The sequence below is a fragment of the Nomascus leucogenys genome, chromosome X (assembly GCF_006542625.1).
Source record: "Nomascus leucogenys isolate Asia chromosome X, Asia_NLE_v1, whole genome shotgun sequence".
In the NCBI taxonomy this organism is placed as follows: Eukaryota; Metazoa; Chordata; class Mammalia; order Primates; family Hylobatidae; genus Nomascus; species Nomascus leucogenys.
The window spans coordinates 32968864-33224942 of NC_044406.1; the positions used below are offsets into that span (position 1 = coordinate 32968864).

Below are 256079 nucleotides of genomic sequence, written 5' to 3' on the forward strand. Positions count from 1 at the left end.
GATGCTGGGCAGTTTTTGGCTCACAGTTCTGCAGGCTGTACAAGCATGGCACTGGCAACTGCTTGACTTCTGTTGAGGCCCAAGAAACTTTTATTCATGGCAGAAGGCAAAGGGGAAGCAGGCATGTCATATGGCTAGAGAAGGAGCAAGAGAGGGGATCCCAGATTCTTTTTAACAACCAGATCTCTTGTGAACTAATTTCTGTGAGGAAGGCATCAAGCCATTCATGAGGGATCTGCCCCCATGACCCATATATCTCCCACTAGGTTCTGCCTTCAACATTGAGGATCAGATTTCAACATGGGATTTGGAAGGGAAAGGATTCACAACTCAGATAGTCTGGCCTCAGAGTCCACTATGCTCATCTCTCATAAATTACTGCCTAAATACATTCACTTTATATTCTTTTCTGTTTGCAAAGCCTGGATTGCTAAAATAATTAACATTTATTGAGTGCTGACTATCAGACACTGTGATAACAGTCATTACAAATGAACAATGTCTTTAATCTTGACAATAACCCTGAGAGTCAGGGACTATGTTTTTAAATCCCCATTTGACAAAAGGAAATTGAGAATTAGAAAGGTTATATAAGTTACTACTACAAGCAAATAACATAAGTTTTAAGAGTGGAGACACAACATCACAAAGCTAGTAGGTGTTGGAGTTGGCGTTTGAACTCTTGTCTTTCCTCCAGCCAAGCCTATGGGTAGGGAAACCTTCCCAACTGTCTACCTTCATAGCCCCTCTGTATCTATTCTCCACACTTCAGCCAGTAGTGTGTTTGAAATGTAAATATAAACAAACTTCTTTAAATGGCTCTCCTTTGGTCTTTGGACAAAGGCCCTTTAGACCCTTAAGGAGGTCCATGTGGCTATAGCTGTTGGTGGGTAGTGGTCGTCAAATGAAGTCAAAGAGGTTGGCAGGATCCTGCAAGAGCCTTGGAAGCCATAATAAAGAGTTTGGATTTTATTCTGTGATGAGAATGTACTGGAAACATTTGGGCTAGGCAGTGGCATGATGTAAATGGCTCTTTGGTTTCTGTGTGTGGAATGGTCTGTAGCAGTCAAGGGAGCCAGAAGCTCAGTGAGGAGGCTATTGTAATATCCAAGTGAGAGAGGGTGTTGGCTTAGAGCAAGGTGGATGGAAAGTGGCCAGTGACTGGATATATTTAGAAGGTAAAACAACAGGCTTTGCAGACAGACTAGGTAGGGAATGTGAGGGAAAGTGAGAAATCAAGGATTACTGCTAGATTTTGGCCCCATCAACTACATGAATGGTGGCACTGCTAGTTAAAGAAATGGGGAATATGGGGTGGGGGAGCAGACTGAAACCAGTGAAACTCAAGAGCTTTTACTGGCCAAGTTTGAGATGCATATATAAGAGAAAAAAAAAAAAACTGGGAATCCAGAGGAGGAGAAACACATTTCCAGGTGAGGAAATTGGAGGGAGTTTTCCAGTGAAGGTGGCAACTATGCTATTCTGGGCTTGGAAAAAGAGGTAGGATTGGGAATATGGAGTTAGTGACGAGAGGAAGGATGGGAAGAGGTTAGGTCAGTGTTTTTCAAACACAATAATTTCTGTCATTTACAGACATCATTTTGCATACTATTTTCCCTAAAGTGACTCAATTTTGGAAAGTTAAATAATTTAAAAAGAGAGCTTTATTCTAGTGTTGTAAATTGATTTAGTTATCTGTTCTTAAATACACATTAAAAATAAACATCTATTAAATGTGTTGTTACTGTAATAATAGCTAGCATTTGTTGAGTACTGCTAGGAGCAGTTCTAAGTGCTACAAATCAATAATTTCATTTGCCCGGACACTGCTCGTTCCTAAGTGCTTTATGTGTACTAACTCATTTAATCCCTGTGGCAGTGTTATGCTATGGGGGTATTGTCTTCCCTGTTTTATAGACAGGGAAGCTATAGCCCAGAGGATTTGAGCAATTTACCAGGGTTGCACAAACAGTAAGTAGCAAAGCTGGGCTTTGTGTTCCAGGTCTCTTTGCTGATTGACTTCTCCAGCAGTGCTCAGGGGAGAGCACCTTTGGCTGCACATGAGAGTTACCTGGGGAGTTTTTGTGTTTGTTTTTATTTTAATACCCATGTCTAGGCCCCACCCAAACCAATTAAATTAGAATATTTGGGATGGGTCTCCAGCATCTGGGTCTTTGCAAAGTTCCCCAGGTGATTCTCATGTACAGCCAGGGGTGAGAACATCTGCCCTATGCAATAAGGCCTCTACCACCCATCTATAATCACCCCTTTAATTACAACGCTCTGGGAAACACGAGCAAGCTTAGGGCATTTGAGACAGAGAAATGCTCAGGAAAAGGCATGAAGATATTCGTTAGCAGCTCAAAGAAATGTATCTAGCCCCCTTTAGATACACAGAGGTCCAGGAGTACATGTATCTGGTATGGAAACCGCTTGATAGAAGCTCACACAGTCTTCTGAGATGAGCCTGGATTGCCTGGTTCTCGATTAACATGCTGTCTGATCTTTTCACCAAATTTAATTTGCTGGCAGATTATTAACTTCCAGTTGCTGAAGTGTGTTGGAGCCTGAAAGGGGGAAAGGAGCCTAGCAACCGATTGCATGGCTTAGCAACCAATTATCACACTTTAGTTACAGCAGATGTGGGCGTCTGTCTGCAAAATTGCCACTGCTGGAGCTGGAAACACAAGTTACAGGGTAGCCAGGCAGTTGCTGGTAGCAAGTAAGGAGAAAGCATCCTGCTGCTAACTCACTGGCTGAATTTAGGTAAGTCATTACTTGTTTCTGAACCTTAGTTTCCCCAGCTATAAAATGGGACTAGTTTGCAAATATCAAATGAAAAATGTCTTCATTCTTTTCTGCAAATACAAACGTAGATTGAGTTATTTAGTTTTATATTTATCATTTATAGAGCATTTACCATGTATATTAGTTTCCTATTGTTCCTGAAGAAATTACCACAAATTTGATGGCTTAAAACAACAAACATTTATTATCTTACAGTTCTGGAAGTCAAAATTCCAAAATTTATCTCAGTGGCTAAAATTAAGGTGTCAACAGGATTGCATTCTTTTCTGGAGGCTCTAGAGGAGGAACTTTCCTGCTTTTTCAAGCTTCTAGAGGCTGCTAGCGTTCCTTGACTCATGGCTCCCTTCCATCTTCAAAGCCAGCAATGGCTAGTCAAGTCTTTCTCACACTGCAGTACTCTGAAACTAACTCTGCTGCTTCCTTCACATTTAAGCACCTTTGCAATTACATTGGGTCCTCCTGGGTGATCCAGGATAATCTCCCTATTTTAAGGTCACTGATTAGCAACTTTAATCCCATCTGCTACTCTAATTCCCCATGCCCCTTTGCCATGTAACCTAACATAGTCACAGTTTCTAGGGATTAGTAGTATGTGAATATATTTGGTGGATGGGGGGAGGGGATCTTTATTGTAACTACCACACCCTGTGTCAGGCACTATTCTAAGTATTTTATATGTATTAAATTTATTTAATCCTCATATGTATCAAACTCATTTAATAATCCTCTGAAGTAGACAGTATTACTATTTCCACTTTACGTACAACGAGACTGAAGCATGCAGAGGTTAAGTAGTTATATGATTTACTTATTTTTACCACCCCAAGGCCAAGAATTTTTATGCTTGTTTTATATATTAGGAATTACATTTGGCTGCTAGTAACAGAAATAGGATATAAATGTGGCTTAAATGAGGCAGACATTTATTTTTATATTATGTCAAAAAGATCTAGAGATAGGCTGTTCAGGGTTGGTATGGTAACTTCATACCATGGTTTTTATCCTGAAGGTCACAGGTTGGCTGGTGGAGCTCCAGTTATCATATCCCCATTGCAAACAGTGGGAAAAACAAAAATGGTGCATGACGGTTTTCAGGGAAATTTGATTTTCAGTAGGTAACTAGTAGTCTCTCTACCACAACTATCAAGAATGAGAAACTAGTGTCTTACCATAGTCCATGGCTATGATGCCTCAGCCCATGGTCCTCCTGGGAACCCTTAGAAGGAAGCTTTCACCCCTTGTTTGGGAAAATGCTGCAAGGTGTAGGGCAGGGAAGGTCAACTGCAAAATCTTATATAGAATTGGTTGGTAAGTTACATGAAAGACAAAGACATTGCATTTGAGAGTGGTGGGGCTGCGCGCAGTGGCTCACACCTGTAATCCCAGCACTTTGGGAGGCCGAGACGGGTGGATTACCAGAGGTTAAGAGTTCAAGACCAGCCTGACCAATATGGTGAAACCCCTTCTCTACTAAAAATACAAAAATTAGCCAGGCATGGTAGCATGCACCTGTAGTCCCAGCTACTTGGGAGGCTGAGACAGGAGAATTGCTTGAACCCAGGAGGCAGTGGTGGCAGTGAGCCAAGATCGTGCTACTGCACTCCAGCCTGAGTGACAGAGCAAGACTCCATCTCACCAAAAAATAAATAAATAAATAAAGAGTGGTGAGGAGTATGTCAAACTAGAGATCACATGCTGTGTCTAAATGAAGCCAGCCACTACCCAGTTCTAGTTGATTTTCCTAAATGGGCAGATCTTCTGATTTTCTTCAATGGAATCTGGAAATCCAGATTTTCTTATGTAATATTTTGCTCTTTAAATAATGGATCAACTTCATTTTTACATTATGTGGGACAAACTAAACATAGAATCCAGCCCCACATAACTAGTTTTCAAGCACTGGTGTAATGGAAAGAACACCACATTAGGAAAACAAGATTCTAGCTCAATTTGCTGTGTGGCCATGTGCAAGTATCTTTTGGTCTCTGGGATTCACATGTCCAATCTTTAATCTGAGGTATTTGCCTGGAGAATTTCCATGGAGTCTTCAGGTTCTGATGTTCTATAATTTTTCCTTATATCTAATAACCAAATGAAAGATTACTTGCTTTAAAAAATTTTAATGCTTATTTCAAATTTTACTTTTTAGAGGACATAACCCATTATATATTTATTTGCTAACTCTACAATTGCCATTTGGGAAAAACATCTAGTGGCTTATTTAGCATTTATTGCCAAGACTTCCTTAGTTAGAATCTACTTGTTTCATCCAATTCACTTAGGTATTTTAAAGCTACTGAAATTCCTACTAACTTATTCTTTTAATGTATATGTTCAACAAATAATGATTGGTATGGCTGTCTATGATAACTTTTCAGGAAAGGCTGAGGGAAACATGAGGGCTGGGAATGAGTCAAATCTAAGAGGAATTCCTTTGGGGGAGAGTGCAGGAAGCAAAGAGCTAATGGCAGAAGGAGTATAAAATTAATCATAAAATCTGTTATTTTTTGAATACCTACCAACACTTCCTATAAATTACATCATTTTTTCTACCCACAAACAAATTAGAGGTATTGTCTTGCCCATTTTATAATGTTAAGCAGGGGACGATAAACTTTTTCAGTGAAGGGACAGACAGTAAATAGTTTAGGCTTTGTGGGCCAAACTAGGTGCATGTTGCATGTTTGTCTTTTCTTTTAAAACAATCCTGTAGAAAAGTACAAAAATATACAGAAACAGGCTGTAGGCAGGATTTGGCTCACACTGTAGTTGGCCAGGGCCTAGGTGTAAATGCTAAAAGCATGGACACTGGAGACAGCAGAGTTAGAGTCTGGGCTGTACTTCTTTATAATAATAATAATTACTATTATTATTATACTTGACTCTGGGCTCTACTTCTTACTAACTATGTGCAATTGAGGAAGGTACTTAGCCTTTCTCTGCCTCCATTTCTTCATCTGTAAAAATGGCATAAGTATAGAACTTACCTCACAGGGTTGTTGTGCGGATTCACTAAGTTGTTATTTGTAAATGCTTAGAAAAGTGCTTCACACATAAGTGCTTGTCAGATAAATAAGAGACCCTAGAATCTGATGTTGAAAGGGTGGAGGTATGTTTGGAAACAGAGACCTCTCTAACATGCATCTGATTGTACCCTATGAGTAGCCACTTTCTCTACATCTGTGACTGGTGGGCCAGGTTTTCCAGTGAGGTTCGCTGCTCCGTCTGCTCTGCTGTCTGTATTAGATGCCTCAGATGACACACCAGACACACAGAATCGCTGGCCAATCTTGCCTAGGTTAGTGTGCCTTTCAGCCCAGAACCTGAATGCCGCACTGCCTCTGTATAAGCCACTCAAGGAGTTGTCAACCTCCCCTATTCCTTGAGAACATATACCACCATTGTATCAGCTTGCCATGGGGCTGGACCCCTTCTCAACCACAAAAGAATTCCTCTCATCAGCACTTGACAAAATTGACAACTCTTTCCTCCTTGAAACTCTTTCTTCCTTGGCTTCCTAGACTTCCTTGGCTTTCAAGACTCTCCTAGTTTCACTCCCACCTCACTGATTGCTTCTTCTCAGACTTCTTTGCTATTTTCTTCTCACCTCCCCAACCTCTAAATGTTAGAAGTCTTCAGGTGTTAGTCATTGGACCTCTTCTTTTCTTCATTTCTATTTCCTTCCTTGGTGACCTCATTTAGACTCATTACTCTAAGTAAAACTAATACGTTAATGTCTCCAAAATTTATATCTCCAGCCTGGCCTTTTCCTTCAACATGTATATCTAACTGACTACTTAACCTCTCCACTTGCATATCTAATAGGCATTACAAATTTAATATGTCCCAAACTGAACTCCTGATACAAAAACCAAGATCAAGTTCTTCTGCACTTTTCCCTCCTTACCTCAATTAATAGCAAATTCCAGGTGCTTCCTTCCAGATGCTCAGAATAAAAGCCTTGTGGCTCATTTTCTTCCACATCCCACATCTAATCCCTCTAGAAATCCTGTTGGTTCTACCTTCAAAATATATTTAAAATTGATTACTTCTCACCACCTCCTCTGCTATCACTCTAGTCTAAACTACTGTTATCTAGGAATGCTACGTTATCCTCCTTACTGGTCTGTTTCCTCTCTTAACGTCCTACAGTCAATTCTTTACACAACATCCAGTGTGAGTGTATTGAAACTTAAGTCAAATCATATCACATATCACTCTTCTGCTCAGAATCCTTCAATTGTCTCCCATCTCACTAAGAGTAAATGCTCAATTCTCACAATGATATTTAAGACCTTACATGATCAGGTCCCCATTACCTCGGTCACCTTATCTTCTACTATAGTTCAGTGCTCATTCCACTTCAGTCACACCAGCCTCCCCACTCTTCTTTAGAGTTGCCTGGCACATGCCAGCCTTAAGGCCTTGCTGGCTATTCCTTTCGTCTGGAACATTCTGTTTTCAGATGTCTGCATGGCTGGCCATCTCACCTTGCTCAAGTATTGTTTTTGAGTCATCTTCTCAATGAGACTTACCCTGACCATCCTTTTAAAAATTGCATAATACTTTTCCCCACCCTCTCTGCTTTTCCCATCAATAGCAGTTATAACCGTCTGATATACTATATATTTTGTTTGTTTGTCATTTGTCTCTCCCTGCTAGAATATAAGCACCATGAGAGCAAGGATTTTGACAGTTTTATTCACCAAAATATCCCCAATGCCTGGAACAGGAACAGTGCCTAGCACATAGAAGGTATGAGATAAATATTATTTGAATAAATAAATAAAACAAATGCTTCCCCCAATGTATCCTTCCCTTTATTGCTTTCCTTCTCTTCAAGAATATAAAATAAACCTAAACACCCTGAGAGGTTCTAGAGGGAGGCTCACAAAAGAATCATAGCAGAAAAGGAGAGAAAGAGTGAAGAAAAATAAACACGTTGTCTTAAGCCTGCCTGGATTTAATTTGTCTGGCTGCCAGGGTTTCATGAGACTCTCTCAATCTAGGCTCTGGGGTTTGGGGCTGGGATATTTTCACTGCTTCTAATAGTTGCTGCCACAAGCCTGGGCCCCCTTCTCCTCTTGGCCTCAAGCACCTTAATTCTGTGACAGGCACAGATTCCTCATAGGAGTGAAGCAACCAGCATACCTGGCTGCTGATAGAGACTAAGGGCTTGTGAGTCCACTCTGTGTGTCTGTGTGAATGCATGCAAACAAGTCTTTTTAAAAAATTTTTTTTTTAATTATACTTTAAGTTCTAGGATACATGTGCAGAACGTGCAGGTTTGTTACATAGGTATACACGTGACATGGTGGTTTGCTGCACCCATCAACCCGTCATCTGGTATTTCTCCTAATGCTAGCCCTCCCCCAGCCCCCAACCCCCAACAGGCCCCGGTATGTGATATTCCCCTCCCTGTGTCCATGTGTTCTCATTGTTCAACTCCCACTTATGAGTGAGAACACACGCTGTTTGGTTTTCTGTTCTTGTGTTAGTTTGCTGAGAATGATGGTTTCCAGGTTCATCCATGTCCCTGCAAAGGACATGAACTCATCCTTTTTCATAGCTGCATAGTATTCCATGGTGTATATGTGCCACATTTTCTTTATCCAGTTTATAATTGATGGGAATTTGGGTTGGTTCCAAGTGTTTGCTGTTGTGAACAGTGCTGCAATAAACATACAGATACATGTGTCTTTATAGTAGAATAATTTATAATCCTTTGGGTATATACCCAGTAATGGGATTGCTGGATCAAATAGTATTTCTGGTCCTTGATCCTTGAGAAATCACCACACTTTCTTCCACAATGGTTGAACTAATTTACACTCTCACCAACAGCGTAAAAGTGTTCCTATTTCTCCACATCCTCTCCAGCATCTGTTGTTTCCTGACTTTTTAATAATCTCCATTCTAACTGGCATGAGATGGTATCTCATTGTGGTTTTGATTTGCATTTCTCTAATGACCAGTGATGATGAGCGTTTTTTCACGTTGGTTGGCTGCATAAATGTCTTCTTTTGAGAAGTGTCTGTTGATATCCTTTGCCCATTTTGTGATGGGGTTGTTTGTTTTTTTCTTGTAAATTTGTTACTGTTCTTTGTAGATTCTGGATATTAGCCCTTTATCAGACGGATAGATTGCAAAGACTTTCACGCATTCAGTAGGTTCCCTGTTCACTCTGATGATAGTTTATTTCACTGTGCAGAAGCTCTTTAGTTTAATTAGATTTCATTTGTCAATTTTGGCTTTTGTTGCCATTGCTTTTGGTGTTTTAGTCATGAATTCTTTGCCCATGCCTATGTCCTGAATGGTATTGCCCAGGTTTTCTTCTAGTGTTTTTAACGTTTTAGGTCTTATATTTAAGTCTTTAATTCATCTTGACTTAGTTTTTGTATAAGGTGTAAGGAAGGGGTCCAGTTTCAGTTTTCTGGAAATGGCTAGCCAGTTTTTCCAATACCATTTATTAAATAGGGAATCCTTTCCCTATTGCTTGTTTTTGTCAGGTTTGTCAAAGATCAGATGGTTGTAGATGTGTAGTGTTATTTCTGGGGCATCTGTTCTGTTCCATTGGTCTATATATCTGTTTTGGTACCAGTACCATGCTGTTTTGGTTACTGTAGCCTTGTAGTATAGTTTGAAGTCAGGTAGCATGATGCCTCCAGCTTTGTTCTTTTTGGTTAGCCTTATCTTGGCTATGTGGGCTCTTTTTTGGTTCCATGTGAACCTTAAAGTAGTTCTTTTATAATTCTGTGAAGAAAGTCAATGGTAGCTTGATGGGGTTAGCATTGAATCTATAAATTACTTTGGACAGTATGGCCATTTTCACAATATTTATTCTTTCTATCCATGAGCATGGAATGTTTTTCCATTTGTTTGAGTCCTCTCTTATTTCCTTGAGAAATTGTTTGTAGTTTTCCTTGAAGATGTCCTTCACATCCCTTGTAAGTTGTATTCCTAGGTATTTTATTCTCTTTGTAGCAATTGTGAACGGGAGTTCACTCACGATTTGGCTCTCTGTTTGTCTATTATTGATGTGTAGGAATGCTTGTGATTTTTGGACATTGGTTTTGTATCCTGAGACTTTGATGAAGTTGCTTATCACCTTCAGGAGTTTTGGGACTGAGACGATGGGGTTTGCTGAGTATACAATCATGTCATCTGCAAAGAGAGACAATTTGACTTCCTCTCTTCCTATTTGAATATCCTTTATTTCTTTCTCTTGCCTGATTGCCCCGGCCAGAACTTCCAATACTATGTTGAATAGGAGTGGTGAGAGAGGGCTTCTTTGTCTTGTGCCAGTTTTCAAAGGGAATGCTTCCAGTTTTTGCCCATTCAGTATCATATTGGCTGTGAGTTTGTCATAAACAGCTCTCATTATTTTGAGATATGTTCCATCATTACCTAGTTTATTGAGAGTTTTTTAGCATGAAGGGGTGTTGAATTTTATCAAAGGTCTTTTCTGCATCTATTGAGATAATGTATGTTTTTTTGTCATTGGTTCTGTTGATGTGATGGATTACGTTTATTGATTTGTGTATGTTGAACCAGACTTGCATCCCAGGGATGAAGCCCACTTGATTGTGGTGGATAAGCTTTTACATTGACATGCTGCTGGATACGGTTTGTCAGTATTTTACTGAGGATTTTTGCATTGATGTTTATCAGGGATATTGGCCTGAAATTTTCTTTTTTTTGTCGTGTCTCTGCCAGGTTTTGGTATCAGGAAGATGCTGGTCTCATAAAATGAGTTAGGTAGGATTCCCTCTTTTTATATTGTTTGGAATAGTTTCAGAAGGAATGGTACTAGCTCATCTTTGTACCTCTGGTAGAATTCGGCTGTGAATCCGTCTGGGCCTGGACTTTTTGTGGTTTGTAGGGTATTAATTACTGCCTGAATTTCAGAACTTGTTATTGGTCTACTCAGGGATTTGACTTATTCCTGGTTTAGACTTAGGGGGTGTATGTGTCCAGGAATTTATCCATTTCTTCTAGATTTCTTAGTTTATTTGCGTAGAGGCGTTTATAGTATTCTCTGATGTTAGTTTGTATTTCTGTGGGGTCAGTGGTGCTATCCCCTTTATCATTTTGTATTCCATCTATTTGATTCTTCTCTCTTTTCTGCTTTATTAGTCTGACTAGTGGTCTATTTTGTTGATCTTTTCAAAAATCAGCACCTGGTTTCACTTATTTTTTTAAGAGTTTTTCGTGTCTCTACCTTTACCAGTTCTGCTCTGATCTTAGTTATTTCTTGTCTTCTGCTAGCTTTTGAATTTGTTTTTGCTTCTGTAGCTCTTTTAATTGTGATGTTAGGGTGTCGATTTTAGATCTTTCCTGCTTTCTCTTGTGGGCATTTGGTGCTATAATTTTCCCTCTAAACACTGCTTGTCTGTGTTCCAGAGATTCTGGTATGTTGTATCTTTGTTCTGATTGGTTTCAAAGAACATCTTTATTTCTGCCTTCATTTCATTATTTACCCAGTAGTCATTCAGGAACAGGTTGCTCAGTGTCCATGTAGTTGTGCAATTTTGAGTGAGTTTCTTAGTCCTAAGTTCTAATTTGATTGCACTGTGGTCTGAGAGACTGTTATGGTTTCCATTCTTTTGCATTTGCTGAGGAGTGTTTTACCTCCAATTATGTGGTCAATATTTGAATATGTGTGAGGTGGTGCTGAGAAGAATGTATATTCTGTTGATTTGGGGTGGAGAGTTCTTTAGATGTCTATTAGGTCCGCTTGGTCCAGAGCTGAGTTCAAGTCTTGAATATCCTTGTTAGTTTTCTGTCTCGTTGATCTGTCTAATATTGACAGTGGGGTGTTAAAGTCTCCCACTATTTTTGTGTGGGAGTCTAAGTCTCTTTATAGGTCTCTAAGAACTTGCTTTCTGAATCTGGGTGCTCCTGTATTGGGTGCATATAAATTTATGATAGTTAGCACTTCTTATTGCATTGATCCTTTTATCATTATGTAATGTTCTTGTCTTCTTTTTTTCTTTGTTGGTTTAAAGTCGGTTTTAACAGAGACTAGGATTGCTACCCCTGCTTTTTTTGCTTTCCATTTGCTTGGTAAATATTTCTCCATCCCTTTATTTTGAGCCTATGTGTGTCTTTGCACATGAGATGGGTCTCCTGAATAAAGTACACCAATGGGTTTTGACTCTTTATCCAATTATCCAGTCTGTGTCTTTTAATTGGGGCATTTAGCCCATTTACATTTAAGGTTAATATTGTTATGTGTGAATTTGATCCTGTCATTATGATACTATCTGGTTATTTTTGCTGTTAGTTGATGCAGTTTCTTCATAGTGTCGATGGTCTTTACAATTTGGTATTTTTTTTTTTTTTTGAGACGGAGTCTCGCTCTGTCACCCAGGCTGGAGTGCAGTGGCGCAATCTCGGCTCACTGCAAGCTCCGCCTCCTGGGTTCACGCCATTCTCCTGCCTCAGCCTCTTGGAGTAGCTGGGACTACAGGCGCCCGCCACCACACCCGGCTAATTTTTTGTGTGTTTTTAGTAGAGACGGGGTTTCACTGTGGTCTCGATCTCCTGACCTCGTGATCCGCCCACCTCGGCCTCCCAAAGTGCTGGGATTACAAGCATGAGCCACCACGCCCAGCCTACAACTTGGTATGTTTTTGCAGTGGCTGGTACCGGTTGTTCCTTTCCATGTTTAGTGCTTCCTTCAGGAGCTCTTGTAAGGCAGGCCTGGTGGTGACCAAATCTCTCAGCATTTGCTTGTCTGTAAAGGATTTTATTTCTCCTTTGCTTATGAAGCATAGTGTGGCTGGATATGAAATTCTGGGTTGAAAATTCTTCTCTTTATGAATGTTGAATATTGGCCCCCACTCTCTTCTGGCTTTTCTTCTGTAGGGTTTCTGCAGTGAGATCTGCTGTTAGTCTGATGGGCTTCCCCTTGTGGGTAACCCGACCTTTCTCTCTGGCTCCCCTTAACATTTTTTCCTGCATTTCAACCTTGGTGAATCTGATGATTATGTGTCTTGGGTTGGTCTTCTCAAGGAGTATCTTTGTGGCATTCTCTGTACTTCCTGAATTTGAATGTTGCCCTGTCTTGCTAGGTTGGGGAAGTTCTCCTGGATAATATCCTGAAGAGTGTTTTCCAACTTGGTTCCATTCTCCCCATCACTTTCAGATACACTAATCAAATGTAGATTTGGTCTTTTCACATCGTCCCATATTTCTTGGAAGCTTTGTTTGTTCCTTTTCATTCTTTTTTCTCTAACTTTGTCTTCTCACTTTATTTCATTAAGTGAATTTTCAATCTCTGATATCCTTTCTTCTGTTTGATCAATTCAGCTATTGATACTTGTGTATGCTTCACGAAGTTTTCATGCTGTGTTTTTTAGCCCCATCAGGTTATGTTCTTCTCTAAATTGGCTATTCTAGTTAGCAATTTGCCTAACCGTTTTTCAAGGCTCTTACCTTCCTTGCATTGGGTTAGAACATGCTCCTTTAGCTCGGAGGAATTTGTTATTACCCACCTTCAGAACCCTTCTTCTGTCAATTTGTCAAATTCATTCTTCGTCCAGTTTTCTTCTCTTGCTGGTGAGGAGTTGTGATCCTTTGGAAGAGAAGAGGCATTCTGGTTTTTGTGATTTTCAGCCTTTTTGCACTTGTTTCTCCCCATCTTCGTGGATTTATCTACCTTTGGTCTTTGATGTTGGTGATATTTGGACATGGTTTTGGTGTGGATGTCCTTTTTGTTGATAGTGATACTATTCCTTTCTGTTTGTTAGTTTTTCTTCTAACAGGCCCGTCTGCTGCAGGTCTGCTGGAGTTTGCTGGATGTCTACTCCAGATCCTGTTTGCCTGGGTATCACCAGCAGAGCGTGCAGAAGAGCAAAGATTGCTGCCTGTTCCTTCCTCTGGAAGCTTCGTTCCAGAGGGGTACTCACCAGATGCCAGTCAGAGCTCTCCTATACGAGATGTCTGTCAATCCCTGCTGAGAGGTGTCTCCCAGTCAGGAGATACGTGGGTAAGGGACCCATTTGAGGAGGCAGTCTGTCCCTTAGCAGAGCTCGAGTGCTGTGCTGGGAGATCCACTGCTTTCTTTAGAGCTGGTAGGCAGGAATATGTTTAAGTCTGCTGAAGCTGCACCCACAGCTGCCCTTGCCCCCAGATGCTCTGTCCCAGGGAGATGCGAGTTTTATCTAAAATCCCCTGACTGGGGTTGCTGCCTTTTTGCAGAGATGCCCTGCCCAGAGAGGAGGAATCTAGAGAGGTGGCCTAGTGGGCTCTGCCCAGTTTTAACTTCCCAGTGGCTTTGTTTATGCTGTGAGGGGAAAACTGCTTACTCATGCCTCAGTAATAATGGATGCCCCTACTCCCACCAAGCTGGAGCATCCCAGGTCAACTTCAGACTGCTGTGCTGCCAGCAAGAATTTCAAGCCAGTGGATTTTAGCTTGCTAAGATGGTGGGTGGGATCCGCTGAGCTAGATCCCTTGGCTTCCTGGCTTCAGCCCCCTTTCCAAGGAAGTGAATGGTTCTGTCTCGCTGGCATTCCAGGCACCACTGCGATATGAAAAGAAACTCCTGCAGCTAGCTCGGTGTCTGCCCAAACAGCCACCCAGTTTTGTGCTTGAAACCCAGGGCCCTTGTGGCATAGGTACTGGATGGAATCTCCTGGTCTGTATCTTGTGAAGACCATGGGAAAAGTGTAGTGTCTAGGCTGGAATGCATCTTCCCTCATGGCACAGTCCCTCATGGCTTCCCTTGGCTAGGGGAGGGAATTCCCCTACCCCTTGAGCTTCACGGGTGAGGTGATGCCCCACCCTGCTTCTGCTCTTCCTCTGTGGGCTGCACCCACTGTCTAACCAGTCCCAATGAGATGAGTCTGGTACCTCAGTTGGAAATGCAGAAATCATCCACCTTCTGTGTTGATCTTGCTGGGAACTGCAGACCTGAGCTTTTCTTATTTGGCCATCTTGCCAGCTGCCCACACAAGTCTTTTTATAGTCTGCACCCATCATGAATGGGTGTCAGTCCACATGGTCTGCATCAGGTTTGGCAAAGTCCTTCACCATCCTTAGTGGTCATTTCTGCAGTCCCCTCAACCCTACCTCTACTTCCACCCAACAGCTAATCACTATTATCAGAGCTAACATATGCCAGACGTTGTGCTAAAAACTTTACATGAACTCACTTGTTTACTCCAGAGCAACTTTTTGATATAGGTATTATTATTATTCTTGTTTTCCAGATGAGGAAACTGAGGTACAGAGAGGTAAACTAGTTCAAGTTCTATATTGCTTCCAGCTGATGTTGGTGTAACCTTACCTGTAGTCTGATATTTTCTGTTAAAAAAAATCTCATCAGGATATATGTAATTGATTTTACCACACATATGGATCCACTTCATCATTCACTAAAAGTTTGCAAGCCACCCTTTGAGAATCACTGCCTTAGGTGTTTTCCCTCTTTCAAGGCTGTTTGCATTTCTCAGAGACCTCCAAAATGTCTCCAGCCCCAAAAGGTGTCACTCTGTGGAATTTCAGGCATCAAGAGAGGCATGGGAGGAGATGGAGGCATCCTTAGCAAGCCTCAGAGTGGTGAAAGTTGGACCCTGCATGGCTTGCTCTGGTCCTCTCAGAGTTTGCTCTGCCTTTCTCAGAACCCAGGCTCTGGCCTTTTTTTCTCCTTTCTCTGAACACCAATTCACTCAACAAACATTTTCTGAGAGCCTGTCAACACCAGGGGCTCTTACAGAGGGTATGAGCAAGCAAAATTATATGTAGGAGATAAGTTCATAAACGGCTAACTACATAAACGAAGCGGTGGCAAGTGGCTGAAAAAGTGCACCAGCAAAACATCATTTGCATTTACAGAAAGGGAAATGGATTTCAACTTGGGTCTAGGCTTTAATTAATAGATGGCATTTGATCCAGGCCTGGAAGGATGGCTAGGATGTAGACAGCCAGAAGTAGGGGAAAATAAATTCTGAAAGAATATACAAAGAGACTAAAGAGTAGGTAGAAGAGTACTTAGGGACAGGTTGTAGATACTTGTTAATATCTTGCTAAGGAATTTGAAGTTAATCTTGTATGCAATTGGTAGTCATTAAAAGTGTTTGATCAGGGGAGGATCTGATTCAGGCAGTGTTTTCTGAGTATAACTTCAGCAGCATTGTGAGAATTTATTGGAAGGCAGCAAAAATTGAGGTGAGGGGACACATAGGAGGCTGATGGGATGGTCCAGGAGAGACATAATAAACAAGAGTCTGACCCAGGGTAGTGGTTATGGGTATGGAGAGGAGGGGTCACACAGAAGAAATGCCATAGTAGTAGAGGTAACAGGCCTTGGTAACTAACATGTATATGTGTAGAGGCAATGCCTTCTCTTCTCCTTCCCAGTTTACCCTGTTAAGGATCACACAGCAGCCTATATGATCTCTGAGAATCTATCATATCAGGAAGATGAAGCATTGGCTTTGTTGGGTGGCTTCTGCTGTGAGACAGGAGAGAAAGAGGAGACAGTTCACCATAGGTAGGCTGGATGGAGCCAGCTCATACTGTTGTCATAGCACTTCAGAAGAGCATTGAATTTTAGAGCTGGAAAGTGGACCTTAGGATCCTCCTGTGAGAATGCCTTACTGTGAGGAGGGGCCCGATGAGGATAGAGGAGTCTAGCAAGGGAGAAGCCTGATATGTTTTGGCTATGTGTCCCCACCCAAATCTCACCTTGAATTGTAAAAATCCCCATGTGTCAAGAGAGGGACCTGATGGGAGGTAATTGAATCATGGGAGTGGTTTCCTCTATGGTGTTCTCATGATAGTGAGTTCTCATGAGATCTGATGGTTTTATAAGGGGCTTTCCCCTTTGCTCATTGTACATTCTCTCTCCTGCTGCCCTTTGAAGAGGTGCCTTATGCCATGATTGTAAGTTTCCTGAGCCAACCTCCACCAAGTCATTCAGAACTGTGAGTCAATTAAACCTCTTTTCTTTATAAATTGCTCAGTCTCGGGTGTTTCTTCATGCAGCATGTGAATGAACTAACACAGGGACTTTAGGAAAAACCTCAGACTTGATCTCTTAAGGTTCCTTCTTCCTCATCCTTCCTTCTTTCCCTTCTCCTCTCCCCTTCCCCCTCCTCCTCTTCTTTTCTCCTCATTCATCACCATGTCTTCATCCTCCTTCTTTTCCATTTTTCTTGTCTCTCCTTTTCCTCCCCTCCCTCTCTTCCTCATCCTCTTCTTTATCTTCCTCCTCCTTTTCCTCCTTTTCTTCTTCTTTCTTTCACCAGTAAAACAAGTTTCCCTTGGAGCTCAGGTATCAGCTCCTCAAACCTGAGAGGTGGCCTAAGACATTTGAGGTCAGGGAAGGGGGTCAGATCCCCTGGAAGAAGCCTCACCTCCCTCTAAACAGACACCATGCTGGCTTTCTTTGTAATTATTTTTCTCTTCAAGCACTCCTCCGGCTGGAAGATTCTCTTTTTGTCTTCTCACCACCTCACTGGAGAAAGGCTTAGCAGGCCCACCAAACAGAAGGTTTAGTGGTTTCCCCAGAACACTGAAGGTTAGTGAGAATAGGGGCTGAAGGCCAACACTCTTGTTTCCTCACTTGTTTCTCCTTTCTACGGGCCCCCAACATCTAAAGTGTGGTCCATGGACTAGCAGTATCCACATTACCTGAAGGCCTGTTAGAAATGCAGACCCTTAGGCACCACCCCAGACCTACTGAATCAGAATTTTCATTTTAACAAAAACATCCATGAACATTAAAGTTTGAGAAGCACTGCTCTACATACACCTCACTCCTCATGTATGGACACAGCCATTTCTAGAACAACCCATTCTGGGTTTGGTCTCCTAGACCTGTGGAGGGGTAAAGAAGCTGAAAATCAGAGAGACCTGGAGGGCAGTGGTCTCTGGTGACCAGGCATCTGGCCACCATGCGGATGCCTGCAGAAGCTGGGCAGGGGCCAGTGGGCAGCGGCTCTGGCTCTAAGGAATGTAGCTGCTGCCGAGCTCAAGCTCATTATTGCAAGGTAGGAATACAAGCCCAGGGCTGCCAGACTTTCCAGTGTTTCAAGAGAAGCTGTAGGTCAAGTATTGAGAGGTTCTAATCACACACATCATTTGACAGATGAGGAGACTGAGTAGCTTATCTGAGGTTACATAGGAAGTTAGCAGTCACCCAACTCCTAGTCCAGTGCCCTTCTCCCCTTGGCTCACTGACTTCTTTGCATGGCTCTCTAGTGCAGCCTTCTATCAATGGAAGAGTCATTCTACAGCATCTCTGGCAGGTACTTTTCTAGACTCTGCTTGGATACCTTCAGTGATGGGATTTCATAAGGTTGGACATTAATGTGTGAGTTTAGCTTTTCAGAGAATCTTTGAAGAGATGCATAATATATGTGAGATTTGCAGGTCCTGAATCCACCCAAGTGATTTAATCAACACCACTGTCTGGATGGAGGTTAAATCTGCTCATCTAATTGAAACTCCTCATGCCATTATTTCAGTTCTTGCCTTTGTCCTGAAAATTAATAGTGAACTGGAGAGCAAATTATTTGGTAGACAGGAAGCTGTTTGAGGCTGAAGGCATGGCATGGGAGGAAGATAAGAGGGAGGTAAAGAGGAAAGAGATAGACGTTAGGAAGAAGTGAACTTAAAGTCGCTTCAGTTATACAAATTTGAGAATAGAGAGCCCATGGAGAGCTTAAAGAACGAGACTAACTAATGGGTATATACCTTGGTGGAAGGAACAGGCCTTTCATTTGACTGGGTGATCAAGTTGAAGTGGCCTGGGGGAGAGTATTGGGCCAAGACCCCCTACTTTCCAGGGTGATGCTTTCTGCAGCAGCCTATTGAGCAGCATCTGATCCCGTCTCCAGGCTTTGACTGTTGTTGTCTGAAGGAAGACAAGTGTGACCACTTCCTGCTCTTCCTTGATCTGCTTGGAGCTGCTTCAAGAGCTTGCTTCAAGTTTCCCTGGGGATCATGGGTTTACAGTGTCAGGGAAGTGTTTGGAAAACATGGGGATGAAGAATTGTGTTCTGAGGGGAATGACTACCTAGCTGATGTTCCCACAGAGGAGATGGGAGCCCACATGCTAAGTAAACCTTTTTTTAAAATCAGGAATTCTGCCTGTCCTCAGCATCTCTGACTATCGTGCTTCCAAATACTGATAAAGATGTTTCCTTTCGAGGTGGGGGGAGGGCAAATAAAATTACCTTAATGGCTCCAACACAATGACAGGAGTTTGGTCTAGAGCTGAGCTTCTCACACTTTAATGTGCACATGAGTCACTGGTGAACTTATGAAAATGTTCATGCTCAGTCAGTAGCTCTGAGGTACATCTGGGATTCTGCATTTCTAGTAAGCCCCCAGGTGATGTTGATGCTGCTATTCCAAGCCCCATACTTTGAGTAGTATGAAGGGGCTAGATTACCTTGATAATTCATTCAGCTGGATTTTTCTTCTCAAAGTCTAAGATTATATTTATGTATGTACCTATATGCACTTTTCCCATTGCACTAACATCTTGCTTTAAATTATTTTGTATTAGCTTATTTGAGGATAGCATCTATCATGTTTCCCATTTCTTCCCCTCTGCCTTCAGAACCCCGGCTTCTTTGCAGCACATGCCATCTGCCTCTGCCACCCACTATCTCTTCCTTGTGCTTTCATTTCCTGACGTTCTGGCCCTGGCTGAGTCCCTGATATCATTTTCTATCAATAATTATAGTTACCCAAACTCTGCCACATTGGCCTTCTCCTATCCCTTGTGCATCTCAGCCTCATTTCCATCTCTGGGCCTTTGACTTTGTTGTTCCTTCTCATTTGGAATGCTATTTCCCCAGACCTTTGAATGAATGGTTTCTTCTAATTATTCCAGTGTCAACTCAGATGTCACTTCTTTAGAGGGGCCTTCTTTGTGTGCCTAGGTAAAGCAGTATCTCCCTTTACCAGTCACCTGCTATTACACAATTACTTTTATAAGAATTATTTAGTACCTATGTTACCTTATTTTTTGTTTTTGTGTTCAATGTCTAAATCTATATTAGAACATAAGCTCCTTGAGGATAGAGGCCTAGTCTGTCTTATTCACTGCTGTATACCCAGAACCTAGAACAGACCTTGGCATATAGTAGGCACTTGGTACATAATTCTTGGCAGATAGACTGTCTTTCTGGACATTCTTTCTCATTCATTGAAGACTTTAACTTCTAGATCATCACTTGTCTTAATCCTTTCTTCTGTCTGTATGACCTCAACATTCCTGTAGGTGGCCTATTCAACTTTGGCCTCACCTTTCACAACTTTTTTCTTCACTTCACTCAGCCAGAACACTTCTGTGATAACACTCTAGATCTTGTCATAACCAGTAACCAACTGGATTTCTTTCACAATCTTGATTGATTTCAAGTGTCTTCTCTCTGACTACTGTGTCCTCTTATTCCAGTTCACTTTGATACATTTCCAACAATTCTTCCACATATCAGAATCTCCAATTCATTGTCCCTACCATTTAATTGACCTTACCCCATTACCCAACACCTTTTTTCATGCCCTCTTTTCCCTTGTGTCTGGCTTAGATTCCTTGGTCCACTATTATGATCACTTCCTTGCAAATGCTTGTAACTCTATTATCCATTTATTTTCCCATTGTATTTGCATGGCAAATCTCCTCCAGATTTCACCCAACCACCTGTCATCTCTATATCTGTGCCTGAATATCAGAATAGACTGGAGACAATTGCTACAGTTGGGCTGATTTATTTTTCTTTACCACAAGTCTGAATTAGGCATTCAACATTTATTTTTTTGTGTGCCCCTATTCCTAAGAGATACTGATTTTTATTTATTTTTTTGTAGATACTTAACATTTCCTGCAAGCCCTACCATATGTCCCTGATGTGCTTACTTTTCCACTCCCTCTCAGACAGCGTCTCTCAACCTTAGTTGCACATTAGAATCATCTGGGGAGCTTTTTAAAATCCTGATGCCCAGGCTGTATCCCATTCCAATGAAATAATAATCCCTGAAGGTGGGATTTAGACATCTATGGTTTTTAAAGCTTCCCACATAATTCCAATATGCAGCCAAGGTTGAGAGCCACTGTGCTGAAAGAACTATTTCACACTTGCTCCTCCTTTCTGTAACCTCCACTGACACCTCCCTCCATAATCCTCTCTCAGCTTCATGGAGAAAAATTTTTAAAATGTTGTAGGGGCATTTCCTTCCCTTTTATTCACCAAATCTATAGGCTCACCATCACCTGCACATTTACCCATTTTCCCTTCTTTTCTGCTAGCGTTCAGGAAGTGATTTTGCTCCTATCAAGGCAAATCTTTTTTGCTCTGGAATCCATCCCCTCTCACTTTCTGAAGGACTTTGCTCCTGCAGGTATCCCCTCTCTTAAACCAGTGCTTCTCAGACTTAAATGTACATGCAGATCATCTGAGGATCTAGTTGAAATGTAGATTATGATTAAGTAGATGTGGGATGGGGCCTGAGGTTCTGCATTTCTAACAAGCACCCAGGTGATGATGATGTTGTTGGTTTGTCGACCATGCTTCAACTAGCAAGGTCTTATGTGATAAGCCTTTCCTCTCATTCCCATCATTATATCAATATGTCCTTATTTGCATGCTAAAAGAATAAAAAAGAGTTCCTTGACCTCACATCCCCTTCCAAATATTGTCTTGTCTTATTCCCTTCACAGGAGAACTTCTCAAAGAGTTGTCTACACTCATTGTCCCTACTTGTTTACCTTTGCTCACTCTTTATTCCCTTCATTCACTCCTCTACCCCTCCAATATGATCTTTCTTACTCTCATGCCAGTGAAGCTACTTTTGTCAAAATCACCAACCTTGTTGCCAGTACAATGGGCATATCATTTAACTTTTCAACATTTCACACACCTAGTCTTGAAACATTCACCTGAATATGATTTATCCTCGTTTTATTTTTACCTTATTGGCCACTGCTTCTCAGTCTCTATAGATAAATCTCTCCTTCTATATGGAACTTTTATCTAATTGTTAAGAACCTCAGGATTTGTCCAGGGCCCTTTTTAAAATCTATGTTCTCTCCTAGATGATTACATCCTGTCTTGGGACTTTAAATATCATAAATATGAGGAAGACTCCAAAATGTATATGTCCAGCCAGATCTTCTCTCCTGAGCTCCAGGCTTTCATATCTACTTGTCTTCCTGACATCCCCTCTAATAATGTAACTATTGGGCAGCTCACTCTCAATACATTCAAAAGGAAGTCTTGATTTTTTTCCCTCTTCAAACTCGACCTTATGCCAGTCTCCCCATATTAGCCAAAGTGCCACCATCTACCCAGTATTGCAAACCAAAAACCTAAAGTTATCTGGAATTTCTTCATTTTTTTCCCTCACACTCCACATCCAATCCATCATCAAGCTCTGTTATTTCTATCTCTAAAATATATCTCAAATATTTTTACCTCTGTCCATCATCTTTACTGTTCTTCCAGTCCAAGTCACCATCATCTTTCCCCTGTAAAAACAACAGTTTTTTAAAAGACAATGTAAATGTTTTAGAAATGTAAATCGGATCAGTTAATTCTCCTGCTTAAAAATCCCTCAGTTCCCGCCCCTCTCTCCCTGTAGTTCATAGAATAAATCCAGATTGTCTTACTATGGTCTTCAAGGCTTTATATGATCTGGCTTCTGTCAAATTTGTCTCCTATCACTCTCCTCTTTCTCTCTAGGTTTCAGCCTCATTGCGCTTCTAATTCCTGCAACACTACATGCCAGTTCAATCCTTTGGGCTTCTGTACTTTCTGTTTTCTGTGCCTGGAATACTTTCCCCCTACCTCTTACATGGCTGGCTCACCTTAAGCCTTTAGGCCTTAATTTGAATACCTTCTCCTTGGAGAAGCCTTCCTTATCTAAACTCCCTTTCCTCCCCCAGAGTTACTCTATCCCTTCACTTTCTTTCTTTTATAGCACTTATCACCATCTGTATTAGCACATTTACTTACCAGATTTACTTGTTTATTGAATAGAAATGAGGGCATGAACTCTGTCCATCTTGTTCACTGCTATGGCATCAGTGCTTAACATACTATACCTGACACATTGTAGGCACACATATTTACTGATTTTATGAATAAATAAAAATAGGTAGTAATGTATGTACCAAATATTGCTTTGTAAAGATAAGAGTTTATACTATACACGTTAGTCTCAGGCCTCCAATATTTGGAATTATAGTAGTTGTGTCCTTTCAGTATTTACCCTTTTTCACTACTGCACTCCACTCACTGGAGAATCAAGGTTTGAGTTTTTATCCCAGCTCAGCCACTAACTTACTTTGTGACTCTGGGAGTTCCTTCCATTCCCTGGGGCTATATCTTCTCAACAGTAAAATGAGACTGTTGGAGGAAATAATCTTTACAATTATTAAGGCCAACTCTGATATCTATGGATCAGTGATTCTTTAACACTCTTAGGTACACAATTAGTGTGTTCATTGTATGACTGGAGACCTGAGTCACAGATAAGCTGGGACATGACTGTCCTTCTCTTCATTTTGCTCATGGCTCTCTACTAGAGTGGAGAGCTGGTGCCTGGCTAGGTACCAAATAGGCTTCTAGGAGATCACGGGGCTTCAAGAGAGTGAACACAGAGATTATGGAAACCCCTTTTCCAGATTTCTATTGTCCTGTCCTGAATTCTTACTGGCTTCCAGGCCCTGTGCTAAGTACTTTCCTTGGACAAATTTATCAAATCTTTGTAACAATCTTGTCAGCCCCATTCACAGATAAAGAAACTGTCAGGGCATAGAACATTGAATAATCTGCGCAAGTAAGTGGCAAAGCCAATAACTGAATACAATCCAAGTTGTTCTGACTTCAGAGATTATGCCCTACCAACTACATTATATCTCCTCTAACTACTCATATGGTTCTAGGAAAATAGGTGCTCAAGACATAATGACTAGATTCAACAGCATCTATTTACACCTCTGGGATCAACATCTGTTTTTTGCAGGAGTCCCTAGGCTTTATATTAACAATGGCCTGTTTGCATCCAGATCCATTCTCCACTCTTCTCCTGAAATACATTTCTTAGATTTCCTTGCTTTCTCACTTCTTTTGTCCAATGGGAGACAGGTACAGGAGATTGGTGGCTAGGAGGAAGGGAGAACCCAGGGTATTTCTCCCACCTCCTGTATCAGAGAGGTGTTTTCTGGTGGTAGCTGTATTCCTTCATGGCTCCAGCTCCTCTTGAACAACTCATCCATTCATGGCACCTGCTTCCAATAGGCTGTCCAACCCATCATTTTAGCTTCTGCATGGCCTCATCTGTTATCCATCCATCCCTATGAGTGGTAGCAGCTTTCTGTGTTTGTTAAATGCTAGGTTGCTGAATCCTCATCCTCTGTCTGGCTTCTTAGCTCTGCAAGTGTGATGCATTAAATGCTCACAGTTTAAAAGACCTAGGGTGGTTTTTATTTTCCTGATTGGATCATGACCGATACAGATACTTTCTACAATTCCAGGGCTACTCACATCACATAAATTGGTTTATATCCTTCAGAGCACATATTACAATCTCTAAATATTTTTGCTTGTTTACTTATTTATTGTCTATCTCTCTTCTCTAAGTAGATTGTAAGGTCCATGAGGAACTTTGTCTTGTATCCTGAGCATCTGTCACAATGCCTGGCACATACGGGCTAAATGATAATGTTGAATGAATGCATCCATCAAAAAATTCCAAGTTTTTCTTGGGTATTTACTATGTGCCAGTCACTGTTGTAGAAGATACAGAAATTAGTAATTCATTGCCACTGCTTCAAAAAAAGTAATGCCATTTAAGTGAAAGGGGATAGTAAAATGTTCATATGACCATTGTGTTAGTTCGCTAGGGCTGTGCCATAACAAAATACCACAGACTCTGTGGCTTAAACAACAGAAATTGAGTTTCTTATAGTCTTGGAGGCCAGAAGTCTGAGAACAAGGTATCAGTGGGGTTGGGTCTTTTGAGGCCTCTCTCCTTGGCTTGCTTTTTAGATGACTGTCTTCTCCGAGTCATCAGATTCTGAGGTACTGGAAGGACTTCAACATATAAATTTTGGGGGAAAACAATTCAGCCCGTAACAACCAGGAAATAAAAAGATCATTTTTAATTGAGAGAGTGAAATCATAGTGCTATAGGAATCAAATGAAAGATGACAAAATCAGGGCCTGGAGGTATTCCTGGAAAGCTTTCTAAAGGTAGTGTGCCTGGTGCCAGATCTTAAACAGTCATGACAGTTTGAATGGGCTGGTTGGCAGGGGAGGTGCATCCAAGATACTGAGCATGAGAGAAGGCCCAGAGATGGGAAAGTGAGAGAACATTGTGGAATCACTGCTGCCTGGGTTACCAGACTTGGGAGGGAAGTTGAAAGGTCATCCAGGGCAACCTCCCATTTGATTCAGGAATCCCTTGCCAAAGGGTCATTCAGCTTCTGTTTGTACACCTCCCATGATGGGGTGCTCGTTAAGGTACTGCTTCTATCTTTGTCCAGCTCTGCATGGACAAAACAACAGGTTGGATGAAGTGCAGAAGTTGTGCTAAAAAGAAGAGGACAAATAAAGTTGTACGTGTAACAGGCCAGTGATGTCTTCATGCCAATTATCTCCAGGAACTTCTTTCTAATATCATACTGTAACTCCTTTTACTTTGGTTGCAACCTCTGTTTTTGCAATTCTGTCTTTGCCTGACCTGCTCTTCTAGTCAGGAGCCTTGGATTCTTGTCTTGTTTGGCTGTGCTACTTTGAGCAGAAGTCTTTCAATCTCTGGGCTTCATTGTTCAAGTCTGTAATGGTGGGCAATTAAGAATCCCTGTTGTGTCCATCTCATAGAGTTACTGTCAGGATTATAAGGGATAATAACAAATGTCAGTGTGACTGACAAAGTCAATTTTTAGCCTAAGCAAAGGTACCAGCCTGTGTTGTGTTCCCCAGAGTTGGGGGAATCATAAAGAGGTGGGTGGTTTCTCCGTTTGCCTGTTTTGCTGATGTACATTCAACTCATTCTCAGCAAAATAAGCAAATGGAAAATTCGTCCATCAACAAGCTACCTTTCATGTTCCTAAGGGTGTGAAGGAGAAGCCTGGAGTGGTGTGTGTGAGATAGAAAGGGAGAGATAGCCAAAAGAGGCTTGGAAAGCCGTAGAGGGTAAAGTCGAGGCTTTATCTTTTTTTTTTTCTTTAATGTGACCTTATGCCCCTTCTCTCTTCCAAACCTTCATTTATTTATCTGTAAATTGGAGATACTAATGCCTGCCTCCACAGGGTTGTTCTGAGAACTGAAAGTAATGCAGATGAAAGCTCTAAGATAGTACACAAAGAGAGAAGACCCTAGGGGAGTATGCAGAGGGAGGGTGGGGGAGGGAGGCATGAGAGTGCTGGCTTGGCTCCACTGGGGCAGGATCTTATTATTCTGGAGATTGGCCCAACACCTCTGGTAACTTTGGAAAGGACTTTCCGCTGACTCGACACAATTGGGAAGCCCCACAATAAACAGCATCTAACTCCAGCGCAGCGGGAGGCAGGCAGAGGTAGCAGCTGCCTTCTCCTGGGCGGGCGGAGGCTATTCGCCCCCATCCTCTCCCTGCACCCCACCCCCACAGTTCTCAAGCCTTGGTGGGGGACAAAAGCAGCCCATTGGGACACCCCACACTCGCACCTCTCCCTGCCAAGACCTCTAGGAGCAGCAGGGCGGAGAGACAGAGCCTGCCGGTTGGCATGGAACAACCTGACTGAAGGCGAGGTCCGGGGCGGAGGGGATTGGGTTGTAGGGCTGTGGAGGAGGGGAGGCGGAGGGGGCGCTGGGGCTCTCTCTCGCTTGCTTCAGCCCAGCCCTCCTAGTCAGCCCGCGACAACTCGCGCCAGCTACGGGGCCTCAGAGAAGCCGGACTTCGCAAGCACCATGCAGTGGATAAGGGGCGGATCGGGAATGGTGAGTGCATGTAGCCTTGGCTTCCCTTGCTTGAGCCTCTCAGTCCCCCAGCCCCACCTCCAGTTCCCCCAATGAGCCACAACGCAGTGAGCACCCTGGCCTCTGCCCACCGTCCTAGCCGCCGTCCTTGAGACACCAGTGAGCTTGCTGTGGCCATTTTAGGAGTCCCTGTTCGCCTGCCTGCCCAGGAAACCCCCCTACCATCCCCCTCCACTTTTCTATCTCCCTCTGAGATTAAGGTGGAATAGGGGTGGGGGCCAGATTATGTGCCCAGGAACATCCCAGGGGTCACTTGGGAGGCCAGAGAGGGAAGGGGGATGGCAGAGGGCTTCTCTGGAAGCAGTGAAGCTCGCAGGAGGCTGACAAGCTGGCACGGGGTTGTGGGGGGAGGGGACGGTCACAAAGCCTGGAATTGTGGAGGGGGCCTTATGGGAGAGCTGCATGACTCCCCCCTGCCCCCAACTAGATTTCCTGCAACTCCTTTCCCTGGTCAGCCCCAGGGCATGAGGGCCAGAGGGCCACTCTCTCTCTCAGGAAGCTGCCTGAGGGAGCCCTAAAGCCCTTCCTTGTCTGGGCTGGGGTCACCCTGTCCACACCTGGGGCTTTGTCAAGGAGAGAAAGCTGCAGAAACCCACATTCTGGAAATGGGTTTGGGCCACAGTCAGTTAACAGAGCTCTTCTCTCCCTCCCAAGGAGTGTGTGCTTGTGTGTGTGTTTAGTATAATCCTCCAACAGTTCATTTTATGCCATGGTGTTCCCTTCTCCACCTGGAGACCTTGGAATGACTTCCTTTTGCAGAGAGGAAGTAGTGGCTGCATTTTGATGCCTCTCTGACTTAGCCAGGAGCAGCTAAAGCCTGGTTAAGGCCTCTGGGGTGTGGGAGGCCACCATGACTTTGTCCTCAGCTGGGAGGCATAAGCAAAAGGGCCTTAGAAGGCAGTTAGGTTGGGTCAGCAGGCACTGATGGCAATAGCCCACACTTCTACGCTGCCACCCATAACCCACAGATGAAGGAAAGTAGCCTGAAGTGGTTGGGCAAAAACTGACATTTAACTCCTTTTTTGCTTTCATTGTGGAAGGGAAGAGGGAATCTGGTGTGGGCTAGGACTATATTCAGAGGAGCTGTCCTCTTCTCTTCCTCAGAGTTTTGATAGATCTCTGTGTCAGTGGTTCTTAAGGGCATCCAGTTCATATGCCCATGTGCTGGGGCTTCAAAAGACCCTTCTTCCCAGACCTCCCTACTTCCCTGAGGTCCCATTAAAGCTATATCAAATGTTTGTAGAACCAGAAAAGATTAGAGCAGGTAAAGACCTTAGAGTCCTTGCTGTCCAAGCAGGAAAGCTGGGATCCAGAGAGTGGGAGAGACTTGCCCAGGGCCACAAACTCCTTGGAGGCAAAGCCGAGTCTAGCACTTGAGTCTCCTGACTGCCACAGTCCTTCCCCACTGCTCCACCAATCATTTGCTCAAATGGTGCTGAGACAGGAAGAAAGGAACAGAGTCATGATCTTGGGAAAGGACTTTCTTCAGGATGATCTAGTGCCATTAAATTTACCTGAAAGCCGGGTGCAGCCGCCCACGCCTGTAATCCCAGCACTTTGGGAGGCCGAGGTAGGTGGATCACCTGAGGTCAGGAGCTCAAGAAGAGCCTGACCAACATGGAGAAACCCTGTCTCTACTAAAAAGACAAAATTAGCTGGGCGTAGTGGCACATGCCTGAGGCTGAGGCAGGAGAATCACTCGAACCCAGGAGGCGGAGGTTGCGGTGAGCCGAGATTGTACTATTGCACTCCAGCCTGAGCAACAAGAGCGAAACTCCATCTCAAAAAAAAAAAAAAAAGTTACCTGAAAAAAATCCATGCCAGTCCTGGCATTTCTGGCAACTGGGAACTGGGTCAGGGTGAGACTTACTTCCTCTCCCAGATATATTGAAGTATAGGGGCTCAGAGCCACTCATTGACAACAGGTTAAATTAATGAAGAAATTTGAAGTTTTGCCAACAGTGTATGAGAGAGAAAAGGGTGGCAGCCATCTTGTGGAGACTGTGTAATTAAGGATTGGTTGATGGGGAAAAATCTCATAATACTCTTAGAGGGCTGAGGCAGTGAATATTATATGATGAAAGCATTTATTTAGCTGTTTACCAGAATTCAAGAGATGGGAGTAGTAAACTCTATTCTTGCCTGAGAGGCAGGGAACCTCTAAGTTTTGGCCTTGCCACTAACAGAAATCCTTTGGGCTTCAGATTTCTTACCTATTAAATGCGGATGTTAATAAGCACCAAAATTCCTTCCAGGCCTTAGATTCTCAGATTCCTAGAAGTATGTGTTGGATAAAATTTAAGTAGTGGCTCATTATAAACAAATAGGGATTGTGTATCTAGCCACCATTTTATAATGTGGCTAGCTGAAAGATCTTTGCTCCTTGTTCTTTCATTTGCAAGGTGCCCGAAGTACAAACTGAGCTTTTTATAACAGTGAGATTTCTTTTTAGTACATTTGACTGTAGTAACTTATTTCAAGTGTTACATGTAAATCATGGCCCTTGAACATAAAACATTGTTCAAGATTTTACAGAATAAAATCTGTCTCCTAGATAGAGGATGCTAAACTGTGAGTTCACACTGGATGGTAAATTGTTATTTATTCTTGGCTTCTTTCTGCAATGCCAGTTTGTGCTGGGTTAGTCAGTATGCCTAAATTGGAAAGAACACTGTTCTCAGAGTAACAAATCTGAGGTTTAGGACCTGGCTTTTACGTTTCTCAGTCCTGAAACTATTACCAATTGTCAAACCTACTTTATTCTCAGTATTCTCTTACATAAAATGGGGATAAAGTGCCTTTTTATGGGTACTATCGGGTCATTAATTTATTCAACACAAATGTAGAGGGTCTACTATGAATTGACACTGATCTAAGTTCAGGGGAGATCACAATGAAAAAAAATTCCTCACTTTCATGGAGCTTATATTCTAGGGGTTGTGAGGTTCATTAAACCATAACAGAAATGAATATACACTATGTCAGGAGGTGGTAATCACTAGGAAAAAAAATAAAACCTGTTAAGAGCATAGAGACACATGGGAAGTTGTATGGTATATTAGATCCATCAAAGCCTCACTAGTTAAGGGACATTTGAGCAAAGATCTGAAGGAAGTGCAGGAACAAGCTGTGTGTATATGTTTAGGAGAAGAGGATTTTAGGCATAAGGAACATCCAGAAAGAACACAACTGGTTTGTTTAAAGAACAGCAAGGAGGCCAATATCCTTGGGATAAAGAATTAGTACATGGAAGAAGGGTAGATGAAATCAGAGAGAAAACAGCCACTTTTATAGGGCATTATTCTGAGTGAGATTGGGAGCCATTGAAAGGTTTTGAACAGATGAGTGACATGATCTGACTTAAATTTTAACAGGAGGCTAAATTGTAGTGGGACAAGGACGAGAACTGTGAGGAGGCCCAGGTTAGAAGTGATGGTTCTTGGATCAGGGTGATAATGGTGGAGATGATCTATATGAAACGACTGACATCATTGTTTATAGATGATACGTGTCTTTCTCCTTTCTGATCACCTGCTCGGACCCTCAGATCGCTAAGAGTGGGGCTAGAAAGAACGTAGAGTGGGTGTATACATGGAGGGGCATTTCATATCTAAGTCAATGTCCGAGTGATCTGCTTTTGGACTTCTGACCATGGTAGGGCTAATTGAGACTTGGTTCTATGTGGATTACCAATAAATTAATACCCGGCTTTCTGGGATTCTGGAGAAGAAGATTAAGTGTATTATTAGCACTTCAGTGTTGTGGTATACCTACTGTTTATCTGTAATATCTGGAATGGATCATTTTTAATAGTTTTATATATGAAAAAATTATTTTCAGTAATAATCAGTACTATTTATTATTTTCTTGATTTGTTTTTTTATTTTCAATTACCAAGGAAAACAATACATTTTAATGGTAAAGATATTCAAATTCAAAATTTATCTCATGTATAAACTACAATGTGCACTCTCTAAACAGAAGTATTACACCTTTCAATTTTCACTGTTTCACAGTTTTAGATTTTAAGCACACATAAAACTACAGTTGGTCACACAGAATGACAGAATTGAAGTGACCCACATTCTGATTTTTTGTCTTTATAATCACTACGTTATTATTGTTTACTTTGAACCTACTATGTAAATGCTGGAACATATAGTACCAGAGGGATTACGGACACAAAACTGACCTAATGGTATCTTGAATGATTTTGAACCTTTACAAATTGAAATGAGCTGAACGAACACTTGTAGTTACAACTGCGTGCGTCAGGGGCCAACGATGTAACTGGGAGCTCTCTGAGTCAACTTCCATGTAGAATAAAGTGTTGATTAAAGGATAAATAAAAAGGTGCTAATTTCAAGCTTCATATATATTGTTAAAAGTCAATAGTAACCACAACAATTGTTTTAAATTTTGACCAACCAAAGCTTTTTCGTTTTGTTTTTGTTGTTGTTGTTGTTTGTTTTTTGTATTAAGGAAGGAGTGTTTTATTTCTAACACTGTTTAAAATTGCTGGTGCAAGGTGATAGAAAACGCTTTGACTTTTAGTCAAAACAATTCTCTATAGCTAGTGTACTCTTATTGCTTGCACTCAGGGTTGTCTGCTCCCATTGCCACATCTTTGGTGTGCCACCACTCTGGATAAGAATATGGAATTGTGGACCAATTCCATGCCAAATACCATATGACCTGTGTAAGAGGTGGCCATCTCTCCAGATGGAATGACCAACTGCAAGGTTTAACATCTGATTTTACTTTATTCAGCTATGAATAACAGAAGTATATCTATACTGACTTAAAACACACAGGTTTTATTTTTTCACATAAAAACAAAATCAGGAGACAGGCATACCTGGGCCAGTATGGCAGCTTCAGGAAGTCTTTAGAGACTTTTCTCCTCTATCATCCATAGCACTTGGCTTCCATTATTCATAGTCCAAGATGAGTGCTAAAGCTCAAGAAAATCTATTAACATCCATAATTTTGGAAGGCAAAAGAGAAGGAAAAGTTCTTCACTCCTCCTTTTTAAGAAGTCTTCCTAGAAGTCCTATTTAATACTTCTACTTATGTCTCATTGAAGAACTGTGTCACATGGCTGCTGCTAGCTGCAAGGGAAGCTAGGAAATGCAGTTATATAAACTAGGTGGCAAGTGTACACCTAAAAATTGGGAGTGGGGTTTCTAATACAGAGGAAGAAGGGAAGAATGATGTTTTTGGGAGACAACCTGCAGTCATTGTCATGATTAGTTGAACTATATGCCTGCGATTGTAGAAACACAGGATCTAAGGGCTTGTACTCAGCTTTGGACTGTGGGCCAAAGCCTGATAGATGTTGCTAATAGTAAAAATGCTGCCATCAATCTTGTGAAGGATCAATAAAGACTTGACATATCCTAGTCCTCCTATGCTTCCTACTAGTGATAGTCTTTTTGTGAAACTAGATGGATGGTTATATGGTTTTGCTGTGTCCCCACCCCAATCTCATCTTGAATTGTAGTTCCCACAATCCCCATGTGTCATGGGAGGGACCTGGGGGAAGGTAACCAAATCATGGGGTCAGTTACCCTCATGTTGTTCTCATGATAGTAAGTGAGTTCTCAAAAGATCTGATGGTTTTATAAAAGGCAGTTCCCCTGCACAGGCTCTCTTGTCTGCCACCATGTAAGATGTGCCTGTGCTCCTCCTTCACCTTCCACCGTGAGCGTGAGGCCTCCCCACCCATATGGAACTGTGAGTCCATTAAACCTATTTTTCTTTATAAATTACCCAGTATCTGGTATTTCTTCATAGCAGTATGAAAATAGACTACTACAGTAAATTGGTGCCAGTAGAGTAGGATACTGCTATTAAGATACCCCAAAATGTGGACGCAACTTTGGAACTGGGTAATGGGCAGAGGTTGGAACAGTTTGGAGGGCTCAGAAGAAGACAGGAAGATGTGGGAAAGTTTGGAGCTTCCTAGAGAATGGTTTAGGGCCTAGGTTTAGGACCTGGCTTTTACGTTTCTCAGTCCTGAAACTATTACCAATTGTCAAACCTACTTTATTCTCAGTATTATCTTACATAAAATGGGGATAAAGTGCCTTTTTATAGGTACTTTCAGGTTATTAATTTATTCAACACAAATGTAGAGGATCTACTATGAATTGACACTGATCAACCACTGAATGGTTTTGACCAAAAAGTCCAGGCTGAGGTGGTCTCAGATGGAGATGAGAAACTTATTGCAAACTGGAGCAAAGGTGATTCTTGCTATGTTTTAGCAAAGAGAGTGGCAACATTTTGCCCCTGCCCTGGAGATCTGTGGAACTTTGAACTTGAGAGAGATGATTTAGGATATCTGGTGGAAGAAATTTCAAAGCAGCAAAGCATTCAAGAGATGACTTGTGTGCCCTTAAAAGCATTCTGTTTTATTAATTCACACAGATATGGTTTGGAATTAGAACTTACATTGAAAAGTGAAGCAGAGCATACCAGTTTGGAAAATTTGCAGCCTGGCAATGCAATAGAAAAGCAAAACCCATTTTCTGGGGGAGAAATTGAAGCGGGCTGCAGAAATTTGCATAAGTAACAAGGAGCCAAATGTTAATTGCCAAGACAATGAGGAAAATGTCTTCAGGGCATGTCAGAGGTCTTCCCAGCAGCCCCTCCCATCAAATGCCTGGAGGTCTAGGAGGAAAAAATGGTTTCATGGGCCAGCCCAGGGCCTTGCTGCTTTGTAAGGTCTTGGGACTTGGTGCCCTGCATCTCAGCAGGGGCTAAAAGGGGCCAACGTAGAGCTCAGGCCACTGCTTCAGAGGGTACAAGCCCCAAGCCTTGGCAGGTTATACATGGTTGGGCCTGCGGGTACACAGAAGTCAAGAATTGAGGTTTGGGAACGTTTGCCTAGATTTCAGAGGATGTATGGAAATGCCTGGATGTCCAGGAAGGAGTTCAATGCAGCTGTGGAGCCCTCATGGAGAACTTCTGCTCAGTCAGTGTGGAAGGGAAATGTGGGGTTGGAGCTCCCACACAGATTCCCCACTGGGACACTGCCTAGTGGAGTTGTGAGAAGAGGGCCACTGTCCTCCAGACCCCAGAATGATAGATTCAACAGCTTGCACTGTGTGCCTGGAAAAGCCGTGGACACTCAATGCCAGCCATGAAGGCAGCGTGGAGGGGGACTGTACCCTGCAAAGCCAGAGGGGCAGAGTTGCCCAAGCCTGTGGGAGTCCACCTCTTGTTTCAGAGTGACCTGATGTGAGACATGGAGTCAAAGGAGATTATTTTGGAGCTTTAAGATTTGACTGCTCCACTGGATTCCGGACTTGCATGGGACCTGTAACTCCTTTCTTTTGGTCAATTTATCCCATTTGGAACAGGCTTATTTACCCAATGTCTTTGTATCTAGGCATCTTTATGTCTATACTTTCATTGTATCTAAGAAGTAACTAACTTGCTGTTTATTTTCCAGGCTCATAGGCAGAAGGGACTTGCCTTGTCTCAGATGAGACTTTGGACTTGGACTTTTGAGTTAATGCTGGAGGGAATTAAGACTTTGGGGGACTGTTGGAAGGGCATGATTGTGTTCTGAAATGTGAGGACATGAGATTTGGGAGGGGCTGGTGGTGGAATGCTATGGTTTGGCTGTGTCCCCACCCAAATCTCATCTTTAATTGTAGTTCCCATAATCCCCATGTGTCATGGAAGGGACCTGGGGAGGTAATTGAATCATGGGGGCAGTTACCCTCATGCTGTTCTCGTGATAGTGCCTGAGTTCTCACAAGATCTGATGGTTTTATAAGGGGCTTTTCCTCCTCTTTGTTCTACACTTCTCCTTGCTGCCTCCATTTGAAGAATGATATGTTTGCTTCCCCTTCTGCCATGATTGTAAGTTTCCTGAGGCCTTCCCAGCCAGTGCTGACCTGTGGGTCAATTACACCTCTTTCCTTTATAAATTGCCCAATCTCAGGTATGTCTTTATTAGCAGTGCGAGAATGGGCTAATACATGACATGCTTCATGGAGATAGGGGATGCAAAATAGAGCAGTGTTTCTGGAGGATTTAGGGGTAGGAGATGACTAGTACAGTAGTATAGTCTCAGCCCTGATGAGTTTCAGATGCTTGGACAGTCTTACATTGTAGATATCTAATAGGCAGTTGCTGATCAGATATTGAGCTCAGAGGGGATTGGGAGGTATTGATGACAGTTGAAGTTCTGAGGGTAGATGAACTACCTAGCATTTAAAAGTGCTGTACAGCCTGGGAAAGTGAGAGGTAGGAACAGAACTTGAACCTCCTTCTTTTTTAATTCTCCTAACCTAGAACAGTCCACTTTGTTATCTACTTTCTAGAATTTACATGTCAGCACTATTGTTTCAGGCTTTACTCTCTGCACAGTGCTCATGTTGCTTCTGGACTGCCTGAGCTATAATGTCCAAGTTGGATGACCTTGGGGATAATCTAGCTCAACTCCTTAGATCATGGGTCAACAAACTATAGCCTGATGTCCAAATCTAGCCAACAAGCTAAGAATGATTTTTACATTTTTAAATTGTTAGGAAAATATCAAATGAAGAATAGTGTTTGGTGGTACAAGTATATGAAATTACAATGAAATTCAAATTTCAGCATCCATAAATAAACCTTCATTGGAACACAGCCATGCCCATTCAGTTGCTTATTGTATATGGCTGCCTTTGTGATACAAAAGCAGAGTTGAATAGTTGGGACAGAGACCATACGGCCCCCAAAGTTTAAAAAATTCAGTATTTGGCCCTTTACAGAAAAGGTTTGCAGACTCCTGGCTCTGAGACCTAGGGTTACCATGGCAGTGCCTTGATGAGGGGGAGAAAGGAGCAGAAAGGAGTGTGGATCTCTTACCTCTGGTCTAGAGCATCTGGGGCCTTTGCTTTATACATTGGATTGTTGCTTAAGATTTTGGAAAAAGGGGGTTTTTCTCATCCTGTATTCCCTCTATCCCCCACACAAAATGTACTGGGCTGAGGTGTGGGAGAGTCAAAGGAAGATGTGGCTTATGTCTTCAAGCAGCTTAGTATTGAGTAGGGGGGAAATAAAGACAGGCTGGACTAAATGCTTTAGGAATGTATATAGAAGATAATGTAGGGAAATAGGGGAGCAAGAACGTGGTGGGTGAGGGGTTCAGCATATTGTATAGGGCTTCCAAGAGACAGTATTTAAATGTACTTTTTATTTTATTTTATTTTTTATTTTTATTTTTATCTTCTAATTTTTATTTCAGGTTCAAGGAGTATGTGTGCCAGTTTGTTATATAGGCAAATTGTGTGTCATGGGGTTTGATGTATAGATTATTTCTTCACCTAGGTAATAAGCATATTACTCAATAGGTAGTTTTTCAATCCTCACCCTCCTCACATCCTTCACCCTCAAGTAGGCCTCAGTGTCTGTTGCTCCATTCTTTGTGTCCATGTGTACTCAATGTTTATCTCACACTTGTAAGTGAGAACATGCAGTACTTGGTTTTCTGTTTCTGTGTTAATTCACTTAGGATAATGACCTCCAGCTCCATCCATGTTGCCACAAAGGACATGTTGTTGCGTTTTTATGTCTGTGTAGTATTCCATGGTGTATATGTACCATATTTTCTTTATCCAATCCACTGTGATGGGCATCTAGGTTGATTTTATGTCTTCGCTATTATGAATAGTGCTGTGATGAACATACATGTGCATATATCTTTATGGTAGAATGATTTATATTCCTTTGGCTATATACCCAGTAATGGGATTGCTAGGTAAGATGGTATCTCTGTTTTAAGTTCTTTGAACTTTGAACTCCAAACTGCTTTCCACAGTGGCTTAACTAGTTTACATTCCCACCAATGGTGTCTAAGTGTTGCCTTTTCTCTGCAACCTCATCAGCATTTGTTATTTTCTGACTTCTTAATAATAGGCATTCTGAATGGTGTGAGGTGGTATCTCATTGTGATTTTGACTTGCATTTCTCTAGTGATTAATTATGTTGAATATTTTTTCATATGCTTGTTGGCCACATGTATGTCTTCTTTTGAGAAATGACTGTTCATGTCCTTTGCTCATTTTTTAATGAGGTTGTATTTTTTTTTTTTTTTGCTTGTTGATTTGTATAAGTTCCTTGTAGATTCTGGATATTAGAACTTTGTTGGATACATAGTTTGCAAACATTTTCTCCCATTCTGTAAGTTGTCTGTTTACTCTGTTTCTTTTGCTGTGCAGAAGCTCTTTAGTTTGATTAGGTTGCATATGTCAATTTTTGTTTTTGTTGCAATTGTTGTTGGTGTCTTTGTCATGAAATCTTTTCCAGGGCTTATGTCCAGAATAGTGTTTTCTATGTTATCTTCTAGGATCTTTATATAAACTGCATTTTTACAGCCATTCACATAGCACAGTTGCATGGGATGGGGAGTAGGCATGGTAGGTGAAGCATGAGTTGTTCCAAGCAGAGGGTACAACATAAGATAAAGAATCAAGGCATTAAAGGAACAATAAGTTCTGGAAATAGCACATTAGTGTTCTGGTGTGGCTGGAGCCTGTAATTCTAGCAATGTGTACTGGGGCTAGAACAAGAAGAGCTCAGAAGCTTTGCTTGGTAGAAAGGATGATGACATGATGAAACAAAGTAGTGGAGGATTCCTTTGGCAACACAGGACACTGGCAGAGTGGGTTGGAAAAGGAGAGGGGTTGCATTTGACAACCAGAGGCAGATTACACAGATATTATGACAGGCAATCTCAAATACTCTGACTGAAATGAATGTCCGTTGTAGAAATTTCATGGGAAAAATGTATGATTAAAACTCAGATGGACCTGGGTTTGAATCCTGCCTCCACCAGCAGCTGTCACTATGTGTCCTTGGCCAAATTGCTAAACCTCTCTGAACTTCAGGATCCTTATCAATTAAATGAGGGTAACATCTTGTATTGGTAAAGGTTCTTTAGAGAAGTAAAACCAATAGAATGCATGGGTGAGTGGATAAGTAGATAGATAGATAGATAGAGAGATAGATAGATAGATAGATAGATAGATAGATAGATAGATATTATAATGGATTTGCTCATGATTATGGAGGCTGATAAGTCCTAAGATCTGCATTCTGCAAGCTCAAGTCCCAGGAGAGCTAATGTGTAGGTGTAGCCCTAGTATGAAGGCCTGAGAACCAGAAGAACTGATGATGTGAATGCCAGTCTGAAAGCCATCAGTCTTGAGACACAAGAAAAATTGATGTTTCAGTCCAAAGTCTTAAGGCTAGAAAAAAACAATGTCCCAGCTCAAGCAGTCAGGCAGGAGGAATTCCCTTTTACTCGGCCTTTTTGTTCTATTCATATCTTCAACTGATTGGATGGGGGCTCATCCACATTGTGGAGGGCAATCTTCTTTACTTTGTCTACTGATTCAAATGTTAATTGCATCTGGAAAAGTCCTCATAGACACACCCAGAGTAATGTTTGATCAAATATCTGGGCACCCTATGGCTCAGTGAAGTCGATACATTAAAATTAACTATCACATAGCCCTCGCTTGTCTTCCCAGTCTGCTGTGAGAATCAGATGATTGAGTAGGTATAGATGGGAAAGTGCTGTGTGAACTGAGCTACTCTGTATCTATGTGGGGAGTAATTATTATTCCTGACAGGACAGAGGAGACACACACTTGGGTGGGCAGAGTATGATCTTTCCCACTTCACTGAATTTATACTTTAGAAGATCATACCTTCTTCTATGAGTGCTGAGAAATCCAATAGGAATTTTATTCACAAGGAACAATCCCTCCTGCCCCAACCCAAGGCTTCCTGGATTCTGTGCTAGAGAAAAGACTGAGAAAAACACCAAACAGTCCTGTGATATAATGTGAGGAGCTTCTTCTTAAGATATCATTGCTTTTAAAGTTTTCATATGATACTGATTTTGTTTTTTTGTGTGTGTGTGTATGTGTGTTAGAATGTGGTTAGTTCTGTAAGTGATTAAGCTGCTAGATGATGGAAACTGGACAGTGGAGGAGAGAAATGCATTTAGCTATCACTAAGAGATCCTATTGCCATGAGGACATATACAGTCAAAGGGTCATCCTAGCACACCAGGGAAGTGACATTTCAGCTGAGTTAGTTGTGTAGAGACTTGGGGAAAGATCCTGACACATTTGGATTACAATTAAAAAAAGGAAGAGACAGCGAGGCTTATGGGAAGTTGAGGGGAGGCAGCGGGAATAGCATATGCAAAGGCCCTCAGGTTGAAACAACTTGGTACACTTAAGAGACAGAAAGAAGGCCAGTGTGACTGACACAGTGAGAGAGGGAGACAAGTGGCATGATAGGAGGGTAGAGAGTAAGGCAGGGGCCAGTTTACAAAGAACCTTGTAAGCCCTAGGAAAGTATGCATTGGCTATACTCAAAGTTAGTGTGGTTCAGTAGTCAATAGCACAGACTCTGAAACCATACTCCCTGGGTTCAAATTCTGACTGTGTCACTGCTTAGCTATGTGACCTTGAGAATGTTACCTAATCTTTCTGTGCCTCAGTAATGCCCTCTGAAAAGTGAGGAAAAAATGACACTATTCATACTGTTATTGTGAGGATTAAGTGAGTTAACATGCTCACAGTGTGCATGGCAGTACTAGGCACATGGCAAGCATTATTTATTTTAAACACAATAGGAAGTGTTCGAAAGAGTGGAATGATAGGGTCTGCTCTGTGATACAAGAAAAGGACTTTTGCAGGCCCTGTAGAGAATGGATAGGAGATGGTAAGCCCAACTGAGTGGCTGCTGCAAAAATCCATGCAGCTATTGGAGTTGGATAGAGGAAGGAAGACCCACATCCATTTTTGAAATAAAATCAATGGGACTTGCTGGTGAATTAATTCAGAGACATATAAGACAGAAAGGTAACAAGGAAGATGACCCCTAGGTTTCTGGCTCTGCCACAGACCAGCTGTGTAATTTTGAGTAAGTGACTTCACCTGTTTAAGCTTCAGTTTCCGTATTTATTAGTGAGGGCTCTCCAGAGAAACAGAACCAATAAGATATGTACATACATAGAGAAAGAGAGATTTATTTTAAGGAATTGGCTCACACAGTTTTGGTGGTGCAAGTCCAAAATCTGCAGGGTAGGTAGGCAGGCTGGAGACCCAGGGAAGAGTTGCAGTCAGAGTCTAAAGACAGTCTGCTGTCAGAATTCCTTCTTGCTCAGGGAAGGTCAATCTTTAATTCCATTAAGATCTTTAAGCCGGGCATGGTGACTCGTGACTGTAATCCCAGCAGTCGGGGAGGCTGAGGCAGGTGGATCACTTGAGGTCAGGAATTAAAGACCAGCCTGGCCAACATGGTGAAACCCTGTATCTACTAAAAATACAAAAATTAGCCAGGCGTGGTGGCTCATGCCTGTAATTCCAGCTACTTGGGAGGCTGAGGCATGAGAATCACTTGAATCTGGGAGGCGGAGGTTGCAGTGGGTTGAGATCATACCACTGCACTCCAGCCTGGATGATGGAATGAGACTCTGTCTCAAAAAAAAAAAAAAAAAGTTCTTCAACTGATTGGATGAAGCCCACCTACATTATGCAGGGTATTCTGCCTTACTCAAAGTCCACCAATTTAAATGTAAATCTCGTCTATTAAAATACCTTGACAGAAATATCCAGAATAATCAACCAATTATCTGGGCACTGTGGCTCAGCCAAGTTGACACATAAAATTGACCATCATGCCTTTCCTATGAAATTGGAAAAATGATAATATCCAGTCATTGGTACTATTGTTTTGAGCATGAAATAATATGAATTTAAATGAATAATAATCATTTAAAGCACTTGGTACTGTGTCTTTCATATAGCAAGGGCTCAATTAATGATAGTCTTTACTATTTCAATGTAATAATAATCTTTCACATTCATTTGGTGTTTCATATTTTCAAAGTACCTTCACAAGATGTACAAATGGCCAACAAACATATGAAAAAAATGCTCAATGTGACTAATCATCAGGGAAATGCAAACTAAAACCACAATGAGATACAACCTTACTCAGCCAGAATAGCTATTATTAAAAAGTCTACAAACAATAGATGTTGGCATTTATGTGGTGAAAAGGGAACACTTATATACTGCTGGTAGAAATGTACTGTATTAGTTTGTTTTCACGCTGCTGATAAAGACATACCTGAGACTGGGCGATTTGCAAAAGAAAGAGGTTTAATTGGACTTAACAGTTTCACATGCCTGGGGAAGCCTCACAATTATGGCAGAAGTCAAGGAGGAGCAAGTTACATTGTATGTGGATGGCAGCAGGCAAAGAGAATGTACCACCAGAGGAAATGCCAGGTACTTATAAAACCATCAGATCTTGCGAGAACTCACTCACTATTATGAGAACAGTAGGAGGAAACCACTCCCATGATTTAATTATCTCCACCTGGCCCCACCCTTGACAAGTAGGGATTATTACAATTTTCGGTCAGACTTGGGTGGGGACACAGAGCTAAACCATATTATTCCGCCCCTGGTCCCTCCCAAATTTTATGTTTTTACATTTTAAAACCAATTTTGCCTTTCCAACAGTCCCCGAAAGCCTTAATTTATTTTAGCATTAACCCAAAAGTTTACATTTTAAAATTTGAGGCAAAGCAGGTTCCTTCTGCCTATGAGCCTGCAAAATTAAAAGCAAGCTAGTTTCTTTCCAGATACAGTGGGGGTACAGGTATTGGGTAAACAAAGCCATTTTAAATGGGAGAAATTGGCCAAAACAAAGGGGCTCCAGGCCCCATGCAACTTTCAAATCCAGTGGAGCAGTTAAATGTTAAATCTTTAAAATGATTTCCTTTGACTTTATATTTTACATTCCAGTTACGCTGATGTAAGAGGTGGGCAGTTAAATTTTAAAGCTTTAAAATGATTTCCTTTGACTTTATATTTTACATTCAGGTTACACTGATGGAAGAGGTGAGTTTTTATGGTTTTGGGCAGCTCCACCCCTGTGGCTTTGCAGGGAACAGCCTCCCTCCTGGCTGCCTTTGCGGGTTGGCATTGAGTGTTTGCAGCTTTTTTAGGCACAAGATGCAAGCTGTTAGTGGATTTACCATTTTGGGGTTTGGAGAACAGTGGCCCTCTTCTCACAGCTCCACTAGGTGGTACCCCAGTAGGGACTCTGTGTGGGGGCTCAACCCCACATTTTCCTTTCACACTGCCCTAGCAGAGGTTTTTTATGCATCCCCCCCTCCCAGAGCAAACTTTTGCCTGTGCATCCAGGCATTTTTATACATTTTTTGAAATTTAGGTAGAGGTTTCTAAACCTTAATTTTTGACTTTTGTGCATCCGCAGGCTTAACACCACATGGGAGCTGCCAAGGCTCGGACCTTGCACCCTCTGAAGCAACAGCCTGAGCTGTACCTTGGCCCCTTTTATTTATGGCTGGAGTGGCTGGGACACAGGGCACCAAGTCCCTGGATTGAATACAGCAGAGGGACTCTGGGCCTGGCCCAAGAAACAATTTTTTCCTCCTAAACCTCTATGCCTGTGATGGCAGGGCTTGCCATGAAGACCTTTGACATGCACTGGAGACACTTTCTCCATTGTCTTGGGGATTAACATTTAACTTCTTGTTACTTACTCTAATTTCTGCAGCCTGCTTCAGTTTTTCCTTAGAAAATGGGATTTTTTTTTCATTGCATTGGTAGGCTGCAAATTGTTCAAACTTTCATGTTTGCTTTTATTACAAAACTGAATGTCTTTAGCAGCACCCAAGTCACATCTTGAATGCTTTGCTGCTTAGAATTTTTTTTTTACCCGATACCCTAAATTATTTTTTTAAGTTTAGTTTCACAAATTTCTAGGGCAGGGGCAAAATGTCTCCAGTCTCTTTGCTAAAACATAACAAGAGTTACCTTTGCTTCAGTTACCAAGTTCCTTATGTTTATCTGAGACCACCATAGCTGGACTTTATTGTTCATATTGCTATTAGCATTTTGGGCAAAGCCATGTAACAAGTTTTTAGGAAGTTTTTAACTTTCCCACATTTTCCTGTCTTCTTCTGAGCCCTACAAACTGTTTGAATCTCTGCCTGTTACCCAGTTCCAAAGTTTCTTTCACATTTTTGGGATTTTTTTTTAGTAGCACCCCACTCCCGGTACCAATTTACTGTATTTGTTTGTTTTCACACTGCTGATAAATACATACCTGAGACTGGGCAATTTACAAAAGAAAGAGTTTTAATTGGACTTACAGTTTCACATGGCTGGGAAGGTCTTACAAGTATGGTGGAAGGCAAGGAGGAGCAAGTTACATTTTAAGTGGATGGTGGCAGGCAAAGAAAAAATGTACCAGCAGGGGAAATGCCAAATGTTTATAAAACCATCAGATCTCATGAGAACTCACTCACTATTACAAGAACCATATGGGGGAGACTTCCCCATGATTTAATTACCTCCACCTGGCCCCTCCCTTAACATGTGGGAATTATTACAATTAAAGGTAAAATTTGCGTGGTGACACAGAGTCAAACAATATTGTATACATTAGTGCAACCTCTATGGAAAACAGTACAGAGATTTCTCAAAGAACCAAAAGTAGATCTTCCATTTGATCCAGCTATCTCACTACTGGGTATCTGCCCAGAGGGAAAGAAGTCATTATATCAAAAAGACACCCACACACATATGTTTATCACAGCACAATTCACAATTGCAAAGATATGGAATTAACCTATGTGCCCAACAATTGATGAGCGGGTGAAGAAAATGTGGTATATAAACACCGTGGAATACTACTCAGCCTTAAAAAAGGACTAAATAATGTTTTTTGAAGTAACTTGGATGGAGCTAGAGTCTCCTATTACAAGTGAAGTAACTCAGGAATGGAAAATCAAATACTGTATGTTCTCACTTATAAGTGGGAACTAAGCTATGGGTACACAAAGGCATACAAAGTGGTATAATAGATATTGGAGACTCAGAAGGGGAAGTGTTGGAGGATGAAAAATAAAAAACTACATATTGGGTACAACGTACAATATTTGGGTGGCAGGTGCACTACAATCTGACTTCACCACTATAAAATTCATCCATGTAACCAAAAACCACTTGTTCTCCAAAAGCTACTGAAATAAAGAAAAAGTGCCTTGACATGCATGAATTCATGTAATCCTCACAACAACACTCTCCCTACTTTAAAGGTGGGGAAACTAAGGCTAGAAGAGGGGGAATATCTTCTCCATTCAACCATCTCCAAAAAGAGCCAGAATGAAAACCAGATGTGTAACTCCATAGTAGTTATTTGGTCATTACTCTTCTCACTTGCCAGGAGTGAACACTGCCCAGCCTCCTTCATTCTAGAGGTGAGGGGTACCAGGAATAAGGTTATAAATGCAGTATGTCTTAAGAAAGATAGTTTACTTTTCCCAAGCCAGCATTTGTTTTGTGCCAGGCACTGTTCTAAATGTTTTTGCATGTGTATCTAATACAATCTTCTCAACGATCTTATGAGGTAGGCACAATTCTTCTTTTTTTAACTAAAGAAGTTTATTAACCTTTGTCTCATACTTTATTCCCAGGCTTCTTCATCTTAATTAGCTGCAAAGGGTGAATTGTTTATAAGCAAAAACTGAAAAGAGCTGCAGTGTCCAAGGGGCTTGGGCTTAAAAATATTAGAGAACTAGATTTTATCAGATCCATAAACAAAATTTTTTTAAAAGCAGTCATAATATAAAATAGCAGCTCCCAGTAACTTCTTCAAGTTTTATCTTCTTCAGAAGTTGACTCAATTCAGTTTGCCTCATTCTTGGAAGCCTCATCAAAATTTTCTACAAGATCTGGAACTTCATCATCATCATCCTCTCCAGTAGCAAGTGGTGCTTTTCCATCCACATATTGTTCAGGCAGAGCTTCAGCCAGTCTCCTTAAACTAGCCAAACTGCACCAAGCTGGTTTAAGATGCTGGGTAGCATTTCTGTCAGCTGCTTTGTCACAGCATGGCCTGTAATGGTGAAAGTGTTCACTGCTAGAGATGCCTAAACTTTAGAGTTGTTAAAGTGGATCACTGTTGCTTGGTTTGTAAACATATTCACCTTTTCAATACCAGAGACATTGTTTACCTCTAACTTCTTTAAGGAGAACTGAAGTTTTTAATCATCTGCTGTGGCTGTTTTATGAACCACCTCCTTCTTTCTGGGAGCAGTTCCTTTCCTGCAGTTTGGTGGGTTTTCCTGGCCCATGATTGTTTCTTTCATCTTGTCGGAGTGGATGAGGGGCCTCGTGGGGGACTAGGGTTGGTGATCAGGGGTCTTGGATGGCTCAGCTGAGGTTAGGCACGCACACGCAGTGACACAAGATGGGAGATAGAGGGGCACAGTTCTTTAGTGAGGAAAATGCAGGTAGGGCATGGAAGAGAGGGACACTCAGTTCATATGCTGAGAAGACTCAAATGACTTTTGCCCTTTCTTCTTTCACCATTGTACATTCCAGAGAGGATGAAAACTCAGAGAAGTCCTTTGAGTGTTTGTGAGGTGCATACATTTGGGTATGTAAAGGCAGTGATGCCTGACAGAATGCCTTTTGTAGACATAACAGGCACTCTGTTACTGTGAACCTCAGCCAACCTGTAGCCATCAAGCCTGGAGCTGGCCCTAGAGAGGACAGAGGCATTGGTAGCAAACGTTTCTTTTGGCCCAGGTAAGATGCCACTGAACCAGCCAAGCAGTAGGGTGAGGGGAACAGGCTGAAACAAGACACTTCAGAAGTCATTCCTAGAAAAATTACCTAACTCCTCTGGATATCAGTTTATTCACACACAAATGGGGCCTTTCTCCCTCCCTCCATTTCCTCCTCTCAATGTGCATGCACACACATTCATTCAGTCATTCAGTACTATTGAGCATCTGTTATGTAGCAGGCACTGTTTAAGGCACTAGATGTGTGTACAAAACAGACAAAACAGATGGTGTACAAAACAGACCAAAATTCTGTCTTCAGGGAACATATATTCTAGAAGGGAAGTTATATATATACTTAGGTATGCTTATATATATACGTAGGTAAATGACTAAATATGCAATATGGTACTTTTACATGCTAAGGAGAAAAAATACAGCAGGGAAGAGGGATAAGAAGTATGCATGTGGGTGATTAAAATTTTAGGTCCTATTTCCTGTTGCATTTCCCTCACAAGGTTGTCATGAGGTTGATATGTGATAAAAAGCCCAGTATTTAGGAAGCTCTGAAGTTCCGTTTACATGTAAGGTGCAGTTATTCTTGGGAGATAATTTTTTCTAGTTCCTTATTTGCTCTTCCCTTCTCCATTAACAGTATAGTAAAGCTTCAAGAATTCTGGCTGGGAGGATGGGAAACTCAGGTTCTAGGCTTCACTCTAGCATGACAATTTTTAAAAATCCCAAATGTGTAGAACTGTACAGATTCTAAAACACTTTTCCCGGAACTGGGTCTTCTGGCTGTTAATCCTTTGTTCTTTCCACTCTTCCATGAAGCAGTAAGAGCAGTGGCAACTCATTTGCTTCCTCAGAAACAGTCTTTCCCTTCTGGAAAATGGGAATGATAAACCACCCCACCCCCACCACTACCCCTTTCCAGTCTCCTTGGGCTTTTGTGAGGTACAAATCAGATAATGGTTATGAAACAACTTTCTATGTCGTAAAATAAGATTGTAAGGGCTGGTTGCTAAGATCTGGAGAGTTGGTGCTCCTGCTTAAGCAAGGGTTTTTTTTTATTTTTTTAATCCTTGTTAACTGGGTGTATGTGTGGAGTGGGGAGAGTGAGCCTTTAGAACTGGTGCTACTTCCTTTCCTTTCTGAGAAGCAACTGAGGGGAGCGGGGGCAGCACTGAGCCCTAGCATCTCCTAGAAATAGGAACAGTTACATGGAAACACTTGGCATCCCATGATAGACTGGCAGCCACTGATGTGCAGCTCATTTTGTCCACTCTGCTTTTGGGAGGTGGGAACTGGGACTCATTTCCTGAAACTTAATACACAAATGACTCATGGCCTTTAAAGACCTACACTTGCCCCTCTGATACACTCTCATTTGGAATGCTGGGGGTGGGAAGGGGGAGCCTTGAATAGGTGAGATCTTCATTTAGTACCTCACCTTTTTCTACTATGACAATTCTTTTGTGTTGTTTTATTTTTCTTCAACTTTTAAATTCCAGGGTACACGTGCAGGATGTGCAGGTTTGTTACATAGGTAAACATGTGCCATGGTGGTTTGTTGCACAGATCAACCCATCACCCAGGTATTAAGCCCAGTATCCATTAGCTGTTCTCCCTGATCCTCTCCCTCCCCCAGCCCCTGCCCCCAACAAGCCCCAGTGTGTGTTGTTCCCCCACCATGTGTTCTCATCATTCAGCTCCCACTTATAAGGGAGAACATGCAGTGTCTGGTTTTCTGCTCCTGCATTAGTTTGCTGAGGATAATGGCTTCCAGCTCCATCCATGTCCCTGCAAAGGACATGATTGCATTCCTTCTTATTATTGCATAGTATCTCATGGTGCATATGTACTACATTTTCTTTATCCAGCCTATCATTGATGGGCATTTGGGTTGATTCCATGTCTCTGTGATTGTGAGTAGTGCTGCAATGAACATACACATGCATACATCTTTTTTTTTTTTTTTGAGACGGAGTCTCGCTCTGTCACCCAGGCTGGAGTGCAGTGGCGCCATCTCGGCTCACCGCAAGCTCCACCTCCCGGGTTCACGCCGTTCTCCTGCCTCAGCCTCTCCGAGTAGCTGGGACTACAGGCGCCCGCCACCACGCCTGGCTAATTTTTTTGTATTTTTAGTAGAGACAGGGTTTCACTGTGGTCTCGATCTCCTGACCTCGTGATCCACCCGCCTCGGCCTCCCAAAGTGCTAGGATTACAAGCGTGAGCCACCGCGCCCGGCCAACATGCATACATCTTTATAAGAGAATGATTTATATTCCTTTGAGTATATACCCAGTAATGGGCTTGCTGCATTAAGTGGTATTTCTGCTTCTATATCTTTGAGGAATTGCCACAGTGTCTTCCACACTTGTTGATCTAATTTACATTCCCACCAACAGTGTAAAAGCATTCCTTTTTCTCCACATCCTTGCCAGCATCTGTTGTTTCTTGACTTTTTAATAATCGCTAGTCAGAATGGCAATGAGATGGTATCTCATTGTGGTTTTGATTTGCATTTCTGTAATGATCAGTATTGTTGAGCTTTTTTCATATGTTTGTTGGTCACATGAATGTCTTCTTTTGAGAAGTGTCTGTTCATGTCCTTTGCCCACTTTTTAATGAGGTTGTTAGTTTTTTCCTTGTAAATTTGTTTAAGCTCCTTGTAGATTCTGGATATTAGACCTTTGTCAGATGGATTCATTGCAAAAATGTTCCTCTATTCTGTAAGTTGAACTATGACAATTCTTGACATACTAACTGAATTTTTCATTCCATAGAGTACTTTCAAATCCATGATCTCATCATCTCTTTGACAGGTATTATGTCTTCTATTTATAGATGAGGAAACTGAGGCTCAGAGAGGTTATGATTTGCCTAAAGCTAGGCACATATAGTCACACCCTCAAATAATAGTATTTATTATCATTTACTGAACATTACTATGTGCTGGACATTGTTCTAAGTACTTTACAGCTTTTCACTCATTAAACCCTCATGAACACCTACCCCTGTTTTGCAAATGAGGAAACTAGGTGACTGAGAGTCAGGGGTTTGCTCAAAATGAGGGGCAGCTTGAGTATCATGACATTATACCATTCTCCCTGATTTAAAGATGAGTAAAGTGAGGCTCAATGACATTAAATAAGTTGTTCAAGTTCTCACAACTAGCAATTGGAAGAACTAAGGTTGGATCTCAGTAGGCTGGCTCTAGAGCCTGTATTCTTAGCCATTAGGCTATATACTACTTCTAACTCTTAGGATCTTCCTAGCTTGATAAACTGAAGCACGGGGTGGGGGGAGGGGGTGGGGAAAGAGAGAGAGAGAGAGAGGACTTATTAAGATCACATAATGATTTAACATTTTTAAATTTAATATATTAATAGATAATATATTTATATGGTAAAAAATCAAACTATAAAAATGTGTACAGTCTATCTACCCATCAGTGATTACAAACTTAATGGCTTTCTATGTATCCTTCCAGAGTTTCTTTATGCAGATATAAGCAAATCCAAATATATTTTTCCCCTCTTCTTTACCTAAAAGATCACACATCATAATACTAAATTTGACCCTTTAACAACATGGGGATTAGGGGCCCCGAATCCCACCCTCTATGCAGTTGAAAATCAACGTGTAACTTTTCACTCCCTAAAAACTTAACTACTAATAGCCTACTGTTGACTGGAAGCCTTATCTATAACAAACACACTTGATTGACACACATTTTGTATATGTTTTATATACTGTATTATTACAATAAAGTAGCTAGAGAAAAGAAAATGTTATTAAAATCCTAAGAAAGTGAAAATATATTTACTATTCATTATGTGGAAGTAGATCACCATAAAGGTCTTCATTCTCAGTGTTTTCACATTGAGTGGGCTTAAGAGGAGAAGGAAGAGGAGGGGTTGGTCTTGCTGTCTCAGGGATAGCAGAGGCAGAAGAAGTTAAGGAGGTGGAATGGGAGGCAGGAGAGGCAGGTATACTTGGTATTAACTTTTATTGAAAAAAGTCCCGGTATAAGTGGACCTGTGCAGTTCAAACCTGTGTTGTTCAAGGGTCAACTGTATTCTGCATCTTGCTTTTTCCACATTGCATATCTTCAAAATCTCTCCCTATCAGTCCACAGAGAGCTTCAGCAGTCTTAGCTAGGCCCTCATGAATTTCTATAAGCCCCCATCTATTTATGTGTCCTGCACACTTATCTTCTTTACCAATCTTTGGGGATGTCCAGCCCTTTCTTAACATCTTCACTTAGAGTCTCATTGCTAGACTATCTTGGCCTTCTACAGAAAATACAGTTCCTCAAAGTGAATTCCTTATTCTCCCTCCGACATATAATCTAGCCTCTTACAAACTCCCCAGCTATACTCGCCTCCTTTCTTGTTTTGCAATTTCAACATATTACCATATCTTGACTACTTACCTGCCCACCTACCTGCTTATCTATGTGATTCTTGTTGAGTACCTCTTATAAGCAAAGCTCCATGCTTAATTTGATGATGAGTGATTAGTGTCCCAAATGTCCAATGGCTTGCAGTTCAAATAAAGCTTGTAAACAAATACACCTGGACATGGAGGTCAGAGGGGCTTAGCTGAATGAATGAGTTATGAGGCTCAGGAGTGGAATTATCCAGGAGATTAGGCTCTACAAGTAAACACTGGGTTCTGATACTGAGAGAAATGTTCACTCCCCACCACAGTCTTGAACTGATGCATGATTGACTTTAGCTGCCCCAGAAAGATCCTGAGCTTGACAGAAAACCATTGTACTTCCTCTAAAGGGGCTTTTAGACCTTTGCTGCTCTTTTCCAACCAGTTCTCTCTCTACCCTGAGTAGAGCCAGATGGTCTGGCCTACTAGCTTGCTTGAAATAGAACTGAAAGAGGCCTAAAATAAACGTGAAATAGGCCCAAAATAGATTCATGTGAAGGAACAGAAGGAAACTGCTGTTTCCTGGGTATTTACTCAGGTATTTATTCAGTCATTAGCCACAGGAGGGTGGTATAGGCAGTTTTTCTTGAGGGAAAGGTTTCTGGGTGGTGGTTTAGGGTGGCAACTATGTCATCAGAGAACAGAAAACTAAAGAGATCTTGAAATTCTCAAACTGTAATCTTTATAGTACCTTTTGGAGGAGTACTTACTAATGAAGGCCCTTGGGGTGGGAGAAGGGTGAAGATTGGTTTTCTCAGGCTGTAGCAGAGAATACTTTCCATAACAAGACTTCCTTTACATTTTACATTGCAAGTCCTCAGGGCTATGCCTTGCTCTTCATTCACTCATTCATTCATTAATTTAGTTATTCAGTCATTAAAAATATATTTATTGAGTGCTAAGCACTATTTTAGATGCTGAAGATACAGATATGAACAAAGCAATGTGCTTTCATGGAGCTTACATTTTATAAAGGAGACAATAAATCAATAAACAATAAAAATATATAATATTTTAGGTAGTGATAAGGGCTATGAGAGAAAAGCAGCATAAGGGGGTAGAGAATGATGTGGTGTAATCTTAGAGAGGGTTGTGAGGGAAATATTCTTTGAGGAAGTGAAATAGCTAAACAAATGACAAAAAATAAAAAGTCTTCAGGCAGAGTCAGATTTTTAATCCTATGTTTGATTTTCTCCCTAAAATTCTACTCTCCACCACACAATTTTATGCAACCCAGTTATTCAACTTAAGCTAATCACCCATGGTCATTTGTGCAGGTTACCACCTGAGACCAAGGGTATGCCTGCCACACCTTTGGCAAGGCTGAAGGCTGTTGAAGATTTAAAACTACCAGTGCTTTTAAAAATCTACCACTAAAAATAAGTCAGCCGTTTGAGCTTTTGGGAAGACAAGAGACTTGTTTGAGGTCACACAGCTATCAAGAAGCAGAGGCTGGACTTACATCTGAGTTTTAACTTCTTATCCACTGCTCTTCTCAATTTGTACGAACTTTTCAAGGCATTGTGGGGACACATCAGCATCCCTGAGCATAAGCCATTTTATGTGAATGTGAGGACAGATAATTTTTCCTAAGGGTGCATTAACAGGACGACCAGTGTTCAAAATAAGGGAGGTGACAGTCCCTGTCTACTTCTCATTGTCATTGCCACCTGGATATGTGTTCTGAATGATTAGATATACTGAAGAGCAATGAGCCTGGGGAGGGGACTGCAAACCATGTCACAAATGGAAGAGCTTAAAGAAATGGTAATATATCTCTTTATGGAAAGTGTGTGTGTGTGTGTGTGTGTGTGTGTGTGTGTGTGCATGTGCATGCAGAGGGGTTGCTTAGGAGAAATTAGGGTTTGAACCCACAATAGATGTCTTCTGCCTTCTATTGCTTAGCAGGACTCAGCTTTTTTTTTTTTTCATGGCCCAGAGGGTAGCACTCTAACAAATGGGCAGAAGCCATAAGAGTGAATTTCAGTTAAAAATGAATAATGGCCTCAGATACTTCAGAATGAGTTTCCTATTACTGAAAAGACTCCAGCAGCTGCTTGAAAAACTTACCAGAGATAGTTAAAGAAAAGAGTGGCACTGGAAAGGGATCTCAATTCAAATCCTGCTACTGCTTCCTCAAACTTGTATGGTTATGGGCAAATGATGTAAACACTCTCAGGTATAGTTACTCTTTTAAAATAATGATAACAATTTCTTCTTCTCAAACTTCTAGGGATAATTAAGTAAAATAGTATGTTAAAAGGCCTAGCACCATGTGGGTCCAAAGTAGGTGAGTAGGTGTTTCCTTCTCCTCCTCCCCCTCATCTTTCATATACTGTAGAGAGGATACCTACACAGGGAGGTTGGGAGGAGATGATCTCTTTTTCTCTTTTGAACATAAAATTATTTATTTGTTCTGTAATCATCAACAACTTTATTCATTACCTGATTGTGCTTGGGATACTTACTGTATGACATTGAAATTATGTGCATCACTGATTAGCTCTCCCACTAAACTGTAAAATCCCTGAGATCCACTCTGTATCCCTTAGCTGTCAGAATAAGGGCTTATTGAATTGAACTGATTTTGGAGGAGTACTGACTTCTGTGCTGAATAATTGAACTAAACAGGAGTTTTTGTCCTTAGGGGGCAGCCTGTCTTAAATAGAGATGATACCCATGAACATGCAAGAGGATCTAGTCGTATCAGTAGCTAAGACAATAAACAGACAGGATTCAGTATCTGTAGACTGTAGCAAGCATGAGGGACTATGAGGAAGCTAGGGTAGGGGTTGGATGGGAAGTAAGCAGCAGCGGGGATCAGGACAAAAAACAATGGAACTTTGCCTGGGAGTGCTTCCTGGCAGAAGTGGGTCTTTGGGAGCTATGCAAAACATGAGAAGCAAAGGACAACCAGGAATTTTTTTTTTCCCTGACAGAAGGAAAAGGTTTGAGAACTAGGGATCTTGGGTTTGATAGGTAGGCCACTGAGGCCCAGATCAAGACACTGAAACAGTTTATCCCTGTGACCTAGGAGACATCATGTCAGATGTTATTGAAAGATGGGACATGTGTCACCTATTGGCATTTATATAGAATAGTGTTTAATAGCAGACTCTAGAGCTAGACAATTTGAGTTTACATCTGCGCTCCATATCTTACTATCCATGTGACCTTAGGCAAGTTATTTAACTTCATTCTGCCTAAGTTTCCTCATCTATAAAATAAGGACAATAATAGTACCTACCTCATAGAGTTGTTGTGAGGATTAAAAGAGTTTATGCATGTACAGGGCTTCAAACAGTGCCTGACACAGAGTAAGCAGTTTGTAAGTGTTAACTATCATTATCATAATCTATTGAATTGCCTTTCAGACCTGAGAACTAGTGTGAATTTGAGGGCATTATTATCCCAGACCCTTTCACGGAGTGATTAGCTCCTCAGCCCTGGCTGTGGTAGAAGTAGTGACAATATCTGGCTCAAAGAGATGGAAGAACTTTCTACCATCTGAGATTGTCTCAAAGATGAAGGGGCTGTCTTGGGAGGGAGGAACTGTCCCATCATTGTAGGTGTTGGAGCTGAGACTGGATAACCAATTAGTGGGGATGTTGCAGAAGGGATGGCAGGATGGAACTGGAGTTGTGCTAGACCAAGAGATTATCTAATTCCTTGAGACTTGTCAGCAAGAAGGGATAGATCTGGGGAGGGGTATTGCTACTCCAAATGTAGAGGACTCCTCCATTAAAAAAAAATTGTGAGCAAAGTTGATTGGCCACATAACTCAGAAAGCTACCCACATATGGACAGGGCTGGTATCAAATACCATGTTCCAGGGTCTGAAATCTCTCAAAAGTACTTTTGAGACTTAAGATACAAAGGCTTTGGTTCCCACTCTGCCAGCAATTAGCTGTATAATCTTAGACAAGTTGCTTCCCTTCTCTGTGAACCTGGAATATAAGGGCTTAGATTTTTCTCTGTGGTTCCATCAGGTCTTGCCTTCTGTGGTTGGAAGATATGAGTCTTTGAGTGGAGACCGGTGGATGAAGGAGACATTCATGCATACAATAGGTGTTTGTTATGAAGCACCTGCTAAGTGTCAGGCACTGCGCTGGGCACAAAGGGAGAAAGCAGTGAACAAGACAGTCATGGTCTCTGCCCTCCTAGCTTCACATTCCAGTAAAGGATACAAACAAGAAAAAAATACAATACAGCTTAATAAATGTTTCAAGAGGGCTAAACATAGGATCCTATGGGAGAGGACTATCATTCAGAATATTGTTGAGGAAGAGAACATTAGAGAAAGCCTTCTGGAGGTGGTGGCACCTCAGCTGAGCTTTGAGATGGGGAGCTGGAAAAATAAAGCAGCAGTTTATATAGGCCCTGAGGCAAGAGAACCTCGTGAGTTATGAGAACTACTGTAGGCCCTATGTAGCTAGAGAATAGAGAATGAGAGGGCACTGGTAAGAGCTGAGGATACAGAGGCCAAAGGGCATCAGATTGGCAGGAAATTTTATGCCACACTACAGAATTTGCCTTAAATGCGCCGAGGAGCTATTGAAGGCCTTTGAACAGAGGCGTTATATAAGTCAGGTTTCAGCTGCAAAAATAAACCACTGTAGTTCTTTTCAGCAGAAGGAGTTTTAATATAGAAAATAAAGTGCTTACAAAACTGGTGGGAGGGCTGGAGGGGCAAGCTTTAGGTTATGCCTCCAAGAACAATGTCAGGGTAGCTGCTCTGTCTGACAAGCAGGAAGATGAGGTGTCAGGGGCTCTAGGAGCATGCTGCCTTGTCTGCAATTTAGGAATAAGGAAGCTGCCACAGCTCTAACCATCTGTTGGCTAGAGTATCACTATGCCTACCAGATCCTCAGTGACAAAAAAAAAAAAGTCCCATTCTCTGTCTCTCAGAATGCACAAAGCCAATGGCTAGACACTGGAACCTACGGTAACACACACACACACACACAAAACCCAACACTTTCACCATTGTGCTTTCCAACAGAAGTAACAGAGACATGACTTCTGCCTCACCAACCATCTCCTTCTAAATACTGTGCATGTGCATATGATTGGCATCACTATGTCATATCCAGAACGCTGGCTGCAAAGGAATCTTGGAAATGCCAGTTTATTGTTGCTGTAGTTTTTTTTTTCTTTTTCTTTTTTTTTTTTTTTTGGTTTTTAGCTTTTCAGCAGTATAGGAAGGCGGGCTAGAAGGAGTGGATCCTTAAAAACCAATCCAGAGTATCTACCACAAGACTGACAAGAGCAAAACTGCTTTTGAGGAGAGAATTTGGGCAGAAGAGTAGAAGCTTAATTGGGGAGGGAGAGTAGCATAAGATAACTGGTAATGAATTGTGATGGATCAGAGATGATGAGGAACTGATTAAAAGTAGTGACAGCAGGGAGAGAGAAAGGGACAAATGAGAGAGATTAAGGAGGAAGAGGATCAACAGAACTAAAAGACTTATTGGCCATCAGTGAGGTGAGGGAGAGAAAAAACTTGTAGATACTTTCTTGGTTTCTGGCTAGTTCAGTGTGTGACTGCCATTCCCAAGAGACAAAGGACTCAGGGGAAGAAGGAAACCAGCAAGAGTGGGAGGAGATGACTTCAATTTGGGACTTTTTAAGTTTGATATGCTTGTGAGATACTAAGGAGGAGATATCCAGAAAGCAGTAGAACCTTCACTTCTGGGGTCCAGGAGAGCTATCTTGGAGTCATCAGCAGCTCTCTGCTTACATGCAAGCAAGGTCCTGTGTCTGTTTTGTTCCCCAGTGGTGGTGTAATTTTGTTGAAAGGAGGTGCATCAATGTGCAATATAGATGGTAGTTCGAGCCTTGGAAATAGATGAGCCCATTCAGTGCAAATGCAGAATGAGAAGAAAAGGGGACTGCGATCAGAACTCAGAAATCATGGCATTAATGACTGGATGAAGAAGAACCCATGCAGGAAGTGAAGACAGCATAAACATATAGGTCATGTGGATGGTGTTCCCAAGGAAAAGGAGCATTTCAGGGTTGAGGAAGGCATCAGTGGAGTCAAATGGGAGAAAAGTTAGGAAAGGTAAAGATTGAAACTTGGCCATGAGATTTAGTAACAAGTTGGTTGTTTTTTTTTTCTATTCACAAGAGGTTTCAGTTTTCTATAGGACAATGAGGGTAAAGCCAGGATGCAGTGGGTTGAGGGGTCAAAAGATAGTGAGGAAATAGAGACAGGATAAGACTGAACTTTCAAAGGCTAGGGGAAAGATTGTAGTTGCTTATATTATGGTACTGTCCTGATCACCAGTATCTGTCTCAACATAATCTAGAAGAGTAGTTTTCAAACCGTTTTGACTATTACTTGCTATAAGAAACACATTTCACATTACAGGTCAGTACATTTATATTTATATATAACTGAAACAAAAGCATCATGAAACCGTATTTACCCTAACTATATGGACATTTTCTATAAATGGAATCATACAAAAGCCTTTTTCTCACGTCTTTCACTTAGCATGTTTTCAAAGCTCATCTATGTTGTAGCATGTATCAGTACTTCATTCCTTTTTGTGGTTAAATAATACTTCATTGTATGGATATACCACATTATGTTTACCCATTCATCAGTTGTTGGACATTTGAATTGTTTCCATCTTCTGGCTATTGTGAATAATGCTGTTATAAGCATTCATGTATAAGTTTTTGTGTGGGTGTGTTTTCATTTTTCTTAGGTATATACCTATCTGTTTAATCATATAATCCTATAAGAGCAAAAAGGCTCTGAGAGATCTCCTGTATAAGGGAATCCTTGGTTTGAAGGCCCAGGGAACCACTGAAATTGTTTTTTTCTGAGGTGAGTGTTTTGAGGTTTAACTGAATTCTCAGATAAGTCTAAGTCCTCATTGACAGGAGGGAGACAGAAGACAGACCTCTGAGAAGAAAAGGGAATTGCCCAAAAGTCATACAGCAAGTTTGAGGAAGGGCTGAGAGTAAATTTGAAACCTTCTGGTCTCCACTCCATGGCTTTTCCCCCCTTAGCTCCAGATACCAGGTCACAGAGCAGGGCAATGATTACAAGCAGATTGCAAGTTCTATAGAGGATTTTCCGTGGCGAATGTTTAACCCTATGCTGGCTTCCCTTCATAGTACCCAGAATGCTGGAAAAGTGCAAGATAACTGTCCTAGTCTGAAGAAACTATAATTAAGAAAGGAAATCTAACCAGGTAAGGGCAGTGGTATCAGGGAAAGCCAAATAGAATTGGATTTTGGAAATTCTGTCGTGTGTCCCTGTGATTCTGTCCACAACACTGGTTTGTTGGCTTTTTATAGCTAATTGTGAGTTGCCTGTAAATTCTTAGGCAGTGGCCAAAAGCACCTTTGCTTCCTCCTTGGCCCAGGCTCCAAACAAAGTGGCTGCTAGACACATACATTCTCCACAGATACCTATCCTTTTTCCCCTCATTCCTTCTTTCTCCTCCCCATCCTTTTTTCTGCCTTTCCCCACAATTCTCTTTCTTCATTATCTTCCCTCTCTTCTCCTTCCTCCTGGTCTTTTCTTCTTTTTCTCCCTCTTCACATGATCTCCTCCCCCTGCATCCTATTGGGTCCCTTCCCTCCCTCTTTCCCAGTCCTTTTCCTCCCCATCTCTTTATATACCCCCTCTATCCGCCCCCAAGAAGCTCCCCACCCCCAAACCAGAACTGATGGCTGGTGACTCTCGCCGGTCTGGGGAGAGCGAGCTTGCTTGGGAGCCTTGAGCCCTCTGATTGGCGGTCGCGGCTAGCACGCCAGCGCAAGTCCCGCCCCTGGGCAGCGAACGTGCTACTGCGGCATCTGTTATTGGTCGGCGGGTATGTCAGTGGCTCTGGCCGCGCCTCACGCAAGCGCCCGCAGACGCTCGGTGAATAAAAAGGCAGCCTATGGGCTGAGCGGGGGATGGGGAGAGAAGAGGGATAGGGCCAGCAAGGCAGGGATCGAACGAGTGTCTGGCAGCCGGGAGCCCAGCGAAGAGAGCGAGCAAGCTTAGGAAAACGAGCGAAGTAAAGGGAGTAGGGGAGACTGAGACTGACCGGTAGCCAGGCAGGCGGACGGACGCACGCCCGGACAGACTGAGCAGGCGCCGGAGAACCACTCACAGGTTCCCCCCGCCTTTCCCTTTGAAAGATAGGATTTTGCCTTTCCCGTGGCGCCCGAGAGAGAATGCTGGACTCTGCCGACTTCAGCGCAAGCTAAGATTTCTCAGCTAGGGACAAAAGATCAGCCCAATCCTGAGAAGGGGGGAACCAAGCACCCCGTCCCCATCCCCCTCCCCTCCCCCGACTAAACTCGGGCGCCAAACCCAGCCCTTCCCTAACCACCCTACTTCCTCCTCTCCTTTCTAGCATGGTGGCTGTATGGACAGTCTGACAGAACAGAGACTGACATCTCCCAATCTGCCGGCCCCCCACCTGGAACACTACAGTGTTCTGCATTGCACCATGACCCTGGATGTGCAAACTGTAGTCGTTTTTGCCGTGATTGTAGTCCTCCTGCTTGTCAATGTCATACTCATGTTTTTCCTGGGAACGCGCTGAATGGAGTCCAGCCACCTGAGCTGTCGCGAACTCTCGCTTTGATTTCATCCCGAGAGCCACCGAGAAAAAAAAAAATCACAGACAGAGACAGGGAAAGAGAGAGAAAGAACAAGCTTTCTTACTCAGGGGGGAAAACGTTTTGAGCTTCAACATGGCCTCGCTGTGATATGTATGACGTTGGTATATTATCTCTCCCTAAATCTTTTGTCGTGTCTTGTCTTTTAAGAATGCCTGCGCGTATAGTTGCCTATTGCTTGAGTGAAATTGTTGATGAAGAAATGCTTTCTATTTAAGTGTGCATGCGTGTGTGCATTTTTAATCTATGTGGCGTTCATGGAGCAAGCTCTGCGTCCTTAAACAGTGGCTTTGCTGTCTGTGGTGTCTTAACTCATTTCCTTGAAGACTACCTTTAAACTCCATCAGGGAATTTTAGTCAAAAATTTCTCTCTTGCCATCAGGAGTGCATTTGGGTTTGTTTGAGGGGAAAAGGGTTTGTGGAAGAGCATGATGAATATTTAACATCGTAGGAAAGACAGTCTTTGCACTGGATATTTAGAGGGAAAATAATCGATGCGAGGAATGGATTTAGGGAAAATGCTTCTTTAGTCTCTAAGGAGAAGCAAGAATTTGGGAAGTGACACGGGTGTGTTGTGCTGGCAGTTGGTGACTGTGTCCTTTGAATCTCAGTTTGCTCTCCAGGGTTCACAATTTTCAATTTTGAAAGAAGCCACATTTAAAACACTTCTTGAACCTTAAAGCTTTAAGATATTTAAAATGTCAATTTCCTTGGAATAATGAAATAGTATGTGAAAGCATTCTCTGATTTTTTGAACTGGCAAGAGAGGACTTTGACAGGAGCTATTTGGGCTCTCTTTCCCAAAGATTGTACCCCTGGATTTGAGTTTGGGGATTTTGTCTGTCTCATCAAAAAAAAAAAAAAAAAAAAAACCCTGCAAGAAAGAAAAACCAGCTCTTTATCCACCTTGGGAATAATAGTATTTGGATATGGCTCCTTTGGGATAATCTCGTTTGCAATGATGTTCTTGAACTGCATTTTAAATATAACTTGATAAGACTGATGAGAAAGTGGTGATGCTATTGTTTGCTCCCCTGTTTGTTACTTTAAGATCGGAGGTCTCTGTAATTGAAACATTCCCGTAACAAACTGAAAGTCTGTAATGTGCTAAATTAAGAGTTATCAAATTTTGGTGCTAAATTTGACCACCAAAACCCAAAAACGTCTAGATGGAAAGGGATGAGAGCATGGAAAACATGAGCTAGAAGCAACATTCCAGTTTGAGATATGACTGCTTGTGTGTATCCGATGGTGGTGGTGGTTTCTGTTATTATTGCTATTGCTATTATTTCTATATTTCTGTTTCCTCTGAGAAAGCTCTTGGCAGAGCCAGGAAAAAAAAAATGTCTCTCATGCCAGTCTGTATAATACTTATTTTTTTGCGTTTTGGTTTTCTTTCTCCCCTGTTAATGTAGGCAGGCCTTCCCCATTACATTGCTTACCTGGCTTGAAATAATGCCATTTATGGCTCATGTATTATAGCAGTGAATCAGGGCACATACACATCTACACACATGCTCCCCCTCCACCCATGTGGGTGGCTGTTCATGTCTGATGTGCAAATCTGCTGGCATTATGCTGTCAAGTTCCATGTCCGGTTGTTCAGTCTCTTTGGAAATGATTATGAAAGGAGAGGGGCTGTGAAGGGGGCCTTTGAAATTGTCTTGGCCACAGGACCCAGAGAGTATTATTTAATGGCGTCAGAGGGGGTTTTGGGCCTCAAAGCATGCTATCCTTGACTTGGTGTGGGTGAGAAGCTGAGGTTTTTGTGAGATTAGTACCATGGTGTAAACATGATCTGGGAGGTCTGCTGGCATTGATTCTTATTAATTACTCTTTGGTCCGTTTGTGGAGAGCCCCTGGATGGAACTGAGAACGTATTTCTTTGCAAAGATAATTTAGTGAGTTTTTTTTTTCCCCTTAGCTTCAGTGTATTATTTAAAGTAAGCTTATATCTTGTCTGGGCACTTTGTTTTGATACAGTGTTGGAGAGTGGGGAATGGCTCTATGCTGGGCAGCTGCAGACCTGTTTTCTTTTTGTTTTGTTTTTTGTTTTTTCCATTCAGCAGCTGTTTGACCTTGGACAATTTTTTTCCTCCTCGGTAGGTTTGGGATTCCCAGTAACATTGGCATTTTTTGATGGCTCCACTAGGTGACCTCTAAGTTCTTGCATTTTATGATTTTATGACCCCTAGACACTTGAAGTTGGGGGTGGGGTGGGGGGGATGAGCTGGAAAGACAAGTGAAAAGGAAAACAAAATGTTAATCAAAGGGTGATGGGAGGAGGGGAAGGATATCTGGTGCTAGAGCCTGGATAACAAGTTTAAGGGAAGGGATTTTTTTTGCCTAGTTATTTGGGAAGGAAACTGGGACAGCAATAAGGGAATGCTTTTTGACTTTTTTTCCCCCAAGGGGAGAAGGGGTCTCTGAGACTAATCTTTGATCTAGATTTATGACTTAAGTAGTGTCACAAAATGCCTTCTCCTCTGTGAGCCTGACAGACCTTTGGCAGAAAGCCTCTGGGAATGTGTGTGTGTGTGTAGGGTGTGTGGCAGTATGTTCATGGGGGTGTGTAGGGGGGAGCACACTCCTGAGTGTGGATGCGGGGTGTGGTGGTAGGAATGAAGAAAGGCAGTATTGAGTTCCACAGTTCTGAATAGCCTCCTTGTGCTAGGACCTATAAGGATTTCACAAATGCTGGGATGGATGGGTATCACCCATGCCAGTCCTCTTTTCACCACCTAAAACCCCTCAGGCTAAGGAGATGTCTTGAATGAGCCCTTCCATTAGTAATTTAGCTGTTGAAATGGGTTAGCGCTTTTAAAATTGTCTCCAGGCAAATAAAGGGATGTTGCTAGCCAGATGGCAGGCCACCATCTAGCAACCAGAAGGGAATTTGAGAGTGGAGAACAAAAGGTAGCAGTGTGACTTTTTACTTGTGTGAATCCTAAAGGTTTGGCATTTCTCCTTCAGACTTGTGAGGATATTTTTCTCTAGCAAAAAGAGAAAAGAGTGGGAGAAAATGAGAAATGCAGCCCAGAGAAGCGGAACCCTATGCATTTTGACTTGTCTTCTTTTTTCCTTCCTCCTCTGCCTTCTCTCTTAATCTTTCTCCTTCTTCCTTTCTTCCTACCCCTGACACCACCTCCTCCTCCCACCTCCCCACTGTAAATGGGTGAGAAGTAAAAAAGAGAAGAGAACTTTTCCTCTCTGATTTGTCCCAACTTTTTCCAATAAAGCTCCTCCATTCCCTTCCCTCCTCTCTGGCCCCTTTGAGTAGAGGATAAGCTTTTGCTATGTAGGAGGGCAAAATCCCAGCTTAGGGATTTTGGCTCCTGGATCCCCATCAAAGAATTAAAGAAAATGCCCTCTACTGGTATCCTAGCAACCCCTGTATCACTGAGCACCCACTGAGCTCCAGAGCCCACCCTTTAAAGGCCCAGGCACCAATAACTCTTGAAAAAAGGGACTAGAGCCTAGCGGTACTTGGAGAGATGCTTTTGGGGAGGGAACAAAGAAAGAACAGAATCCCAATTTCCTGCAAATGCCTCAGAAACTCGTCCACAGCAGACATGTAGAGCCTAGCCTCATCCAGCTATGAGATTATTTATTAGAAAACTCCTGGTTTCAAATTCCTTTCTAGTCAGTCCCATCTCCTTAAGATTAACTGTGCCATTTTACTGCCTAGCTTTAGTGCCAGAAGCTCTGCAGGCCCTGAAAAAACAATTTTTTTCACCCTAACTTTTGGCTGCATCGGGGAGGGGGTGAAGTGATATCTTGGTGGGAACAAACTGAACAGCATTCTTCTTCCATTGAGACAGCCTCCATCTGTCAGAACCTGCAGTGTGCTTGTGCAGTGTGCCCCAATTTTGTCTGTGGCTTGGGGAATCCTGATCAGCCTAGCTTTATAGAATTTGGGAATTTTTCTTTCTGTGGTTTTTGTGTAGTAGTTTCTGATGGGGGAGGCTGGACAAGTTGAAAGAGCAAGTTTGATAATGGCTCTGGTAAACAGGGCTTGGACCCTGGCTCAGAGACTCTCACCCACCGGTGTGTGTGTGATTCAGCTACTAGGGAGCTGAAAGATCCCAACAAGGCTGTAGGTGAGGTGCTCTTCTGCCCTTGAGGTAAGGCCCAGATTGAGAGCAACCAGAGGGCACAGTCTGGTGGTTTGAAGGATGGTAACAAAGCATGTCTTCCTCTTTAGCCTTTGTCTGCCATCTCAGCTTCTGGTCCCTTGGCCTGCAGAGTGCTTGCTCTGGGCAGGGATGTAAGAATTGAGCCTTTTCTCCCAAAATAACTGCCTCCTCAGAAGACCTCCTACAAGGCATCTGGATCTTGCTCCAGTGGCTTTGCCCCAAGAAATGGGATGGAGGAGGGGAATCTTGGACTCTCTAGCTCTTATTTCCAGCTCTGCAACTTGTTCTAGGCCAACTGAGTCTCTGGCTTTCCAAGAATCCTTGATGAAAGTTTAGCTTCTCCAGTATCTGCCCAGAGTGTCTCCTTCTGTCTTAGGTGGATCTAGCTCTGTATTTAGTTTATTGTACTTTGCTCTAGCACCAAAGTACAAAGAGGAAAAACTAGAAGTGGAAGAACATAGAGGGGAGAGAAGGCTCAGGAAGCATTCCAGTAATGACAATACTAATAACTCCTTATCAGTGCATGGGCCTATAGAGTTTACGAAGGAATTTCACATCCTTTCTAACTTGAGCATCACGTCAGCCTTGTGAAGTGGGTAGAGATGATTGTAATTCCCAGTTTTACAGATGAGGAAAGTAAAGGTCAGCAAGATTGTTGGGATGGGAGTGGGTCTGCCTTTCAAATAGAGAGGAGAGTCAGAGTTGGTCATTCCTAGCTAGTGTGATGTTGAATGTAGGGAGGGAGGGCCTGACGCGGTGGCTCACCCCTATAATCCCAGCACTTTGGGAGGCTGAGGCCGGTGGATCACCTGGGGTCAGGATTTCGAGTCCAGCCTGGCCAACATGGTGAAACCCTGTCTCTACTAAAAATACAAAAATTAGCCGGGTGTGGTGGCATGCGCCTGTAGTCCAGATATTTGGGAGGCTGAGGCAGGAGAATCGCTTGAACCCAGGAGGCGGAGGATGCAGTGAGCCGAGATCGTGCCACTGCACTCCAGCCTGGGTGACAGAGCGAGAGTCCATCCGCCCCCCCCCCAAAAAAAAAGAAAAAAAAAGAAAAGGAAAGAAAAGAAAGAAGGGAGATTTGGGAGTCATCCCTGAAGTCATACTAGCTTCCTCAGCTACTCACATTTTTAATAACTTTCATTTGTATAGCACTTTTGCTCAGAATTTTCATTCTATAAAATGCCTTTTTGTCTTGAATATGCATCAGAGTTCTATTTAGTTTTATGAAAACTCACTATTTGGGATCTTCAAGGTGAAAGGCCAGTGTGAATTGCTGAAGCCTAAAATACAGAATGTTTTGAAGGAACTGTAATTTTAATACAATTGTTCTTCTCTTTGAAGCATACTTATTTTTCTATATTTCTTTAAAAATGTGCTGCCTAGAACTGTTCATGCTACTCTAGGTGCCACCTGACTGAGATCAAGTGCAAAAGAACTTTGTTTTGTCTGTGAAATGTCTAATAATGCAGCCTTCTACTGATTCTCAACCCTCATTGAACATTCAGATCACTTGGGAAGCTTTTTTTTAAATACCCATGCCAGGTCCCCTATCTGAGAGATTCTGATTTAATTTTCATGGGCTAGATCCCAGGGAGCTTTATTTATTTATTTTTTAATTTAAAGTTCCCTAAGGTGATTCAAATGTGCAGCCAGGGTTAAGAGTTAGCCTTTTGAGCATGTAGGTCCAAACCCTTTCCTGACTAGTCCAGTCCTCTACTCTCTTGTGAAGTTGGCCACTTTAGGGTTTTTTGAACCATACTTGCTACATTTTATCTTGATATGTTGGTCCATTATTTTAGCTTTCTGTGGATTTTAAAATTTTTTTCTTCATGCTGTGCTACAAATTAGCAGTCCCTTCTAGCACTGCATCAGTTCAATTCCATTTGTTTGGTTGGACTATTGTTCTAGCCTTTGGGAGGTTTTTATTTTTTTCTTCATGTCACAAAACAGGTTAGCAGCCTCTTCTAGTGTTGCATTATTTGAACACTGAATAAATATCACTTGAGTTGTTGATTCAAAGAAACGTTTACTATGATATGATTAATGCTAGCTCTTCTGTCACCTCACCAGAGCCCCTCTTGTAGTTGGGACTTGTTATTTTTGTATGTATCTGGTCAACCAGTGCAGACTGCACCTGGCTGTGCCAGCATTTATCCTACCAGGGTGTTAATGTGAATAACATAGCATGATAGATTTGTTGTATGCTTTGTGGGCATCAAGATATTCTAGGTTCATAGCAAGCATCTGCCAAACTGATAGCCCCATCAGAAAAAGGAGTATAAGTTACTTGGCCTCTTACTCATGGTAAATCTGGTTGCAGGCTCTAGAGCTTCTTGTTTTCTTTCTGTGCCTACAATGCAAATATTTCTAAACTGGGTTCAGAATTTGACTGAGGGTCAGTACTACAACTGTAGTTTCTGTGTATTACTTTCTCCTCTTTGAAAAAGCAGGATATAATGGATTTAGCTTTAAAACAGAATATATTTTGTGCTCAAAGAGTTCCGGAAACTCTTTGTGTATGTTTCTCTTGTTGTTTTGCTTAATTGTTTCCATTAACCCAGTAGTTCTCAGCACTGGCTGCACATTGGAATCACCTGGAATATTAAGAGTAACAACAATTCCTAGAATCTTTGGGAGAGATCTGATTGAGTTGGTCGTAGTGGTTTCCTGGCATCAATATTTTTCTAAAAGTTCCCTGAGGTGATGGGAATGTTCAGCCAGGGGTGAGAATGACTGCTGTGGAATGCTTCATAGGAAATGTTAGCTCAGCCTGTCTGACTTATCACACATGTGACTAGGCAAGCTCCACAGATGGTGAAATTTTATTCTAGGACTGTGGGAGCCTCGATAAGTCCCAGGGGCTTGTGCTCACTCTAAAAAGGAGGAATCAACCCTTGGGAATGAGTAGTCTGGAGACCTAATTGTATTTAAAATAATCAGCTGTGAGATGGTTTGAACCCTTCAGGAATAAAAAAAATTTCAGTTCCTACACATTTGCTATAATGATGGGGAAGATTCTGCTCATTTGCTAGTAACCTCAGGCAAATTACCTCTCTCCTCTGAAATTTGGTTTTCTTCATCAGCAAAATAAGGATAGGTGGATTTGATGACTTGAAAGATTTCTTCTAGCTCCAACAATATGTGCTTATTTTGTGATTAATATTAATGATCAACATGAGTACAGATATTATTTAAATCTAGCAGGTAATCCAGAGATCCATTTTAGCAGGTTTAGAATACACAGAATGGTTTTAAGGATAGCAGTTTTGCCTTCTTAATTATTCTTGGCTTAGGTTTCTTTTAGAACAAGTGAACTTAGGTTGTATTCTTTGAGCACACACTGGCCGCCAAGCAGGAAAGGAGACTGTATGAACACGCACTGGCTGCCAAACGGGGAAGGAAGTGGTACAGTGAATTGAGTAGCAAGGGTATGCCAGTTTGGGATTCTGTTTATTAAAGAGATATGTCATATGGATAATTGAGAATTGCCTCTCATAGATATAATACCAGTCTCATAGGTCTGAAAAAGATGGATTGCTTTGACAGCTCAGAGCCCCTTCCTGCAGTATTTTAAGTAGCCATTCACTTGGTTAATAATACTACTTCTATTAATAATAATTTCAACAAATAAGGTTTCCTGTGTATTTCATGGGCTTCTTCCTCAAACCTAAAAGTAGTTAAGAAAGTGAGGCTCATAGAGATTAAGCAGCTTACTCAATGTCACACAGGTAGTGGTAGTGACTAGTGGTAGTGGTAGTTCTAGTGACCTAGAACCTAGGCTTCTTGATACCACATCCTGCAGTGCTCCTGGTATAGCCTGCATAGTGGACTCTGTGGTCAGGATGCAGTCATGACTCTGAGAATTAAAGGGGTTTTACTGACAGAGCAGTATTCAGGAGGAAGCTTTGAAGAAAGGAGCAAAAGGGGCAATGTAGAGGAAGAAAAAAGGGATGTGTTCAGGCCAGTTTTTCTCTTGCCCTTATCACTCTTATGTGCTAGTTCCAGGCCCCTGATGGGAATTGGGCATTGTTCTTTGAGCACCAAGGTTGAGTGTTGGTAGCAGAGAAGAAGGAAAGTTGTACATGCATGGCAGAAGGATAGCATATGGAAGGCAGACTTGCAGTAGGAGAAAAAACAAGAAAAGGCCTTAGGAGCCCTAGGATTAAGCCCTGGCTCTGTACCTACCTTGCTGCCGGATCCTGATCAAGGCCCTTCCCACTGAGGCGTCAGTTTCCACGTCACTAAAATGAGAGTGGTTTCAGTAGAAGAACCATGTTCTCAAATGGAATGTTAGCCAGAAGCTTCTATATAAAACAGGAAAAAGCACAGCTGGTCTGGTTGAAATGGGCATGGGGCAGGTATGGAGGACAGAGTCTAAAGTTCCAGGCAACCATCTTGCCTATGCAGATTTTGGTCACTAGGGGAACTGGAATTAGAAGAGTGGAGATGGTTCTGCCAAGCCCAGCCATAGTGCTTGGGGAGACAGAGCATCCTTGGATGGAGTTGTGTGATGGGAGTGGGTATTTCATTTAAGTGGCCAGGATTTACAGAGAATCACTTAGGGGCAGATATTAAAGTGCCTAGTATGACACACTGCCCCCACTCCTTTTTTTACAAGTGAGAAAACTAAGGCACAGGAGGGGAAAGGGATGGGTCCAAGGTTGCAGTGATGGTTCTGGGATTCTGATTCTTTAGATAGGGCTCTTGCCTGCTGTAACTTGCTACCTCCCCTATAGGTTTCTGGCTCTATGCTCCCTTGGCTGGATCAGAGACCTGAATGCTCTTTCAGGTTTGATTGGAGAAAGCAAGCTGACGAGAGGCTGGGAGAACAAGAGCTTTATGTAACCTCCTGGAGGGGGAGCAGGCCTGTTAGTAGTCCTTGGAGTTCTAGGGAATAAGATGGGGATGAGGGGAACACAGAGTCTCCTGAAGACCACATTAGCTCTCCTGAGGCAGAGCAGTAGATGCAGCCCTGTGAGTGGCCATCTACCCTCAGGGCCCAGAGGAGGCCAGCACTGCACATCCATAGCCAGCTCTGGGAATGGCTTTGGCAGCTGATTTCTCCGCCTGCCTGCCTTCATTAGAGAAAGGAAAGCCATGCACCTCCGTGCCCAGCTGGCTGCAGGAAGGATGTACTAAGAGCCCACCCCCCACCCCCTCAGAGTGTGGTGCCTAAAGGCAGTAGCTACTTTTAGCTGAACCTCCCACAGCCTCTCCTCCACCCACTCTCTCCCTCCTCCCTCTGTGAATTGTGCAGGATGGCAAGAAGGCTGGGGAGTAGGTGCCTTGGCATTGGGATAGAGGCAGAGGAGGAGCTAGGCATCTCTAGGAGGGACTCTGATAAGCCCTGCATGGCAGGAGGGCTCAGAACAAATGCGAAATGATGAGACTGCTTTGTGCTTAGGACCCAAAGGGAGTTGAGGGATTTATTAATTTCCTTTGGGGCATGCAACCAGCTGAGGTTCATGTCTTGTAAATTTAGACTGAACTGCATGGGAAGACTTACACTCTACTTGGATTAAGAGGAAAGCAACTGGGGCTAGTGGATACTCACTTGATTCTTAACTACTCCTCTTGAATAGTCTTACACTTTTCAGTGGGTTTTGTACATCGTCTCACTTGATTTTCTCTGTGGCCCTATGAAGTGGGTAGGGCAGAGATTATCTCCATTTCACAGGTGAGAAAAAGAATGTTCAAAGACTTATTGTCACATAGCTGCTCCCAGCCTGGCCTTCTGGGCTTCAGCACTGGAAATTATAGTGCCACTTAAAGTCACTGCAGACAGCTATATTTTCTAGAAAAATAGGTGCTGGAGCTGTCCTGATTCTAATCTCCTCATTGTGGAAGCTGGGGAACTAGGCCCAGAGAAGAAAAGGACTTGCCCAAGGAAATGTAGTACATCTGTAGTAGTGCTGGAATTAGAACATTGCCTGGCAAGGATGTGAATTCCTGGACCTACAAGATGTGCAAGCCACTGTGGTCTTTCAAGGGTTGTTTGGGAAACCTGTGTGGTGTGATGGAAAGCAAAGTGTCACAGAACTAGGAGTTTGTTGTTTTTCAGTTCAGGCAGAACTGTGGGTGACTGCCCCAGTGGAGGCCTGAAACTCAGTAAGCCCTCTATAAAGATTTGGTTGAATGGAAGATGTACACATGAGTAAAAAGGAGGTGCAAATGTGAAGTCATTTGCTGTGTGACCTTGAACAAATCCCGTTGTCTCTGTCCCTCATTTCTCTCTGTCATTTTTGGAGGACTCTTTTTACTTCTCTCCCTTGGAAGAAGAAAGGCCCTGTGACCTGGCCCATGTCTTGGGTGCTTGGTGGAAAGCTGTTTTGTTTTTTGATTTTTGTTGTTGTGGTTGTTTTTAAATAAGCTTTCTTTTGTTTATCCCAAGCTCCGTTTCCCATGCAGTCACACACATGTTGCTATGAAGAGCAGACTAACTTTCTCTCTCCTCATCTCCTGCAAAGTTAAAAGAGGAACTTGGAAGAAAGCCAAAATTAATTGTGTTTTTATTTAGCACCTTCTTAAGTCCATCAAGCCATAAACCACTTAGGCACATGGCAATTAAAAAACAATTCTTGGCCCCTAGATCCTTGGCTAGGATTTGTGATAGATTACTGGGTTTTCATGATGTGATCAAAAATTGTTTTAGAAATTGCAGGTTCTTGCCCAATGAGCTGTGTAGAACAAATCGACGCTCTTCACTTATACTTGCATTATTTTGTTTGGAAACATCTCACTGATCTGGGGGCAGGACAAGAAGATAAAGACTATTGTATAGTCTTAAGCTCCTGACACATGTTCTTTTCTCCATTACACTATTAGGTGGCCAAAGCCAAGATTATTTTCCCAATTTTATGGCTAAGGAAATTGAAGCTCAGAGAATTGCTTTGATTGACTCAGGTCAGTACTGCTTCTTAAAGTCAGTGGTGTGCTAGGAAGAACATAGCATATAGGGTTAAGTATTATCAATTCACCAGTACCAAGTGTCTCTAGGCAAGCCATTTATTAAGATTCCTTCTGTAGTTTGCTTCTGTCTAAGTATTTTGTTGTTGTTGTTTGTTTGTTTATTTTTTGAGATGGAGTCTTGCTCTGTCTCCCAGGCTGGAGTGCAGTGGTTCAATCTCAGCTCACTGCAACCTCCGCCTCCCAGGTTCAAGCAATTCTCCTGCACGCCACCATGCCCAGCTAATTTTTGTATTTTTAGTAGAGACGGGGTTTTGCCATGGTGGCCAGGCTAGTCTCGAATTCCTGACCTCAAGTGATCCACCCACCTCAGCCTCCCAAAATGCTGGGATTACAGGAGTGAGCCACCACACCTGGCTCTAAGCATTTTTACAAAAGTTAATCGAGATAGAAGAAAGAAGTAGGCAGATGCTACTGGATAATTGGATAGGTTGGCACTGAACCATTAATTGGTACTTTGGTGCGTCTACTGGATCTACAATAAATCCATCTGGATATCATATTGTCCAGGGATACATGAGAGGCCTTTCAAAATGAAGAAAAATGGCCCCAGATTCTGTAGTCTTTTGTGACCTACTTATTTTGGATGTTTTCTCTTTGTGGGTTTATCTGGCCATGTTCTTAAAGACTAGGCCTTGATCCTAAAAGCAGGCTCTTTACCATTACCAGTTTCTATGGTCATCCCAAAGGATGGGGAAGAAATATTTGGATAAACTACATGTCATTTTGCCTGGGCTTTGGTGGAGATTGTGTGCCATTCCTTTTACTCCAGTTAGTTCAGGCCACTGGGAAAATGAGTGTGGAATCACAAGAATAGGGAGACAACCAATAGCTTGCTGAGGGTTAGAGGGGGCCTAGCTGGGATGAGACATCTGCAGGTGCTAATCCACATGCACATATCTACACACTGATTCTTTGTGGTGTTGCGGGGAGCAAGCAGAGTTTGTTCATAGTACTTAAGCTGAGAAGTGACTGGGTAACAGCGAGAGGAACCCATGCATTGAGCTCGTTCCTTCAGTGTACTACTGGGGAGACTGAGGTCTAAGGAGAGGCAGGAACTTGCCCAGAGTCTCAGAATTTGTCCGTGATCTTTGCCTATTATCTCTAGTCAGCCAATGGCTAATTTGCCTTACATTTGTGAGTCTCTTTAGATGAATGAAGGGTGGCTAAGCCTCTTGGGAAAAGCACCTGTTATTACCACATTCAGAAAGTGACAGAGATGAAATTTGAACCCAGGTCTTTTGTCCTGCTTAAGAGCAGATTGACCCAGACTTGAAGGAAAGCTGTTAGAAACAAATCGATGGGGAAGAAAATTGGTTCAGCTTTGCTGTCTATCCATGCTCTATGCCCGTACCTTCACATACACATATATGATAGATCATATGCGATGCACATTTACACATACTCAGACACATGGGATGTATTTGGGACACACATGGGACACACAGCTGGAACACATTTTCACATTAACACACTTGGAACACACATTCAGTTAAACATGGGAGGAATATTCACACTTGCACATTCTCAACACAGGCAGGATACACACACAAGAACACACATGAGGGATGCTTGTACACATCTGCATGTGTGAATGCACATGGATGCATATAAGGCACAATTGTGCACCCACATACATATGGGGCATGCTGAGATGCACTCTCAGATATACTCTTACCCAGGACATGCACTCCTATACCTGAGATACACACTCCTAAAGACATACTTGGGCAAACAACACTCCACACTTGAGTGTTGAGTCACACTTGAACACACCTATGAGACATATCCACATGTTCCACACAGCCCTGTGGGACATATTTTGATGCAGAACACATCCTTCCCTTAGGGCCAGCCAGCTGTCACTTTTTTCTAAGTGGGCATGCCAGGGTACTGGTCCCAGCTGGTGGGCCTCCATAAGTTTGCTCTGGCTTGAAATTAGACTTGAGAGGGCAGTAAGCTCAGTAATAAAATGGATGTTCAAGATGGCATGTTTTGTAGCAGGCTCTGTAAGGTAAACAGGGTTCAGAGCAGAGCCCTCAGATGTGAGTTAACAGGCAGATGCAGAAGAATGGAAAACGCAAATTGGGACTGATCAATGCAGAAAGCTTGAGCCTGCTCATTCATCCCCCAGTTCACTTACAAACTATTGTGGAGTGATATGGTTATGAAGCAATGTCACAGAAGGCCTAAAGTCACTGAATATTAAAGTTCATCTTTCTTGGGAATAAAAAAACAATCTGGACTAGAGCAAAGATATCTAAATTGTGGGTGTTAGGGTGTGAGGGGAAGTGGTAGGATGCATAAGTGGGAGATCCCTTTGGGCAGTGGCCCATCCTCTCCTGGGTTAGTGGTGGCCTGAGACCAGCCACATCCTTAATGACCACAACCTAGCCCCTAGGGACAGCAGCTTGGGTCATCTGGCCCCACTAATGAAGACCTGCTATTTTTAGAGTTCCTCAAGCTGGAAACCAGGTCATGGTGTCCTGGGGAAGCCTTTGTGGTCCTTGGTACCTAAGGCTGAAGCTGGAAAGACAGGGCCCTAGGTTGGGTCTGAGTGAAGGGTGGGAAGCAGGGGGACAGGTAGCTGGGGAATACCAGGCTTGCCTGGGAGCAGTATCCTCAGAGCCTCAGTTGGGTTACTATTAACTATAACAGCCCTCATGCCCATTTCTCAGCTTTGGCTTTGAGGTCAAGAAACATGAGTTTCAGTTGCTACTCTGCCTCTTACAGTGTGTCTCAGTCACGTTCCCCTCTGCTGTCTGAGTCTTACTTGCTTTATTTATAAAACATCCAGTATTGCCCTTAGATGATGGAAAGGCTCAGCTAGGCTAAGAGTTGAGAAAATGTTTTGAAGATACACTTTTCTCCATGCATAAAGTTGCATCATCATTGTCCCTAAGCTGGATTCAATTCCTGCCGACAATTGGACCTGACTCCTATTGGAGTAGCTATAGACAGAAAAGGCCCAAAAAAGGAGCCAAGAGAAGACACTCTCATGGAGTCAGGTTGGTCAAAGTCATGCTGAGATTACCCCCACGTATACAGATGCTTTTCAATGCCAGGTCAGTCATTCTGGGAAAGAAAACAGATTTGCAGCATTTAGGTGGTCATGTAGCTTTGGCTCCTCAGGAATCTCCTAGGTAATGAGAGAAAGGGAGGCATCAGGAGCAGGGATTTCTTCCTAAACTAGGAAATGCAAGGCCAGGTCACCTGTACCTGCCACCTGCCAGAGGAGGCAGCCTAGAGTGCCACCTCTGGCTCTAAGAGAATACTCTTTGTGTTTGGGCTCATGGCCATTTTACCTGGTTTGCTGAGAGGGAGAAGGTCAGGAACTAGACTATGTAGTTCATGTTTCCCCCTGCTGCAGACATTGTGGGCAAAGTTCTCCTGACCCTCAGTTTTCTGGTCTGCGGAATGGGCTTAACTGTAGTCTCTCATAAGAGTTTTAAGTGGAAGACTTCATTGTGACATAGGATGTGAAAAGTGTCTTGTAAAATGTTGAACATGTGTTCCTGCTGTTTGGATTGTTAAGATTTCATCCAGGTTGTAATTACACATTGTTTGGAGGTAATTGAGAAACTTCACTTTATTTCTCTACCCCTTTCCCATACCGTTCTTTGAAGGCATTATTATATCTATTTTACAAATGGGGATACTGAGGCTCAGAGAAAGGAGAAACAAGTCTGAGGTGACAGGATTAGGTGGTGGTGGGTTCAGGACTAGAAGCCATGCCTTCAGATTCCCAATCCAATGTACTCTGGCCCTGGGCTGCCACCAATGAATTCTAGTGCTAAAGGAATCTGCCAGAGGTTACTTAAGTAAATATAAGCAAAGACTTAGATTTTTCTCTGACAAGCAGTACAGGGGGTTCTCTGGGGCACAGCTTTACCCAGCACTTTCCCTGCTTGCTCAAGAGAGACACACTGATTGACCCTTCATCCCTCCCACAGCAGCTCATGTCCCACTGTCTTCTGCATGTTGGAAGCAGTGAAGAATTGCAGATGTTAGGCTGTTGTGAGAAGCAATCCTTCTGCCGGTTTAAGCCACTTCAAGACAATAGGAGGATTCTTGGAGGCACAAAATCCACCTTGGTCACCTGCACCTCCTCACAGTTTTTTGGGTACCCCTGACCTGCCTAAGGGGTCGGCTGAAAGCGATCTAAGGAAATATATTTGAGGGCCTTGATCTCTGGAGGATTGTGCTAATAGTTGAGGGATAAGATTATGGAAATAATCCAAGAACCAAAACTGGGAGTGTCTCTGGAGACCATTTGGGCTGAATTTCACCTGGCCCCAATGAAGACATTAAAACCCAGCTGGGCTTACTTTTTCTCCCTTAGTGTGATTTTCCTTTGTATGCCACAGATTCTTGTGTTCAGTCAGATTTCTCCGAGTCTTTCTCTCTTGCTTGTTTTTGCTATTCTGAGCCCAGAAGAGGGAAGGGGTGACACATTGAGTGGAGTGGTGAGAGGAAGGAGATGAAAGAATCTGATGAGCTCAGGCCTTGAGGGGTAGGCATTGGAGGAAAAGGCCTTTCATGTCTCTCTTCATTTGTATTGCTGCTGATGCATTATTTTCCTATCTTCCACTGATTGGCTGTGGGAGCCTAATCCAATCTGTTGTTATCTTCACTTTTGCTGCTCAAACCTCCAAAATGACTACAGTATTCATTTTGAGGGATGTCTTCTGTGGAATTGGATAAGCAGTGGGGCAGGGAAGTGGGGTGGGGGGAATGGAGTGCTTCAGGAAAAATGGGGAGAGGAACTTTCTTTTCTTCAAATTTGAGAGCCCAGAGAAGTGAATAGGAAAAAGTTAGCTGGCACAGCCCTGCCAAGAAGTAGCCATGCAGTTTCCTAATATCTTTTGACCATAGATACCTCATTTTTAAAATTTTATTTTTGGATAGGAAATATATTCACATGTTTCAAATTCAAAAGGTCCAAGAGAGTGCACAGTGAAAAGTCTCCCTCCCACTCCCTGCCCTCTGCAGAGGCCACCAATGAGTCCTTCCAGAAAAATGTTATGTGGATGTATAAACAAATATGAATATATTCCTCTTTCTCTTTTTTATGGTAATATACAACACATACTGTTCTGTACCTTGCTATGCCTTGGAGATTCTTTGATACTTCATTGAATTTCACCTTTTGGGGATGTGAAGATGGGCTGTGGAAAATAGAGGTTAAGAGCACTGATTCTAGAGTGAAACTGTCTGGGTTCAGGTTTGGATTCTGGCTCTATGAACTTCAACAGTTACTTCATTGTTTTTCTGAACTTTGGTTTCCTTATCTTTAAACTAGGGATCAAACAAGTTATTATATGTAAAAACTTAGATTTGTCTCTGACACATAGTAAGCATTCAATAAATGTTAACCATTTTTTATTATTAGGAAAAAAAACACACTGGACCATGCACCAGTAGATCTAGGTTTCCTCCTGGCGTCTGTGCTCCTGGGATAGCTGGGTAACTTCCTTTGTTCACGAATTAGTTTCCTTACCTTTAAAATGGAACAACTCATCCCCACTCTGCTTATCCCCAGGATTTCTGGGCAGATCCAGTGAGCTCATGAATATGAAGGCAACTTAGCAATTGTGATGTTCTGAGCAGATGGAAGAAGTGCAACTTAATATTTTCATAGACACTACTTTGGGTGGCTTGAACCCAGTGGTCTGAACTGGGTGGAAGAGGCAGTGTTTTTCCTTCTGCCAGTGGAACCCAAAAGCCATCCCTGTACTGGAGTTGTATTTTGAGTGGGAGATAGCCCATGGCAAAAATTTGAAATACTCAGGTTTTGTCTTCTGACCTTTTTTATTCCACCCCATCCCTCCCCTGACTTCCTTGTTTCACTTTTTTTTTTGGGAGGGGCTCCCCACCCCTGTCAAAACCTGCTTTTAGAAGCAAAGCAGCAGCATATGTCAAAGATGACCTCAGCTTTCCATTTGAAATAATTTAATACAGCTGGCTCAGAGAGGCGCTGGATCTGCCCAAGTTCATACAGCAAGTCCAGAATCAAGCTACACCTAGAGCTCATTCTTCCCATCCCAGTTTTTATTACTGGCATTTGCATTTTAGTGTGAATTTGAATTTGAGATTCCTTAGCAAAAAACATCTGGTGGTGGGGGAGATTCTGGAAGTATCTTTACTCATCCTTCATACTGAAGTGTTCTTATCTTTTAATCTTCAGGGTCAGACCTGTTTGGGACCTTGAGCAGGGAGGGAAAGTTCAGGTTCTGGTTGTAGTACTGAAGGGATGATGTCTATAGAGCAGTGGGAGAGAAAAGCACCAGAAAATGTTGAAAGTGGTAACCTCCAAGGTGAGACTTAGGGAGAAAATATTAGTTCTTTGTATATTAAATTGTTAATCTGATTGTTATTTAATTTCTATTTTGTGGAGTTTTTTTTATAAAACACATACTACATTAATATTTAAATATTGGGATAGGTGTTTCTTGGTTTTTTTTTTTAAATAAATTTTATTGTGTATATTTGAGGTTTACAACATGATGTTGTAATATAGATAGATAGTAAAATGGTTACTATAGTGAAGCATATCTGTCATTTCACAGAATTACTTTTTTGTGACAAGAATAGCTAAATGTTTGTATTTTTGTTTTTAACATTAGAGGTACATGATCCAAAAACTATTGGCTACCGTTCTTCTAAGACTATAGGCTTGGTTTCTAATCTTGGGAGCTCTGCTGCTAACTAACTTGATGCCTTAGGAAACTTTTCTCATTGGAGCCTCATTCTTCTTACCTGTAAGAAAGGGAGGACTGAGCTAGGTGTGCTAACTAGTTACTTGGAAATCTCCAATCCTGACCACCTCTGAGTATAAGAATCCACTGCCTTTGGGGCTCTTGAGCTGAGACAGTTAAAAGGAGTTCAAGCCCTGACACCTTACTAGATGCTTTATCCCTCTATCAGCTGCCTTGGTTTCCTTCCCTTCTCTATCCCCACCACTTTCACCTAGCCCAGACTGGCAGATGCTTCCTTACATAAGTTTAGCAAACCTACTTGTCATTGTTTTGTTATAAGCACAACCACTTTTCCTGTAGACACAGACCTGGTGCCATCCCTTCTGAGCTTTGAGGGTGTGTCTGATTTTGCTTCTATTTTGTCCTCTCTGGCAGCCTAGGTTTAGTCGATTTATCCCTCTGGCTAAGTCTTTGGTTTCAAGGTCTGAGGGGAAGCCAGCTCAGCCAGTTTGAGTCCCTTGGGACCTGACCCAATGGCTGCTCACTAAATCCCTCTGCCACTTCCTCATCCAGGACTGGGCTAGACTTTTTTAGGAGAACATAGTCCATTCCTGAGCATAAAAGGCTTCTGACATGGACTAGAGGCATTGCTAGGTGCCTTGGCCTTGGCTGGATGTCTTTTCTCTCACAGTGAGCCAATAGGTAGAGGGAAATCATTGCACCACTGGAAACTATCTTCCACTTTTTGATGGGCTATTTAAATGCAGATGTCCTCTCTGGGCTGTAAAAACTCCCTGGGAGATACTTACATTCTCTTTGGAAACGTATGCCAAGGTCTAGAGTTTTTGCAAGCCTGTGTCCTTGCTGGGCATGCTCAGTAGACGTAAAGGTGGTTTCAGTTAATTGAAATATATTTATTTTTCCTGCTTCATCTCTAGATATAGGAGCAGGTCACAGTGCTCCTAACTAAATGTCATTTCTGTTCTTGTCACTGTAAACCAGATGGTCACATTTAACGACGATAGGACCATTAGTTCCAATCTATCTCCTCCCCTGCTCCTCCCGCTACCTTCAGCTCTCCTTTCTCTACAAGATTTTAACACGACATCTGACAAATGGATAAAAAATGAATTTCCCTTTTTCTTTCTGCCTTGCCCACCCACCCTCTGCCTGTGGTGTTGAGTATAGAACCATGCATGTGGGAAGCATGGAGGACAGATTCTTCATGTAGTTCTAGCCCCCTCCTCCTACCTTCTGGAAACAAAGGAACCCCACCCCTGCCCAGAAAAGTCATAGTCCAGGAAAAGTTAAAGCTCCCAGGACTGGTCCTAAGGGGACTACGTGAAGAAATTCAGGAACCCAGATGCAGACCTTAAGATGAGCTTAGGTCGCCTAAGGGATTTGTGGCTCTTAGAGCATCCCTGCATATTCCCTAGGTTTGTCCTGGTCAGCTCCCATGTCTCAGGATAGTAAGGCAACAAAAGACTCCAGTGGGTAGCTGGAGCTCGGCATTCACACCAAGTCCAAGAAGACGAGCATGACTCCCAGGACAGGAACATTTTGGGTATAAGACCCAAGCTGGCTCAACAGATGGATGAAGGTCAGGGTAACCTCAAGCTTGAGATGGCATGTTCTGACTCAGGAACTCATGGAGAGGGCATTGCTGAGTCCATTATTATTACTTTTACTAACCATCTGTCTCTTAGAATATTGGAGGTTGCCTTGGGGAGATTTAATACAGCTCTAGGAAATTGCTTCCAGATTATAGCATAGAGAGATGCTGCTAGGACTTTCTATTAGAACTAGTGGTAGCTTCAGTGCCTGAAGGTTGGGACAAGAATGAGGGTGGAACAGAGCAGAAGCAGATAGTCTCTCAAGGCAGGCTTGGAGAAATCCTCTCAGACAGGCCACCGTAATTCCTCAGGCTTTCTGGAATCTGACACAAGAAGGATAAGCCTAGAGTTGAAGTTCCAGAGATTTTGGTTTCTTCTGAGTGGCCCAGTGCAGTAAGAGGAAATTCCTGTAATATAAACTCTCTGGTCCCAGAAAGATTAAGACAGTTGGTTTCAATGTAGCACGTGATTCGGAATCACTCTGGTTGCTTGTTATTAATAAATATGGTAGGGTGGTTCTGAGCAGGCATCTGTGGACCTCACATTAAGAAACAGCGGTGTAATGCGTAAGAAGTGCCAAAATATCCCAGAATAACTTGACAATTACTCCTGTTTCCAAGACATTTTGTAGATACAAGCTAATGTTTATTAGATTGGGAGCTGTTGTAGTATAGGACCTTCTCTAGCCAGCATCATCTAGGTTGGCCATTCAGAAACATGTCTTCTCTCTGATCTATGCGATCCTTGGCCCATTTGGCTGCATTTTCTTTAAAGGGGATCATTCTCTCAACAAGACCAAGTTCTTAACATCGTGAACTTTGAGGCAGCAGCTGGGTCTCACTTCAGAAACTCCTGGGCCCATTTGATTGAGCTACTGGCTTGGGTTTCTTACCATCTATTGCTAAGGTCCAGACAAGCACGCAACAACCCTTCTCTCATCTGTTGGGTCACCATTAGAGCAGAGATCACCTTTTAACTTCCTTTGGAAGAAGTGCAGGAAGAAGCTGTTCTTTGTTATTAGCCTCAATGAGAAAATATTCTGGATGTCATCATGCCCTAAGGGGCTTCTCTGGGTTTTCCAAGCTAAAATGTCCTAAAAGGTCCTGGAAAGTGTGAATCGGCTTATGACCACTGTTCATATTGGGCTCTAGATCACGTGGTCTGTCTTGCTCAAGGCTGACCCCATCTAGGCCTACCTTTTGTGTCTGCCAGGTGTGCCTGAACAGTAGATCTTTCATTTTATTAAAGGGAAAACTGGATGGTATAATGGGATATTGAAGGAAACTGATGTGTAATAACTCACAAATCACACACCCAAATTAGGAAAAAGATGATTTTGTGTCATGAAAAAATATATTTACGTACTTCCATTCAGCATATTTAGAGTCATTATCACTTGAGTGCATTAATTATTCTGCCAAGAAATGAAATTATTTACTTATGGGCAATAGCAACACCCACATTGAAACTGGAAACAATCAAGTGCAAAATGTTAAAACCTGAGGAAAAGAAAAGGCAACTCTTGGGATGTTTTTGATATTCATAGTGGGATTTTTCTTACGTAACAGCTATCTCTGCTTCTTTCCCTGGTGATCACTGGGCACCAATGCAGATCTTTAGCAAAAACTGGCCTGCCATAGAAGCCATCTGGCAATAAATCCTGGCAACAATGGACTGGCATATAGGGCAGCTGGGTACATATTATGTAAACAATTTCCTTGGCCCCATAGATTGTTCTGCCACCTGACAGAGGTGCTTATTCTATTGCTGTGTTCTGCCTCAGAGTTTGCTTGCTTTTAGAACTCAAGTCAGAACTTTAGATGGAGTATACAAATTGTTCATTATGGATTAAGCTTATGTTTTAGACCTATCATTCAGAAGTATACACTCTGGTTATTTGAAGAATAACACTCTGGTCAACAACTTGAATAACTCTTCCAAATTTTTGTTTTCTGCTTATCCTAGGTAGATGAGGTTACTGAAAGAGGCAAAGAGAGAGAGAGGATACAGCCTGGAGTCATCAGAGAAGGGATTAAGGAGTAGGTCAGCCACAATCACACAACTAGGAAGAAGCAGCCTGGCTCCAGTGTCGCCACGTGTAACCATTGGCTAATGATATGGCCAAATCAGGCACAGAAGTAGGATTGATCATTATTTTATTGGAGGCAGTAGCAGGCCATCCAGTGAAATGTTGAGCAGGCAGTAGGAAATGTGGGACTGGAGGTGAGTGACAGCTGATGTCATGAGAAGGATGCAAGAGACTCATTTTGGCAAGAGTGGTGGAAAGCCCCTGCCTTGTTGGAGGTAAAGGTTGGATCCAGAGATGAGGCTAGATTAAGGAGAGCTTTGAGATGGTGGGGAGTTACTGAAGCTTCTTGAGCTTGAGGAGTGATACTAGCAAAAATGCTTTAAGATTTGCATCATTAAGGCATAGCTTGAGGAAGGGACAGACCTGTAAGGGCCAAGGAAGCCAGTTGGGAGACAGTTTGAGCTGATGAGGACCAGGATGAGACAGTGGGAATGAAGAGAATGCATTGTATCTGAGAGGGAGAGACATGAAGAAGAAAGAAATAGCAGGCCCAGAAGATTTTCCTTAAATGGGAAAAATTGAGAAGAAGGGGGAATGGGGGAATATGATGAATTTTGCATTTTATTGGAGGTGGTAGCAGGCCATCCAGTGAAATGTGGAGCAGGCAGTAGGAAATATGGGACCGGAGGTGAGTGAGAACTGATGTCATGAGAAGGATGATTTATCTGAAGAACTAAGTGGAGAGAACAAAAAGCAAAGGTCCCTATTGACTTTTGAATGCAGCAGTCAAGGGTTTAAGTGGGAAGCCCATTTCTCAATTTTCCCAGGTAGTCTGACTGTGTTGCCAGCAATGCTTGAGTGAGTTATCTTCAGGAAAAAGTTCTCATTTTTTTTTAGCAGAAAGCAGTAAAAGCATCCTATCAAGCACAAAGAAGGGTGAGGAGAATTAAGCTGCAATAATGACATCCCTGTCCTTTGCAGAGTAAGTGTTAGCCTCAGTAGAATACCAGAGCTGGAAGGGACTTGAGAGGTCATCTGTATGGTTCCAGTCTGTCACTTGACATGTAAAAAAACTGAGACAGGCTGGGTGCGGTGGCTCACGCCTGTAGTCCCAGCACTTTGGGAGGCCGAAGCAGGCGGATCACCTGAGGTCAGGAGTTCAAGACCAGCCTGGCCAACATGGTGAAACCCTGTCTCTACGAAAAATACAAAAAATTAGCCAGATGTGGTGGCAAATGCCTGTAATCCCAGCTGCTTTAGAGGCTGAGGCAGGAGAATCACTTGAACCTGGGAGGTGGAGGTTGCAGTGAACCAAGATTGCGCCACTGCACTCCAGGCTGGGCAACAGAGCAAGACTCCGTCTAAAAAAAAAAAAAAAAAAAAACAGACAGGGAAAGGGACCTGTGCAAGATCATTTGGTGAGTTACTGGCAGATTTTCTTCCAATAGCCAATCTGAGTCTTTACTGTACACCATGGTACCTCATAGCTGTTGTTGGGGCAGCCTGGTTCACACTTTTCCAAAAATAGGGAGGATGGTTATCCTTCAACACTTTGGGCAAGATAGCCAGAATGTTTTCAAGGCTGTATTAAAAGGAATCTAGCTTTTTCAGGAGAGAGCATAAAATCTCAGCTTGTTTTAGATATGCTTAAGGGAGCAAGCATGGCAATTGGCATATTTGCTATTCCATACGTGTGAGGTTCACATTTTTTAACCCATTATCCCTTCTGCTTCTTATTATTAAAACACTAATATTTCTGACAGCCACCAAGACTAATTAAATATCTATTTTGGGGGTGGTGCTGTTGAACTAGAGGGGAAGAACAAGAAGTTGTAGATAAGTGGCATGGCTCTAAAAGACTGGGTGACAGCCATAATCCCAAGTTTTTTCCTATGTTAACACAGCCTGACATTGGGCATACTGCTTACATGACCCCAAATACCCTTTTTCAGACATTTACCAACCACTGAGGAAGGCCTTGTAGATAGGCAGGGAGTGCTGGAGGCAGGGAGCACAACATATGGTGTGGCATGGGGAAATCTGTGAAGAATGAGGCATCAGAAGAGGCAAGGGTAGGGCCTACACTAGGAAAGTCCATTAGGGCAGTGGTTCTCCAGATGTGATTCCCAGACCAGCAACATCAGTATCACCTGGGGATCTGTTTGAAATGCAGGTTCTCAAGCTGCACTTCAGACCTACCTAATCAATACTCAAGAGCTATGTGGCCCAGCAACCTGTGTTTTAACAAGCCCTCTGAGGAACTGAGAATCACTGCTGTAGGTTATTCACAGGGTGAGCTGGTCCCCCTCCCTGCCATTTGACTGGTTCCGTGGGGGACTGGCAAATAGCAAAGCTGTAGAGTAAGGCCAACTGGAGATTGAAATCTGCTCTACCACCTACTAACTGGGTAACTGTGGGTTACTTGTTTTTTCTCACAAGTTATCTTCAGTAAAAATGGAGATGTTAATGCTTACATTGGAGAATTATAGAGGTTGAAATCACAAAAGAAAGCCCTTTATCCAGTTTGCAGCATACGTTTTCTACAAGTGTAAGCTTCTCTTGCTTTGTCTTTCCCTTTATAACTCTTTTACTTTCCTTCTGTCTTTTCCATTTCTTCTTTTGTTCCCACTGAAAGGGTCCACTGGCCACCCCAAACTCACTGCAAACACCCATGTCTTTTTTTGGTCACAGAGACCAGCCTTAGATCTCAGACTCCCAGTGCCTCCAGGGTATAGCAATCATATTTCTAAGTTAAAAATCAAGGCACATGACAGCTGATAACAGATATATCTACTTTGGGGAGCAATTAGATAGAATATTTGATACTAGGATTGTCTTTGGAAATCTGGATACAAAGAAATAATATCCTATTCTGTCTTTAAGCATAATGCAGGACTCTTAACCCTCCCCATCCTCTTATTCATGTCCAAAAGTTTTGTTGATGTGGGAGTGGGAAACACTATGTGTCCCACTCACTTGTAAGTCTGAGCAAGAGCTACCCTATATTTAGTGCTTCCTCTGAAATGTCCTGGGGATTGGGAATTATTTTGTTAGAAGCCACAGTAGTGCTATCCTAAGGCTCAGAGCTCTTTGAGTACCTTGCCAGAATGATGCTGCTCCATCTTCTGGCTTTATGATAGGCTTGCAAGATGAAGGATGGTAACAGTTGGATTTTGGCAGGGAGAGGAATATAAACCAGTTTGGGAATAGAGAATATAATCCCTGCTATAGCTACTCCCAAATGGCCTTTTCTTGGTTTTCTTTTTATAGCTCTGTACCATTTGATAATGTTGATGAGCTCTTGCTGCTTGGAACTCTTGTCTTCGACTTTTGAGAGATCATGCTCCTTTGTATCCTAATGATGTGCTAACACCTTCTTTTAGTTTTGTTTATGTAGCTCTTTTTTTGTTCCTTACCTCACATTCCATCTTTAAGCATAAATCTCGATTTCCCAAGGCTTCTGGCCTTCTAAGCACTTTTTTCCAGGGCAAACTCTGATTTTCACAATTTCTTCTGGACCATTGATTCCCAAACCTGTATATATACCCTAATCTCTCTAGAGCTTCCCACCCACCTGCATGTCCTGCTGGTCCCCCATATTTAACACCTTAAAGAGAAAATTTGTCATCTCTTCTCTTGCAAAGCCAAGCCAATATTTCCTCCTAATTTACCCTATGCTTTAATTGACGTTTGCACCCAAAAATTGACTTTGACCTTTTTCTTTTCCTCAAACTAGATTCAAGGTCCTTCAAACATGACTTCACTCACCTTTTTAGCCATCACTCCCTCCACTCCTCTTTCCCATTCCTAACCTCTCCAAACTCCACTACTTGTTCACCATCACATTTCCCAGTCTTCTTCTCTGAGACTTTGCTTAATCTCATTTCTCTGCTTCAAATGCCCCTCCCTTTCCTTCTCTATCTGGTACCATCCTATCCATTCTTTAAGGGCTATCTTCATTGCCACACAAAACCTTTCTAGAGCCCAATAGCCATGTATAATCAACCTCCTTTCTCCGAAGTCTTGTACTAGGCCAGCACATGCCAGGCGCTGTATATCCACCATCTGAGTTCACCCTCTCTGTAACCCTGCCTGTGAGGCAAACATTATTACCCCCATTTTGCAGATGAAAAAACTGAGAACCAAGGTTGTATAGTTAGAAACTCTTTGGCTTTTGTGAAATTATACTCCTAGATGTCATAATTACATGCTGACAATTACATTCAAGTTTGTCTCTCTGACTCCTCTTCTATTCCTCACCCCCTATTGTCATTGCTACTTTCTAAAGTAGTAAAGCCCAGAATTGAAGGTAGGTTTGCCTGCCCATAAAACCACCTTTGCATGCTGCTGGAAAGACATGCATTGTTGGTACCTGGAAACCCTTTGTTCTTCAGGTAAGGACTGCAGCTGAGTCACAGTGAACAGATCCCCGCACACAGTAGGAGCTCAATGAATGAATGTTGGATGGAAGATGGATGAGCAGAACAAAGTGCATTTTAACAAAAATTGTGCAAGTTAAAAGTTAATTCTGTACACAAATGGAAGATTTGGAACCAATTTCCAGGTTAAGTTTAGTTTACATTTTAAAAACAACTCAGAAGATGAGGGAGGAACATCCTCTTGCTCCTGCTTGTGTTTGTGAGGAGAGAACGCAGAAGCCCCACACAGCTGTTAACCCCTTCTGGATTAGCGTTCCTCTCACCTCCATGCACCTACCTGTCAGCTCTCAGTTCAGTGTTTTATAGCCTACAAAGCAGATGGTAGAGTAGAATTATCCCCATTTTATAGGTGAAGAAACTGGGACCCAGAGGCAGAATAGTTTATAAGTTAAGAGCAGAGTCTCTAGAGCCAGACTGTGCCTCTACTGGAATAATGGCTTCAATAGTTACTGGCTGTGTGAACTGCAAATTATTTAGCTTCTTTGAGCTTCAGCTACCTCATCTGTAAGATATGAATAGTAATAGTTTTTCCTTAAAGGGCTGCTGTGAGGCTTGAATGAATTAATGTATATAACGTGTTTAGAATAGTGCCTCACATATAGTAAGCGCTTTGTATTAGCTAACATCATCATAATTATCATTACACCTTTAGCTAGTGGTATAACAAGGTCTTAAATTCAGATTATTTTTTCTGCCTGTATTCCCTCTCTGTGGTGTTATGTTAGAAAAAGCACTAGTCCAGGAGGCTGACCATTTGATGACTGTAGGCAAGTTACTGTTGTTAAACCTCATCTATAAAATGAGGGCATGAAGGTGATGATCTTTAAAATTCTGTCCAATTCTGACAGTCATTGATTCTAAGTAGGCCCTGACAACAGGCTTGCAAGTTGGTTAGTTGTTTTTGTGACCACTGGGTCCTAGATTGGCTTTGTCCAGGGTATAGCTGAGCCTTGTGACCTGAGGGCCCAGGTATATCAGCTGGACTAAATGGGGGACAAAAGTCAGCTATCTGCTTCTGGGAAAAGCCAGGCATGGAGTTCCTGAAAAGAAGACTGCAAAGTAAAAAAGTATAGACAATGGAATCAGCCAGATCTGGGCCTGGGGGACCTCAAAGAGCACCACAGATAGTGTCCTGAGCAGAAGGTTAGTAACCGATACTGAGATACTCTTTGACCCTTGATAAAAAGCTATGGATATAGCTTTAAACTACAGGTCTTAATGGTGCTCTGGGTTGGGGCTGTATGTGCTTATTGAGTTCTAACAATGCCTACTTGGGACCCATCTTTTCCAGGAGAGGGGAGACTTCTCTATAAAAATTTACTTTAGTAGGCCAGTGACCAGCTTTTCTTTTTCTTCACTGAGGCCAAAACAAGGAGAAATTGACTTTTAGTACAATTGGAAGAAAGCAAGTTCAACATAAAAATGAATGTCCTCAGCATCAGGGGCACCTATGATTAAAGATGGCTGTGTAAATCTCCTGTAGGGTTCTTTAAGAATAGGAGCCAACTGGCTTATGATATCATAGATGGAGTTCAGTATAGATAATGAGTAGACATTGGTAGTACAGTTTGATAATTATAAGAGCACACAAAGTTAGAAGACCCAGCTTCATAATGTATTACTTGTCTTATTGGCTGAAGGTCTAGGTCACCTTTCTGAGCCTCAGTTTCCTCATCTTTAAAATATAGGTAAATGGCCAGGTGCAGTTGCTCACACTGTAATCCTAGCACTTTGGAAGGCTGAGGTGGGCAGATCACTTGAGGTCAGGAGTTTGAGACCAGCCTGGCCAACATGGAAAAACCCCCATCTCTACTAAAAATACAAAAATTAGCTGGGCGTGGTGGCGTGCGCCTGTAGTCCCAGCTACTTGGGAGGCTGAGACACCAGAATCGCTTGAACCCAGGAGGTGGAGGTTGCAGTGAGCCAAGACTGTGCCACTGCACTCCAACCTGGGCAACAGAGCGAGATTCTGTCTCAAAAAATAAAAATGAATGAATGAATGAATGGTAATAGTGAGGCCCAGTTTATTCCGTAGGGATCAAGTGATGTAGTAGATGTGAAAACACTTTGCAAAGTGTAAAGCATGAGGTATTTGAAAGGTGGTGTTGTGAAAGTCCTGCTGGAAATTTATTTTTTATCTATCCTGAAGAGCTCACCCTATGCCTTACCTTCTATGGAAGGCACAAAGATGAATCCTGAGCCATGACAGATGCATCAGGCAGGACCTGAACAAAACATGTTAACTTAAGTCAAAGATCAGCATGTGTGTATGTGTGTGTGTGTGTGTGTGTGTGTTCATACATATGTGTTCGTATGTGTTGTGCATTTATTTTGAGAACCTAGGGTTATTCTGTGGCTAGCATGTTGGAGGGCAGATATATGAGAGAGGATGTATCTTCTATAGACTATTTCTATTGTCTTAAAGTTGTTTTAGTTTTGGTCTTATGGAGCCATTATTTCCTTGAGCAAAGTAGGCTGATGGAAAAGCTGACTTCTAGAAGACTTGTTCAGAAATTCAATGCTTGGGAGAGAGTGCTTGAGTCTCTTTGCCTGATAGGCTATGTGTTCGCTATTCTGGAATCTGTTACCCCAAATGCTGAGAAGACTGATGGCCCATACAAGCTGGAACAGTTGAAGGAAAAAGAACAAATAACACAGTGAGCAGGATGGTAGAGAGAGGCAGACTACCTCCCCACCCCCACCCCATCCCTATCACTGTGCTTAGATGAGTTTCATGAATGTCTGTTTGCTGGTATGGCAGTGGAATAGATGTCTGCCTGCTCTTGTGTGGAGCCCAGTCCTGCTAGCCATGAAGTCTAGTGAGCAGGGTTAGGGTCCATTCCATGCACAAGTCCTGCCTTGCCGGTTGATCTCCAGCTCATCACTTCCTTGTTGTTCAGTTTTGCCATCCATCAAATGCAGAATTCAACCCAGACCTCTCCCCCTACTGTATCTCACAGGATGGTTGTACAAATCACTGAGAGAATCTGTGCTAAAGTTGAGTTTCTTGGGTGCAAGGCATCACAGAAAGCCATATTCTTTCCTACCCATGACGTCTGTGGATGGCATCATGTGTGAGTGAGAGGAGGAGGCTGCAGGACTGGGGTCCATTATGCGTGAGGAATGTTATGGTCTGTTACCCCAGGAGGAGGGGCACAGTGGGGTTAAATAATGTACCACCAACTCTCAATTGGTCAGTTCCAAGGAGGAGGAGGAAAGGGGGAGGAGCACAGGGAATTGAAAGCAAATAAGCTTGAGTCTCATTTTAGCTATTGCTTTCAGCCTCTCCACCCATTCCTGACCTAGAGCTGCCTTGAAGCACCAAGGAGAGATGGACTGGAGCTTTCTTTGTTCTGCGTAGGAGAAGTTCATGATTAGGGATAAAAAACATGAGGCATATGTAGTACATATTCATATTCTGGGTCATTCCATGCACTGGCTAACAGAGAGTTGACAGTATTGTTTGTCTTGCGGTCTAATGGAACTTTTGTTCCAGTGCCATCCCCCTCACCCCTATCTCTCACCACTTGAGTATATGAGTTTCTCTATAAGTAGTAGAGCTCTGTGGGTGGGGGAAGGGGCAAGCAAGGTAGCTGTTTGGACTGAACACATTCTCATTTTGTCTCCTAAGCTGATCACTGGAGATTCCATCGTTAGTGCTGAGGCAGTATGGGATCACGTCACCATGGCCAACCGGGAGTTGGCATTTAAAGCTGGCGACGTCATCAAAGTCTTGGATGCTTCCAACAAGGATTGGTGGTGGGGCCAGATCGACGATGAGGAGGGATGGTTTCCTGCCAGCTTTGTGAGGGTGAGTGTCAGTCTTCACTCTCCTCTCCTATTTCCTTGGCTGCCTGTACCTGGCTTCCCCTTCACCAGCCTCTGTTCTCCTGTTTATTTCTCTCCTGGTGGCTTTTCTCATATTTTTTTCCTTTTTTTTAAATTGTCTCATACAGAGAACCTGGGCTTCCTTTAATCTGTGCCCTTTTAATTTTTAGATTTTTCATTTGTGTCTTGTTTAACACCCCTGCCCCACCACCTCCCACCTTTGTACAAATGACTTACCTTGTCTGGGTCTTGGTTTCCTCTTTTGGGGTTGGCCTTGGTGGTTTTTGAATAACTTTTTAACCCTATATTGCTGTGAACTTTTGTCTTTCTTATCTCTCTTTTTTCTGCTATTTCTCATCTTTTTTTTATCCTTTCTTCTTGTAGTTTCTTCCCATCTCCTCCTCTTGCTCCTCTGATCTTCTCCTCCTCTCCTTCCTGTCTACTTCTTTGCCTCTCACACCCCTGTGTGTTGTCACTGTGTATTCAGATGTTAATATAAGAGTGTGAGCTCCCTGCCCCCCAGGCGCTAGAGCTTACTGATATCAGATTTAATTTTTTTCAAGAGAATCAAGTGGCTGGGATCTAAATGTGCTGGGGGTGGGAAGCAAGTGGCATGTAAGGTCTTGTAAGCCTTCTGCCTCTCTGACATTGTACCATGAAGAACCTGGCCCTTAACAGAGAGGCTTTTGGGAGGAATTTCTCAGCAGTTTTTGCTTTTTCTGGGTCATTATAAAGGAAGTGATCCCAATGTGCTTATGACCTCGGGGTGCCACGGGAGAATAACATTGGTTAGGTGTCTCAGCTCTTATTCTTTCTTGGAATTGTGAGCTGGAATCAGCTATTTGACTATTTTGAGCTCTGATTTTGCTCATCTGCACAATGGTCTTGACAGTTCTTTAATGCCAGGGCATGTCACAGTGAATGAGATAAAACATGCAAAAACTGCTTTGTGGCAAGACAAGTACTGAAGCTACATGAGGGTGTGTTATAACTGTCTTTACGACAGCCTATCACATTTTGTTAGTTTCTCCTGTAAAATTAGGCTGAAGTCTTCTAGACCCCAAACAAAAGGTCAGAAGGGCTAGCTAGGGCTCCTAGAGGTTGAAGGGCCTCAATATTAGAATTATGACAATGTGATATAAAGAAAGGAACAGGGCATTTGGAGTTAGAAAACTTGAGATACAGTTTTGCTACCTTTTAGCTCTATAGCTTTTGGTAAGATTTTTAACTTCCCTGAGCCCTGATTTCCTCATCTGAAAAATAGGGATAACAGACTTTTTATAAGGAATTAGATCATACATGCCAATAAGGTGTCTAGCACAGTGCTAGACAGATATTAGGAACTTAGCAAATGGTAACTTGTTTTATGATTATCATCATAATTATAATCATCACCACTACCTTATTAGCTCCAAGAAGGTCCATGTATCAAGGCTTCCCTCGAGGTTGATAGAGGCCTCCTTCCTCAAGGTAAAAAATCCAGAAAGTATTGTTACCTGGTTGGGACAGTTTAGGTGAGGGCACTGCCTAGAAGCAGAGGAATGGACAAAATTACCTCTCATTCCCTTCTATCATGAGAATCTTCTAATGAAATATCCAATCTTTTCTTCTCTTCTGTCAGAGTCTGCAAATGCCATCTGTGTCCCATCTCATCTTTGCTGGTTAATGAATCACTCCCAGGGATAGTCAGAAAAAGCGTATCAATAACCACAGACCTTCAGGACTAATGTGAGGCCCTGTATGCATACAGCTAGTATGTCTTGTGCTTACAGATCTCCCTCTTCAAAAGAAGGATTAAACCGTACTAAATGATGATGTCACCCAAATACAAATGCATTTCATTTTCAGGGAAATGTCACTTTTATAATAAATAGTAAATTGAAGGACGGGGGGAAATGATTGAGCAAGCCAGGATGGCTCAGGGAAGCAAATGACAGAGCCAGACTTCAGAATATCAGTGAGCAGCCATTAATGCCCCTAAGTCCAAGGCCAGGAGGAGTGTTCCTACAGGAAGAAAGCCCCAGCAGCCACAGAGTCTAGCCCAAGTGGTTCTCAACCCTGGCTATACAACAGAATCACTTCAGTAGCACAAAAAAACAAAAAACAAGAAGAACCCAAACAAACAAAAACACTAACACCCAGGCTCCAGGCTAGTAAAATAAGATCATTTGACTAAATTGGTGACTGACATGGTGAGGTATCTTCATTCCCTACCTGGAAGTCTCATTGCTGACATTTGAACCCTAGGATGGATAATCAAGGGTGCTTAGTGTGGTTCTGTTCAAGTTAGCCCTACCTGTTGTTACACATTAAAACCCAACGTGCAGTCTGGGAAACCCAGATGCTTGCCTCAGTTCTATTATTAAAAATGCAACTTGAACAGCTTCCTATGCATCTTCAAATATCAGTTTTCTTCCTTGTAAAATGGGGACAATTCGGTCTTGTAAAAATGCTTTGTTACCTGTGATATGCTGGATACTTGTAAAGAGGAATTATGATACCATTTAGCCACTGTACAGGAACTTACCAAGTATATGTGTCTTGACCTATTCACACCTGTCTCCTCTGTTGTTCAGAATTTCATACTTGTATGTGCTTGTGTGTGTGTGTGTGTGTATTCTCAGGTTCCTTCCTTTCTGTACTGGGGACATGGCTTCACAAGAGCAATGTAGGAGCTGATATATCTTCCCAGTAGTTGGTAAGGTTAAATGAATTAAACTTGCTGAACATTAGTCCTTATATCGAGTTGTCGACATCTTCAGCTGTTTTCCTGGGCTGGTTTCCCTGCTAGGAGCTAAGGGTAGACTGCTAGGATATGATTGTGTCTCTAAGTAGCAAATCTCACCTCTGTGGTGGGCCTCCTTTTGTCTAATAGACCCTAACTTCGAGTCATTCAGGCCCTTTTCCTTTGTCACTGTGCATGAAATGAACCTTTTTTTTTTTTTCTGACTTTGGGCCATGGCCTGGGGAGAGCTTGCTGCCTAATTAAGGGTAGGTTGTGGACAGGACACATGACAACCTGTTACTGATGGGAGGTGAGGCTCATGTGACAAGGCATGGGTTTAGTCAGAAAGTGAAGAGCTTGCTGAGGTGTCATCAGGAGCTGGATATATACTTTTCTTGTTCTTTCAAATTCTTTATTTCTCTGGTTTCTGGCCTGCTTGGAAGTACGGAGATGAAAGGATCACCTAAGCCAATCATTACCATCATTTCTTGGCTTTCTACAGACCAGATATCATGGAAACCCAACTTTTACTTTTCAAAGGAAAGCCCATTGTTCCAGAGTGTGACCTGGCTTTTATTTATGTATTATCTCTTTTTGGCTGCAAAAAGAGATACTTGGGAAAAGCTTTTCATCTTTATGAAACCCTAGATTCACTGTAGATTTAGAACTGGAAAGACCCATCTTAGCCAAGAGTGGCCAACTTAGATGCTTACAGGGGCCAATTAAGTGAGTGAAACAAATTGAGACAAGGGGTAAGTGGGCACCTGTGTCCAACTGGGAGATCCATGCCCCATCTAAAGACAGCAAAAGTGACTTGGATGGTTCCCATCATTAGAGTGGGATATAATGGAGAGGAAAGCCCAGAGGGGCCAGATCTTCTAGTATTTCAAGAAAAGCCAGAAATTGGATTTTTATGTAAAACTCTTTATATTTAAAAAAATGTTAATGAGGAATTCATATTTTTAAAGAAGCACAGTGAGAGTCAAACAGAACACATCTGTAGGATAAATTATCTCCCAAGGACCCAGCTTGTTGCCATTGGTCACCCTACCTCCACATTGTATAAATACTGAGGAAACATGGGACCAGAAAATGGAAATGACTCTCATGTAGGGAATTAGTGGCAAAGCCAGGACTTGAACTCAGGCCTCCTGAATCTTAAGACAATTTTACAAGACAGTCTTTGTCTAATAAGTTTAATGTCTTGGCTTCCTTTGGTATGTTTCCTGCCAAATTACTTTTTTCCTGTGAATAGGTCATATGTTCCTGTTTTCTTGTAGGCCTTGTACTTTTTTTGTTGAAAACTTGGCATTTTGAATATTATAATGTGGTAACTCTAGAAATCAGATTTTCTTCTCTCTCCAGGGTTTGCTACTGTTGATTGTTGAGGGCTGTGGTTGTCCATTTGTTTAGTGACTTTTTCCAACTATTTTTGCAAGACTGTATTCTTGTTATATATGGTCGCTGAAGTCTCTGTTTTTATCTCATTGGTCAGCCAATAACCTGACATTTCCTTAAACATTTGGATCCAAGAAGAAACAAACAATACTACTTGCCTGGTTTTTGCAGCTTGACTCTGAGCTGGGAGTACCCACTTGAGATTGTGCCAGGTCATCAACTGTTCTGTCTCAGCCTTCTCCTCCTGTTTGTATGTAGATCACACATCCTCCAGAAATACAAGCCTGTGGTCCTCTGAGGTTTTTTTCTGAGCATGCATCTGGTCCTGGGCATGCGTGTTATAGTGTGACTTCCTTAGTATGCATGGTGGCCCTTATGAATCCTTATTGCCCAAAGAAACTTCCTTTTTAGCTTCCTCCTTCCTGTGCTATTGCATGTATTTGCTATTTGTCCCATCCACAATCCCTTGTCCCAAGTGGGCATGAGCAGTGTATGTCTTTAAATCTTTCAACAAAGGCAGCCACAGCCCGGAAAGCCTCTCCAGCCAGAGGTCAACCTCTGTGCTAGTCCCTCAGTGCCAAAAAGGTCAAAATGCACAGCTACAATATTGTAAAGGACAAGGTCATTATCTCCTGGCACCGGCAAGCCACACCAGGAATGTGGGCCACTGTCACCTCAGCCACTGGGGAATGGAGGATGGTAAGAGGATAAGCAAAAGTGCTTCAATGCTCTCTTACCAAATTTTTGCTGCCCTTTTCTGCAGCACACAGTCCCCTGTAAGTTGCTGCAAGTTTTGGATTAGATTCTAGAGTTCCAAAACAATGGGTTCTGTCATACATTGCCAGTTTAAGGTTGTTTCAGTGGAAGAACTGATTCTTTGTGTGCCTTGCTCCACCACTTTTAGTGATGTTGTCCCCTTCTGAATCTTAATCCTGTGCTTTCTGGCCTGTAGCACAATCAAGAAAGGGCAGGCTTGGGCTGCTGACAAGACTGTTAACACTTGAGGACTTACCTTCCATTCCAGACTAAAGGCAATAGTGTTTTTGCGTTCTTGAGAGGAGTTTCAATATACCAACCCTTGTTTATCCATTCAAGCTTCCAAGTGTTCATAAGTCTCTAGTCTTAAACATTTATATCATTTATATAGAAGGTCTTGCTTGTGGCCCTAGAGGTAACACATTATAGGTTGTGAGTTTAGGCTGACATTAGCAGGGAGAGTCTTTCTCCCTGGATTATGGCAATTTCTCTCCCCTGTACTAGAATTTCAAATGACATTATTAGAACTCACTTGCATTCATATAATCCATCTTAATGGCTTCTCACTATGCACGTTTTTTGGATTACATCATCTAGTACATCATTTTGCTAATTGGAGGTTTTTTATTTTTTTCTTTTAATATGGAGACCTCTTCAGCTCAGAGAGAACCTTAAATGTAGCTGTTACATCACCCAGATGATTCCTCCAAATTAGGTAGCACAGGTCACCCTCATAGAAATCCCAAGTTGAAAGCAACCTTGAGAGTTATATAGCCTATCCCTCAGCCTCTAGGCAGGACCAGAGCTAAAATTACCCTGGGCTTTTGAGAACCTGGCCAGCATCTGTAAACCAAGCTTAAACTACTCTGTTATTTCCAGCTACTAGCCCTTATGCTGTAGTCTGAGCCAATTTCTTGAAACATGTTGCTTTTTGCAATAGGAAGATGGTATTTAAGAGTTGACACCAGTAGGAGACATTCTGAATTGTTTTCTTGGCTCTGGGGCTTTCCAAGGCCCTATTGTTGACCCATAGCATGGATTTGTAACCTGGTTGGCTGCCTGAGTTGAGGCTATGATCTTGGGCCTGGCACCTGTTTTTCTCTGTATAATCAACCCCCGGGTTCATTTGGGGATTAACTTAGACCTTCCTAGCATCGTGTATATACTGCCTTGGTGGTGTGATGACTTGAGGAGAGGAGGACCATGACTGAGTACCTGGAGATGAGGTCTGTTTCTGTGGCTCTTTGTAAAGTACAAAATTTTTGGAAAATCATCATACTTGTATATATATTTTTTCTTTTTTCATCAGTATATTTATCATTATGAGTAAGAGTGAAACCACTTATCTTTACATGGCTCTAGTGCTAGTAATATCTTCTCACCAGATTTACTAAGTCCTGAACAAAAGTGACTGTCTAGCACTTAGCAACAGCCACCTCCTGGAGTGGTCTAGACAAGTACTAAGGGTATCTGGCATCTTGAGAGGTCTGTTGTCCTCTATATTAGAGGGTCACTAGAGAAACAATACTCAGAAGTGGGTTGGTCTCTTTTTTTAGTTTTCAGAAGTGAAAACTGACAGATAGCTCTATACCTCTTCAGGCCACCAGTTATACCTCAGGACAGATCTGAAATAGTTTGTCCTTATGTTGAACTAGAATCTGTCTTTCTGGAGCTTCTACTCATGGGAAGGGTGTAAATGTCCAAGAGAACTGGCTCTGGAGATAATCTTTCTGGATTAGAATCAGAGCCTTTCCATTTATTAGCAAAGTGGCCATTGTATGCTTCAGTGATCTCATCATTAAATTGAGGATATAACAACACCTATCTCATTAAGTTGTCAGGAGAGCTAAACAAAATACAGGAAGAGCACTGACAATGGGATCTGACACATAGGAAACACTCAATAATAATACTGGTAATACTTGCAGCAAACTCTTAATGTAAATGGTAGAAATAATGTCCTCATTTTTCCCTGCTCCTCTCTCAAACCCTCTTGGAGTATACTGACTCTCCACTCTGTCTACAGCCCGTCAGAGATCTGAAACCTAAGACCAGGTCAGCCAAGACTCTCCGGTCTTCCAGGCTTCTGAGCTTTCATCTTTTAACCATTATTTGGATGAATCAGCTTCTTGTTGCTCCTATGTGTGAGTGGCTAGACTGAGGCCATCTAGGCATGCAAGGCCCACTCCATTCAGCCACTTGTATGAGAACATGGGCTACATGGAGGCCTGGACATGCTGACACTGCCAGGCATTCAAGACTAATAGGAATGATATGACAACTAATGACCCTGCTGAACATGTAATTGGACAATGTTCTTTCTTGGCTGTTCTGACCTCTACCAAGAGGCATAATAATGTTACTGGGGCCATACGTCAGCAGTTAGCTTCCATTTATGAACAAATAAATGGTGGAACACTGTGTTATATGTAGGAACCCAAGAATGGATTGAAAAACTTCTTTTTAAGATGTACTGGGGAAAAGAGCCATAATAATAGACCTGAAAATTCTGCCCATTGGTCCAACTCTTTGTTTTGATAAGCTTATTAAGGTAATACAGTTATTGACATTGCTGCTCAGTACAGCTTGGCCCTGAATGCCATGTGTGGGATGGACTCATTCCCATATTTATATAAAGTAAGCATAGCTTACTGTTAAGGGTACATTTAATAAAGATGCTATATATGGGATGGGGCCAGCAGTAGCCTTGAAAAATAGTGCAGCCAGATGAAGTTGAATTTGGGGCAGGTCCTAGAAGTTCACTTTCCCTTGTGGGTTGGGATAGGCTGAGAGTGTGCAGTGGGTAAGGACCCTCCCAACTGAAAATATTGGGAGAAAGTCCAGCGCAGTAGGTAGAGTGTAGCTTCAGTAGGCAGCAGACAGAGGGTGGTTTGTTGTCATGACAAGTGACTGGTATTATTGGTCCAACATCAGGTTGTTTAATGTGCTTCAATAAGCATGTAAAGCATGGTGACCAGGTATCCAGAGGCAGGGAGTATGCAGTGAAAATGGTTTCTTAATTTGTAGAATGAAGGACTTAATAAAAATTTATTCACTCAACAGATGATCATCAAATGGCTACTGAGAAGATACAGAGGTACTCTAGACCTTCAGCCCATCCTCTAAGAGTCTGACAGTAGATATGAAAACTTATACATAAGGGCGGTGATTTGCCTAAGCTCTGTCACTTTAGTCAAGTTGTTTCCCTTTGCCAAATCTCATTTTTCTCCCCTGAAAGATGGAGGTGTTGGAACAGATATACTCCAAGAACTTTTCTAGCCCATTCTCCATAATTTCTTTTTTATTTTTCTTTGAGACAGGATCTACGCTTTTGCCCTGGCTGGAAGTGTAGTGGTGTGATCATGGCTCGCTGTAGCCCCAAACTCTTGGGCCCAGGCAATCCTCCCACCTCAGCCTCCTGAGTAGCTGGGACTACAGGCACCTGCCACCACACCCAGCTAATTTTTGTATTTTTTGTAGATGCAGGATGTCACCATGTTGCCCAGACTGGTCTTGAACTCCTAGACTCAAACAATCCACCTGCCTCAGCCTCCCAAAGTGCTGGGATTATAGGCGTGAGCCACCACCCCAGCTAATCTTTTTTTATTTGAGGTAAAATAAACATGACATCACCTTTCCCATTTCAATCATTTTAAGGTATACAATTCAATGCATTTGCAATGTTGTACAACTATCACCACTATCTCATTCCAGAACTTTTTTATCACCACAAAAAGAACTCCATACCCATTAGCACTCACTCCTCATTCCTCTCTCCTCTCAGTCTGTAGATGGTGTAATGTTTTGTACAAATGTTAGCAGGTAGAAAGTACAGGATAGTTAGGGAAGGGATTAGATTCATAGGAACTGAGGTCGGAAAGAGGCATATGACTTCAGTAGCTATAGGAGACTACATCAGCCTGGATATAGGCTAAAAGGAGTAAAAAACATAAGACAGATGTTGTGGGAAAAGCCTCGATAGGGAACAGGTGCCATCTAGGGCATTGGTACTATCCTGGAGGATCAGAAAGTAAATGAGACCCTGCCAGACTTGCCTTTAACTTGTTAGTAAATGGCATAGCCCAAACAAGATCGCATTCCAACTCCAAAGCCAGTGTTTGCCACATCACCATCCTGAAGTGGTTTTTTTTTCTTTTTCTTTTCTAAATGTCAAATAATTGCAAGCTTTCTGGGAGATGAGTAACTCAGGTCAGCTTGATTTCAGCATTCTCCCTTAGTGTGGCTTTCATCATGAAATCGGTACTTCCATATCTGAATAGCTTAAATGGAAGCCTTCTCTTTATTTTAGCTCAGATAGAAAGAAAATCAAAGGAAATACAGAAGAAATGAACTTCTAAAGGTCCTGGCAGAGCACTCCTTTTGTGGCTACTTAACTAATTAACCTAAATTCTATCAACGTCTAAGCAGGATAATTCCATGAAAACCAATGAAAGGAGAAGACTTAGGGGTAGAGTAGAGTGTAGTTATTAGAGGCGTCTAGTTTTCTTGACTGGGAAGGAAGCTATGTTATCTGTGAAGGGCTTCCCTACACTCCAATCCACCCCCATTCTAGCTTGAGTTCTCACTTTAAGAAGCCTTGTCATGGGCAGAAATCATCAATACCTCCAGCCTCGACTAAGTAAGTCTCCATTCGTTGGGAAGGGTTTTTGAGTCTGGTTGTCAAGGAGGTGGCATTTGGAGTATAAGAAATTTGGGACAATTGCAAAGCAATTGCAAAAGTACTTCCTGAAACTCTTCCCTGACTAGAGAGGACAATGTTTCTCATATGTTGCTTCATTGTTCTAGGGGCAGATGATGCCAACCTAGGGGATAATAACAAGAACAGCTAATATTTGACTCTGTGCTAGAAACCATTTTAAATGCATTACCTTATTTAATCTCACAACAGCCCCATGAGATAGATAGATATTATTTCTATTTCAGAGATAAGGAAACTGAGGATAATAAAACTTGAAGTTGCTTACCCTGTGTTACTCAGAGGTAGTTGTAGAGCCAGGATTTGAAATCAGGCTCCCGAGTCTTCACCCTTTACCACTGTCATAGACTGTCTCTCCTAATTTTGGCCTTTGCTTCAATCCTGACTGCCACTTTAATGCATCCCCCTATCTGGCCTTGGATTTCTCATCTGGGAAATGGAAATAAAAAGGTTTGCTTGCCTGCCTTGCAGGGCTGTTTTGAAGTCCAAGTAAGAGAGTTTGTGAGAAGGCACTGTTCTTGAACTAGGTTTTCAGAGAAGCCAGGGACAAAAGAAGAATGATAAAAAAGAGTAGGGAAGGCCTTCCTGAAGAGGGAGTAGGGGGCAGGCATTAGAAGGATACAAGGTACAGAGGTGTGAATAAACAGAATGTGTTGGAATGAATGGAAAGGGTAACTTGCCTGAGGTCACACGTCTGTGTTGAAGAGCAGTGAAACTTGGTGGGTAGGTCCCATTTTAATGTGCTGATAGAAAGCCATAAATGCAAAAACAGGATATTCACACAGGTCTTTTCTTTTTCTCTTTTTGTCTGTTATATAACAAAAATTTTCATTGCTCTGGTTGAAGCTCTTTATTTCTCATTGTGTTGGTGCTGGAGAGGGAGAACAATTTGTTAGCAGCCTTCTTATTATGATCCTTCATATAATTAGTGACAGTTATTAAATCTTCCCTTGAGGGGTAGAGGAGTAGTTTCTGTGCCTGACTGTACATACCATGCTGATTGTCTTTGTGCCAGGCAGGAATGCTAAGTGCTTCCTGGCATGCACATTCAGGAATCCCTAAGCACTTCTGATCCTCCTGAAAGCTGAGACTGGGGCTCCAAAACAGGGTGTGTATGTGTGTGCGTGTGTGTGTGTGTGTGTGAAGTGAGAGCTCTGCTTGCAACTAACCAGGTTCCTCTCAGTCCCTCACATTCACCTTTTTATCCACACTTCACCATTGCTTTACTGTGGTGGCAGAGAAAAGGCCTTTCGGTGACCTTTGTTATTGAAGAGTTCACGTTCCCTCCAATCTCTCTCCTTTATCTGTGTTTTGCCCTTTTGTAGTGTTTGCTGAGATTTTTGGCTGGCAACTTTATTCAGACAGAGACAGAGCTCATGATTAGAATTATCTGAAAAAGGAAAGGGCTGCCTGGGGAGACAGTGATCTCCTCATCATTCGTTGTGTTCAAGAAGATAGGCTGTGCAATTGCTGGCAGGGTATGTTGTCAAGGGAGTTTATGTATTGATTGGGGAGCAAGGGGTGGCATGGACTAGTCCACCTTCCATTTCCTTTATAAACTGATTCTATAGCTCTGAGAGTCTGTTGTTCAATGAGACTGGCAATAACCCCTCAACTTCTCAAAGGATGTCTTGCTTTTTACTCCTCTCTGGTTGATTAGATTTGGCCTTTGAAAATATCAAGGTGAGATTTAGACAATACTGCTTACCCATTCTCTTCTCTCATTTAATATCTATAGTTTTATTAATAAACACTGGAAAATACAAAAAAAGAAGAAATATTACACTGCTGGAGACAGGGGCCGGCTGGTTTTCTAAGACACTCCTTGAGCCTTTATTGACTTTATGAAGGAATTACTGGCTGGATATTATGGTAGTTTTCTTTTAGAACTACTGATCCATTTGCAGGGAGGGGCTACTAAAGATGTTGAAGAGGTTGTACCAAGGGCTGGGTAATCATCACTTTATCATATGGAACAATGGTGAGTCTGTTGGAATATGCATATAGGTATATAAATGCAAGGAGAGAGGTTGACAAGGATTTCACACAAAATCCATAACCATGGTTTCCTCAGGAGAGGTAGAATATGGTTATGATGGGGAACAATCAGGGGAAATTTCACCTTATCTAGACAGTTTTAGCTTTTTATGTATCTATTTTAATAGAGATATAATTTCCATACCATAAAATTTACCATTTTAAAGTATACAGTTTAGTGGGTTTTAGTATATTCACAAAGTTGTATAACCATCACCATTGTCTAATTCTGGAACATATTTTTAAAATCATTTTTAATAGATAAAACTGTATATATTTGGGGGATGTAATGTTTTGATATATATATATGTATACACATATTGTGGAATGATTAAATTAACATATCATCACCTTGCATACTTATCATTTTTTGTAGTGAGAACATTTAAAACTGTACTTTCTTAGCAATTTTCCAATAATAATAGTATTCTATTATGTAAGTATGCCATATTTTGGTTTATCCATTCATCAATTAGTGAACATTTGGGTTGTTTCTATTTTTGGTTGTTATGTATAATGCTACTATGAACATTTGTGTACAAGAATTTGTGTGAGCATGTGTTTTTATTTCTCTTGAGTACGTACCTACGAGTGGAATTATTGAATCATGTGGTAACTATATGCTTAGCTTTTCGAAGAACTGCCAAAATGTTTTCCACAGCAGCTCTACCATTTTACATTCCTGCCAGCAGTGCGTGAGAGTTCCAATTTCTTCACATGCTCGTCAATACTTGTTATTGACCTTTTAAATTATTATAGCCATTCTAGGACGTGTGAAGTGGTATCTTTTTATGGTTTTGGTTTGCATTTCTCAGATGGCTAATGATATTGAGCATCTTTTCATGTATTTATTGGCCATTTATATGTCTTCTTTGGAGAAATGTCTATTCAGATATTTTGCCTATTTTTAAGCAGGTTGTTACTTTATTGTTAAGTTACATATATTCTGAATATACATCTTTATCAGATATATGATATGCAGATATTTTTCCCATTACTGGGTTGCCTTTTCACTTTATTGATGGTATCATTTGTAGCACAAAGTTTTTAATTTTGTTGAAGTCCGCTTTATTTTTGGTTGGTTGCTTGTGTTCTAGGTGTCATGTCTAAGAAACTATTGTCTAAGGTTACAGATTTTCCTCTATGTTTTCTTTAATGACTTTTATAATCTGATTCCATTCAGATATTTCATCCATTTTGATTTAATTTTTGTGTATAGTGTGAAGTAGGAGCCAAAGTTCATTCTCTTGCATGTGGATATCCAGTTGTACCAGCACCATTTGTTGAAAAAACTATTTTTCCCCCTTGAATAATCTTGGCACCTTTGACAAATATCAATTCAGCATGAATGTAGGATATATTTCTGGACTCTTGGTTTTATTTCATTGATCTTTATATCTATTCTTGTGCCAGTCCCCCATTCTCTTGATTACTGTAGGTTTGTAGTAAGTTTTGAAATCAGAAAGTGTGAGTCCTCCAACTTTATTCTCCTTTTTCAAAATTGTTTTGGTTATCCTGGGTCCCTTGAAATTCCATATGAGTTTTAGTACCAGTTTTTCAATTTTCTGCAGACACCAGGTGAGATTTTGATAGGTATTGCGTTGAATCTGAATTAATCTGAGGACTATTGCTATATTAGCACCATTAAATCTTCCAATCCATGAATAGGAGAGGTTTTTCTATTTAGTTCTTATTTTCTTTCAATAATGCTTTGCAGTTTTCATTGTATAAGACTGCACTTCTTTTGTTAAATTTATTCCTATGTATTCTTTCTGTTCCTATTTAAATGTGATTATTTTCTTAATTTAACTCTCAGATTGTTCATTGCTAGTATATAGAAACATAATTGATTTTTATATCCTGCAACATTGCTGAACTTATTTATTCATTATAACAGGTTTTTTTGGTGGATTCCTTATGATTTCCTGTATATCATATTATATGATCCGTGACTAGAGATAGTTTTACTTCTTTCTGGTGCAATGTCGTTTATTTCTTTTTCTTGTCCAATTGCTCTGGCTAGAACCTTCAGTATAAGGTTGAATAAAAGTGATGAAAGTGAATATCCTTGTCTTGTTCTTGATTGTAGGATGAAAGCCTTCAGTCTTTCACCATCAAATATGATATTAACTATGGATTTTTTATAAATGTTCATTATTATTTGGAGAAAAGTTCCCTTCTATTTCTAGTTTGTTTAGTATATTTTTCTAATCATGAAAGGGTGTTGGATTTTGCAAATGCTTTTTCTGTGCCTGTTGAGATGATCATGTGGGATTTTGTAACCTTATTTCACTAATATGGTGTAATTTACATGGACTGATTTTCATATGTGAAGCAACCTTCCATTCCTGGAATCGTATCTGGTAAGGTGGACAATTTGTTTTTAATATGTTGCTGGATTTGGTTTGCTAGTATTTTATTGAGGATTTCTATATTTTTGTTATTTGGAAGTGTTTGTGAAAGATTGATGTTAGTTATTTTTTAAATGTTTGGTAGAATTCACCAGTGAAGCCATCTAGTCCTGAGGTTTTTTTTTTTCCCCATGTGAGAAGTTTTCAAGATTGAATGAAATTATTCATTAAATCTTTTTCTTGTTATAGGTCTTTTCAGATTTTCTACTTCTTCTTGAGTCAGTTTCTGTAGCTTGTGTGTTTCTAGGACTTTGTCCATTTCATCAGGTTATGTAATTTATTGGCATACAATTGATCATAATATTCCCTTTAATTCTTATTTCTGTAAGACTGGTAGTAATATTTCTTCTTTCATCCATGATTTTAATAATTTTAATCTATTTTTTCTATTTTAACTTTTTGCAAGGCAAATGTGTTCTTGTATAACGTATAATTTTAACAGAAAAAAATGGAAGGCACAAAATAAAAATGCATATTAAAGATATGGGTATATTGCTAACTCCCTGGCTGTCTCTGTGGGTATCAGTTTCTTTATTACGAAATTGAGAGGATGGATTACTGTTGCTGAAGTTTTTGAAAGCCTTTGGACTATAGTATTTCTATGTTTGAGCATGGGATTAAAGGACATAGATGGGAATATTTGTGGACGGAAAATAGACCAGTCTGGGAGGAACCCAATATTCCTAAAGGAAGTAGTAGGAAGTAAGAGTGGAAATACAGATTGGAGTCAGATTATGGTAATATTTGAATGTTAGGGTGAGGGATTTGGACTTGCTTTATAATCAGTGGAGAGCTATTAAGGATTTTGGGTTTATAGGATTAGCCAATCAATGTGATAGTCAAGGAAATTGGTCTAATAGTGGTATGTGGGAAGGGTAAAAGCTAGAGGATCACCCAGGGACTTGTTCAGGTATAAAAGTATGAGAGCAATGACAGTGAAAATAGAAAAGGGAGTAATAAAGACCAGAGATTGTCTCCGATTTGGAAAGCACTCCATGGTTTAGAAGGAGGAGGGAGGAGTGAGTTGTCTTGCTCATGTGCATGCCCTTCACAGTTAGTGGTTAGGCACAGAATAGGTCCAAAATAAGTATTTGTTAAATTGAACTGCATTAATCAGCCTTGCTTTGTAGTTCAATGAAGGCTGGGGAAACCAGCCTTTAAGCACTCTAAGAGGACTTCCAGGACAGCCTTTCAACTTGGCAGGTTCCAGGCATTGTCTGTCTTCTTACTTGTCACCCAGGCATCTATATGTGCTAATTGCAGCATCAGTGAAGAAAAGGTACACATTAGCCTGCACAGATTGTTGGGCAGGGTTGATAATGGCTCTCTGGTCTGATATTTCAACCAGGGCAGATAAGCTTATGGGCTGACCTGTGTCAGTGCACTCTGACATACATGCAAAGACCTTCCTCTGTACAGAACAGGGAAGCTCTCAAGAGCAGAGGACTTAGAGGTTAGACCAGAAAGTCTTATCATTAGGCCCAGGGGATGTTTTGTGGGAACCTGGGATCAGGAGAAAAACAGTTAGGCCTTATATGCCACCTTTTTCTAGGCTAAGAAACATCTTCCCTCAAATGTCAGCTCTATAAAGGGCAGTGATTTCTGTCTTTTTTATTTGCTGTTGTATCCCTAATATCTGGCACATTATCTGCACTTGGCATAGATTTAATGAATGAATGAATCTGTTAGTAGTTCTTTGGGATGAAAGCAGCATCTTAACATAAGGAATGGGCTTCTGGGGTTGTTGCAGTACAGTAGATGGTGTCTTCTCAGAAGCTCCTTATGAAGGACCCTGCTACACAGGCCTTTAGTTATAACCAGAAGGGACTTCTCTACCAAATTCTTTATAAGGAATCTGTTTTCACTTGGCTGCAGTTGCCTTCGTCTTTTCTCATTGTTATTTGGAACGACAGTGTCATGGTGTATAGCTTGAACCTAAATGTGGTTCTATTTCTGCCTTTACATCCGCTTCCCCTTTCCTTCATATCCTGTCTTCATTCCCATTAGAATTGTTCAAAATATTCATCTTATTCCAGCTATCCAAAAGCAAACATTTGGACCTGACTTTTCTTAAACTCCTAAGAAGAAATGATTCTTATTCCTTAAAGGCCTGCCTGTGTTACCCTCTCCATAGCAGGGTTTAGCTTGCTTTGTGAGAAGCAGGGAAAAGTTAATGGATTATTAAGAAGGTGAGGTTTTCATTGTTACAAATAGACAGCATCATGTATATGAGATGTTTGTTTCAGTGCCTTAAATCACTTTTTTTTGCCCAGGTCCATTCTTTTGAATAATTATCTCTCATATTGCCTATTGATTGCATTAAAGGACAGCTGTTAGCATATTGAAGACACAAAGCTGACCTTTTAGAAGCTGGAAGGAGATTTATAATGGAGCACTTGCAGAGGGTGATAGGTTTTGGATAGAGATACATTTTGCAAATTTGGCTGTATATACAAAATACATAAAAACAGAGTGAGCCCTATTTACTTTGGCTTGTGACAATTCAGTGAGATATATGCTGGTGACATCTGTAAGTTCACTGAGTGGTAATCACGCCTCCTCACCTCCTATGAGAGAAAGAAAGAAGGAAGAATATACAGAGTTGGGAAGTAACTACCATCCTTCTAGTTCTATCCCAAAGCCTCTTCCCCCCGAGTGATTACCCACTAAAAGGCTTTTCTGATGGCAGAAATAGGGGTGCATCTAAATTGTGTGATTTCAGCTTCTTGAGGCAGGAATGTGGAAAAAACTGGGGTTTAAGGAGGGAAAATATGGAAAATACGGAGAATTGATTAAACCTGTTGAGACAACTGGCAAGCTCTTTGGCTAATTACCCCTGACAGATTTTGTCACTCTGCCAAGCGGGCCCACCCTTCTTTTCCTTCCTGCCCCCATGGTTTCCCCATTTCCTAGGACTGCAGGGGGTGGCGGGAAGGGCTATCTTCTTGGGCCTTCTTCTTGATTTTCAGTCAAAGTCATCTAGAAGATCCAGAGACATCTCACTCGGCCGTCCCAAAGGTTTTTTTTTTTTTTTTTTTTTTTTTTAGCTTCCCACTGCCTTCGTGATTTAGAATGGACAGTCTCAACTGTTACCAAATTTATCAATTTCTGATTATTCTAATAATTGTCTGCCCACCTGGGCCCAAGCCCTTTCCTTTTCTTTTCCTGTCTTCCTTAGAACCAGAGGCACAAAGGTTCTAGCTCAGTGTTTAAGAGCATAAGCTCTGGAGACAGACAGACTGGCTCCTATCCCAGCTCCTCTGCTTCCTGTGTGACTTGGGATAGATTACTTAACTTCTCTGAGCCTCACTCTCCTCTTCTGTGAAATGGTGGTAATAGTGGTACCTATCTAGCAGGGCTGAATACAGTATATTGCAAGCTCTTAGCACAGTGAATGGTGTATAGTTGGTGCCAATTAATAGCTATTGCTAGTATGTGGTGGGGAAGTATTTCTCCCATCCCTATCCCAATCTTGAAGAGGTAGAGATCTTTTCATGTCCAAGGCATTTTACAGTCAAATTTTGATGATTATTTGTATATCCTATCACAGAAATCAACACCGAACTTTGTTTTCAAGACACCCACTCTAGTATTTAACTTTGGCCTCTATACTTGCAGGTACATGAATGCTGTGTTTTGACAGCAATCCAAATGTGGCACTCAAGATGTATAGCTTAACCTTTTTAAAAATCCAGTGGTGCTACCTAGATGTGCTCCAGCATGAATGAATTTAGTCCCTCCACTCTATTTACAGATAGGTCACCAGAGACCTAGAGAAGATTAAACCCATGCCCAGGGCAAAAAGTCACCCTAGAGCCAGGTTTGGAATTCTACTTGCAGAGGTCTCTGGTTGAAGGTTCTCTGAATACCTGAGAAGTTCAGTTCATCCTTTTTCTACTTGCCTGGAAACCTCTCAAAGAAGGAAGCTAACTCATTATTTTTCTTTTGCCTGCTTCCACAGCTCTGGGTGAACCAGGAGGATGAGGTGGAGGAGGGGCCCAGTGATGTGCAGAACGGACACCTGGACCCCAATTCAGACTGCCTCTGTCTCGGGCGGCCACTACAGAACCGGGACCAGATGCGGGCCAACGTCATCAATGAGATAATGAGCACCGAGCGTCACTACATCAAGCACCTCAAGGATATTTGTGAGGTAACCATGGTGGTTCATGTGGAGGCACTTCTGTGAAGAACCAACAACCCTCCTGGGCCCTGGCTGTGGCAGTCTCAATATGTTGGAAAGGGCACATAGCCTCCCAGATTCTGTTCAGTGAGGTGAAACTGCTTCCTTAGGGTTTCTCAATCTCTGTTTTTCACATTTTTCTCTCTGTCTAGTTTTAATATTTATTCATTTATATTAATTGTCTCTCTCTCTCTTTACCCTTTCTTAGTCTTCCTCCTTCTCTCCCCTGCATCTCTACCTTTATCTTTTTGGTATCTGATCCAGTTACAGCCATCTCATGTAAGGGCTTAACCTCACTCATTAAAGCAAAACGTATCTCCCGCCAAGCCAGTGATTCACAGACTTCAATATGTACCAGAGTTTCTGGGGGAGCTTGTTAAGCAGCCCTCTCACTCTTGTCCCCCAAGTCCTGAATTATCAGTCTCGGGTAAGGCATGAGCATTTTTAGTTTTAATGAGCATCCGTGGTGATGCTGATGCTGCTGGTACTACTCTCTCACTTGGACAACACCAGTTGTGAGTTTAAGCAGAAAAGAGCTTGGAGACAGGACTCCACAGAAGATGAAGGCTGGATGGACAAACCTGGGCTCCTTCAGTATGTCACTTTTTTTCCCCAAGAGCTGTCTCTCTATATTCCCTAACCCTATTCCTTCCATCTCTCTGTCCTAAATGAAGATGAGAGCCTTTACTCTCGTACTCTCTTAAGCTTAGTAGATGCAAGTTGGCATTTTTAAAGGGCATTTTACTGAACAGGAAGGGAAGACCAATGGGAAATGAAGGCAGCGTTTTAAAAGTATTAAACACACACAAACACACACACACACACATACACTTATATCTTTTTTCTTGACTCAGGGAAAACTCTACATTGAATCTTTTTGTCTCCTTCCTTCCAGAGGAGGGGTTAGGTTCTATTTTCTGTCCCCCAGCCTAGGGTCCACTGTGGAGTCAGTAGTACAGCTCCAATGTTTTTCAAAGTTCTTATTTCTCTATATCACTACTGCCCAATGGAACTTCCTGCAATGATGAAAATGTTCCATGTCTGCGTTCTCCAATATAGTAGCTATAAGCCAATAATTTATGGTTGTTGAAGAGTTAAAATGTGGCTGGTATGACTGAGAAATGGAATTTTAAATTGTATTTACATTTAATTAACTTTAATTTAGGTAACCATATATCTGTAATGACAGCCACATTGGACAGTATAGCTCTGGAAACACCAAGGCCAAGGATTTTGTGCCTGAACTTTCTTTATCTCAACTCATTTTCTCACCCCCTTCAGGAAGATTAAAAGTTATCTTTTCCCACTGCCCCACTCCCTGCCCTGCCATGAGGCAGATAGAGTAGAAAGAACAAGAGGTCTGGGGACATGGAATGCTGGTTTTTCACATTCTAACTTGGTCATTAATTAACCCTGTGGGCTTGAAGATACCCCTTAACTCCTCTGACATTCAATTTTCCTATTTTTCCAATGGGCTTCATTATACCAATCTCTTAAGTTTGTTGAGGAAATTAAGTAAATAGAATATTGCAATAACATATGTTGTATTTGGAAAAAGGTAATTTTCTTTTCTGCCTCCTTTTTAAATTTATTCACCCATCCATCCATATGTCTTTTTCTTCTTCCTTCTCCCTTCACATCAATGGCTGATGCTAAAAAAATTCCCCCTCGGAATGTGCTACATGGCATTCAGCATCAAACCACTGACATTTCATTCATTCAGCAAACTTTTAGTGGAATTCTGTTCTGTGCCAGGCCTGGACATAACTTCTAGCCTCAAAGTCTTCTACTTTAGAGCAGCATCTGCATCACCTGGAAACTTTTTATAAATGCAAAATCTTTGGCTCCAACCCAGGCTTACTGAATCAGCGTATGCATTTTAACAAAGTTACTATTTGATGTATAATACATATTAAAGTTTGAGGAGCATTCTATTTAAACCTGTAATTAGCATTCTAACTCTAAGCATTCTATTTAAACCTGTAACCTTTCACTGCCTCTGCCCCTTTCCTGCTTTATTTCTATCTGTTACATTTATTTATCTGACATATTATATATTTAACTTATATATTTTGTTTATTTTCTGTCTCCTCTACTGGAATGTACTTTCCATGAAGGGCAGGGATTTTCATCTATTGATTTACTGATATATTCCCCCAGCACAGTGCCTGGTACATAGTAGATGCTCGATAAATATTGCTTAAAGTCAAAATTAAATATAATTGCTCACATGTATGTACTGCTTTGATTGGCAAAGTACATTCACATCATATGTCATTTGATCTTCAAAGAGGACAAAAGTTGTTATTGTTATACCTATTTTCTAGATCAACAGATTGAGTCTCTAAGAAGCAAAATTATTTTCCCAGAGCTCTCAGGTACTAGCCCAGTAGAAGTCCTTAGAAGGTTCTCTCAACGCCCACACATCTTGGCCTCTTCCTATGGGACACTGACTCAGGACAGCAATGGAAGTTATTTATCTTTCCAGAAAGTTGGGGGTGATACGATCTTGCCTTAAGGAGTTTTCCAATCCAGCCAACCCAATCAAACCTTTTGTTGACAATTTGCTGTTTCCTTATTTTTCAACAATTATTGGTGCTGAAGTTAAGTATTTAAATGGGAGCTATCTCTTTGTCTTACCCTATAATCACAGGCATCAAAGGGAAGTGGAGAAAGCTGTGTCTAGCTGGATCAGAAGACAGTAGTTTAGCCCAGGATTGTGTAATCTTTAAATCAAAAGCTGTGAGGAGCGAATGGTTTATCAGAAAGAATACCAGACTCAGAATTGCGAGTGCTGGGTTCAGGACCTACCTTGGTCACTAACTGACTGGGGAATCTCAGATGAGTCTTTTCACCCTAGGCCTTGTCCCCCATCTCTAAATTGTGTAGGTTGGAGGAGCTCTTTAAGTTCTGTCTGGCTCTTTCTTTTTCTCTAGTTCTGTAAGATGTAGATATGCCCTCACTAGAGAAAAACTGTGATAGCGAGCCAGGCTACTTCTGCATTTTCTGCCTCTTCCTTCTTGGTACCCTTGGAAGATGTCTTACTCAAGCATGGATGTGTTAACATGGCATAAACCACTCTTTCTGTAGGTTATGGGAGAGCTCTAAACACTTCCTACTCTTGTACTTGTTGAAGGGGAAAGGGGGAAAATTATATTCAATATAAAAAAAGTCACACTATTTATTAGAGGACATTCTTTTTCCCTCCTGGGAGCAGAAAGTTCTTTACAAACATTTAAGTTATAACACCCTTATTTTACAAATGAAGAAGTAGTAAATAAAGGGGTTTTTCATTGAAGTTACTCAGCGAGGTCAGTAAGAGACATAAGCTTTTCAAATGAGTTCTCTGCAGATTACATTCTTCTTTCTAAACCCAGACAGTGGTATAAAATACCTTCAGTTTAGTTCTAGATCACCTTGACCAACAATTGGTGATATTGCCTCTTGTAACCTTAGAACTCAAAGTACAATCAAGGAAACTGAGGCAAGAGTAAGCAGAGCTAACGATGCTTTATAAAGCTGTCTTGTCTGTTTTCTCTTGAGGAAGATAATCTCAGTCATCTGATACCTATGAAATACATTCTGTCTTCAAATGCCTCCAGAGAAGCTGGCCTAGCTTTCCTCACTTATCTGTATTAGTCATCATACCATTCACTATCAAGAAATTCTTCCTTAGGCATGCTGTAGCTTCAAGTCATTTCCATTTGGTATGTTTTAAGCTTGAGGTTTTCAAACGTATTAGCCGTTTGGGTTTTCCCTTCTGCAAATTGCCTATCTCAATACATCCCAATAGTCTTTACATCTTGGCACATGGAAAATGATAACACATTGTATAAAATAGTAATATTTGTACAGCATCCTAGGATAAAAATATGAGTCAGCTAGTCAGCCTAAAATGCCAAGCCCAGGGGTTTCTGCCTGCCATAGGCCCTACCTGTCCATTCTGTCTGGATAATCTGTGCCCTGTTCCTATTCTTTGCACATTTTCATGGAGTTTCTTATGTTTCTTCTTGCTGATTTGTAAGAGTTCCTTGTATATTCTAGATATGAACTCCTTGTCAGCTTTCCATGTGGCAGGTATCTTCTTTATTCTCTTGTTTTTGAATATCTTTTTTATTTCATTTGAAGAAAGAGTTTCCTATCTCAAAGAGAGGAAGAAGGAAATAAAAGAAAACCACCAATTTGAACATTCTGCTTCTAACTTACCTTTGATCATCACCAGCATGGGAAGAACTAATTAGCATTTAGTTGACAAATAACTGAGCAGCAACTACATGCCAGGTATTCTGTTAAACTCTGAGGATACGGCTGTGAATAACAACCATGGTCATTGTCTCCTAATTTTCTTAAAAAAATCTTCAAGATGTTTGTCAGGTCTCCCATCAGGCCTCAGATTCCAGGCAAAAAAAAAGACATATGAAACCCCTAGAATGTCAGAACTGAAAGGATCCATGGAAATCTTTTTCGATGTCTTCATTTTAGAGACAGAGACACTGAGGTCTAAACTTTTTGTGAGGGCCCTTCCCTAAAGAATTTCCTAAACCCCAGGTGATCCAGGTGCTGTTTGGTTCATCCTATTTTCTGGTAGTTTCTAGGATCTTTTCTGGAGATCTTGGGTATTGTTTATATCCCATATCAAGGCATTACTTCTAGATCAATGCACTAGGTCTCAACTCGTAGATCAGCCCTGGTGGGTTTAAGAACAAAGTGAAATATGCACATGGATACATATGTAACAAACCTGCACATTGTGCACATGTACCCTAAAACCTAAAGTATAATAAAAAAAAAAAAAGAACAAAGTGAAATAGATGGGCAGCTTTCCTTGCTGTTACCATAACAATGCCAGAGCTAATTTATGCCAGTTGTGACTGATTTGATAATACTCACATTTATCTTAGCTACTCTGTGGCCTGCCTTCCCACCCATGCCCACTTTACTCCTAGGAGACAGAGGTTAGGCTCTAAGAAACTGCCTCCCTTGAGCCATAGTACCCTGTTCCCTGTTACCATTCAGATGGGGTGTTCAAAGCATACCTGGCAGTAAGAGCCACAGACCCCTTTTGTTCCCCCTGCCCTGTGACAGGCCTTCAATGGGCCCTGAGTCTTATCTAAGACAAACAAATTTTATTTCTTCCATCATTCTTCATGATGTTGCTTTTCAGGCCCCTCCCTACCCTGCTCACTCCCCTCTGGCTGTGTGCTATTTTCTTGGTGTTCCTCTGAAAAGAGGGTGGACTCAAAATTTAATTCTGCTCTCCTGCAGTGGTATGACTACCTTCCAATTACCTCTCCCATTTTTGCCTCTCAATATATTTCTTCTTTTTTCTAACTGAAAATGGTATTAGGCTTTTTGGTAATCACATTTCACTGCCAACTAATTTTAAACTTACATACCTTCAAAAATGAGTGAATGAGAGTAGACAAGTATTGATTGACCCCCTAAGTCTACCCTCTGTTCACCACTGATGTGGAAAATTTGATAGCCATCAGGCCAGCCAAAAGAAGGGGATAAAAAAAGCAAGACTCCAGGGAGCTAATCATTTCTTCTGGCCTTTCTTTTTCCAGAAACTTGTGTGGTATAGAGGTCGAGGGTGACACTTTGGGGTTATCCAGCTACTCCCATATTCTTATGTGTCATCGCTTATTTTTTTGATAAGGGCAGTTTACATCTATTATTTGTAATCTTTAGCAAGTGGGTATCTTAGACACTAGGGCTGCAGGAGATCTTGAGAGGACATTGGGTCTTCCCTCCTCTTTCCTTGATAATATTTCATTCCAGGCAGCCTTCTTATAGCTGCATTTTCTTTTCTTTACACTCTCTGGCAAAGACTTTTATCCCATTTTTGATCATGAAGACAATTAAAAAACAGCATTAGAGGAAGTTTATAAATAGGAACAAAAATCAGCCAGAATCCATTAACTATAACAGAATTATTTGCACTTTTGCATAATCCCTTCAAATCTGGCCATATGTATATATATTTACAGAGTTGTAATCACACTGATATACCATTTTATGTCCTACTTTTCAACATTGTATCATCAACAATTTTCCATGTTTCTACATGGTCTTCCTAATTATCATTTTAACTGCTATGTAATATTTCATCAAGCTAAATGTACCAGAATATATTTATAATCTATCATTGGCTTTAAAAATAAGAGTTGATAAAACATTCTAGGGTCCTACCATCCTGTGGGCATTCTTCCTAATATATCCCCTGCCATAACATACATAATATAATAGAAAGAAAATGATTTCCTTGACAGTGGCAATAAATAACATATTTAGGGACTTAGGAAGTTGGACTGAATTCTTTATTCATTCTCTTTTCCTAAGACCACTCTCTTATTTTTATTTGTTATATTTTATGCTGATGTTGACTTCTAGTATCGTTGTTGAATTTTGGCGATTTTATGGTGTTTTGTTTCTTCCCTGAGACTTTTCAAATAGGAGCAGTGGACACAACTATTAAATATTTTCTGAACTGGCTTCTCAGGAGATAAATGAGCTATCTAGGCTGGCCTCTTCTGTCTCCCATTGTGGTCACTCATCAGTACCTATTGCTTACCCAGAAGTAATATGTTGAATGTGCCACTGTTACTATTTTCCCCCAGCTGTGCTCCTCAGCCTGCCTTACGGAAAAAAAAAAGTGGGAGAAGGGGTAAGGAAGCCTTCACTCCCATTTAATGTTGAGATGATATGCTCACTGCTCTCCCTGCTCCACTGTAGCTAAGACACGTCTAGAGATGGTAGGGTGAAAGAGACAGATAGACAGGCACACAGGCACAGACAAACCCAGACATACTAGGCTCTGGGAATTACATATTAGGGAAGGAAGGGCCTACAGGAGTTTATTGCCATTCCTTCTGGTAGTCAATGTAAAGCTTTCTAGGGAGGCAGAATTTGGGGAGCAACCTCTGTAAAGGTAGTGGAGCCAAAAGGGTGTTCTGGGAATTTTCTTCCTGATCAAAAATTGCATATGAAAGAATACGGGAAATTTTCAACATGTCAGTCAATGAGGGTACAAATCATTAGTTAAACATGTCAACACAGGCATAGACTATTAATTTGCCAACTATTTAAAGACACCTACTAATTAATGGCTAAATTGGAGAGTGAGAGCAGATATAGGAAGTGAGATTTGTTGTAGGGGTCAGTAAAAGGCATTGAAGCCAGGGATGAGGATCTTCCTGGAGTGTGCCCAGATGACCTCATTGGTAGCTGTGTTAAGGGAGACAAAGTGAGGATAGGGACAGGGCTATATGTGGTAAATCAGTCCCTGTAAAACTCTTCCTTAGGAGTTCAACCCTTAAGAAAAGTGTTAAGATAATTTCACTTAGCTTTGTGATGACAGCAAATGACTATAATTTATTCTCACCAAGAACATGTTTATGTGCTACTGATTTCTAATGAGGACAGTAACTATCAAGTGAAAACCCATGATAGTAGGTTCCAAATGGAAGATGCAGTTTAGATCAGGGCTGTTTTTGTCCTGACTTAAGTATGCCCTGAGTCTGGTTTATGTTACCTCAATGCTTTCTTACTAGACCAAGAATCTCTTTCATCCTTTTTTTCTCTTTCATCAGTGGTTATGTTTATTAATGTGTTTTATGTTTTTAGGGCACATTTATGTGTTTAGGACACGTGTTAGGTGTTAGGACATATTAATGTGTTAGGACACATTTATTTATAAATATATATAAATATATATATATAAACATATATATAAATATATATATAAACATATATATAAATAATATGTTAGGACATATTAATGTGTTAGGACACATTTATTTATAAATATATAAATACATATATATTATATATAAATATATATATTATATAATACATAATATATATAAATTTATATATTATATATATATATAAATTTATAAATGGGTCCTAAACACCTGCTCTGTTAAAAACACCATGTCCAGGCACACATAGGCTTGTTGTCTGAGCTCATCTAAATGATCACTCCTGGCCAGCTACCTCAGATAGTTGAGACATTTGCTTTGAGAAATGGTTTGGCAGATATTTGCATAATGTGAATAGTGTGAATGCATTTTCTTAAAGTATGTGAAGACGTGAATGTCTAAGAAAATATCGTATGTGTATTTTGATGTACACAACAGGGAAAGTCTAAAATGATAAACAACTATTATTCCTGGTTATTTCCTGACATTAAAGTTCATGAGGGAATTTTTTTTTTTTTTGAAGAAATGGTTTTGTTTTGTCAATTTCTGTTCCCTTATGGGAAGTTTTCCTGTTCTGGCCTCTGTTCCCAATTTTTTGTCAATGTTATTAAGACTTTTGGGTTGGTCCTATAAGGAATAGAACTTTAGAGATGTGAATGGATCCAGCTAAATCAGTAGCTAATAAGACCTGTGAAAATGTGCTCAACCAGCTTCTTGGAAAGGGATATTTGACTTTGGGGGTCTTCCTCATAGAGGATGCAAGGAAAAGACTTTGGAGTCTTTGCACTCTTAAGACTTTTGCTGGCAATCCAGCTTTCCTAATTACTCACTGGGGGAGTGACTTCCTTCTGTAAACCTCAGTTTCCTCATATGAAAAATGAAAATAATTATTCCATGCCTACTTCTTGGGACCAAAATGAGGCTCTTAAGTGCTTAGGAAGTGTAAAGCCTTCTGGAAGTCAGGGACTTCCTCAGCCTAGGCTTTTTCTTTGTCTGCAGGGCTATCTGAAGCAGTGCCGGAAAAGAAGGGACATGTTCAGCGACGAGCAACTGAAGGTAATCTTTGGGAACATTGAAGATATCTACAGATTTCAGATGGGCTTTGTGAGAGACCTGGAGAAACAGTATAACAATGATGACCCCCACCTCAGCGAGATAGGACCCTGCTTCCTAGAGCATGTAAGTATCTTATCCATTTGGGGAGGGTTTTGAGAGGTGTTAGGAAACACCTCTCAAAAGCGTTTGAGCTGTCTGGTTCAGCTCCTTTGTCCTGCAGTGGGGGATGGGTTCCTCTCGGGCCCTTATTTTGACCCCTGGTCTCTAGCCAGGAAACAAGGACTTAGAAAAGTGCTGTGATTTGCCCTATAAATGTTAAGCATGTGTATGACCTGCTGGTTCCATTCCCGAGTGTATATTCCAGAGAAACTCACAGAAGTCCACAAGGGAGCACATACAAGGCTGTTGATTGCATGGCAGTGTCGTATGTGGTGGAGTACCATCAGAAGCAACCTAGGATTCTCCTTCTTTACCATTCCCCTCCCCTCTCCCTTTCCTTCTTGGCAGTTACCAGTAGAATTTTTCATCATCTTCCCTTTTCTGTTTCTGTTAAGTTTCCATGAGACTCAGTATTTTGGGAGGAACTCAAAATATTCACTGCACAGAGAATCAAGGAATCTGAGAAATAAGAAGGATCATGGTTAGTAAGAAAGTGGTCCCTGCAAGACATTTATGGGAAGGGCACTGGAAAAGGACAAGTGACAAAAATAGGAAAAGAACATATGGCCTTCGAGGACGGAGCTCTGGGAAACAGGATAGTGAGGATTTGAGTCCTGTATCTGTAGTGTCTGTCTGGGTTACTTTGAGCAAGTCCTTCATGGGCTTTGGTTTGTTCATCTGGAATGTGAGGTTACACTGTATGATCTCTCTGGTTCTTTGACATCATCTGAGTCTCATTCACAGGTGACCTAGTTGTTTTGACAGCACGTTTCTCCTTTTAATAAAGTATTTATTTTTAAAGATTTAATATGTGCACATAATATAAAATTCAAATGATACACAAAAGCATGCAGCTAAAAATAAGCCTTCTTGGAAATATTCCTGCTTTACTTATGAGACTCTGTGTTGGGGTGGGTTCCCTAAGATCACACTTATGTTTAGTGATTTGGACTCAGAATATGGTTATATTGAATATGGTTTAGGACTCAGAATATGGTTATACTCATAGCTATGATTTATTATAGCAAAATGATTCGAAGTAAAATCAGCAAAAGGAAAAGGCACATGGGGCAAAGTGCAGAGGAAACAAGGCACAAGCTTTCAGGAGTCCATCCCCCAATGGAGTCACACAGGATGCACATAAATCCCCTAGGAATGAGTTGGGAGAACACATATAAAATGTTGTCTGCCAAGAAAACTCATTAGAGACTCAGTCTCCAAGGTTCTTATTGTGGGCTCATCATGTAGACACCTTCTGCCTAGTGTATACTAAAATTACAGACTCCCAGAAGGAAAGCAGGTATTTAGCATAAACCACATTGTTTGTACAGGCAGTCTGGACACAGTGAGCCACTCTTATCAGGCAATAGTGGGGGAACCCTCTTGAGAACCAAGTTTCAAGATGCCAGTCAAGGGGAAATATTTCCAGCAGGTTTTTCTGAGAATAGCAATTTCAGGCCTGATATGATAACTCTTATCTGTATGGTGTGTATACTCATTCAGCCATTCTAGAAAGCACCTGGGTAGTATTTATAAATGTTAAGGATGTGTATGACCTGCTGGTTCCATTCCTGAATGTATATTCCAGAGAAACTCTCACAGAAGTCCACAAGGGAGCACATACAAGGCTGTTGTTGATTGCAAGGCAGTGTCATATGTGTTGGAATACCATTGGAAGCAACCTAGGTATTTATCACCAGGGAGATATATAAGTGGATGGGGTTCGCTTATTGTGAGGGATTATGTAGCAACAAACAGAAGACTAGATGTACGTACCTTATAGCAACATATATCAGAAACATAGTATTGAATGGGGAAAGTAGAATATAGAATAGTGGTTCTCAATTGGGGGCTGCCCTGTACATTGTAGGATGTTTAACAGCATTCCTGGTCTCTAGCCACTAGATGTCTGTAGCAATGCCTTGCTACACAGTTGTGACAACCAAAAATGTCTCCAGACATTGACAAATGTCCCCTGGGGGCAAAAAAGAATCACTTATGTTTTGAAATGATAACATACTTTTACCTTTAATCTGTTAATGCAGTGAATTTGGATTGAATGATTTCCATATGTGAAATGAACACTGTATTACTGGGATAGACCCCACTTAAACCCCGTGTGTTATCTATTTTGATGTATTATTTTTCCTTTTAAAAATTAATTGTTTACCCTTTTATTAGTTCTAGAATTTCATTTTTATCAGCTTTACTTAGATATAATTTATATACAATAAGATTCATTCATTTTAAGTGATTTTAAGTGTATACTTTAAGGAGTTTTAACAAATGTATACAGTTGTGTAACCACCATGATAATCAAAATATAGGACATTTCTATAACTCCACAAAGTCCTCTTATCTAGACATTGCAAACAATCTGTGCCCCTACTCCTGGCTACTGGCAAACATTGATCTCCTTTTTATTTGAAATTTTGCTTTTTCTAGAATGTCATATATGTGAAATCATACAGTATATAATCATTTGTGTTTAGCTTCTTTCATTTAACATAATGCCTTTGATATCCATCCATGTTGTTGCATATATCTTTCGTTTATCCCTTTTTATTGCTTAGTAGCACTCCATTGCATGGATGTACCACCTATTCACAAATTAATGGATATTTGGGTTGTTTCCAGTTTTGAACTCTAATGCATAAAGCTGCTATGAACATTCTAGTACAGTATTTTTTGAGAATATATGTTTTCATTTTTCTTGGATAAGGCCTTTGAGGGTTAGGGTTGCTAGGTCACATGGTAGATTTTTAACTTATTAGATAATGCCAAACTATTTTCCAAAGTTTCTATACCATTTTGCATTTTCACTACTAATACGTAAGAGTTGTAGTTACTCCACATGGTCATCAACACTTGATATTATCAGTGTTTTTTTGTTTTTGGAGACAGAGTCTTGCTTTGTTACCCAGGCTGGAGTGCAGTGATGCAATCTTGGCTTATAGCAACCTCTGCCTCCCAGGTTCAAGCAATTCTCCTGCCTCACTGTCCCAAGTAGCTGGGATTACAGGCATGTGCCATTACACCCAGCTAATTTTTGTCTTTTTAGTAGAGATGGGGTTTCACCATGTTGGCCAGGCTGGTCTCAAACTCCTTACCTCAAGTGATCTTCCCACCTGTGCTGACTGGGATTACAAGCATGAGCCATCGTGCCTGGCCAGTCACTATTTTTTTTTTTTTTTAATTTTAGCCATTCTAACATGTAGGTGTGTAGTGGTATCTCACTGTAATTTTAATTTGCATTTCCAATGGATAGTGATGTTGAGCATTTTTTTCGTGTGTTTATTTGCCATCTATATAAAAACTGGTGAAGTGTCTGCTCATGTATTTTTCCCATTTTAAGTGTATTGTTTGTTTTCTTATTGTTTAGCTTTGAGAGTTCTTTTTTATTAAAAATTAATACGTAATAATTTTACTTATTTATGGGGTACATGTGTTTTTTTTTTTTTTTTTTTTTGAGATGGAGTCTCACTCTGTGATGCAGGCTGGAGTGCAGTGGTGCTATCTCAGCTCGCTGCAACTTCTGCCTCCTGGGTTCCAGCAATTCTCCTGCCTCAACCTCCTGAGTAGCTGGGATTACAGGCATGTGCTACCACACCCAGCTAATTTTTGCAGTTTTTTAGTAGAGATGGGGTTTCACCATATTAGCTAGGCTGGTCTGGAACTCCTGACCTCGTGATCCACCCGCCTTGGCCTCCCAAAGTGCTAGGACTACATGTGGTGTTTTGATACATGAATACAATGTGTAATGATTAAATCAGGGTAATTGGGATAGCCATCATCTCAAACATTTATCATTTATTTGTGTTGGGGGCATTCCAGATCTTCTAGCTATTTTGAAACAAGCAATTAATTATCGTTAACTACAATTGTTTTTATAATTATAACTATTCTGAAATATACCATTAATTATTGTTAACTGCTGTGATATCAAACACTAGAACTTATTTCTTCTGTAACTGTAGTTTTATACCCATTAACCAACCTCTCTTCATCCTTCTCTCCCCACAACCTTCCTAACTTCTGGTAACTACTACTATACTGTCCACCTCCATGAGATCAACTTTTATAGCCGCTACTCACATATGAGTGAAAACATATGATATTTGTCCTTCTGTGCCTGGCTTATTTCAATTGACATAATGTCTTCCAGTTCCATCCATGTTGCTGCAAATGACAGGATTTTCTTTTTATAGCTCAATGATATTCCATTGTGTATATATAGCACATGTTCTTCATCCATTGATCCATCAGTGGGCACTTAGGTTGATTCCATATCTTGGCTATTTTGAATAGTGCTGTGATAAACAAGGGAGTGCAAATATCTCTTCTGACATATTGATTTTTCTTCTTTTGGCTATATACAATATATACCCAGCAGTAGGATTGCTAGATCATATGGTACTTCTATGTTTAGTTTTCCATACCATTTTCCATAATGGCTGTACTAATTTACATTCCGATCAGCAGTGTATGAGAGTTCTCTGTTCTCTGCATCCTCTTCAGCATTTGTTATTTTTTGTCTTTTTGGTAATAACCATTCTAACTGGGGTGAGATGATATGTCCTTGTGATTTTGATTTGCATTTCCCTGATGATTAATGATGTTGGGCATTTTTCATATACCTATTGGCCATTTGTATGTCTTCTTTTAAGAAATGTCTGTTTAGAGCATTTGCCCACTTTTAAATCAGATTATTTGTGTTTTTTTTTTGCTATTGAGTTGAGTCACATATATTTTGGCTATTAATGTTTTGTTAGATGGATAGTTTGCAGATATTTTCTCTCATTCTGTATGTTGTCACTTCACTCTGTTGATTGTTTCCTTTGCTGTGCAGAAGCTTTTTAGCTTGATATAATCCCATTTGAGTATTTCTGCTTTTGTTATCTGTGCTTTAGAGGTATTACTCAATAGAGTCTTTGTGCATATCAATGACCTGAGGCATTTTTCCAATGTTTTATTCTAGTAGTTTTATAGTTTCAAGTCTTACGTTTAAGTCGTTCATCCATTTTGATTTTATTTTTTCATATGGTGAGAGATAGGATCTAGTTTTATTCTTTTGCATATGGACATCCAGTTTGTCCAAGACCATAAATTGAAGAGCCTGTCCTTTCTCCAATATGTGTTCTTGGTGTCTTTACTGAAAATGAATTGGCTGTAAATGCATGGGTATATTTTGGGATTCTCTATTCTGTTCAATTGGTCTGTGTGTTTGTTTTTATTTCAGTACCATGTTTTTTTGGTTACTATAGCTTCATAGTGTATTTTGAAGTTAGGTAGTGTGATGCCTCAAGCTTTGTTCTTTTTGCTCAGGATTGCTTTGGCTATTCTGGGTCTTTTGTGGGTCCACATGAACCTCAGGATTTTTTTCCCATTTCTATGGTGAATGTCATTGGTATTTTGATAGAGATTGCATTTAATTTGTAGATTGCTTTTGGTAGTATATTTTAACAATATTAATTCAACAATATTAATTTAATATTAATTAATTGCATTTAATCTATAGGTTGCTTTAGGCAGTACATTTTAACAATATTAATTCTTCCCATCCATCAATATGGGATATGTTTCCCTTTTTGTGTGTAGTTGTCAATTTTTTTCAGCAGTGCTTTTTAGTTTTTATTTTAGAGATCTTTCACTTCTGTGGTTAAATTTATTCTGATTTTTTTGTAGCTATTTTAAATGGGATTGCTTTTTTGGTTTCTTTTTCAGATTGTTCACTATTGGCAAAAAGAAATGCACCTGCTTTTTGTATGTTGATTTTGTATCCTGCAACTTTATTGAATTTGTTGATCATTTCCAGCATTTTGTGTGTGTATGTAGTCTTTAGGTTTTTCTAAATATAAGATTATATCATCTGCTAACAAGGATAATTTGATTTCTTCCTTTTCAATATGGATACCCTTTATTTCATTCTCTTGCCTAAATTGCTCTGGCTAGGACATGCAGTACTACGCTGAACAACAGTGGTAAAAGTGGGCATTCTTGTCTTGGTCTAGATCTTGGAGTACAGGCTTTTGATGTTTTTTTCCTGTTCAGTATGATGATAGCTGTGGGTTTGTGATATATGGCTTTTATTATTTTGATGCATGTTCCTTCTGTACCCAGTTTGTTGTCTTTTTGTCATGGAGGGATCTTGAATTTTATGAAATGCTTTTTCAGCATCTATTGAAGGGATCATATGGGTTTTGTCCTTGATTCTGTTAATGTAATGTATCACATTTATTTATTTGCATATGTTGAACCAAACTTTTGTCCCTGGGATGAGACCCACTTGATCATCATGAGTGATCTTTTTAATGTGTTGTTTAATCCAGTTTGCTAGTATTTTGTTTGGAATTTTTGCATCTGTGTAATATTGGCCTGTAGTTTTCTTTTTTTGACCTGTTTTTGTCTGGTTTGGGTACCAGGGTAATGCTGGCCTCATAGAATGAGTTTGAAGTATTCCTCCTCTTTACTTTTTTGAAATAATTTGCATAGAATTGGTATCAGTTCTTTTTTAAATGTTTGGTGGAATTCAGCAGTGAAACCATAAGGTCCTTGGCTTTTCTTTGATGAGACACTTTTTATTACTGTTTTGATCTTGTTACTTGTTATTGGTTTGTTCAGGTTTTCTATTTATTCATGGTTCAATCTTGGTACGTCGTATGTATCCAGGAATTTATCCATTTCTTCTAGGTTTTCCAATTTGTTTGCCTGTAGTTGTTCATATTCTCTGTAATGATCCTCTGTATTTTTGTGGTATCAGTTATATTCTCCCTTTTCACCTCTGATTTTATTTATTTGGGTATTCTTTTTTTCTTAGTCTAGCTAAAGATTTGTTGATTTTGTGTATCTTTTCAAAAGAACAACTTTTCATTTCATTGATCTTTTGTATTTTTCAGCCTTAATTTCATTTATTTCTGCTCTGGTGTTTGTTATTTATTTCCTTCTACTAGCTTTGGGTTTGGTTTGTTCTTGCCTTCCTAATTCTTTGCAGTGACTTGCTAGATTATTTATTTGAAGACTTTTTTTTTTATGAAAGCTTTTATTGCCATACATTTTCCTCTTTGTACTGCTTTTGCTGTATTTCATAGGCTTTACTATCTTGTGTTTTCATTTTCATTTGTTTTGAGAAATTTCTATTTTTTAAAAGAATTTTGTTATTTACCCACTGATTATTCAGGAGCAATGTATTTAATTTTGGTGTATTTGTACAGTTTCTTAAGTGCTCTTGTTACTGATTTCTAGTGTTATTTCATTGTGGTCAGAAAAGACTCTTGATATTAATTTGACTTTTTAAAATTTGTTGAGACTTGTTTATGGCCTAACATATGGCCTATTTTCAAGACTGTTCTATATGCTGATGAAAAAAATGTGTAGTCTCCAGCAGTTGGATGATATGTTCTGTTATTTTCAGTTACGTACATCTGGTCTATAGTACAACTGAAATCCAGTATTTCTTTGTTGATATCTTGTCTGGATAATCTGTTCATTGCTGAAAGTGAGTGTTGAAGTTCCCTATTATTATGGTGTTGTAGTCTATCTCTCTGTTTAAATCTACTAATATTTGTTGTATATATTTGGGTGCTCCAGTGTTGGGTGCATGCAAATTTATGATTGTTAAATCCTCTAGGTGAATTGACCCATTTATTATTATATAATGACATTCTTTGTCTCTTCTTACAGTTTTTGACCTGAAGTCTATTTCGTATGATATATGTGTAGCCACTGCTGCTCTTTTGTGGTTTCTGTTTATATGCAGTATCTTTTTCCGTCCCTTCACTTTTAGTCTATATGTGTCTTATTCACTAGAAATTCACTTAAAGAAGTGAACTTCTTGTAGGCAGCATATAGTTGGATGCTGTTTTTTTTAATCTATTCAGCCACTCTCTTTTAATTGGAGAATTTAGTCCCATTTACATTCAATGTTATTTTTGAAAGGTAAGGACTTACTACTGTCATTTTGTTAGTATTTTCTGATTGTTTTATAACTCCTCTCTTCCATTATTTTACTACTATCTTCCTTTGTTGTTTAGTGATTTTTCTCTGGTGGTATGTATTAATTATTTGCTTTTGTTAGTGTATCTTTTACAGGTTTTTGCTTTGAAGTTACTATGGGGCTTAGAACATCCTATAAACTGATGACAACTTAACTTTGATCAAAAGAAAAATTAAAAACTAAAATCTTTACAATTTAAGTCCATTACTTCCCCATTTTAACTTTTTGTTGTCTCAATTTACATCTTTTTATATTGCCTATCCCTTAATAAATTGCCTTTTTTTTTTTTTTTTTTTTTTTTTGAGATGGAGTCTTGCTCTGTCTCCCAGGCTGGAGTGCAGTGGCACAATCTCGGCTCACTGCAACCTCTGCCTCTCGAGTTCAAGCGATTCTCCTACCTCAGCCTCCTGAGTAGCTGGGATTATAGGCACATGCCACCACACCCAGCTAATTTTTGTATTTTTTAGTATAGATGGAGTTTCACCATGTTGGCCAGGCTGACCTTAATAAGTTGTCATTATTTTTGATAGATTTTTTTCAGTCTTCATACTAAAGCTATGAACGGTTTACACACCACAGTTCAGTATTTGTCTGCATAGTTTATTCTGAATTTGTCTATACACGTTTACCAGTTTATTTTATAACTTCAGATGTTTTCTTGATACATATTAGTGTTCTTTTAAGATTGAACAACTGACTTTAGCAGTTCATGTAAGACAAATCTTCTGTTGATGAATTCCCTCAGCTTCTGTCTGGGAAAGTCTGTATCTCTCCTTCATGTTTGAAGGATGGCTCTGCTGGGCACAGTATGGGAGGGTTTTTTTTTTTTTTTTTTTCATTCAATACTTTGAGTATGTTGCTCCCGTCCCTCCTGCCCTGCAGGACTTACACTGAAAACTCTGTTACCAGAGGAATTGAAACTCCTTTATATGTTATTTGCTTCTTTTCTCTTGCTGCTTTTAAGATTCCCCTCTTTGTCTGTTACCTTTGAGAGTTTGATTATTATATGCCTTAGGGTAATCTTATTTAGATTGAACATGTTTGGTGGTCTTTAACCCTGTACCTGGATATTTATATATTTCTCTAGGTTTGGAAAAGTCTCTGTTATTATTACTTTGAATAAGCTTTCTACCTTTTGTTCTTTCTCAACATCCTCTTTAAAGCCAGTGACCCTTTGGCTTGCTCTTTTGAGGCTATCCCCTAGATCTTGTTGGCGTTCTTCATTTTTCTCATTATTTTTTCTCTTCCTATTGTGTATTTTCAAATAGTCTTAGAGCTCACCGGTTCTTTCTTCTGCTTGATCAATTCTGTTGTTGAGACCATCCCATGTATTTTTCAGTTTGACTATTGTATTTCTTAGCTCTAGGATTTCTGTTTAATTTTTTAAAATTTCAATTTCATTGTTAAATTTCTGTAATACATTTCTGAATTGCTTTTCTGTGTTATATTGGCATTTTCTGAGTTTCCTGAAAATTGCTATTCTGCATTCTTGATCTGAGAGCTCACACAACATCATCTCATTAGGGTCAGTCACTGGCTCCTTATTTTGTCTATTTGGGAATGTCATGGTTTCCTTTTTGCTCTTTCTATGGATATATGTCTGTGCATTTGCATTGAAGGATTAGTTCTTTATTCCAGTCTTCACTGTCTGGCTTGGTTTGGTCTTTCAGAAGTATGTCTGTCTAGAGGTTTTGTGCAGAGTGACTATTTACTTCCCTTAGCCTGAGATCACTGCCTCCTTTTCAACACTAGATGGCACCCTGAACCCAGATTTGACATAGTCTTTCTCAAGTTCAAAGTGCTACTCATCCTGGATGGGGAGGAATCCCAAAGATACCCCAGCTCTGTGGGAATGCTGGATGGAGGTTTGTTCCCAGAGGACTGATGAAGTGTGCTTCCTGCAACGTGATGCTGTTAAACAGCCTTTCTGATTTGGTGTCTTTTTTGAGGTCAGATGAAGGGAAGCTGGAGTTTCATGCACTGGGTGTTGCTAACCCCACCCCCACCCTCTAACTCTAGCTGCCTTTGGGATTTTTTACTCTGCAGGCATTCAAGAGGCTTCTTACAGGTTGAGGCAGGAATAATTTTTCTGAAAAGGAATCTAAGATGATGGAGAAGCTAGCTGTCCACTTTTATTTTTTCCAGTATAGGAACCTTGATTTTGAGGGTGCCTTTCTACACAGTGCCTGGCAGCTTGGGGAAGGAGCTATTTTACCTTTTGCTTGCAGTTTTTCAGTTTGCTGTGGCCTCTGGGATTGTCACAACTTCAGTGATTGAGTTCTGGAATATTCCTTTTGATAATCTTGGCAGTGGCTAGTTCTTTTTGGTTTTCTGTGGAGGAGAGTAAAGCTACATATACTGTGCTATTTTGGTGACATTCTCAGTTATGAGAATTATATATTTTGTTAACAAGTCCTTTGTCAGATAAGTTATTTGCAGACATTATATCCCAGTCTGTGGCTTAGCCTTTCATTTTCTTAACTGTGTCTTTTCTAAGTTGTGCATATTTATAGAGTATGTGAGAGATTTTTAACATATGTATAATGCATAGTGATCAAGTTGAGTTTTAGGGTACAATGCATTTTTTTAAGTATAGTCATCCTACTCTGCTATTGAACATTGAATGTATTCCTTCTATCTTATGTTTGTGCGCTTTAACCCACTTATCTTCATGTTCTCCCTTCTCACCCGCTCACACTTCCCTGTCTCTGTTATTTTTCCACCCTCTACCTCCATGTGTTCAAATCTTTTAGCACCCCCAAATAAATGAGAACATGTGATATTTGTCTTTTTGTGCCTGGCTTATTTCACTTAAGACAGTGACCTCTAGTTTCATCTATGTTGATGCAAATGACATAATTTCATTCTTTTTATGGCTGAATACCATTCCATTGTGTAGAAGTACCATATTTTCTTTATCCATTCATTTGTTGATGGACACTTAGATTGATTCCTTATCTTTGCTATTATGAATGGTGCTGCGGTAAACATGCAGGTGTAAGTATTCCTTCGATATAATGACTTATTTTCTTTAAGTCAATACACAGTAATGGGATTGCTGGATTGAATGGTAATTCGATTTTTAGTTTTAAGAGTATCTTTTGAAAAGCATAAACTTAATTTTATTGAAATCCGGTTTATTGCTTTATTTTATTTTATGGGTCACGTTTTTGTTTCCTACTTTCTTTGCCTATCTCAAAATCATAACGATTTTCTACTTTTTTAAAAATAGAAGTTATATAGTTTTATTTTTTACATTTAGGCCTAGATCCCTTTTGTGGTAATTTTTATATATGGCACAAAATACAGATCAAGGTTAATTGGTTTCTGTATGGATATTTGTTAAAAAATACTGATTCCCCGATTGAATTGCCTGGGCACCTTTGTCAAAAATTAATTAAGGATATATGTGCAGATCTATTTTTAGGTACACTCTTCTGTTCTAGTGATCTATATGACTATTTTTGTAATAGTAACCCACTTTCGTGATTAATATAGGTTCATAGCAAGTCTTTAAATCAGATAGCATAACTCCTCCAACTTAGTTCTTTTTCAAAACAGTTTTAGCTATTTTAGGTTATTTGTATTTCTATATAAATTTAAGAATAATCTTGCCAAATTTTACCAAAAACAAGCAAACAAAAACCCTATCAGTGTTTTGGTTGGGATTGCATTAAATCTGTGGATCAGTTTTGGGAACATTGATATGATGAATCTTCAGATCCATGAACATTTAACTGTTTATTTCGATTTTTTTGTGATTTCTCCCAGGATTGTTTTCTAGTTTTCATTGTATGATTTTGACCTTTTAAAATTTGATTGTTTTAAAAAATATTTAAGGTATAAATTTAAGATGTACAATGTGATGTTTTGATATAAATGATGAAATGATGACTACAGTCAAACAGATTAACATATCATCTCACATAGTTATATTTTGTGGTAATAGTATCTAAAATCTACTCTCTTAGCAAATTTCCAGTGTATAATACAATATTGTTGACTCTAGTCCCCATACTGTAGGTTAGATCTCTAGACTTTTCCTACATAACTACAACTTTGTGCCCTTTGACTTATATCTTCCCATTTTCTCCCACCGCCTCACCTCTGGTCACCACCATCCTAATCTGTTTCTATGTATTCATTTTTTTTCCTTTTGATTCCACATATAAGTGAAATCATGCAGTAGTTTTCTTTCTGTGACTGGATTATTTCATGTAGCTTAATGTCCTCTAGGTTCCTCCATGTTGTGACAAATGACATGATCTCCTTCCCTCCTTCCTTTTAAAGTCTGAATAATAATTCTATTCTGTGTCTCTGTATGTATATGTAATATATATATATATAAATTAAAATAGCGGTAATTTATTAAAATATAGGCAACATATTACGTATACATATACACCCGACAGTTTCTTTACCCATTTATCCATTAATGGACACTTTGTTTGCTTCCACATCTTGGCTATTGTTAATAATACTGCAATGAACATGGGAGTGCAGATATCTTTACAAGGTGGTGGTGAGTGCATTTCCTTTGGGCATATACTCAAAAGAGGGATTACTGGATAATTTGATAATTCTATTTTTAATTTCTTTGGGAACATCTTAAAGGTATTATTTTCCACAGTGGCTACTGTACCAATATATATTCCTACTAACAGTGTACAAGGGTCTCCTTTTCTCTAAACCCTTGTCAACATGTGTTATGTCTATCTTTTTGATAATATCCATCCTAATAAATGCTAGGTTATTTCTCATTGTGGTTTTGATATGCATTTTCCTGATGATTAATGATGTTGAGCGTCATCATATACCTATTGGCTATTTTTATGTCTTTTTTGGAGGAATGTCTATTCAAATTCTTTGCTCATTTCTTAATTAGTTTATTTGTTTATTTGGTTTTTTGCTGTGAAGTGATGTGAGTTCCTTATATATTTTGAATATTAACCACTTATCAGACATACAGTTTGCAAATATTTTCACTCAGTCTATAGGCTACCTTTGCATGTTGTTGGTTTTTTTTTCTGCATAGAAGCTTTTTAATTTGATGCAGTCCTACTTGTTTCTTTTTGCTTTTGTTGCCTGTGCTTTTGGTGTCATATAAAAAAGCACAGCAGTAGTGCTTTTAGTAGTTTTATTATTTCAGCTCTTATGTTTCAGTCTCTTATGCATTTTGAGTTGATTTTTTGTGTATGGTGTAAAATATGGGCCCAATTTTATTCTTTTGCATATAGATATCCAGTTTTTCCAACAACATTTATTGAAGAGACTATACTTTCCCCATTGTGTCCTGTTGGTGCTCTTGTCAAAAATTAGTTCACTGTATTTGCTTGGGTTTATTTCTGGACTCTCTATTCTATTACATTTTGGTTTATTTCTGGACTCTCTATTCTATTACATTGGTATATCTGTTTTTATGCTAGTACCATACTGTTTTGATTTCCATAGTTTTCTAATATTGTTTGAAATCAAAGAGTGTGATGCCTCCAAATTTATTTTTATTTCTCAGAGTTACTTTGGCTATTAAGGGTCTATTTTGGTTCCATAGAAATTTTATATATGTTTTTGTCTATTTCCATGAAAAATGCCATTGGAACTTAGATAGCAGTTGTGTTGAATCTCTATGTCGCTTTGAGTAGTAGGGACATTTTCACAATATTGGTTCTTCCAATCCTTGCACATGGGAAATCTTCCTATTTCTTTGTGTCTTCTTCCGTTTCTTTCATCAGGGTGTTTTGGTTTTCTGTACACAGATCTTTCACCTTCTTGAATAAATGTATTCCTTAAGTATTTCATTTTTGATGGTATCATAAATATGATTTTTAAAAATTTCTTTTTTTGATACATCATTATAGGTATAAAGAGTGCAACTGACTTTTGTACACTGTTTTTTTTTTTTTTTTGTATCCTGCATCTTTACTGAATTCATTTATTAGTTCTAGCAGGTTTTTTTTTTTTTTTTAATTTTTGGGGGGAGTCTTTTGGGCTTTCTATATATATAATCATCTTATCTCCAAATAGGGCTAGTTTACTTCTGATCCAATTTGGATGCCTTTTATTTATTTTTCTTATCTGATTGCCATGGTGAGTATTTCTAGTACTATTTTGAATAAAATTGGCAAGGGTGGGCATCCTTTCCTTATACCAGATCTTAGAGGAAGAGCTTTCCATTTTTCACCATTGATTATGATGTTACCTGTGGGCCTCTCATAAATGGCCTTTCTTATGTTGAGGAAATTTTTAATATTAATACCTAATTTGTGAAGATATTTTATCCTGAAAGGATGTTGAACTTTGTGAAAGCTTTTTCCACATCTATCGAAATAACCGTGTGGTTTTTAAATTATTCCTTTTGCTAATGTAATGTATCACAATAATTGATTTGGATTTGTTAAGCCGTGCTTGCATCCTAGGGATAAATCCCACTTGGTCATGATGTATGATCTTTTTGATATGTTACTGAATTTGGTTAGCTACTGTTTTATTGAGAATCTTTGTACCTATGATCATTAGTGATACTGGCTTATAGTTTTCTTCTTCTTTTTTTTTTTTTTTTTTTTTTTTTTTTTTTTGACAGAGTCTCGCTCTGTCGCCCAGGCTGGAGTGCAGTGGCGCGATCTTGGCTTACTGCAAGCTCCACCTCCTGGGTTCACGCCATTCTCCTGCCTCAGCCTCCCAAGTAGCTGGGACTACAGGCACCCGCCACCACGCCCAGCTAATTTTTTTTGTATTTTTAGTAGAGACGGGGTTTCACCATGTTAGCCAGGATGGTCTCGATCTCCTGACCTTGTGATCCACCCACCTCGGCCTCCCAAAGTGCTGGGATTATAGGCATGAGCCACCACGCCTGGCCCTTTTCTTGTATTTCTGTCTGACTTTAGAATCATTTGGGAGTATTCCCTTTAGTTTATTTATTTATTTATTTATTTATTTTTTGAAGCGTTTAAGAGGGATTGCTACTAATTCTTATCTGAGTATTTGGTAGAATTCAGCTGTGAAGCCATCTGGTCCTGGGATTTTTTGTTGTTAGGAGATTTTAAATGACTACTTCAATCTCTTTATTTGTTAATGTTCAGGCTCTCTATTTCTTCTTGATTCAATCTTGGCAGGTTTTATATTTCTAGGAATATATTCATTTCCTCTGGTATTTCCAAGTTGTTGTCATATAATTGTTCATAATAGTCCCTTGTAATCCTTTTCATCTCTGAGACATCTTTTGTAATATCTTCATGTTCATTTCTAATTTTATTTACCTATATTCTCTTTTTCTCTAAAAACCAAGTCTTAGCTTTGTTGATTTTATTCCCTAAGTTTTTCTGTTCTCTGATTTATATCTGCTTTGATCTTTTATTTTTTCCCTTCTGCTTTCTTTGAGTCTACTTTGTTCTTCTTTTTCTAGTTCCTTGAGGTGGAATATCAGATTGTTTATTTCTGATTTTTTTAATGCTATCAACGTCCCTCTTAGAACTTTTTTTGCTGCATCCCAAAGGTTTTGGTATGTTGTGCTTTCGATTTCATTTGTCTCAAGATATTTTTAAATTTCCCTTTTGATTTTTTCTTTGGCCCATTTGTTATTCAGGGATATGTTGTTTAATTTCTACTGATTTAAGAATGTTCTAGTTTTCTTCCTGTTACCGACTTGTAGTTTTATATCATCATGGCCAGAAAAGATACTTGATATGATGTCGATCTTCTTAAATTTGCTAAGACTTATTTTGTGGTATAACATGTCATCTATTCTGGGCAATATTCCATGTATGCTTTAGAATTTGTGTGATAGCCTGTCTGCGTGGGTCAGCTTTGGTAACACGTGGTAGTGAGACTAGAATCCCTAGTTTGGGACCCTAGGGCTGTTTGCAGGTGCATGCATGGTAGCTGTGCTGGGTCACTGGGCCAGAGCATCCAAGGAGGCAGTACTTGCTTAAGTACCTAGAGAATGTAAAGGCTCCTGTGCTGAGTCCCTTGGCCAAGGCACCTGTGGTAGGAGTAGCTCAGGCAGCTCTGGGCATGGGGGAGGGAAAGCTCTGGTGGATCAGGGATCTGGAGAATGTGAAAGCTGTTGGCCTGCATCACCCCTTCCCACTGGGCTATAGTAACCACAGCAGCAGTTGGGCAGCTCTGGGTGGCTCCAGGAAGTACAGAAGAAGAAGGGACATGGCTCAGGCACGTTTGTTGTTGTTGTTGTTGTTGTTGTTGTTTGTTTGTTTTTTCTCCTAAAACTGAGAAGGAAGAAAAAACAACCCATGGACCCTTAGCAGTATAAGCTGTAGGGCGTCTGCTGGTACTGTACTAGCAGTTGGTTTTCTCAGCAGCAAAAACTGAAAAAGCTTCTGGGGTCTGTGACTGTGAACACTGAAGAATCTTGAGAGGTAAAATCTACGGGAGGTACCCAGTGGCTATGAGGGCTGTTGAGGTCCTTGACAGAGAGGCCTACTGGGGCCCTGTGCCAAGCAGGCCATGGCAGATCACTGCGACTCCTACTACTTTGCTGATACTGATATAACCAATCCCTATTCTTTGCTCTCTGCTGTCTCCAGACATCTAGGCTGTATCTGTCTTCTGAGAGATCTGGGTGGGATGAAGCTGAAGCTGGTCATTAGGGCAGTGTCCCATAAAGCTGGGGAAGCTGGTTGTACACTCCTGTCTCCTCCCTGTATGTAGGACATAAGATCCAAGGAGTTTCCGTTCCATAATGAGCAGTACCAGCTATGGGGATGGGGTGATGCAGGCAAAATGAAACTGTTTTTCCTGCTCGTTTTGTGTATTTGTTTTCTGACTTTTTCTTTCACTATATTGCTGTGGCTTCTTAAGTGGACCACTAAGCTCTTCCAGAATTATTTTTTGTTCATGGATAGCTACCAAATTGTTGTTGTTTGCTGAAGAAAGGAAGGCTGATATTTCCTACTCTGCCATCTTACTGACATCCTCTCCTAAAAGTTGATTTCTAAGTATTTAAAATTTTTTCAGCTGCTATTGTAAATGGTATTTTAAAATGTCAATTTCCTATAGTCTATTACTATTAAACAGGAATATGGTTGATTTTTGTACATTGACTTTGTGTCCTGACACATTACTAAATTCACTAATTGGTACAAGTATTTTTTTGTAGATTTCTTAGGATTTTATGCATATACAATTATGTCATCTCTGAAAAAAAGAGTTTTATTTCTTCTTTTTTCAGTCTATATTCTATTTCCTTTTTTATCTTATTTCACTGGCCAGGATATACAGTACAGTGTTAACTAGAAATGGTAAGAACAGGCACCTTTGTCTTGTTTTGATCTTAGGGGCAAGCATTCAATATTTTACCAAGTAATTAGCTTAACGTTTTTCATGGGTACCCTTTATTACATTGTAGTAGTTTCTTTCTATTTCTAGTTTGCTGATGTCTTTGTCATAAATTTATTTTCTCAAATGCTTATTCAGCATTATTGAAATGATCATGTAATTTTTCTCGTTTAATCTGTCAATGTGGTGAATTGGATTGGGATAAGTCTGTCCTGGTCATGGTATATTATTCTTTTTATGTGCTATTTTGCTTGTTTTTCAACCCTTATATAACAACTCCATCTTGATTTTTTTGTTGATCAATTTCTATTGCCTATTGTTTCTCTTGGGTTTTATAAATATTTTCTATTCTAATGTATCAGGTTATCTTTTATTAAGTACTTGTCAATATATAATAAAAATTATAGAGTTTTTTAAAAACTTTACTTGGAATTAATTTCAAACTTATGGAAAGGTTGAAAAATAAGAACCATACAAAAAATACCCAGATTCCCCTGTTGTTAACATTTTACCATTTTTTCTTATCACTTGAGTGTGCCCTCCCTCTCTCTCCTGACTCTCTCCTTTTCCCCTCTCTTTATATACATATTTGTATGTCCGTACATACATACACACACACTCATACGTTTTTTGCTCAGCCATTAGTGTTTAACTTGCATACATCTTAGATTCCTTACCTCTAAACACTTCATCACATTGTGTTTCCTTAGGGACATTTTATGGAGATAATATCAGGCTCTGGATTATGTGATTCCTTCAAACAGATATTTATTTATATTTTTAGCTTTTCCAGCTACTCTCAGTGGCAGGGTTTGTCTGCAACAACTTAGTCTGTCATTGCCAGAAGTAAAGTCACTGATCTCTTGCTTTTTGTGATCCAGTCCCAGAGTTTTATTGCCATGCTGTGTTTCACTCTTATTAGGGCCAGTGTTCCCTCATTACCCTTCTTTTACAGAATGTCCCTACTATTCCTATTTACTCATTTTTCTATAAGAACTTTACAGTCAGTTTGTCTTGTTACTGAATAATTTGTTTTGATATTTATTAGTAAATTATAAATCAATTTAAGAATAATTGACTTCATTATCATTTTAATATTTCTGCCTAAGAATATGATCTGTCTTTCATTACTTCAAGACTTCTTTTGGGGTCCTCGGTAGCCTTTTCCTTTCCTTTTTTTCTTTTCCCACAGCAAGATGGATTCTGGATATACTCTGAGTATTGTAACAACCACCTGGATGCTTGCATGGAGCTCTCCAAACTGATGAAGGACAGCCGCTACCAGCACTTCTTTGAGGCCTGTCGCCTCTTGCAGCAGATGATTGACATTGCTATCGATGGTTTCCTTTTGACTCCAGTGCAGAAGATCTGCAAGTATCCCTTACAGTTGGCTGAGCTCCTAAAGTATACTGCCCAAGACCACAGGTAAGGGATTGAGGGAGGCAGGAGTGAATGAGGGAACTTCCTCTATCTGTTGGTTCTCATTGAGAATACATGTCCTTTTGCCCTTTCTGAGCTTCTGTTAACTTATCTACAAAACAGGATGATACATTCTTGATTGCCTCATAGCCAACAGGGTACAGAAGGCAGAGCTATCACTGGCTTTGTTACTCACACAAAAGGAGGGTCCAGTGCCACTATATTTGAGTTAAAATCTGAAATCTGCCTAGGGCTCCAGAACCACTAAAGCATATAAGATATGATTTCTTAGAGAAGCAACATCAATTCAAAAATGAACTCAAAGATGTAAACCAAACCAACTGGCCCACACCCATGCCTAATGCATCTGGGTCTGAAAGTTAGCCCCAAGGAGACCAAGCAATGGAGCTAAATCATACTTGTGGACTGATAATATTCACTAGGTAAATTATATATGGCATAATTCATCTTAAAAGTTCCAGAAAAAAGTTTTTAAGCATAGCTCAAAGCTATGTTAGTTTCTTAGGCCAAAACAACCTCAGAGCTTTTTGGGGGTTTGGTGGGCACCAAAAAGATAGGACATTCGCCTGGGATTTGCCATTTCTGTGCACTTTCACCTTGTGACGGGAACTCCTGCTTCAAAGTCCTCTTGCCATCTAGGTCCCTGATTCCCTCTTCTCTCACCCCTTGCGCTCCAGAGTGACAGTAGAGTAGCTCAGGCAGTGTCAGGCTACATCAATTTCTGCCCTTTCTCAGAGTGACCTGTTGGACCCAGCACAACTCCCACGACATGGACAACCCCTTTTGGCAGGTCTCAGGAATCTGTATTAAGATGATGGCTCCTGCCATGCATGTCAAGAGTAGCTTGGATTTGAAGGCAGTTAAAGGCTGATGCCAGCTTGGAAGCTTAGTAAGATAGGTGTTCAGATAGGTAGGGCTGAAATACAGGCAGTCAGAATGGCCCCTGAGGGAGAAGATTAGATGAAGAATGATAAATAGAGAAGAATACTGACTTTGCTTACAGATGATTGACATAATTCCCTTCCCTACCTTCCTTAAGTTGATGAGAATGAAGACTGCATGTAAAAGGGAGGCTAGCTGACATGTCTGGAAGTAGAAAATCTTGGTTCTGTTGCTCTCCCCAATAAGAGGCTGGGCCCAGACCTCATCTGAGGGCTTTGACCAGGGTTAGGCTGGACCACAGCTATTCCTTTCTTCTCCCACCGACGGCTAAAACTAGTAGGACAGGTTAGAGATGGGCACATTCCCCCTCTACCCATTTTGAGAAAGGCAGCCAGCTAAAAATGGCAAAAATAGGCAGTATGGGACACTGACAGTGAGGAATCCATGGCTGGGTAGTCTTGGTGTAGAGGAAATGAACATTCTCATGCCAGGACTGCCCAGTAGAACTTTCTGCAACAATGCAAATAGTCTATATTTGTGTTATTCAATATAGTAGTTACCAACCACATATGACTATTTGAGTACTAAGAAACATAGCTAGTGCAACTGAGGAACTAAATTTTAAATTTTACTTAATTTGATTAAATATGGCTAATAGCTACCGTGTTGGACAGTACAGCTCTGTGCTTTACTTCCAAGAAAGTGGCTTAGAGCACTGATCTCCTCAAATCAGAGAAAGGAAAGGTACAGGGGCAGAAAATGGGTCCAAAGAGCAGGAGCACTCACTTATGTTAGCAGCTTCTGTGCTGCAGTCTTCCCTTCTGTCACCACTCTACTTCCTTCTAAGTGTCAGGCTCAGACATCTTGCCAAGGAGAAACTTCGGTGATGTCACAGAGCCCAAAAGATCCCCATACATTGGAGCAACTAACTGTAAAAGAATGAAATGTAACAGAAACAAATGTAGAGTGTTTCCATTGGGTCTAAGATAAGAAATAAATAGCTCACGGACAGACTGAGAGAGATACACCTTCTAGAGTGTGTTTTGAAGAGACTCAGGAAGTGTTAGTTGGCCATAAGCTCAATATGGGTCAGCAATGGGATCCAGAAGAAAAACTGATAATAACTAACATTCATTGAGGCTCAGAATAAAGACTTTTCTAACATATTTGTCTTGAGACAGAATAGACTGGTTAGGAAGTATAGTGAAAAGCCTTTCACTGGAGGTGATAATGTAACATTGTTTGAAAGCCATGGCTCTGACAGGTGTGCAGATCACAGATTGGAGTGAGGGATGTGAGCTAGGAGGAGGTACTACATAGGATCTGCCCTGGCAATTAGAAGTCCCTTTCCTCTGCCTTTCTTTGGTCTATCAGCCCACTATTCAGTGTTGTGGGTGTGCAGTTGTGCAGTTGTGCAAAGATGTGTGGTTGTTGCACATCTATTTTTTTCTCCTTCCTTTTTTAAAAAATGGTACTGAGAGATTGAGCAGACTAATGACCACAAGGCATTTTCAGTTTCTCTAAGGAAAGGTGTTAACACTGAACTGTAATGCATCCTCTTGTCTTCTCAAGTTCATTTTTGCCCCTACTGAATGGCTGAGATCTCACTATCAATCTGCCTTTCCCAAGAGCCATTTGATTGGAAATCAGAAAAGAACAGCAGAAAAAAACTGGACAGGGTATGTAACTCTCAACACGTCTGCTATCCAGAGTCCCAGGATGTGAGGCCAAGGGTTACACTTCTGAGACTAGGGGTTTTAAGAGGCATCCCATGTGATGTCTCTACTGCAGAAATGTTTGATTTGTAATAATAATACTGCTAACATTTGTTATATGCCAAGAGTAAAATAGTTTACATGGATGATTGTATTTAATTTATGAAACCTTCAATAAACTATACTTTTCCCCATTTTACAGATGAGGAAATTGAATTGAGTCAATGAGAGAGGGAGTGAGGCTTGCCAAAGGCCACACTGCTAGTCAGTGAGAAGAACTGGCATTTGATCCCACAAAGTCTGGCTTCAGACTTTGTGTTCTTACCCACTGTGCTACATTCTGTTTCTATATTGTGCAAAAGCAAACGTGAGGATGATATTTCACGGTGATTTTGGGCAGAAGCTCCATAGAAATAGATGATGGAAGAGATGGTAAGGTGGTCTATACTGTGTCATGTGTGAGGCTCCCTTCTTGGTCCTTGGCTGGCTGTATCAGATAGGACACAAAAAAAGTGATGTAAACAAATAGTGGTCCATTTGTCTCTCATGTAAAAGAAGTATGTATTCTGAAGTTTATGACTGGTATGGTGGCCTCATGGTCATCAGAAACATGAGTGCCCTACAGCTATCTACTATCCTATACCTAGGGTATTGACCTTGTCCTTATGGTCCAAGATGGCTACCAGAGGTTCGGCCATCACATCAACATTCCAAGCATCAGGATTGAGTAAAGGCTAAAGAAGGGTATGCTCTCTTCCTTAAAGGTGATTTCTCAGAAGGCCTACCTGATAGAGCAGGAGCACCGTCATCTTGGACAAACACTGCCACTTTAAGTTCCAGCTCCCTTTCTAGGCTCATGCATTTCAAGGAAATCACTTCTTTTCTAACTGCAAGCAGCCAGAAAGAGCAGACAGTAAGAGAGCTCAGGCACAGAAGGAGGTGGGGGAAAAGTCTCTTGAGTAACTGCCAAACTTCACCCTCATACAATGGGCCCCAGTAAAACAGTGGGCGTTAATAAGCACATTCCGTTTCCTTCAGGTGCACTAAGATTGAGAAGATAAAAGCAGACTCAGGGGATATGCCTGCAGCTGCAAAAAGATGTATGGGAACAGACACACAACTCTCTCTCCCAGATAAGCACAACAAAGAGGTGCAAAAGCAGTCTATGCCTCTGATAAAGTCTCCCACCCTGAATCCTTAAAAACTCTTAGTCTGTAAGAAAGTGTGGCTCTGACCTAACTTGGCCAGCTGCTCCTCTCGGGTTTATTTAAAATCAACCTGTCCCTGTTGACTGAAAAGCCATCCTTCATGTTTCTCTCCTCTTTCTTTAATTCTTACACTACCCAACACTTCTATTTACATATCAGTGTACAAAACTTACTTGCGTAGTCATTTTTGCTGAAACAAAAGATAGAATAGGTAGTCTTTAGGTGGTGTGGGTTCCCATCCGAAAATCAGGACTCTGTTACTAAGGAGGTAGAGGAGAGTGGATGTTAAGATTGGCACCTAGCACATTGGTTCTTTGGCACATTGGTTCGTTCAACTTGCACTCTTTTGTTTTCACAGTGACTACAGGTATGTGGCAGCTGCTTTGGCTGTCATGAGAAATGTAACTCAGCAGATCAACGAACGCAAGCGACGTTTAGAGAATATTGACAAGATTGCTCAGTGGCAGGCTTCTGTCCTAGACTGGGAGGTAGGAAACTTACCAACCAGGGTATTAGGGAATCTGAATAGCTTGGCAAAATCTTCCCATCTTAGCTAAGGATAGGTGAAGAGAAATTACATTTGAAGAGCAACAGTAAGGATTTAGATTAGACTCAAGGTAAAATTTCCTGCTAATGAGAAGTGTTGGATACTTGAATAACTTTCTAAGATTGGAGAAATTTTTGTGATGATACCTCATTAAGAAATGAAAGGTTCATTTCTTTAGGTATTTCCAGGGAACAATTGGATTGACTCAGTAGCCTTTCAAAGCTCTTTCTGGATTTATGACCAACAGATTCACACTTAGATAAGAAGTAGTTTATACTAATGTACTTCCAGATACAGAATACGAGGTTGGTTCTCCTGTTCCCAACCATGCAGGACAGCCAACATACTTTTTTTAATCGGTGATATCACCTCACCCTGGCACATCTATTAGGTCTCTCTATTAGACCTGTACACTATAGGCCACAACCATCATCCCTGCCAAATCCACAGTTTTCACATCTGTTTTTAAAATAATCCCTGATTATTTCATTGTAGACAGCCATGACTTCTCTGAATTCTGAAAGACCATCCCTTCCTAGATGGAGTGCAGTGGCACAAACTTTGCTCACTGCAACCTCCGCAGATGCCCACCAAAAGTACCAGGAGTAATGACATTTCACATATGTCTTGCAGGCCCAGGTTGTGCAATCTGATAGTCTGCTGGCTAAAATAACCAAGATGGGAGAGGCTGGACGTGCTACTAGGGAGGGATTAGCAATCTTAAGCCCTGTGGTCACAATATAGAGGTAGGGTCTGCTCCCTATTCCACTGACCTCAACTCAAGTGTCATTTTCAGTGATTAAGAGGTAGTATCTCTCTTAATACTTAAAGTATTTTAGCCCGTTCCAAGGGAACCAAGCATCATCCTCACAAACAGCTACTTAACCAAGGCCCAGAAAAAAGTCACCTTCCTTTTATTCTGCTACTTCTGTCCTACCTTAATGTAGATTGCTGAAAAAGACCACAATTCTGATCAGCTGACATCCTTTTGGGTTATATTTGAAGGATAATGTTCCCATATAAGTAGAACAGCACTTTGATTTGCAGAGAAAGGAATTTGTGTAGATGAAGAGACCCTCATTCTCTTAAGCAGAAGCCAGCACTGGGCCAGACTTAACTAGAAAATTGTGGGTCCTTTTTTCCTTGTGTTGGCCTTGCTTTGGCCATTTGCCTGTTTAGAGGCAGAGAGCTGGACCAAATGACTTCTGGCAAGCCCATCAACTCTAAGACACTCTAAAATTCAGGTGGATTAGCTGGCCTTATTCTCTCTCGTTGGCAGGGTTTTTTGTAAGAGAAGGTGCCCAGCAGCAGTTGTCTTCCTATTCCCTGGAGCATCTCCCCAACTTCCCAATGCCTAGAAGACCTTCTAATTCCCCTGTGTGCTCTGGGACATCAGTTCTTGGAGCTGGAGCCATGGGGAACCAAAAATAGCATGAAATTACCTGGCCTACCTAGGGAGCTTCAGTAGCACCAAGCTCAATAACACTGAGCTATGATTTAAACACTCAGCATCTCAGAAGGAATTTCCTGCATGTTTGTCTGGTTGGGGCCACAAAAACACAGTTCTAACAGTTTCTGCCTCCTTTGTTAGCCTGATTGATTGGTACTCTAATCTCGTGTAAGCCCACACATCCCTTATACGCTCCTGCTTGGTGAAGCCTTTCTTTATCTAAATTGACATCCTACTTCATTCAGGCTGCTATAACAAAATACCATAGACTGGGTAGCTTATAAACAACAGAAATTTATTTCCCATAATTGTGGAAGCTGGGAAGTCCAAGATCAAGGAACCAGTAGATTCAGTGCCTGATGAGGGCCCTCTTCATAGACTGTTGTCTTCTAATTGTAACCTCACATGGCAGAAGGGATGAGAGAACTCTTTGGGGTCTCTTTTATGAAGGCTGTTCCCATTTAATTCCTGACAGCCTCATTCTCATGACCATCATCCCCCAAGGCCTTACCTCCAAATACCATCACAGTAGAGATTATGTTTCAACATGTGAATTTTATGGGGATACATTCAGCCTATAGCAATTTGTAAGAAGAAAAATTCTTCATGGTCTTCTTGTCAGACTGAGGTCACTAAGGAACTTGCCAGTTCCAGCGAAGTTGTCCTCTAGGAAGTCTTTTCTCTAGTAAAGCCTGATGGTTATATTTCAGAGGCCAAGCCTAAAGTTTCTGTCATATTTGCCATACCTGTGTTAAAGACTTCTAGAATGTCAGAATCACCAAGGCTCTTGGAGGACTCCCCCTACAACCCTGACGATTCTTGTGTGTATACATGTGCACATATGCACATACACACATACTCTCACACACTTACTCTCAAACACCTTGCAATGATGGTGGAAGACAGAGAAGCAGAGAGAGGCTTATTTCCTACCAAGGCCACACAGCAAGTCAGTGACAAAGCTGGAACTTGAATCTAGTCTCCTGATTCCTTGTGTGGTGTTGTTTTCAGTAATGTACCACATATTCCTTCAACCTTCTGCCTCTCACAGCCCAATTGCTGTTTTTTGTGATATGGCAGTGACTTCCTTTTTGTATGTAGTAAAGAGTTTATATTTAAATAAGACAATGAGACTACCTTGGGGAGGTCATCCAAATCCCAGTCAGGTGGTGGGTGAGTGCTGGGGAGTCTCCCCAAGAAAGCAATGAGACATGGATACTCCATGGCTTGATGATTGTTAGGATTGATGGCCCAATTTCACAGGTTCCCTGGTATAGGTTCTTTGTGCATTCCACGTGTCCAAGAAGTTGTCTAGGTGAGGAGAGACATTCTGCCAGATTGCCGAGGACTGCTGTGAACGGACCATGCAAATCAAGAAAAAGATGCCATATTTTGCTGTCTCTGCCACCCCCTTGTCTCCCAGATGTTTGAACAAACAGAGTGGCTGTCAAAAGCATCTGCATGATAATTTCAGCTTCATTTGTCAAATGAAAAAGAGGAGTCATAGGGGAAACCTTCAGAGCTTAATCTCCCTTGAAGAGGAATTTGGAGGGTAGCATGCAGGCAATTAGTATCTGCTCAATAGATCAGAGTGTCTGGCTAGAGAGCAGGAAGCCTTGCATTATATTAAGGCCTGATCCTTTCTTTTAGCTTATTCTGTGAACATTCTTGGTCTCTTTGCCCAACTCTGGTTATTATCCCTGCCCTCTACCATTCTATAGGGACTAGAGTTCCTGAAGTAACTCTCCTTTTACCCCACCCCCCAGGGCTCCTGAAAATCAAATGGATGAGTAAAAGTGTCAGTCATCTCTCTACTAATCAATACATTAGAGCAGTATGCGGGAGCAGCAGGGAGAATAATCTGTTCCCAGGGACTGCAGTTTCTGGGAAATTTCTATTTCTAATTTCTGTGATGCTGAGGTTTCGTTGAGCTGTCACTTTGCCACCTTGCACACTCATTTAATCCACTTGAAAACAAGGGAAAGGTAACATATCCTGGATAGCTTCTTTTTAATCTTTTTTTTTTTTTTTCTGGAGATTTGTAGCAGGAACTTAACATTGTAGCTCATGTTTGGGAGTGTGATTATGTGTGGTTGTGATTTGCTCTTTGTGGCACCCCTCTCCTCGCAACCTGGTTGTGTAATACCCAAGGATCTGTTCCAGTTTACTATTTGATGATTGAATCCAAAGAAGTTGGAGGAAACAAGAAAACCCAACATGATGAAGGCAGCAAAAACATCTACTTAAAAGCTAAAGTGGCTTGATGAGGCATACTCCTGGGACAAGAAGATCAAATGTAGGGCTGGATGGATTTGTTACTCCTCTGCCTTCCTGTCAGTAGGCAGCATTGAAAATAAACTAGTTAAAAAGTATGGCATTCCCCTTGTCTTTTCCCTGGATCTGCTCAGATTACAGCCCCACATCAATTGGCCTATAATTAGAATGGGGTGAAATCAGGCAGAATGGGGTGAATTAGAATTAGAATGGGGTGAGGCCTCTTCTCTCCGGCTCTGACCCCGAGGAAGGAAGGTAGATAAGCTGGCAAGAAAGCTTTGGGTAGTTTTTGGTGGCCACTGTTCATTCCACACCTATTGATTTAGTTGTCAAACAGTATTTATTGAGTACTTAAATATCAAGTACCCTGTGTCAGACCTTATTCTAGGTTCTGCAAAGACATCAGTGAACATGACAAAGTTTCCACTCTCATTGATTTATATTCCAGTAGGGAAAAGAGGCAACAAACAAACATATATCATCAGGTAGATGGGCCTCTGAAGAAAAATAAAGTAGGATAACAGGTTAGGGAGTAATGGGGATACTACCTGAGGAAGTAACAGTTAAGAACAGACCTGAAGGAGAGGAAGGAGCAAACCATGTGGTTTTCTTGGGGCACAGAATTCCAGACAGAGGGGAAAACAAACACGAAGACCCTGAAATATGGGAATGTGTGCTAAAGGAACAACACGGAAGCCAGTGTGCCTAGAGTAGAGTAAGTGAGTGAGAGAGTGGGAGCAAATGAAGTTAGAGAGGTGACTGGAGGTCAGATCCTGTCTTCATAAGACTGACTGTTAGTTTGAGTGAGATGGGGGCCATTGGAGGGTTTTTGAGCAAATACTTGAAATTATGAGACTTATGTTTTGAGCATTTCCCCTCACATGCCAGGCCCTATGCTGGGCAATGAGGATATTGAGATCAATGAGATGTGGCCTTGAACATCTAGTGGGGACAAACATATTCCAGCAGAGGGAACAGTGTGAGCAAAATCCTGGAGGAAGTGAACAGGTCTGAAGGACCACGGTTGGGGATTTTTGGAAGGAGTTGTACTTTTGGGGGCAAGACAAAGAGATGTGTTATATAAGTGGAGCAGAGGAAGCAAGGGTGAGGTCTCTAAACAATGAGAGGGCTGTCTCCTTTCCATGAACTCATTTGATGCTCTCAAACAGCCATGTGAAGTGGGTCAAACAGGAACTGTTTTAATATTCCCACTCTACAAATAAGGAAACAGATGGTGAGAGTTTAAGCTAGTTTCCAACTCGAGAGTGAGTTGGTAGCAGCATTGGACTCAGAGCCCAGGTCTTTTGAGATTCTCACCTTAGAAATCTTCCATGGCCTGAATGGTATTGCCTAGGTTTTCTTCTAGGGTTTTTATGGTTTTAGGTCTAACATGTAAGTCTTTAATCCATTTGAATTAATTTTTGTATAAGGTGTAAGGAAGGGATCCAGTTTCAGCTTTCTACATATGGCTAGCCAGTTTTCCCAGCACCATTTATTAAATAGGGAATCCTTTCCCCATTGCTTGTTTTTGTCAGGTTTGTCAAAGATCAGATAGTTGTAGCTATGTGGCATTATTTCTGAGGGCTCTGTTCTGTTCCATTGATCTATGTCTCTGTTGTGGTACCAGTACCATGCTGTTTTGGTTACTGTAGCCTTGTAGTATAGTTTGAAGTCAGGTAGCATGATGCCTCCAGCTTTATTCTTTTGGCTTAGGATAATGGCGACCATTAAAAAGTCAGGAAACAACAGGTGCTGGAGAGGATGTGGAGAAATAGGAACACTTTCACACTGTTGGTGGGACTGTAAACTAGTTCAACCATTGTGGAAGTCAGTGTGGCGATTCTTCAAGGATCTAGAACTAGAAATACCATTTGACCCAGCCATCCCATTACTGGGTATATACCCAAAGGACTATAAATCATGCTGCTATAAAGACACATGCACATGTATGTTTATTGCGGCACTATTCACAATAGCAAATACTTGGAACCAAGCCAAATGTCCAACAACAATAGACTGGATTAAGAAAATGTGGCACATATACACCATGGAATACTATGCAGCCATAAAAAAGGATGAGTTCATATCCTTTGTAGGGACATGGATGAAACTGGAAACCATCATTCTCAGTAAACTATCACAAGGACAAAAACCAAAGACCCCATGTTCTCACTCATAGGTGGGAATTGAACAATGAGAACACATGGACACAGGAAGGGGAACATCACACTCCGGGGACTGTTGTGGGGTGGCGGGGGGGAGGGACAGCATTAGGAGATATACCTAATGCTAAATGACGAGTTAATGGGTGCAGCACACCAACATGGCACATGGATACATATGTAACAAACCTGCACATTGTGCCCATGTACCCTAAAACTTAAAGTATAATTAAAAAATAAAATTAATTTATTAATTAATTAAAAAAAAGAAATCTTCCATGGCATCTGGTTGTTCCCCTGGGTTGGCGACAGTGGGAGGAGATTGGGTGGGAGCCACCATTCTAATGTGGTTTGGTGGATAAGAGCATAGGCTTTGGAGGGCTTCTGACCTAGGTTCTGCCCCTTTGGACAAATTACTTCCAATTTCTTTGACCTTGGTTTTGGGGTAATAACAAAACATCGCCTACTGGGTTGCTGTATTACTAGGAGACAGGATAGGTATGGAAACTGGGGCACACAGTAATAGTCAAGAAAATAAGTATCACTTATGTTGAGCTTATAGTGTGATGCGTACCTTCTAGGCACTTTATATGTTTTAATTTAAATAATCCTCACAACACCCAAATGAAGTTGGTACTGTTATTATCCCCATGTTAATGATGAGGCAACTGAGTTATAGAGAGACTACGTGTGTTGCTCAAGGTTAGTCAGCTTGGTGAGCATAGAGGAGTATTATTTTAATTTTTTTTCTACTTGGTGGAGTTACATGTTGCAAGTAATTAAAATATAATTGATGCTGGGCACCGTGGCTAACATCTGTAATTCCAGCACTTTGGGAGGCTGAGGTGGGTGAATCACTTGAGGTCAGGAGTTTGAGACCAGCCTGGCCAACATAGCAAAACATCATCTCTACTAAAAATATAAAAATTAGCTGGGCATGTTATCACACGCATGCCTGTAATGCCAGCTACTTGGGAGGCTGAGACACAAGTATTGCTTGAAGCCAGGAGGCAGAGTTTGCAGTGAGCCGAGATCATGCCACTGTACTCCAGCCTGGGCAACAGAGGGAGACTCTGTCTCAAAAAAAAAAAAAAGTTAGAATTGAGATGCCCCTGGCTGTGGAGTGGATGGACCAGATAATACTGGGTAGCCCTCCTGGTCGTATCATCCACATTTAGTAAATTGTATATTTAAAAGTCATTCTGACCATCTTATGGCATTGGCTCTCTTTTATGGCTTTATTGGACTTCATACATATTCAAAGTGGACTGTAGCACATCTTCCTAGCCTGCATCAGGGTGGGAACCTCTCTCAGCTTCCCATCCCTCCAGCAGGAAATCGCTGTACTGCTCCCTAACTCTGGTGGCTTTCTTTCCCAGTATCAGGCCTCCAGAGGTTCTGTGCTAGTATGTCAGCCCCTCTAGAAGGAGTGTTTACCTAGTTCCTGGATAATATTGAGGCTAAGTCTGGAGCCTAGAATTGAAGCAGTATTTCTAAGCGTTTTTCGGCGGGGGGTGGGGGTTCTATTATTAGAAAATAATTCTACTGAGTTCCCCCTTTCCTTCCCATCCTTTAGACTGGGGAAAAAAATGGTATGCTCGAATACACCATTTCTAGATGCCCCACTCTCTGGCCTACTACCCTGCCTGATTTGTGTTTGCCTCTGATTATTTCTGGGAGGTATAAAGGTCTCCATCTCTAACCTTGCCTTGAAGCTTTTGGATGTAAGGCTGAGATCTTAGCATCAAGGTATCAGCACTGAGACCATGAAGATCATCCTCATACTACATCTGGGAAAACTGACACCTAGAGAGAGAGGAAGGAATGGGTTCTCCAGTGCCTTTTTGGCCTAAAGACAGTACAATGTAGTACAAGGAGTGAGCATACTCTATGGAGCCCCAGAGGTTGGAGTTGGGTCATGGACCTGTAGCTAACTAGTTGGGCAACTTTGGCTTATCACTTGATCTTTTTATACCTCTAACTGTAAAATGGGAGCAAGAATATCTACTTCCCAGGGCTATCGCGAGGCTCATAAGATAGATTGAAAATATCTGGCGCACTGTCTGACCCATATAGGTGCTCAGGAAATATTAATTCTTCTATGTCTTGGTACACTACTCTTTGTCCCTATCTTCACATAGGCCCTGGAACACTCACCCTTGTGCCCACAACTTCGGTGTTGGTTTGCCTTGTGTTTCATGAATTTTGAGCATACGTGCATTCATCTCCTCCATGAAGACATAAGCTCCTTGAGGACAGGGGCCAGGTCTACCTTGACATCTGACACACACCCGCAACATACTTCTGACCTATCAGAGTTTCCATAAAGAAGGGGGAGGACTTGGAAACTCTATAGAATTGAATTAGCTAGGACTTAGGTGTCTTGGTACCTATTTGTGTCAGACTCTTTGTAGCAAGGAGGAGTAGTAGTTCTTTTCTGGATAACAGACCAAGGAATCATGTGGCAGTTAAGTTTCTTATTCAATCAGTAGATTTTAGTGAACTGAGAGGAGAAGGAAAAAAATTATAAGAGGGGAGTGGGTTCTTTTTCTCTCCGCCTGTTATCATCTTCCTTCTTGTCCTCCCCTGTTTCCTTCTACTCATGTGGGAAGCAGTGAGATTAAGGCCTGTTCTTCAAGTATTAGAAAGAGACTCAGGGACCAGAGCAGGGATTGAGAGACTGGGACAGAAAAAGAGACTTATAGAGAAGAGAGATGGAGAAATGTATTTATATGTATATATATATATATATATATATATATATATATATATATATCTGTGTGTGTGTGTGTATATATATATATGTGTGTATGTGTATATATATACATATATAAATAAAACATCTATCTCTCTCTCTCTTTCTCCACACACATATATATGTGTGTATGTAGAGAGAGAGAGAGAGAGAGAGGCAGACACAGAGAGAGAGAGACAGACAGACAGAGAACTTATAGGACCAGAGGGTAACTGGCGTAGAAAAGCTGTAGGAGTCCCGGGTGGCGGGGCACATTTGGCCTTGGGGTGAATAAGAAAATGGGTCTTCCTAGCTCACAGAGCTGTAAAGCTTTTTGAGGAGTCCCAGGAGTCCCTCTCTCCCTCTGTCTCTACCAGGGCCTTTCTGGCCTCTTCCTGTCCCAGTCTATGCCCAGCCTTGGGTGCCTCCAGGCAGGTGATGGTGCCATCCTTCTGCCTGGCTGCCTCTCATCATCACATGTCCTTCCCAGGGCGAGGACATCCTAGACAGGAGCTCGGAGCTGATCTACACTGGGGAGATGGCCTGGATCTACCAGCCCTACGGCCGCAACCAGCAGCGGGTCTTCTTCCTGTTTGACCACCAGATGGTCCTCTGCAAGAAGGTAACCCTGCCCCCTTCTTCCCTGAGGGAGATGGGTACCTAACAGGGTACCGGACCCTCCTCTTCATCATCCCCAGGCTCCCAACAAAGTGGGCAAATACTGATGGGGGGAAAACAGACAGGAGATTGGCAGCAATTCTGTATCAGGAGCACTAATGTGGCATGAATGTCACAGGCAGGGTTGGCTTGTGGGCAGTGAAAAACTCTGAAGTCGGTACATTTTGTCTTGGTATTTTTTTTACCCTTTGCCCTAATGACCCTGGGGTGCTCCTTCTCACTTTCTTCTACCCAGAGCTGCTCGTCTGCACCATTTGTAAAAAGTATTGAAATATGTCTATCTTAGTTGGTAAATAGTAGTTTCCCTGAGCACTTTCCCTCATTTCCACTCTAATGGCTCTGGCCATGTGGCCCCTCCCTGCCCTGGGAACCAACAAGGAGCCTCCTACTTTTGCCCTGACAGGTAGGTACCTTTGTGATATAGGAATTTTTTCCATGCCTCTACCTATTTCCTATACAAGGTGCACTGGTTCCCCACAACCCCCAACCGTGCTCTTCTCCACTCTTCCTTCTTTGTAATCCATTTGAGGAGAGGTCTTACTCTTGTCACTGACTCCTGGATAACTCTGTGAATGTTGGTTTCTAGGACTCTTCTCCTTGGTGAGGCTGGGAAGGGTAGCATATGTTCTAAGCGTCACTTCTCCTTATGGGATACTCTTCCCCCTACTTCCTCACTCATAGTAGAGAGTTCAGACCAGTTTTGGCTCCAGGGGCTAACTGGGAAGAATTGGGGACCAGGGAAAGTAAAAATGGAAGAAGAAACCAGAATGCTTAGAGTTCCTTTACAAATTCACCATCCTACCCTTGGCTCTTTTGCCATCATCCAGTCCCTTTGTCCTCTCCTTCACCCAGTAGTGAATGCCTCTGAAGAGGAGTGCTGAGTCACAAAACACCAGAGTAAATAGTGTTATATTCTTCTGGGCTGGAACATGAACCACACAGTTGTTTTAAGCCCCCTGTCCTCTGTGTGTGTATGTGTGTGGCATATCTTGTATTGAATCTTTATCCATTTGCTTTGACAGTGGATTGAGGGGAAAAACACTGAGCTTAGGTTCAGACTGCCTCAGTGTTTGGTGATAAACTCTGAATGTCCACTCTGGAACCAATAGCCAGTCAGTTAATGGGGATAATAACTTAACCTCAGTATGGAGTTGACCCTCAAACAGAGAACTTTTATGAATCTGAAACTCAGCCAAACACTAATGCTTCTTTCTAGCTCCCCCAACTCTTCTCAGGACTTTCATAAAATCAGGAGGTAGGATTTTTGAGGGTTAATTTAGGCGGCCATGGAAATTCTCAGCATATCAGCCATGTCACCAACACTAATGCGCCTGTTCTTCCCACTAAGGTGTTTACACTCAGAACAAATAGGAACCTGGCCTATTTTATAGTTCTGCACCCCCTAGGCCCTGTTAACTTTTTGGCATCTGTTAGCCAAGGCTGGGATTACTTTAACTAAAATGTAAAACTAGGCTCTAGAAAGCAGTGGCTATAAGAGATAGACCAGGATCCAGAACATGAAACAGTGAGTCAGAAGCCAGGAATAAAGGGGAAGAAACAAGATAAACAATGGGTTTAACTTAGAACTCAACGGGCAGTGGAAGACCAAGATGGAGTAATGAGCCAAGTCTAAGCCAGATAGTGGGAGCCAGTGATTAGGAAGAAACTAGAAGTCAATTCAGGGCTGGGGATTCAAACCAGCCAAGCTGGCAGAGTGGGGGAAGCATATAACAGGGATGGTGAAAACAAGAGAAACCTCGAAGCAGTCATAGCTTCCCACAGAATGGAGCTTTCTTGTTTTTACAAGAACCATAGGCTTTCTTCCCAAGACACAGCCAGCCTAGAGTCTGGGGTATAAAGGCTACTAACTCCATATACCTGAGTGTTCTTGACACTGGCTTCCCAGAACACGAGCAGTTATAGCCTAATTGTTCAAAGGCCATTAAAACTACCTGATGTTTGTTTTGAAGATTTCCATTTGTTATCTACAATAAGACTTTCCATTCAGCAAGTAGGGATAAACTTTTGAAAAATGATCATGGGGCCAAAAGAAGGTATGCAAAGAGACAAGGTATTTTGTCTGCTGGGTTGTTTAGGGACCTTTTGCCATTACTACAAAAGACTCTCTTCTTGAGATAGAGCTGGGAGGAATGGACTAGGTTCTCTGGAGGTGAAAATTCCTTTGACAAAGAGAATCCATGGAGGAAAGGAAGGGAATGTCTGGACTGGGCCAACATGAGTGAGGCTGTCACCTTACTCACCTCAGGCACACAATTTAAATGGATATCCGAAAGTTCAGTAATCCTTTTTACCAGGAAGAAAGGAGGTGAGGATGCTAAATAATGAAATATGGCCACATTAAGCTTTCTGATGATCTCATATTTAAAAAGGAGGAAACAAAGACCCCTAGCAAGTGACTAAATAATATATAATATTTTACATATGATATAATATTTAACAAGGGTGACAAAATAGTTTCATGAATCCTAGAATGAGTCAAAATTAGTTTTTAAAAATGCTTAATTTTAATTACTTTTAAAGCTATGTTCAAATGAAGAAAAAAGAAGTGATAGTCTGACAACCCCCTGTTTGAGGCAGATGGTTTACTGATAACAGGGGAATATAAATTCCTTCTCTATCAAGGAAAAGAAGGTATAAACTTGTTCCAAAGGGAATTGAAGCCCAAAGGATCTGAGGTTGTAAGAGAGTACTTTACTGCTCTGAATTCTTTCATGCTGTAGATATTGAGCCCCTCTTCTGTGCCAACCAGCTCTACTTTCATAGGGATTCTAGTCTAACAGAACTTAAGTATGATGTTATTTAAAAATATATATATCCCAGGGCACTGAAATAATTCTAAGATATCCCAAGTGGAATTGCTGTAGGTCATCTTGACAGAATTATGGGTTCCAGGAGATCTGTGTAAAGACTATAGATAGGAAAATGTACCAGTTTTCAAAGCAGAAAATAATATGTTCTAGAAAGTAGAAATCAACAATAAGATATTAATGAACTAGCATTTATTGAGTGCTTCTATGATTCTGCTCTAAGAACTTTACACTTATTAACTCAATTTAATCCTCACAAGAAACCTATGAGGTAGGTACTAATATTATTTCCATGTTAAGGATATGTAAAGTGAGACCTAGATAAGTTATATAATTTTCCCAAGGTGAAATAGCTAATGAGTGATAGAGCCAGAAATTAAACTCACATAAGCTGGCTCCAGATTCCACATTGGTAATATTTATGTCATTATTACCATTGAGCTTGTCAAAATTCTGTACTTGATTATTAAACAGCCTGTGAACATTTAGAAAGAGATACAGTGGCCATCTTTGGCTTTCTGAGAACAAGTCATATCCCATAAAACTCAGTTTCTATTTTGTCAGTAACTTAATTAGTTGATAGGAGGATTGCACAGGACAGAGGGTATCCTCTGCATTTCAGATTTTCCCATGGTTTCCTTGCAGACAGAAGTCATATGGAGTGACAGATAAAACATAAAGTTTGTAATCAGACAATTCTGGGCTCAAATCTTGATTTCAACACTCGCTGACTATGATTTCAAGCAAGTGACTTTTTGCTTTTTGTACCTCCATTATATCAATTGTGAATGGTGATGATAACTATTCTACAGGATTGTCATGAAGATTAAATGGAATCAATGCATATAAAATGCCTGATAGAGTGCCTGGTACTCATTAATCTCATCTTACCCAACCTCCAACAAAGAAATAGCCTTATAAAGTAGTGAGGTCCCCATCACTAGATGTACCCAAATATGGGCTAGATTATTATGTGCCAAAGATAGTATAGTAAACATTGAAACACTGATATCTCTCCATGAGCATGTGGCCTCACTACTAAGTTCTCATCCAACTGTTAAGATTCCCTTAATTCCCAGTCAATTATGCAACAATGTGCCTGTTTTGTACATTGGGAATTGGGATTAACTAATCCACTCAGAACAGCTTAAACAATTTATGCAGCTTGTAGCTTGTTTCAGAGAGAGAGAGAGAGAGAAAAGGAGAGCAAGAGAGCAAGTGGGCGTGTGTGAAGGTACCTTTAAAATGGCAATTATAGTATGTGGGAAAGTCACCAGTGGCTTCTAATTATGTGACCCCTTCTTTAATTTTTGCTGTCACCACTCTTTTAACTTTTCTTCCAAAAAATCCAGATAAGACTCTGTTCTCTTTCTTCGTATTATCTATACTGTCAGTCTCTGCTCCTCTATGTTTCATTGCATTTTTATTTTAGTTTTTGATGTGTTTTATTATTTTCTTCCTGATACAATTATTTGGGAAATTATTTTGATGCTTCGAGGGGATTTATTTCTCTCTGACTATTTACTGTGGAAAGGAGCAGATCCCCTTTTCCTGCACTCTCTGTCCTATTGTGCCTGTCTGGCCATGTTCTGTTGTCCCTTGTAGCATAACTGTTCTTTATTCCTGTTGCTTTCACCATATTCAAGGGGATCAGAACTAAACAGCATGTAATGATGTTGGGCAGAAGACTTCTGTTCAGGGAAGTTTCTGCATTTGGACAATTTCTTCTTGCACTGAAGGGTCAGACTTGGAGGATGAGCTATTTGGGACAGCTTATAAATCCAATAATAGCAACAGAGATGGGGCTGGAGCAGAAAGAAGAAGGGGATTTGAAACCAGAACTCCTGGGTACTTAACTTTACTCTATCTCTTACTAACTTTTCTAACCATTGGTCGGTTCTTTAACTTTGTCCTTATTTTCCTCAATGTCAAATCAGGCTGATGATAGAAGTCATCTCAAGAGGCTTTGGGAGAGAACCACCTGAGGTAGTGGGGAGCAGTGGAGTATAGGGTTAAGAGCATGGGTGCTAGGGCCAGACTAGAGGGCAATCTCCTTTCTCCCATGAGCTATATGACCTTGGGCAAACTTTCTGTGCTTATAATTATTCCCTTGTTTGCAAAATGAGAATGACAATGTATCTACAAGGAAGGGAGGTTGTGAGGGTTAAATGAGACAATGCAGATGTAGTGCCTGGCACATAGTAAGTACTTAGTGAATGTTAGCTATTAATACTATTACTATATATGCAGTGTTACTAATAATTCATTCAGTACTTTTTTATTTGGAGGCAATATAGCACATTGTAAACAAAAGCAGAGATTTTAGAGCTGGACAGCCTGAACCCAAAGCCAAGCTCTGCCATTTGGTAGCTTTTATTCCTGGAAAAATTTCTGTTTTTAATTCCAGTTTTTATTTTAGCTTTAGGGGGTGCATATTCAAATTTGTTATGTAGGTAAATTGCATGTTGCCGGGTTTTGGTACACAAATGATTTCATCACGCAGGTGATGAACATAGTACCGATAGGTGGTTTTTTATTCCCAGCCTCCTCCCACCTTCCACCCTCAAGTAAACCCCAGTGTCTGTTGTTGCCTTCTTTGTGTCCCTGTGTACTCAATATTTAGCTCCCTCTTGTAAGTGAGAACATGCGGTATTTGGTTTTCTGTTCCTGTGTTAATTTGCTTAGGATAATGGCCTCCAGTTCCATCCATGTTGTTGCAAAAGGCATGATTTCATTTATTTTGATGGCTTTGTGGTATTTTATGGTGTATATGTACCACATTTTCCTTATCCAGTCTGTCATTGATCATCATCTAGGCTGACTCCGTGTATTTGCTATTGTGAAAAGTGCTGCAGTGAACATATGCATGCATGTGTCCTTGTGGTAGAACGATTTATATTCCTTTGGGTACATATCCAATAATGGGATTGCTGGGCCAAAAGGTAGTTCTTTTTAAGTTATTTAAGAAATATCTAAACTGCTTTCTATCATGGCTGTACTAATTTACATTCCCACCAGCAGTATATAAGCATTCTATTCCTGAGAAAGCTTCTTAGCTGCTCTATGTCTATAGTTCCTCATCAGATGGGGTTATAACAGTACCTACATTGGAGGATTATTCAAGTTAATAAATGCAGAGCATTTAGGACAGTACCTGGTACATAATATATGCTATTTAAGGGGTCACTGTTGCTATTATTGTTGTTGTTATTATTTTGTTGTAATTATTAAGCATGCATTCTAGGATGCTGGAATATAGTAGTGAGTGAAATAAATCCAGTCCAAGCCCCATGTACCTTCCCTAGGATCTGGAGAGAAAAGGCTAGAGAAGAGTAGCTAGGGTCCCCTCTATAAAGGGGCAGGGAGGACCTTATTTACAAACAAGTGACGCAGGCTACAATCCTGAACAGTTACATTCCCCAGATTGCAGCATCTGTCATTTGTAGAGAATATCCTGCAATGTCTTACTAAGGAGGAACTAGCTCCCTTAATGTCTCCCAATTCAGACGAGCACAAGGAAAAAGGAGGAAGGCTGGCATTTTATTGGAAATGATAAACTTCATTAGGCAGGAAAGTTGTGATGATCCAAATAGCATCTGTTTTGAGCACCTGCTCACCATGTCCCTGTGAAGGCACTCAGACTACCATTAACAAGTGGCATATGGGCAGCCTGGTTCCAACAGGACCACAGGCAACCAGGGTTCAAGAGGACTTTGTCCCCTTGCCACGTGCAGAGGACAACCAGAGGAAACTCTGGGGCTTTGTCAGCTGCTCTTCTCTGGACAACCCCTAAGTGAAGCAAGACCAAAGAAGATGGAGTGCTGGGCACAGCCTTAATGGGCAGGCAAACTAAATGCTGTGAGCAGCATGGTGGCTAAGTGTCAAGTGTGTGGTATGTCAGGGCCTTCACAATTGGTGTTAGAATTTGGAGAAGGGGAGCCATATCAGCTTGAGCAGTCAGGGAAAGTTTCTTTGAGGAAGAAGAATGTGTAAGTTTGATCTCGATGGCTAAGATTGGAATAGGAAGCATAGTTGGGCCAGAGAGCAGCTATTAGTGTGACCCCAAATATATATCTGTTATATATTGTTTGGTGACAAATACCATTTGGCAAATACCACCCTGTCCTGAAAGGATGTATAGAATTTCCAGGGACAGTGGGGCAGCTATGTAAATTGAAAAAATATTCAGAGTTCCCCTTGCTTTGACTTATTTTTACTCACAATATTTAAATTATTTGGAAAGTTTAAATGAGCTAAAGGAGGTAGTGAGATGTTTTTTCTTTTAAGTTTATCAAAAGAGGGTTTTAAGGACTATGAAACACTGGCCCAGGAGCAAGAAAGCTCAGGGCTGTATTTGGTGGACAAGTCTGGCCTCATGTCCTGGAAATGACATGTTTATATTAGAGTTTTATAGCTATTTTACAGAGTAAGGATAACTGTCTTCATTTCTTAGTTGAGGAAATTGGGGCTCAGAGAGGTTAACTGGCTTGTCCATAACCATACAGCTGGTAGGTTAAACAGCAAGGCATCAAACTCAGGGCTTCAGACTCTACATCATGCTCTTTCTTTTGTTCCATGCTGCTTACTGCTTATAGTCTTAGCTACTCTTTCTGATTGGAGTTCCTGAACTAGTAGGTCATTCTTAATTATTCCTATCACATCTCTACATTTGGTTTATGACTAATCTAGTGCCTGAAAACTCACATTTAGCCCTCTGGGGGACCAGGGAGAACAGGCAAAGGGATAATTTTAGTAACACATCTCTCTAGCCCTGTTTCCCCACCACAGAAGCAGAAATTCTCTCTAGCTTCTTGTCATCCTTACATATCTAAAGAAACAATAGGAGATTCAATTGATGCTTTTAATGTAGCTCCAAGATCATGCATATTCTTTCTATTTTTGGGAACTAGCAAAGGTGTTGAAAGCTCTCAATGACTATGACACACCAACTCAGAATGGGGGCAGAGTGGAAGGAGGCTGCGGACTGAAGTTAGCAACAAGGAAGTTGAGGCTGCCTGTTTTAGGCAATGTGGTCCCATGAGAATGTGTGGTTCAGATCTGGCTTTCCAGGTTTGTATGTATTGTATTATGTATGGTAAGGCACAATTCAAACCTTTCTGAGATCGAGATAAATTACATTCATACATTCTGCCTAGCTTATCCTGCTTTTGTACTTAGATTAGCCTGATAGGGCCCACTTTTTATACATGTGTCTCAAAAAGTGTTCCTGAGAATTGTGGAACTCAGTGTATGGGAATCACTCTATCCTTTTGGCCAGGATTGAGCTTGTGCACACTGAACATGGTAAAAGGAACCCAGGTTCTGAAATAGGCTTGGGGCAACATTGGCCCTCTCTGTATAGCTGAACTCTTCCTCTCCTGTGAACTTGATCCTGGGGACAACCAATAGATCATCTATATTCTTTTCTTATTTATATGAACAATCATTTTTGGAGGAGAAAAAGTAACATGATTATTTTTTCAAAAGCAATTCAATGACATCCGTATTTTCCAGCCTGGGCCTTTGAGGTTGACAGAGCTATGCTGGGAAACCTTGCTATGCTGGGAATCCTGCAAGGTAGCCTTTCCCAACCCAACTGAAAATCTCAGCGTACTGCACAGTGTGAAGAGTTAGGATTGGGAATGTGAGTGTCCAAAAGAAGATCCGTCATAGGGAGCACACAGCTGAGAAGTGAGTCAAGTTAGGCAATTCCGTAGAATGGAAATGGTTTAATTGAACTGTAAAATGCTAATAAAAATTAATGAACATTTCTGACTCTGTCCAGCTGACTGAAAGAGCAGATAAAGCAAAGAGGAGGGAGAGTTGGCCCGAAGACATCTGTCAGGACAGGGCTCACAGGGGCCTTCCTCAACCTAACTCAGCCATACCACATCTCCCAGCAGTGGATGTGTTCTCAGAAGAGGCTGAGGGCAGCGCCAAGAGGAGAAGGGGCTGAAAGGCCACTCCAAGATATTTATAAGATCTGACATTCCATAGGCCTATATGTCATTTCATCCATCCCTCTATTTTCTTTTTTAACTTATGAAATATTTGACATTCAAAAAGATATAAAAATAATATAATGAGTACCCACGTGCTTACTATCCGCCTTAAGAAATAATTCATTACAAATAGTTTTCCTTCCCACCCTCTCTTCTGCTTCTTTTTCTTCCCCTTCCTCTCTTGCCCCTCCCCATTTTCTGCTCTGTACTGTCTGGAATGTGGCATATATCATTGTCACATATTTCTTTATAATTTTCTACATACGTATGTATCTTTAAACATTATGTGGCATTTTTTTGTATGTTTTTCAAAGTAACAGATACAGATGAGGTAAAACTATATAGAAAGGAAACCATGGAAATTATGAACATAAGATTTAGGATGGAGGATGCCTTGGAGTTGGTGGGATTGGTGGCAGATTCACCAGTACTTTATATTATTAAAATAAGTAAGTAAATGAATAAATAGAGAAATAAAAATGCCATGCATGGACCAATTATGAGTGTCTCATGGACTAGGGTTAGGATTAATCCAATTTTGTGTCTATGAGAGCAAAACAACAATCACAAATAGGCAACATACTGTTTGTATCCATCTACAACTTCTGTTTTTCTCCATAAGATAAGATTTGTGACATTCATCTGTGTTGGTATGTGAACTTCTTTATTTACTTTTACCTCCATTTCTCTTGGCAGACTGGGCCTTTTCTAAAAATCCCCAGAGTGCTAAGTGTTAGACCCTCCCTAGGTAATCCTTTGCCAGCAGTCTGTGGCCTCCTAGCTACTCTTACCACTCAGTCCCCATCTGATGTTCAGGTCTCACTGGCCTGCACAGATATTTGAACACACTCCAGGCAACCAGCCAGCTCATTTCATACCTCTAGTGGGCTTGCTGATGTTTTAGAAAAGGAGAAGCCCTTGCTAGCTGTGTGTATGTGGCTTACTGTTTCCTACCTCCCATCAGCAGACTTGCACACACGTCCAAGGATTGATTCTGGTGTCTGAAATGATCTTTCGAGGTGAGACAGAGGCTTTTTCTTTGGTCATCTAGTTAACCAACCTGTCAGTGTCAGACTACTAATATAACCTGGCCAAATTTAGAACAAACCAACCCCCATTGGTACTTCAAAACGGTGACAATGTTAGCATTCTGCTGTGCCTGTGTGCCAACTCTTCTAGTACTCGCCCTGCACATACCTTCAAGAAACCTCTTCCTTCCCATCTAGGACCTAATCCGGAGAGACATCCTGTACTACAAAGGCCGCATTGACATGGATAAATATGAGGTAGTTGACATTGAGGATGGCAGAGATGATGACTTTAATGTCAGCATGAAGAATGCCTTCAAGCTTCACAACAAGGAGACTGAGGAGATACATCTGTTCTTTGCCAAGAAGCTGGAGGAAAAAATACGCTGGCTCAGGGCTTTCAGAGAAGAGAGGAAAATGGTACAGGAAGACGAAAAAATTGGTAAGTGACCTGAGAGTAGAAAGAATATGGCTATGAAGAACATAGGAGGTTTGAATTGGTTTTCATTTTCCTGGAGTCAGAGGGAAGATTTCTGTTGCAAACTGACTTAAGCTACTTTGGTGGTTCCTTATTATTAGGTTCTTTTTGGTAAGTACCAATAGCTTCCATTAGTCAGTGGTAGATTTGAACTATAAGTTGTCCTCCCCTACTAGCTAAGAATATCACACTGAAAGCCAGCCTCAGGCTTGATTCTCCCAAACATACATTTATTAGCAAATAAACAAAAATCAGTTATACAACCTGTTCTGTAATCTTCATAAATCCTCAACTCTCTGTCATTAGGTATATAGTTTGTACTCCTGATTAGGATACTTCAGATGTTAACTAAATCCCCCTAGACTGTAGATTCAAATAATATGCACATACACATCACACTTTCTGTGTGGAAGTATTTAAAGTAAATTATAGAAAATATAACAGGACCTAAAACCATGACCATTTTCATGATTTCGAATCACACTGAAACATACTTTTTTGCCTTACAATAAGTTGTTTCTCTTTTCCAGTGGGGATATAGATAGTAGAGATATTTCTCATGCTGCTTCCCAACTGTGGGATTTAGATGCCATTGGTTATAGCTTTGTGACTTATAAAGTACTGTCTGGTCTCTTGCTCATGGTCCTGCCTTTCTGTCCTAAAAAATACCAAGCAACTAGACTTGTTAATTCCCTGAGAAGACATACAGTTTCTGTCTTTGCCCTATTGCTTATGGGAGTGAAATTGTACTTTAGAACGCCTGTATGCTCAAGTTTGTGGAAATTGTCTCTAGAAAAATGGGCCTACTCATTGAATCCTGGTGCAAAAGGGTTCTTCTATCCTTCCATGTGGGTGATTGAAATTATCCAGAGGTAAGAAAGGATGGTCAGAAAGACAAATCTAACTCCGGTCTTCTCCTCAGAACTTGGGTAGAGTGCACATTAATAACTCACTTTGAGTCTCATTGGAATCAGATTGCTTTCAGTATGTGGACACTGCATTGGGACATGATGTGGAGTGGCATATAAATGTTGCTGGCTACTTCTCTCAATGGCAAGCAGCAGCAGCCACTGACCTTGCCTAGGGTGTTAGAGTTATTAAAGGAATGGTCTTAGTGTTCAGACCCTGAATCAATTAGAAGGCCCCTGCCATTCCCATTGGCTCTAACACAGTGTCTCCCACACAATGCCCTAATAAACCTGTGACTTTATCTGCTTCTAATAGAAAAGCTTCTAGAAATTACTTTCTGAACAGGCATATGTTCATCTTTAAAAATATTGAGGTTTTTTTTTGGTTTGATAATAACAGTAAATCACTTCCATTGTAGGAAATTTGGGGGAAAAGCAACAGAAAAGTACAAGAAAAAAGAAAAAATCACACATGAACATACTCAGTAATAACTTTCATAAATATTTTGATATATATTTCCAGCCTTTTTTATGTGTCTAATTAGAAAACCAAGGTGACTGAATCTTTTTTTCTTTCTCTCCCCATACCTGCCTCTCTATGGTGGATAGATCATTTTCACTCATCATTATATCATTAGCATTTCTATCAGATCATTTCATATTTTTAATCATTATTTTATGAGGGTCATGTAGTTTTATCATAGCTTTTTTAAATTTTTACCTTTTAATTATAAAATTAATGCATGACCATTATAACCATTTAAACAAATATGGAAATATATAAAGAAAATTTAGCATTCTTTCCCCTTCTCTGTCACTTCCATACTGAATGAAATAACCACTGTTAACAGTTCAGTATGCCTCTTTCCATACTTATCTCATGCCCATATAAACATATACAAACATAGTACTTTCATATTTACAAAAATTATATTATATATATTACCTTGTAGGTTGCTTTTTTAAACTTAGTTTATCATAAGTAACTCCCCAGATAAATAATATAGAATCTAACTATAACCCCTTGTATCAGTTAGGGTTCAACCAAAGAGGCATAACCTGTAGGAGATATATCATACCACTGCTGAAAATTGTATTACAAGGAATTGGCTTATGTGATTGTGAATGTTGACTAAGTGGCTCAGAATTCCATAGAGCAGGCAGTCAGATGGATACATATGTAACAAACCTGCACATTGTGCACATGTACCCTAAAACCTAAAGTATAATAATAAAAAAAAAGAAAAAAAAAAAAAGAAATGGAAGATCACAGGCAGGCTCAAACCCATGGACATAGGCCAAAGCTGTCATCTACAGGAAGTCAGGAAGAGAAGCTCATGAGAAGGATGAAATGGCACAGACATGGGCTAAAGCTGTGGTGCACAGGTAGAATTTCTGTGCTTTCTGTGTGAGACCTAAGCTCTACTTTTAAGGTCTTGCAACAGATTCAGTCAGGTCCATCCAGATTATCTAGGATATTGTCCCTTATATAAAGTCAACTGATTAGGGCCTGTATTAGCCCATTTTCACAGTGCTATAAATAACTACCTGAGACTGGGTAATTTATGAAGAAAAGAGGTTTAATTGACTCACAGTTCTGCAGGCTTAACAGGAAGCATCACTGGGAGGCCTCAGGAAACTTAGAATCATAGCAGAAGGCAAAGGGGAAGCAAGCATCTTCTTCACATAGTGGCAGGAGAGAGAGTGAGAGAGCGAGGGGGAAGTGCCACATACTTCTAAACCATCAGATGTCGTGAGAACTCACCCACTATCATGAGAACAGCATGGGAGAAATTCCCCCCATGATCCAATCACCTCCCACCAGGCCCCTCCCCTAACACATGGGGATTACCATTCCACATGAGATTTGGATGGGGACACAGAGCCAAACCGTATCAGGGGCTTTGATTATATCTGTAAAATACCTTCATGGCAACACCTATATTAGTGAGGACTATGGTCTAGTCAAATGGGCACATCAATAAATTCATCACACTTTTCTTATAAACAGCTGTATAACATTCCATAATATTATGTAATAACCACAGTCATCTCTTGGTATGTACGGGATATTGGTTCCAGGACTCCCGTGGATATCAAAATCTATGGATGCTCAAATCCCTTATATAAAATGATATAGTATTTACATATAACCTATGTACATCCTCCATATACTTTCAATCATTTCTAGATTATTTATAATACCTAACAAAATGTAAATGCTATGTAAATAATTGTTATACTGTATTGTTTAGGGAATAAAAACAAGGCAAAAATCCATAAGTGTTCAGTAAAGAAGCAACCAGCTGCTTTTTTCTGCATATTTTTGATCCACAGTTGATTGAATCCAGATGTGGAGCCCATGGTTACAGAGGGCTGACTGTTCTTTTTTTGCTAGACATTCATTTTATATTTAGCTTTATTTCCCACTACAGATATTGCTGTAATAAATATCCATGTACGTATCTCATTGTTACTTATTGGTGCTTTTATTCCTGTAGGATACGTACCCTAAAGTGGAATGACTGAATGTTAGGATGTGAACAGTTTTAATACATACTTCCATATTAAATTCTGAAAGATTTGTAGAATCTATACTCCTAGCATAATTTTATGAGTACCTGCTTCCGCATACCCTCACCAGCACTGGATAGTATCTGTGTTTCAGTTTGCCATTTCTCAACTAGTAAATTGAAAAAAAAAAGTGTTGGAACCTTTTTTTATTCATATGCTTAATGGCTATTTTCATTTCTTTTGTGAATTGCCTCATACCCTTTACTCATTCTTTTAAAATGAATTTGGAAGGACTCTATATTGTTGATGTGACACTTTGTCAGTCACGAATTTCACGTTTTCACCAGTCCTTTTTTTGTCTTTTGAGTTTGTTTATATTGCCTACTTCTATAAATATTTAAATTTTTACTTTGAAAAATATATCTATTATTCCTTTTTTGGCCCCTAGTTTCATCTTGCTTAAGATCTCTTGCCATCAAAACTATAAAATTTCCTAATTAAAAATATATTTTTGGTTTATTTTAGAACAGTAATCCATCTGGAATTTACATTTTTGTATGATGTGAGAAAGGGGATCTCATTTTTTTCTTCCAGGTGGATAGTCAGTTGCATCTGCATCATTTATTAAATAAATCATTTATTTTGCGCACAGTTTAAATGCCATTTTTCATATATAGTAACTCTGCATATATACTTAGATGTGTTTTTAAACTTTCTATTCTGTTCCACTCTTCTGTTTGTCATTTCTTGTATCAAGACTATGCTGTTTTAATTACAGTAGATTTTGAGAAAGTTTTAATGCCTGGTACAATCAATTCTTATTCACTCTTATCATTTTCTTAGCAGTTCTTAGATGTTTATTCTTTGATATGAATATCAAATTTATTTATTCTAGGTTTAAAAACACTGCTGTAAAAACTGACATAAAAAGCCCATTTGGATTCTGATTGGCATTATATTAAATTTTTTAATATGTAACGGCTTGGCTTTATTGTTAAGTTTTCACATTTTAGACAAGGCTCTGCTCTCCTTTCATCAAAATCTTGTTCTGTATGCTTCAGGAAAATGGTAGAGTTTTCTTTAGATTCTGTACATTTCTGCCGCTTTGTACATTACTTTTGATAATTTCTATTTTTCTGGGAAATTGTTCATTTCCTCTGGATTTTTAATTTAATGCTATATATCTACACATAATATTTTCTAATTATTATATCTTCCATAATTGTAGTTATCTCTCTTCTTTTGGGTTCATAATATTTCATATATTTTTATTTTCTCATTTTAATCTTTTAATCAGGCTTATCAGGGAGCATTGATCTTTTTTATGTATATATAATCATTATACATATTTTTAAGGTACATGTGATATTTTGATACCTGTATACAATGTGTAATGATCAAATCAGGGTAATTGCGATATCCATCACCTCAAATGCTCATATATTTGTGTTGGGAACATTCCAAATATATTTTTTTAGCTATTTTGAGATATACAATAAATTATTATTAACTCTAATTTCCATACTGTCCTATCACAAACTAAATCTTATTCCTTCTAACTGTGTTTTTGTACATATTAACCAGCCCCTCTCCACTGACCTGAGCCTTTCTTTCTGAGCCACTGATAATCACCATTCTACTCTCTATCTTTATGAAATCCACTTTTCAGCTCCCACGTATGAGGGAAAATAATCTTATTTCACTTAATATCCTCCAGTTCCATCTATGTTTCTGCAGATGACAGGACTTCATTTTTTTATGGCTGAATAATATAAAATATAACATCGTGTATATATGCCACATTTCCTTTATACATTCATCCACTGATGGGCATTTAGGTTGATTTCATATTTTGGTTATTGTGAATAATGCTGTGATAAACATGAGAGCATAGATATTTCTTCGGTATATCGACATCCTTTCTTTTGGATACGTACGCAGCAGTGGCATTGCTGGATTATATAGTAGTTCTATTTTTAATTTTTTTAGGAACTTTTGTACTGTTTCCTATAATGGCTGTACTAATTTACATTTGGTCATTTCAAAGAACTTGTTTTTGGTTTGTTTATCCCTTCTGCAGTTTATTTCTGTTTCTTCTTAATTTTCACTTTTATTTCCTTCTTTTTCCTACTTTCTTTCAGGATTTAAAGAATATTTTAGATTCTTTCCCCTCTTTCATTGGTTGAATACTTACTTTATTTTGATTTTTACAAAATTAGAAAATCATTTTAGACTTCGGAGGGTATATGTATCGAGGAATTTGTCCATTTCTTCTAGATTTTCTAGTTTATTTGGGTAGAGGTGTTTAGAGTATTCTCTGATGGTAGTTTGTATTTCTGTGGGATCGTTGGTGATATCCCCTTTATCATTTTTTATTGCGTCTATTTGATTCTTCTCTCTTTTCTTCTTTATTAGTCTTGCTAGCGGTCTATCAATTTTGTTGACCTTTTCAAAAAGCCAGCTCCTGGATTCATTGATTTTTTGAAGGGTTTTTTGTGTCTTTATTTCCTTCCGTTCTGTTCTGATCTTAGTTATTTCTTGCCTTCTGCTAGCTTTTGAATGTGTTTGCTCTTGCTTCTCTAGTTCTTTTAATTGTGATGTTAGGGTGTCAATTTTAGATCTTTCCTGCTTTCTCTTGTGGGCATTTAGTGCTATAAATTTTCCTCTACCACACTGCTTTGAATGTGTCCCAGAGATTCTGGTATGTTGTGTCTTTCTTCTCACTGGTTTCAAAGAACATCTTTATTTCTGCCTTCATTTCATTATGTACCCAGTAGTCATTCAGGAGCAGGTTGTTCAGTTACCACGTAGTTGAGCGGTTTTGAGTGAGTTTGTTAATCCTGAGTTCTAGTTTGATTGCGCTGTGGTCTGAGAGGCAGTTTGTTATAATTTGTGTTCTTTTACATTTGCTGAGGAGTGCTTTACTATGTGGTCAATTTTGGAATAAGTGCCTTGTGGTGCTGAGAAGAATGTATATTCTGTTGATTTGGGGTGGAGAGTTCTATAGATGTCTATTAGGTCCACTTGGTGCAGAGCTGAGTTCAATTCCTGTGTATCCTTATTAACTTTCTGTCTCGTTGATCTGTCTAATGTTGACAGTGGGGTGTTAAAGTCTCCCATTATTATTGTGTGGGAGTCTAAGTCACTTTGTAGGTCTCTAAGGACTTGCTTTATGAATCTGGATACTCCTGTATTGGGTGCATATATATTTAGGATAGTTAGCTCTTCTTGTTGAATTGATCCCTTTACCATTATGTAATGGCCTTCTTTGTCTCTTTTGATCTTTGTTGGTTTAAAGTCTGTTTTATCAGAGACTAGGATTGCAACCCCTGCCTTTTTTTGTTTTCCATTTGCTTGATAGATCTTCCTCCATCCCTTTAATTTTGTGCCTATGTGTGTCTCTGCATGTGAGATGGGTCTCCTGAATACAGCACACTGACGGGTCTTGAATCTTTATCCAATGTGCCAGTCTGTCTCTTTTAATTGGAGCATTTAGTCCATTTACATTTAAGGTTAATATTGTTATGTGTGAATTTGTTCCTGTCATTATGATGTTAGCTGGTTATTTTGCTCGTTAGTTGATGCAGTTGCTTCCTAGCCTCGATGGTCCTTACAATTTGGCGTGTTTTTGCAGTGGCTGGTACCGGTTGTTCCTTTCCATGTTTAGTGCTTCCTTCAGGAGCTCTTTTAGGGCAGGCCTGGTGGTGACAAAATCTCTCAGCATTTGCTTGTCTGTACAGTATTTTATTTCTCCTTCACTTATGAAGCTTAGTTTGGCTGGATATGAAATTCTGGGTTGAAAATTCTTTTCTTTAAGAATGTTGAATATTGACCCCCACTCTCTTCTGGCTTGTAGAGTTTCTGCCGAGAGATCAGCTGTTAGTCTGATGGGCTTCCCTTTGTGGGTAACCCGACCTTTCTCTCTGGCTGCCCTTAACATTTGTTCCTTCATTTCAGCTTTGGTGAATCTGACAACTATGTGTCTTGGAGTTGCTCTTTTGGAGGAGTATCTTTGTGGTGTTCTCTGTATTTCCTGAATTTGAATGTTGGCCTGCCTTGCTAGATTGGGGAAGTTCTCCTGGATAATATCCTGCAAAGTGTTTTCCAACTTGGTTCCATTCTCCCCGTCACGTTCAGGTACACCAATCAGACATAGATTTGGTCTTTTCACATAGTCCCATATTTCTTGGAGGCTTTGTTCATTTACAGGCTCTGAAATTGAGGCAATAATTAATAGCTTACCAACCAAAAAAAGTCCAGGACCAGACAGATTCACAGCCGAATTCTACCAGAGGTACAAGGAGGAGCTGGTACCATTCCTTCTGAAACTATTCCAATCCATAGAAAAAGAGGGAATCCTCTCTAACACATTTTGTGAGGCCAGCATCATCCTGATACCAAAGCCTGGCAGAGACACAACAAAAAAAAGAGAATTTTAGACCAATATCCCTGATGAACATTGATGCAAAAATGCTCAATAAAATACTGGCAAACCAAATCCAGCAGCACATCAAAAATCTTATCCACCATGATCAAGTGGGCTTCATCCCTGGGATGCAAGGCTGGTTGCACATATATGCAAATCAATAACCGGAATCCAGCATATAAACAGAACCAATGACAAAAACCATATGATTATCTCAATAGATGCAGAAAAAGGCCTTCGACAAAATTCAACAACCCTTCATGCTAAAAACTCTCAATAAATTAGGTATTGATGGGACATATCTCAAAATAATAAGAGCTATCTATGACAAACCCACAGCCAATATCATACTGAATGGGCAAAAACTGGAAGCATTCCCTTTGAAAACTGGCACAAGACAGGGATGCCCTCTCTCACCACTCCTATTCAGCATAGTCTTGGAACTTCTGGCCAGGGCAATCAGGCAGGAGAAGGAAATAAAGGGTATTCAATTAGGAAAAGAGGAAGTCAAATTGTTCCTGTTTGCAGATGACATGATTGTATATCTAGAAAACTCCATCATGTCTTCCCAAAATCTCCTTAAGCTGATAGGCAACTTCAGCAAAGTCTCAGGATACAAAATCAATGTGCAAAAATCACAAGCATTCTTATACACCAATAACAGAGAAACAGAGAGCCAAATCATGAGTAAACTCCCATTCACAGTTGCTTCAAAGAGAATAAAATACCTAGGAATCCAACCTACAAGGGACGTGAAGGACCTCTTCAAGGACAACTACAAACCACTGCTCAATGAAATAAAAGAGGATACAAACAAATGGAAGAACATTCCATGCTCATGGGTAGGAAGAATCAATATCGTGAAAATGGCCATACTGCCCAAGGTAATTTATAGATTCAATGCTATCCCCATCAAGCTACCAACGACTTTCTTCACTGAATTGGAAAAAAACTACTTTAAAGTTCATATGGAACCAAAAAAGAGCCCGCATTGCCAAGTCAATCCTAAGCCAAAAGAACAAAGCTGGAGGCATCACACTACCTGATTTCAAACTATACTACAAGGCTACAGTAACCAAAATAGCATGGTACTGGTACCAAAACAGAGATATAAACCAACGGAACAGAACAGAGCCCTCAGAAATAATGCTGCATATCTACAACCATCTGATCTTTGACAAAGCTGACAAAAACAAATAATGGGGAAAGGATTCCCTATTTAATATATGGTGCTGGGAAAACTGGCTAGCCACATGTAGAAAGCTGAAACTGGATCCCTTCCTTACACCTTATACAAAAATTAATTCAAGATGGATTAAAGACTTACATGTTAGACCTAAAACCATAAAAACCCCAGAAGAAAACCTAGGCAATACCATTCGGGACATACGCATGTGCAAGGACTTCATGTCTAAAACACTAAAAGCAATGGCAACAAAAGCCAAAATTGACAAATGAGATCTAATGAAACTAAAGAGCTTCTGCACAGCAAAAGAAACTACCATCAGAGTGAACAGGCAACCTACAGAATGGGAGAAAATTTTTGCAATCTATTCATCTGAGAAAGGGCTAATATCCAGAATCTACAATGAACTCCAACAAATTTACAAGAAAAAAACAACCCCATCAAAAAGTGGGCGAAGGATATGAACAGACACTTCTCAAAAGAAGACATTTATGCAGCCAAAAGACACATGAAAAAATGCTCATCATCACTGGCCATCAGGGAAATGCAAATCAAAACCACAATGAGATACCATCTCACACCAGTTAGAATGGCCATCATTAAAAAGTCAGGAAACAACAGGTGCTGGAGAGGATGTGGAGAAATAGGAACACTTTCACACTGTTGGTGGGACTGTAAACTAGTTCAACCATTGTGGAAGTCAGTGTGGCGATTCCTCAGGGATCTAGAACTAGAAATACCATTTGACCCAGCCATCCCATTACTGAGTATATACCCAAAGGATTAAAAATCATGCTGCTATAAAGACACATGCACACGTATGTTTATTGCGGCACTATTCACAATAGCAAAGACTTGGAACCAACCCAAATGTCCAACAATGATAGACTGGATTAAGAAAATGTGGCACATATACACCATGGAATACTATGCAGCCATAAAAAATGATGAGTTCATGTCCTTTGTAGGGACATGGATGAAGTTGGAAACCATCATTCTCTTTTTTGCTTTTGTTTTTTTTTTTTTTTTGAGACGGAGTCTCGCTGTGTCACCCAGGCTGGAGTGCAGTGGCACGATATGGGCTCACTGCAAGCTCCGCCTCCCGGGTTCACGCCATTCTCCTGCCTCAGCCTCTCCGAGTAGCTGGGACTACAGGCGCCCGCCACCACGCCCGGCTAATTTTTTTGTATTTTTAGTAGAGACGGGGTTTCAGCGTGGTCTCGATCTCCTGACTTCGTGATCTGCCCGCCTCAGCCTCCCAAAGTGCTGGGATTACAAGCGTGAGTCACTGCACCCGGCCAATGTTAAATGACGAGTTCATGGGTGCAGCACAGCAACATGGCACATGTATACATATGTAACTAACCTGCACATTGTACACATGTACCCTAAAACTTAAAGTATATTTTAAAAAAAGTGAAAAAAAATCATTTTAGAGTATATTTTCCTTTGAATAAAGTCTCAACTATATCTCATAGGTTTTTATATAAAATTTCCTTTTTATTGATTTTTAGATATTTTATAACTTCAGTTGTGGTTTCCTTTTGATCCAGGGTTTATTCAGAAGACTATTACACTGGGTGCAGTGGCTCATGCCTGTAATCCTAGCACTTTGGGAGGCTGAGGTGGGAGGATCGCTTGAGCCCAGGAGTTCAAGACCAGCCTGGTAAACACAGGGAGACCCCGTGTCTACAAAAAATAAAAATTAAAAAAAAAACATCAGCCAGGTGTGGTGGCATGAGCCTGTGGCCCCAGATATTCAGGAGGCTGAGGTCGGAGGATTGCTTAAGCCTGAGAGATCAAGGCTGCAGTGAGCTTTGATCATGATCATGCCACTACACTCCAGCCTGGGTGACAAAGCAAAACCTTGCCTCCAAAAAAAAAAAAAAAAAATAGAAGGCTATTCCTTCCAATATTTCAGATTAGGATTCTAGTAATATTATGATGTCTATTTTTTGTTAAGTAAGCTGTCCTTTCTGTTGTGAAGCTTGTCAGATTTTTTTTTTATCCTGAAGTTTGGGAATTATACTAGTCAATATGTAGATGTGCATCTATGTATGCTCATCCTGCCTGGGACTTAGGAAGACCTTTTATTCTTTCCACAGTAAGTATATCCTTTTTTTCCCCTTAGCCAAGTGTTTTGTTACTTATTTGTTACTATTTTCCATTTGATTTTTTCCTCCTTCTGAAACTTTTATAATCTATATATACATTTTCTGTTTGAATTATATCTTTTGCCTCATTATATCCTTTTCTTTATAATTTTGCTTTTGGTTACAAAATATTTTTTCCCTATGTCATGCTTTATTTAACCATTCTCCGTTAACAGACTCTTAGCCCATATTCATAATTCTTTTTTTGGCTCTCTATTCTGTAATGTGCATTTTGTAGCTAAGTTTTTGTTCAAGTTTGTGACAAATTTCCTTAGTGAAATTCCTAGAAAGAAATTACTGGGTTAAAGGGAATGACTTTTTTTTTTTTTTGTATTTCAAGATTTTTGATATGTCTTACCAAATCTTTCTTACAGAAAAGTTTACTCATTTATACACTCAAGAAGGGTGTGTGTTTCTCATTTAAAAAATCATATATTTTTCTTTTTTAGGCTTTGAAATTTCTGAAAACCAGAAGAGGCAGGCTGCAATGACTGTGAGAAAAGTCCCTAAGCAAAAAGGTAAAGCTGCCCCACTCAGTCTCTGTGAAAGACTGTGGAATCATAAGCTATATGCTTACACATTCTTAGGCCCATTTCTGTGCTGAGGTTTACTTGGGGGTGGTGGAGGAGTATCCAGGTCCCTAGGTGTCCTTGATGACAGGTAGCAAATGGTTTTAAATGCTTAAGGCTAAGGAGTGAATAGTATAGGGTATTGGTATCCAAAGATAGCTCATTGAGTATAGCAAAAAATAGAACCTCTGTTCCTCTTTTTTTTTTTTTTTTTACTTAAAAATAAGGGAAACTTTACCAACAATTTGGAGATCAGTGGACAATAGTATTTTTATATATATATATATATATATATATATATATATATATATACACTTTATTTAATAAGTATAGTTTGGGCGTGATGGCTCATGCCTGTAATCCCAGCACTTTGGGAGGCCGAGGCAGGTGGATCACAAGGTCAGGAGATTGAGACCAGCCTGGCCAACTTGGTGAAACTCCGCCTCTACTAAAAATACAAAAATCAGCTGAGCAAGGTGGCACGCGCCTATAGTCCCAGATACTGGGGAGATTGAGGCAGGAGAATCACTTGAACCTGGGAGGCGGAGGTTGCAATGAGCCGAGCTTGTGCCACTGCACTCCAGTCTGGCGACAGAGCGAGACTCCATCTCAAAAAAGAAAAAAAAAGAGGATAAAGATATTGCTCAGCTTTCTGTCACCAGTCTGGAGGCATGTGCCAAATCAGGAGCCCCAAATCACAATGAAGAACCTCAAACGGAGCCAAGACAAAAGATTCAGATATTCTCTCTCTTTCTCTTAACCACAAGCCAAAGTACTTAAGAAAAAATACCTTGCAAATCAATTTAAATCTGAAGTTAAGCTTTAGTTTCTCTTTTCTCATGAACCAGAACAAAACTATCATGCTCAGCCAAACAAAGGGAAGGAACTACCTTCTGCTTATTAGAATACCTATTCAGTGTCAGTCACTTTATATAAGTTATTTCATTTCATCTTTATGGTAATCTTTAGAAGCTGGGCACTATTAACTCTATTTCTCAGATGAGGTAGCTGAGGGTCTTTGAGTGAAGTAACTCTGAAATTAATTTGGCTTGACTCAGAGTCCGCTGCTTTCTCCTCTCCATCTCAGGGTCCTGATGAAGCCCCATGCTTGGAAGGAAGAGTTTGGTTTTCTGTCTTGCCCCAATTACTGACAGCTGCTTCTGTTACTGATAGCCATGTTCACTGTCCCCAGGTGTGGGCAATCTTAATGAGACCTTACTTCCCCCAGGCCTTTCCTTCTGCTTTCTCAGTGGGCTTTGTGGTTCTGAATGAGTCACCATCCAAAATGATCAGATTCAAGTCTCCTGAAATTTCCGGCAGCTGTGTAAAGCACTATTTTTTTTCCATTGAAGCTCCTTTTGATTGAGGCTGAATGCCTGTGAACATCTGATTTCCAGTTAAGCAGTGCACCTAGCTCTGCTGACTAGACATGCCTCCCCTTCAACTGCTTATTACTTCTTGCTCTTGGGAGGCCCTTATTGTCTCTTTTCCTCATCATGGGAATGTGATTCCCCTTATATAGGGAATAAGGCCAGGCTTAATTAGCCACCAAAAAGTTGGGAGTTAATTTAAGGTGGGGAATTAACTCCTAACCTTTTGATTGCTATAATAACATGTGAGAGATGGTGTTAGAAAGCAATCTGGAGTTAATGTCAGTAAAGGATATGACCTGTATTAACAGAACCCTGTAAGATTTGCTGCAGTTCCTCAGACAGAAAGGTCAGCAGAAAAGAGCCCAGCCAACTGAAGTTTTCAGGCTGCAAAAGGGATACTGTCCTAACAGCTTGCCATTGTCTTCTGGACGCTCTCAACTCCTGAACTTTCTCACTCTGATTTCCTCTACTTCCCCCACTGTATTCTTCAGCATTCTCTAGAGGGACACAACTGATAGGAGATATATATATATATATATATATATATATGAGTTTATTAAGGAGTATTAACTCACACGATCGCAAGGTCCCACAATAGGCCACCTGCAAGCTGAGGAGCAAGGAAGCCAGTCCGAGTCTCAAAGCTGAAGAATTTGGAGTCTGATGTTTGAGGGCAGGAAGCATCCAGCACGGAAGAAAGGTGTAGGCTGGGAGGCTAAGCCAGTCTAGTGTTTCTAGGTTCTTCTGCCTGCTTTTTATTCTGGCCATGCTGGCAGCTGTTTAAATGGTGCCCATCCAGATTGAACATGGGTCTGCCTCTCCCAGTCCACTGACTCAAATGTTAATCTCTGGCAACATCCTCACAGACACACCCAGCAACAATACTTTGCGTCCTTCAATCCAGTCAAGTTGACACTATTAACCATCACATCCACCATACTGACCTTTATGGTACTCCTTTATCCAAGCCCAGGTTCCTCAAGCATATCTGAGACTGAATTGTCTTTTCACTGAGAACACTTCAAACAAAGGAATCTCTATAAAGCAACCAGGAGTTAGTTTACTAGAAGATAGCCCTGCTAACTCATGCCAAGCATTTTGGTCAAGGTCCTTCCCCACCCTATGTATCTCCAGGCCATTCCTTTTAGGGCCTTTCTTGTCTCCCAGTGTCTAAATACTGGTTCACTTGAACAGTTTTCTTTCCTTAACAGCAATTCTAAAGTCTTCAAAGAAATTCATTTAGTTTCTGTCTTTCTTTCTTTTTTTTTTTTTTTTTTTTTTTTCCTGAGATGGAGTTTTGCTCTCATCATGCAGACTGGAGTGCAATGGTGTGATCTTGGCTCACTGCAACCTCTGCCTCCTGGTTTCAAGCGATTCTTCTGCCTCACCCTCCAGAGTAGCTGGGATTACAGGCACCTGCCACCACACCCGACTAATTTTTGTATTTTTAGTAGAGACGGCATTTCACCATGTTGGCCAGGCTGGTCTTGAACTCCTGACCTCAGGTGATCCCCCCCCCCGTCCTCCCAAGGTTCTGGGATTACAGATGTGAGCCACTGCACCCAGCTTCATTTAGTTTCAAACCTCCCGGGATTACTACAAATCTCCTCCTTTATTTCTATTTTTGGTCTTCAAGACTCTCCTAGTCCAGGGCTGTAGTAACTGATATATTTTGAGACTCAAGAGTGCCATACATGTGGAAGTGGTTCTCAAATGTAGGAATTCAGTAGTTACAATATGTACATGGGAAGAGCAAGAAGGGATTATTTAAGATAACCATGAAAGCTGGCTTCCTTGAGCTTTTCAATGACCCATCACAGGAAGTGAGGGGCATTGTTAAGAGGTCTCCAATGCAGATGTCATTAGATAGGTAACTACTCTAGTGTCCCTTTCCAACCCCATCTGTAACACTGGGACATTATCAACTCAGTCTACTGCTCTGGGAGAGGGGGAACCTGGCTGAAATAACAGTACCAGATCTAGCTCCAAGAAAGGCCTTTTCACTTGACCTTTGTCTTTCACGCTGCTTTCATTTTAAGTATTGATATATAACTTCTTGAAAGTTATATGCTAATTCCTGGTACATAAACCTAATTAACTAGATCAATATAGAGCTCCCCATGGCCATGAGCACAGAGTCCATCTCCAGAGGCCTTGGGGCCAGCCCAACATCAAATGAGTGCCCTAGAATAGCTAAAATGATCTCGAAAAAGAGTAAAATGTGAGTAATCAATCTACCCAGTTTCAACACTCATTATATAGTTACAGTAACCAAGACAATGTAATTTTGGCAGAAGGGTGGACATATTAGATCAATGCCACAGAACCCAGAAATAAATGTACACAAATATGCCCAATTGATTTTTAAATTTATTTTGTATTGATATGTAATAATTATACATCTTTACTGAGTACATGTGATATTTTGATATGCATACAATGTGTAATGATCAATTTAGGGTAATTAGGATATCTATCACCTTAAACATGTATCATTTTTTTGTGTTGCGAACATTTCAAATCTTCTGTTTTATGTATTTTGAAATATGCAATAAATTATTGTTAACTACTGTTACCCTGCTGTGCTACTGAACACTAGAACTTATTCCATCTATCAAACTGTATTTTTGAATCCATTAACCAACCTCTCTTCATTTCCCTAACACCATCCTTCCAAGCCGCTAGTAACCATCACTGTACTCTACCTCCATGGAATCCACTTTTTGAGCTCCTACAGTTGAGTGAGATCATTTGATATTTGTCTTTCTGTGCCTGGCTTATTTCACTTAACATTATGAGCTCCAGTTCCATCCATGTTGCTGAAAATGACAGGATTTCATTCTTTTTGTGGCTGAATAATATTCCACTGTGTATGTATACTACATTCTCTTCATCCATTCATCTATTGACAGATACTTTGGTTGATTCCATATCTTGGTTATTGTGAATAGTGCTGTGATAAACATAGGAGTGCAAATATCTCTTCAACGTACTGATTTCCTTTATTTTAGATATATACCCAGAAGAGATTGTGGTTATAAAAGTGTAACAACAGGGATCCTTGTGATGATGGAAATGTTCTATATCTTGACTGTATCCTGTTATAATGTCAATATCCTGGCTGTGATACTGTACTGTTTTACTATTGTTTTGCAAGATGTTACCATTGGGAAAACTGGGTAAAGAGTACACAGGATCTCTATTATTTCTTAAAACTGCATGTGAATCTGTAATGATTTCAAATAAATGCTTTTTTTAAAAAAAAAATCAAATTAGTACTCACAAAACTTCCTCTCTAATATCTGTGTATTGTCTGTTGGCATTCAATACCCTCATACTTCTGACACTTACCACCTTGCAAAACTAGCTCTTAGAAAAGAATCTGACCTTTCTCACTGAAGTGCCAGTGGCTGATGATGGCTTAAATGATACTGCTTCCAGGGTAAAGGAACCTAGTCATCAAGCAAAGGCAAACAAAGTAACTGTAATGTTGGAATTTCAGACCCTGAGTAGCAGATGAAGAAGGTATTTAGGAGCAGCAGAGAAGCCTTCCTGGCATGTCTGAATTATATGCTGTATGTCTCGTCCTATTCCCTGAATGTAGATCAGGATTAAACTTTCACTTTAGGCCTCCAGGTTCCTGGAATCCTTCATTAATGTGGATTTAGCTTTGATGGTTGCAAACCTACCTACAAATGTTGAGAAGGTTTTTAATGTTAGTGTCATTTAAGCTATTCCATTTGAAAAGACACACATATATTCCATCTTCCTTGCTCCCCATGAATTATACCTTCTGGTAGTAAGTTTACTTTCTCCTTCACCTACTAATGTCAATTCTCTTTTAAGTGCAGGTTCATCACTCTCACCCCAGGACAGAACACTAAATCACTTGCACCTTATGCATTTAGAAAATTTCTCCCAGAAACCTGTCCTGAAGTCAATAGTTCTTAACCAGGCTCTTTTAAAACTTCCAGGGGGGACTTGGAGAAGGATAAATAGAGTTTGTTGGGTTCTTTGCAGGACCAAGCCCTGCATAAGGGATTCTGGTGTCTTGGAAAGAACTCTGAACTGAGAAGTCAAAGAATGTAGGTTCTAACCCTCGCTTTGTCACTAACTTACCATGTGACCTTGAGTATGACATTTCTTTTCAGACATCAGTGTTCTCACCTGTAAAATAGATTATAGCAATACCCCAAATTTCTTTGATACCTGACTAGATGTGGAAGTGTGTAGGGTTGCAATAGTAGCCATGGTATTCTAAAATCTGTTTGAAAGAGGAATTCTCCTCTTGGATGATTTATAAAACCAGTTCACACTCTCTAAACCAGTCTGCCTTGAGTTGTCTGCCCAGAGTGGTCACTGGGTAATTTGAGAAGCCCTTTGTTACATAACTGATACCCTTTCCCTTTGATCTCTCATCTACTCTAGGTGTCAACTCTGCCCGCTCAGTTCCTCCTTCCTACCCACCACCGCAGGACCCGTTAAACCACGGCCAGTACCTGGTCCCCGACGGCATCGCTCAGTCGCAGGTCTTTGAGTTCACCGAACCCAAGCGCAGCCAGTCACCATTCTGGCAAAACTTCAGCAGGTTAACCCCCTTCAAAAAATGATACCTACAGGGAGGCAGATAATTTTAAAATAAAGTAAATAAAATTATATTTATAGATGGACCTTTTTTCGGAGAAGCACTGTTCAAATTTATACACACACACACAGAGAGACCCTTGCGTACACATACACACACACACACACACAGAGAGAGAGAGAGAGAGATAAGGAACAAAAGTGTTTTCTGTTGTTTTGGGGAAGTGAAATCTGTGGTTGGTAGGAAGAGGTACCAATGACTTCCAAACATGTGATCCCGTCTTAAAAGTTTTCCATTTTTACCCTGTTTCCCCTTCCCTTTGCTTTCAGAAGTTGACATTTCTATTCATTCCTTTTCTTGTTAAGATAATCTCTTTACTCCCCTGTGAGTGATTCACTGCCTTGTCATTATTACCATAGATGTGTTTGTATTGTTTTTTTTTCTGATGATACTGATGTTGATAAATTTTTAATTTTATTTGATGTGGTAGAGTTGGGAGCTTTCAGGGTTTTTTTCCCTCTTTTACTTTCCATTGAGGAAGGGAATGAGCTCCTTTCTCCTCTCCTTCAGCCAATCATTTTCAAATGTTCCTTCAGCCCTGCAGTTGCCCCAAATAACCTTTTCTTGGCATCCTCTGTCCTCAGTCATGCCAGTCTGGACATGCTCTGTTGTGCCCTGTGACAAAACTGCTCAGTATTCCTATTGCTTTTACTGTGTTTTAGGTACTGTGAAGGGATCAAAAAACCAAACAGAAGCAAGGGAGTATCAGACTATGATGATGCTGGAGTGGACTTCTGTTCAGGGAACATTTTGCATTTGGGCTGTTTCTTCTATCACTGGGGTTTCCCATGTTGCAGCACTGCTGGGTCATTGCAATTTTGCATCTAGGGGTTAGTTTGATCCAGTTATTCTCTTTTTTCAAGTCACTTTTGTTATAGGTCTCCCCCTAGGCCTGTCTCTCCCTTAGCCCAAAAGATCTGAACTGGAAGCAGAGGTTGAGATTCTGCCTCCCAGGAGAGGGATTTACCTGCCCCCTAGTACCAGATAGGTTTAGGACAGGGATCCCTACAGCAATCAGTTCAGTGTCCTGGTTGTCCCTGCTCCCATTTACAGATGTTTGGGCAGCGTTGATAGAAGTATGGAGGGGTTCAAGACAGAGCCCACCTGACCAAGATCATCAGCTACCTTCAAATTATTGACCTGGACAGGGTCTAAGGCTGATAGTAACCTTTTACAAGAAAGAACAGGGATGGGAATGGAAAGAGATAGCCTTGATCCACAGTATTGTGCCTGCATTTTCTACCACCCTAAAATTGTGTGAGACTTCTCCCATTGTTAACAGATTGCATGGACAATCTTCCCTGGCTTCTTTCTTTCCCTCTCTCTTTCTTCTTTCTCCTGCCATCCTAGCACAGGAGGATTTTTGGTATTGATACAGTTAAAGCTGTTCTGGCACTCAAAGAAGGCCCTGTTTCCAACATCCTCTCATTCCAGGATATTTGGGGCAAGTGAGTTAGGGGCCCAGGGGCAATTTTCCCTCTGAATAAAGGGTCTGAGGCAGGGATGCTACACTCAGGCTTGCTTTTGGCCAGCTTTTTGCTTGGGAAAATCTAACTTCTCTCACAAGGAGGCAGGCTTCCTATGGATGTTGGAGTACCTGTTTTTCCTCCACACATAGCCCTTTTCATGGATAGACCTTGAACAACAAAAAGGGTATAAGGGAATAAGGATGAACTCTGCTGTGAAGAGCAAGCCACTGTAGTGAGGAATGTGGAGACTGGGAGTCTGTCCTAAACCCCATGGGAGAAGACTTCATCATGAAAGGACTTCAGCTTACCAAGCAGCAGCCATAGCTGTGTGGAGGCTTCAGCATAGCTAGCATGTTTACTGCTCTATGCCTCCTGATCCAGACCAGGCATTGCCCAGCCTGGGAATCTTTTCTTTGTGGAAATCAAATTACAAGCTATTTAAGTTTCTATTCCATCACAACCAAGTCAGACTTGTATTATAAGTCAAGGATGAGCCTGATCTGGGGAGAGGGCCGGGGCTCGGGACTGGCCACCACTGTTCAGCACATGACCTAACTACGTAAGCCTCCTTGGCAAGGGACCTGGTGCCCAGCACCCAGGCTAAAATATCCTGTCTGGCAGAGTGTTTTTGGTAGCTATGCAGGCCTCCCTTCAGTGTACCTCTTTTTCCTACTTCTCACTCCTCCTCACTATGCTTGGCCTTGCCATGCTTCTTCGAGGGTTGGCAGCACACCGGGAGGGGATACTTGGACAAGTTTCTGGGCCTACATTTCTTGACTAGGCCCTCTCATTTCCTCCCTCCTTGGGGCTTCTGCCCAGGGCTCCAGGATCAGAGATATTACTTCTCAACCCTCACTTCTCCTCTACTGAACCCACTGGCATCACCAGATGCCAGTAATTTGTGAACAACAAGAAATCATCTCCCCATTGGTTGGAGTATTCCCTCAGCCTGTAGCATCAAAGCAGACCAGTGGCCAACAGCCCCAAGGGAAGCCCAGTTAAATACCTGGGTTCAGTATCCTAACCTGTTGGGTCCTGACAACAATGGTAACCCCAATAATTTTGTAATGCTCTAATTTCCGCATGGCCCCAAGCTCCCTTTTCCTCAACGAGGCCAGGATTTGCTCTCCAAAAGGCTTTGCTAGTGTGTTCTATGGGACCTGCTATGGGGAGTCCTAAGACAGACATCTAATTATTCTCTTTTTTTTCTCCCCCTCTCTCTATGTGTATATTTCTAATGGATCTATAAGAACAGCAACAAGAGAGTTCTAACAATTCTAGTGTGAAGCCAAATAGTGATCTTTTAGTGCTTTGGGGATGGGGTGGGCTGGGGTGGATGGATGGGCAACAGTGACTTTGATTACCCTTGCTGCTCTGCATTTGCCAGTTTATTCTTTTGTTTCTTTTATCTGACTGTTTGACTCTGTCAAACAAGTGTCAAAGTTGTGTGTTAAAAAAATGTTTAACAAAAAAAATGTTGTAATGACACAAAGCCTTATGAAAATATTTATGGAGTTCAATAAAAGAAGTAAAAAGACACCTCCTGGCATAGCTCTCATTCCTGTGTGTGTGTGTGTGTGTGTGTGTTTTGCCAATTGTGAAATAAAGGGAATTTGCCTGGTGTGGGGCAGCTTACCCCAACCCAGCCTTGACCTGCCAACCTATTCCCAGGCATCCTATGTGCCACCTATGGCCTTGCATGTGTTTTCTGGAAGAGTGGACCACAAGGACTACGTTTGAGCCTGTAGCCTGGGGCAGTCAAATGTCTTTATGGATGGGACTGTCCTTCATGTCACCCAGCCCTTTGACAAGACATAAAGGTCCATTTCTGACCTTGCTCTTTTTCCTTATAGCAGCAAGTCCAGTACTAGCCCTGGGCCCTCATGGAAGCTTAAAGGCTGCCTTTTGAACCCATCCAGAGACCATATCACTTAGGAATTTGCAACTCTCAATTCCTTCCTAAAGCCTTTGGTCCTGTCTCTTCAGAGGTAGTTATCTTCCTTATCTATTCCTCAGAGTGGGTTGAGTGACCTTACTATTTCTTCCATCATGGTGTCAACCTGGATGTAGATGTTCCTTGCTGTCAGTAGGCCTCTATGTGGTATCTGATGCTCCCTGTGGGAACCCAATACAGGTTCCTTTCTGGCATTGCCTTACCTGCCTTTCTTCAGAGCAACTAAACACTCCAATAAAATGCTTATTTACTAAAAGGATCCAGATAATTATTCCAATCTGTAGAGTTGGAAGGGGGAGCAGATGTTGGGCCTCTGGATTAGAATGTGAGCCCTGTCTGTCTTGGCCTTCAGGATCCTCCCACCACAACCCCCAGGATTTGATTTGAAGAAAGTGATAATTAAAATCTCCTCTCCTTTACTAACTTTTCCCCTTTCTCCATTTCTTGGCTCTCCTTATTTAACCCCTTCCTCTGCTATCACCATCATTTCCCTTTTCCCTAGAGTCTGCCATCTCTCCCCACCAAAATCAGCAGGACTTAGCTCTCAGCAGTCGCTTCTGCATCTTGCCAATTCCTAGCTTCCCCAATTTCCGGAAATAAATCTCAATTACCTCCTGCAGAGAGCAAGAGGGCAGCATCTGGTCTCAGTCTTCCCTGACTACTTTCCAAGGGCACTAGAAGTGGGGAGACAAATGGTGGGGGTCTTACACTCTAAGATAAACTTGGTTCTCTCTTACGGTACCTAAAATGAAACACTTCTTATCACCATAAGAATCATTTCAGAACACCCCCTGTGATGGTTAATACTGTCAACTTGATTAGATTGAATGATACAAAGTATTGATCCTGGTGTGTCTGTGTCAGTGTTGCCAAAAGAAATTAACATTTGAGTCAGTGGACTAGGAAAGACAGACCCACCCTTAATCTGGGTGGGCACAATCTAATAAGCTGCCAGCATGGCTAGAATATAAGCAGGCAGAAAAATGTGAAAAGAGAGGCTGGCCTAGCCTCCCAGGCTACATCTTTCTCTCACGCTGTATGCTTCCTGCCCTCTAACATCAGACTCCAAGTTCTTCAGTTTTGGGACTCGGACTGGCTTTCCTTACTCCTCAGCTTGCAGACAGCCTATTGTGGGACCTTGTGATCATGTAAGTTAATCTTTAATAAATTCCCCTTTACATATATATGTGTGCGTGTGTGTGTGTGTGTGTGTGTGTGTGTATGTGTGTGTATATATATACACATCCTACTAGTTCTGTCCCTCTAGAGAACCATGACTAATACAAATTTTGGTAACGAGAGTGGTTCTAGAGGAACACAATATTAAGGATAGAGTTCTTTCGTTGGTTTTGGGGTTTCTGGAGTTGACTGCTTAATATGATTAGGCCAAAAATGCTAAAGACTGTACTTCTAATAGTATGGAGAACACTGATAGTCCTCGATGTGAACTGTTTAGAGAGTAATGCAAAATAAATGCATTTGATACTCCTGATTCACCGCTCATGAGAGGCAAGGAGTGGACAAAGTGATGAAAGAAAATGATGAACTCAATGGATTCTGTCTTCCAGCTTCAGAAGCAAATACTGAGCCTCCAATCTGCTAATATTGCCCTGAGTGAGAGTCTTATCTACTCTAGAGAAAGAGTTGGAATAGGGGAAAAACAGACACAAGCTCTTATCATGCAAGTGGCTGACCTGCAATGAAAGGTGCATGCACAGCCTCGCCAGGTGTCTGCTGTTAAAGTGAGGACATTGATTGGAAAAGAATGGGACCCTGGAACTTGGAATGGAGACATTTGGGAGGATGCTGATGAACCCGAGGACACTGAGTTTGTAAACTCTGATGAACCTTTTTGCCAGAAGGAACAGCTTCCCCATCCCCAGTAATGCAAGATCCCCTCCTTGACCCATGCTGCCATCAGCCTTTCCACCTTTGTCTGAGGAAATAAACCCTGCATTGCCTAAGGCCACAGTGATGGCCTCCCCTGAGGCAGTTGACAGGACAGATAATGTTGATTTTCCTCAGGAGCAACCCACAACATCCCTGTTTGCTTCTAGACCTATAACTAGAGTAAAGTCCCAGCGGGCCTCTAGAGGTGAGATTGAGAGTGTGACCCATGAGGAGGCGGGCTACACTCCAAAAGAACTGCTTGAGTTCTCTAATTTATATAAGCAAATCTGGAGAACAGGTATGGGAATGGATATTAAGAGTATGGGATAATGGTGGAAGGAACATAGAGTTGGATCAGGCTGAATTTACTGATTTGGCCCATTAAATAGGGACTCTGCTTTTAATGTTGCAGCTCGGGGAGTTAAAAAAAAAAGATTCTAATAGTTTATTTGCTTGGTTAGCTGAAATATGGATTAAAAGGTGGCCCACGGTGAGCAAGCTGGAAATGTCTGATCTCCCTTGGTTTAATGTAGAGGAAGGGATCCAAAGGCTTAGGGAGACTGGGATGGTGGACTAGATTACTCACTTTAGACCTACTCATCCCAGCTGGGATGGTCCGGAAGATGTACCCTTGACCAAGCCTTGCAAAATAGATTTGTGAGGGCAGCACTTGCATCTTTGAAGAGCCCTATAATTGCTCTTCTCTGTATGTCAGATTTAACAGTCAGAACCATGGTCACTGAACTACAAAAGTTAAATACAATGGGAATGATTGGATCCCGAGGTGGCAGATGCCGAGTGTTGGCACTCAATCATCAATGAATGGCAAGGTGGGCATAGCTACCATAATGGACAGCAGAGACAAAAGCAGCAATCAGAATAGTCTGACTCATGTAGAGTTCTGGCATTGGCTAATTAATCACGGCATTCCTAGAAGTGAAATTGGTAGGAAGCCTACTGCATTCTTTAATTTGTATAAGGAGAAAGCTCCTAGGTAGAATGGACCAAAGACGAATTTGAATTATAAAAACAGAGAATCAGGACAACCTCAGTCATTTTCCATACTTGACCCAGTTTACAGACCCAAAACCCTTGGAATGAAGGTAAGGCCGGGTGCCCTTGAGGAAGGACCCCACTATATTACTGACAACTTATGCAGTGAATTTTCTTCTCATCCTTCCCCAAGGAGACCTCTGACCTTTTACCAGGGTAACTGTATATTGGGGAAAGGGAAATTATCAGACATTTCAGGGACTACTGGACGCTGGTTCTGAGCTGACATTGATTCCAGGGGATCTGAAACATCATTGTGGTTCTCCAGTTAAAGTAGGGGCTTATGGAGGTCAGGTGATTAATGGAGTTTTAGTTCAGGTCTGACTTACAGTGAGTCTAGTGGGTCCCTAGACTTATCCTTTGTTCATTTCCCCAGTGCCCGAATGCAAAATTGGCATAGACATACTTAGCAGCTGGCAGAAACTCCACATTGGCTCCCTGACTAGTACAGTTAGGGCTATTATGGTGAGAAAGGCCAAAGGGAAGCCATTTGAGCTGCCTCTACCTAGAAAAATACTAAATTAAAAAAAAAAATACATCCCTGGAGGAATTGTGAAGATTAGTGCCACCATCAAAGACTTGAAATACACAGGGGTGCTAACTTCCACTACATCCCCGTTCAACTCTCCCATTTGCTCTGTGCAGAAGACAGATGGGTCTTGGAGAGTGAAATGAAACACCCCTTATCACCGTAAGAATCATTTCTGAACACCCCCTGTGATGGTTAATACTGTGTCAACTTGATTACATTGAATGATACAAAGTATTGATCCTGGGTGTGTCTGTGTGGGTGTTCCCAAAAGAAATTAACAGTGGATTATTGTAAGCTTAACCAATGGCAGTGGATTACTGTAAGCTTAACCAAGTGGTTACTCCAATTGCAGCTGCTGTACTAGATGTGGTTTCATTGCTTGAGCAAATTAACACATCTCTAGTACCTGATATGCAGCCATTGACTTGGCGAATTTTTTCTCCGTTGCTGTGCATAAGGTGCTACCAGAAGCAATTTGCCTTCATCTGGCAGGGCCAGCAATATACCTTTACTGTCTTATCTCAGGGGTATATCAACTCTCCGGCTTTGTGTCATAATCTTACTCAGACCTTGATCGCTTTTGGCTTCTGCAAGATAACACACTAGTCCATTACATTGATGACATTATGCTGATTCGATCCAGTGAGCAAGAAGCAGCAAACACACTGGACTTATTGGTGAGACATTTGCTTGCCAGAGAATGGGAAATAAATCCAGCTAAAATTCAGGGACCTTCTACCTCAGTAAAATTTCTAGGGTTCCAGTGGTGTGGGGCCTGTTAAGATATTCCTTCAAAGGTGAAGGATAAGTTGCTGCATTTGGCACCTCCTGCATCTAAAAAAGAGACACAATGCCTAGTGGGCCTATTTAAATTTTGGAGACAACACATTCCTCATTTGCGTATGTTACTCCAGCCCATTTATCAAGTGACCTGAAAGGCTGCCAGATTTGAGTGGGGTCCAGAAAAAAAGAAGGCTCTGCATCAGGTCCAGGCTGCTGTGCTAGCTGCTCTGCCACTTGGGCCATATGACCCAGCAGATCAATGGTGCTTGAGGTGTCAGTGGCAGATAGGGATGCTGTTTGGAGCCTCTGGCAGGCCCCCATAGGTGAATCATAGTGGAGGCCTCTAGGATTTTGGAGCAAGGCCCTGCCATCTTCGGCAGATAACTACTCTCCTTTTTAAAGAGAGCTCTTGGCCTGTTACTGGGCTTTAGTTGAAATTGAACGTTTGACTATGGGTCATCAAGTCACCACGCGACCTGAACTGCCTGTCATGAACTGGGTGCTTTCTACCTATCTAGCCATTAGGTGGTTCCTGCAGGGCAGCATTCCATCATCAAATGGAAGTGGTATATACATGACAGGCTTGAGCAGGTCCTGAAGGCACAAATAAGTTACATGAGGAATTAGTGCAAATTACCCGGGGTCTCCACTCCTGCCACCCTGCCTTCTCTACTCCAGCCTGCACTGATGGCCTCATGGCAAGTTCCCTATGATCAGTTGACAAAGGAAGAGAAGACTAGGGCCTGGTTCACAGATGGATCTACACAATGTGAAGGCACCACCCGAAAGTGGATAGCTGCAGCATTACAGCTCCTTTCTAGGACCTGCCTGAAGGACAGGTGAAGGGAAATGTTCCCAATGGGCAGAACTTTGATCACTGCACCTGGTTGTGCACTTTGCATGGAAGGGGAAATGGACAGATGTGCGATTATATGCTGATTCATGGGCTGTAGCCAATGGTTTGGCTGGATAGTCAGGGACTTGGAAAAAGCATGATTGGAAAATTGGTGACAAACAAATTTGGGGAAGAGGCATGTTGATGGACCTCTCTGAATGGTCAAAACTGTGGATATAGCTATATCCCATGTGTGTGTTCATCAACGGGTGACCTCAGCAGAGGAGGATTTTAATAATCAAGTGGATAGGATGACCCGTTCTGTGGATATCACTGAGCCTCTTTCCCCAGTCACCCCTGTCATCGCCCAGTGGGTCCATGAAAAAAGTGGCCATGGTGGCAGGGATAGAGGTCGTGCATGGGCTCAGCAACATGGACTTCCACTCACCAAGGCTGACCTGGCTATGGTCACTGCTGATTGCCCAATTTTCCAGCAGCAGAGACCAACACCGAGCCCTCAATATGGCACCATTCCTCAAGGTGATCACCTAGCTACCTGGTGGCAGGTTGATTATATTGGACCTCTTCCATCATGGAAAGGGCAGAGGTTTGTCATCACTGGAATAGACACTTACTCCAGATATAGGTTTGCCTATCCTTCATGCAATGCTTCTGCCAAGACTAACATCCATGGACTCATGGAATGCCTTATCCACAGTCATGGTATTCCACACAGCATTGCCTTTGACCAAGGCACTCACTTTATGGCTAAAGAAGTGTGGCAGTGGTCTCATGCTCATGGAATTCACTGGTCTTACCATGTTCCCCATCATCCTGAAGCAGCTGGATTGATAGAACTGTGGAATGGCTTTTTGAAGTCACAATTACAATACCAACTAGGTGACAATACATTGCAGGGCTAGGCAAAGTTCTCCACAAGGCCATGTATGCTCTGAATCAGTGGCCAATACATAGTACTGTTTCTCCCATAGCCAGGATTCACGGGTCCAGGAATCAAGGGGTGGAAATGGAAGTGGCACCACTCACCATCACCCCTTGTGATCCACTAGCAAAATTTTGCTTCCTGTACCTGCGACATTACATTCTGCTGACCTAGAGGTCTTAGTTCCAGAGGGAGAAACACTGCCACCAGGAGACACAACAACAATTTCATTAAACTGGAAGTTAAAATTGTCACCTGGACACTTTGGGCTCTTCCTACCTTTAAGTCAACAGGCTTAGAAGGGAGTTACAGTGTTGGCTGGGGTGATTGACCTGGACTATCAAGATGAAATCAGTCTACTACTCCACAATGGAGGTAAGGAAGAGTATGCATGGAATACAGCAAATCCATTAGGATGTCTCTTAGTATTAACATGCCCTGTGATTAAGGTCAATGGGAAACTACAATAGCCCAATCCAGGCAGGACTACAAATGTCCCAAACCCCTCAGGAATGAAGGTTTGGGTCACTCCACCATGAAAAAACCGCGACCTGCTGAGGTGCTTGCTGAAGTCATAGGGAATACAGAATGGGCAATAGAAGAAGGTAGTTATCAATACTAGCTATGACCATGTGACCAGCTGCAGAAAGGAGGACTGTAATTGTCATGAGTATTTTCTCCTTCTGTTAAAAAATGTTTGTGCATATATACACTTATACTAAGAAAGTATCTTAATTTTATTTCCTTTCTTTTTTATCATGTGACATAAGATTTATTGATTTCACATCAGCATTTAAATATTGTTAACCTTATGTAATAGTATTTGGGTAGGAATTGGGTGTATTTCCAGTTGTATGAAGGATAGCTGTATTATGTTAGGTGTAACTATGACCTTATTATTGTCTTTATTTGAAGATTATGTATGATCTCAGGAGATGTGTATGGGTTCATGCTGACAAGGGATGGACTTTTGATGGTTAATACTGAGTGTCAACTTGATTGGATTGAAGGATACAAAGTATCGATCCTGGGTGTGTCTGTGAGGGTGTTGCCAAAAGAGATTAACATTTGAGTCAGTGGGCTGGGAAAGGCAGACCCACACTTAATCTGGGTGGGCACAATCGAATCAGCTGCCAGCATGGCTAGAATATAAGCAGGCAGAAAAATGTGAAAAGACAGACTGGCCTAGTCTCCCAGCCTACATCTTTCTCCCATGCTGGATGCTTCCTGCCCTGGAATATCGGACTACTCCCAAGTTCTTCAGTTTTGGGACTCGGAACTGGTTCTCCTTGCTCCTCAGCTTGCAGACAGCCTATTGTGGGACCTTGTGATCATGTAAGTAAATACTTAATAAACTCCCCTATATATATGTATATACATATACACACATATATACATATACACGCATATATGTGTATATACATACACACACATATGTGTATATACATACACACACATATGTGTATATACATACACACGTGTGTATGTATATACATGCACACATATGTGTATATACATACATACACACATGTGTGTATATACATACACACGTGTGTATATACATACACACATGTGTGTATATACATACACACATATATGTGTATATACATACACACATATACATACACACATGTGTGTATATACATACACACATATATGTGTATATACATACACACACATATATGTGTATATACATATACACACATATATATGTATACATATATATATATTTCATGACTAAGTTGGGTTTGTCTCAGAAACACATGTTTTTGTTGTTGTTGTTGTTGTTTTCTGTTTTGTTTTTTTCAGATGGGGTCTCTCTCTGTCATCCAGGCTAGAGTGTAGTGGCATGATCTCATGTCATTGTGGCCTTGACCTCCACGGCTGAAGTGATCCACCCACCTCAGCCTATATATATTTATTTATATATATGTATAATATTATATGTGTATATATATATATATAAATATATACACACATAATATTAGTTTTGTCCCTCTAGAGAACCCTGACTAATACACCACCATAGGATCGGCATGATAAATTCATATTCATCATTACCATAAAGAGTAGCTCTATGACTTACAAACTTACTTGCTAAGAGAATTAGTTCTGCAAAGTTGCTAGACATTTGATCTATATAATCAATAACACTCCTATACATCAGCAAGACTCAGTGTAATAAAAAGATAAAATTTACAAAAGTATCAAAAATATTTGAAAACTAGCAATAAATTTAACAACATGTAAGATTTTCACAGAGAAAATTGTAAAATATAGAAAACATGAAACCAAACACCTAGGTAACAAGTCCAAAGTTTGCAAAGACTTAATACTGGCAGATCTATTCCAAGCATCTATGTATTAAATGCAGTTTTGATCAAGACAGTTAGTGTTACCTGACGAACCTAATCTAGTCATTATATGAAAAAGTAAAGTGATTTTTCAAGGCTTTTTGAAATTCAGTAGTAAGATATTAAGATGGATTATAAAATTATAGCTACTTAAACCATATGTTTTCAAATAATACACATAGAAACTCTGTCCTCAAGGAAGTGCAGCGTAACTCTCCACTCCGTAGTTGTGGGATACACACAGATATTTTCTTTCTTTTCTTTTTTTAATAATTACAATATTTTACTATTGTATCTTATAGCTCATTCAGATTTTTTTTTCAGAAAATATAGTTTCACATTTTTACAAAAAAACAAGCCTGTTAAAAAATTCCCTCTTTTAACAGATGATGAAATTGGGGCCCAGAGAGCTAAAGGTTCTTTACCAAGTAAAAACTTAGCTAGAAGATAGTAAAGCCAGGGCCAGCTGGCAATTCCTCTGGCCTCTGAGATATGGTCTAGGCCAGCGGGCAATGAGGATGAGCCATGTACCTAGGCTAAATGATTTTATTATTATTATTATACTTTAGGTTTTAGGGTACATGTGCACAATGTGCAGGTTTGTTACATATGTATCCATGTGCCATGTTGGTGGGCTGCACCCATTAGCTCGTCATTTAGCATTAGGTATATCTCCTAATGCTATCCCTCCCCGCTACTCCCACCCCACAATAGTCCCCGGAGTGTGATGTTCCCCTTCCTGTGTCCATGTGTTCTCATTGTTCAGTTCCCACCTATGAGTGAGAACATGTGGTGTTTGGTTTTTTGTCCTTACAATACTTTGCTGATAATGATGGTTTCCAGCTTCATCCATGTCCCTACAAAGGACATGAACTCATCATATTTTATGGCTGCATAGTATTCCATGGTATATGTGTGCCACATTTTCTTAATCCAGTCTATCATTGTTGGACATTTGGCTTGGTTCCAAGTCTTTGGTATTGTGAATAGTGCTGCAATAAACATACGTGTGCGTGTGTCTTTATAGCAGCACTATTTATAATCCTTTGGGTATATACCCAGTAATAGGATGGCTGGGTCAAATGGTATTTCTAGTTCTAGATCCCTGAGGAATAGCCACACTGACTTCCACAATGGTTGAACTAGTTTACAGTCCCACCAACAGTGTAAAAGTGTTCCTATTTCTCCACATCCTCTCCAGCACCTGTTGTTTCCTGACTTTTTAATGATGGCCATTCTAACTGGTGCGAGATGGTATCTCATTGTGGTTTTGATTCACATTTCTCTGATGGCCAGTGATGATGAGCATTTTTTCATGTGTTTTTTGGCTGCATAAATGTCTTCTTTTGAGAAGTGTCTGTTCATATCCTTCACCCACTTCATTTTATGAGGCCAGCATCATCCTGATACCAAAGCCTGGCAGAGACACAACAAAAACAGAGAATTGTAGACCAGTATCCTTGATGAACATTGATGCAAAAATCCTCCATAAAATACTGGCAAACCAAATCCAGCAGCACATCAAAAAGCTTATCCACCACGATCAAGTGGGCTTCATCCCTGGGATGCAAGGCTAGTTCAACATACGAAAATCAATAAACGTAATCCAGCATATAAACAGAACCAAAGACAAAAACCACATGATTATCTCAATAGATGCAGAAAAGGCCTTTGACAAAATTCAACAACTCTTCATGCTAAAAACTCTCAATAAATTAGGTATTGATGGGACGTATCTTAAAATAATAAGAGCTATCTATGACAAACCCACAGCCAATATCATACTGAATGGACAAAAACTGGAAGCATTCCCTTTGAAAACTGGCACAAGACAGGGATGCCCTCTCTCACCACTCCTATTCAACATAGCATTGGAAGTTCTGGCCAGGGCAATCAGGCAGCAGAAGGAAATAAAGGGTATTCAGTTAGGAAAAGAGGAAGTCACATTTTCCCTGTTTGCAGACGACGTGATTGTATATCTAGAAATCTCCATCGTCTCAGCCCAGAATCTCCTTAAGCTGATGAGCAACTTCAGCAAAGTCTCAGGATAAAAAATCAAAGTGCAAAAATCACAAGCATTCTTATACACCAATAACAGACAAACAGAGAGCCAAATCATGAGTGAACTCCCATTCAAAATTGCTTCAAAGAGAATCAAATACCTAGGAATCCAACTTACAAGGGATGTGAAGGACCTCTTCAAGGAGAACTACAAACCACTGCTCAATGAAATAAAAGAGGATACAAACAAATGGAAGAACATTCCATGCTCATGGGGAGGAAGAATCAGTATCATGAAAATGGCCATATTACCCAAGGTAATTTATAGATTCAATGCTATCCCCATCAAGCTACCAATGACTTTCTTCACAGAATTGGAAAAAACTACTTTAAAGTTCATATGGAACCAAAAAAGAGCCCACATCACCAAGTCAATTCTAAGCCAAAAGAACAAAGCTGGAGGCATCATGCTACCTGACTTCAAACTATACTACAAGGCTACAGTAACCAAAACAGCATGATACTGGTACCAAAACAGAGATATAGACCAATGGAACAGATCAGAGCCCTCAGAAATAATGCTGCATGTCAACAACTATCTGATCTTTGACAAACCTGACAAAAACAAGCAATGGGGAAAGGATTCCCTATTTAATAAATGGTGCTGGGAAAACTGGCTAGCCATATGTTGAAAGCTGAAACTGGATCCCTTCCTTAAACCTTATACAAAAATTAATTCAAGACGGATTAAAGACTTACATGTTAGACCTAAAACCATAAAAACCCTAGAAGAAAACCTAGGCAATACCATTCAGGACATAGGCATGGGCAAGGACTTCATGTCTAAAACACCAAAAGTAATGGCATCAGAACTCAGAATTGACAAATGGGATCTAATTAAACTAAAAAGCTTCTGCACAGCAAAAGATACTACCATCAGAGTGAACAGGCAACCTACAGAATGGGAGAAAATTTTCACAACCTACTCATCTGACAAAGGGCTCATATCCAGAATCTACAGGGAACTCAAACAGATTTACGAGATTTTCTTTCAAAGAGTACAGCATGGAAAGTGGTGGGAAGGAGATTAACTTTATAGCAGGTAATCTGACAAACACTACCTTAGCTGAGTAATCAGGTTCAACATCAAAAATGACAAATCATTTTTATATGTATTCTTGATATGATGTTCTCCTAGTCCATTTGTATTGTTATAAAGAAATGTCTGAGACTGTGTAATTTATAAAGAAAAAAAGGTTTATTTGACTCATGATTCCGATGTCTGGAAGATTAGGCATTTGGTGAAAGCTTCAGGCTACTTCTGCTCATGGTGGAAGTCAAAGGGGAGGTGGTGTGTGCAGAGATCACGTGGGATCAGAGAAAGGAAGAGACGGGTGGGTAGGCTCTTTCTAACAAGCAGCTCTAGTGGGAACTAATAGAGCAGTAACTCACTCATTATCATAAGGAAAGCACCAATCTATTAATGACACATCTGCTTCCATTACCCAAACACCTCCTGGTAGGCCTCATCTCCAACAATGAGTATCAAATTATAACATAACTTTTTGGGGGACAAACATCTAAACTACAGTAGATATTATGAGAATGGCACTTTACTTCTGTGATCTTCCTTCCCCAAACTCATAATGCCCGTCTAATGATGAGACAAAATATCATAAAAATTCCAATAGATGGGTATTCTACAAAGTACCTGACTAGTACTCCTTTAAACTGTTAATGTCATCAAAAACAAAGGAAAGTTTGAGGAAGTATCACAGTCAAAAGGAGTCTAAGGAGAGTGATAACTAAATGTAATGTATTAACCTGGGTGGGATCCTAAAACAGAAAAAGGACGTTAGGTGAAAACTAATAAAATGAAGTATGTAGTTTAGTTAATCATTATGTATCAATGTTGATTCATTAACTGGGGCAAATGTATCATAGTAAAGTAAGATGCTAATAGAAGAAATTCACTGGAGAATATAAGAAAATTCTCTGGACTATCATCTGAAAGTTTCTGTAAATCTAAAACAATTATAAAAGTTAAACCTATTTAAACAAGCAGTAAGGAAGAAGTGCAGACATAGACAAAAAGTGCACTGAAATATAGACAGCCTAACAACAAACTTAAGCAAAATTGGCCTAGAACTCATGTGATCATATAGTTTACTATATAAACAGTAGCACTTATTTAAAAGTGAAGTGAGGAACTACTAATAATTATACTGTGACAACAAATGTACACTAGCTTTAGTCTAAACAAAATGAAATACATGGTCACCAAACACATAACACAATAAGCTTTATAAATCTGTGGTGAAAATGTAGAATATTCAATAAATGATTTTGGAGGAAAAAGGTATAGAATGGTTTATTATATTATGTTAGCCCTGGTATAAAAAGTGAGTGGGGGTAACAAGACATACATTTATATTTACACAGAACAACCGGAAGAATACACAAGAGATTGACAAAGTAATTTCTTGTGATAAAAAGACTGAGAATATGGAAATGGGTCTGAGACTTTTACTTGATCACCTTTTTACATTCTAAAATTTTTGAAGCATGTGAATATATTAACATTTCTAAAAAAAAATTAAAGAAGTTTCTACTCTCTAAGTTTCTAAGTATTTTTTTTAAATGTAGAATGGGTATTGAATTTCACCAAATGCATCTTATGTATCTATTGAGACAATATTATGTTTTTCTTCCCTAATTTATTAATATGGTAAGTTATATTAGTATTTTCTGGATCTTTAAAAAAAAACTCACTCAGGAGTTCAAGACCAGCCTGGGAAACACGGCAAAACCCTGTCTCTCCAAAAAATACAAAAATTAGCCAGGCATGGTGGTACATACTTATAGTCCCAGCTACTGGGGAGGCTGAGGTGGGTGGATCACTTCATCTGGGGAGGTCAAGGCTGCAATGACATGAGATCATGCCACTACACTCCAGCCTGGATGACAGAGAGAGACTCCATCTCAAAAAATACAAAACAAAACAACAACAACAATAAAACATGTGTTTCTGAGATAAACCCAACTTAGTCATGAAATATGGTATTTTTTTATGCTCACTTTAATTGGAATATAGAACATATACAGAAAAGTGAACAAATTATAAGGACTCAGATGAATAAATTTTCACAAGTTAGAAATATCAAATTTAAACAACTCTCAAGTAATAATAATTAATAAGAAAAGATTATCCAGAAACTCTCTATTGCCCTTCATCCCATGATGACTTTCAGGCACTACCTCCCAAGAGTAAACACTATCCTGACTTCTACCACTTGGATTCATTTTGCCTGTTTTTTTGAACTTTATATGAACATAATCATGCAGTGTATTTCTGTCATATCTGGATTTGCTTAACATTATATTTATGAAAGTCATCTATACTCTCATGTGTTGCAGTAGTTTGTTCCACACCCTTGCCAACACTTAGTATTAGCTATCTTTTTATTTTAACAATTCTGGTGGATTTATGATAGTTTTAATATACATTTTTGTAATGACTAATATTAGCCATTTGGATATCATCTTTTGTGATATTCCTGCTAAGGCATTAATGTTAAGTTCTGACCCTCTCTTAATAAATAGTATGTTTTTAATAAAGCAGTTTTAATTTCAGGGCAGTCTAATTTCTTAGTAGTTAACCCAACACTTTTTATGTCCTTTCAAGGAAATATTTGCCTACCTCAAAGTCATGAAGACATTTTTCTACTGTGGTAGGTTAGATTCCCCTGTTCTACCTTTCCCCTTTCTACCTCCATGAACAGAGTTCACTTCCTTGTTCCTTGATTTTAGGCCTGGCCATGTGAATGCTTTGGTCAATTCAATGATAACAGATGAGATGCAAGCAGAAGCTTGAAAATTAATTACATATTTGGCCTTGCTCTCTCACTCCTCTGCCATCAACACTGAGAAAAACATACCACAGCTAGCCCACTTGTGCAAGAAATTGAGAGATAACTAAAGCACATCTCAGCTGCCTTCAAAACAAGGAACAACAATTCCTATAAGACTGACAGCTTGAAGGAAAGCTGCCCAGTTGAGTCCAATCTAGGTCAGCCAACCTCCAGATGTCCTATGGACCCATGAGCTAAATACGTGCTCATTGTTTATGCCACTGATATTTTGTAGTTTTTATGCAGAAAAGCTAACTAATATATGTTTGTTTTTTAAAGCTTTATTATTTTACCATTCAGATTTAGATTCTATAATTAATCTGAAATTGATTTTTATATATGATGTGAGGGAGTTAAGATTAATTTCCCTAATGGATAACCAACACCATTTATTGTAAAGGCTATCCTTTCCAAAATGGGCATCAGGCATTTTATATATATATATATTTATAATATATAGAAATTAATATTTTATATTAATTATTAATATAATATAAAATTAATATTATTGTCAAATAATGTAAATAATAATCAATAAGTAACTATAAATAATCTTAAAGAAACAATTGATAATATAAATATAAATAATATAAATAAATAATTAACATAAATTAAATAATAATATAAATAATAAATAATATTAATATAAATAATAAAATAAACAATATGATATTATAAAATTATTATTTTATATTAAAATGAATATATTTGCTAACTCTGCTTTATGATTTGGAATCATTTCCTCTATATCACTGGGTAAAATTCTCCTGTAATTTTTTCTTCTTGAGTTAGTCTTGTTTGGTTATCATTAAAAGGATATACTTCCTTAAAATAAGTTGGGAAGCTGTCGCACTTTCATTCTCTAAAACAATTTGTATATGATTAGGATTATCACTTTCTTAAAGGTGTGTTAAAGGTTATCTCTTTAGGCTGGTGTGGTGCCTCACACCTGTAACCCCAGCACTTTGGGAGGCTGAGGTGGGCTGATCATTTGAGGCCAGGAATTCCAGACCAGCCTGGCCAACATGGTGAAACCCCGTCTCTATATAAAAAAATACAAAAATTAGCCAGACGTGGTGGTGCATGCCTGTGGTCTCAGCTACTGGGTAGGCTGAGGAGGGAGAATCGCTTGAAGCCAGGAGGTGGAGGTTGCAGTGAGCCAAGATAACACCACTGCATTCTAGCCTGGGAGACACAGTAAGACTATACCTTAAAAAAAAAAAAAGTTGGGCTGGGTGCGGTGGCTCACGCTTGTAATCCCAGCACTTTGGGAGGCCGAGGCGGGTGGATCACGAAGTCAGGAGATTGAGACCACGGTGAAACCCCGTCTCTACTAAAAATACAAAAAAATTAGCCGGGCGTGGTGGCAGGCGCCTGTAGCCCCAGCTACTCGGGCGGCTGAGGCAGGAGAATGGTGTGAACCCGGGAGGCAGAGCTTGCAGTGAGCCGAGATCATGCCACTGCACTCCAGCCTGGGCAACAGAGCGAGACTCCGTTAAAAAAAAAAAAAAAAAAAAAAGTTGTCTTTTTAATGATATGGGCCTAGTGGATTTTTTTTTTTTAATTATACTTTAAGTTCTGGGATACACGTGCAGAACGTGCAGGTTTGTTACATAGGAATACATGTGCCATGGTGGTTTGCTGTACCCATCAACCAGTCATCTACATTAGGTATCCCTCCCCTAGCCCCCCACCCCCCGACAGGCCCTGGTGTATGATGTTTCCTTCCATGTGTCCGTGTATTCTCATTGTTGAACGCCCACTTATGAGTGAGAACATGCAGTGTTTGGTTTTCTGTTCCTGTGGTAGTTTGCTAAGAATGATGGTTTCCAGATTCATCCATAACCCTGCAAAGTACCTGAACTCATCCATTTTTATGGCTGCATAGTATTCCATGGTGTGTATATGCCACATTTTCTTTATCCAGTCTGTCATTGATGGGCATTTGGGTTGGTTCCAAGTTTTTGCTATTGTGAATAGTGCTGCAATAAACATATACATGCATGTGTCTTTATAGTAGAATGATTTATAATCCTTTGGGTATATACCCAGTAACGGGATCACTGGGTCAAATGGTATTTCTAGTTCTAGATCATAGAGGAATCACCAAACAGTCTTCCACAATGATTGAACTAATTTACACTCCTACCAACAATGTAAAATCATTCCTATTTCTCCACAACCTCTCCAGCATCTGTTTTCTCCTGACTTTTTAGTGATCACCATTCTAACTGGTGTGAGATAGTATCTCATTGTGATTTTGATTTGCATTTCTCTAATGATCAGTGATGATAAGCTTTTTTTCACATGCCTGTTGGCTGCATAAATGTCTTCTCTTGAGAAGTGTCTGTTCTTATCCTTTGCCCACTTTTTGAAGGGGATGTTTGTTTTTTTTTTTCTTGTAAATTTGATTAAGTTCCTTGTAGATTCTGGATATTAGTCCTTTGTCAGATGGATAGATTGCCAAAATTTTCTCCCATTCTGTAAGATGCCTGTTCACTCGGATGATAGTTTCTTTTGCTGTGCAGAAGCTCTTTAGTTTAATAAGATCCCATTTGTCAATTTTGGCTTTTGTTGCCATGGCTTTTGGTGTTTTAGTCATGAAGTCTGTGCCCATGCCTATGTCCTGAATGGTATTGTGTAGGTTTTCTTCTAAGGTTTTTAGGTTTTAGGTCTTAGGTTTAAGTGCTTAATCCATCTTGAGTTAATGTTTGTATAAGGTGTAAAGAAGGTGTCCAGTTTCAGTTTTCTGCATATGGCTAGCCAGTTTTCCCAACACCATTTATTAAACAGGAAATCCTTTCCCCATTGCTTGTTTTTGTCAGGTTTGTCAAAGATCAGATGGTTTTAGATGTGTGGCATTATTTCTGAGGCCCTAGTTATTTCTTGTCTTCTGCCAGCTATTGAATTTGTTTGCTCTTACTTCTCTAGTTCTTTTAATTTTGAAGTCAATTTTAGATCTTTCCTGCTTTCTCCTGTGGAAATTTACTGCTATATATTTTCCTTTAAACCCTGTCTTAGTTGTGTCCCAGAGATTCTGGTTGGTAGTATCTTTGTTCTGATTGGTTTCAAAGAACTTATTTATGTCTGCCTTAATTTCGTTATTTACCCCATAGTCCTTCAGGAGCAGGTTATTCATTTTTAATGTAATCGTGCAGTTTTGAGTGCGTTTCTTAATTCTGAGTTCTAATATGATTGCACTGTGGTCTGAGAGACTGTTTGTTATCATTTTTGTTCTTTTGCATTTTCTGAGGAGTGTTTTACTTCCAATTATGTGGTCAATTTTAGAATAAGTGTGATATAGTGCTGAGAAAAATGTATATTCTGTTGATTTGAGGTGGAGAGTTCCATAGATGTCTCTTATGTCTGCTTGGTCCAGAGGTGAGTTCAAGTCCTGAATATCCTTGTTTATTTTCTGTCCTATTGATCTGTCTAATATTGACAGTGAGGTGTTAAATATCCCACTATTGTTGTGTGGGAGTCTAAGTCTTTTTGGAGTTCTGTAAGAGCTTGCTTTATGAATCTGGATGCTCCTGTATTGGGTGCATATATATTTAGGATAGTTAGCTATTCTTGTTGCATTGATCCCTTTACCATTATGTAATGCCCTTCTTTGTCTTTTGTGATCTTCGTTAGTTTAAAGTCTGTTTTAACAGGGACTAGGATTGCAACCTCTCCTTTTTTTTTTCTTTGCTTTCCATTTGCTTTGTAAATCTTCCACTATTTCTTTATTTTGAGCCTATGTGTGTCTTTGCACATGAGATGGGTCTCCTGAATACAGCACACTGATGGGTCTTGACTCTATCCAATTTGCCAGTCTGTGCCTTTTAATTGGGGCATTTAGCCCATTTACATTTAAGGTTAATATTGTTATGTGTGAATTTGGTCCTGTCACTATGATGCTAGCTGATTATTTTCCCTGTTAGTTAATGCAGATCCTTCATAGTGTCAATGGTCTTTACAATTTGGTATGTTTTTGCAGTGGCTAGTACTGGTTTTTCCTTTACATATTCAGTGCTTCTTTCAGGAGCTCTTGTGAGACTGGCCTGGTGGTGTCAACATCTCTCAGCATTTGCTTGTCTGTAAAGTATTTTATTTCTCCTTCACTTATGAAGCTTAGTTTGGCTGGATATGAAATTCTGGGTTGAAAATTCTTTCCTTTAAGAATGTTGAATATTGGCCCTTACTCTTTTCTGGCTTGTAGATATTCTGCAGAGAAATCTGCTGTTAGAGTGCAATCAAACTAGAACTCAGGATTAAAAAACTCACTCAAAACTGCTCAACTACATGGAAATTGAACAACCTGCTCCTGAATGACTATTGGGTACATAATGAAATGAAGGCAGAAATAAAGATGTTCTTTGAAACCAACGAGAACAAAGACACAACATACCAGAATCTCTGGGACACATTCAAAGCAGTGTGTAGAGGGAAATTTATAGCACTAAATGCCCACAAGAGAAAGCAGGAAAGATCCAAAATTGACACCCTAACATCACAATTAAAAGAACTAGAAAAGCAAGAGCAAACACATTCAAAAGCTAGCATAAGGCTGGAAATAACTAAAATCAGAGCAGAACTGAAGGAAATAGAGACACAAAAAAACCCTTCAAAAAATTAATGAATCCAGGAGCTGGTTTTTTGAGAAGATCAACAAAATTGATAGACCGCTAGCAAGACTAATAAAGAAGAAAAGAGAGAAGAATCAAATAGATGCAATAAAAAATGAAAAAGGGGATATCACCACCGATCCCACAGAAATACAATCTACCATCAGAGAATACTACAAACACCTCTATGCAAATAAACTAGAAAATCTAGAAGAAATGGATAAATTCCTCAACAAATACACCCTCCCAAGACTAAATCAGGAAGAAGTCGAATCTCTGAATAGACCAATAACAGGTTCTGAAATTGTGGCAATAATCAATAGCTTACCAACCAAAAAGAGTCCAGGGCCTGATGGATTCACAGCCGAATTCTACCAGAGGTACAAGGAGGAACTGGTACCATTCCTTCTGAAACTATTCCAATCGATAGAAAAAGAGGGAATCCTCCCTAACACATTTTATGAAGCCAGCATCGTCCTGATACCAAAGCCTGGCAGAGACACAACCAAAAAAGAGAATTTTAGACCAATATCCTTGATGAACATTGATGCAAAAATCCTCAATAAAATACTAGCAAACTGAATCCAGCAGCACATCAAAAAGCTTATACACCATGATCAAGTGGGCTTCATCCCTGGGATGCAAGGCTGGTTCAACATATGCAAATCAATAAATGTAATCCAGCATATAAACAGAACCAAAGACAAAAACCACATGATTATCTCAATAGATGCAGAAAAGGCCTTTGACAAAATTCAACAACCCTTCATGCTAAAAACTCTCAATAAATTAGGCATTGATGGGATGTATCGCAAAATAATAAGAGCTATATACGACAAACCCACAGCCAATATCATAGTGAATGGGCAAAAACTGGAAGCATTCCCTCTGAAAACTGGCACAAGACAGGGATGCCCTCTCTCACCGCTCCTATTCAACATAGTGCTGGAAGTTCTGGCCATAGCAATCAGGCAGGAGAAGGAAATAAAAGGTATTCAATTAGGAAAAGAGGAAGTCAAATTGTCCCTGTTTGCAGATGACATGATTGTATATCTAGAAAATCCCATTGTCTCAGCCCAAAATCTCCTTAAGCTGATTAGCAACTTCAGCAAAGTCTCAGGATACAAAATCAATGTACAAAAATCACAAGCATTCTTGTACACCAATCACAGACAAACAGAGAGCCAAATCATGAGTGAACTCCCATTCACAATTGCTTCAAAGAGAATAAAATACCTAGGAATCCAACTTACAAGGGATGTGAAGGACCTCTTCAAGGAGAACTACAAACCACTGCTCAATGAAATAAAAGAGGATACAAACAAATGGAAGAACATTCCATGCTCATGGGTTGGAAGAATCAATATCGTGAAAATGGCCATACTGCCCAAAGTAATTTATAGATTCAATGCCATCCCCATCAAGCTACCAATCACTTTCTTCACAGAATTGGAAAAAACTACTTTAAAGTTCATATGGAACCAAAAAAGAGCCCGCATCACCAAGTCAATCCTAAGCCAAAAGAACAAAGCTGGAGGCATCATGCTACCTGACTTCAAACTACACTACAAGGCTACAGTAACCAAAACAGCATGGTACTGGTACCACAACAGAGACATAGATCAATGGAACAGAACAGAGGCCTCAGAAATGATGCCGCATAGCTACAATTATCTGATCTTTGACAAACCTGACAAAAACAAGCAATGAGGAAAGGATTCCCTATTTAATAAATGGTGCTGGGAAAACTGGCTAGCCATATGTAGAAAGCTGAAACTGGATCCCTTCCTTACACCTTATACAAAAATTAATTCAAGATGGGTTAAAGACTTAAATGTTAGACCTAAAACCATTAAAATCCTACAAGAAAACCTAGGCAATACCATTCAGGACATAGGCATGTGCAAGGACTTCATGTCTAAAACACCAAAAGCAATGGCAACAAAAGCCAAAATTGACAAATGGGATCTAATTAAACTAAAAAGCTTCTGCACAGCAAAAGAAACTACCATCAGAGTGAACAGGCAACCTACAGAATGGGAGAAAATTTTTGCAACCTACTCATCTGACAAAGGGCTAATATCCAGAATCTACAATTAACTCAAACAAATTTACAAGAAAAAAACAAACAACCCCATCAAAGAGTGGGCAAAGGACATGAACAGACACTTCTCAAAAGAAGACATATATGCAGCCAAAAAACACATGAAGAAATCCTCATCATCACTGGCCATCAGAGAAATGCAAATCAAAACCACAGTGAGATATCATCTCACACCAGTTAGAATGGCCATCATTAAAAAATCAGGAAACAACAGGTGCTGGAGAGGATGTGGAGAAATAGGAACACTTTTACACTGTTGGTGGGACTGTAAACTAGTTCAACCATTGTGGAAGTCAGTGTGGCGATTCCTCAGGGATCTAGAACTAGAAATAGCATTTGACCCAGCCATCCCATTACTGGGTATATACCCAAAGGACTATAAATCATGCTGCTATAAAGACACATGCACACGTATGTTTATTGCGGCACTATTCACAATAGCAAAGAGTTGGAACCAACCCAAATGTCCAACAACGATAGACTGGATTAAGAAAATGTGGCACATATACACCATGGAATACTATGCAGCCATAAAAAAATGATGAGTTCGTGTCCTTTGTAGGGACATGGATGAAACTGGAAACCATCATTCTCAGTAAACTATCACAAGGACAAAAAATCAAACACTGCATGTTCTCACTCATAGGTGGGAATTGAACAATGAGAACTCATGGACACAGGAAGGGGAACATCACATTCCGGGGACTGTTGTGGGGTGGGGGGAGGGGGGAGGGACAGCATTAGGAGATATACCTAATGCTAAATGACAAGTTAATGGGTGCAGGAAATCAACATGGCACATGGATACATATGTAACAAACCTGCACATTGTGCACATGTACCCTAAAACCTAAAGTATAATAATAAAAAAAAAATCTGCTGTTAGGCTGAGGAGCTTCCCTTTGTGGGTAACCAGACATTTCTCTCTGGCTGCCCTTAACATTTTTTCCTTCACTTCAACCTTGGTGGATCTGACAATTATATGTCTTGGGATTGCTCTTCTAGAGGAGTATCTGTGTAGTGTTTTTCATATTTCCTGAATTTGAATATTGGCCTGTCTTGCTAGTTTGGGGAAGTTTTCCTGGATAATATCCTGAAGAGTGTTTTCCAACTTGGTTCCATTCTCCCTGTTACTTTCAGGTACACCAATCAAACGTAGGCTTGGTCTTTTCACATAGTCCCATATTTCTTGGAGGCTTTGTTTTTTCTTGTTCTCTAATCTTGTCTTCACACTTTATTTCATTAAGTTAATCTTCAATCTCTGATATCCTTTTTCCTGCTTGATCGATTCAGCTATTGATACTTGTGTATGCTTCACGAAGTTCTTGTGCTGTGTTTTTCAGCTCCATCAGGTCATTTATGTTTTTCTCTAACTGGTTATTCTAGTTAGCAATTCCTCTAATCTTTTTTCAAGGTTCTTAGCTTCCTCGTATTGGGTTAAGACATGTTATTTTAGCTCAGAGGAGTTTCTTATTACCCACCTTCTGAAGCCTACTCCTGTCAATTCATGAAACTCATTCTCCGTCCAATTTTGTGCCCTTGCTGGCAAGGAGTTGTGATCCTTTGGAGGAGAAGAGTCATTCTGTTTTTTTGAATTTTCAGCCTTTTTGTGCTGGTTTTTCCTCATCTTCATGGATTTATGTACCTTTGGTCTTTGATGTTGGCGACCTTCAGATGGGATTTTTGTGTGGATGTCCTTTCTGTTTACATTGTTGCTATTCCTTTCTGTTTGTATGTTTTCCTTCTAACAGTCAGGACCCTCTTCTGCAGGTCTGCTGGAGTTTGCTGGAGGTCCATTCCAGGCCCTGTTTGCCCGGGTATCTCCAGTTAAGGCTGCAGAACAGCAAAGACTGCTGCCTGTTCCTTTTTCTGGAAGCTTTGTCCCAGAAGGGGTACTCACCAGATGCCAGCCAGAGCTCTCTTGTATGAGATGTCTTTTGAACCCTGCTGGGAGGTGTCTCCCAGTCAGGATACACAGGGGTCAGGGACCCACTTGAGCAGGCAGTCTGTCCCTTAGCAGAGCTCAAGTGCTGTGCTGGGAGATCTGCTTCTCTCTTCTGAGCAGGCCAGCAGGAAGGTTTAAGTCTGCTGATGCTGCCCCCACAGCCACCCCCTCCCCAGGTGCTCTGTCCCAGGGAGATGGGAGTTTGATCTATAAGCCCCTGATGGGGGCTGCTCCCTTTTTTTCAGGGATGCCCTGCCCAGAGAGGAGGAATCTAGAGAGGCAGTCTGGCTACAGCGGCTTTGCAGAGCTGTGGTGGGCTCCACCCTATTTGAACTTCCTGGTGGCTTTGTTTACACTGTGAGGGGAAAACCGCCTACTAAAGCCTCAGTAATGGCAGACGCCTCTCCCCACACCAAGCTCAAGCATCCCAAGGTGACTACAGACAGCTGTGCTGGCAGCAAGAATTTCAAGCTAGTGGATCTTAACTTGAAGGGCTTTGGTGTGGGATCCGCTGAGCTAAACTACTTGGCTCCTTGGCTTCAGCTCCCTTTTTAGGGGAGTGAATGCTTCTGTCTCACTGGTGTCCAGGCGCCACTGGGGTAGGAAAAAAAACTCCTGCAGATGTCTTGGTGTCTGCTCAAACAGCCACCCGGTTTTATGATTGAAACCCAGGGCCCTGGTTGTGTAGGCACCCGAGGAAATCTGGTCTGCAGGTTGTGAAGACCATGGGAAAAGCGTAGTATCTGGGCCAGAGTACACCATTCCTCACAACACAGTCCCTCATGGCTTCCCTTGGCCAGGAGAGGGAGTTCCTCAACCCCTTGTGCTTCCCAGATGAGGCGATGACACACCCTGCTTCTGCTTGCCCTCCATGTGCTGTACCAACTGTCTAACTAGGCACAGTGAGATGAGCCAGGTACCTCAGTTGGAAATGCAGAAATCACCCACCTTCTACATTGATCTTGCTGGGAGCTGCAGACCAGAGTTTTTCCTGTTTGGTCATCTTGCCCAGGAATCCTGGGCCAATTGATTTTTTATGTTTGCTTGCTTGTTTATTTTTGTGTATGGGGGTAAATTTTAAATATTTATTCAATTTAATTGAAAGTTGTATCTCTATTCTGTTATTTTATTTCTTCTTTCAGTCAGTGATACGTGTGCATATTGATTAGCTTTAATATATATTCTATGAGCAACCAATTGCCTTAATCCAGTAAACACACTCCAGGGGTAACTAGCTAGTATTGAATTGAAATTTTGTACTCACAAGGGAGTTGTTAAAAACTCTTCAGCTATAATTATATTCAATCAACACCAGTGGTTTTATTAATTAGTATAATTTATATTAGAAATAGATTTTCACTGATGAAAATATTGGTTTACAAGATATGTAGATTTTTTTTTTTTTAGCAAACATATACATTTAATTTTACCCTTTTCTTTCCAGCAACGTCCTGATTTTGTGGTTATAAAACCACTCCTCTTCCAGACATTGTTCTAAAACTTTTTTTTTTTATTAATATACTTTAAGTTTTAGGGTACATGTGCACAACGTGCAGGTTAGTTACATATGTATACATGTGCCATGTTGGTGTGCTGCACCCATTAACTCTTCATTTAATATTAGGTATATCTCCTAATGCTATCCCTCCCCCCTCCCCCCACCCCACAACAGGCCCTGGTGTGTCATATTCCCCTTCCTGTGTCCATGTGTTCTCAATGTTCAATTCCCACCTATGAGTGAGAACATGCGGTGTTGGTTTTTTTGTCCTTGCGATAGTTTGCTGAGAATGATGGTTTCCAGCTTCATCCATGTCCCTACAAAGGACATGAACTCATCATTTTTTATGGCTGCATAGTATTCCATGGTGTATATGTGCCACATTTTCTTAATCCAGTCTATCATTGTTGGACATTTCAGTTGGTTCCAAGTCTTTGCTGTTGTGAATAGTGCCCCAATAAACATATGTGTGCATGTGTCTTTATAGCAGATGATTTATACTCCTTTGGGTATATACCCAGTAATGGATGGCTGGGTCAAATGGTATTTCTAGTTCTAGATCCCTGAGGAATCGCCACACTGAATTCCACAATGGTTGAACTAGTTTACAGTCCCACCAACAGTGTAAAAGTGTTCCTATTTCTCCACATCCTCTCCAGCACCTGTTGTTTCCTGACTTTTTAATGATGGCCATTCTAACTGGTGTGAGATGGTGTCTCACCGTGGTTTTGATTCACATTTCTCTGCTGGCCAGTGATGATGAGCATTTTTTCATGTGTCTTTTGGCTGCATAAATGTTTTCTTTTGAGAAGTGTCTGTTCATGTCCTTTGCCCACTTTTTGATGGGGTTGTTTGTTTTTTTCTTGTAAATTTGTTTGAGTTCATTGTAGATTCTGGATATTAGCACTTTGTCAAATGAGTAGACTGCAAAAATTTTCTCCCATTCTGTAGGTTGCCTGTTCACTCTGATGGTAGTTTCTTTTGCTGTGCAGAAGCTCTTTAGTTTCATCAGATCTCATTTGTCAATTTTGGCTTTTGTTGCCATTGCTTTTGGTGTTTTAGACATGAAGTCCTTGCCCATGCGTATGTCCCGAATGGTATTGCCTAGGTTTTCTTCTAGGGTTTTTATGGTTTTAGGTCTAACATGTAAGTCTTTAATCCATCTTGAATTAATTTTTGTATAAGGTGTATGGAAGGGATCCAGTTTCAGCTTTCAACATATGGCTAGCCAGTTTTCCAAGCACCATTTATTAAATAGGGAATCCTTTCCTCATTTCTTGTTTTTGTCAGGTTTGTCAACGATCAGATGGTTGTAGACATGCAGCATTATTTCTGAGGCCTTCTGTTCTGCTGCATTGGTCTATATCTCTGTTTTAGTATCAGTACCATGCTGTTTTGGTTATGGTAGCCTTGCAGTATAGTTTGAAGTCTGGTAGTGTGATGCCTCCAGCTTTGTTCTTTTGGCTTAGGATTGACTTGGCAATGAGGGCTTTTTTTTGGTTCCATGTGAACTTTAAAGTAGTTTTTTCCAATTCTATGAAGAAAGTCATTGGTAGCTTGATGAGGATGGCATTGAATCTATAAATTACCTTGGACAGTATGGCCATTTTCACGATATTGATTCTTCCTACCTATGAGCATGGAATGATCTTCCATTTGTTTGTATCCTCTTTTATTTCATTGAGAAGTGGTTTGTAGTTGTGAAGCACTTGAAGAGGTGCTTCATGTCCCTTGTAAGTTGGATTCCTAGGTATTTCATTCTCTTTGAAGCAATTGTGAATGGGAGTTTACTCATGATTTGGCTCTCTGTTTGTCTGTGATTGGTGTATAAGAATGCTTGTGATTTTTGCACATTGATTTTGTATCCTGAGACTTTGCTGAAGTTTCCTATCAGCTTAAGGAGATTTTGGGCTGAGATGATGGGGCTATCTAGATGTACAATCATGTCATCTGCAAACGGACAATTTGACTTCCTCTTTTCCTAATTGAATACCCTTTATTTCCTTCTCCTGCCTGATTGCCCTGGCCAGAACTTCCAACACTATTTTGAATAGGAGTGGTGAGAGAGGGCATCCCTGTCTTGTGCCAGTTTTCAAAGGGAATGCTTCCAGTTTTTGCCCATTCATATGATATTGGCTGTGGGTTTGTCATAGACAGCTCTTATTATTTTAAGATACGTCCCATCAATACCTAATTTATTGAGAGTTTTTAGCATGAAGTGTTGTTGAACTTTGTCAAAGGCTTTTTCTGCATCTATTGAGATAATCACATGGTTTTTATCTTTGGTTCTGTTTATATGCTGGGTTATGTTTATTGATTTTCGTATGTTGAACCAGCCTTCCATGCCATTACCTCTATTTGATTCTTCTCTCTTTTCTTCTTTATTACTCTTGCTAGCAGCCTATCAGTTTTGTTGATCTTTTCAAAAAACCAGCTCCTGGATTCATTGATTTTTTGAAGGGTTTTTTGTGTCTCTATTTCCTTCTGTTCTGCTCTGATCTTAGTTATTTCTTGCCTTTTGCTAGCTTTTGAATGTGTTAACTCTTCCTTCTCTAGTTCTTTTAATTGTGATATTAGGGTGTCAATTTTAGATCTTTGCTGCTTTCTCTTGTGGGCATTTAGTGCTATAAATTTCCCTCTACACACTGCTTTAAATGTGTCCCAGAAATTCTGGTATGTTTTGTCTTTGTTCTCGTTGGTTTCAAAGAACATCTTTATTTCTGCCTTCATTTTATTATGTACTCACTAGTTATTCAGGAGCAGATTGTTCAGTTTCCATGTAGTTGAGCAGTTTTGAGTGAGTTTGTTAATCCTGAGTTCTAGTTTGATTGCACTGTGGTCTGAGAGACAGTTTGTTATAATTTCTGTTCTTTTACATTTGCTGAGGAGTGCTTTACTTCCAACTATGTGGTCAATTTTGGAATAGGTGTGGTGTGGTGCTGAAAAAAATGTATATTCTGTTGACCTGGGGTGGAGAGTTCTGTAGATATCTATTAGGTCCACTTGGTACAGAGCTGAGTTCAATTCCTGGATATCCTTGTTAACTTTCTGTCTCGTTGATCTGTCTAATGTTGACAGTAGGGTGTTAAAATCTCCCATTATTATTATGTGGGAATCTAAGTCTCTTTGTAGATCTCTAAGGACTTGCTTTATTAATCTGGGTGCTCCTGTATTGGGTGCATATATATTTAAGACAGTTAGTTCTTATTGTTGAACTGATCCCTTTACCATTATGTAATGGCTTTCTTTGTCTCTTTTGATGTTTGTTGGTTTAAAGTCTGTTTTATCAGAGACTGGGATTGCAAACTCTGCCTTTTTTTTTGTTTTCCATTTGCTTGGTAGATTTTCCTCCATCCCTTTATTTTGAGCCTATGTGTATCTCTGCACGTGAGATGGGTCTCCTGAATACAGCACACTGATGGGTCTTGACTCTTTATCCAATTTGCTAGTCTGTGTCTTTTAATTGGAGCATTTAGCCCATTTACATTTAAGGTTAATATTGTTATGTGTAAATTTGATCCTGTCATTATGATATTAGCTGGTTATTTTGCTCATTAGTTGATGCAGTTTCTTCCTAGCATCGATGTTCTTTACAATTTGGCATGTTTTGCAGTGGCTGGTACCAGTTTTTCCTTTCCATTTTTAGTGCTTCCTTCAGGAGCTCTTTTAGGGCAGGCCTGTTGGTGACAAAATCTCTCAGCATATGTTTGTGTGAAAAGGATTTTATTTCTCCTTCACTTATGAAGCTTAGTTTGGCTGGATATGAAATTCTAGGTTGAAAATTCTTTTCTTTAAGAATGTTGAATATTGGCCCCCACTCTCTTCTGGCTTGTAGAGTTTCTGCCGAGAGATCAGCTGTTAGTCTGGTGGGCTTCCCTTTGTGGGTAACTTGATCTTCCTCTCTGGCTGCTCTTAACATTTTTTCCTTCATTTCAACTTTGGTGAATATGACAATTATGTGTCTTGGAGTTGCTCTTCTCGAGGAATATCTTTGTGGCATTCTCTTTATTTCCTGAATTTGAATTTTGGCCTGCCTTGCTAGGTTGAGGAAGTTCTCCTGGGTAATATCCTGCAGGGTGTTTTCCAACTTGGTTCCATTCTCCTTGTCAATTTCAGGTACACCAATCAGACTTAGATTTGGTCTTTTCACATAGTTCCATATTTCTTGGAGGCATTGTTCATTTCTTTTTACCCTTTTTTCTCTATACTTCTTTTCTTGGTTCATTTCATTCATTTGTTCTTCAATCACTGATACCCTTTCTTCCAGTTGATCAAATCGGTTACTGAAGTTTGTGTATTTGTCACGTAGTTCTCGAGCCATGGTTTTCAGCTCCATCAGGTCATTTAAGGACTTCTCTACACTGGTTTTTCTAGTTAGCCATTCATCTAGTGTTTTTTCAGGGTTTTTAGCTTCTTTGCATTGGGTCCAAACTTCCACCTTTAGCTTGGAGAAGTTTGATCAACTGAAGTCTTCTTCTCTCAAGTCATCCAAATCATTCTGCATCCAGCTTTGTTCCGTTGCTGGCGAGGAGCTGCATTCCTTTGGAGGGGGTGAGGTGCTCTGATTTGTAGAATTGTCAGCTTTTCTGCTCTGCTTTTTCCCCATCTTTGTGGTTTTGTCAACCTTTTGTCTTTGATGATGATTATGTACAGATGGGGTTTTGGTGTTTGTGTCCTTTCTGTCTGTTAGTTTTCGTTCTAACCATCAGGACCCTCAGCTGCAGGTCTGTTGGAGTTTGCTGGAGGTCCACTCCAGACCCTGTTTGCCTGGGTATCAGCAGCAGAGGCTGCAAAGCAGAAAATATTGCTGAACAGCCAATGTTGCTGCCTGATCTTTCCTCTGGAAGCTTCATCTCAGAGAGGTACCCGGCCCTGTGAGGAGTCAGCCTGCCCCTACTAGGGGGTACCTCTCAATTAGGCTACTCAGGGGTCAGGGACCCATGTGAGGAGGCAGTCTGTCCATTCTGAGATCTCAAACTCCATGCTGGGAGAACCTCTAGTCTCTTCAAAGCTGTCAGACAGGGACATTTATGTCTGCAGTCTGCAGAGGTTTCTGCTGCCTTTTGTTTGGCTATGCCCTACCCCTAGAGGTGGAGTTTATAGAGGCAGGCAGGCCTCCTTGAGCTGCAGTGGGCTCTGCCCAGTTTGAGCTTCCCGGCTGCTTTGTTTCCCTACTCAAGCCTCTGCAATGGTGGGCGCCCCTCCCCCAGCCTTGCTGCCACCTTGCAGTTTGATCTCAGACTGCTGTGCTAGCAATGAATGAGGCTCTGTGGGTGTGGGACCCTCTGAGCCAGGCACAGGATATTATCTCCTGGTGTGTCGTTTGCTAAGACCATTGGAAAAATGCAGTATTATGGTGGGAGTGACCTGATTTTCCACGTGCCATCTCTCACCCCTTCGCTTGGCTAGGAAAGGGAATTCCCTGACCCCTTGCACTTCCCAAGTGAGGCGATGCCTCTCCCTGCTTTGGCTCACACTCGGTGGGCTGCACCCACTCTCCTGCCCCCACTGTCCAATGAGCCCCAATGAGATGAAGCGGGTACCTCAGTTGGAAATGCAAAAGTAACCCATCTTCTGTGTTACTCATGCTGGGAGCTGTAGACTGGAGCTGTTCCTATTCAGCCATCTTGAAACCGCCCCCCACACCACTTATTGAATAAGGAGTTCTTTCCCCATTGCTTACATTTGTTGACTTTGTTAATGATCAGATAACTATAGATGTATGGCTCTATTTCTAGGTACTCTTTCCTCTTCTATTGTCTATGTGTCTGCTTTTATAACCAATAAAATGCTGTTTGAGCTATTGTGTCCTGGTGGTGCAGTTAGAAGTCAGGTAATGTGATAACACTGCCTATGGTATTTGTGTGTTTTTGTTTTTGCCTAGGATTGCTTTGGCTATTCAGGCTCACTTTTTTACGGTTCCATATAGAATGAGTTTATTCTAATTCTGTGAAAAATTATGTTGATAATTTGATACATATAGCATTGTACCTATAGATTGATTTTGGCAGAATGGCTATTTTAATAATATTGAGTTTTCTAATTTATGAACATATAATTTTTTATGTGTTTGTGTCATTTATGATTTCTTTCCACAGTGTTTGTAGTTCTTCTTGTAGAGATCTTTCATATCCTTGGTTAAATGTCTCCCTAGATTTTTTGGTAGCTATTTTAAATGAGAGTGCATTCTTGATTTGGCTCTGAGATTGAACACTGTTGCTGTATAAAAATGCTATGAAAATTTTTTATGGTTACTATTATTTATTTTAATTAAGTTTTGGGGTACATGTGCAGGATGTGCAGTTGTGTTGCATAGGTAAATGAGTGCCATGGTGGTTTGCTGCACCTATCAACCCATCAACTTGATATTAAGCCCAGCATGCATCATCTCTTTTCCCTGATAGGCAAAAGTCTGCCATGGTATTTGCTGCACAGATCAACCCATCACCTAGGTATTAAGTCCAGCATCCATTAGCTACTCTTCCTGATGCTCTCCATCATCCTGCTCCCCCCACCAGGCCCCAGTCAATGTTGTTCCCCTCCCTGTGTCCATGTGTTCTCATTGTTCAGCTCCCACTCATAAGTAAGAACATGTGGTGCTTGGTTTTCTGTTCCTGCATTAGTTTGCTGAAGATAATGGCTTCCAGCTTCATCCATGTCCCTGCCAAGGACATGATCTTGTTTCTTTTTATGGCTGCATAGTATTGTATCATGTATATGTAGCATATTTTCTTTATCCAGTCTATCACTGATGGGCATTTGAATTGATTCCAAGTCTTTGCTCTTGTGAATAGTGCTGCAATGAACATACACTCTCATGTATCTTAATAATAAAATGATTTATATTCCTTTGGGTACATACCCTGTAATAGGATTGCTGGGTCAACTAGTATTTCTGGTTCTAAATCTTTGAGGAATTGCCACACTGTCTTCCACAATGATTGAACTAATTTACATTCCCACCAACAGTGTAAAAGCATTCCTATTTCTCTGCAACCTCAAAGCATCTATTGTTTCCTGGCTTTTTTATAATCCTCAAACCATATCATTCCATCTGTGGCCCCTCACTGTAAAATCTCCTGTTCTTTTCACATTTAAGAACCAATCATGCCTTCCCTTCAGTCTCCCAAAGCCTTAACTCATATCTGCATTAACTCAAATGTCCTAGACCAAATGTCATCTGAGACAAGGCATGTCCCTTATGACTATGAGCCTGCAAAATAAAAAACAAGTTGATTATTTTCTTTTATTATTATTATTATACTTTAAGTTTTAGGGTACATGTGCACAATGTGCAGGTTTGTCACATATGTATACATGTGACATGTTGGTGTGCTGCACCCATTAACTCGTCATTTAGCATTAGGTATATCTCCTAATGCTGTCCCTCCCCCTCCCCCCACCCCACAACAGTCCCCAGAGTGTGATGTTCCCCTTCCTGTGTCCATGTGTTCTCATTGTTCAATTCCCACCTAGGAGTGAGAACATGTGGTGTTTGGTTTTTTGTCCTTGTGATAGTTTACTGAGAATGATGGTTTCCAGTTTCATCCATGTCCCTACAAAGGACACAAACTCATCATTTTTTATGGCTGCATAGTATTCCATGGTGAATATGTGCCACATTTTCTTAATCCAGTCTATCGTTGTTGGACATTTGGCTTGGTTCCAAGTCTTTGCTATTGTGAATAGTGCCACAATAAACATACGTGTGCATGTGTCTTTATAGCAGCATGATTTATAGTCCTTTGGGTATATACTCAGTAATGGGATGGCTGGGTCAAATGGTATTTTTAGTTCTAGATCCTTGAGGAATTGCCACACTGACTTCCACAATGGTTGAACTAGTTTACAGTCCCACCAACAGTGTAAAAGTGTTCCTATTTCTCCACATCCTCTCCAGCACCTGTTGTTTCCTGACTTTTTAATGATTGTCATTCTAACTGGTGTGAGATGGTATCTCATTGTGGTTTTGATTTGCATTTCTCTGATGGCCAGTGATGATGGGCATTTTTTCATGTGTTTTTTGGCTGCATAAATGTCTTCTTTTGAGAAGTGTCTGTTCATGTCCTTCACCCACTTAAGAATCAATATCGTGAAAATGGCCATACTGCCCAAGGTAATTTATAGATTCAATGCCATTCCCATCAAGCTACCAATGACTTTCTTCACAGAATTGGAAAAACTACGTCAAAGTTCATATGGAACCCAAAGAGAGCCCACATCACCAAGTCAATCCTAAGCCAAAAGAACAAAGCTGGAGGCATCACACTACCTGACTTCAAGCTATACTACAAGGCTACAGTAACCAAAATAGCATGGTACTGGTACCACAACAGAGACATAGATCAATGGATCAGAACAGAGCCCTCAGAAATAATGCCACATATCTACAACTATCTGATCTTTGACAAACCTGACAAAAACAAGAAATGGGGAAAGGATTCCCTATTTAATAAATGGTGCTGGGAAAACTGGCTAGCCATATGTAGAAAGCTGAAACTGGATCCCTTCCTTACACCTTATACAAAAATTAATTCAAGATGGATTAAAGACTTACATGTTAGACCTAAAACCATAAAAACCCTAGAAGAAAACCTAGGCAATACTATTCAGGACATAGGCATGGGCAAGGACTTCATGTCTAAAACACCAAAAGCAATGGCAACAAAAGCCAAAATTGACAAATGGGATCTAATTAAACTAAAGAGCTTCTGCACAGCCAAAGAAACTACCATCAGATTGAACAGGCAACCTACAAAATGGGAGAAAATTTTCACAACCTACTCATCTGACAAAGGGCTAATATCCAGAATCTACAATGAACTGAAACAAATTTACAAGAAAAAAACAAGTTGATTACTTTCAAGAACACTGGGGTCACAGGCATTGGGTAAATATTCCCATTCCAAATGGGAGAAAATGACCAAAACATAGGTGCCACAGGCCCCATGCAAGTCTGAAATTTGGCAGGGAATTCATTAAATCTTAAAGATCCAAAATAATCTCATATGACTCTATGTTTCACATCCAGGACATACTGATGCAAGGGGTGGGGTCCTAAGGTCCTGGGCAGCTCCACCTTTGTGGCTACGCAGTGTACATTCCCCACAGTTGCTTTCATGGGCTGCCTTTGAGTACCTGTGGCTTTTCCAGATGCATGGTGCAAGATATTGGTGGATCTATCATTCTTGGGTCTGGAGGATGGTGGCCCTCTTATCACAGGTCCACTAGGCAGTGCCCCATTGGAGACTCTCTGTGGGGGTTTCTACCCCACAGTTCCCCTCTGTATTGTCCTAGCAGAAGTTCTTCATGAGGGCTCCGCCTCTGCATCAGACTTCTGCCTGAACATCCAGGTGTTTCCATACATCCTCTGAAATCTAGGCAGGGGTTTCCAAAACTGAACTGTTGTCTCTGCACACCCACAGGCCCCACAGCACATGGAAGCCACTAAGGCTTGGGGCTTACACTCTCTGAATCAATACCTTGAGCTGTATGTTGTCCCCTTTTGGCCATGGCTGGAGCTGAAGCTGATGGGATGCAGAGCACCAAGTTCTGAGGCTGCACAAAGCATTGGGGCCCTGGGCCCAGCCCATGAAGCACTTTTTTTTATCCTAGACCTCTCGGTCTGTGATGGCAGAGTCTGCCATGAAGATCTCTGAAATGCCCTGGAGACATTTCCCCCATTGTGTTGGTGATTAACATTTGTCTCCTTGTTACTTATGCAATTTTCTGCATCCAGCTTGAATTTCTTTCAAAAAATTGGTATTTCTCTTCTACCTCATGGTCAAGCTGCAAGTTTTCCAAACTTTTATGCTGTTTTCCCCTTTCAAAAAAAAGTTTCAGTTTCTGATAATATTTTTGTGAACACATATGACTGAATGTTTTCAGAATCAGCCAGGTCACCTCTTGACTGCTTTGCTGCTTAGAAATTTCTTTCACCAGGTACCCTAAATCGTCTCTCTCAAGTTCAAAAGTCAGAGATCCCTAGGGCAGGGGCAAAATGCCACCAGTCTCTTTGCATAGCAAGAGTGAACTTTACTCCAGTTCCAAAGAAGTTCCTCATCTCCATCTGAGACCACCTCAACCTGGACTTCACTGTTCATATCAGTATCAACATTTTGGTCAAAACCATTCAACAAGTCTCCAGGAAGTTCCACACTTTCCCACATCTTCCTGGTTTTCTTATAAGACCTCAAAATTTTTCCTACCTATGCCCATTACCCAGTTCCAAAGTCACTTTCACCTTTTCAGATCATCTTTATAGAATAACCCAGTAACCCAATGTGAATATTCTCTATTAGTTTGTTCACAGACTGCCATAAAGGTACTACCTGAGACTGAGTAATTTATAAAGAAAGAGGTTTAATTGACTCACAGTTTCACATGGCTGGGAGGCCTCTGGAAACTTACAAACATGGCAGAAGGTAAAGGAAAAGCAAGCACCTTCTTTTCACAAGGCAACAGGAGAGAGAGAGGGCACAGGGGAAACTGCCACTTTTAAAACCATGAGCTCTCATGAGAAATTCCTCACTATCATGAGAACATCATGGGGAAAACCACCCCAAGATTCAATCACCTCCCACCAGGTCCCTCCCTCGACTTATGGGGATTAAAATTTGAGATGAAATTTGGGTGGGGACAGAGAGACAAACCATATCAACAAACTAATGGAAAAAAATTTTATGTTCATTTGTATAACAGAAAGAATTAATATCATTAAGATGGTTATGCTGCCCAATTTATAGATTGGATGCTATTTCTATGAAACTACCAAAGCCATTTTTCATAGAACTAGATAAAAACTATTTTAAAATTCATATAAAACAAAACAAGCCCAAATATCCATGCAAAGTCTAAGCAAAAAGAACAAAGAAAAAGGCATCACACTACCTGAATTAAAACTATACTACAGGGTTACAGTAACCAAAACTGCATGGTAGTGGTATGAAAATAGACATAGACCAATGGAAAAGAATGGAGAACCCAGAAATAAGGCCACCATCTGATCTTTGACAAGCCTGACAAAAACAAGCAATGGGAAAATAACTCCCTACTCAATTAATGGTGCTAGGATAACTGGCTAGCCATATGCAGAAGTTGAAACCAGACCCCTTCCTTATACCATATACAAGACTCAACTCAAGATGGATTACAGACTTAAATGTAAAACCAAAACCTATCAAATTCCTGAAAGACAACCTAGGCAATACCATTCTGGACATAGGAATGGGCAAATATTTCAAGACAAATAAACCAAGAACAATACTTGACGTGGGATCTAATTAAATTAAAGCACTTCTGCACAGCAGAAGAGACTATAATCGGATAAAACAAACAACCTACACAGTAAGAGAAAGTATTTGCAAGCTATGTATCTGACAAAAGTCTAATATCCAACATTTATAAGAAGCTAAGAAGTTTGCAAGTAAGAAGTAAACCACCTCATTAAAAAGTAAACATAAGACATGAGTAGACACTTTTTGAAAAAAGACATAGACATGCATGCAGCCAACAAGCATCTGAAGAAAAGGCTCAACATCACTGATCACTACAGAAGTTCAAATCAAAACCACAATGAGATTTACTCTGACACAACTCACAATGGCTATTTTTAAAAAGTCAAAAAAATAACAGATGCTGGCAAGGTTTTGGAGAAAAGGGAACAGTTATGTTGTTGGTGGAAGTGTAACTTAGTTCAACTATTGTGGAAAACAGTGTTGTGATTCCTCAAAAACCTAGAAACAGAACTACCATTTGGACCAGCAATCCCATTACTTGATATATACCCAACTGAACACGAATCATTCTAACATAAAGACAAATGCATGTGTATGTTTATTACAGCACTATTCACAACAGCAAAGACATGAAATCAACCTAAATGCCTATCAATGAAAGACTGGATAAAAAATGTGATATGCGTGCACCATGGACTACTATTAAGCCATAAAACATAAGGATATCATATTTTTGGAAGGAACATGGATGGAGAGTTCATTATTCTTAGCAAACTAATGCAAGAACAGAAAACCAGATACCGCATGTTTTCACTTGTAAGTAAGAACTAAATAATGAGATCACATGGAAACAAAGAGCGGAATAATGGACACTGGGGCTTATCATAGGGTAGAGAACGGGAGAAGGGAGAGGAGCAGAAAATAATATAATAGCGATTGGGTACCAGGCTTAATACCTGAGGGATAAAATAATATATACATCAAACCCCTGTAACACAAGTTTACCTATATAAGAAACCTTCACATGTACCCCTGAGCCTAAAAGAAAAGTTTAAAAACAAAGAAAAAATGATACATATACACAATGGATTTCTATTCAACCATAAAAATGAATGAGATCCTGTTATTTGCAAAAACGTGGACTGAACTGGAGGTCAGTATGTTAAGTGAAATATCCCAGGCACAAAAAGACAAACATTACTTGTTTGTTCTCACTTATTTGTGGGAGCCAAAAATGAAAATAATTGAACGCATGAAGATCTAGAAGAATGATATCCAGAGGCTGAGAAGGGTAGTAGGTGGGAAAAAGGAATTGTTAATGGGTGCAAAAATATAGTTAGGTTGAATTAATAAGATCTAATATTTGATAGCAAAACTGGGTGACTACAGTCTACAATAATTTATCTTACATTTTCAAATACCTAAAATAATATAATTGGATTGTTTGTAACATAGAAAAAGTATAAATATTTGAGGTGATATATACACTATTTATCCTGATGTGATTATTACATACTGTATGACTGTATCAAAATATGTCACGAACCCATATGCATATACACTATGTATCCACAAGAATCAAAAATTAAAATTTGTTTTACAAACTATAATTCTTTCATAAAAAACAAAAAGAAAATATTATTCTGTTTGATTTTAAGATGCTTGCAAGTTTCTCTTAGACCTTTTTATTTTAATTTTTATAGATACATAATAATTGTACATATTTATGCAATACATGTAATATTTTGATACAAGTGTACAATATGTAATGATAAAATCAAGCAAATAAAATATCCATCACCTCAAACACTTACTTTTCTTTGGTAGTGGAAAGATTTCAAATCTCCTTCTCTAGCTACTTTAAAATGTACAATAAATGATTGTTAATTTTAGCTGTCCAATTCTACTACAAATCATTAGATCTTATTTTTTTCTATCTAACTGTATTTTTGTACCCATTAAGCCAAACCTCTATATTCTTCCTTCCCACTACTCTCCCAACTTCTGGTAACCATCCTTCTAGTCTCTACCATTATGAGATCAAATTTTTAGCTTCCATGTATGAGTAAAAAGGTGATATTTCAATTTTTTTCTGTGTTTGGCTTATATTTAACATAATTGTCTCCAATTCCAGCCATACTCTTGAAAATAATAGGATTTCATTCTTTATGACTGTATAATATTTCACCATGTATATATTTCAGATTTTTTTATCCATTCATTCTATCATAGAAACTTAGGTTGATTCCATATCTTGGCTGTTGTGAATAGTGCTATAATAAATATTTGAGTGTAAATATGTCTTTGATATAGTGATTTTCTTTCTTTTGAACATAGATCCAGCAGTAGGATTCATGAATCATATAATAGCTCTATTTTTACTTTTTTGAGACACTTCCATACTCTCCTTCACAATAGCCATATTAATTTAAATTGCCACAAACATTAAATGAGTGTTCACTCTTCTTCTCACCCTCAAAAACATTTGTTAGAATTTCTCTTTTTGATAAAGTCATTTAACCCAGATAGTGATGCTATCTCATTGTGGCTATAATTTACATTTTTTTCTGAAGATTAGTGCTATTGAGCATTTTTTCACATACTTGATGACAACTTGTATGTCTTCTTTTGAGAAATGTCTATTTAGATCTTTTGCCCATTTTTAAATCAGATTATTCATAGCTTTTTGTTATTAAATTGAGTTCTTTTATATTCTGTTTATTAATTCCCTATTAGTTGAAGACTTTGCAAAAATTGTTTCCCATTCTGTAGGTTGTCTTTTCACTTTGTTGATTGTTTCCTTTGCTGTATGGAGTATTTTTAGCTTGATGTAATCGTGTTGTCCATTTTTGCTTTTGTTACCTGTGCTTTTTAGGTTTTACTCAAGAAATCTTTGCCTAGACCAAGGACTTCATGTCTAAAACACCAAAAGCAATGGCAACAAAAGCCAAAATCGACAAATGGGATCTCATTAAACTAAAGAGCTTCTGCACAGCAAAAGAAACTATCATCAGAATGAAAAGGCAACCTACAGAATGGGAGAAAATTTTTGCAACCTACTCATCTGACAAAGGGCTAATATCCAGAATCTACAATGAACTCAAACAAATTTACAAGAAAAAAACAAACAACCCCATCAAAAAGTGGGCAGAGGACATGAACAAACACTTCTCAAAAGAAGACATTTATGCAGCCAGAAAACACATGAAGAAATGCTCATCATCACTGGCCATCAGAGAAATGCAAATCAAAACCACAGTGAGATACCATCTCACACCAGTTAGAATGGCCATCATTAAAAAATCAGGAAACAACAGGTGCTGGAGAGGATGTGGAGAAATAGGAACACTTTTACACTGTTGGTGGGACTGTAAACTAGTTCAACCATTGTGGAAGTCAGTGTGGCGATTCCTCAGGGATCTCGAACTAGAAATACCATTTGACCCAGCCATCCCATTACTGGGTATATACCCAAAGGACTATAAATCATGCTGCTATAAAGACACATGCACACGTATGTTTATTGCGGCACTATTCACAATAGCAAAGACTTGGAACCAACCCAAATGTCCAACAACGATAGACTGGATTAAGAAAATGTGGCACATATACACCATGGAATACTATGCAGCCATAAAAAATGATGAGTTCGTGTCCTTTGTAGGGACATGGATGAAACTGGAAAACATCATTCTCAGTAAACTATCGCAAGGACAAAAAACCAAACACCGCATGTTCTCTCTCATAGGTGGGAATGAACAATGAGAACTCATGGACACAGGAAGGGGAACATCACACTCCGGGGACTGTTGTGGGGTGGGGGGAGGAGGGAGGGACAGCATTAGGAGATACACCTAATGCTAAATGACGAGTTAATGGGTGCAGGAAATCAACATGGCACATGGATACATATGTAACAAACCTGCACATTGTGCACATGTACCCTAAAACCCTAAAGTATAATAAAAAAAACAACCAAAAAAAAAAACCTTTTATAACTTACTGAAACTTTGTTTTTTTTTTAACTTAAAACAATATTTAAACCATCTAAACCAGGCAAAATTACTTTATCTTTAATAAAAAACCATGTTTCCAAAAAAAAAAAAGAAATCTTTGCCTAGACCAATATCTGGAAAGAGTTCCACAACATTTGTTTCTCATAGTATTTTAGTTTCTGGTCTTATACTATAGTCTTTAATCTATTTTTACTTGATTTTCATATATTCTGAGAGAGAGGGTTCTAATTTCATTATTATGCATATGCATGTCAAGTTTTTCCAGCACCATTTATTTAACAGACTGTCCTTTCCTAATGTATGGCCTTCGTGTCTTTGTCAAATATGAATTGACTGTAAATGCCTGGATTTATTTCTGTGTTCTCTATTCTGTTCCACTGGTCTCTATATGTCTGCTTTTATGCCAGTACCATGCTGTTTTGGTTACTATAGTTTTATAGTATAATTTGAAGTCAGGCAATGTGATGCCTCCAGGTTTCTTCTTCTTTTCTCAGGATTGCTTTGGCGATTCTAGATCTTTTTTGGTCGCCTATGAATTTTAGGATTATTTATTTCCGTGAAGAAGGTATTTGGTATTTTGTTAGGGATTGTATTGAATGCAAGGATTGCTTTAAGTAGTATGGACATTTAAAAAGTATTGATTATTTCAATCTATAAACATAGAATGTATTTCTACTTTTTCTCTTTTACATTTCTTTCATCAGTGTTTTATTTTTTATCATGTAGATATATAACTTTTTTGATTAAGTTTATGTTCAGATAATTAATTTTAGTTGTTATTGCAAATGAGATTGCTTTCTTGATTTCTTTTTCAGGTTGTATGCTGTTTGTAAATAGAAATGCTACTCACTTTTTTGTGTTGATTTTGTATCCTGAAACTTTACTGGATTTCTCAGTTCTAATTTTTGGTAGATTTTTAGTTTTCCTAAATATAAGATTATATCATTTCCAAACAAGATTAATTTGTCATTTAATTATATATATTCTCTCTTTCTTTTTATAGATATAGATATAGATATATAGATGGAGAATATGATAGTTCTATTTTTAGCTTTTGAGGCATTTCCATACTCTCCTCCATAGTGACCATACTAATTTAAATTGCCACCAACACTGAGTGAGTGTTCCCTCTTCTTCACATCCTCACCAGCATTCATTATAATTTGTCTATTTGAAAAAAGTCATTTGACCTGGGGTAAGATAATATATTTGTTATATATATATATATATATATATATATATATATATATATATATACACACACACACACACACACACATATAAACACATATACATATGCATACATATCAACATGTATACATATGTGTGTGTATGTATATATTGTTATATATATATATGTGGTAGAAGTGCAAATATCTTACATGTATATATTCCACAGTGGTGAAGTGTGGCCCCTTAGTGTATGGATTAAACTGAAAGCCATTATTCTAAATGGATGCCCTTTATTTATTTCTCTTGTCTGATTGCTCTGGCTAGGAATTCCAGAAATATGCTGAATAAAACTATTAAAAGTTGTCATTTGGGGCAAAAAGAATAAAATATCTAGGAATACAGTTAACCAGGGAGGCAAAAGACCTCTAAAAGGAGAACTACAAAACACTGCTCAAATAAATCAGAGATGACATGAATAGGAAAACGTTCCATGCTCATGGATAGAAAGAATTAATATTGTTAAAATGGCCATAATGCCCAAAGCAATTTATAGATTCAATGCTATTTCTGTCAAACTACCAATGACATTTTTCACAGAACTAGATAAAAACTGTTTTACAATTCATATGGAAAAAGAAAAATGGCCGTTCAATCCTAAGCAAAAAGAACAAAGAAGAAAGTATCTTGCTACTTGACTTCAAACTATACTATAGGGCTACAGAAACCAAAACAGTACTGTATTTGTACAAAAACAGACACATAGACCAATGAAACAGAATAGAGAGCCCAGAAGTAAGGCTATATACCTACAACCATCTGATCTCCAACAAACCTGACAAAAACAAGTAATGGGGAAAGAACTCCCTATTTAATAAATAGTGCTGGGATAACTGGCTAGTCATATGCAGAAGATCAAAACTGAATCCCTTCCTTATACCATATACAAAAGTCAAGATGGATTAAAGACAAATGTAAAACCCAAAACTATAAAAACCCTGGAAGTCAACCTAGGCAATACCACTCTGAACATAGGAATGGGCAAAAATTTTATGACAAAGATGCCAAAAGAACAGCAAAAGAAATTAACAAGAGATTAAACAGACAACCTATAAAATGGGAGAAAATATTTGTAAAGCTATGCATCTGACAAAAGTATAATAGTCAGCATCTATAAGGAACTTAAACAAATCTACAAGAAAAAAAAATCAACCCCATTAAAAACTGGGCAAATAACACGAATGTACACTTTTCAAAAGTAGACATACATGCAGCCAACAAAGATGAAAAAAGAAAAAGCTCAGCATCGGTGATTATTAGAGACATGCAAATCAAAACTACAATGAGATACTGACTCACAGCAGTTACAATGGCTATTACTAGTATTGTTATTATTATTTGAGATGGAGTTTCGCTTTTGTTGGCCAGGTTGGAGTGCGATGGCAAGGTCTTGGCTCACGGCAACCTCTGCCTCCTGGGTTCAAGTGATTCTCTTGCCTCAGCCTCCCGAGTAGCTGGAATTACAGGTATTTGCCACCATGCCCTGCTAATTTTGTATTTTTAGTAGAGACGGGGTTTCTCTGTGTTGGTCAGGCTGGTCTCTAACTCCCGACCTCAAGTGATCCTCCCACCTTGGCCGCCCAAAGTGCTGGGACTACAGGCATGAACCACTGCACCTGGCCGGCTATTACTAATATTATAATGTCAAAAACTAACAGACCTGGCAAGGTTGTGGAGAAAAAGTAATGCTTATACACTGTTGCTGAGGGTATAAATTAGTTAGTTGATTGTGGAAAGCAGCGTGGTGATTCCTCAAAGACCTAAAGAAAAAACTATCATTCAACCCAGCAATCGTATTAGAGGATGTACACCCAAGGGTATATAAATTTTTCTATTATAAATATACATGCACATGTATGTTCATTGCAGCATTATTCCCAATAGTAATCACATGGAATCAACCTAAATGCCCATCAATGATAGACTGGATTTTTTAAATGTGGTAGATATACATCATCATGGAATACTATACAGCCATAAAAAAGACTGAGATAGTGTCCTTTGCAGGAACACAAATGGAGCTGGAGGCCATTATCTTTAGCAAACTAATGCAGGAAAAGAAAACCAAATACCACATGTTATCACTTTTAAGTGGGAACTAAATGATGAGAACACATGGATGCATAAAGGGGAACAACACACATTAGGGCCTATTCAGAGGGTGGAGCGGGGAGGAGGGAGAGGATCAGGAAAAATAAGTAAGTGGTACTAGGCTTAATTCCTGGGTGGTAAAATAATCTGTACAAAAAACTCCCATGACATAAGTTTTCCTATGTAACAAACTTGCACATGTACCCCAGAACCTAAAAGTTAAATAAATAAATAAATAGTAAAAGAGGGGTCTCACGTTGTCAATCCCATATTTTTCAATTTGGCTGACTTCTGGGATGCCTACCATCAGATCAAGAATGCTAATGTCTTTTTGATTCATGTTATTTGTTTTCTAGACACGGAATTATTTGAATAGACATTTATCAAAAGAAGACACACAAATAGCCCATAGATATATATAAAATGCTCAACATAACTAATTATTAGAGAAATGCAGTTTAAAATCGCAATGAGATATGATGTCACACCTGTATAAATGGCTATTATCAAAAAGATGAAAAATAACTAGTGTTGATCAACATGGGGAGGAAAGGGAACACTTGCATACTGTTGGTGGAAATGTAAATTAGTACAGCCATTATGGAGGTTTTAACAAAAAATAAAAATAGAACTGTTGTATGCTCCAGCAATTTCACTCCTGGGTATATATCAAAAAATGAAATGGCCATGTCTAAAAGATATCTGCACTTTTATGTTTATGACAGCATTATTCACAATAAGCAAGATATGGAATCAACGTCACTGCCCATCAATAGATGAATGGACCAAAAAAATGTTTTATTTATGCACAATGGAATACTATTCATCCTAGAACATAAGAAAATTCTGTCTTTATGACAACATGGATGAACTTGAAGAATAAACTTGAAGAAAATTATGCTAAAGGAAATAAACCAGACTCAGAAAGACAAAAATCACATAATTTCACTTATATGTGGAATCAAAAAAGGTGAACTCACAGAAGTAGCAAGTAGAATGATGGTAGCCAAAGTCAGGAGTGGTGTTGAGTCATGGGGAGACGTTAGTTAAAAGATACAAAACTTCAGTTAGATGGAAAAAATGAATTTTTAGGACCTATTGTATGGCATGGTGACTATAATTAATAATAATGTATTGTGCATTTCAATATAGTAAGAGTAAATTACAAATGGTCTCCCTAGAAAAATAGTCAAGTAAGTGATGCAATGGATATGTTAAATCACTTGATTAAATTATTTCACATTGCATTCATATATTAAACCATCACAATGTGCTTAAATAGATATGTATATCTACATATACAATTATAATTTTGTCAATAAAAGTAAATGTTCCTTAAAGTAAGAAAAGGCTGATGTCTAGACCTAAGGGAAGGTCAACCAGAGAAAGAAAAGTATCTACTGTTCCCTGTGCTTTGCTTAAGCTAGATTTGTAGCAATCTTTCTTTTGGTCTTCTTGCAAAAGTCACAATGGAAGAAAGTTCTATAATTTTTCACATAAAATAGAAGATCACAAATCATTGTGTAACCATGGAACATTTTTTGAATTTTATCCTGTGTGTGATAGGCTGTTGCTGAGTGGTTTTTATAAAAAGTATAATTTTAACATATTTGGGTTCTAGGAATACATTTCTAGTGACAATACGGAGCTTGTATTAGATGGAGAGAATTAATAATGAGTTAATAAATCAAAATATTAGATAGAAATATAGAGAAGAAATTATTAGAACGTGTACTCCAGATATTGCAGGTGAAAAAGAGTAAGGAAAAATCTCAATAAATATAAATAAATTCTGTTATGTAACAGCAGGAACACTTCTTTCACTACATCTATTTAAGAGCATCTTGAAAGCTTGCTTAAATATTGTAGAATATGGGACAAAAATAAAAGTGATAAATGCAGGTGACACAAAGGGCAACATATGAGACATACAAGAAAATTTGGAGAATAGAGAATGAATTCAGCTATGGTCCAGCTGAGAAGTTTCAACTCAGTTATCAGAAGGTAGAGGTAGCGATAATAATAGGAATGATTTTCAACATAATGCTGACCAAAATGAAAAATGTCTGAATGAAATGCAAGTATGAGGAGTCTTTGGAGAAATAATCATATTATTTTGGATTTTAAAACAACAAAGGAGTAGGTTATAACCAGAAGTCTGTCCTAGACTTGAGGAAGCAGATATTTCCAAAGCTTGGAAGGGAAGAAAGGCACACGACTATGGCAAGATATTCTAAAAGAATAAATTGTTTAAATAAAGCAGGAGGCTCTCAATAATAAAGTTCTTGGGTAATTACGAATGAATGTGTCTGCAATGAGTATCTACAGAGATGAAGTACAAAAACTCCATGATGCATGTTTTTCAAGTATTTTCTCCCATTCTGCAGATGGTCTGTTCACTCTGTTAATTATTCATTTTGCTGAGCTGAAAATTTCTAGTTTAATTAAGGCTCATTTGACTATTTTTGTTTTTGTCGGCTTGCTTTTGAAGTCTTAGCCATAAGTTTGTTGCCTAGACCATGGTACAAATGAGTTTTCCTTAGGTTTTATTCTAGTACTCCATTTAAGTCTTTAATTCTTCTTGAGTTGATTTTTATATATTTTGGGAGACAGGGGTCCACTTTTATACTTCTGCATGTGGCAATCCAATTTTCCCATTTCCCAAAACCTATTTATTGAAAGGGGTGTCCTTTTCCCAGTGTATATTCTCGTCGACTTTGTCAAAGATAAGTTGTCTGTAAATATGAGTGGCCTTATTTCTGGGTTTTCTATTCTGTTCCATTGATCTATGTGTCTATTTTAATTCCACTACCATGCTGTTTTGGGTACTATAGCCTTGTAGCATTATTTGGAGTCAGGTAATGTGATGCCACTAGCTGTGTTCTTTTTGCTTAGAATTTCTTTGGATATTTGGGTCCTTTTTTGGTTCCGTATGAATTTTAAAATTGGTTTTTCTAATTCTGTGAAAAATGATGTTGGTATTTTGATAGGTATTACACTGAATCTGTAGATTGCTTTGGGCACTACTGTCATTTTAACAATATTAATTTTTCCTATCTATGAGCATGGGATGTTCTTCTGATAGACTATCCAAGGAATTCAAACAACTCAATCAAAACTTCCAAAAAATTTCATTAAAAAGTGGGCAAATAGTAGACATTTTCCAAAAGAAGACATAGAAATGGCCAACAGGTATATGAAAAAATGCTCAATGTCACTAACCATCAGAGACATGCAAATTAAAATCACAATGAAATATCGTCTTATCATAGTCAGTATGGCTTTTATTAAAAAGTCAAAAATAGCGAATATTGGCAAATATGTGGATAAAAGGAAATGCTTATATACTGTTGGGGAAATGCAAATCAGTATAAACTCTATGGAAAACAGTTTGGTGATTTTTCAAAGAACTAAAAATATAACTACAATTTGATTCAGCAACTCCACTACTGTGTATCTACCCAAAGGAAAATAAATCACTATGTGAAAAAGTTACCTGCAGGTGTATGCTTATATTGGCACTATTCACAATAGCAAAGATATGAAATCAACCTATGTTTCCTCTATGGATAATTAGATAAAGAAAATATAGTATATATGCCAAATGGAATATTATTCAGTCATAAAAAAGAATGGAATCAGAGGGGAGAGTCACGTGGCCAATTAGACACAAACAAGTGGAACAGCTCCCACGGAGGGACTGAGAGGTGATGTAGTCTGTTAAAAACAAGACTGGCATGCTTTTAACAGATCTTCAGAGGGAACATGCCAAGAGAGGATGGAGGGAAGGCACAGAAGCTGGGCTGAAGGGGAAGAAAGCTGGGAACCCTGCATAGGCTACCACACACTGAGACTCAGTGTTGAACCACAACAGCTTTAGGGAAACAGGTGAGTTGAACTAGCAAGGAGCAACCTGCTCTTGCCTCGGGCTTCGGGATCCACAGAAGGAGGGAACCCCTCAATTACCACGAACACTTGAGATGTCAGGGAGAGCTGCTACTTTAGAGAAGCGGAGGGGCAGCAAGCCAGCTGATGTGGATGGAGCCCAGCGGGTTTGGTGTGGGAGTGTCTATAGTGGAGCATGGCCATGGATGGCAATCCCTCTAGGCTCTACTTCCTCCCATAAAAGACTTTAGCTCGGCCGGGCGCAGTGGCTCACACCTGTAATCCCAGCACTTTGGGAGGCCGAGGCGAGCGGATCACAAGGTCAGGAAATCGAGACCATCCTGGCTAACACGGTGAAACCCCGTCTCTACTAAAAATACACAAAAATTAGCCAAGCGTGATGGCAGGCATCTGTAGTCCCAGCTACTCGGGAGGCTGAAGCAGGAGAATGGCGTGAACCCAGGAGACTGAGCTTTCAGTGAGCCAAGATCCTGCCAGTGCACTCCAGCCTGGGCAATAGAGCGAGGCTCCATCTCAAAAAAAAAAAAAAAGAAGAAGAAGAAGAAGACTTTAGCCCTGGGGAACTGTCAGACTTGATCTTTGCAAGGTGGTCATGCACATCAGACAGGCCTGGTCCGACCTGAGCATCCCTTGGTTTTCTGGCCTTTCCCAGGATTCCAGCCTGGCAATACCTTCTCACGGGACAGTCTCAGGTACCCTGGGGGCCCACACCATACCTCCTGTGCCAGCAGACCATTAGTAACCAGCGGAAAGCTCCAGCGAGGTGGCCCCTATGGCTGTACACCAGCCCACACATGCTCTCCCCATACTGCAGTTTCCCCTGAGCCCATGGCAACTCCCCACACCACTTTGCTGGTGTGCCTTACTGCATGGGTGGGCATTTGCTTTATTTGTCCCTCCAGCACATGGGAATGCAGTCAACATCCCCCACCTCCATTCCGCTGCCAACAATCATTGCAGATGCAGCCTTGGTGAACACAGGGCCAGCAAGCCTTCTCCCTGCCCTTGTGCTAACTCTGTTCCCATGGTCACTGTCAGGGTTTTTCATACATCTGCTGTCATTTGTTCATTTTCTCCTTTAAAACAAAATCAATGTAATAGGCTATGCTTACGTTTTACTCATTGTCAAACTTAGACTCAAAGCCTGGTTCAGTAGGAAGGGAACCTTAGCTTCCTTTCGTAGATGGCCAGCGTTGGTGAGCAGGAAAATGAGGCAGAGACTGAGGGGTAGCTTAGCATGGTCCGTTGAGTTTAGCTGTAAACAGACATGTTTGTAACAAAAGAGTTGCTTCAGAGATGGGAATGGGCCCCACTGTTACACAGGAACAGACTTACCCTTAAGGTAATGCCAGTTTACCTAAGGGTTTTGGTTCATTTTGTGTTTTCTCTTGTGCCACAACCAAACTGCAGAGAACCTGCTGTGACCTAAAGGGCATTCCTTTAGCAGATAAGACCTTGAAAAATGCAAAACTCCTGGAACTAGGAAGCTTTTTTTAAAAAAAATAAATCACTCATTTGCTTTGTCCCTGTGAACTGCATTGACAGTGTGTTCTTATGACAATTTTTTGTAAATATGTTATAAAATATTTTCTATCTCACCCCACCTAATCACACTCCCACTTTCCTATTTGTACTTTTTTCCTTCACATGAGTTAACCAAATGAATTTTGTGTCACTGTCGTTGGATGCTACCCATATTTTTAAGAAATATAAAAATTGACTTTTAAAAAATTCAAAACGTATGTTGTATCAGAAAAATGGTTCTGCCTTTGCTCTCTCTAGTCTTCTTTCAACCAGTCTCCAAACAAATCTCTCCTGGAACTACCATTCCCTCATTACATTGGGTCACTGTTGCTGTGGCTACCTCTGCCTCTGCCCTGCTGTCACCACAGCCCCATACTCAGGCGCCCAGGACTCCAGGAAGCTTTAGAGCCAGCAAGAAGGGCTCACTTAGCCTTGAGAGTGGGTCTTGCCTTCCTGTAAGAGAGTCGTTCGCTGGGTTGAGGGTCAGTGGATTGACTGTCATTTTTTAAAAAGTTTCTCTCTATTTATAAGGAAGAACTTGGTAAGTAGAAATTGGCTTGACCACGTCCGTTCTTGGTAGTTTTCTGTGACTTCTCAGTGGAATAGAAAGCATACCCCACACCCTGATCCAAATAGATATTCCTGTTTACGTTGCCTTCAAGTCAACTGGTTCCCTTCTCCCTTTCACTTTCCCCCTTCTTTTTTGTTACTGCTCATTTAAAGCTTTCTTCCATGGACTTTCCAGGGAACAATCATCTCTGGCTCCTAAATCATCTCTTCATCCTCTTCGTGTGCTTTTTATAACCAAATGAATTATACAAGAAAGTCATACTTTAGGGTAGCAGAATTTCTAGTTTAGTAGAATCACTGCATACATATAGATGTTGATATATATGTTTTTGTGTATAAAACAAAACTTGATAGAAATATAGCTCTATGGATGAGGTTGAAGAAGAGCTCTTCAGAGGTTGGAGTCAGCACTGGTGTCTCAGATAAGCATGGGCTGTGTCCCAGGCTGCTCCACACAGGTAGGGCTGAGATGTGGCACTGGGTCCTTGTTATCCACCTCATCACAGTGGAGCCAGCCAACCCTGAAGGTGCCACTGCTCTCCCAGGTCCCAGCATCAAGGGCAAAGATGGGTGAGTTAGGCAACAAATCAGAATGACTGGAATTTTCTATCCTGTTTTGCTTTGACCACATGTATTGAGCTGCAGCCTCTGATATTCTATCATCTTTCCAAAAATTGTACTCATTATGATGGAAAGAGAATGAATCTGTAGAAATGTTTACCTTTCTATATGAATTCATGAGTGCTCATGAATTCAGGACACTGGCTTGGAGACTCACTCCCCAGAATGGGGACAGTGAAGAGGAGATCTGGTGACACTCAGTTATCAGTCCAAGAAACATGGCTCCCTCTCCAAGGTCACCTTGCTTAGATCTTTCCCTATCAGATTATCTTAGCTCAATCTCAATAATTCTGTGAAAGTTCCACTCTGTTGTGTTTCTTCACAATACATTTCCTGTAATAAAAAGTGTTCATGCAAGTGAATCTGTGTGAAAATAATTGCATTTTCTCATGTTCCTCTTTTTCCTATATGAATTGTGCCTCTTTTTTATTTAGAAAAGACTTCTTTTTAAAAAATACAAACCAAAGTGTTTTAGATCTATATGTAACCTATTCCTTAGTCTAATATTATAGATATATTATAAGAATGAATATTTTACTTGGCTTTAGAATGTTTAACAAGAAAACAAATTCTTAACTGATCAAGTCCTTGCTACTAAAATGCTTGTGTTTTTCATCATGACATTGTGTGCTTTTAAATTAATCATTTTATTTGTTGAAAAATATAGTGAATTTATATTAGTCTTTGAAACTAATAATAGCATTGTACATTTATGAGATTATTTTAACAGAAAATATAGAAGAATGTAGTTATTTTTATTGTAATATTACTAACAATAGGCGAAGAAAAGGGTGGGTCCCATTGTGGTGAACTGCATTATGGGTTGTTACTCACAGTTTCTTTTTGATCATGTTTTTCTGGTCTCTGAGGTGAAATGACTTATTAATTAAAATTTGTAAACCCACATGTGCATATTGTATATGTGTAGAAATTCATCACACTTTGTCTTGGAATTTCATTAAACTTCTTGAAATCACAAGAAGAATATACTTTGCACCCCCTTAGCATTCACCCCACGATTTTCACCCCATTATGAAGCATAGGCAACCACAAATTTACTTTCTGTCCCATGAATGTGACTCTTCTGGACATTAACGTAAGTAGAATTATACAATATGTAGCCTTTTCTGTCTGACTTTTGATTTTAAGATTCATACAAGTTGTAGCATGTAGCATTTATAAACATTGTATTTCTTTTTGCCAAATAATATCCCATTTTATGATATAACACATTTTGTTTATTTGTTTGTCAGGTAATGGACATTTGTGCTATTTTTACTTTTTGGCTATTATGAATAATGCTACTAAGCACTTTTATGTACAACTGTTTATATGGATATGTGTTTTCATTTCTCCATGTTAAATACCAAGGAGTGCAATTCCTGAATTAAATAACTCTGTGTTTATCTTTGGAAGAACTGTCATACTGTCTTGCAAAGCAGCTGCAATGTTTTGCATTTATTTCTATCAACAGTGTATGATGATTCTAATTTCTCCATATCCACAGCAACACTTGTTATTATCTATCTTTTAAATTATAGCCATCCAAGTATATAGGTGATATCTTACTGTGGTTTTGATTTGCATTTCCCTAATGAGTAATGATATTGATAATCTTTTCATATGTTTATTGGCTATATCTTGTAGAATCTTGTGTATATCTTGTGTATATCTTGTGGAAAAATATTTACACATATTTGTGTTCATTTTTACACTAATACATTTTCAATGAGATTTGAGTTTATTTTCAGTCAATAAGTATTTATTGAGAATTTACTGTGTGCCAGTTACTGTCCTAGATATTTGAAGATATATAAGTTAACCAGAGAGACAAAATCTCTGTCCCCATGAGTTTTACATTTGCTAGGAAAGATATTCAATGAAGATTAATTCTATAATATATTGTCAGATATTGTAAATGCTATGCAATACAGTATAATAGGACATTTAAAAACTGGGCCACACACTGGAATCACCAGGAGAGCTTTAAAAGCTACTGATTTCTGGCTCCACTCCCTCACCTGTGAGAATGGCTGGGCTGTAACCTAGTCATTCTGTTTTTCCTATACTATGGTGCCTTGGAAGCCTTATAATTTGCGTGATTATAAAACCCAGGCCTCTAAGTCAAAGAACCAGGATTTTCCCTTTCTTATTAATGGGAGTGGAAAGGGATGCTGCATAACTCATGGTGAGAGAATTGGATAGCCATTTGAAGAAAAATGGAAAATTACTCTCACCTCATATCATACATCGCAACACGATGAAATGTTACACAGTCATTAAAATATATGTATACAATTTTGAATAAAATCCATTCAGTTATTAACTCAAGCAAAAAAAAATCAAATGCTTTTTGTGCTATGTCCTGGGGAGTTAGTGATGAACCTGATATAATACATTACATTTTCTTATAGTTCATTGGAGGGACCAAAAAGCCAAATACAGTGTAGTGAATAACAAGAGGGAGGCCTCTGAAATGGCTGCCCTGGGAGTGTCTGCCTTTATGCAGATGTAGATAGGGATGAAACACGCCCTAGTCTCCTGCAGCGCCCCCAGGCTTGCTGGGATTAGGAAATTCCAGCGTGGCAAATTCTAATCAGACTGGTTCCCTGCTCTTGTGCCCTGTTAAGATGTTTATCAATGACAGTGTGTGCACAGCAGGACATGGAAGTTCGTTAGCGACTCTAGTTTCGCCCTGAACTTGTGATCTTGCCCTGCTCATCTGTCTTGTGATTTTTTGTTGCCCTTAAATCACGTGATCTCTGTGACCCACACCCTATTTGTACACTGCCTCCCCTCTGAAAATTGCTATAATCGGATGCTATAAGAGTACCTGGTAGTGATATCACGGGCTTCCTGGGAAAAGCCATGGTCTAAACTGAACCCTGAAAATCTAGTATGAATTACCCAAGGCGACCTTTGAGTAATCTATTCTGGCAAGGAGAAGTCTAGAAGTAAAGAAGATGTTTCAGAAACTCCCGTTGAGTATGATTGGAGACAAAGAGAACTAACACTATGTTATTACTTATAGGTTGTGTGTGTGTGTGTGTGTGTGTGTGTGTGTGTGTGATGGAGAGAGGGAGTACAGGGAATAAGGAAGCAAAGTTTGGTGTGGCTTTTACACTGTGGTTTTGTCATCCAAGCAAACCAACAAATAAGAATAACTTGAGTAAATGTGTTTCAATCCCTGCCCAGAAACAACCATTCTCTTCATAAGAACCATGACACCCCTGCACAATGGAATAGATGCACTCAGCTATTATGTAGCTGATACTTTTTGGAGAGGTAAGAAGAAAAGCAAAGAAAATAAGTCAAAACCAATTCATGGATAACTGTATAAATGACTTGCTAAACATGGCTCAAGTTGATGGATGGTTACTTGGAAATAAAGAACACTCACATGTTGTGGGAAGTCAGGGACCCTGAATGGAGGGACCTGATGAAGCCATGACAGAAGAACATAAATTGTGAAGATTTCATGGGCATTTATCACTTCCCCAATCAATACTCTTGTGATTTCTTATGCCTGTCTTTATTTTAATCTCTTAATCCCATCATCTTCATAAGCTGAGGATGTGTGTCGCCTCAGGACCCTGTGATGATTGCATTAAATGCACAAATTGTTTTTAGAGCATGTGTGTTTGAACAATATCAAATCTGGGCACCTTAAGAACAGGATAACAGTGATTTTCAGGGAACAAGGGAGATAACCTTAAAGTCTGGCTGCCTGTGGGCCAGGCAGGACAGAGCCATATTTCTCTTATTACTGAAAACAGGTAAGAGAAGAATCGCTGAATTATTTCTCCAGTAAGGAATATTAATAATTAACAGCCCTGGGAAAAGAATGCATTCCCAGGGGAGGCCTTTGAAATGGCCGCCCTGGGAGCGTCTGCCTTTATGTAGATAGGGATGAATCATGCCCTAGTCTTCTGCAGTGCCCCCAGGCTTGCTAGGATTAGGAAATTCCAGTGTGGCGAATTCTAATCAGACTGGTTCTCTGCTCTTGCGCCCTGTTAAGATGTTTATCAATGACAGTGCATGCACAGCAGGACATGGAAGTTCATTAGTGACTCTAGTTTCGCCCTGAACTTGTGATCTTGCCCTGCTCATCTGCCTTGTGACTTTTTGTTGCCCTTAAAGCATGTGATCTCTGTGACTCACACCCTATTCATACACTCCCTCCCCTCTGAAAATTGCTAATAAAAACTTGCTGGTTTTACAGCTCAGGGGGCATCATGGAACTTGCCAACATGTGATGTCTTCCCCAGACACCCAGCTTTAAAATTTCTCTCTTTTGTACTCTTTCCCTTCATTTCTCAGTCTGGCCGACACTTAGGGAAAATAGAAAAGAACTTATGTTGGATCATCAGGGGTGGGTTCCCCTGATACTCACACAAAAATGTTTTTATTCCTTTCCTCTTGGACTGTAGGCATAAACAGAAGTCAAAACTCAAGAAAAGGAGTTGCATAGTAGAAATAAAACAGGCTACAAAATGTGACGCCCTTGGGTTTGAATGCTTTCCTGACACATTCTAATTGTGGGGATTGCTCAACCTTTTAGCACCTCAATTTCTATATCTTTAGAATAGGTAAAATGCACCTTATCTCAGAAGGTTGTTAGGGGATTTAAATGAGGTGCTGTACCTAAAGTATTTAAATAAATGAGTGCTAATTTCCTCACTTTTTCTCTCCTTCTACCTTCAAAAAGCTCAACCTCTTTTCTCTATACCATGCAGATTTGTAGGTCCCCTGATCAATGTGATTTACAGACTTGGGCCTCTTTGTGCAACAAGAAGGATTTCCACTCCATTACCTTAATTAAGAGGGGTAGCTCATTGGGATCACATAATTTGTGGAATAACCTGGGCACCTTAATCAAATAACTTGAAAATAAACATGAGCCCCAGAAGTTTATCATCTCAGAAGATACATAAGAAGTAGAAGTAGCTAAAATGTTTATTAGAATCTCAACTCCTTCTTTAATGATTTCTTGGTGAGTAAATTATTATTTTTTGCTTAGGAGAAATTCACTTAACAAAATTCACCATGTTAAAGTGTACAATTCAGTGATATTTAGTATGTTCACATTTTTGTACAACAACCACCTCTATCTAGTTCCAAAATATTTTCATCTTCCCAAAGGAAACACAATTCCCAGTAAGTGGGAACATCCTATTTCCCTTTATTCCCATCTCCTGAGAGTCACCAATTTGCTTTCTAACTCTAGAAATTTACCTATTCTGCAAATTATATATATATAATATATATTGAATTATACAATATATAACTTTTGTCTCTGTCTTCTTTCACGTAAAAATGTTTTAGCAGTTTGTCTATATTGTAGTATGTATCTACTTCATTTCATTTTATGACTAATATTCCATTGTATGTATATACAACATTTTATTTATCCATTTACTTATTGATGGACATTTGGGTTTTTTCTGCATTTTAGCAATTGTGAATACTGTTCCTATGAATGTTTGTTTAAAAAACAGAAGTCCCATCTTTTTTTAACTTTTATTTTAGGTTCAAGGGTACATATACAGGTTTATTATATTGGTAAATTTTGTGTCACAGGTGTTTGGTGTTCAGATTGTTTCATCACACAGGTAATATGCCTATAGATAATTTTTGATCATCACTCTCCTCCACCCTCCACCCTCAAGTTGGTTTCAGTGTCTGTTGTTCCCTTTTTTGTGTCCATGTGTTCCTGATGTTCAACTTCCACTTATAAGTTAGAACATGCAAATATAAATTTTATGAGTATATTTTATTTTAAATAACTCTTACTAATTCAGTTGAAAAAGTAATCTATGTCATCTTGCCACCCTATGCCTTTAAATTGGGGCATTTAGCCCATTTACATTCAAAGTTTGTACAGAAATACCATTTGACCCAGCAATCCCATTACTGGGTATATACCCACAGGAATATAAATTATTCTATTATAAAGATACATGCACATGTATGTTCACTGCAGTGCTATTCACAGTAGCAAAGACATAGAATCAACCCAAATGCCCGTCAATGATAGACTGGATAAAGAAAATGTGCCACATATTTACCATGAAATACTATGCAGCCACAAAAAGGAATGAGATCATGTCCTTTGCAGGGATATGTATGGAGCTGGAAGTCATTATTTTCAGCAAACTAACTCAGGAACAGAAAACCAAACAAAACATGTTCTCACTTCTAAGTGGGAGCTGAATGATGGAACACATGGACACATCAGGGGAACAACACACACTGGGGACTCTTGGTGGGGGCAGGAGGATGGAGAGCATCAAGAAGAAAAGCTGATGGATGCTAGGCTTAATACCTAGGTGATGGGTTGATCTGTGCAGCAAACCACGTAATAAACGTACACATCCTGCACATGTATCCTGGAACTTAAAAGTTGATGAAAAACAAAAAACAAATTTAGTATAGATATGATTTCTCACTGTCCTTGTGTTGTTAGCTGTTTATTATCTAGACTTGTCTGTGTGTTTGCTTTATAGTTTCACTGGTCTGTATACTTAAGTGTGTTTGTGTGGTGGCTGGTAATGATTTTTTCTTTTTATGTTTAGCACTCCCTTAAGGAACTCTTATAAGACAGGTCTTGTGGTAACAACTTCCCTTAGCATGTGGTTGTCTGAAAATGATCCTATTTCTCCTTTGCTCATGATGCTTAGTTTGGTTGAATATGAAGTTCTTGGTTAAAAATTCTTTTCTTTAGGAATTTAGGAATGTTGAATATAGGTGCTCATTCTCTCCTGTCTTGTAGGTTTTTTTTTTTTTTTTTTTTTTTGCTGAAATGTATGCTGTTAACCTGATGGGATTCCCTTTGTATGTCACCTGCCCCCTTCTCTCTAGTCGTCTTTAACATTTTTTCTTTCATTTCAACCTTGAACAATTCGATGATTATGTGTCTTGGGGATGATCTTCTTGTGTAGTATTTCATAGGGGGTTTCTGAATTTGAATGTTGGCATCTCTCGTGAGGTTGGAGAAATGTTAATGGATAGTGTTCTGAAATATGTTTTTCAAGTTGCTTACTTTTTCTGTTTTTCTTTGAAGGATGCCAACGAGTCATAATTTAGTCTCTTTACATAAGCCCATTTTTCTCAGAGATTTTGTTCATTCTTTTTATTGTTTTTCTGTATTTTTGTCTGAGTTACTTTGAAAAGCAGGTCTTCAAGCTCTGAGATTCTTTCCTCACCTTGGTCAGTTCTGCTGTTAATACTTGTGGTTGTGTTCTGAAATTCTTAAAATGGGGTTTTCAGCTCTATTAGCTCTGTTTGGTTCTTTCTTAAAATGACAAATTCATCTTTTATTTCCTGTATTGTTTTATTGTATTTCTTAGAATTATTTGATTGGGTTTTGAATTTCTTGTGAATATCAATGATCTTTATTCCTATTCGTATTCTGAATTCCATTTCTGTCATTTCAGGCATCTCAGCCTGGTTAAGAACCATTGCTGGGGAACTAATGTGATTGTCTGGAGGCTATAAGACATTCTGGATTTTTGAGTAGCCAGAGACCTTGCACTGGCTCTTTCTCATCTTTGTCGGATGATGTTCCTTTAGTCCTTGAAGTTGCTGTCCTTTGGATGGGTTTTCTTTCATAGTTTTATCTTCTTTGATGTTGTTGCAGGTTTGATTGTGGTATAAGTTAGATTCAGCTGACTGCCTTCATTTGTGGTAGATTTGGAGGGGCCCAAGATTCAGGTCAGCACTCCTGACCTGTATGCTCTAACTCTGAGGGGCAAATATCAGGCCCCCAGCTTTGGTATCTGTCGCCTCAGGTATAGAAACCTGATGCACTCGGTGGGTCAAGATGTTCCTGGGCTGCTGGTCACGACACTGAATGGTGGTGCCAGCCAAAGTGTTTCTTTTGGTGGTGGAAGCAAAATCCGTTCTCATTTGCATGTGCAAGCACCATCAACAGCATGCTGAGGTGCACACTCACCAGTTGGGGTGGGGCACTAGTGTATCTGGAGCTGCCAGCCTCCCTGCAGGCACTGGCAACAACAGTGGTGACAGCACAGGGAGGAGGGCATTGAGGGGGAGGGGGACAGAGGGGGACAGGATCACTGGGTTCTGTGTGCATGTTCACAGCCCACACATATGAGAAAGTTGAAACTCAAGACATTGAGCAACCTTACCTCTATGGCTTTTCTGAGCTCATCCCACACTTTAGATCTCCCAGAATGGCTTTGCATGCTTCCGGTGGCTCCACAGTTCTGGGATATTGAGGGTGGCTCTGGCTCTGACCCCACTTTTTTGTTCAGCCTTGCCCTTGTGGGAGGACTGAGTGGTGGCTCTGCTTTGAGACAAGTCTCTCCCTGGGCCCCCTGGCTTTTAAGTATATCCTCTGAAATCAAGGTACAGGCTATCATTGCCCCACAGCTCTTGCATTCTGCACATCTGAAATGGTAGCACCATGTGGGCATAGCCTAAGGTTACTTCTTGCACCCTCTCGAGATACATTTGGGCCCACTTGTGCCATACCATAGTGTCACAAAGGCTTATGGCTTATATCTTTCAGAGCAGCAAGTTGAGCTACACCTGAGGCCACTTGAACCACAGCAAGAGTTGCTGAAAACTGCTATGCCCGGATGCATGAAGTAGAGTCCTGAGTCATCCCTGGGCAACAGGGATGGAGATTGGAGAGTGCCTGGGACCATCTCAGAAAAGCACTCTTCCCTCATAGAACTCTGGGCCTAGGATAAAATGGGCAGCCTCAAAGATCTCTAGAATGCCTTCGGGGCCATTTTCTTGGTGTCTTGATAATTAGCACCTAGCTCCCTCCTGTTCATGCTAATCTCTTTAGTAACCAGTCACTCAGCCACACCCTTGTTTTGTTCTCATATATATACTGTTTTGCTCTTTACGTGGCCAGGCTATGAATTTTTTTTTACACAGTATATAAATGGTATTTATTATAAATTGTGAAATACATTTATAGGGATTATCCTATTTCTTTTTTTAATTATTATTATACTTTAAGTTTTAGGGTAAATGTGCACAATGTGCAGGTTTGTTACATATGTATCCATGTGCCATGTCGGTTTGCTGCACCCATTAACTCGTCATTTAGCATTAGGTATATCTTCCTAAAGCTGTCCCTCCCCCCTCCCCCCACCCCACAACAGTCCCCGGAGTGTGATGTTCCCCTTCCTGTGTCCATGTGTTCTCATTGTTCAATTCCTACCTATGAGTGAGAACATGTGGTGTTTGGTGTTCTGTCCTTGCGATAGTTTACTGAGAATGATGGTTTCCAGTTTCATCCATGTCCCTACAAACGACATGAACTCATCATTTTTTATGGCTGCCTAGTATTCCATGGTGTCTATGTGCCACATTTTCTTAATCCAGTCTATCGTTGTTGGACATTTGGCTTGGTTCCAAGTCTTTGCTATTCTCAATAGTGCTGCAATAAACATACGTGTGCATGTGTCTTTATAGCAGCATGATTTATAGCCCTTTGGGTATATACCCAGTAATGGGATGGCTGGGTCAAATGGTATTTCTAGTTCTAGATCCCTGAGGAATCGCCACACTGACTTCCACAATGGTTGAACTAGTTTACAGTCCCACCAACAGTGTAAAAGTGTTCTGTTTCTCCACATCCTCTCCAGCACCTGTTGTTTCCTGACTTTTTAATGATGGCCATTCTAACTGGTGTGAGATGGTATCTCATTGTGGTTTTTATTTACATTTCTCTGATGGCCAGTGATGATGAGCATTTTTTCATGAGTTTTTTGGCTGCATAAATGTCTTCTTTTGAGAAGTGTCTGTTCATGTCCTTTGCCCACTTTTTGATGGGGTTGTTTTTTTCTTGTAAATTTGTTTGAGTTCATTGTAGATTCTGCATATTAGCCCTTTGTCAGATGAGTAGGTTGCAAAAATTTTCTCCCATTTTGTAGGTTGCCTGTTCACTCTGATGGTAGTTTTTTTTGCTGTGCAGAAGCTCTTTAGTTTAATTAGATCCCATTTGTCAATTTTGGCTTTTGTTGCCATTGCTTTTGGTGTTTTAGACATGAAGTCCTTGCCCATGCCTATGTCCTGAATGGTATTGCCTAGGTTTTCTTCTAGGGATTTTATGGTTTTAGGTCTAACCTGTAAGTCTTTAATCCATCTTGAATTAATTTTTGTATACGGTGTAAGGAAGGGATCCAGTTTCAGCTTTCTACATATGGCTAGCCAGTTTTCCCAACACCATTTATTAAATAAGGAATCCTTACCCCATTGCTTGTTTTTGTCAGGTTTGTCAAAGATCAGATAGTTGTAGATATGTGGCATCATTTCTGAGGGCTCTGTTCTGTTCCATTGATCTATATCTCTGTTGTGGTACCAGTACCATGCTGTTTTGGTTACTGTAGCCTTGTAGTATACTTTGAAGTCAGGTAGCGTGATGCCTCTAGCTTTGTTCTTTTGGCTTAGGATTGACTTGGCAATGTGGGCTCTTTTTTGGTTCCATGTGAACTTTAAAGTAGTTTTTTCCAATTCTGTGAAGAAAGTCATTGGTAGCTTGATGGGATGGCATTGAATCTATAAATTACCTTGGGCAGTATGGCCATTTTCACGATATTGATTCTTCCAACCCATGAGCATGGAATGTTCTTCCATTTGTTTGTATCCTCTTTCATTTCATTGAGCAGTGGTTTGTAGTTGTCCTTGAAGAGGTCCTTCACGTCCCTTGTAAGTTGGATTCCTAGGTATTTTATTCTCTTTGAAGCAATTGTGAATGGGAATTCACTCATGATTTGGCTCTCTGTTTGTCTGTTATTTGTGTATAAGAACACTTGTGATTTTTGCACATTGATTTTGTATCCTGAGACTTTGCTGAAGTTGCCTATCAGCTTAAGGAGATTTTGGGAGGACATGATGGGGTTTTCTAGATAGACAATCATGTCATCTGCAAACAGGGACAATTTGACTTCCTCTTTTCCTAATTGAATACCTTTTATTTCCTTGTCCTGCCTGATTGCCCTGGCCAGAAGTTCCAAGACTATGTTGAATAGGAGTGGTGAGAGAGAGCATCCCTGTCTTGTGCCAGTTTTCAAAGGGAATGCTTCCAGTTTTTGCCCATTCAGTATGATATTGGCTGTGGGTTTGTCATAGATAGCTCTTATTATTTTAAGATACGTCCCATCAATACCTAATTTATTGAGGGTTTTTAGCATGAAGCATTGTTGAATTTTGTCAAAAGCCTTTTCTGCATCTATTGAGATAATCATGTGGTTTTTGTCTTTGGTTCTGTTTATATGCTGGAATACATTTATTGATTTGTGTATGTTGAACCAGCCTTGCATCCCAGGGATGAAGCCCACTTGATCGTGGTGGATAAGCTTTTTGATGTGCTGCTGGATTCAGTTTGCCAGTATTTTATTGAGGATTTTTGCATCAATGTTCATCAAGGATATTGGTCTAAAATTCTCTTTTTTGGTTGTGTTTCTGCCAGGCTTTGGTATCAGGAAGATGCTGTCCTCATAAAATGTGTTAGGGAGGATTCCCTCTTTTTCTATTGACTGGAATAGTTTCAGAAGGAATGGTACCAGCTCCTCCTTGTACCCCTGGTAGAATTCGGCTGTGAATCCATCTGGTCCTGGACTTTTTTTGGTTGGTAAGCTATTGATTATTGCCACAATTTCAGAGCCTGTTATTGGTCTATTCAGAGATTCAACTTCTTCCTGATTTAGTCTTGGGAGGGTGTATTTGTTGAGAAATTCATCCATTTCTTCTAGATTTTCTAGTTTATTTGCGTAGAGGTGTTTGTAGCATTCTCTGATGGTAGATTGTATTTCTGTGGGATCGGTGGTGATATCCCCTTTATCATTTTTTATTGCATCTATTTGTTTCTTCTCTCTTTTCTTCTTTATTACTCTTGCTAGCAGTCTATCAATTTTGTTGATCTTTCCAAAAAACCAGCTCCTGGATTCATTAATTTTTGAAGGGATTTTTGTGCCTCTATTTCCTTCAGTTCTGCTCTGATTTTAGTTATTTCTTGCCTTCTGCTAGCTTTTGAATGTGTTTGATCTTGCTTTTCTAGTTCTTTTAATTGTGTTGTTACAGTGTCAATTTTGGATCCTTTCTGCTTTCTCTTGTGGGCATTTAGTGCTATAAATTTCCCTCTACACACTGCTTTGAATGTGTCCCAGAGATTCTGGTATGTTGTGTCTTTGTTCTCGTTGGTTTCAAAGAACATCTTTATTTCTGCCTTCATTTCGTTATGTACCCAATAGTCATTCATGAGCAGGTTGTTCAATTTCCATGTAGTTGAGCGGTTTTGAGTGAGTTTCTTAATTCTGAGTTCCAGTTTGATTGCACTGTGGTCTGAGAGACAGTTTGTTATAATTTTTGTTCTTTTACATTTGCTGAGGAGAGCTTTACTTCCTACTATGTGGTCAATTTTGCAATAGGTGTGGTATGGTGCTGAAAAGAATGTATATTCTGTTGATTTGGGGTGGAGAGTTCTGTAGATGTCTATTAGGTCCACTTGGTGCAGAGCTGAGTTGAATTCCTGGGTGTCCTTGTTAACTTTCTGTCACGTTGATCTGTCTAATGTTGACAGTGGGGTGTTAAAATCTCCCATTATTATTGTGTGGGAGTCTAAGTCTCTTTATAGGTCACACTCAGGGCTTGCTTTATGAATCTGGGTGCTCTTGTATTGGGTGCGTATATATTTAGGATAATTAGCTCTTCTTGTTGAATTGATCCCTTTACCATTATGTAATGGCCTTCTTTGTCTCTTTTGATCTTTGTTGGTTCAAAGTCTATTTTATCAGAGACTAGGATTGCAACCCCTGCCTTTTTTTGTTTTCCATTTCCTTGGTAGATGTTCCTCCATCCCTTTATTTTGAGTCTATGTGTGTCTCTGCACATGAGATGGGTTTCCTGAATACAGCACACTGATGGGTCTTGATTCTTTATCCAATTTGCCAGTCTGTGTCTTTTAATTGTGTTCTGCATCCACTTCAATTATTAATTCTGTCCATAAACTATTCTTTTGCTCAAATATCTCATTGTACATGGCCAACAGTCAGTATGCAGCAGGCTGAAAACTTTACTGCTTAGACGTTTCTTCTGTCAGATATCCTAGTTCATCCTTAATATCAGCCTTCCACAAAGTCCATAAACACAGACAAAATTCTTTCAAGTTGTTTGTCACTATATAACAAGGAAAGCCTTTACTCCAGTTTCCAGTACCTGTGCCTCACTTCCATCTGAGACCTCCTCAGAATGGACTCTACTGTCCACATTTCTATCAGCATTCTGTTTATGACCATTTAAGTAATTTCTTTTTTTATTTTTCAGTTTTTATTTATCTCCTGGAGTACTTGCCTTACAAGTATTTTTTTTATTATACTTTAAGTTCTATGGTACATGTGCACAACATGAAGGTGTGTTACATATATATATATGTGCCATTTTGGTGTGCTGCACCTGTTAATCCATCATTTACATTAGGTATATCTCCTAATCTATCCCTCCCCCCTCCCCCCACCCCGCAATAGGCCCTGGTGTGTGATGTTCCCCACCCTGTGTCCAAGTGTTCTCATTGTTCAATTCCCACCTACGAGTGAGAATATGCGGTGTTGCGTTTTCTGTCCTTGTGATAGTTTGCTGAGAATGATGGCTTCCAGCTTCATCCATGTCCCTACAAAGGACATGAACTCATCCTTTTTTATAGCTGCATAGTATTCCATGGTGCATATGTGCCTCATTTTCTTAATCCAGTCCATCATTGATGGATATTTGGGTTGGTTCCATGTCTTTGCTGTTGTGAATAGTGCCACAATAAACCTTCGTGTGCATGTGTCTTTATAGCAGCATGATTGATAATCTTTTGGGTATATACCCAGTAATGGGATGGCTGGGTCAAATGGTATTTCTAGTTCCAGATCCTTGAGGAATCACCACACTGCCTTCCACAATGGTTGAACTAGTTTACAGTCCCACCAACAGTGTAAGTAATTTCTATGAAGATTCAGACTTCCTACAGTCTCTCATATCCTGAACTTGTACCAAAATTATCCTTAATGTTCTATTTATGGCAACTCAGGCTTTTTCTAACCTGTTCCTTCAAACTCTTTCAGTTTCTACCCATTACCTAGTTCGAAAGCTCTTTTCACATCTTCAGATATTTATTTTTATTTTCAGTTCTGGTGCAGGATGTGCAGGTTTGTTACATAGGTAAATGTGTTCCATGGTGATTTGCTGCACCTGTCAACCCATCACCTAGCTTTTGAGCCCAGAATGGATTAGCTATTTTTCCTAATGCTCTCCTTCCCCTCAACCCACCCCCTGACAGGTCCCAGTGTGTGTTGTTCCCCTCCCTGTGTTCAAGTGTTTCATTGTTCAGCTCCCACTTATAAGCGAGATCATATGGTGTTTGGTTTTCTGTTCATGCATTTGTTTCCTGGTGATAATGGCTTTCAGCTTCATCTATGTCTCTGCAATGGACATGATCTTATTCCTTTTTATGGCTGCATAGTATTCAATGGTGTATATGTACCACATTTTCTTTATGCCATATTTTTTATTAGCAACAGCCCCACATCCTGGTACCAATTTTCTGTTCTAATCAATCTTCTGTAGCTATAACAGAATACCTAAGACAAGGGAATTTATGTTTAAAAAGGTTTATTTTGACTCACAGTTCTGGAGGCTGAGCAGTCCAAGATTGAATGGCTGCATCTACTGGACCACTGGTGAAGACCTCCTGCTGTGTGATAACATGGTGAAAGCCATTATAGGACAAGAGAGGTGCACTGAGAAGCAAACTGGATTTTATATTAGACACATTCTTGTGATAACTAACCCACTTCTGCAATAACCCATTAATTGATTAATCCATTCATGAAGGCAGAGGCCTCATGACCCAGTCACTTTTCGGTGACACCACTCTCCATCACTATTACATTTGGGAATAAGATTCAACTGTGAGTTTCATAGGCGACAAATATTCAAGCCCTAGCAGGTGTAGTTTAGGCATTCAAATTTATTCTTTTGCATGTGTATATCTAGTTGTTCCAACATCAAAATGACAGTTGAAAAGGCTGTGCTTTGCCCATTAAATTGTCTTGGCATCCATGTTGAAAATCACTTCACAATATATTCAAGGGTTTATATCTGGGCTTTTCATTATATTTCATTGGCCTATATGTCTGTCTTTATATGTGTGTGTCTATATGTTTTGATTACTGGAGTTTTATAGTAAGTTTGGAAGTCAAGAAGTGTAAGTCCTCCAAATTGGGTTTTCTTTTTCAATGTTGTTTTGACTATCTGGGTTCCTTAAGTTTTGATATTAAGTTTAGGATGAATTTTTCTATTTCTGGAATAAAACATCATTGAGATTTTCATAGAAATTACATTGAATTTACAGATATCTGTATACTGTAAGTAATATTGACATCTTAATAATATTGCTTCCAATCTATGAACATGGGATATCTTTTAATCTACTTATGTTTTCTTTAACTTCTCTAGCAATGTTTTGTAGTTTTCACTGTAAAAGTCTTTGCCTCTTTGGTTAAGTTTACTCGTAAGCATTTTATTGATGATATTTAAGTGAAATAGTGTTCTTAATTTCCTTTTCAGACTGGTAATTGGTAGTTTATAGAAATACCTCCTGACTTTTATATGATGATCTTGTATCCTGCACCTTTGCAGAATTTGTTTTTAGTTTTAATAGTCTATGAATTCCTTCGTATTTTCTACATATAAGATCATGTTATCTGCAAATAGTTTAGCTGCTTTTTTTTTCCAATTTGAATGCCTTTTATTTCTTTTTTCTTCCTTAATTGTTCTGGCTAGAACTTCCATCCCAATGGTGAGTAGCAGTGGTAAAGTCTGTCATCTCCATTCTGTTCTTGATTGTACACATTGTCCATTTTTACAATTAAGCATAATTAGCTCTTGATGTTTTGTGAATGCGCAAAATCAGTTTCAAGAAATTTCCTTCTATTTTTAACTGTTGGGTGTTTTTTCATGAAAGATTATTGGACTTTGTCATATACATTTTCTGCATCAATTGAAATTATCTTTTTTTCTTTTCTATTATTAATGTGGTGCATTATATTCATTGAATTTTGTATGTTGAACTATCTTTACCCCAAGATAATTTCTACTTGGTTATAATGTGTAATTCTTTCATAGGTTGCTAGACTGAACTTATTATAAGTCTTTTTTAGGTTCTTTAATAGCATATTCCCATCAGTTTCTGCATTATTTTCCATTGGAAGGTTTTAAATTGTTTTTCCAATTTTCTTTTAACTGTTTATAGATGTGTTCAGATTTTTAAAAAGATCTTCCTGAATCAATTGTGGTAGCTTGCATTTCTAGGAATTTGTCTATGTTACTAGGATACATAATTAATTGGTGTAAATTTCTCATACTATTCTCTTTCTACAAAATAAATTTGTGTGTATTTGAGATTCACGAGTAATGATATGAGATACATGTGCCAGCATATCTAATTTTATTGCACTTTGCAGATATTGCACTTTTTATAAATTGAAAGTTTGTGGCAATTCTTCATCAAGCAAGTCTTCCCACAGATGAGTGCTACTGCAAGTAGAATTATTTTGTTTTGTTTTGCAGTTGTTTGCTGGTAGTACCTAAGAATATAATTAATTTATATATATTGAATTTATAATATGCAACATTGTTACATTCTATAAGTTACAGTATTCATTTCAGAGGTTCATGGGAATTTTCTTGGTAATAATAATAATATCTGCAAATGGAACAGTTATACTTTTTTCTTTCTTACATATGTGCCTATCTTTCTTGTCTTTTCCTCTCTCACGTCTTTCTCTTATTTTTTTCTTTATTTTCTTGTTTGATTGAACCGTCTAGAAAGTCAAGTAAAATATTTAATAGAAATGATGAGAAAAGGCTTCCTGGCTTGGTCCTAACCTTAGTGAAAAAACACTCAGTCTTTCACATTAATTATCATGTTTTCTGTAGGATTTTGGTAGATGCCCATCAATATTTGTAATATTTTTTCTATTCTTTCTTTGGTGAAAATTTTTCCATGAATATGTAGTAAATTTTGTCATGTAGATTTTCGGCATATTGAAGTGATCATGTGCTTTTTCTTTTTTAGCCTGTTAATGTGGTAAATCACAATGTTTGAATTTCAAATGTTAAAACAAACTTGCATTTCTGGAATAAACTCAAGTATATATTATCATTTGTATATCCTGTGGAATATAGTTTGGTAAAATTTTCTACTTTAAAAAGTTCATGATTATTTTATTATTAATTTCAAGCTATACAGATGTTATAAACATGTTTTACAGATATGCTTCTAAAAATTTTTTTATGGGTCTTAAAATAAATATTCCTTATGCTTGAAAATATTATTGCATCCAGTGTTCGTAACAGGTGGCTACTACCTACAGAGAACATTCTTTCTAAAGGGCAGGATGCCCACATATCATAAAATTCCCTTAACATTTTGAAAATATTTTGCAATAATTTTTTTGATGACAGCTTCATTGAGATATGTCATATACTGTAAATTAATCTATTTAAAGTGTACAATACTGTTTTGTATTAAGTACAACCACAGGATTGCACAATCAATACTATAGCCTGATTTTATAATATTTTGGTTCCCCATAAAAGAAACCTTACATCCACTCAGAGGCACACTCTATTTCTCCTTCAACATTCTCACACTTACCACCAATCAAGCCCTAGGCAACAACTAGTATCATTTCTCTGTCTACATATTTGGTTTTTCTAGATATTTTATACAGGTAGAATCATATACCATGTGTATTTGTTATTTCCTTCCTTTGTTTAACATAAGGTTTTTAAGGTTCAACCAAGTTGTATCAGTAATAAATTCATCTTTACTGATTACTGAATATTATTGTTTTACTACATTTTATTTATGCATTCATCAGTTGATGGACACTTTTTGGCCACCATAAATAATGCTGGTATTAATATTTGTGTACAAGTTTTTGTGGGAACATATGATTTCATACCTGTTGGGTATATACCCAAGGGTGAAATTTAAGGTGATACCAAAACGATATGTTTAAATTTTTAAAGAACTGTCCAAGAGTTGTCTAAACTGGCTGCAGCATTTTACATTGCTACCAGCAGTGCAAGTGGGTTCTACTTTCTTCCCATCCATCTCATCACTGGGTATTATATTTCTTTTTGATTATAGCCATCCTAATGAGTGTAAAGTGGTATCACATTGTGATTTTTGTTTGTATTTCTTTGTTATGTAAAGAGTTTGAGATTTTTTCTTTTGTTTTTGAACATTTTTATATCTTCTATGGAGATATGTCTATTTGGATTTCTGCACATTTAAGTATTTGGTAGTTTATATTTTAATTATTGAGTTCTAACCATTTTTATGTATTCCTGACACAAGTCCACATATAAAATATTATATATACAAACACAAATAAATTTATATATACACACACATATATACATATATAATTTGCAAATGTTTTCTTTCATTCTGTGGTGTGCCATTTTACTTTTGTGATAATTCCCTTTGATGGACACAAGTTATTAATTTTTGTGAAATCAAATGTATTTGTCTTTAGAGTTTCTCTTTTATTGGCTTTTAGCACCTTGTCTATAAACCCATTCCTTAATCAAAAGACCCTAAATTTATAACTTTGATAATTTAAGAGTTTTATAGTTTTAACCCTTATATACATGTCCATGTTCCATTTTTACTAAAAAAAATTTTTTGAGGTAAGAGCTCAACTTCATTTATTTGCATATAGATACCTAGTTTCTCTAGCACCATTTTTTAAAAACTCTTTTCCCCCCACTAAATTGTTTTCAGAGCATTTAGATATAAATTGACTGAAATGTGAAGGCTTATATTTGGGCACTCAATTCTATTCTGCTGGTTTAAATCACACCTTGTCTTTGTTACTGTAACTTTGAAGTAGTTTTGAAATCAGTATATCAGGTGGGTACTCAAACTTTGTTCTTTATCAAGCTTATTTTTGCTATTTTGGGACCCTTAAAATTCCATATAAATTTTAGAATCAGCTTGCCAATATCTGCAAAGAAGCAATGTGAAATTTTGTTAGAGATTGTGTCAAGTCTGTGTATCCTTTTGGGGTGAATCACCATCTTGAAAATATTAATTCTTCCAATAAATGAATATAAAATGTCTTTTCATTTGTTTAGGTATTTTTATTCCTGTAGACATTATTTTGTGGTTTCCAGATGATTGGTTTTTCAGTTCTTTGGTTAAATTTATTCCTAAGTATTTTATTTATTTTCGTTGTATTGTAAATGGAATTGCTTTTCTTAATTCCATTTCTGGATTGTTCATTGCAACTGTATAGGCATACAATAGAATATTTTGTATTGAACTTACATCCAGCAACCTTGAAAAATTCATTTATTATATCTAAGAGGTCTTTAGTCGATTTTTTATGGTTTTCCGCATAACAGATCATGTCATTATAAATTAGGGAAGATATAGTTTTATTTCTTCCTTTCCATTTTACATGCCTTTTATTTCATATTTCTACAAATTTATCTTATTAGAGATGCTAGTACAATGTAAAATAGAAATAATGAAAGCAGACCTCCTTCTTCTGTTCCTGAATTCAGAGAAAAACATTCAGTTTTCTTATCATTAGTTATGATGTTAGCCATGGGTTCTTTGTATGTGTCATTTAGCAGGATGACAATAGTCCTTTTTATTTCTACTATGTTGGCTAATTTTATAATGAAAGAGTTTGGGTATTATTAAAAGTTTTGCCTACATCCATTGAGGCACATTTGGGTTTTTTGTTATTCTACTGATATAATGCGTCACATTAATTGATTATCAGATGTTAAGCCAACCTTGCCTTCCTAAGAAGAATTTCATTTGGCATTTAATATGCTGCTGGACTTAGTTCATTAGCATTAAGTTGATGATTTATGCATCTGTATTTAGGTGAGATATACATTTGAACATTTCATGTAATGTCTGATTTGTTTTGGTATATGTGTAATATTGGGCTCAGGATGAATTCAGAAATCTTCCCTTCTCTTCTAAATTTTGGCCAATTTTGTGAAGATATTCTATTAACTGTTTAAGTGTTTGGTAGAATTCACCAGAGATGCAATCATAAACTGGGTTTTTCTTTATGGAAAAGTTTTTGAGTACTGATTCAATCTCTTTATCTCTTATAGGTATATTCAAATTCCATACTTCTTGAGTCAGATTCAGCAACTTGCTTTTTCCAGGAATTTGTCAATTTTATCTACATTATCTAATTTGTTGGCATACAATTGTTTTTAGTTTTCCCATATAATCAATTTTATCTTTCTATGGTCTATAATGTGTTGTCAATTTTGATCTTTTTAAAGAACCAACAATTGACTCTGATCTTTTTTTTTTTTTTTGAGATGCAGTCTCACCTTGTCACCGAGGCTGGAGTGCAATGGCTCACCGCAACCTCCACCTCCCAGGTTCAAGTGATTCTCCTGCCTCAGCCTTCTGAGTACCTGGGATCACAGGTGCCTGCCACCATGCCTGGCTAATTTTTGTATTTTTGGTAGAGACGGGGGTTTCACCATGTTGGCCAGGCTGGTCTCGATCTCCTGATCTCAAGTTGTCTCACTGCCTCAGCTTCCCTACTTTTAGTGTCCCAAGGTGTAAAGTTAGATTATTAACATGCCATTTTTCTTCTTTCTTAATGTAGTAATTTAAAGTACAAATTTTCCTCTGAGCACTGCTTTGGTTGCATCCCTAAAGTTTTTGTATGTTATGTTTTCATTTTAATTCTTTTCTATGTATATGTAAATTATTCTGGTTATTTCTCTTTTAATACTTTGATGATTTAAGGGTGTATTGTTTAATCTCCACATATTTGTAAATTTTCCAGCTTTCCTTCTGTTACTGATTTCTAGCCTTATCTCACTGTTGTTGATAAAGATACTTTGTATGACTTCGACATTTCAAAACTTAATGGTACTTATTTTTTGGCCTGGAGAATTTTTCTTGTGCACTTGAGAGGAATGTGTGTTCTGCTGTTTTTCGAATTTAGTAGTCTGCGTATGTCTTTTAGGGCTAGTTGATTTATACTGTTGTTCAAGTCTTCTTTCACTATTAATTTCTTACTGTACAGCTGTCTATTTGTACCTGCAATTCTGTCAATGTGAGGGTATCGTATACTTTGGGAGTCTGTTATTTAGTGCTTGTATGATTATAATTGTTATACCTTCATGAATTGACCACTTTATGTATGTATATTGTCCTTCTTTTCCTCTCATAACAATTTTTCACTTGAATTCTGTTTTGTCTAACATTAATATGGTGACCACAGATCTGTTTTCATTACTGTTTGAATGGAGTGTATTTTTCTATCTTTTTATTTTCAACTTAAATGTGTCCTTGGATCTAAAGTGAGTTTCTTGTAGAGAGGATATAGTTTGATCATTTTTAAATGTAAACCCATTTTGCCTTTGTCTGCCTTTTTATTAAAAATTTTAATTAATTTTCATTTAAAGTAGTTACTAATAGAAAAGAACTTATATCTGCATTTGATACTGGTTCTAAATTTGTCTTATACATTTTTTGGTCTTTATTTTTCCATTATTGACATCTGTTGTGTTTACTTGTTTTTTTGTAGTGAACCATTTTGATTTTCTTCTCATTCTGTTGCATGTAATTTTTAAATCTAACAATTTTGTTTGGCATATAAATGACATTTAACATCGTAAATTTATAACAATCTAGTTCAAATTGTTACTCACTGAACTTCCAAAGCACATACAAACTATGCTCCTAAAATTTCCATTCTACCCATTTTTTATAAATTATATCTTTATACATTATGACCCAATAATATACGTTTATATTTAATTGTCCTTAAAATTCTGTAGAAAAAAAATTTTAAACTGAAGTTACAAAGCAAAAATACAATATTGGCTTTTATATTTGCTCATATATTTATCTTTACTAGAAAATTTTATGTTTTCCTATGAATTTGATTTATTATCTAGAGTTCTTTCATTTCAATCTGAAGGATTCTCATCAGCATTTTATGTAGGGCAAATGCAATGGTAATGAACTAGTCCAGCTTTGGTTTTTCTGGGAATGTCTTAATTTCTCTAATTTTTCGAAGGATAGTTTTACTGAACATAGAATACTTAATTAACCATTTGCTTTTCTTTCAGCACATTAAATATATCATTCCACTGTCTTCTCAGCTTCAAGACTTCTGCAGAGAAATCAGCTGATTATCTTATTTAAGGTCCATTTACATGATGAGTCTCTTCTATTTTGTTCCTTTCAAGATTCTGTTATTGACTTTTCATGTTTGATTATAATATGTCTCATGGTGTTTATTTGAGTTTATCTTATTTGGATTTTTTGAGGTTCGTGAATTCATAGATGCATGTCTTTCATCAAATTTGGCAAGTTTTTGGTTATTTCTTCAAATATTCTTTTACCCTATCTCCCTCTTCTCTTATTATGATTCTCATGATGCATATGTTTGTCTGCTTGATGGCATCCTGCAAGCCTCTTAGGCTTTATTCACTTTTCTTCATTTTTTTCTGTCTGCTCCTCAAACTCAATTTCAATTGTCCTATTTTAGGTTCACTGATTCTGCTTGTTTAAACCTACTTTTAATAACTTTTCTTTCAGTTATGGTAGTTTTTCGCATCACAATTTTTATTTTTTTTATAGTGTCTATCACATCATTAATATTCTTATTTGGGTCATACATTATTTCTCTAATTTAATGTAGTTATTTTTCCATGATTTTATTTAGCTTTTTATGCATATTTAAGAGAGTTATTTTAAAGTCTTTTTCTAGTAGATCTACGTTGGCCGCCTCAAAGATAAATTCTCTCAATTTATGGTGTTCCCTTGAATGGGTCAAACTTTGCTGTTCCTTTGTATGCCTTGTCTTTTCTTGTTGAAAACTGGTCACTTGAATATTATATTGTTGTATCTCTGCAAATCAGATTCTCCCCCTTTCCTAGGGTTTGCTATTTTTCTGATTGTTGAAGATTGTGGCAGTCATTTGATTAGGGATTTTCCGAGAATTTTTTTTTTTGTAAGGACTATATTCCTTGATTTGTGCGGTCACTGAAGTCTCTGTTTCTTTGTCTGGGTTCCGCTAGTGTATTGATAGAGATCTCCTTGAACGTGAGGAGCTAAAAAAACAAACAAACCCCCACCCCCCAATCTTTGTAGATTAGCTCTGTGCCTGGGCACTTCTTTAACACTTAGCCAGGTTGTCACTTAGCCCAGGGATCAGCCCAATGTGAAAACCTCCCTGGTATTTTCTGCATATGTCTCTTTCCTGGGGCATGTGCATAGTCTTTTAAATTACTCATAAATGTTATTGTTTTCAAATATTTTACAGATAAACTCTTCCTAGGTTTTGCTTTCAGGCTGTAGATAATATAGTGCATGTCTCAAATATAATCTTTGTTTCAGGAGCCTTTGGGTTCAGTTGGTGGTGTTTTAAGCATTGCCCACTGCTTTTCTGGCCTGAGTTCCAGGTTAGTAAAGGCAAAGATGAACACCTTGTTTTAATCCTTAAGTTAGGCCCCAGACAAATTAGAACAAAATAATTTGCAAACAAAGTATTTTCTGCTCCTTCTGCAACCAGGGACCAGGGTCCTACTCTGGGTGTGTGGGCTTCCCTCTTCAAGACAGCTACTGTGCCATGGAAGAAGGTGGAAAGAGCAAGTAAAAATGCCACAAATCTTCCTGTCATTTTGATTTTTATCATTTTTATTTCAGCATTTACTTGGCTGTAAACCTTTGACTATTTCCCAGAGTTTTACAAAGTTAGTTCTGGCAGTTCCTAATTATTTTTCAGAGATTTTGTGGGCAGATACAAACTTAAATCTACCTACTCTATCATTTTGATGATGTGGTTCTTCTACAGTAGAGATTTTTAATAAATTTTGCCTTAAAAAATGTGTAGTATGTGGATCTACAACCATCTAATCTTTGACAAACCTGACAAAAACAAGCAATGGGGAAAGGATTCCCTATTTAATAAATGGTGCTGGGAAAACTGACTAGCCATATGCAGGAAACTGAAACTGGGCCCCTTCCTTACAACTTATATAAAAATAAACTCAAGATGGATTAAAGACTTAAACATAAAACCTAAAACCATAAAAACCCTAGAAGAAAACCTAGGCAATACCATTCAGAACATAGGCATGGGCAAATACTTCATAACTAAAACACCAAAAGTAATGGCAACAAAAGCCAAAACTGACAAATGGGATATAATTAAACTAAAGAGCTTCTGCACAGGAAAAGAAACTATCATCAGAGTGAACAGGCAACCTATAGAATGAGAGAAAATTATTGCAATCTATCCATCTAACAAAGGGTTAATATCTAGAATCGACAAAGAAATTAAACAAATTTACAAGAAAAAAACAAACAACCCCATCAAAAAGTAGGCAAAGGATATGAACAGGCACTTCTCAAAAGACGACATTTATGCAGCCAACAAACATATGAAAAAAAAGCTCATCATCACTGGTCATTAGAGAAATGCAAATCAAAACCCCAATGAGATACCATCTCACGCCACTTAGAATGGTGATCATTAAAAAGTCAGGAAACAACAGATGCTGGAGAGCATATGGAGAAATAGGAACACTTTTACACTGCTAGTGGCAGTGTAAATTAGTTCAACCATTGTGGAAGACAGTGTGGTGATTCCTCAAGGATCTAGAACCAGAAACACCATTTGACCCAGCAATCCCATTACTGGGTATATAACCAAACGATTATAAATCATTCTTCTATAAAGATACATGCACACATATATTTATTGCAGCTCTATTTACCATAGCAAAGACTGGGAACCAATCCAAATGCTCATTAATGATAGACTGGATAAAGAAAATGTGGCACATACACACCATAGAATACTATGCAGCCATAAAAAAGGATGAGTTCATGTCCTTTGCAGGGACATTGATGAAGCTGGAAGCCATCATTCCTAGCAAACTAACACAGGAACAGAAAACCAAACATGCATGCTCTCACTCATAAGTGGAAGTTGAACAATTAGAACACATGGACACAGGGAGGGGAATATCACACACCAGGGCCTGCCAGGGGGTGGGGGCAAATGGGAAGGAGAGCATTAGGACAAATACTTAACGCATATGGGGGCTTAAAACCTAGATGATGGGTTGATAGGTTCAGCAGAGCACCATGGCACATGTATACCTATGTAACAAACCTGCACATTCTGCACATGTATCCCAGAACTAAAAGTAAAATTTAAAAAAATGTTAAATCTACAAAATTATTACAACCCCAATTCTTTCGTTATTTCTAGCTAAAAAATGTAGTATGTGGGTACATTATTTTTTCTGGTTTTAATTTTTATCTGATTACTTGCTTAGTGAATCTTTCATACCTCTTTCAGAAGGGGGATAATTATCTTCCCTCGACTATCTGGTTATCAGTCACACATGGATAGCTATCTAGGTATAATAGGCAAACATTCCGCTTTAGGACCACCTCACCCTACATGGTACCTACTTATTGTAGAAATGATTACACCCCCAGGAAATCAGGTCTGTCAAGTCTTTAGTTAACACCTACCACATGTCTTAGTGACTGTCTTGGGGCCTTGCTTTGCAGAAACCATTATAGGTTTAAACAAACTTGGGATTGTTTTACAAATTGTTAAATATAACAATGGTAATTATTTCATTATGTTAATATTAGATGTGTTTCTCACTGAAAATTTTGATGGCTAAGGTTTTGCAAATCAATCTTGTATATAAAACAACATGAGGTAGAGAATAATTTAGTAATACTAGGGTATTTTAGGTGATTAGTCATTTTTATCGCTTTTGGAACAACACTCACAAAAATGATTTTTAAAATGACTAATTTGTAGTTGATGAATTTGGGCTGAATTGGTTTGAGCAGAATCTTGCAAAGTTTTAAATAAATATCATCTAATCCCATTCATCTAGAAAGCCAAATCAACTGTATAAACTTGCCTGTAGTCTGTACAGGTCAGAATACAGATTAATTAGCTGCTATAAAAATTCTCAAAATAATATGTGACAGTCTGAGGATAATTCATCCATGGTTGGTGTGATGACTTCACAGTAACAGAGACCTAAAATCCTTTTATGTTGTTGCTCTAATGTCTAATTTAAGTACTGAACACTGTCATTATAGTGTAAATGTAGCCATAGACAATATATAAATGAATGAGTGTGTTTGTGTTCCAATAAACCTTTGTTTTTGAAAATTTAAATTTAAATTTTATATAATTTGTACATGTCATGAAATATTTGTTTCTTAATTTTTTTCAACCACTTATACATGTAAAAATAATTATTTGCCCTCTGATCAAACAAAAACAGATAGTAGACAAGCTTTGGCCCTTGAGCTGTAGTTCACTGGCCCCAGCTCCAACTCTAGTAGCTCAGGTTATCATTTCCCCATCTTAGTCAGGTTGGATTACACTTTATGTTGTAAGCATACTTGTTCTAGATTTCTGAGGGGCTTACCCTTGTTTTCCAAGGACATTACAATCTTATCAGCTTCACAATAACATCATTGGACAAGATTTTCTTATCTGAAATACCTTGACGAGGTCTCTGGCAGTGGTCATGTATTTGATTTACTTTAAGCTGAGACAGTAGTTCCTTGTGGGTTTACTTTTTAATTCTCCAATATTTTTTGTCTCTTATTACTAGTTTCAATCAATATTTATATAGTACTTATGTGGCAGTCATTGTTGTAAGTTTATTGAATATGTTTCTTTCTCACAACAAACCTATGAAATTAGTACTGTTATCTCTATTTTACCTATGGGGAAACTGAGGCACAGAAGGCTTAAATAACTTGAGCTAATAACGCAGATAATAGCAGAGCTAGGATCCAAATCTAGGCTGCGTGGATCCAGAGTCCACTCTGCCTTTCTAAACAACCTTGGTGTGTTGTTTTCTTAAATAAGAAATGTAGGAATGTTTCTCTCCAAACCCTGAAATATTTATGTCAGCCACACAGGACACCTCCTTCTTGTACAGCTAAATTAGTGTCACCGGTGTTCTTGGAGACCTAGGATTCCTGACTGAGGGATTCCTATGCTGCAATGTCTGTGTCCATATTTTATTTATTTATCAAATAGGTCTTCTCA

General features: G+C 39.8%; 1 protein-coding gene, 1 long non-coding RNA gene and 1 pseudogene across 11 annotated transcripts; 2 read left to right on the plus strand and 1 right to left on the minus strand.

Annotated features, from left to right (window-relative positions):
* The first annotated feature begins 26341 nt into the window (after positions 1–26341).
* Positions 26342–178864, plus strand: ARHGEF9 (Cdc42 guanine nucleotide exchange factor 9). Of its 10 annotated transcripts, XM_030806664.1 has the most exons (11): positions 26342–26756; positions 88031–88210; positions 106233–106424; positions 115157–115336; positions 133849–134081; positions 138260–138389; positions 147559–147690; positions 157803–158046; positions 169719–169787; positions 175640–175799; positions 176519–178864. In XM_030806664.1, the coding sequence occupies exons 1-11, from the start codon at positions 26727–26729 to the stop codon at positions 176682–176684; spliced, it is 1716 nt and encodes a 571-aa protein (XP_030662524.1). In that variant the 5' UTR covers positions 26342–26726; the 3' UTR covers positions 176685–178864. The 10 variants fall into 10 exon arrangements, with proteins under 10 accessions (XP_030662524.1, XP_012356415.1, XP_030662520.1 ...); XM_012500961.2 differs by having other exon boundaries at positions 175640–178864; XM_003281138.2 differs by lacking the exon at positions 26342–26756 and adding an exon at positions 57772–58616 and having other exon boundaries at positions 175640–178864.
* On the minus strand, positions 44546–45009 carry LOC100588043 (annotated as a pseudogene).
* Positions 140960–142270, plus strand: LOC105738525. Its single transcript, XR_001114350.1, has 2 exons — positions 140960–141213; positions 142125–142270. It is a non-coding gene; the product is annotated as an uncharacterized LOC105738525 (long non-coding RNA).
* Positions 178865–256079: the final 77215 nt, after the last annotated feature.

Bases quoted from the DNA above. Each gene is read 5' to 3' on its own strand.
- ARHGEF9 (XM_030806664.1), top strand. From the start codon at position 26,727: ATGCAGTGGATAAGGGGCGGATCGGGAATG. The intron at 138,390-147,558 runs GTAGGAAACTTA...TGTCCTTCCCAG, and splicing joins CTTCTGTCCTAGACTGGGAG to GGCGAGGACATCCTAGACAG. The intron at 158,047-169,718 runs GTAAGTGACCTG...TTTCTTTTTTAG, and splicing joins ACAGGAAGACGAAAAAATTG to GCTTTGAAATTTCTGAAAAC.